Raw genomic sequence first — 288358 nt, 5'->3', positions numbered from 1 at the left:
AGTCGCTATACCATCGCTACACGATACCCCTAACCAGTCCATATACGATGTGCCTGACCAGTCCCTATACCATGCCCCTGACCAATCCCTATACGATGCCCCAAACCTGTTGCTATACTATTCCCCTGACTAGTTTTTATACGATGCCCTGACCAGTCCCTCTACAATGCCCCTGACCAGTGCCCATACCATACCCCTGACCAGCCCCTATATCAGCGCCCTGTCTTGTCCCTATATGATCCCCCTGACCAGTTGCTATATGATGCCCCTCACCAGTCCCTATACGGTGTTCTGACCAGTCCCTCTACCATGCCCCTGACCGGTCGCTATATGATGCCCCTGAGCAGTCACTATACAATTCCCCTGACCAGTCGCTATACGATGCCCCTCACCATTCCCTATACGATGCCCCTGACCAATCGCTATAGGATGCACCTCACCAGTCCCTACACGATGCCCCTGACCAGTCGCTATTCTTTGCCCCTGACCATTCCCTGTACGATGCCCCCGACCAGTCGCTATATGATGCCCCTAACATGTCCCTATACAATGCCCTTGACCAGTCCCTATACAATTCCCCTGACCAGTCGCTATACCATGCCCCTGACCAGTCCCTATACAATATCCCTGCCCAGTCCCTGTACCATGCCCCTGACCAGTCCCTGTACCATGGCTCTGACCAGTCTCTATACGATGCCCCTGACCAGTCCCAATCCCATGCCTCTAACCAGTCCCTATCCCGTGCCCTTGACCAGTCCTTATACAATGCCCCTGCCCAGTCGCTATACCGTGTCCCTGATCAGTCCCTATACAATGTCCCTGCCCAGTCCCTGCATCATGCCCCTGATCAGTCCCTGTACCATGCCTCTGACCAGTCTCTGTACGATGCCCCTGACCAGTCGCTATACGAAGCGACTCACCAGTCCCTATCCCATGCCCTAAGCAGTCCCTATACCATGCCCATGACCAGTCGTTATTCGATGCTCCTTAACAGTCCTTATACCATGCCCCTGACCAGTCCCTGTAAGATGCCCGACCAGTCCCTATACCATGCCCCTGACCAGTTGTTATAAGGTGCCCTTAACCATTCACTGTACAATGCCCCTGACCAGTCCCTATGCCATGCCCCTGACCAGCGCCCATACCATACCCCTGACCATTCCCTATATCATGGACTGACCAGTTCCTATACAATCCCCCTGACCAGTTACTATATGATGCCCCTGAGCAGTCACTATACGATTCCCCTCACCAGTCCCAGTAAGATGCCCCTGACCAGTACCTATATAGTGTTCTGACCAGTCCCTCTACCATGCCCCTGACCAGTCGCAATATGATGCCCCTGAGCAGTCCCTATACGATTCCCCTGACCAGTCGCTATATGATGCCCCTCACCATTCCCTATACGATGCCCCTGACCAGTCGCTATAGGATGCACCTCACCAGTCCCTACACGATGCCCCTGACCAGTCGCTATTCTTTGCCCCTGACCAGTCCCTATACGATGCCTTTGACCAGTGCCTATATGATGCCCCTGACCAGTCGCTATACGATGCCCCTGACCAGTCCCTATACCATGACCCTAACCAGTCGCTATACCATGCCCCTGACCAATCCCTATAGCATGCCCCTGACAATTCACTGTACGATGCCCCTCACCATTCCCTATATGATGCCCCTGACCAGGCGCTATACGATGCTTCTTACCAGTCCCTATATGATGCCCCTGACCAGTTCTTTTCTGATGCCCCGACCAGTCCCTATGCCATGCCCCTAACCAGTCGCTATGCAATGTCCCTAGCTATTTCTTATACGATGCTCCTGACCAGTCCCTATACTGTGCCTCTGACCAGTCGCTATACCATGCACCTGACCAGTCCCTATACGATGTCCCTGATTAGTCCCTATACGATGCCCCTTTCCAGTCCCCTTACGATGCCCTTGACCAGTCATTATACAATTCCCCTGACCAGTCCCTATACGATGCCCTTGAGCAGTCGCTAGCTGATACCCCTGACCAGTCCCTATACCATGCCCATGACCAGTTCTTTTGCCATGCCACTAACCAGTCCTTATACGATGCCCCTGACCAGTCCCTGTCCGATGCCCCTGACCGGTCCCTATACGATGACCATAAGCAGCCCCTATACCATGCCGCTGACTCGTCCCGATACCATGCCTCTGACCAGTCACTATACGATGTCTCTGACAATTCGCTGTATGATGCCTCTGACCAGTCGCAATAGTATGCCCCTGACCAGTCGCTATACGATGTCCCTGACAATTCGCTGTATGATGCCCCTGACCAGTCCCTATACGATGTCCCTGACGATTCTCTGTACGATGCCCCTGACCAATCCCTCTCCGATGCCCTTGGCCATCGCTATGCAACGCCCCTCACCATTCCATATACAATGCCCCTCACCAGTCTCTATGCGATGCCACTGACCGGTCGCTATACGATACCTCTAACCAGTCCATATACGATGCCCCTGACCTGTCCCTTTCCAATGCCCCTGACCAGTCCCTATATCATGCCCCTGACCAATCCCTATACGATGCCCCAAACCCGTCGCTATACGATTCCCCTGACTAGTTTTTATATGATGCCCCTGACCAGTCCCTCTATGATGCCCCTGAGCAGTCCTCAAACCATGCCCCTGACCAGTCACCATACCATACTCCCGACCAGTCCCTATATTATGGCCTTGAACTGTCCCTATATGATGCCCAGACCAGTCACTATACAATGCCCCTGACATGTGCCTATATGCTGCCCCTGACATGTCCCTATATGATGCCCCTGACATGTCCCTATACTATGCCTCTGACCAGTCGCTATACCATGCCTCTCTCCGGTCCCTATACAATTTGCCAGACCAGTCCCTATGCGATGCCCCTGACCAGTCCCTTTACGATGCCCCCGACCAGTCGCAATATGATGCCCCTCACCAGTCCATATACGATGCCCTTGACCAGTCCCTGTACGATACCCCTGACCAGTCCCTATACCGTGCCCCTGACCAGTCCCTATACCGTGCCCGTGACCAGTCGCTGTACTATGCCTCTGACCAGTCCCTCCACGATGCCCCTAACCAGTCACTATATGATGCCCCTGACCAGTCCCTGTACGAAGCCCTGACAAGTCCGTATACCACCCCGCTGACTAGTCCATACACCTTGCCCCTGACCAGTTCCTATACAATTTCCAGACCAGTCACTATACAATGCCCCTGGCCAGTCCCTCTACGATGCCCCTGACCAGTCTCCATACCATGCCCCTGGCCAGTGCCCATACCATACCCCTGACCATTCCCTATATCATCGCCCTGACCTGTCCCTGTATGATATCCCTGACCAATCGCTATATGATGCCCCTCACCAGGCCCTATACGATGTTCTGACCAATCCATATACAATGAGCCTGACCAGTCGCTATATGATGCGCCTTACCTGTCGCTATATGATGCCTCTGTACAGTCCCTATACGATGCCCTGGACAATTTGCTGTACGATGTCCCTGACCAGTCCGTATATGATGCCCCTGGTCAGTCGCTATTGTGACAAAAATACACATAGATTAAAATGTAGCTGGCCTGGACTGGCACCAGTGGAATCAGCAGTTGGTCTGCCACCTGTCTTCAGGAGAGAGAGAGATAAGGAAAACAATGGAGATGTTAATGAAGGAAGGAGAGCTGTCAAGATCAGCTCCCCCTTTGAACCCTGAACTGTTTGAAGTGGGAAGTACCGGGCCATAGATGCACAGGGTGGAAAGGCACGATTGGCGGGAACCTGGTGTGTGTCCACCCTTGCCTGGGTGCCAGGTTCACCGCAGAGAAACGATCGTATCTGGAAACGGAGGGGTCACGGTCGGTGACCTCAGATGACATCACAAAGGACTCGCCCGAAAGCTGACTGCGAAAGTCTGTGTGGAAGCCTTGAATATTCATTCATTTTGCTCTCTCTCTCCTTCCCCCCACTGTCCATCACCACGGCAGCGATTACTGCGAACTGAACTGAACTAAATTGAACTGAATTTTGCGTCACTTTGAAACTGGTCATTTACTCCTAGACAACGATAGAGCTTGATTGATCCCGTTATCTTAATTCTGTGTACATGTATGTTTATCATTGCTGAACTGTTGCATTCATTATCCTTTTGATTAGAGTACTGTGTTGCTTGTTTCTTTAATAAAACTTCCTTAGTTCTAGTAATCCAGACTCCAACTGAGTGATCCATTTCTGCTGGTTTGGCAACCCAGTCACGGGGTACGTAACATAAGTGGGGTTCTCGTCCAGGATTTTGAACGCTAAATTTGGGACGGAGTCAATTGATTGGGTCAAAATTCCCGAAAGAAAGAAAAGACAAACAGCAGAAATGGAGGCTGAGGAAATTATAAAGGCACCGACCTTGGAGGAATTAGAGGATGCCAGGAAATCGGAATTGGTAGCTGTGGCCAAACGGTTGAATCTTGCTAAGGGGAAGTCGACAATGAGGAGAGAGGAGATACACAGAGCTATCGTAGAGCACTATTTATCTAAAGGTGTGTTTCCCCAAGGCGAGCTGGAGGTGGTGTCCATTGAAAAACCTGCTGGAGACGCGGTACAGGTGCAGCTTGAAAAACTGAGACTGGAGCACGAGTTCCGGGTACGGCAGTTAGAACACGAAGAGAAGCAGTTAGAAAGGCGGGAGAAAGAGAGAGAATTAGAAAGGCGGGAGAGAGAGAGAGAAACAGTTGGAGAGAGAAGAGAAAGAGAGGCAATGGGAGCGAGAAGAGAGAGAGAGGCAGAGGGAAAGGGAATTCGAGTTGGAGAAGTTAAAGATAAGGGCAGAGCAGGGGCCCGTGCCGAACCAAGGTGGAGGGTTCCGGGCAACCCAGGAGGTTAGGCTGGTTCCCTCATTTGACGATACCGACGTGGATCGGTACTTTCTCCATTTCGAAAAAGTTGCTACGAGTCAGGACTGGCTGAGGGATAAGTGGGCTGTTTCACTTCAGAGTGTACTGAAAGGGAAAGCCCAACAAGCTTACTCAGCTTTGTCCGCGGAAGATGCCCGGAGGTATGAGGTGGTGAAAGAGGCCATCCTCAGGATTTATGAGTTGGTCCCGGAGGCATACCGGCAGAGGTTCCGGAATGCGAGGAAGCAGTGGGACCGCACGTATTTAGAGTTTGCCCGTGAGATGCAGACATATTGTGAGCGTTGGTACGCCTCGAAGGGGGTAGAGGGGGATTATGACAGACTGCTACAGCTGATCCTGATTGAGCAGTTTAAAGGTTGTGTCCCTGAGGGTATGAGACCCTACCTCGATGAGAAAGAGGCAGCCACGTTAGCCGCAACTGCTAAGTTAGCGGATGAGTATGCGTTGACGCATAAAATGAAGTTTGCCCCGAGTAAAGGCTACCAGAAGGGTAGTCAGGACGGCGGGGAGAGTCCGCCGGAAAAGTCAGAAAGTAAGCCGGGGTCTAGTGAGAAGGATAAGGTAGACCGGGAGCAGTCTGGTAGGAAGTCTCCTGGGGTTGTCTGTTATAATTGCGGGAAGGTCGGACACTTTGCGTCCAGGTGCTTCGCCCCAAAGAAGGAGACGGGAAAAGGAAAAACGGCGATTTTGACTGGCTGTATCGAGCTGGTAAACGAACCGTTAGGGGAGGACAGGTCTGCCAAAGTTCAGGAAGGGCGCGAGAGGTTTATCTCGGCCGGATTGGTGTCAGTGAAGGAGGGGTTAAAACCAGTTCCAGTGCGGATCTGGAGAGACACGGGAGCGTGTCAGTCACTGATACTGAAGAGTGTATTAGAGTTTAGCTCAGAGACCCAGACTGGGGAGGTCAAGGTCAAAGGTACTGGAGAAGGGACAGAGGCAGTCCCTTTGCACCAGATACACTAACAAAGCAACCTGGTCTCTGGACTAGTCACGATCGGGGTGAGGCCCGAATTACCGATGAAAGGCGTGGAAGTCTCGCTCGGTAATGACCTCGCCGGGGGAATCGTGTTCCCAGTCGTGAGATTGACAGGTCAGCCTGCCAGCATTGAGGCCCCGCCCATGGACTCACAGGTTCATCACGGGACTGCGGTAGTAAATTTAGCTGAGACGTTTCTGCCAGCCTTGTACGAGAAGGGGGTAGAAAGTGAAAAGAAGGAGTGTAGTGAAACAAGAGGTAGTGAGGGAGCTGAGACAGACTTAGCATTAGCCAGGAAAGAATTTGTGCAGGCGCAGGAACGAGACGAGGGGCTGATGGTTTTGGTGGAGGAGGAAGTGCTAAGGAAGAAAGGGAGACCAAGTACCGTGCCCGCAGATGAGGAATGGAGGGTGGTGCAAAAGAGTTACGGGGATGAGGTTTTTAACCTGGCCCACAAAGTACCCCCCGGTGGACATTTTGCGGTGCTGGAGGAAACAGTTGGTGGAATCATGAAAGAGGTTTACCGGCTGCACAGGAGGGAGGATGTTATTGATCATGGCAGACGCGAAGAGACGGTCACAGGCTTTTGATATGCTAACAAACCTAGTCGGTGTTAGCGCGGAAATCAATGAAGCTAGGGTCCCCCGATAAGAAAAAAAAACATTTTGAAAAGATGAGTATGGTATCGACCAGATGGGAGAAGGCTATTGTTTTGGTCAGCTCTGCTGATAAGGTCTCTCCCTTAATCCCCGAACAAAGTGACTCTTTAGGAGAAGTAATTAAACGACTCGCACACGTGTGTTTGATTGTCTCGAGGCGATGCAAAGAACTGGGACGTTGGGTGGTGTTTGCCTCACTAGGTCAGCCTAGCGGGCACACCCATATAGAATGAGTAATTCGGTGACAAAAGGGCTGAGGAACACAGAGGTGTGTATTGGCGATGTAATACGGCTGTCTGAAGCCAGTTTGATAGTGAACCTTATAAAAAATGAGTTCGGCCACACGAAGGTCACTTACCTGGGAATTGTGGTGACCCAGGGGCAGCTGGCAGCGATGCAAGCTACGGTGCGGGCTATCTCTGACATCCCAACCCCGACAGACAAGAGGGCCCTCAGAAGGCTCTTGGAGATGGTGGGGTACTGTAGGAAGTTTTGCAATAACTCTGCGGTTACTACCCCTCCCCCTCCTACTAAGCCCTTTCAAGAGAAAACTAAGTCGGAATGGGACGACCCTTGTTATTGTGGTCCGGGACGAAACCCAATGAGAGGTTACATTGATCGAAATTCATCAGTGTTTTTGGCTACTATGAAGTTTGCTAAATTGGAGCCTGGCATATAAAAAGGAACAGGAAATGTGATTGCTGACTGTCTGTCAAGGTGTTGACAACTTCAAACTCGCTGTATTAGCCAAATAGCTGATAAAGATGTATATTTGTGTGTATCAAATAATGTATTCATGTTTGTAATTTTTACCCCCGGTAAAAATCCTTAAAGGGGGGAAGTGTGACGAGAATACACATAGATTAAGATGTGGCTGGCCTGGGCTGGCACCAGTGGGATCAGCAGTTGGTCTGTCACTTGTCTTCAGGAGAGAGAGAGATAAGGAAAACAATGGAGCAGCATATGGAGATGTTAATGAAGGAAGGAGAGCTGTCAAGAGCGGCTCCCCCTTTGAACCCTGAACTGTTTGAAGTGATGGACAGGCCGTACCCCAGCAGGGGGATAAAAAGGGACAGGTTCGCTAAGGCAAGACACACACGACACCTGAGGTAACAAGACCCTGGAAGCGGTGCGCCTCCCACAAGTCGGTGGGAAGTACCGGGCCATAGACGCACAGGGTGGAAAGGCACGATCGGCGGGAACCTGGTGTGTGTCCACCCTTGCCTGGGTGCCAGGTTCACCGCAGGGAAACGATCGCATCTTAATTCTGTGCACAGGTGTGTTTATCATTGCTGAACTGTTGCATTTTGATTAGAGTACTGTGTTGCTTGTTTCTTTAATAAAACTTTCTTAGTTCTAGTAATCCAGACTCCAACTGAGTGATCTATTTCTGCTGGTTTGGCAACCCAGTTACGGGGTACGTAACACTATACAATGCCCCTCAACATTCCCTTTACGATGCCCCGGACCAGTCGCTATACGATGCCTCTGACCAGTCCCTCTACAATGCCCCTGAGCTGCCCCTATACCATGCTGCTGACCAGTCCTATACCATTCCCCTGTCCAGTCGCTATATGATGCCCCTGACCATTCCCTATACCATGTCCCTGACAATTCGCTGTACGATGCCACTGACCAGTCCCTATACAATGCCCCCGACTACTCGCTATGCGATGCCCCTCACCAGTCCCTATACAATTCCTCTGACCAGTCCCTATATGATGCCCCTCACCAGTCCCTATACGATGCTCCTAAGCAGTCGCTATATTTTGCCCCTAACCAGTCGCTATATGATGTGCCTCACCAGTCCCTATACGATGTCCCTGACCAGTCGCTATACGTTGCCCCTCACCAGTCGCAGCACGATGCTCCTGAGCAGCAACTATAAGGTGCCCCTGACCAGTCCCTATACGATGCCCCTGACTAGTCCCTATACCATGCCCCTGACCTGTCCCTATACCATGCCCCTGACCAGTCCCTATACCATGCCCATGACCAGCCCCGATACCATACCCCTGACCAGTCCCTATACGTTGGCCCTGAGCTGTCCCTGTACGATGCCCCTAACCAGTCGCTATATGATGCCCCTGACCAGTCCCTATATGAATCCCTGACCAGTCCGTATACTACGCCCCAATTAGTCCCTACAATACACCCCTGACCAGTCCCTATACCATGCCCTGACCAGTCCCTAGACAATGACCCTGACCAGTCCCTCTACAATGCCCCTTACAAGTCCCTATATGATGCCCCTGACCAGTCCCCATACCATGCCCCTGACCAGCCCCCATACCATACCCCTGACCAGTCCCCATACCATACCCCTGACCAGTCCCTATATCATGGCCCTGAACTGTCCCTATACGATGCCCCTAACCAGTTGCTATATGATGCCCCTGACCAGCCCCCATACCATACCCCTGACCAGTCCCTATATCATGGCCCTGACCTGTCCCTATACTATGCCTCTGACCAGTCCCTATACGATGGCCCTGACCAGTCGCTTTATGATGCACCACACCAGTTCCTATACGATGCCTCTGACCAGTCGCTATACGATGCCCCTCACCAATCACTACATGATGCCTTGGAACAGTCCCTATATGATGACCCTGACCAGTCCCCATACGATGACCCTGACCAGTCCCCATACCATGCTCCTGACAAGCCACCGTACCATACCCCTTACCAGTCCCTATACATTGCCCCTAACCAGTCACTGTATGATGCCCCTGACCAGTCCTTATACGACGCCCCTAATCATTCCCTATATGACGCCCCTGACCAGTTCCTCTACGATGCCCCTCACCAGTCCCAATACGATGCCTTTGACCCGTCCCTATAGCACGCCCCTGACCAGTCACTATATGATGGGCCTCACCAGTCCCTATATGATGTCCCAGACCAGTCCCTATACCATGACCCTGACCAGTCACTATACCATGCCCCTCACCATTCCCTATACAATGCCCCTGACCAGTCACTATATGATGGGCCTCACCAGTCCCTATATGATGTCCCAGACCAGTCCCTATACCATGACTCTGACCAGTCACTATACCATGCCCCTCACCATTCCCTATACAATGCCCCTGACCAGTCACTATATGATGGGCCTCACCAGTCCCTATATGATGTCCCAGACCAGTCCCTATACGATTCTCCTTACCAGTCCCTATATGATGCCCCTGACCTGTCGCTACACGATGTCCCTGACCAGTCCCTATGCGATCCCCCTGACAACTCACTATACGATGCCCCTGACTAGTCCCTATGCCATGCCCCTAACATGTCGCTATACAATGTCCCTAACTATTTCTCATACGATGCCCCTGACCAGTCCCTATACTATGCCCCTGATTAGAACCTATATGATGCCCCTTACCAGTCCCTTTACGATGCTCTTGACCAGTCTCAATACAATGCCCCTGACCAGTCCCTGTACCATTCCTCTGACCAGTCCCTATACCATTTCCCTGACCAGTCGTTATACAGTTCCCCTGACCAGTCCCTATATGATGCCCCTGACCATTCGCTATCTGATGCCCCTGACCAGTCCCTTTGCCATGCCCCTGACCAGTCGCTATATGATGCCCCTGACCAGTCCCTATATGATGCCCCTGACCAGTCCCTATACTATACCCCTGATTAGAACCTATATGATGCCCCTGACCAGTCCCTATACCATTCCTCTGACCAGTCCCTATACCATGCCACTGACCAGTCGTTATGTGATTCCCCAACCAGTCCCTATATGATGCCCCTGACCATTCACTATCTGATGCCCCTGACCAGTCCCTATACCATGCCCCTGACCAGTTCCTTTGCCATACCCCTAACCAGTCGCTATACGATGCCCCTGACCAGTCGCTATATGATGCCCCTGACCAGTCCCTATACGACGCCCCGATCGGTCACTATACATTGCCCCTGAGCAGTCACTGTACGATGCCCCGACCAGTCACAATAGGATGCCCCTGACCAGTTCCTCTATGATCTTCTGACCAGTCGCTATATGATGCGCCTCACCAGTCTCTATATGATGACCCTGACCAGTCGATATATGATGCTCCTGACCAGTCCTTATAAGATGCCCCGATCAGTCCCTATACCATGCCACTGACCAGTCCTTATAGCATGCCTCTGACCAGTTGCTATACAATGTGGCTCACCAGTCGCTATACGATGCACCTCACCAGTCCCTATATGATGCCTCTGACCAGTCCCTGTACGATGCCCTCGACCAGTTGCTGTACGATGCCCCCGACCAGTTGCTGTACAATGCCCCTGACCAGTCGCTATATTATGCCCCTGACCAGTCCCTATATGATGCCCCTGACCAGTCCCTATACAACGCCCCTGATCAGTCACTATACATTGCCCCTGAACAGTCGCTGTACGATGCCCCTGACCAGTCACAATAGGATGCCCCTGACAAATCCCTATACGATGCCCCGACCAGACGCTGTACGATGCCCCTGACCAGTCCCTCTATGATCTTCTGACCAGTCACTATATGATGTGCCTCACTAGTCTCTATACGATATCCCTGATCAGTCTCTATACCATGCCACTGACCAGTCCTTATAGCATGCCTCTGACCAGTTGCTGTACGATGGCCCCAACCAGTTGCTGTACGATGCCCCCGACCAGTTGCTATACGATGCCCCTGACCAGTCCCTATATGATGCCCCTGACCAGTCCCTATACGATGCCCCTCACTAGTCCCTATATGCTGCCCCTCACCAGTCCCTATATGATGCCCCTGACCAGTCCCTATACAATACCCCTGACCAGTCGCTATACGATGCCTCTGACCAGTCCCTATATGATGCCCCTCACCAGTCTCTATACGATGCCCCTGACCAGTCGCTATACAATGCCCCTGACCAATCCCCGGAGAGGAGGGAGCAAGGGGGTAGGGAGGAGGAGAGAGGGGAGGGACGGTGGGGACAGGGAGAGGAAGGAGGGGAGAGGCGGGAGGGTAGGGGAGAGGAGGGAAGGGGAAGGTGAGGGGGATGGTGGGGGAGAGAGGTTGGAAGGCAGAGAGAGAGGGAGGGGGAGAGAAGGGGAGTGTGGGAGGGGAGAAGGGAGGGAGAAAGGAGGGAGTGGGGAAAAGGGAGGGAGGAGAGAGGTTTTCAGGGAGTGAAGAGAGAGGGTGAGGGGAGGGGGAGGGAGGAGGGAAATGGTGTGGAGGGGAGAGGAGGGAGGGAGGGTGAGGGCGAGAGGAGAAAGGGGAGAGGGTGGGGAGGGAGAGAGAGGTGGGAGGGTAAGGGAGAGGGGAGAGGGAGAGAAGAGAGAGATGAGAAAGGAGGAGGGGGAGGGGTAGGGAGAGGAGAGAGGGGGAGAGGAGGAGGGAGGGAGGGTGAGAGAGCAGGAGAGGGAGTGAAGGGAGAGTGGGAGGGATGGGGAGGGTGGGGACAGGAGGAAGGAAGGGGGAGGGGAGAGAGGAGGGAGGGAGGCGGAGTGAAGAAAGAGGGGAGGGAGGAGGAGAGGTGCGGGAGGGGGAGGGTGGGAGGGAGGGGGAGAGGGACCGAGGGAGAGGCAGAGAGAGGGAGGGAGGGGGAAGAAGGAGAGGAGGGGGAGAGGGTAAGGGAGGTGGAGGGAGAGGGGGAAGGTGGACAGAGGAGAGATGAGGGGAGTGGGGATGAGGAAAGCAGGGGGAATGGAGGTGAAGGGATGGTGGGAGGAAGGGCTGGTGAAGGGAGGTCGAAGGGAGTGGGGAGAGGTGGGAGAGGGGTGGGGGGTGGAGTAGGGGTAGGGGAAGGGAGTGTGGGGTTGGGAGGGAAAGGGGAGGGTGGGGGATGGAAGGGGAGGGCAGGGCAGGGAGGGGTGGGTGAGGGGAGGGGGATGGGGGAGTAGGGATGGATGGGGATGAGGTAGAGGGTGGAGAGGAAAGGGGGAGGGAGGGTATGGAAGAGGACTGGGAGGGGAGGGGAAGGTGGGGGAGGAGGGATAAGGGGTGTGAGGATGAGGAAAGGAAGGGGAAAGTGGAGGTAGGAGAGGTGGTACGGTAGGGATGTTTTGGTGCATTTCTTTAGCTACAGCATCTATGTGGCCAGACCAGGACAAATTATTAGTGATATTTATTCCTAGGAACTTGATTATCCAAATCACCTCCACCTCAACACCACTGAGATATACTTGGCATTGCTCCTCACCACTTCCCAAATTCAATGACTAGTTTATTTTCTTCTACTGACACCAAGGGAAAGATCTCGACTCCATGCCACTAGGTTCTCCGCCTCCTTACTGCTGTTTGAGAACCGGCCCACTGTGTTTGTGTCACCCTGCAGCACCTTTACTTTCTTAGAGGCTTGTGAAGATTCGGCGTGACATCTGAAACTTTGACAAACTTCTTTACATTAGTGGTGGAGAGTAGGTATCACAGCCTGGGCTGGAAACACCAATGCCCTTGAAAAGAAAATCCTACAAAACTATGTATGGTGCAGTCCATCACAGATAAAGCCCACACCATAATTGAGCACATCTACTCGGAGCACTGTTGTAGGACTCCCGACACCCACTCCATGCTCCCTTCTCACTGCTACTATCAGGAAGAGGGTACAGGACTCACACCACCAGTTTCATGAACAGTTACTACCCCTTAACCATCAGGCTTTGAACCAAAGGAGGTAACTTCACACAACTTCACTTGCCCCATCACTGAATTGTTCCCACAATCTATGGACTCACTTTCTAGGTCTCTTCACCTCATGTTCTCAAAACTTACTGCTTATTTATGTATGTATGCACTTAAGTATTTTTCTTTTGTGTTTGCGCCATTTGTTGTCCTTTGCACATTAGTTGTTTGTCCAGGTGGGTGCCAACTTTCATTGATGCTACTGTGTTACTAGGATTTACTGTGTATGCTCGCAAGAAAACAAATCTCAGGGTTGTATATGGTGCCACTGTATGTACTTTGATAATAAATTTACTTTGAACTTTGAACTGTTTCAACTGGTTTAATGGTCGGTGGGCCATGGATTTCTGGGAGGTTGGAGTTTACGCTTGCCATTTCTAGTCTCTCCAAGTATTTCATTCATGAGTTGTGCAAGTACGTCTTGGTCCCTTTCAACATTCACACTATCCAATCTCTCACCATTTATCAAAAATGACTTTTTTGTAATTTTCACCAAAATGGATAGCCTAACATTCTTCAATGTCCACTCCTTTGAAGCCTCTTTATATCCTCCTTTGGGAACATGACCCACCTAGTTTTGTATCATAAAGAAAGCTAGAAAAATGACATTTGTCCTCTCTGCCAAACTGTTCATTAGATTGTGAATATCTGGTGTTTATGTACTTTCCCAGCAACAACACTTGCCCACCAGTCACACTTTCATCCAGCAGACGTTCCCACACAAATCCCTGCAGAACTCCACTAATTACAGACTTCCAGCTCGAATAAGTCCCTTCTACAACTATCCTCTGTCTTCTATGAGCAAACCAGTTCTGAATCCAAACAGCAATTCGCGGCAGATCCCATGCATCTTAATCTTCTGGATTAGCCACCCATGAGGGACTTTGTCAAACGCCTTATTAAAATCAATTTAAACAATTGCCCTGCCATCATCAACCTGTTTCATAACCTTGTCAAAAAACTTAAACAAGTAGCTAAGACACAACCTGCCACGCATAAAGCCTTGCCGGCTTTCCTTAACAAACAAGAGAAAATCTGTAGATGCTGGAAAGCCAGGCAACACACACAAAATGCTGGAGGAACTCGTCAGGCCAGGCAGCATCTAGGAAAAGAGTACATTCAAAGGGTCTTGGCCAGAAGCGTCAACTATATTCTTTTCCTAGATGCTGCCCAGGGCCAGCGTGCTGAGTTCCACCAGCGTTTTGTGTGTGTTGGTTGGCTTTCCTTAATAAGGCCATGGGTTTCCAAATGCTCATATATTCAATTCTTACGAATTTTCTCCAGCGATTTCCCTACAACTGACATGAGACCCACTGGTTTATAGTTCCCAGGATTTTCCCTTCTTCCCTTCTTAAATAAAAGTAGGACATTAGCCACTCGACAATACTCCAAGATCTTGCCTGTGCCAAGAGAGGACATGAAGATACTGGTCAAGGCCCCAGCAATCTTGCTTCTCACCTCCTTTAATAGCCTGGGGTAAATCCCATCAACTCTGGGGATTTATTCACCTGAATACTCATTAGGAGGCCTAACACTTCTTCCTCCTTCACCTCTAAATGCCCTAACATATTTATACACTCAGAGTGATCTCCTGGTCCTCCATATCCTTTTCCTTGGTAAATACTGAAGCAAAGTACTCATTAAGTACCTCACTCACATTCTCTGCATCCAAGCATATGTTCCCTCCTTTACCTTTGAGTTGTCCCACCCTCTCCCTAGTTATCCTCTGCCTTTGATATATGTATAAAATGCCTTGGGATTCACCTTAATCCGACTTGCCAAGGACTTTACATGACCCTCCTGGTATTCCTAATTCCCCTCTTTCATTCCCCTCTGGCATCTTTATACTCCTAATACTTCAAAACATCCACCATTGTCCCTGTACCTAAAAAGACCAAGGTAACATGTCTGAACGACTGCTGTCCTGTTGCACTCACCTCAATAATAAGCAAGTGCTTATTAATGAGGCAGCCTACAGAGAAGGCTGAGTCATCACCCTGGCACAGTGGTATCGAGAAAATAACCTCTCCCTCAATGTTGCAAAAACAAAGGAGCTGGTTGTGGACCACATGGAATTGGAGAGGGATATGAATAGATGAATTAGGAAAGTGTTTAATGTGAATAAGTGGAAATACGAAGCTATCAGGCAGGAACTTGGAAGCAGAAATTGGGAACAGATGTTCTCAGGGAAACGTACAGCAGAAAAGAGGCAAATGTTCAGGGGATATTTGTGTGGGGTTCTGCACAGGTATGTTTCAATGAGATAGGGAAAGGATGGTAGGGTACAGGAACTATGGTATACAAAGGCTGTTGTAAATCTAGTCAAGAAGAAAAGAAAAGCTTACGAAAGGTTCAAAAAACTAGGTAATGATAGCAATCCAGAAAATTATAAAGTTGGCAGGAAGGAGCTTAAGAATGAAATTGGGAGAGCAAGAAGGGGCCATGAGAAGGCCTTGGTGAGCAAGATTAAGGAAAACTCCAAGGCATTCTACAAGTATGTGAAGAGCAAGAGGATAAGACGTCAGAGAATAGGATCAATCAAGTGTGACAGTGGAAAAGTGTGTATGGAACTGGAGGAGATAGCAGAGATACTTAATGAGTACTTTCAGTATTCACTATGGAAAAGGATCTTGGTGATTGTCGGGATAACTTACAGCTGATTGAAATGCTTGAGCATATAGACATTAAGAAAGAGGATTTGCTGGAGCTAAGTCTCCGGGACCGGATGAGATGTACCCCAGCCTACTGTGGGAGGAGAGGGAGGCGATTGCTGAGCCTCTGACGATGATCTTTCCATCATCAATGGGGGTGGAAGAGGTTCCGGAGGATTGGAGGGTTGCAATGTTGTTCCCTTATTCAAGAAAGGGAGTAGAGATAGCCCAGGAAATTACAGACCAGTGAGTCTTACTTCAATGATTGGTAAGTTGATGAAAAAGATCCTGCGAGGCAGGATTTATGAACATTTGGAGAGGCATAATATGATTAGAAATAGGCAGCATGGCTTTGTGAAAGGCAGGTCGTGCCTTATGAGCCTGTTTGAATTTTTTGAGGATGTGACTAAACACGTTGATGAAGGTAGAGCAGTAGATGTAGTGTATATGGATTTCAGCAAGGCATTTGACAAGGTACCCCATGCAAGGCTTATTGAGAAAGTAAGGATGTATGGGATCCAAGGGGATCTTGCTTTGTGGATCCAGAACTGCCTTGTCCACAGAAGGCAAAGAGTGGTTGTAGATGGGTCATATTCTGCATGGAGGTCGGTGACCAGTGGTGTGCCTCAGGGATCTGTTCTGGGACCCCTTCTCTTCGTGATTTTTATAAATGACCTGGATGAGGAAATGGAGGGACGGATTAGTGAATTTGTTGATGAAATGAAGGTTGGGGGTGTTGCGAATAGTGTGGAGGGCTGTCAGAGGTAACAGCGGGACATCAATAGGATGCAAAACTGGGCTGAGGAGTGGCAGATGAGTTCAATCCAGATAAATGTGAAGTGGTTCATTTTGGTAGGTCATATGATGGCAGAATATAGTATTAATGGTAAGACTTTTGGCAGTGTGGAGGATCAGAGGGATCTTGGAGTCCAAGTCTATAGCACACTCAAAGCTGCTATGCAGGTTGATTGTGTAGTTAAGAAGGCACGTGGTGTAATGGCCTTCATCAACCATGGGATTGAGTTCAAGAGCTGAGAGGTAATGTTACAGCTAAATGGGACCCTGGTCAGACCCCAATTGGAGTACTGTGCTCAGTTCTGGTCACCTCACTACAGGATGTGGAAACCACAGAAAGGATGCAGAGTATGTTGCCTGGATTGGGGAGCATGCCTTATGAGAATAGGTTGAGTGAACTCGGCCTTTTCTCCTTGGAGTGACGGAGATTGAGAGGTGACCCGATAGAGGTGTACAAGATGATGAGAGGCATTGATCGTGTGGATAGTCAGAGGCTTTTTCCCAGAGCTGAAATGGCTAACATGAGAGGGCACAGTTTTAAGGTGCCTGGAAGTAGGTACAGAGGAGATGTCAGGGGTAAGTTTTTTAACTCAGAGAGTGGTGAGTGTGTGGAATGGGCTGCCGGCAGATATGATAGGGTCTTTTAAGAGACTCCTGGATGGATACATGGAGCTTAGAAAAATAGAGGGCTTTGGGCAACACTAGGTGATTTCTAAAGTAAGTACATGTTCGGCACAGCATTGTGGGCTGAAGGACCTGTATTGTGCTGTAGGTTTCCTATGTTTCTACAGAAGGAATGGAGACAGGCTAACCCCTATAGACTTCAAAGGATCTGGGGTTGAGAGGGTGAACAGCTTTAAGTTCTTCGGCACACACATCATCCAGGATCTCATGTGGTCTGTACACACTGGCTGTGTGGTGAAAAAGGCACAACAGTGCCTCAGTTGAACAGTTGAAGTTTGGTATGGGCCCCCAACTCCTAAGAACTTTCTATGGGGGCACAATTGAAAGCATCCTGACTGGCTGCAGCACTGCCTGGTATGGGAACTGTACTTCCCTCAATCGCAGGACTCTGCAGAGTGCTGTAGATGTGAATTTCCCACTGTTCAGGACATTTACAAAGACAGGTGTGAATACAGGGTCCGAAGAATCACTGGGGACCCGAGTCACCCCAACCACAAACTGTTCCAGCTGCTACCATCTGGGAAACGGTACCACAGCATAAAGGCCAGGACCAACAGGCTCCAGGACAGCTTCTTCCACTAGGCCATCAGACTGATTAATTCATGCTGATACAATTGTATTTCTATGTTACATTGACTGTTCTGCTGTATGTACTATTTATTATAAATTACTATAAATTGCACATTTAGACAGAGACGTAACGTAAAGATATTTACTAATGTATATGAAGGATGTCGGTAATAAAGTCAATTCAATTCATGTGGTTCAATTGCTCCTAATTTATGAGGCTTTATATAGTTTTTTCTTTTCCTTCTTGACTAAATTCATCGCCTCTCTGGACATCCAAGGCTCTCTTATCTTTCCATCCCTGTCCTTCCTTCTAATAGGAACAGACCTTTCCTGTACTCTGTGCATGCCTGATGTGGACTTGCCAGAGAAAAGACATTCCCAACTAATGCTTCTTAGCTCCTGCCTAATGAATCTCGGGGTTGTATACTGCGTACATACTTGATAATAAATGTACTTTGAAACAGTTTCTTGTGATTTATCAGCTTAAGTGGTAGACAACATTTGTCTAATATTTAATTCCATTGGTTCTCCATTCTTGTTCGATCTTATACTTTATTATATCTTGAAAAATAATTGTTTAATTTCCCTGCTGTTTTCTTATTACCCTAATAATTTCTTCTCTCTTTCTGAACGCAGGCCACATTTCCCCCTGTAGACTTTTCCTTTACATGTACCTATAAAAATCCTTTATAGTCCATTTTAATGCTTTTCACCATTCCACTTTTATATTTTACCTTTCCTTTAGTTTCTTGGTCCTTCCCTTCACTTTGATTTTTTGCCTTTTGTGGTTTCAAGGATTTTTTTCTTCATTTAAGGAACGTGAGTTCCACAGAATTAGTCAGCATTTAATTTCCCATCACGAATTGTCCTCGGGAAGGTAGTGATGAGCTGCCTTCTTGAACTGCTGCAGATCTTCTGGTGTGGGTAGGCAGTTCCAGGTCTTTGGCCCAGTGATGGTGAAGGTCAGGATGGTACGCTGTTCAGGGGTGGTGTTTCTCTGCTACCCTTGTCCCTCTATCTGGTAAAGCTTGTGGATTTGGAAGGTGGTATCTAAAGGGTCTGTGAGTTGCTGCAGTGTACCCTGTCAATCGTACGAACTTCTACGGTGTGTTGTTGGAGGAGTGTGTGAGTGGTTTCGGATAGGTTGCTTACCAAGTGGGTTGCTAAGTTCTGTGTGTTGACCTTTTTGAATGTTGAAGTACATTCATCCAGGTAATTGGAGAACTATTCACATTGCTGACTAGAGCCTTGTAGACGGGGGACAGCTGAGTTACTTGCCACAGGGTTCCAGCCTCTGACCTGCTCTTTAACCACATTGTGTCTACTCCAGTTCAGTTTCTAGGCAGTGATGACCCCTAGAATACTGATAGTAGAGGAATTCTGTGATGATAATGCCACTGAATGTCAGGGGGTGGTAGCAGGTGTTGAGCTTCTTGAATATTAGAGTTTAACTCATCCAGGCAAGTGAAGAAATCTAACTTGACAATGTTTTTGATGAAGTAACGACAAATAGGAACATGGAGCACAAAACAACCTAAGGGAGGTGCAGAGTGTGATGGTGAGATGGAGTGGGTTGAGGAGGAGAAAGGGATAATGGGGAAGAGGTGGTGGATGGAGGAGGATCAGCAGAGGCAGTTTACCAGAAGTTGGTGAATTCAATGTTCATACCGTCGAATTGAATGTGAGGTGCTAATTCACTAGTTTCGTCCAAGATGACCACAACCTTGTCATTAGGTTTGGAAGCTCGCACGCCTCAATGACCCGGAGAGTTATGCTGGCTGGAGTCGGGGCCTTCTGTTTTGGCTCTTGGTAGAGTCACCTATGCCAAATAGGTCAAAGGGTAGAGACCAGACTAAGAATGGTCCACTGCTGCTCCAGGTTCAGGAATTCAGCTTGGGGCTAGTAACCTCGATCTGAGCTGTTTCTGTTATACTTGACACCACTGAAAATGACATTGCATCCTTAACTCTACTTGCTAATTTTTCAAAACCTTGATTATCAAGCTGCTAGCTTGAATATTCTTAGTGAACATCTGTGATACTTAACTATCCAGTGTTCCAAACTGAACAGAGAATGGTTTGCTCAGATCATTGCAAACCTTCAGAGCACCATTGCAACTTATATTGGCACAAGATGACAAGTAAGCATCCAGTCCTACGCTGATCTAACATGTAAACACTGCACAGAGCAAAACGTAAACTGCTGGAGGAGCTCAGAGGATCAGGCAGCATCTGCAGAGGGAAATGAACAATCCAAGTTTCGGGTTGAAACCCTCCATCCATACGAGTCTGCCACTTCAAGTAAAGGAGCTTGACCCAAAACATTGACTGCCAGTCCAAATGAAGAGTCTGGATCCAAAATGTTGTCTGTCCATTTCCCTCCTCAAATGGTACCTGACCTACTGAGTTTCCCCAGTATCTTGTTTGTGCACCAGGTTCCAGCACCTGCAGTCCCTTGTGTCTAAACTGAACAGATCTCCTCAGGAGGCTGCACACATAATATTTAGATTTTACCACAATTATATTTAAAAGACAATACATTTTCCAAAAATACTTTATTTTGACAGCATTACATCTAAAAATACAAATATACATTTTTTTCCAAAAGTTCACAATCATTTATTTTTCATCTATAATCCACACATTAAAGGTATTTAGAGCAACTCTATACAGTAGATAAGGAGACCAGTGTTGATAGCTTAACTCAGACATATTTCTTCTAAATGACATTCCAGACCCAAAAAATATTTATCCCTCTCAAACAAACTGATCTGTACAGGCAAACAGCTCACAGGACAGACAGCATCTCTGCCACACTGGCTATAGTCTAACAATGCAACCTTCATGGCTAAAGCATTTTCTTCAAACTATGTAATCTTAAAGATTAATTAAAAGCCCATCACAAGAGTTAATCCTGCTAATCTTGTTTTCATACCAAATACTGTCTACAAACCAAACAGATGACAAAGAGTTTGTGAATAATTTTCTTACTTATTAAAGTGCTTTTAGACTTGTCTAAGAGTTTTCTAGTTTTCCATAAGGGTCTTCTTCCCTTATACAAAACTTTAAAGTCTAAGTGAGAAACCTATTATAGGATAATGAGAAAAATAATATATATTGTCATTGTTGTACTGCTATGTGAACACCTAGCCTGAAACTAATAAGAATGGATTTATAAGGTGGTCATTTTCTGAATGGTTGGCTACTGACACTAATGAGCACATTTTGAAAAGGAAAAATTAAAAAGGGATTTCACTGGTAACAGAGAGCACGATTGAAAGCCATTGATGTGAAGTACATATCAACAATAAATAAGGAATTCAGTTAATAAAAAAATCTCTCCTTAAGAGTAGTGAGAATGTGAGACCATCATTATTGGCTGTGGATCTGCTGGATGTATTAATGGGGAAGCTCGCTAAGCATATTAGGAAGTTGGAAGAAAAGGAACTGGCTTGAGAACAGCATAGAGTGGCTATTCTAAATAATTCTATGACTCTAAGAGAAGCATAGTTAAGAGTAATGTCACATTCTGAAACTAAGAAAAATAGAATTCAAGCTTACAGTTACTATATATAAATTTCTGAAATTTAATTGTGGTTTAGAAATATATTAGATTGAGAACATCAATCATCTCTAACAGGAGCTGAATTTCATTCCAAATAGAAGGGTAAAAATTGTTTAAAAATAAAATGGCATTCAAACATGACATTGCCAACTTATCCAAACACTGGACCCTCTCAAGACATTTTGTTATCTAAACAGATGCCCACTCCAACTGAGTCAGACAACAGTTGGTTACAAATCATCAACAGAATTAGGATTTAATTTTTTAAATTTGTCCTGAAAGTACACCTTCAGGTTTACAGACATATCTGTTCAAGTGGGCATTTCAGACTTAGACAGAGATATCAGATGTGAAAGTACTGAGTGGCTAAAAAGAATAAATGAATATGCAATCAGTGGCCAGATAAATGTTTTGAGATTGAAATTACTCTGTGAAAAAGATGGGTAGATGTTGACTGTGTATCAGTATCTCACTGTTCTTCAGTTAACCGGGGATATTCACTGGAAAAGTGAAACCAATGTTCTGCTGACTTTATCAACAGTAAGCATTAAAACATGGACTCATTTAAAGAAATTTAACAATAATGATTAATAAAATCCAAAATAAAAATTACATTATCACTAGTGTTTATGAAATCATTAAAAATCAGGGATGAGGAAGCCATTTCACCTACCCGAGATATTTTCCAAGACCAGTAGAAACTCAAATTATTTCTAATTTATTTCTCTTACATATGCGGCTGTAGAGTGTCCAATAGTTTTATAATCACCGTTCAATAATACGTTCTTCTTGATACTTGTTCTGATTACTTCCATTATTGGCTTCTAATACTACTACTCTTTGGCATATTTTCATACATCAGTACTGTGCATTAAGTAAATAATTCCCTGAACTGAATCCCACAATAACCACCTTTCTAGGCATACAGCATTAGCTTTTGCTATTTTTTTTCCCACGTTATTGAGTACCTTCCTTTGTGTGACCAAAATAGTTTCTCTTCTCAGCAGCATTCTTTGTGGTATGCTGCTCCGAACCATACACAATAGTAAGGGTGGGGATGGAGTCATCAGTATCTATGTTCAATGTGAAGTCAATGTCAACAAGCTCTGGAATTGAGTTTTAGGCCAAAGCAATTTTCCAACCAAATCATACAAATAATCTGCAGGATTAAATTCGTACAATGTAGTTCTGATGTGATATTACTTAAGTAACCAGTTAAACAGGAATTGCAGGCAACAGCATCACTTCTTCATTTCTGGTTTGGAGAAACTTTTTCCTAGAATGGATACCCTATGCAATGCTCAGAGACTCTGCCATGTCTGATTAGTATGGGTTCTTATATTTTTTTGCCTTCTGGAAGACTATTAAAAGAAAGACTACTCCCCCTAACAGTCTTGATAATCTGACATGATGCAGGAAAGGTGTGTTTCATTATAAAGTGCCATTTGTGAAATAATCAGCTAGAATCTGAAGCAACTGAGATTTACCCAGTACAGCTTTCACAATCCATATGGTTAATGGGTGGAGTATTACCAGCCAAATGGGGAGTAAAGAGTTTCTAAATGATGTAGAGTTTTTGCTGGTTAAATTATAGCCACAGTCCTGCAAGCAAATGATAACCCCACAGCCTCAATTTTATTTTACCCTTCCATGACCCACAGACTTAAGCAGGGTGCCCTCCGTACGATAAAAGTTGGTGAACCATATTTAGCAAACAGGAGTTAAATATGTAGCTTTTTCAGGAGTATAATTTCTAGATTCTTCTGGAAATGACAAGTTTCCACATGAAAGGCACTCGATTGATCAAAAACAACTAGAAGTGGAAGGCCATGTCCAATTGACTGACAGATTTATCATTCACTTGCAAAAAGCTAGATAAGCAAAGAATATCTATACACATATTTCTGCAAGTTAACTCCACTGCTACATTATATTACTGTTTATTCACTGTGAGACAGAGTTCATATTTGTGTTCAACAGGAAAAATTGGTTTATTTTATTTTGGTTTTAAGGTCTTCCTTCAATACTAAATAGGGTTAAGAATTATCAAAACTATTCAAATGTTTATATATAAGTATATATCTACATATAATATCACAAAACAAGTAGTATAAGGTGTATACACTGACAGCAGTGGTTTAAAATATCACATTCTTGAAACGTGGACTCTTTGGTTTACAAATTACAATGTCAATGAAATACCTCCAGGAGTCTGTAAACCCTGCCACATAATTCTTTCACTGGATAATCCTTTATGAAAATATCAAATGATTCTACGAACCACAATATTGCACAATAAATTGACATTCCTGTTTTCTTAAAACATATTTTGTCAAAGTATAAAGGTTTTTCTCTCACTATCACAATCATAACATTTCAGAAATCAGTGCACCCCCACTAATGATCAAATCCCTGTTCATACTAATATTTGCAAGCATATTTGCTTTCCTGAAGCAGCTTTAATATTAGGTAACATCAAATCCACAGCAACTGTTGCATCCATGTGCAATCTGCTTATCTGCAAATGAGCTGCATATCTGATGCCTTCCTGGGACCAGAGAGAGCAATGGTTGCTTTGGTTAATGTTACCTTCAATGTACAGAGACCCACAATATTATTTCTCCTTTGGCAGAACAGAGCTTTGTGCACCCAGCTTCAATGCTCTGGTATCAGTAAGGTGTAGGGGATTAAACAATTCCCTGAACCCAATGCTTATTGCTGTCACTTTAATGAATTGATTATTTAAAAATATGAATTTCTACAATAGCTCTTTGTTCTCTAATTCCAACAAAAATCCCTATATATTTTCACACATCATTCCCATTCACACTCAGTTGACCCCGGAATGGATCTCATGAATTGGGAACTACTGTGGTCCAACTGTGTATCCTAGCTTAGTCAGTTATAGAAACCTTCAATGTCCAAATAAACTTTGTTTACATGGAAATTCCATGATGAAAATCTCAATGATTTTAATTAAACCAGCTGTAGGAATGAAATAACTCAAAGTACCCCCATAATACCCTCTCAGCCGGGTAACAAATTTATGGAAATTATATAAAATTGCAAAACTTTGAACAAAAAGCACAGATGTCCAAGCCAATAAGCAGGTTCTAGTTTCATTTCTTTTTCCTTTCTTGGGTACATCGTGGGCAGAACCTGTAAGCAAACATGAAATGATGCTGTAAAAGCAGAGTCCGTACTATGTCTGGTACTGAATTTGTCAGTATCTTCTGCCAAGTTGAAATACTGTCACCCACCTTCACAAAGTCCGCCTTGAGCAGAGGATGACAAAAAGTATACTACATCTAGGAAGGTAAACAGTACCTCTTTTTTTGTGAAAGGGAGTTAGTATAAGTAAGTCTTGACACAATTGTACAACACTTAAATGGGACCATACCTGGGTTACTGAAAACCATTTTGGTTTCTGCATCAAAAAGGATACACTTGCATTAGAGGCAATGTAATTATAGCTTACTAGATTCTGATTTCCAGTGTTGACCAGAAAGAAATACAGTCAGTGAATAGGAATGGAGGTGGCCATTTGTGAGACTGTCCTTGCAACTGTCATTTAGTGAACTGTTTGTTAAACTGATTCTTGCTCTGGGATAACTTCATCAGAGCAATTGAACATGAACCCAAGGAGTTTCTGCTAATGATCTGCTAAACCTGAGGCCATTCTCAGATAAGAACCTGTTTACTATGTAAAATGGCAGGTTTGCAGAAGTAAGCTCGTCATCTGAGCCCAGTGTCTGGGTGCCTGGTTTGACTGCTTTGAACCAGTCACAGCTGAAAAGAACAGAAGAAGTCACCTAAAGCACAAAGTTGAAGATGAAAGCCATAAACCAGTATTAATATAACCCTGGGCTACATCCAATCAGAATCTGACACAGGTCAGTCAGATGACCTTGAGCCAACAAAACTGAAATATCATAAAAACCTGATGAGGAAAAGTATAATAATAGAGGATTTTAGGAGCTCAGGCAGCGACAACTTTCTGAAGACCAACCACCACAGATGTGGAGGACCCCACATTGGACATGTGGAGATCACATCAAGACCACAAGGAACACCTGGCCAACACAGACTCCTTTTCTCTTCTTTGACTGTTCATGAAGGGTCAGGGAAAGGTGGGTGTGCACACAGCTACTTAGTTGTGAAAATTCACGTTTGTCAGTTAGTACAAATCCTCTCTGTGCTGAACATTATTATTGAGAGGTAATCCTTGATACAGCAGGATGAGCAAGTTGATCTGTGAGGAAAGTAGAACCCTATGTTTTCATCTTCTGAGAACTAATCAAATTAAAAAATTCAAGATTATGAAAGGGCTTAACATGGTGGACAATGCAAGTTTTTCCTCTTCACCAGACAACCTAGGCTCAAGATAGGGGTCAGATATTTAGGACTGAGGTCAAGAGATTTATTCACTCAACACATTGTGAATCTTTAAAGTTCTCTTCCCAAGAGGACTGTGGATGCACAGTCACTGAGCATATTCAAAACTGATCATCTGAGTTTGATATAGGGATTCAGACAAAACTTTGTGAATGACAGAACAGGCTCAAAACGCTATCTGACCTACTTCAACTTCTGATGTTTATAATGCCACTTCCAATAGCAGCTATGAACCAAGATAGTCTTGACAAGAGTATCAAGTTTAACTGTTGCCAAAAAATCACTGCGATTTTCAGTTGGAGAGCTTTCAGTTTGTGAACAGATTGTAAAATACTTATGCTGACTATTCTTACTTACCATTTCCCCTTTGGTTTTGTCGCGAGGTCCACACAGGCAAAGTGAAACCACTCAATTGGGCACTGATTAAAATAAAACAACATCCATGACTCAATCATCTGACTATCTGTCTCATTCCTACACATTCTAGAAAAAATATCTCCTCCATCTAAAAAAGCACAGCAAAATCCCATTGCTAACTGTTACAGGTTGCAGTTTGCTTAGATATTAAGTAATAGTCTCACAGCATCTAATCTTGACTTAAAAACCATCAGTACGCACATATAGCTGTAAAATGAAGACAGCCAGATGAAGGAGACTCTGCAAATATCCTTACAGCATATAGCTACATCTAGTGTTGAGAACAACATATGGAGAAGGATCCTAAACTGGATCCCCTGCTCACATACTTGGTTCAAGACAGATACATGACATACAACAGAATGGGACAATCGTTAGAAAATCCTTACAAATGTGCAAGAGAAAAATGGCTGGGACACAGACTGGTAAGGATGCAATCATTCTTTCCACCCAATCAGTCTCCAACTGATAGAGAAATTTTAAAAACAAGGATTTTTTTAAACATAACATCAAAGGATCTCCTTACAGGCAAATATGGAATTATTACAACGTCATACATATCTCTCTTGCTGAAGTTGAACACAGGCAAACTCCTAAAAAAGGTATGGGTTCAAGAATTTCAATAGACTGCAACTAACTCTCCAGGCATAGGGAACAGTATCATTAATAAATATTCTTTTAAAATGTATTGGCAATATCAAATACAATTAAAAATCACAATTCAGCCAATCCAAATCGGACACTTACATCTGGGTTATCGCAGCCAATCATTTCTCCGTAAGAAACTTGATGACACAAACAATAGGTGGGTTCATTGGGGTCAACTGGCATGTCCAAAACATCAGATGGGTGCATCTTCAGAATGGAGTCAGAGTATTCTGCCCTGGAAAAGAAAGAATAAAAATCATCCAACTAGGCTTTGCAGAATAAATAAAAATGGATTTGAATCATCTTTTCTTTATAACATGCCTGAATATAAAATTTAGATCATAAATACTCTTTACTTGTCACTAGTGTAATACAGTGGTCCCCAACCACTGGGCCGTAAAGCACGTGCTACCGAGCCGCGAGGAAACGATATGAGTCAGCTGAACCTTTCCTCATTCCCTGTCACGCACTGTTGAACTTGAACATAGGATTGCCAACTGTCCCATATTTGGTGGGACATCCCATATATTGGGCTAAATTGGTTTGTCCCGTATTTCCCCTGCTAAGGTAGAGCGTTCCTATGAAACCTTTCGTGCCGAAATGGCGTGAAGCAAAGAAGCAATTACCATTAATTTATATGGGAAAAATTTTTGAGCGTTCCCAGATCCAAAAAATAACCTAACAAATCATACCAAATAACACATAAAACCGAAAATAAATAACAGTAACATATAGTAAAAGCAGGAATGATATGATAAATACACAGCCTATATAAAGTAGAAATAATGTATGTACAGTGTAGTCGGGAAGATGAAGGCAAAACCGATTTGTGGGGGGAAGAAATTGGCACGTACGCGCATGCGCACACAGGTGCCCGCGCAAGGCTTCATGGTCATGGTAGTCTTTCATGGGGTAAAGTGTCCCGGGATTTGACTGCTACTTTTGTCCCTTATTTGGGAGCGAGAAATTTGGCAACCCTAACTGTAAAAGACACGTTGAAGTGAGTTTAACCCTACTTGAACACCGCCCCCCACCACCCCCCCCCCCCCGGTCGGCCAGTCCACAAGAATATTGTCAATATGAAACCAGTCCGCGGTGCAAAAAAGGTTGGGGACCCCTGGTGTAATTCATCAATGTGAAGGCTACTTTAACAGCCAAAATCTAGCCAAATGATTTATGGAGGAATACAGAATGGGAATCAGCCCTTTGGATATCAAACACTTACTTTGCACTAAAACTAGTGGGACAATCTTAAAGGCCAACTGACCTACTGACCACACATTTTTGGAACATGGGAGGAAAGCAAAGCAACTGCAGCAAGAACATGCAAGCTCCACATAGCACCTGCAGTCAGGATTGAATCTGGGTCTCTGAAGCTGCCAGGCACTGTGCTACCCACAATGATTAAGTGGCATGGAGCCTAGAATAGAAAGACTGCAGATGATGTGAACTGGATAATGCTAACCTCATAGATGCTGCTATAGCAATGCCTAAAGGAAATGTAGTAACATTGAGATTGACAGACTGCTGTTTGTGCACTTAACCCCAGAAGTGGGATCTTTCAGTCACAGAGTTAATGCAGTCAGCAAAGATGAAGCAGAAATACATAGAAAATCATACCTCATTTCAGTGGAAAATGACATTATGTCTAGCTACTGGAAACACAGAAGACCATGCAGTGGAGCACCGCCACCTGGTTTCTCAGAGCAAATGATTATCTCTATTTAGGATTTGATTGTAAACCAACAAAACTGGCTTTCATTTATGAATCAGAATCAGGATTAATATCACCAGCATATGTCATGAAATTTGTTAACTTAGTGGCAGCAGTACAATGCAATACATGATAAATAAATATAGAAATAAATAAAAGAATTATAGTAAGTATATATGATGTTTCTGGGCCTGTATTCTAAGTTCAGAAGGATGAGGGAAGATCACAATGAAATCAAAAATATTAGTGCAAGAACAGAAATAATTTTTAAAAAGTGAGTTAATGTCCATTTAGAAATCAGATGGCAGAGGGGAAGAAGCTGTTCCTGAATCACTGAGCGTACACCTTCAGGCTTCTGTACCTCCTTCCTGATGTTAACAATGAGAAGAGGGCATGACCTGGGTGATGGGGGTCCTTAATAATGGACACCACCTTTCTGAAGCATCGCTCCTTGAAGATGTCTTGGATACTACGGAGGCCAGTACCCAAGATAGAGCTGAATAATTTTACAGCTTTCTGTAGCTTCTATCAATCCTGTGCAGTAGCCCTCCTCCCTCCCACACCAAATGATGATGCAGCCTGTCAGAATGCTCTCCGCAGTACTTCCGTAAAAGTTTGAGTGTTTTAGGTGACAAACCCAATCTCTTCATCTCCTGATGAAATATAGCCACTCTCTTGCCTTCTTTATAGCTGCATCAATCTGTTGAGACCAGGTTAGATCCTCAGAAATACTGAGGATCTAAGCCAGGAACTTCAAATTGCTCACTCTCTCCACTTCTGATTCCTCTACGAGGATTGATCTATGTTCCCTCTTCTTAACCTTTTTGAAGTCTACAATCAGCTCTTTGGTCTTGCTGAAGTAAAGACCAATTTCAGTGCAATATTTATGTACCTTATAATTCTCTTCAAAACATCAATGTGAAGTGGTGGAAATGTTGCTGTTCAAGTAAATATAAATCACTTTACCTGTCAGTACTGACCAAAATGCACTATCATAAAGTACAGCATTCCTGAGCCGCCCTCAGGCACAAGAAACATTTGCTTTACTTTATCTAGTATTATGGAAAGGGGAAACCAACAACTTGAAACCTGGTTTACTGAGATGCTAATCAAAACTATGACCTCAGCTAAGGAGCGTCAAGCCCACAGCCTCTGCTACTGTCAATTAATGAAGTCAATCCAACATTATAAATCGTGTTATGTTGATACTGAGGGCAGATGGAATACAGCATAGGGGAGTGTGGGATTTTGCACTTTGGTATGAAAAATAAAGGTGTAGACTATTCTCTAATTTAAATAGAGAGGAAATTTAGAAATAGAGTTGTAATGGGTCTTGGGAGCCCTAGTACATGTGTCCCTAAAGGTTAACTTGCAGGTTGAGTCAATACTAAAGAAGGCAAATACAGCATTAGCAATCATTTCAGGAAGTCTAGAATGTACTACTGAGGATTTATAAAGTATTGGTCAGCCTGCATTTGGAATACCACTGGAAAACTTTGGGACTTGAATTGAAGGAAGAATGTGCTGGTGTTGGAAGTACTCAAGAGTGAAGGGGAATATATGAAAAGTGTTGGATGTTTCTGGGCCTGTATTCTAAGTTCAGAAGGATGAGGGAAGATCACAATGAAACCTACCTAATTCTGACAGGCCTGGTGGAAAGGAGGATTCCATTGGTAGGACGGTATAGGATCTGAGGCCACAGATTAGAATAAAGGGGTGTCCTTTCAAAACTGAGATGAGGAGGAATGTCTTTAGCTATGAGGAGGTAAATCTGTGGAATTCATTGCCAGAGAGGGGTGTAGAGGCCTAGATATTGCCTTCAAAAGGGAAATTCTTCAACCAGTGGAGTTGAAAACCATCAGCCATGCTTGAATGGTGGTGCAGACCTGACGGGTTGAATGGCCTAATTCTGCTCCTGCACTCTGTGATCTTTTCACAATTACAGGCATTCCAAAATCCTGCAATTAAGCATCTGCAGTCACTTCAGTTGGCCACAAGATGTTGACAGGCTGAGCTCAACAAATGATGTAGGTTGATGGCTCTTTATAAGCTGTTTAAAGACCACGACCTTAGATCTGATAAAACGCTATGTTTCGCTAAGCCACAGTGAGTCCTACCCTTCTATGTACATCAAAGACGTGGATAGTCTATATAGTAGGAACTTAAAAGCACTGCAGAAAAAAATGTATATGATAGCTCAGTATATGATAGATCTCCCAAGTCTACTCAGGACTGATGAACCAACATTGGTTCCACTCCGTGGCCAACGTTCCTAAATTCCCATCTATGTTCATGTTCAACCACACTATCTGCATGCAAGTTGCTCAAGGTCTAACGTGACAAACAATTTTCTGAAGCCAGAGGAAATGCTTCAAGGCTATCCTCAAAGCCTCCTTGGTATCCTCAACAACTCATGGTAATTCCTTACCCAAGACCACTAAAGTGGTGGAGAAGAATCCAGGAAGTCCTTGAGCACATCCAGCCTCATGTGTAAGCATGCACAAACAGTAGAGTGTGAATCCATTCAACCCTATCATATATCCAGGCATCAATATGCTCCATATGTGATAAACTCACAGAACTCATCAGTCATCCTTAGGATTTTCCTAATAATCAGACTGTAGTCATTCTGGTATTGCCACAGCAACTTGTTAATGACAGCACTAATTGGCTTAAACTGATAGCATACTGTGAATATACACAACTCCGTAAATTGCTTCATCTGGTACATAAGTAAAATGACTGGAATAGTATTTTGAACCCTGAAGCTTTAGATATTAGTACACACTCCTTTTTGTTGTTTTATACAAGGCCACATAGATACACTAATTCTGAAACACAGAAAGAACAATCTCCTCAAATATATAAACACATGTTCAAAATCTGAGGAAATGATCTGAAGAGAGATAAATGTACCAAAAACACATGAATGAACTCATCAGGAATGCAGACATCAGTTGATGATCTTTATTCATACATGCTAGTCTACAATATAATAAAACAGTAGTGAGACAAGATTATTTAAGATCCCGGTATCTCCCATAATCCAGGAATATTCTGAAATTATAGAATATATAGGGGAGGATTATGGGGATGAAACATGCAGATGAACAATACTATTGCTTGTAACATGTATGCAACTTACCCCACTTTCTGCTTCTTCTTCTTTGGAACATCATCATCAGCTCCACGTCTGCCACGGCCTCTAGAGCCCCTCTTGTCTTTTTGCCCTCTGCCTTCTAAATGGAGGAAGATTTGCGGACAAATGGACTAAATATATAGCTCCATTTGACTCAGTTTTAGCACTATAAGCTAATATGAAATTCACCATAAAATACATATTTGAATCTCCCCATTAGTCCTTTTTTTAAGAAAATATTCCTTTTCCATTTTACATGTGGAGAGTTTACTCCCAAACACAGTGGAAGGAGAGTGAAGTATTACTTAACTTTGCATTTGTTTGCTTTAAATGCAGCTCTGAACAATCAGTATGTGGTGCGTCAACCCTGAATTTGTTAGCAAACTTAAAATTTTCACTTTGTTTCACCGTAGATTTATTTTCAGAATTACAGAATGACTAAATGTAGGCGCATTTCCAAGAGGCCAAAGTTCAAAATAAATTTATCATCAAAGTACGTACAATATACTACCCTGACATTCATTTTCTTGCAGACATTGACAGTAGAACAAAGAAATACAAAAGAATAACAAACTGCACACAAAGACAAACAACAAATGAGCAAAATGAATAAACAAATAACTAAATAATACTGAGAACATGAGTTGTCGAGTCCTTGAAGGTGATCGAGTTCAGAGCAGAGGTGAGTGAAGTTATCCACACCGAATCAGGAGCCTGATGATCGAAGGGTAATAACTGTTCCTGATTCTGGTCGTGTAGGATCTAAGGCTGCAGTACCTCCTTTCCAATAGCAGCAGCAGCAAAAAGAGAGCATAGCCTAGATGATGGGACCCTTGATGATGGATGCTGCTTTGTTGTGGCAGCACTCCTTGGAGATGCCCTCAGTGGTGGGGTGGGGATAGGCTGTGGTGTGTCCACTAATTTTTGTAGGCTTTTCCATTCTTGGACATTGCCGTTTTGATACCAGGCTGCAATGCAACCAGTCAGGATACTCTCCACTGTACATCTATAGATATTTGTCAAAGTTTTAGATGTTATGCTGAATCTGTGCAAATTTCTAAGAAAGTAGAGGCAATGTTGTGCCTTCACTGAAATGGCACTTACATGCTGGTCCAAGGACAGATCCTCTGATTTAGTAACACCAATGAATTTAAAGTTACTGGCCGTCTCCACCCCCAATCCCCTAATGAGGACCAAACCTCCCTTTTCCTTCCTCCTGTAGTCAATAATCAGCTCTTTGCTTTGCTGACACTGATGAGAAATGGTTGTTGCGGCACAGTTCAACCAGGTTTTCAATCTCCCTCCTATCTGCTGATTCGTCATCACCTCTGATTTGGCCAACAACCTTAAATATGGCATTGGTGCTGTACATCCACAAGTTTAAAGTGAGTAGAGCAAGGGGCTAAGCACATAGCCTTGTGGTGCACCTGTGTTGATGGTGATTATGGAGATGTTGCTACCATTCCATACTGACTGGGGTATGGAAGTGAGGACATTGAGGATCCAGTCGTACAAGGAGGTATTAAGGCCTATTGATTTGTTTTGAGGGGATGGTGGTGTTGAATGCCAAGCTGCAGTCAATGAAAAACATCTTAATGTATGCACCTTCACTGTCCAGAAGTTCCAGAGCTGAGTGAAGAGCCAATGAACTGGTATCTGCTATTGACTTATTACATCAGTAAGCAAGTTGAAGCAGATCCAAATCACTCCTCAAGCAGGAGTTAATATGCTTCACGACCAACCTCTCAAAGTACTTCATCACCATGGATGTAAGTACTACTGAATGATAGTCATTGAGGGAGGTTAATATGTTCTTATTGGGCACTGGTATGACTGAAGCCTGCTTGATGCTGAAATGAGAAGTTAAAGATGTCAGTGAACACTCCAGCCAGTTGATTAGCACAGATCTTCAGTAAAGTACAACATCAGGGGCAGATGCTTTCTCTGGGTTCAGAGAGGATGCTCTCACGTTGGCCTCAGAAACTGAAATCACAAGTTTGTCGGGGGCTGTGGGAGTTCTTTTTGTCAAAACGAGCATAAAAGGCATAGAGCATATCTGGGAGTGAAACCTTGTTGCTGAGTTTTAGTTTCTAGGAAGTGATGGCATTCAAGCCCTGCCACAGCTGTCGAGCTTCCTTCTGTGATTCAAGTTTGATTGGGAATTGCCACTTCACGAGAGGTGGCTTTCCGGAGGTCACACCTGGACCTCTTGTACTTTCCTGGGTCGCCAGTCCTGAACACCACTGACCAGATTCTGGTTGGGAAAGAATCTGAATGATTTTGTGGGGACACATTCGTCCACAAGTGTGTATAGGTCCATGACATACATTTGGTTCCTCTGATGAGTTATGAACACAGCCCAGTATACTGACTCGAAGCAATCTGACAGCCACTCCTCTGCCTCCCATGATCACCTCTTTGTTGAACTTAGCTCTAGCGCCTTACTCTTTAGCCTCTGCCTGTATGCAGGAAAGAGGACAGCAGCCAGATGATTAGATTTCCCAAAACACTCTCAAGGGATAGACATTCCTAATGGCAATGGAGCAGTGGAAGAGTGTGTTGGGTCCTTTGGTACTGCAGGTGATGTGATGGTAATTAGACAGTGACTTCTTCAAGCAAACCTGATGTCTTTGGCAAGATTGTGAAAGGCATTAAGATAGGCTGTTTCATGTTTGTGAATCATAGCAAATAATGACACAAACAAAAAGCACAACCTGAGGACTCAATTTTGGTTTGGTGTATTGTTGTTCACTTCAGTTGTCTGCATGACTGTGTTTTCTATCTTTCCCTTGCGCATCAGGTGTTTCTCTTTTATCTTTATTTTCATTTTTTTTCTTTAACTGAGTTCTTTCGTGTTTTTTTTGCTTTGTAGCTACCTGTGAGCAAACACATCTCATGGTTGTATAATTTACACATTCTTTGATAATAAATGTAATTTGAATCTTCAAAGTTTCTGGTAGGTTTTGATATCTGGTTGCTTCCCAAAAAATGTATGGCATTTGAAGACAGAGTAAGTTTGAAAATCAAGTTTAAATACTCTCCAAAGAGTTGTGGTCAACCGAAAATTTCAACATAATATTTTATAATTACTCCAGATAGGTCTGAAATGGCCTTCGATGATACTCTTCATCAAATACAACTTGGCATTCAATACTATCATCCTCTCAGAACTAATCAATAAGCCTCAAGACCTTGCCTCTATACCTCTTTGTGCAAATGGATCCTGTATTTCCTCACTTACAGACCCCAGTCAGTTCAGATTGGCAAAAACATCTTCTCCACAATCTCCATCAGCACAGCAGCAGCACAAGACTGTGTGCTTAGCCCCCTGCTCTACTCGCTTTACAATTATGACTGTGAGCTTTCACATAGTTCCAATACAATACCCAAGTTTGCTGATGATAGCGCTGTCATTGGCTGAATCAATGGTAAATCAATAGTGATGAATCAGCATATAGGAGCGAGGTTGAAAATCTGGCTGGGTGATGCCACAACAACCTCTCACTCAATATCAGCAAGACCAAGTAGATCATTATTGACAATAGGAGGAGGAAACTGGCGGTAATTGAGCTAGCCCTGATTGGGGAATCAGAGGTGGAGGTGGTCAGCAACTTTAAATTCTTTGGGGATATTATTTCAGAGGATCTGTCCTGAGCCCAGCATGCAAGTGCCATCACAAAGAAAGCACGGCAGTGCCTCTACTCCATTAAAAGTTTGCAAAGATTCAGCGTGGCATATAGAACTTCAAAAAACTTCTGTAGGTGGTGAGTTTATTGTTTGGTTGCATCACTGCCTAGTATGGAACCACCAAGGCCCTTGAGTGGAAAATCCAACAAAAAGAAGTGGATACAGCTCAGATCATCATAGGTAAAGCTCTCCTCACCATTCAGCACATTTACACGAAACACTGTTGCAGGAAAGCAGCATCCATCATCAAAGACCATCACCATCCAAGCCATGCTCGCTTCTCACTTGTACCAACAGGAAGAAGGTATAGGAGCCTCAGGACACACACCACCTGGTTCAGAAAAAGTTACTATCCCTAAAACATAAGGCTCTTGAACCAGAGGGGATAACTTCACTGATCCCATCACTGAACTGTTCCCACAATCTATGGGCTCATTTTCAAGGACTCTTCATCTCATGTTCTCCATACTTATTGCTTATTTATTTATTTTCTTTTGTATTTGCACAGTTTGCTGTCCTTTGCACATCAGTTGTTTGTCCGTCCCGTTGGGTGTGGTCTTTCACTGATTCTATTGTGTTTTTGGATTTACTGTGTATGACTGCAAGAAAATGAATCTCAGGGTTGTATACAAAGACATACTTTCATAATAAATTTACTTAGAACTTCGAAAGAATACCCACATAAAACATTGATCTCAGTAGGCCTGTGGTAACATAGAATTAACATTTTAGGGCAATAGCTTATTATCAGAATCAGGGAAAGTTTATGGAGATAAATTGTATTATACAAGTTATAATACACCCACACCACCCACACAATCACTTACAAGTAAAATTTTGGATTAATTTCATTCAACGCTAATTGTGGAAACTGGGGTTTGAGGTTAGAGTTTTGATTAACACTTCTGTGAGCCAATCTTCTAATTGTTGGCTTCTTCTTTCCATACAAGAGTATACAGCAAACCCTACGATTTCATAAGTTGTAACACACACAAAATGCTGGAGGAACTCAGCAAGTCAGGCAGCATCTATGGAAAGGAATAAACAGTCGCTATTTCAGATCCAGACCCTTCCCCCTTCCTTTCCAGTCTTGATATGTTGCTGGTCCTTCACTTTTGTTGGATCTAAATCCCTGAACACCCTGCTCAACAGCTTGGTGGGATACCTCCAGAAGAAATGCAACATTTCAAATTGGCTGCTCACCAGCATCTGCCTCAGAGTAATTGGGTAATGAATACTGGCCTTGCCAACAATGCCCAATTCCTGAAAATGATTGTCTAAAAAAAGAGACAGTTAGGAGGAAGTAGAAAGAATAAAAGAGGTGTGTTAAAGGGAGTGTGGTTAAATGAGAAACACAATGATGATTCAACAGAAAAAGGAAGTAATGGGACAAGACATAAAATATAGACATAAAGGTGATGTAAACAACAGTAGAATCATTACTGCCTAAGTGGAAATAGAGTTTATGAGAAAGGTTGGTAGAACAGGAATATTAAGTTATGGAACCGAGGCACATGTGGAGATATGATACTAATCAATCACCATAAAACAGATGAGGGATTGTATTTCTGTACTATGGTCTCAATTTCAAAATAATTTTATGCAGATCAACTAGTAGCATTACTTACTCTTACTACCTCCAGAGTTCTCATAGTCACTTGATTCCAACTTTTCCTTCAGGTCAGCTTCAAACCTGGCCAGTTCAGCATCCAGCCGCCTGATGTGTTTATCAACCTGCAATAACACATAAATTAATTCCAACATCTGCAAATCAACTAAAATATTCTGGTATTTAAATACGTATCACTGTCACAATGCGCAGACAAGAACTGTAGTCAAAAGAATCTGGGTGGAGTTGGGAAGTATCACACGGGTTGGACACTTAGTTCTTGGCCATCAACGTGTCCCAAATATTATTGCACTGAAGATTATTGTGCATTTAAAATTAAATATCTTGGACTCATAGGAAAGTGCTTCATTTTAAAGTACTGATGCTCCCTTAATAGAATTAAGTGGCATAGTTTTGAAACAATGTCCTATTTTTAATTTAAAAATATCATACCACCTTTGCTTCTGAACTGTTCGGACTTCTGAAAAGGTGATATATTTTTTAAAGTGTGCTAATAGAAAAGTGTAGAGAAAGAGAATAATTGCTACTTTATTTTGCAGCAGAAATATTGTTGCTTAAATAATGTACCATATCTCCATCTTTCTCTGTGACCCAGTCTACCTGGGATATTACCGCCTTACTATATCCAAGCAGTTTTCTAGTATCAATTTGAACTTTGTGTTCTGCTGAGTATCTGACTACCCATCCTCTCCTTCTAGCTCCCATATTAACTGATGATTCTCTTCTCACAGAATGACCTTTTCTGCTCAGAGATTATCCTTTTCTTAGACCAACATAATCCTTCTACAAAATAGCCTTTGACCTATTCATCGTTGTTGACGGTCATTTCCATATCTAATCTTCCTTTTCTGTTCAGTCTTTAAAATTCATTCCCATCTTTTTTTAAATTAATTATCTGAATCCCTCTAATCAAGTTTAAGCCCTTTCTGCACGACCGAAGTAAGTCTTATTAAAATTACAAATGAGCCTATATATAATCCTGACATAGGCTACTAAATCCTCCTCAACCTTTGTTTTAGGTAGCCAGAACATACTCCTTCACAGCATGCCCGGCATCCAGCTGAGTGGGACTGAGGTAATCCGATTCCATTCTTATTCAACCTGTCAAAGCCAGAGAATCACCTACACATGCCTTTCATTTCCAACACCTCCTGTGCCTCTCATGCCTAACAAGCCCGAGTTATCCTGCACCTCAGCATCAGTTTACAAATGCATTCATATAGACATTCAGCTCTAAATCACTACCATCTACTGAATATAAAACTTCAGACTGTTTGTCTAGCATCCACTACTTGAATAGCCAAACTTTTCTAGCAACAAAAGGGGAAAAAAAAACAATTACCTTCATCACACATCTTCCTTTTCCAAGTCACCCCTCATTTCTCTATTTGCTAACCTGGTGTCAAATTTTGCCATGTGTTGACATTGCCTTACCCAAATCCACAATTGCACTGTTGCATCAACCTGACTGCTGGTGCAGTGTTCAGCCAGGCCTTTTCCTCTAGGTTACCCAATCCAATACATTCTTTTGTTTGTACTAGAAGTCAAGCAAAATGCTACTGTTTCCACTCTGCCCCATGTCCTAATCCAGTCCGCCCATTACTTCCATGCTTACTGAACGGAATTAGTTGTCAGTTAAGCAAAATGTTGCTTCTAAATTCTCATCTTTCATGCTTTCAAATTCTTCTTTTAAAATGTCCCTCTCCATCTCCGTAATGTTCTGCTGCCCTACAACTCAAGAAATGACTGCGCTTCCAAGTCTGGCCTCTTGATCACTCCCAATCTGACTGTTGTGCTTTTATGTGCCAATGCAATAGGCTTTTGAAATTCCCCCCTAAATCTCTCCACATCTTTTAAAAGTTCTCTTTAAAAATCTGTAACGCAGATCTGCCTTACTATATTCCTGTGCATGTCAAATTATGTCCGGCAACAATCCTGTAAAGTGCGCAGTATTTATAATTGGTTTAATTCAGTAGAATTACTCTCATGAAATCTACATTTTGTATTGGTTTCATGTTAAAGTCTGCTAAGACTTGGGAAAATGCCACATATAGGCTTCTTATACCAAGGAAGCATTCCTTAGGATTTTGGAGTGGTACGTACTCCATGTTTAAAGCCATTGGCCATCATGCGCACTTCTTTCAAAGTTCTTGTACATGACAGCTATTTACAGTAAAACTCCTATAATCCAGCACCCTCAGAACTTTGGTGGTGCTGGATCAGCAGATTTTCCAGACCACTGTATGTTATGCCAACACACTTTTATTTAACTTTTTTTTTACATGTTACACAATAGCATAATATTTGTAAGTACAGTAATACAGTAAATACATGTACTTTATCTAATGTGCTACATATTGTAAAATTTTACTGATAATACAGTAATAAATTCCAATACATGTACAGTACCACCATTTACTCACCAATATTGTAGAGGTGACTTGAGAAGTTATCCATGGCAGCATATTAGTGTGAAACTTATTTAACAGCATTTAAATAGTGTATACTGTACTTATCCATTGATCAGAACTTAAAACTATTTTCACTTCAAGCTACAGTACTGTAATTGTACACAAAATGCACATGTTCAGTTCTGCTTAATGTACAATACTGTACTTATAAAATAGATCAAAAACTGAGAATTTCCTTATAACTAAAAAATGCTGTAGCTACACTACTAATCATCAACACAGGCAATCAATCGGTCAATAGGAATATTCAGTCTTAGGCTCAATATCAGAAACGATAATTAGATCTGGTGTTGAAGAAGTTGAAGGAGTAGGGCTACTGGGATCTGCCTTCCTGGTTGCCTTTTTGAAATTGTCTCTGAGGTCTACCTGTTTATTCGATGCTGCTTTTTTCTCATAAAAATTATTCAGTATAATATGTAAGTTCATTACTTCTGCAGCACTGTACTGGTTATTATACTCCGCAAATTCCACAAACTTTGTTATAAATTCTGTAGCCTGTTGCCAGGTATATCTACTTCCTCCTTCTTGTACCTTGTTATTTTCTTCTTCTTCCATTACCTTGACCTTATTAAGATTAAAGTCCATGTCAATCATTTGTGCATCAGTTACAATTTCAACTACTTCTGGATCCCCATCTTCATCAAACCATTCCTCCATTTCTTCTTCTGTGAGTTTGCTGACAGGATTTTCAGTAGGAGCATCTTCCATTATTTTCAAAATGTCTCTTAGACCAGTTTGTCTAGCACTAATTCCTTCAAACTCTTCTTCATCAATAGAATAGGCCCCAAATTTTACACTTGGCCATATTTTCCTCCATGATCTTTGCAAGGTTATACTTGAGACATCCTTCCATGCTAAAGCAGCAGCATAAGTAGCATCTTTAAGATTAAATGAAGCTTGAAAATCTTGTATTATGCAATTAGAATTCAGTAATTTTTGAATAAAAGATCCCTTGTAAGCAGTTTTGAATCTCTGAATCACCCCCTGATCCATTGGTTGGATTAGTGCTGTGACACTGGCAGGCAGGTACTCAGCAGAAATATTCCCACAAACAAGTTCTGAAGCAGGATGATGTGCCTTACAATTATCTAATAGAAGAATAGCTGTGCTATCTTCAGGCAAACCCAGCCTTTTAAAATTTTCTTTGACCTCTGGAACAAAATGATGAAAAAACCATTCTTTGAAGAGCTCCGTAGTCATCCGAGCATTTTCTTGAGCATCATAGATAACAGGTAAATAAGTGATACCATTGAAAGCCCTAGATTTCTTGTATTTACCAATAACAAAAAGTTTCAGTTTATGTCTACCAGAAGCATTACCACAAATAAGGACTGTGATCCTGTCTTTATTTAATTTAAAGCCCTGAGCACATTTTTCACCTCCACCAGCTAACATACTGTTTGGCAAACAACGCCATAATAGCCCTGTCTCATCTGCATTGTAAACTTGATCAGGTGTCAATTTATGCTTTTGAATTAAAGCTTTAAAAAATTCACCAAATTCCTCTGCAACTGCGTGATTAGCTGATTTGTACTCTCCTGAAGCAGAAAGCTTACGGATACCATGACGATCTTTAAAATTGCGTAGCCACCCTTCGGAAAATGCACATTGTTCAGTTAGCTTCATTTCATGATGAAAGTCCTTTGCTTTTTCAATGAGCATAGGCCCAGTTATTGCCTTCCCTTCAGAACGCTTAGCAAGAAACCAATTATACAGAGCAGAATCTAACTGAGACAACTTTGGCTTTTTCAAGGTATGCCGTGCATCAATTCCTTTAATGGTATCTGATTCAGCTACAAATAACTGCAATTTGTCCTTGCGTTTCTTGATGTCATATATTGTAGAGGATCCGATGTTGTATTCCTTCATGATAACATGACGATTCTCACCTTCCTCAAGCCGTCTTATGATCTCCAATTTCTGATGTATTGTCAGAGTTATATGTTTCCTTTTTACAATTTTACCATCTCTACCATCATTACTCACATTAGAATCCATAATGAATAGAGGATGGTTGATAAAATAAAGATATGATGCAAACTAAACAACACCCTAATTTACTTTGCACCTCACAGCACAGAAAATGGCGAAATGGATCAAAATAGACTCATTCTGTTACTAGTGCTAATACGTGAGCCAGTTGAACAATCAAGACTTCCAAATAATTAGATGTCAAATTATCAGGGTTTTACTGTACTTTTTCACTCCAAATCAAAAACGAATGCACCTCAGATTCCCCAGCAGTCCAACAGACCACCCACCATTTCATATGTTTCCATTGCTAGCTGTACTTTGTCATCACTATATTCTCTGCATTTATTGTAGGCTAGCTGAATCTTCTTTAGATGATCCACTCGTTGATCTGAAGACAGGCTCTTGACGTTTGAAATATATTCAGTTGCCAATTTGTCGATCTCTACCTTCTTATCTGCAAACAGCAAGCAACGTAATTAGACAGATCCAAGAAAGTAAACATTGGCGTCCACTAAACTAGCTTTACCCACTTCTCTGTACCCCTGTATCTTCTTCCCCTCTAATAAACTCAGTGATCTCAATCTCCATTTTCGACCTTCAGAATATAAGTTGTAATAACATTTCTCATAATCATTACTTTCCCTCTTCACAAAATGTTGATGCCCTGATGGACACAATTCCACACTACATGTAGACACTGATTAGTACGGTGCCCAAAGAATAATTCCCAAATATGCCAATGATGGCCCTGGGGAGGCATCACAAATGAGCTCAAACTCTAACAACACCTAAACTTCTAACTGACACTGCAGGATAACACTCATGAGCGTAAACCATGAATTATCCCATAGCCTTCCAGACATACTGGTGCTAAGTCTACTGTTATGTCTTTCTTCTATGCTGGTTCAAAATGTAATAGAATTTTATAACCAAACAAATGCTGAAGAACTACTCAACCTTAAAGTACCAGAACAAGGAATAAGGTGCAAGAAACTATGAAATATTTTTCCTTTTTTTAAGAAAAGCTATATATAGAAAGAGCAAAGGCCAGATAATCATTTTAACTGATAATTAGACAATGACTGAAATTCTTTTTTCCAACATTATACCTGTCATTTGCAATGTAACAATTTTTGTTTGTTATAAACAGGTTGAAATGAACATTCTCTCCATGTATTTGGGGGGAAAAATCTATAATACTTTAGTTTTGCTCTAAATCTGTATAAATGTCTAAACGTTCCAATACTGTCCTTTCCTCCCTTTTTCCCTTGTGCTTCATCCACAGAGACATCATCAATGTAATTTCATACGTAAAAGGGATTAAATATCAAGATCATTGCACACTACTATCCACAATTAACTCTCATAAGACAGACACTGACACATCTGAAACTTAAAAGGGGCATAAATAAAAAAAAGATGGTTGAAGAGTTAAGATCTAGGGATGATCTTAATGGAAGAGATATTCAAGGAGGAATTGTGGAATATTGGACCTGTACAGTGTTAAATTCAGCACAGAAAGACATGGAAATATGTTTCAGGAAAGCGTGGCGTGTTGGAGAAGGTGTGGCTCCAGGGAGGCAAATCATTTTCATATTTTTTGGGATTGCCCTAAATTAAGTTTATATTGGGAAAGTATTCACAGAACATTAGTTAAGGTATTTAAGACTCAGATACCTCTGAACTTTGAGACACTCTACTTGGGGCATGTATTGTTTTTGGAACAGAAGATAGATATAAAGCTGTTGCAGGCCCCTTTAGCGGCAAATAAGAAATCAATCACCAGAAAGTGGTTAAATCCAAAATCACCTACATTCGAAGATTGGCATGAAATCATTTTGGAAATATTTAAAATGGAAAAGACCTACTCTCTGAGAATTCAAAAGGAAAATTTTTATCAAATTTGGAATAAATGGATTGAATTTATAACCCCAGAGCAAGCAGACTTTAGATGACTCTCCTAATGGTTTATACTGTTTGTCTCACCAACATAGTAATAGTGTTAACGTAAGCACCTTTGGCTCCAGTGCTTACTGTTCTTTTTTTTTTTGGAAAATGTGGAATTAATAAAAGTAAAGATCTGGGGAAATCTTGGACCAGAAAGAAATGGACCAGAAGAGATACATGGAAATTAGTATTCAACCACTATTATTAATATTTTTATAACTATTATCATTATTTAGTTTAATAGAGTGGAATTACAATTGCACATAAACATCTATTTGAGTGCCTAATTATCTCAATGTGCACTTGTGAATGTACAAATTAATATAGATTTACTCACATAAAAAATGGAAAAGGTTACATTGTAAAAAAAAGTTTGTATTATTTGTGAATACATCCAAATAAAAATAAAATTTTTAAAAAAGGTAATATGTTCCAAGAATTAATCAAACAGCAAAACTCAATCTTTGATTTGTTACAAATTTATCTCTAAGTTCCCTTCGTAGAACAGAATTTTGGATTTCAACCCAAATTTACCACTGGCAATACCCACAAACCCTAGAAACACCAAACTAATAATTTAGTCCTAAATTTCCCCATAATCCTGCAAAATAAAACTATATAACATCACAAGGAACCTAGCACCAAATTTGGGAACACTGTGCAGTACTGCCTCCTGTTAAGCTAAATGGTCACCATTTGCACGATACTGGATTTGAAATGGGGGGAAGAAATTAATAACAAGAGGATCAAAAATTCTCAAACAATTGTTAAAAAACAGCACATAATATAGTATGCCTAATAGCCTGACTTACTACCATATTAAAAACATAACATCAGTCTTTTGGCAACTACAGACAACAATCCTTTACATATGCAAAATTCTCATCAACAATTTTGTCTCAAATCTGTTACATAAAAAACTGAGTAATGCAAGCCAAACTCGAAGAATCAGATGATAAAATTTACAAAAAACTAGTTAGTACATTAAAATAACAAAGGAAGCATCTGCAATAGGACAATGCATAGAAAATAAATGTTGGTTTGTCAGTAGTGCTACTACAAATACAATCCATAGTTTGCTTACTAAGTATGAAAGCCTTGATATTACTGATACAATACAATTTACTTTTATAAATAGCAGATGGAGTTTAACCTGGCTAAATGTGAAGCATTGCGCCTTGGTAGGTCAAATGCAAAAAGACAGTACATTGTTAAGGGCAAGATCCTTAACAGTACTAATGAGCAGAGGGATCTTAGGGTCCAAGTTCATAGCCCCCTGAAAGTGACTACACAGGTTGATAGGGTGGATAGGAAGGCATATGGCTGCTTGCCTTTAGTAGTTGAATTCAAGTCTGGAAGTCATGTTGCAGCTTTATAAAACTCTAGTTAGACTGCATCTGGAGTATTGCACACAGTTCTGGTTGCCCATTATAGGATGTCAAGGCTCTGGAGAGGGTGCAAAAGAAGCTTACCAAGACGTTGCCTAGGTAAGTGGGCACCAGCCATAACGAGTGGTTGGACTAACTTTGGTTACTTTCTTTGGAGAGATGGGGGCTGATAGGAGAGCTGACAGAGGTTTATAAGATTATGAGAGGTATAGGTAGAGTAGACAGACAATATATTTTGAAATGTTTAATACCAGAGGACATGCATTTAAGGTGGTGGGGGGGGGGGGGAATTTCAAAGTTTTTTTTACACAGAGAGGCGGGTGCTTGGAATGTACTGCCTGGGGTGGTGGTGATGGAGGCAGAAACATTAGACACTTAAGAGACACAATTGTGAGGAGAATGAAAGGATTTGGACATTGTGTGGCAGAAGAGATTAGATTAGTGAGCCATTTGTTTACTTATTTAATTGGTTTGACAGAACATTGCGGCACAGGGCCCATTCCTACACAGTCTGGTAGGCTACCGTTGCAAAGAAGCATCTGCACCCAAAATAACTATTGTTTGTGAACATTCACAGTGTGTGCTTTTGGTGAAACCTTCATCAATCATCTATCTGTTCTGGTATCACAACAGCCTTAGGAAAATGAAAGTAACCAAGACATCAAAGAAAGAATAAATGACGAGCACTAATGTTTTGTTAGATCGTTTGTAAAAATTTTGGGGGCAGAAAGATATGTACAGATAGAAACTTGACAAACTAATAATGATAAACAGCTAAAAGGTAACAATTCATTGTTACACTTTTAAGCACAGTGCAACACAAAAAAAATTAAACAAACAGGTATGTAGCTAGATCTGTTAGTCTTTAAGATAATTAAATGCTATGGTTTAATTTTAGATTGTTTCCAATACTGTGAAAGGCTGTAACAATTAAATTCAAGAAAAGCATTTTGACTTTTTGTTAAAACATTTTACTTATTTACAAAAAGTATTTTTAGAAACCATTTTTTAATCAGTTGGAAATAAAGTTACATCAAAGGGAAGCAAGTAGCAAACATGGGATTGGATTTAGTGGCACATCAGAGCAGATTCAATGAAACCCTGCCAAGACGACAAATGACCACTTCCATGTTCTAACAGGCTGAAACAGTATGAGTTGAAAATTACATCAGGAAGTTCTTTCCTGACTCTGAAATGCCAGTATCCTTGAGGAAATTACATTGTTAGTAGAACAAACACTGTTTGGAGGGCCAAATTTTGAAACTTCTAAGTAGTTTTTCAGCTTCATGGCAAAATCTGCAGGTTTAAGAATCCAATTCACTGGTGCATTGCACAGTAAAACATAACAAAGGCCCAAACCTAGTTTTCCCACAGATTTCTTAGATTACACTGCATGCACCTTCAGTTCTTTGATCCAGGTCCCGCATCAAATGGAAGATCCGCTGAAGCTCACAAGGAAGGTTCTCAATACCTGCCAAAGCACAGAAGTATGTTTCTATTTTAACTGCATGAACATTTTCAAAGTAATCATCAGCATATTACAATAGCTTTTCCATTACATGCATTTGTCATTCTGCTGAATGCTACTTGTATAATAAATTTCCATATATTTTTGCATATCAATTTGACATTAATTAAAATAACTCAAGGTTGAAACACTTTGCCAAGTACACACACACACAAATATATAATCATTTTACATTTAACATCATTCAGACTGTGTAGTACAATTGAAATGGAATCCTGCAACAAATATCACTTTGCTGCACTTGCACCCTGCAGATTTCACACAAATTACTCTCAGACCTCCTAATACAAAGCTCATTATTTCACTTCTAATGTACAATTTTTTGCTCATTGCTCAGAATAACCACTCACAATCCCTCCCAGTCTGCACTTACCTGGGCCATGTGTGGCACGTTACTGAAACACCCTTCATACCAGATGCCATCACCTCCTAATTACCCTAATAGTCTGTGACAGAAGGCAAAGCAAGGACACAGAGCTTTATCTCTTCTGAACACCAAAGAGCTGTTTTTCTTTACAATTTTTACACTTTTGATATTGTAATTAAATGCCCTGTAAATAATGTGAAAGAAAAACAACAAAACTTGCCCTTCAAATGAATGGGGTCACTGACCCACAACGAATATTACTAAGCATCTGTCACTCAGTTGGCCCACTTAAGTCATAGGTTTATAACCACAACTTAAAAGCACCAATTTAGTCAACAAATTGTCTACACAACCCTCCTACACCACACTAGCTCCATTTCTCCTGTATTTTGAAAGGTCGGTTTTTCTCCTCACTGGCTGTCCACTCATTTTCTCCTTTGCTCATTTGGCATTCTTCAGCCAAAAGGCAGAATGTCCTTTTTTATTCAATTTGTCCACACTACTGTAAAATCTCCCTACATAAATGTATTCCACATATACTTAACAGCACAAATCAATCTGATATTATTGCTGATATGATTTTTCATCTCATACTGTTTCTGCACTTTAAGGTATTTTTATTAACCCTTAATGAACTAGTGCAGATCCCTGCTTGTAATGTTCCCCACAGACTCATTTTCTACTGGAGTCATCAGTATGATTCCAACGCTCATAGAAATGCAAATAGTTGTCTAGGAAGTTAGTTTGGCTTGTGGGGACAGCAGAGAGTTTTAGCCTTTGCCCTATATTTAACTAGACAATATATTAAAAAAACACAAGATTTCACCAAGGGCAATTGATTGTCGTATCCACTTTTTATTCCTGTAGGTAATTAATAGATACTTCCATTATAACTGCCTGGTGCAAAGCACTGTTGACTTTTGATCATTACACCACAATAAAAGCAACACTTTGTTAAAAGTAAGCCAAGTCACTTCATAAAAACTTGACGAGCAACATGATGGGTGTGAGTGGGATGAGTTAAAGACGGCATTGTATGAGCCAAATCAGAATGGACAACAAGGATTGACAAAAATGTTGCAGATGCTGGAAATCCAAGCAAAAAAAAAACTGGAAATGCTCTAAATACTCAGCATCTATGGAGAGAAACAGCTGACATCAGTCAATCGCCATTCATCTGAAGTTTTTATTGCAACAGTTTTGAAAAGCATCTGGAGACAAGTCAAACATGGAGGAGGGGTTCAGCAGTTGATCATCTCAAATACAGTGAGAGAAATAATGCTACAAATATGGGCGCACAACTCAATAACTTTCCTATAACTTTGCCCTTTAACTACTTCACCATATTGCTAAACTTTTCCCACTATCCCCACTACATGTGCTGTTGCAGATCAGTGCCCATACCTCCTCTACTCACTGCCGTGCTTTCAGATACTGTATATTAGCCAATATGCATCGTTACAGACCCTCCTCTCGGATCACTGTTCATTAGGCCTGCGCTGCTTGTTTCTCAGTCCAGTTGTTTCACCTGCACTGCCGACCACTTCTTCTCTACCCAAAATGAACTACCCAAAGATGATGCCTGCTATACCGCTGGTGAATGTATCTACAACTATGTTTACAGTGTCAAAATAACATTTAGCACTGAAATTAAAGATTTCTTCACATAAATGGTGGGGAATCTTTGGGAATTGTCTCTGATGCTTTGGAAATCATTGCAGCTTAAGGACCAGTAACACCCTAGCTTGATTTCTGCAGATCAATACCCATCAATTGTCTGTCTTCACAGCTACTGATCTATTTTTATTCATTTACAGGACAAAGATATTGTTGGCCAAGCTAACATTTATTGCAATCCTCATTTACTCTTCGGAGTTTATTACTTTGAATCACTGAAGGTACTCTCACAGCAATGTCAACTAGGAAGTCACAAGAATTTGACAAAGAATTGTGATGTATTTATAAATCAGCACTGAGTGTAACTTGGAGGAGAATTTTCAAATTGCAGTGCTCGCAAATACTTGCTTCCACTATACTTCCAAAGAGTACAAATTGTGGTTTTGAAAGGGGAAGAAATCTGCTTTCTGTAAATTTATATACTGTACCCAAGATGAGTCACTGAAGGACAGAATGTTTAGGTGAATTAGATGCCAATCCAGCCCATCGCATATCCTGGATCGTTTCTCCAATATTTTGGAGCTGCATCCAACCGGACAAGTGGAGAACGCTCCATTATCCTCTGAACTTCTGCCTTGTAGATGCTGGATAAGTTTTGGATGTAGAAGTTGAATCATAAATGGCAGGAGGAGAGAGAGCAGCGGGCCGCGCGTGCACAGCCCTCTGGTGAAAAATGATATCGTATCCATTAAATAGGGGCTGTGGACAATTCTGATTTGATGGAGACAGACGTGAAAGCACAGAGGAACATCTGGAGAAATTTCTGAAACGCCCGTTCACTGCTGTCATTACTGTGCGATCCTGAATCTTTCGGAGGGAAGGCCTCAAAATCCCCGGCTTTGCCCACTGTTGGCGACCGAGATTGAGGTTGAATCGCTCGGATAGAGATGGTGCTCGGTACTCGGTGTCGGAGAGCTGATTGGAGGCTCGAAGTTTTTGGACAACTCAGAGTCGGACCGTGGTCGGGCATGGCAAGGAGAGTTTTTCTTCCTTCTCCCGTCTGCGTGAGATGTGGGACATTTGAGAGACTTTGAACTTTTTACTGTGCCCATGGACTGTTCTTCATCAAGTTATGGTATTGTTGCACTATATGTTATAATTATGTGGTTTTGTTAGTTTTTTCAGTCTTGGCCTGTCCTGTGTTTTGTGATATCACACTGGAGGAAATATTGTATCATTTCTTAATGCATGCATTACTTCTTTTCTTTTTAAATCTTTTTATTAATTTTTCAAAATTATAAACTCAATTAACAAAGTTGGTACAAAGAGATTGGAAAAATGTTCATCAGCATATATAAAATGAATTTTAAGTAACAGAGAAATAAAAGACTTCCAAACTCATAATGAGATTAAACGTTAACAAAGAAATAAAAAGAAAAAATATATATAAACAAAAAAAACCCCAAAAGAAAAAGAGTAAAACAAACCCAAAAAAAAAAAGGCAAAACAGGGCTAGACCAACAACTTGTATCAGACATGATCCATAATGTCGCTAACTCCGCTCCTCTCATCATATAATATTAGAAAAAAGATTCGGAAAGGTCAGATTACATCATATGAAAACGTTGCGTAAAAGGTTTCCGGGTATCTTCAAATTTAACCGAAGAGTCAAAAATATCACTTACAATTTTTTCTAAATTTAAACTTAATATGGTTTGAGAAAACCATTGGAATGTAGTTGGAGGATTAATTTCCCTCCAGTTCAACAAAATAGATCTTCTCACCATTAGAGTAACAAAAGCTATCATTTGACAGGCTGAAGAAGACAAAGATCTATGTTCTACCACTGGCAATCCAAAGATTGCTGTAACAGGATGGGGTTTAAATCAAAGCATAGAACTGTTTAAATAATATATAAAATGTCTTTCCAATATTTTTCCAAAAGAGGACAGGACCAAAACATATGAGTTAAAGAAGCCACTTCAGAGTGACACCTATCACAAGTAGGGTTTATATGGGAATAAAAACGAGCTAGTTTATCTTTGGACATATGAGCTCTGTGTACTAATTTAAATTGTATTAAAGTATGTTTAGCACATATAGAAGAAGTACTAACTAATTGAAAAATTTTATCCCATTTCTCTGTAGGTAGGGAAAATTGAAGTTCCCTTTCCCCTTCATTTTTAATTTTATCAGATATATCTGGCTGTAATTTCATAATTATATCATAAATTATTGCTATTAATCCCTTCTGCAAAGGATTAAAACCTAAAATTTTATCGAGAATGCCAGAAGGATTTGAAATCGGAAAGGTAGGCAACGCAGTATTTAAAAAATTTCTTATTTGTAGGTATCTAAAAAAATGGGATCTAGGCAAATCAAATTTCTGAGATAACTGCTCAAAAGACATAAAGCAGTTATCCAGAAATAGATCACGAAAACGTATTATGCCTTTCGTTTTCCATATCAAAAAGGCTTGGTCCATTACTGAGGGTTGGAAAAAAAAATTAGATATACTAGGACTTGATAACATAAATTCATTCAGGCCAAAAAATTTACGAAATTGAAACCATATTCGCAATGTATGTTTAACTATAGGGTTGAAAATTTGTTTATTCAATTTAGATAGTACAAAAGGCAATGAAGTTCCTAAAATGGAGGCTAAAGAAAACCCTTGTACAAAATGGCCTTCAAGGTTTACCCAATGTGGGCTTGGAGTTATATTCCAATCTTGTGTCCAAAATATTAAGTACCGGATATTAATTGCCCAGTAGTAAAATCTTAGGACAGGCAATGCCAAACCACCCTCTTTCTTAGATTTCTGTAAGTATTTTTTACGTAATCTGGGATTTCTATTTTGCCATATATAAGAAGAAATTTTAGAGTCGATAGTATCAAAAAAAGATTTAGGAATAAGAATCGGTATCGCTTGAAATAAATATAAAAATTTGGGTAAAATAATCATTTTAAAAGCATTAATATGGCCAATCAATGATAGAGACAAAGGGGACCATTTAGTAATCAGTTGTTTAACCTGATTAATTAATGGTAAACAGTTAAAATTGAATAGATCCTTATGTCTCTCAGTAATTTTAACTCCCAAATAAGTAAAATAATCAGTAATCAGTCTAAATGGAGAATTTCTATAAATAGGAACCTACATATTTAATGGAAAGAGTTCACTCTTACTTAGGCAACACACATCAAAATTGCTGGTGAACGCAGCAGGCCAGGCAGCATCTCTAGGAAGAGGTACAGTCAACGTTTCAGGCTGAGACCCTTCGTCAGGACTTCGTCACTCTTACTTAGGTTCAGTTTATAACCAGAAAAGCTACTGAACTGAGCAAACAAAGTTAGTACTGCCGGAATAGATTTTCCTGGGTTAGAAATATATAATAGTAGATCATCTGCATACACTGATAATTTATGAGTTTCATTTCCACGGGTGATGCCAAATATATTTGGGGAGTCACGAATGGCAATAGCTAGCGGTTCCAAGACAATATCAAATAGTAATGGACTAAGAGGGCAACCCTGCCCAGTACCACGGAATAAATGAAAAAAAAGGAATCTTTGGTTGTTAGTAAATACCAAGGCCAAAGGGGTAAAATATATCAGTTTAATCCAGGAAATGAATATCGGACTAAAATTAAATTTCTCAAGGGTATTGAATAAATATATCCATTCAATTCTATCAAAAGCTTTCTCAGCATCCAATGAAATAACACATTCTGGAATTTTGGGTGAAGGCATATAAACGATATTCATAAATCTAATATTAAAAAAAGTGTAACAGTTTTTAATAAATCCAGTTTGATCAGCAGAAATAATTTGGGGTAATACATTCTCCAATCTCGTTGCCAATATTTTAGAAAAAATCTTAAAAATCGACATTCAGCAGAGATATAGGCCTATAAGATACACATTCAGTAGGATCCTTATCTTTTTTAAGAATTAGGGAAATAGAAGCTCGATAGAAAGATTGTGGTAATTTACCTATTGAAACTGCATCCCTAAAAACTCCACATAGCCAAGGAGTTAGTGTAGTCGAAAAAAATTTTAAAAATTCTACTGTAAATCCATCTGGACCAGGTTCTTTACCTGAATTCATTGAAAAAATAGCATTCTTTATTTCCTCTACTGTAATAGGTACATCGAGTTTTGAACGTTCATTAGATGATAATTTTGGAATATTCAATTTCTTAAAAAATTCATGCATTATAGTGGAGTCATCAGGAAATTCTGATTGATAAAAGGAGGGCATGCATTACTAAATGACAATAAAAGAGGACTGCGTGTCTTCTTCATAATCTAAAAACAAAAGAGAGGGCATACAAGGAAGCCAAAGATAGTGGAAAGATAGAGGATTAGGAAGCTTCTAAAAACCTTACAGAAGGAAACTAAGAAGGATATTAGGAAGGAAAAGAATTATGAAAGGAAGCTGGTGACTAATATCAAAGAAGATACTAAAAGCTCTTTTAAGCATAGAAAGAGTAAAAGAGAGTTGAGGACAGATATAGGACCAATAGAAAATGACACTGGAGATATTGTAATGAGAGACACAGAGATGGCAGAGGAACTGAATACGTATTTTGCATCAATCTTCACAGTGGAAGACATCTGCAGTATACCGGACATTCAAGAGTATCAGGGAAGTGAAGTATGTGCAGTGAAAATTACGACTGAGAAGGTGCTCAGGAAGCTTAATGGTCTGAGGGTGGATAAATCTCCTGGACCTGATGGAATGCACGCTCAGGTTCTTAAGGAAGTAGCTGGAGAGATTACAGAGGCATTAATAATGACCTTTCAAGAATCGATAGATTCTGGCATTGTACCGGATGACTGGAAAATTGCAAATGTTACTCTGCTATTTAAGGAGGGTGGGAGACAGCTGAAAGGAAACTATAGACCTGTTAGCCTGACATCAGCAGTTGGGAAGTTGTTGGAATCAATTGTTAGGAATGAGATTACGGAGTACCTGGAGACACATGACAAGATAAGCCAAAGCCAGAATGGTTTCCTGTAAGGAAAATCCTGCCTGACTAACCTACTGCAATTTTTTGAGGAAATTACAAGCAGGGTAGATGCAATAGATGTAGAGTATGTGGATTTTCAGAAGGCCTTTAACAAGGTGCCACACGAGGCTGCTTAGCAAGATAAGATCCCATGGAATTACAGAGCAGTTACTAGCATGGGTGGAGCATTGGCTGATCAGCAGAAAACAGAGAGTGGGAATAAAGGGATCCTATTCTGGCTGGCTGCCGGTTACCAGTGGAGTTCCACAGGGGTCGGTGTTGGGACTGCTGCTTTTTATATTGTATGTTAATACTGACAAGTGTGAAGTATTGCACGTTGGAAGGACAAACCAACGTAGAACATACAGGGTTAATGGTAAGGCACTGAGGAGTGCAGTGGAACAGAGGGATCTGGGAATACAGATACAAAATTCCCTAAAAGTGGCGTCACAGGTCGTAAAGAGAGCTTTTGGTACATTGGCCTTTATTAATCAAAGTACTGAGTATAAGAGCTGGAATGTTATGATGAGGTTGTATAAGGCATTGGTGAGGCCGAATCTGGAGTATTGTGTTCAGTTTTGGTCACCAAATTACAGGAAGGATATAAATAAGGTTGAAAGAGTGCAGAGAAGGTTTACAAGGATGTTGCCGGGACTTCAGAAACTCACTCACAGAGAAAGGTTGAATAGGTTAGGACTTCATTCCCTGGAGCGTAGAAGAATGAGGGGAGATTTGATAGAGGTATATAAAATTATGATGGGTATAGATAGAGTGAATGCAAGCAGGCTTTTTCCACTGAGGCAAGGGGAGAAAAAAACCAGAGGACATGGGTTTAGGGTGAGGGGGGAGAAGTTTAAAGGGAACATTAGGGGGGGCTTCTTCACACAGACAGTGGTGGGAGTATGGAATGAGCTGCCAGACGAGGTGGTAAATGCGGGTTCTTTTTTAACATTTAAGAATAAATTGGACAGATACATGGATGGGAGGTGTATGGAGGGATATGGTCCGTGTGCAGGTCAGTGGGACTAGGCAGAAAATGATTCGGTACAGCCAAGAAGGGCCAAAAGGCCTGTTTTTGTGCTATAGTTTCTATGTCAATGATTTGGACTATGGGATTAATGGATTTGTAGCTAAGTCTGCCAAAGATAGGTAGAGGAAAAGGTAGTGCTGAGGAAACAGAAAGCCTGCAGGGAGACTTGGATAGTTTAGGGGAATGGACAAAGAAGTAGCAAATGAAAAACTATGTTGGAAAGTGTACAGCCGTGCACTTTGGTGTTAGAAATAAACGGGCAGACTATCATTTAGATGGTGAGAGAATTCAAAATACAGAGATGCATAGGGACTTGGGAGTCCTTGTGCAGGATACCCTGAAGGTTAGCCTCCAGGCAGAGTTGGTGGTGAAGAAGGGAAATGCAATGTTGGCATCTATTTCTAGAGGTACAGAATATTAGAACAGGAATGTTATGTTGAGGGACTCGTGAGACCACACTTGGGAGTATTATGTGCAGTTTTGGGCTCCTTATTTTAGAAAGGATATTCTGACATTGGAGAAGGTTCAGAGAAGAACCCTCATTGGGTGACATTTAAGACAGAGATCGATAGGTTCTTGATTAGCCAGGGCATCAAAGGGTGTGGGGAGAAGGCAGAGGAATACGGATGACTTATAGAATTGGATCAGCCCATGATTGAATGGTGCAGTAAACGCGATGGGCCGAATGGACTGCTTTTGCTCCTATATCTTATGGTCTTATTTCCAGCTTCCAACCTACTCTTGCAATCACGCTATTTAATCTACATACCTGGTGATGCCATTAATGGCAAATGCGGTATATCAAAGGGTTTAGTTTAAGAATGTCCTGCTAGAGTTTCATTAGATGTTGTGAAATATGAACGTCATCACTAGTTATCATTCCGTGAATGATGTACAGGTCCCGTTGCATAAAGGTAAGAGCTCGGGCTCTGTCCCTCAGCCTGTTGCAAACTCGCTTGTTTATACTTCTAGCCTCCAGGGTGCGGGAAGAGAGGCCTCCACGCATGCGCGGTTTATGCAGCGGATGGCCGGAAACATTTGAACCACTCACAAACTAAAGTAAACTTTCTGCTTTGGCACGAAAAAGCGATTGTTTTTCGTTTACAGAAAGAACAGAGGCGCCTGATTCCACGTGACTGCGATCAGCAGCCGTCAGTCACATTCGGGCCTCCAACTACTCCCTCCCCCTCCCACTCGGGCTTTGAGTAACGTCGACTGCAAGCGAAAGCACGCAGGCTCGCCAGGGCCCATTACCCGAAGATAAAGCGAACCGTTCGCTTTAACAGATGCAGAGGCTGTCTGTGGTCCGGTGCCGAGTCAGCAGCTTGGGGTACTCACTGTCCAGGTAATGCTCCAGGTACATTGCTGTCGCCATCTTGTCATCGTTTCAACCCGCCCGCATGCACAGCACTGCGCCTGCGTCCCGCCTACCAACCGGCGAGCCGTTGCCACGGCAACCGCGCCAAATTCCAGGCGGAGCAGGCGGTCAGGAGAGGACGGGCCTGCATCCAGCGCACAGGCCCGGCACTGATGGGCCGGATCGAAGGGGCAGTGCTTAATCATTTTCACCTAGGTCATGCCCTCTCCCGATTGTCTAATCAGTTCATTTTCAGCTGTGTTCCTTCTTTGAGTTTTTACGGCAGTTGGCATCCACATTGTTGCATTACTGCCATCTTCAGGATTTATTGTCCTTCATTGTCCATTCACTTTAAAGCCGTCTTTCCAGTCCCGTCGCCCTTAAATAACTAAACAACCATTTCCTCCCCTGATCACTCTCCCCACATTCCAATGAACCTTTAACGCTGTTCTCTACCAGTCCCATTTTGCGTAATTGTTGTAACATTTGTTGCCTTTCCTGTGCAAATTTCCTCAATGAAATAAGGATATGCTCTACTGTTTCAGTCTCCTGACATAGATCACAAAAACCTGTTGGATGCTTATTTATAATGGCCAGAGTGCCATTAAGGTTGCTGTGCCCAATTCTCAGTCTACTTATAATTACTTGCTCCTTCCGCTTTACTCCCCTACTTCTTCCCATATCTACTCTGTTCTGAATTGAATGTAAATGTCTTCCTTTTATTGCTCTATCCCAATGCTGCTGCCACTGTTGATTTATCCTTCTCCACACTATGCTCTTCCCCTCTGATTTTGATAGTTTAATATTGACCTTATAGTGGTGCGCTACACACAGCGCTAGAATAACCACACGGAGTCGGTGAGTTGGAGTTGCGATAAAGAGATTTATTCAAACCTCGCGGCTGGCTTTAAAGCCTTCCAGTTCCCGCCCTCCCTGGGCAGGACTGCTGTGGGGAATGCATATTCCCAGACCCTTTCCGCACGCGGGATTTTCCCCCTGCTGGTGAAGACGGCCTGGCGCCCTTTTTGGGGTCGGCCCTCTGCCTGCGCGCGCTGTTGTGAGCCGGTTCGTGGGTGCCAGAAAGTGGGTTGCCACATAACCCGCCCCCCACCCCCGCCAGAACCGGCGATACCTCCCCCAGTGTCCACAGTCTGGATCGGCCTCTGTTTGGGAGGTCTGCCCCTGCGCCACAGTGCCTGAGCCTGGACCGGCTGCGCCAAGTCCACATGGGCCGGTTTGAGTCGGTCCACCGTGAAAACCTCCTCTCTCCCCCCAATGTCCAGCACGAACGTGGACCCGTTGTTCCTGATCACCTTAAACGCCCCTCGTAGGGCCGCTGTAGCGGTGCCCGGTGTCTGCCCCGTCGTACAAAAAGAAACCTACAGTTCTGTAGGTCTTTGGGTACGCAGATCGGGCTCTGTCCGTGCTGTGAAGTGGGGATGGGGGCCAGGTTACCGAGCCTCTCACGTAGTCTGTCCAGGACTGCTGCGGGTTCTTCCTCTTGCCCCCTTGGGGCTGGTATGAACTCTCCTGGGACGACCAGGGGTGCGCCGTACACCAACTCGGCCGACGAGGTGTGCAAATCCTCTTTGGGCGCCATGCGGATTCCGAGCAGGACCCAGGGAAGTTCGTCCACCCAGTTAGGCCCCTCCAGGCGGGCCATGAGAGTCGACTTCAGGTGACGGTGGAAACGCTCCACTAGTCTGTTCGACTGTGGGTGGTAGGCAGTTGTGTGGTGTAGCTGTGTTCCTAAAAGGTTGGCCATAGCCGACCACAGGCTGGAGGTGAACTGGGCGCCCCTGTCGGAGGTAATGTGGGCCTGTACCCCGAAGCGGGCTACCCAGGTTGCGATCAGTGCTCGGGCGCAGGATTTGGAGGTGATGTCGGTGAGCGGGACTGTCTCTGGCCATCTGGTGAACCGGTCTACGATAGTTAGGAGGTACCGCGCTCCTTGTGACACTGGCAGGGGCCCCACGATATCCACATGAATGTGGTCGAACCTCCGGCAGAGCCTTGGTGTGCTGCTGCACCTTGGCTGTTTGGCACTGCATGCACGTTTTGGCCCATTCACTGAACTGTTTACGCAGCCCATGCCACACGAATCTGTTGGAGACCAGCCGGATAGTTGTCCTGATGGACAGGTGCGCTAAGTTGTGAATGGATTCGAAAACCAGCCGGCGCCAGGCTGCTGGGACGACGGGGCGGGGTTGGCCGGTAGCTACGTCACATAGTAGGGTCCTCTCACCTGGGCCTACGGGGAGGTCTTGGAGCTGCAAACCGGAGACTGCAGTCCTGTAACTGGGGATCTCAGCGTCTGCCTGCTGTGCCTCTGCCAGCGCTGCATAGTCCACCCCCTGGGACAGGGCCTGTATGGTAGGTCTGGATAGTGCGTCCGCCACGACGTTGTCCTTTCCAGAGACATGCTGGATGTCCATCATGTACTCGGAGATGTAGGACAGATGTCACTGCTGGCGGGACGACCAGGGGTCGGACACCTTCATGAACGCAAAGGTAAGCGGTTTGTGGTCTGTGAACACGGTGAAGGGCCTACCTTCTAAGAAGTACCTGAAATGCCGGATTGCCAGGTATAGTGCCAATAGCTCCCGGTCGAGAGCACTGTATTTGAGTTCAGGTGGTCGTAGGTGTTTGCTGAAGAACGCCAGGGGTTGCCAGCGACCCTCAATGAGTTGTTCCAGCACTCCACCGACTGCTGTGTTGGATGCATCCACCGTGAGGGCAGTAGGAACATCCATTCTGGGGTGCACTAGCATCGCGGCGTTTGCCAAGGCTTCTTTGGTTTTAATGAAAGCGGCTGTGGCCTCTTCGTCCCAGGTAATGTCTTTGCCATTACCCGACATTAGAGTGAACAGGGGGCGCATGGTTCGGGCTGCTGAGGTGAGGAAACGGTGGTAGAAATTCACCATACCCACGAATTCCTGCAGGCCTTTGATTGTGTTGGGTCGGGGGAAGTTGCGGACCGCGTCTACCTTGGCGGGCAGTGGGGTTACCCCGTCTTTAGTAATCCTGTGGCCCAGGAAGTCGATGGTGTCGAGTCCGAAATGGCATTTGGCTGGGTTGATTGTAAGACCGAATTCGCTCAGGTGGGAGTAGAGCTGGCGGAGGTGGGACAGATGCTCCTGACGACTACTGCTGGCTATGAGGATGTCGTCCACATAGATGAATGCAAAGTCCAGGTCGCGTCCTACCGCGTCCATTAGCCGCTGGAAAGTCTGTGCGGCATTCTTTAGACCAAACGGCATTCGGAGGAATTCAAAAAGTCCGAACGGGGTGATAGGTGCTGTTTTGGGGATGTCATCCGGATGTACCGGGATTTGATGGTATCCCCGGACGAGGACTACCTTGGAAAAGATCCTTGCGCCGTGTAGGTTTGCTGCGAAGTCTTGAATGTGCGGCACAGGGTAGCAGTCTGACATTGTAGCCTCCTTCAGCCTGCGGTAGTCACCGCACGGTCTCCAACCCCCCATTGTCTTGGGCACCATGTGCAGGGGGGGAGACCCATGGGCTGTCAGACCGTCATATGATCTCCAATTCCTCCATCTTCCTGAACTCCTCCTTTGCCAGTCGGAGCTTGTCTGGGGGAAGCCTTCGAGCACGGGCGTGGAGGGGTGGTCCCTGGGACGGGATGTGGTGCTGTACTCCGTGCCTGGGCATGGCTGCCGTGAACTGCGGTGTCAGTACTGATGGGAAATCCGCCAGGACCCTGGTGAATTCGTCGTCGGACAGCATGATGGAGTCCAGGTGTGGGGCTGGCAACTTAGCTTCACCCAGGGAGAATGTTTGAAACGTCTTGGCGTGGACTAGTCGCTTCCCTTGCAGGTCGACCAGCAGGCTGTGGGCTCGCAGAAAATCCGCCCCCAGGAGTGGTTGGGCCACGGCGGCCAGTGCGAAGTCCCACGTGAACCGGCTGGAGCTGAACTGTAGCCGCACCGTGCGGGTACCGTAGGTTCATATTGTGCTGCCATTTGCGGCCCTCAGGGTGGGTCCCGGTTCTCTGTTGCGGGTGTCGTAACTAGTTGGAGGTAAAACACTGATCTCCGCTCTGGTGTCGACCAAAAATCGGCGTCCCGACTGCTTGTCCCAGACGTACAGGAGGCTGTCCTGATGGCCAGCCGCCATAGCGATCGGTGGCGGCCGGACCTTGGCGTTTCCCGGGAATTTGCAGGGTGGTCTACAGCGGCGGGCCTCTGTGCCCCACCGCTGGTGGTAGAAGCAGCATTGTTCGTTGGGCTCTGCTGCCGGGCCTGGTCTGGTCTGCCATTGGGCACACGGCTTACTGATCTGTGCGACGGATGCCCCTCTCTCCTTCTTGGCATTTCACAACACATCTGCTCGGGCCGCCACCTCCCGGGGGTCGCTGAAATCTGCGTCGGACAGCAGCTGGCGTATATCCTCGGGCAGTTGCTCTAGGAACACCTGCTCAAACATGAGGCAGGGTTTGTGTCCTTCAGCCAGGGCCAGCATCTCGTTCATTAATGCCGACGGCGGCCTGTCTCCCAAACCATCCAGGTGCATTAAGCAGTGTGCTCGTTCGCGCCGTGAGAGTCCGAAAGTCCTTATGAGCAGGGCTTTGAATGCTGTGTATTTGCCGTTCTCCAGGGGCGACTGTATAAACTCCTCAACTTGTGCAGCAGTCTCCTGGTCGAGAGAGCTCAGCACGTAGTAGTAGCGAGTGGACTCCGAGGTTATCTGCCGAATGTGGAATTGTGCTTCTGCCTGTTCCAACCACAGACAGGGTCTCAGCAGCCAAAAGCTTGGCAGTTGTAACGAAACTACATGAACAGATGCAGCATCGGTCATCTCTGGCCCAAATATCGTTTGGGCCGTCGGGGTCACCAAATGTAGCGGTGCGCTACACACAGCGCCAGAATAACCACACGGAGTCGGTGAGTTGGAGTTGCGATAAAGAGATTTATTCGAACTTCGTGGCCTGCTTTAAAGCCTTCCCGTTCCCGCTCTCCCTGGGCGGGACTGCTGTGGGGAATGCATATTCCCAGACCCTTTCTGCGTGCGGGATTTTCCTCCTGCTGGTGAAGATGGCCTGGCGCCCTTTTTGGGGCCAGCCCTCTGCCTGCGCGCGCTGTTGTGAGCCGGTTCGTGTGTGCCAGAAAGTGGGTCGCCACAACCTCTACAGATCCTTTTTGACTGCTGCTTTTGCCAGCCTATCCGCTGTCTCATTTCCCATAATACCCGAATGTGCTGGAACCCACATGAATGTGATATTTTTGCCTTGTCTAGCCAGTCTTGAATTTGCAAACAGGATTTCATAAAGCAGATCCTGGTGACCTCTAGCTATACCCACCTTAATGCTTGCAAGGGCTGGCACAGAGTCGCTACATATAACAATATTATTACAATCAACCTGCTCACTCCATTCTAGTGCTAACAATATGGCAAACATTTCAACTGTATATACACTCAAGCAATCAAGCTAATTTCCGCTCGATAACTTGGTACAACAATTGCAGACCCTGTTGCACCTGTTTCTGGATACTTTGATCCATCAGTAAAAATCTGTACGCCTTTATATTTACATTCGCTATAACTATGATATTCACTGAGTATATCAGCCGTCTTATTACTGTGCTTAATCTTAAGCAATTCCAAATCTACAGAGGGATTTTCTAATAAACAGAAAGGTCTGACAGGCCACACTACACTTGGACGAAACTCTCTATCATATACACCCATATCTTTTGCTGTTTGCTCTCCTGTCCAGCCAAAACTTTCTTTTTGTGACCTCTCCTTCTCCCAGCATGTCTGCAACACCCTTTTTGTAGGATGGCTATCACCATGCCCCCTTGAATTAATCCAGTAATTGGCCTCCAGCTGTTTACGCCACAGCCCCAATGGCATTTCATTTGCTTCAACTTGGAGTGCACACACTGGGGAAGTTCTAACCGCTCCCAAGCCCACCCTTAGAGCCCGAGCTTGCACGATATCCAGCTCTGCCAGCACAGATTTTGCTGCTGACCCATATACAATACTTCCATAGTCTAATCTTGATCTTGTTAATGCTACATAAATATACTTCAGTGATGCAAAATCAGCACCCCATTCCAATCCAGCAAGACACCTCATGACATTTATCACATTTTCACATTTACTAACTACATATCTAACATGTTCTCTCCATGTTAATCTCAAGTCAAAGTGCACTCCCAAAAACCGAAAACTTTCAACTCTCTCCAGGTTACTCCCGTACAGATTCAAATTAAGTCCCCTGAACTTTTTCCTTGTAAAGAACATGGTTTTTGTCTTCTCCACTGAAAATTTAACACCCCACTTTGTCCCCCACTCTTCATCTTGCATTTTCGTAACAATATGTTCAATATTTCTCCCTCTTTTCCACAAAGCCCCGTCATCTGCAAACAATGACCTCCCCACTTCCGTTGGAATATTTACGAATATATCATTTATCAAAATGGAGAATAAAGTTGAACTCACTACACTCCCCTGAGGCGTCCCGTTTTCTACAACATACTGGCTTGATAGCTCTGATCCTATCTTCACCTGAATGGTTCTCCCGTTTAAAAAGTCCTTAACCCAATTGAACATTGCCCCCCCATTCCCATTAAATGTAGCTTAATTAGGAGCCCCTCTTTCCATAACATATCATAAGCTTTCTCAACATCAAATAAACTGCAACCACTGTCTCTTTATTTACTTGAGCTTTTCTTATTTCATCCTCTAGACACAACACTGGATCCATAGTATTCCTTCCCTTCCTGAACCCGCTTTGATACATAGCCACCATACCTCTACTTTCCAAGAAGTACACTAACCTCTCATTTATCATACCTTCCATAAGTTTACATACATGTGACGTCAAGGCAATTGGCCTGTAGTTTTCTGGCCTGCTGGCATCTTTCCCAGGTTTCCTTATTGGAATAATTATTGCCTCTTTCCAGCTCCCTGGTATTCTCCCTTCATCCCAGACTTTGTTATACAGAAGTAGTAGTTTCTCCAGACTTATTAGTAATATCTTATTAGCATTATTAGTAATATCAACCCACACATACTGTCTCTTGACTTGACTGTACCCTGAGTTCATCGTTTACTTCTTCCCATTTTAATCCTATCATATCCAAATGGTGCGCTGCAGCTTTCACAATAATCTGAATCCTTTCGGTTTTAGATTTGATCTCATACATTGCACTTACCACTCCTGCTATAAAGGCCGACATCCCACCCTGCAAAAACTGATTTCAGGGAGGTAGCGGGAGACTTCCGGGAGAGGTGGGATGTCTGCAATAGAGTTGCTCCTTAGCAGCTAGCCCGTAGTTTAAATAATGTTAGCTACGCTAATGAACGAATGACACCTGTTAAACTCACCTCAACATGTCTTTTACAGTCTTAACCCACCATGGGCAATAGAAAAGTCACTGTTGCAAACAGTGCAGTGAGCAACACTGTCATTATTTTTGACCCCTATTAGGCAGGGGTACACTTTAGTGTAGTCTGGGGTGATGTACGTTTTATATTTTCTTTTTTTTGGAACACTCTGCCATGGCGCGCTCTCGCTCTATCTCTCGCTCTATCTCTCGCTCTCTCGCTTGCTTTCTCTCGCGTGCTCTCTCTCTCGCTCTCTCACTTGCTTGCTCTCTCGTGCTCTCGCTTGCTTGTTCTCGCGCTCTCGCTTGCTTTCTCTCTCCCGCTCTCTCACTTGCTCGCTCTCAAAAAAATTGATTTCCGTGATATTGTATATAATTTGCGGGCATCAGGGAGCCACTATTCATATGCGGGAGACTCCTGGAACTTCTGGGAGAGGTGAGATGTCTGTAAAGGTCACCAATTTCTTCTTCTCTATTCATGCATTCTTCTTATCTTGCCTTTCTTTAGCTGCCGCCTGCTCTTTACTACACCCTCCCTCATTCATTTTCTTCTATCCTGCCAACTTGACTGCCTCAGCATATGAGACTTTTCCTTCACTCTTATCTGCTGCACCTCCACCTCTTTTTTCAACTCTTCACATCCCCAGTACACTACACTATGGTTACCTCCACAATTACAGCACTTTGGTCTCACTCCCTCTCCACATTTTCTGTATTCATGTTCCCCACCACACCTTGCACATCTTCTCTTTCCTTTGCACACTTTGGCCACATGCCCAAACTCCTGGCAATTGAAATACGTCATAGGTTTTGGTATATATTCTCTTACATTGTATCTTAGAAATTCAAAATGTAACTCCTTTGGAGGCACCTTATCCTCAAATTCTACCAGAACGGTTTCAGTCTCCCTTTTCTCTGCTCCCCTTGTCATTCTTTTCACACTCTTCACTGAACTATTCCTCACTCTCAAGTTCTCCACCAGCTCCTTCATATTAACACTGAGGGGAACCCTGGAGATCACCCCCTTGCAACCATTGACCCTTTGTGCTCCAACTCTTACAACCCTGGACACTTTGACTTTCCCAGCATTAGTCAGCTTCATTGCCTTCTCCATCTGCTCTTCCGTTTTACATCCTATCAGCAGGTTTCCATCTCCTAAAATTCTCTCATGGTTCACTTCCACTACTTGTCCTCTAATGATTTTTGTGAGCTTAAGCAGATTGATTTTCTTTACTCCCACTTCCTCCTCAAATCTTATCATTACATTTAGCAATTTTGCCCTCGGGCCCTTCTCCTCAACTTCTCTTCCCTCACTTTCCAATCCACCTACACTAGACCCACCTCCTTTCTTTCTCTTCCGACCCATCATCTTCCTGTTCTCAGTCCCTCTCCCTACCTCTTCCCACTTACACTCTGTGCTATTGCTGTCACCATCAGTCTCCCTCCCTGCCATCCTATCAGAGTTTGCAAGGGACCGTGTACAAATATCGTTCCGGACCTATACAGGCCGTCGGTCAATATTCCCACAGAATGTCCCCCACAACACCCCACAGCCAGCAGCTAACTCGTAACTCTGGCCCAGCAGCTGGAGCTTCAGCAGTTCAGCCAGCACCCAGCCTTCAGCTGTGTTTTGACGAGAACAGTGTTCTTATTGGAACAGCTATTTTAAAATAAAATGGCTAAGTTAATAATTAGGAATGCCTTGGGACCCACAAATATTCTCTTCCTTTCCTCTCTCCACCTTGGTGGAGAAGACAGAGCTGAGTCTGGAATTTGCAGCTCTTTGTTCCCATAGAATTCAAGAAAGGAGGCTGGACTGCTTTGAGTGTAAAAAGTTTGCTACCTCAGAATCAGGTTTAATATCACTAGCATATGTTGTGAAATTTGATGTTTTGAGGCAGCAGTACATTGCAATACATAAATGAAAAACTATACATTACAATAAGAAATATATAGTAAGAATGTAAATTAAATATCAAAAAAGAGCAAAAAAAAAGTGAGGTATTGTCCATTTGGAAACCTGATGACTGAGGGAAAGAAGTTGATCCTAAAACATTAAGTGTGTGTCTTCAAGCTCCTGTACCTCCTTGATGGTAGCAGTAAGAAAAGGGCATGTATTGGTGGTGGGGATCCTTAATGAAAGATGCTGCTTTTCTGAGGCATTTCCCTTTGAGGATGTCCTCGGTGCTGGGGAGGCTAATGCCCAAGGTGGAGTTAACTGAGTCTGCAGCTTTTTCCAATCCTGTGCAGTGGCGCCTCCATATCAAACAGTGACACAACCAGTTAGAATGCTCTTCGCAGTACATCTGTAGATATTTGCGAGTCTAGTGACATACCAAGTCTCCTCAAATTCTCCGTGAAATACAGCTGCTGTTCTGCCTTCTTTGTAATTGCATCGATATGTTGGGGCAGGCTAGATCCTCGAGATGTTGACAGCCAGGAACTTGCACTTTCTCATCCTTTCCACTGCAGATACCTCAATGAGGACTAGTGTGTGTTCCCTTGACTTCCCCTTCCTAAAGTCCACAATCAATTTTGTGGTCTTACTAACACTGAGTGCAAAGTTGATATGACACCACTCAAGGTTGATAAGCAAACTGCGGTAGGTCCAGGTCCTTGCTTGGGCAGGAGTTGATTCTGGCCATAATCAACTCTCAAAGCATTTCTTCAGAGTAGGTGTGAGTGCCACTGGGTGATAGTCATTGAGGCAGCGCACCCTGCTCTTCCTGGGCACTGGTATGGCTGTCGCAGGTAGTGCCCTCCAATTGCAGCAGTCAGAGATTGAACACTCCTGCCACAGGATTTCAGTGTCCCATCAGGGCCTGATGTCTCTAATAGTACTGAAAGATTTAGCACAGGTGATGCTGAAAATGTGCACTATAAACAAAATGCTGAAAAACAATTTGGACAGCAACAACTTGCATATGTAAAGCACGTATTAATTGTGGTGAAAAGTTTTTTTTACGTTGTTTGTGAATTAAAGTCAGAACAAAACTTGGTATTGAACCAAAAAAGGATATTTTTATAGATAGATAGATACCCTATTGATCCAAAATGAAATTACAGTGTCACAGTACCATTACAAGTTCATAGATATACAATATTAGAAGAGAAGTAAGAAGAATAAATAAAAACAAATTACCTTAACAGTCTAACAGGTCATCATTTCCCCGGCTATAGGTTGACTTATTATAGAGCCTTATGGCCGAGGGTAAGAATGATCTCATATAGCGCTCTTTAGAGCGGCGCAGTTGTTCTCTGTCTATGACTGAAGGTACTCCTCTGTTCAGCCAAGGTGGCATGCAGAGGATGAGAAACATTGTCCAGAATGGCCAGGATTTTCAGTAAGGTGCTTTGTTCTACCACTGCCTCCAGTATGTCCAGTTTGACTCCTATAACAGAGCCAGCCTTTCTAATTAGTTTATTGAGCCTGTTGTTGCCATTGCCCCAGCAAACCACTAGATAGAAGATTGTACTGGTGACAACAGACTGGTAGAGCATGTGAAGGAGAGGTCTGCATACTCCAAAGGACCACATTCCCCTCAGGAAGTAGAGGCTACTCTGTTCCTTCTTGTACACAGCCTCTGTGTTGGCGCTCCACTCAAGTCTGTCGTCCAGTTGCACCCCAAGTTCTTGATCCTCACCACATCCACTTCCTTACCATCAATGATAACAGGGAGCAATGCAGGCTTAGTGTTCCTAAAGTCTAACACCATCTCCATTGTCTTACTGATGTTGAGCTGCAGCTGATTCAGCTTGTACCATTCGACAAAGTCCTCCATTAGGGCCCTGTACTCATCCTCCTGTCCTCCCTTCAAACACTCAACTATTGCAGAGTTATCAGAGAATTTCTAACCAAGAGATGGAATTTGCATGTTGCAAAGGGGGAATGATAGATACAAGGAGAGAGTTTCAGATCTGAGGTTCAGGGTAGTTCAAGGAATAACAGTGAGCATCTACAAGAGGTCAGAAGAAGACTGCAGAGATTTCACATTACAGAAACCTAGAGAGATCAGGAACAGCAGGACAGCTGCAGGGTGCGAGCCGATGTTCAACTCCATTTCACCAAATAAAGCTTCCTTTGGACATGGCTTCTACTGGGAACCCACTCACATGGACTTGTACAGCCACCATCACCCCACCCGATGTAGAGCGGTTCTTTCTGCTTGGATTAACTGTGCAAAAACTATTTCGGACCTGGAGAGTCTCCACAAGGAAATAAGATGATTATACATGATGTTCCTACAGAATGGCTACAATGTGAAGAAAATCAATCAGGCCCTTAAAAGGGCCAATGAAGAAACCAGGAAACCTAACAACGAGGAGGAACCCATCGCTACTGTCTGTCTTTTCTATATTTCCATGGTTTCTGGAAGGATCATCTGGATCCTGAAGAAATATCGGATTAATACCATCCACAATCCCATAAGGAAGCTAAAATCACAGCTTATCTGGGTCAAAGATGACCTGGGTGTCAGAATGGCTGGTGCTTACACAATTCTCTGTGATTGCAGAGCAGTGTATATTGGCCAGATGGGACGCACGGTGGAAACCTACATCAAGGAGCACAGGAGATGTATCCATTTGGGTTACCCCAAGAAATCAGTAGTAGCAGTACACTGCATTGGCAATGTCCATAGCATTGACTTTTATGGCACAAAACTATTGAGCACACCAATGGGTTTGGGAACACCTGGTGAAGGAAGCCATTGAAATAAAACTAGAGGAAATGAACTTTAACAAAGACGAAGGTCTAGCTCTAAGTAAGAACTGGAATTCAATTGTAAACAAGATGGGACGGCGGAAACCTGATTGGAAGAGGACTAAACAATCAGAAAAGATGGATGACGACGGTATAAATACTACCGCACTAAACTTGCCCAGGCATTATCCCTGATGAAGGTGGCAGAGTTTGTCAACGAAACATCAGTTAAAATCAATACCTATACCCGGCTGAAAGTCCAAGAAGAATTTTTTGTCATATACGTCGGGAAAGCACTAGGTCCTTTTTCAAAGCTTCTATTGTTCGCTGTTCAAATCGACGAGGGAGGTTGAAACATTGAGGCGAATGTGGAAGGTGAGCACCTGCTACCTAGCTTTTGATCGCTGGTGGAATTGCTCTGCTACTGAGAGGGGAGATTGCCTTTTAATCATTGGTGGGATCGCTCTGCTACAGAGAGAGAAAGGCTTGCTGCTGGGCCCAGAGAATGTTACCCATGTCCTCTGCATTTTGGATATGGACTTGGACTTTAGACTTTTTTGCAGTCTTATAGTTTTTTATATTCTGTGTTTTTTGCCCAATCTTTCTCATTTTTTGTGTGTGTGGGAGGGGTACGGCGGTTGACGTGCCTGTCCTCTTTTTGTTCATTTTTATGTGGGGAGGAGGGATTTGGGGGTTGGTGATCATGCTGCCGTTCTTTTCTTTCTTGGTTTCGTGGCTATCTAGAGAAGAAGAATTTCAGAGTTGTAATATCCCGACTGTCTCAATCTGTGTTTATACTTTATATGCATTCCACCTACAGTATGTACTGCATTTCATATGCTTTTATTTCTTTTATCTCATGTTTGCCTAGCTTGGGAAAGCATGGTAAACATGGTTAGTGGTTAGCGTAATGCTATTACAGCGCCAGCGACTCAGGTTCAGTTCCGTTGCTGTCTGTAAGGAGTTTGTATGTTCTCCCTGTGATAGTGTGGGTTTCCTCCAGGTGCTCCAGATTGCTCTCACATTCCAGAGATGTCCAGGTTAACAGACTAATTGGTCTCATGGGTATAACTGAGTGGCGTGGACTCACTGGGCCAGAAGGGCCCTTTACCGTGCTGTACCTCTAAAAACAAAAATAAAATTTTTCGTAAATACATCCCTACTATTTGCCTTATTTACTCCTGTAGAGAAAACCACATTCTAATTGCCTTAAAACCACAAACACGAGGAAATCTGCAGATGCTGGAATTTCAAGCAACACACATGAACACAGCAGGCCAGGCAGCATCTCTAGGAAGAGGTACAGTCGACGTTTCAGGCCGAGACCCTTTGTCAGGGCTAACTGAAAGAAGAGATAGTAAGAGATTTGAAAGTGGGAGGGGAAGGGGGAGATCCAAAATGATAGGAGAAGACAGGAGGAGGAGGGATGGAGCCAAGAGCTGGACAGGTGATTGGCAAAGGGGATATGAGAGGATCATGAGACAGGAGGCCCAGGGAGAAAGACGGGGGAGGGGGGAAGTCTAGAGGATGGGCAAAAAAGGATGGGGTATGAGGGGGAGGTGGGGCATTAACGGAAGTTGGAGAAGTCAATGTTCATGCCATCAGGTTGGAGGCTACCCAGACGGAATATAAGGTGTTGTTCCTCCAACCTGAGTGTGGCTTCATCTTTACAGTAGAGGAGGCCGTGGATAGACATATCAGAATGGGAATGGGACGTGGAATTAAAATGTGTGGCCACTGGGAGATCTTGCTTTCTCTGGCGGACAGAGCGTAGGTGTTCAGCGAAACAATCTCCCAGTCACTTTTGGTAGATGGATCTTGTCAACCATGGCTGGCAGCTCATCTAGAAGAAGGAAAATTGATCTCAAACCTCTGCTGCCTTGCAGCTATACCCACTCTTGGGGAAGGCTTCTGGAGCAAATCTTGAGGGAAAAATCCGGAGCTGGAGTCCCAACAGAGTCCTACATTGTGTTCAATGCTGACTGGCAACTCCTGCCACGCTGCTGGTACCAAACTGTATCTGACCCTACTGTTCCTTTGGGTTCATCAGATGCGTGGAGAGGGGGAGTTTGCTACGTGGGCAATGGTTTGCTCTCTATATCGTACAGCCCAGGCTTGCATATCTAGACAGCTAGAGCACAATATCCATGGTCAACTCTAGCTGACAGAGTCCTCAGATCGGAATTATTCTGGATAAGTAGGTTTTCCCTTCTTTCTTATTGGATTATTGGTAACTGTATTCATTCTCCCATCTTCTCTCTGATTAATCCATTAACCCGTTTGAAGGAGTCACACATTTGTTCTCTATTTGCATTGCATTCTATCTTGTGCGTTTGTTATGGTAACTAGACATGAGTGAGGGCTTAATAAAAGTGAAGGGAATAAATTAACATCTTCGTGCTTTGTTCTGCGCAGTTTGTAGCTCAGGACTGGCAGATGTTGTATCTTTTGCTGATTGTTCAATAACACTGAATTATACTTGAGTGCGCTTGAGTTTCATCGCTTCAAGATTGTATGTTTGCTCATCACTAATAAAAGATTGAATACATATCCTCAACTTTTGGAGCCATCATTCGCTCCTTGAAGATGTCTCGGATGCTATGGAGGCTTGTACCCAAGATGGAGCTGACTAATTTTACAACTTTCTGTAGCTTTTGGTCCTGAGGAGTACCACCACCACCACCCCCGTCCCATACAAGACAGTGATGCAGCCTGAGGGAATGCTCTATAGAAGTTTTCAAGTGACAAACCAAATCTCTTCAGGCTCCTAATGAAATATAGCTGCTGTCTTTCCTTCTTTATAGCTGCATCGATATGTTGGGACAAGGTTTGATCCTCAGAGATCTTGACACCCAGGAACCTGAAATTGCTCACTTCCCTCTTCTTACCCTTCCTGAAGTCCAAAATCAGCTCTTTCATCTCATTGACACTGAGTGCAAGGTTGGTGCTGCGACACCACTCCACTAGCTGGTATATCTCGCTCCTGTACGCCCTCTCATCTCTATTTCAGATTCTGTGCACTTCGGAAAGGCTGATCACCTGGCTGTACGTCTACTCCCTGAGTATAGGCAGAGACTGAAGGCTGCAGCACCAGCAATGAGGACCAAGAAGGCATGGACAAGGGAAGCACAGGAGCACCTACAGGACTGCCTTGAATTGGTGGACTGGACTGTATTCAGGCAGTCATCTTCAAGTCTGGATGAGTATACCGCAGTTGTTACCAACTTCTTTAAAACCTGTATGGATGAGTGTGGGCCCACAAAAACTTGTGCATACCCTATATTACAATATTGTTTCTTTTCCTTTTGTACGATCATGATGTACTTATTTATGGGATGATCAGAAAGTGTAGCCTGCAGACGAAAGCTTATTACTGTATCTTGGTACATGTGATAATAATAAACTAATTACTAATAAGATCGCACCTCACCTAAAGAAAAAAGCTATGGACAGTACAATCTTCCTTGTTCAGTATACCTTTCAGGTTTGGTCTCATTCTAATGATCCTGTTTTGAACTTTGTCTGGTACCTTTGTTCATACATAATAGACACCAGATGTGTTCACAATAATTCAGAGTAGTTACCATTCTCGTTGCCACAACATGGGGGGGCGGGGTTAAACAAAAGATTTGAGGACAATAACAGGGTTGGTTAAATTGAATAATAGGGTAGGATTGGCTAGGCTAGTGTAGCTTTACTTCGAGTGGAAAAACAGATGAATTAGTTGATGTATAGGAAATTATCATATTTCTATTCCTTTATAATGGCTGCCTTGATACAATGGTCTGGCTTCTGTTTACCATTGACCCTGATGGGCACAATGGGAATTGTACATTCCTGTACCTTGATAACAAGGTAAAAGCTGGTGACCATCTAGGAACAAGAAACTTCAAAAATGATGCAGACAAACAAAAGAAATATACACAAGAAAGTCTGAAGTTGCTGAAAATCCATAGCAACACACGCAAAATGGTGGAGGAGCTCAGCACATCAGGCAACATCTTTGGAAATAAATGAACAATCAACGTCTCAGGCCGAGACTCTTCTTCAGGACTGGAAAGGAAGGGGGAAGACGCCGGAGTAAAAAGGTGGGGCGAGGGAAAGGAGGATAGCTAGATGGTGATAGGTGAAGCCAGGCGGGTAAGGAAAGTAAAGGGCTGGAGAGATAGGAGAGGGGAGTGGACCATGAGAAAGAGGAGGAGGAGGGGACCCACGGGAAAGTGATAGGCGGGTGAGAGGTGGTAAGAGGCCAGAGCAGAGAATAGAAGAGGGGAAGGGGATGGTATTTTTTTAACAAAAGAAGAAATTGATATTTATGCCATCAGGTTGGAGGCTACCCAGACGGAAGATAAGGTGTTGTTCCTTCACCCTGAGGGCAGCCTCATCAAGGACCAACATGTTGGAACTAGAATGGGAATTGGAACTAAAATGTTTGGTCACCAGGATGCTGCATGACCTGCTGAGTTCCTCCAGCATTTTGTGTGTGTTTACTCTGCATTTCCGGCATCTGCAGAATTTCTTGTGATTAAAATTTACTCCTGAATGGCTGCAAGGCAAACAAGTGATTCAATCGAAGGGGAAGCCCCTAATCATTCTACCTTTTGCCATTTATTTCAGATTTAAGCTCCATAAGATCTTGGGGTTCCTGATATAAAGATTTTTATTACTCATGTAAATCACTTGCAGATGCCTCTTTGAAGAAGGAGGACATCTCTGATGTCCTGGAAAGGAAAGCCACACCTGGGAACAGGTGCAGTAGAGTGAAGAAAAGAAATACATCCCTTGGTTCACATAAGGCCACAGGTGCCTCCAGCTCCTTGAAGGCCTCTTAAAAAAAAAATAAGACCGTGGAAATCTTAAAAAATGTGAAGAAACCAGCGGCCAAGCACCTCTGGATCCAATGACTCCTAATTACCAAGCCCTGCAGGAATGCAAGAATGGCAATGGGAATAGCTGAAGTGATATAGTCTGTAGTCATGGACCACTTCATGGTTACCTTACATTTGGAATGAAACTAAGAGTGATGCGGCAAGTGGGATCATAACCTTTCAAGAACACACTCTGGTGTCTCTGCATAAGGAGGTATCTGGGAAAACTGCTTCAATCATAGACGCTCACCTAATGTAACATAATGCACTCAAAGTATCGTTGAAATATAATTCATATCCTTTGCACTCTAGAATCTGTCAACCCTGCCTGAAATCCCAAATAATGACAGACTTGAGTATATTGTTGCTTGCATCAGTGACATTGACATTATAAGCTGCCATCAGAATTAGCTTCATTGCCTGTGTCGCCACCCTATGAGTCCATATCCCAGTCAGTGTCGCCACCCTATGTCCGTATCCCAGTCAGTGTCGCCACCCTATGTCCGTATCCCAGTCAGTGTCGCCACCCTATGTCCGTATCCCAGTCAGTGTCGCCACCCTATGAGTCCGTATCCCAGTCAGTGTCGCCACCCTATGACCGTATCCCAGTCAGTGTCGCCACCCTATGTCCGTATCCCAGTCAGTGTCGCCACCCTATGTCCGTATCCCAGTCAGTGTCGCCACCCTATGACCGTATCCCAGTCAGTGTCGCCACCCTATGTCCGTATCCCAGTCAGTGTCGCCACCCTATGTCCGTATCCCAGTCAGTGTCGCCACCCTATGTCCGTATCCCAGTCAGTGTCGCCACCCTATGAGTCCGTATCCCAGTCAGTGTCGCCACCCTATGACCGTATCCCAGTCAGTGTCGCCACCCTATGTCCGTATCCCAGTCAGTGTCGCCACTCTATAAGTCCATATCCCAGTCAGTGTCGCCACCCTATGTCCGTATCCCAGTCAGTGTCGCCACCCTATGTCCGTATCCCAGTCAGTGTCGCCACCCTATGACCGTATCCCAGTCAGTGTCGCCACCCTATGTCCGTATCCCAGTCAGTGTCGCCACCCTATGTCCGTATCCCAGTCAGTGTCGCCACCCTATGACCGTATCCCAGTCAGTGTCGCCACCCTATGTCCGTATCCCAGTCAGTGTCGCCACCCTATGAGTCCATATCCCAGTCAGTGTCGCCACCCTATGTCCGTATCCCAGTCAGTGTCGCCACCCTATGTCCGTATCCCAGTCAGTGTCGCCACCCTATGAGTCCGTATCCCAGTCAGTGTCGCCACCCTATGTCCGTATCCCAGTCAGTGTCGCCACCCTATGTCCGTATCCCAGTCAGTGTCGCCACCCTATGAGTCCGTATCCCAGTCAGTGTCGCCACCCTATGAGTCCGTATCCCAGTCAGTGTCGCCACCCTATGTCCGTATCCCAGTCAGTGTCGCCACCCTATGAGTCCGTATCCCAGTCAGTGTCGCCACCCTATGACCGTATCCCAGTCAGTGTCACCACCCTATGTCCGTATCCCAGTCAGTGTCGCCACTCTATAAGTCCATATCCCAGTCAGTGTCGCCACCCTATGTCCGTCTCCCAGTCAGTGTCGCCACCCTATGTCCGTATCCCAGTCAGTGTCGCCACCCTATGACCGTATCCCAGTCAGTGTCGCCACCCTATGTCCGTATCCCAGTCAGTGTCGCCACCCTATGTCCGTATCCCAGTCAGTGTCGCCACCCTATGACCGTATCCCAGTCAGTGTCGCCACCCTATGTCCGTATCCCAGTCAGTGTCGCCACCCTATGAGTCCATATCCCAGTCAGTGTCGCCACCCTATGTCCGTATCCCAGTCAGTGTCGCCACCCTATGTCCGTATCCCAGTCAGTGTCGCCACCCTATGAGTCCGTATCCCAGTCAGTGTCGCCACCCTATGTCCGTATCCCAGTCAGTGTCGCCACCCTATGAGTCCGTATCCCAGTCAGTGTCGCCACCCTATGAGTCCGTATCCCAGTCAGTGTCGCCACCCTATGTCCGTATCCCAGTCAGTGTCGCCACCCTATGTCCGTATCCCAGTCAGTGTCGCCACCCTATGAGTCCGTATCCCAGTCAGTGTCGCCACCCTATGTCCGTATCCCAGTCAGTGTCGCCACCCTATGAGTCCGTATCCCAGTCAGTGTCGCCACCCTATGAGTCCGTATCCCAGTCAGTGTCGCCACCCTATGTCCGTATCCCAGTCAGTGTCGCCACCCTATGTCCGTATCCCAGTCAGTGTCGCCACCCTATGAGTCCATATCCCAGTCAGTGTCGCCACCCTATGTCCGTATCCCAGTCAGTGTCGCCACCCTATGTCCGTATCCCAGTCAGTGTCGCCACCCTATGAGTCCGTATCCCAGTCAGTGTCGCCACCCTATGTCCGTATCCCAGTCAGTGTCGCCACCCTATGTCCGTATCCCAGTCAGTGTCGCCACCCTATGACCGTATCCCAGTCAGTGTCGCCACCCTATGACCGTATCCCAGTCAGTGTCGCCACCCTATAAGTCCATATCCCAGTCAGTGTCGCCACCCGATGTCCGTATCCCAGTCAGTGTCGCCACCCTATGTCCGTATCCCAGTCAGTGTCGCCACCCTATGACCGTATCCCAGTCAGTGTCGCCACCCTATGTCCGTATCCCAGTCAGTGTCGCCACCCTATGATCGTATCCCAGTCAGTGTCGCCACCCTATGAGTCCGTATCCCAGTCAGTGTCGCCACCCTATGTCCGTATCCCAGTCAGTGTCGCCACCCTATGAGTCCGTATCCCAGTCAGTGTCGCCACCCTATGACCGTATCCCAGTCAGTGTCGCCACCCTATGTCCGTATCCCAGTCAGTGTCGCCACCCTATGTCCGTATCCCAGTCAGTGTCGCCACCCTATATGTCCGTAACCCAGTCAGTGTCGCCACCCTATGTCCGTATCCCAGTCAGTGTCGCCACCCTATGTCCGTATCCCAGTCAGTGTCGCCACCCTATGAGTCCGTATCCCAGTCAGTGTCGCCACCCTATGTCCGTATCCCAGTCAGTGTCGCCACCCTATGACCGTATCCCAGTCAGTGTCGCCACCCTATGACCGTATCCCAGTCAGTGTCGCCACCCTATAAGTCCATATCCCAGTCAGTGTCGCCACCCGATGTCCGTATCCCAGTCAGTGTCGCCACCCTATGTCCGTATCCCAGTCAGTGTCGCCACCCTATGACCGTATCCCAGTCAGTGTCGCCACCCTATGTCCGTATCCCAGTCAGTGTCGCCACCCTATGTCCGTATCCCAGTCAGTGTCGCCACCCTATGATCGTATCCCAGTCAGTGTCGCCACCCTATGAGTCCGTATCCCAGTCAGTGTCGCCACCCTATGTCCGTATCCCAGTCAGTGTCGCCACCCTATGTCCGTATCCCAGTCAGTGTCGCCACCCTATGACCGTATCCCAGTCAGTGTCGCCACCCTATGTCCGTATCCCAGTCAGTGTCGCCACCCTATGTCCGTATCCCAGTCAGTGTCGCCACCCTATGAGTCCATATCCCAGTCAGTGTCGCCACCCTATGTCCGTATCCCAGTCAGTGTCGCCACCCTATGTCCGTATCCCAGTCAGTGTCGCCACCCTATGACCGTATCCCAGTCAGTGTCGCCACCCTATGTCCGTATCCCAGTCAGTGTCGCCACCCTATGACCGTATCCCAGTCAGTGTCGCCACCCTATGTCCGTATCCCAGTCAGTGTCGCCACCCTATGAGTCCATATCCCAGTCAGTGTCGCCACCCTATGTCCGTATCCCAGTCAGTGTCGCCACCCTATGACCGTATCCCAGTCAGTGTCGCCACCCTATGTCCGTATCCCAGTCAGTGTCGCCACCCTATGTCCGTATCCCAGTCAGTGTCGCCACCCTATGAGTCCGTATCCCAGTCAGTGTCGCCACCCTATGACCGTATCCCAGTCAGTGTCGCCGCCCTGTGTCCGTATCCCAGTCAGTGTCGCCACCCTATAAGTCCATATCCCAGTCAGTGTCGCCACCCTATGTCCGTATCCCAGTCAGTGTCGCCACCCTATGACCGTATCCCAGTCAGTGTCGCCACCCTATAAGTCCATATCCCAGTCAGTGTCGCCACCCTATGTCCGTATCCCAGTCAGTGTCGCCACCCTATGTCCGTATCCCAGTCAGTGTCGCCACCCTATGAGTCCGTATCCCAGTCAGTGTCGCCACCCTATGTCCGTATCCCAGTCAGTGTCGCCACCCTATGTCCGTATCCCAGTCAGTGTCGCCACCCTATGAGTCCGTATCCCAGTCAGTGTCGCCACCCTATGTCCGTATCCCAGTCAGTGTCGCCACCCTATGTCCGTATCCCAGTCAGTGTCGCCACCCTATGAGTCCGTATCCCAGTCAGTGTCGCCACCCTATGAGTCCGTATCCCAGTCAGTGTCGCCACCCTATGAGTCCGTATCCCAGTCAGTGTCGCCACCCTATGTCCGTATCCCAGTCAGTGTCGCCACCCTATGTCCGTATCCCAGTCAGTGTCGCCACCCTATGAGTCCATATCCCAGTCAGTGTCGCCACCCTATGTCCGTATCCCAGTCAGTGTCGCCACCCTATGTCCATATCCCAGTCAGTGTCGCCACCCTATGAGTCCATATCCCAGTCAGTGTCGCCACCCTATGTCCGTATCCCAGTCAGTGTCGCCACCCTATGAGTCCATATCCCAGTCAGTGTCGCCACCCTATGTCCGTATCCCAGTCAGTGTCGCCACCCTATGTCCGTATCCCAGTCAGTGTCGCCACCCTATGAGTCCGTATCCCAGTCAGTGTCGCCACCCTATGAGTCCGTATCCCAGTCAGTGTCGCCACCCTATGTCCGTATCCCAGTCAGTGTCGCCACCCTATGTCCGTATCCCAGTCAGTGTCGCCACCCTATGAGTCCGTATCCCAGTCAGTGTCGCCACCCTATGTCCGTATCCCAGTCAGTGTCGCCACCCTATAAGTCCATATCCCAGTCAGTGTCGCCACCCTATGTCCGTATCCCAGTCAGTGTCACCACCCTATGTCCGTATCCCAGTCAGTGTCGCCACCCTATGACCGTATCCCAGTCAGTGTCGCCACCCTATGTCCGTATCCCAGTCAGTGTCGCCACCCTATGTCCGTATCCCAGTCAGTGTCGCCACCCTATGAGTCCATATCCCAGTCAGTGTCGCCACCCTATGTCCGTATCCCAGTCAGTGTCGCCACCCTATGTCCGTATCCCAGTCAGTGTCGCCACCCTATGAGTCCGTATCCCAGTCAGTGTCGCCACCCTATGAGTCCATATCCCAGTCAGTGTCGCCACCCTCTGTCCGTATCCCAGTCAGTGTCGCCACCCTATGACCGTATCCCAGTCAGTGTCGCCACCCTATGTCCGTATCCCAGTCAGTGTCGCCACCCTATGTCCGTATCCCAGTCAGTGTCGCCACCCTATGACCGTATCCCAGTCAGTGTCACCACCCTATGTCCGTATCCCAGTCAGTGTCGCCACCCTATGAGTCCATATCCCAGTCAGTGTCGCCACCCTATGTCCGTATCCCAGTCAGTGTCGCCACCCTATAAGTCCATATCCCAGTCAGTGTCGCCACCCTATGTCCGTATCCCAGTCAGTGTCGCCACCCTATGTCCGTATCCCAGTCAGTGTCGCCACCCTATGACCGTATCCCAGTCAGTGTCGCCACCCTATGACCGTATCCCAGTCAGTGTCGCCACCCTATAAGTCCATATCCCAGTCAGTGTCGCCACCCTATGTCCGTATCCCAGTCAGTGTCGCCACCCTATGAGTCCGTATCCCAGTCAGTGTCGCCACCCTATGAGTCCGTATCCCAGTCAGTGTCGCCACCCTATGACCGTATCCCAGTCAGTGTCGCCACCCTATGAGTCCATATCCCAGTCAGTGTCGCCACCCTATGTCCGTATCCCAGTCAGTGTCGCCACCCTATGAGTCCATATCCCAGTCAGTGTCGCCACCCTATGTCCGTATCCCAGTCAGTGTCGCCATCCTATGTCCGTATCCCAGTCAGTGTCGCCACCCTATGCGTCCGTATCCCAGTCAGTGTCGCCACCCGATGTCCGTATCCCAGTCAGTGTCGCCACCCTATGTCCGTATCCCAGTCAGTGTCGCCACCCTATGAGTCCGTATCCCAGTCAGTGTCGCCACCCTATGTCCGTATCCCAGTCAGTGTCGCCATCCTATGTCCGTATCCCAGTCAGTGTCGCCACCCTATGAGTCCGTATCCCAGTCAGTGTCGCCACCCGATGTCCGTATCCCAGTCAGTGTCGCCACCCTATGTCCGTATCCCAGTCAGTGTCGCCACCCTATGAGTCCATATCCCAGTCAGTGTCGCCACCCTATGTCCGTATCCCAGTCAGTGTCGCCACCCTATAAGTCCATATCCCAGTCAGTGTCGCCACCCTATGACCGTATCCCAGTCAGTGTCGCCACCCTATGTCCGTATCCCAGTCAGTGTCGCCACCCTATGAGTCCATATCCGAGTCAGTGTCGCCACCCTATGTCCGTATCCCAGTCAGTGTCGCCACCCTATGACCGTATCCCAGTCAGTGTCGCCACCCTATGTCCGTATCCCAGTCAGTGTCGCCACCCTATGTCCGTATCCCAGTCAGTGTCGCCACCCTATGAGTCCGTATCCCAGTCAGTGTCGCCACCCTATGAGTCCGTATCCCAGTCAGTGTCGCCACCCTATGTCCGTATCCCAGTCAGTGTCGCCACCCTATATGTCCGTAACCCAGTCAGTGTCGCCACCCTATGTCCGTATCCCAGTCAGTGTCTCCACCCTATGAGTCCGTATCCCAGTCAGTGTCGCCACCCTATGTCCGTATCCCAGTCAGTGTCGCCACCCTATGTCCGTATCCCAGTCAGTGTCGCCACCCTATGACCGTATCCCAGTCAGTGTCGCCACCCTATGACCGTATCCCAGTCAGTGTCGCCACCCTATAAGTCCATATCCCAGTCAGTGTCGCCACCCGATGTCCGTATCCCAGTCAGTGTCGCCACCCTATGTCCGTATCCCAGTCAGTGTCGCCACCCTATGACCGTATCCCAGTCAGTGTCGCCACCCTATGTCCGTATCCCAGTCAGTGTCGCCACCCTATGATCGTATCCCAGTCAGTGTCGCCACCCTATGAGTCCGTATCCCAGTCAGTGTCGCCACCCTATGTCCGTATCCCAGTCAGTGTCGCCACCCTATGACCGTATCCCAGTCAGTGTCGCCACCCTATGTCCGTATCCCAGTCAGTGTCGCCACCCTATGTCCGTATCCCAGTCAGTGTCGCCACCCTATGAGTCCGTATCCCAGTCAGTGTCGCCACCCTATGAGTCCGTATCCCAGTCAGTGTCGCCACCCTATGTCCGTATCCCAGTCAGTGTCGCCACCCTATGACCGTATCCCAGTCAGTGTCGCCACCCTATAAGTCCATATCCCAGTCAGTGTCGCCACCCTATGTCCGTATCCCAGTCAGTGTCGCCACCCTATGAGTCCGTAACCCAGTCAGGGTCGCCACCCTATGTGCGTATCCCAGTCAGTGTCGCCACCCTATGTCCGTATCCCAGTCAGTGTCGCCACCCTATGAGTCCGTATCCCAGTCAGTGTCGCCACCCTATGAGTCCGTATCCCAGTCAGTGTCGCCACCCTATGTCCGTATCCCAGTCAGTGTCGCCACCCTATGAGTCCGTATCCCAGTCAGTGTCGCCACCCTATGTCCGTATCCCAGTCAGTGTCGCCACCCTATGTCCGTATCCCAGTCAGTGTCGCCACCCTATGAGTCCATATCCCAGTCAGTGTCGCCACCCTATGTCCGTATCCCAGTCAGTGTCGCCACCCTATGTCCATATCCCAGTCAGTGTCGCCACCCTATGAGTCCATATCCCAGTCAGTGTCGCCACCCTATGTCCGTATCCCAGTCAGTGTCGCCACCCTATGAGTCCATATCCCAGTCAGTGTCGCCACCCTATGTCCGTATCCCAGTCAGTGTCGCCACCCTATGTCCGTATCCCAGTCAGTGTCGCCACCCTATGAGTCCGTATCCCAGTCAGTGTCGCCACCCTATGAGTCCGTATCCCAGTCAGTGTCGCCACCCTATGTCCGTATCCCAGTCAGTGTCGCCACCCTATGAGTCCGTATCCCAGTCAGTGTCGCCACCCTATGTCCGTATCCCAGTCAGTGTCGCCACCCTATAAGTCCATATCCCAGTCAGTGTCACCACCCTATGTCCGTATCCCAGTCAGTGTCACCACCCTATGTCCGTATCCCAGTCAGTGTCGCCACCCTATGACCGTATCCCAGTCAGTGTCGCCACCCTATGTCCGTATCCCAGTCAGTGTCGCCACCCTATGAGTCCATATCCCAGTCAGTGTCGCCACCCTATGTCCGTATCCCAGTCAGTGTCGCCACCCTATGTCCGTATCCCAGTCAGTGTCGCCACCCTATGAGTCCGTATCCCAGTCAGTGTCGCCACCCTATGAGTCCATATCCCAGTCAGTGTCGCCACCCTCTGTCCGTATCCCAGTCAGTGTCGCCACCCTATGACCGTATCCCAGTCAGTGTCGCCACCCTATGTCCGTATCCCAGTCAGTGTCGCCACCCTATGTCCGTATCCCAATCAGTGTCGCCACCCTATGACCGTATCCCAGTCAGTGTCACCACCCTATGTCCGTATCCCAGTCAGTGTCGCCACCCTATGAGTCCATATCCCAGTCAGTGTCGCCACCCTATGTCCGTATCCCAGTCAGTGTCGCCACCCTATAAGTCCATATCCCAGTCAGTGTCGCCACCCTATGTCCGTATCCCAGTCAGTGTCGCCACCCTATGTCCGTATCCCAGTCAGTGTCGCCACCCTATGACCGTATCCCAGTCAGTGTCGCCACCCTATGACCGTATCCCAGTCAGTGTCGCCACCCTATAAGTCCATATCCCAGTCAGTGTCGCCACCCTATGTCCGTATCCCAGTCAGTGTCGCCACCCTATGAGTCCGTATCCCAGTCAGTGTCGCCACCCTATGAGTCCGTATCCCAGTCAGTGTCGCCACCCTATGTCCGTATCCCAATCAGTGTCGCCACCCTATGACCGTATCCCAGTCAGTGTCACCACCCTATGTCCGTATCCCAGTCAGTGTCGCCACCCTATGAGTCCATATCCCAGTCAGTGTCGCCACCCTATGTCCGTATCCCAGTCAGTGTCGCCACCCTATAAGTCCATATCCCAGTCAGTGTCGCCACCCTATGTCCGTATCCCAGTCAGTGTCGCCACCCTATGTCCGTATCCCAGTCAGTGTCGCCACCCTATGACCGTATCCCAGTCAGTGTCGCCACCCTATGACCGTATCCCAGTCAGTGTCGCCACCCTATAAGTCCATATCCCAGTCAGTGTCGCCACCCTATGTCCGTATCCCAGTCAGTGTCGCCACCCTATGAGTCCGTATCCCAGTCAGTGTCGCCACCCTATGAGTCCGTATCCCAGTCAGTGTCGCCACCCTATGACCGTATCCCAGTCAGTGTCGCCACCCTGTGAGTCCATATCCCAGTCAGTGTCGCCACCCTATGTCCGTATCCCAGTCAGTGTCGCCACCCTATGAGTCCATATCCCAGTCAGTGTCGCCACCCTATGTCCGTATCCCAGTCAGTGTCGCCACCCTATGTCCGTATCCCAGTCAGTGTCGCCATCCTATGTCCGTATCCCAGTCAGTGTCGCCACCCTATGAGTCCGTATCCCAGTCAGTGTCGCCACCCGATGTCCGTATCCCAGTCAGTGTCGCCACCCTATGTCCGTATCCCAGTCAGTGTCGCCACCCTATGAGTCCATATCCCAGTCAGTGTCGCCACCCTATGTCCGTATCCCAGTCAGTGTCGCCACCCTATGAGTCCATATCCCAGTCAGTGTCGCCACCCTATGTCCGTATCCCAGTCAGTGTCGCCATCCTATGTCCGTATCCCAGTCAGTGTCGCCACCCTATGAGTCCGTATCCCAGTCAGTGTCGCCACCCGATGTCCGTATCCCAGTCAGTGTCGCCACCCTATGTCCGTATCCCAGTCAGTGTCGCCACCCTATGAGTCCATATCCCAGTCAGTGTCGCCACCCTATGTCCGTATCCCAGTCAGTGTCGCCACCCTATAAGTCCATATCCCAGTCAGTGTCGCCACCCTATGTCCGTATCCTAGTCAGTGTCGCCACCCTATGACCGTATCCCAGTCAGTGTCGCCACCCTATGTCCGTATCCCAGTCAGTGTCGCCACCCTATGTCCGTATCCCAGTCAGTGTCGCCACCCTATGACCGTATCCCAGTCAGTGTCGCCACCCTATGTCCGTATCCCAGTCAGTGTCGCCACCCTATGAGTCCATATCCCAGTCAGTGTCGCCATCCTATGTCCGTATCCCAGTCAGTGTCGCCACCCTATAAGTCCATATCCCAGTCAGTGTCGCCACCCTATGTCCGTATCCCAGTCAGTGTCGCCACCCTATGTCCGTATCCCAGTCAGTGTCGCCACCCTATGACCGTATCCCAGTCAGTGTCGCCACCCTATAAGTCCATATCCCAGTCAGTGTCGCCACCCTATGTCCGTATCCCAGTCAGTGTCGCCACCCTATGTCCGTATCCCAGTCAGTGTCGCCACCCGATGTCCGTATCCCAGTCAGTGTCGCCACTCTATAAGTCCATATCCCAGTCAGTGTCGCCACCCTATAAGTCCATATCCCAGTCAGCACTGAAATCTCCGGGGAGGAATTTTTTTTTCTTTTTTTTGGATTTTGAGTCTGGGCTTCATCAAAGTCTGAGATTATTTTTCAGTTTTTGCCATCAAGTGTGAAGATGTACGCATTGCTAATTGTTGCCAAGACTGCTGCCTGGACAGCTTGCAATCGTTGAAGGCACAATGAATTCCAAATTGTATTATGACATTTTAGGGGAGAATGTCAGGGTAGCAGCCAGTCACCTGAAGCTTAATAGAATTTGGATGATGCAACAAGACAATGATCCGAAACACAAGTAAATCAACAACAGGATGGTTTAAAAAGAAGAAAATTTGTGTTTTGGAATGGCCAAGACAGCTTCCAGACCTGAACCAAATTGAGATTTTCTGGCATGACCTGAAGAGGGCTATTCATGCAAGGTATCCCAGAAATATTGAATTAACTGAAACAGTTTTGTGTGCAGGAATGGTCTGGGAGGGATATACCTAGAAAGTACAGGCCAATCACCTTAGTGTCAGTGAAGACAAGGGATACTTACCTAGGACAAAAATTACAGGCTATTAAAAAGCACACAGCCTAGATTTGTTAAAGGCACATTGTGCTTGATTAATATCATTGAATGTTGTTGAGTTAATGGAGAGGGACGATGTTCTGCATATGGATTTACATAAGGTATCACCACAACAGAGGTATTAGCAAATTATAACCCAAAGGGCCGAGGTGCACTGGATATTAAATTGGTTAAAAGAGAAAAATAAAGCTAGTCATGAACAATTATTTTTCAGTTGGGAGGAAGTATACAATTTTGTTTCCAAAGTACATCATTGTTATTTGGAATGCACTTACTCTAAGGATAGTGAGAGTGCATTCATTGGGAATATTTGAACAAGAATTAGGCCAGTAAATAAAGAATCATAGGACATAAGTATGGATTAGTATTAACTGCCTATTTCTCCAAAAAGAACCAGACAGGCCTCTTGGGCCAAACCTTCTCATTCCAAGAAGCATCGTTCCTTGTCTTGTGCTGTCATCCTTTGGGGAGATTCATCATTAATAATTTTCACATTTAAGTAGACCCTTTTTCTCCATCCTTCTTCCTCTGCCTCAGTATTTAAACATAGCTATGCCTTAAACTTTTTGTAGGGGAGTTTGAGACTCTGGGCCTGAACTCGCTAGTTTAGAAGAGTGACAGAGGATCCCATTGAAAGCTTCCAAATGTTCAAAGGCCTAGATAGAGTGGACGTGGAAAGGATGTTTCTAATAGTGAGAGTCTAGGACCAGAGGGCACTGCCTCAGAATAGAACAGAGATGAGGAGGAATTTGTTTAGCCAGAGGGTAGCGAATCTATGGAATTCATTGCCATTGGTGGCTGTGGGTATATTTAAAGTGGAGGTTGATAGGTTCTTGATTAGTAAGGGTGTCAAAGATTACAGAGAGTACGTGGGAGAATGGGGTTGAGAGGGAAAACAAATCAGCATGATCAAATGACAGAGCAGACTTATTGGACTGAATGACCCGAATGCTGCTCCTATCTCTTACGGTCTCGGAGATGTGTTTGGAATTATGAAATTGAATGTTAACTCTGTCTTTTGCTTCACAGATGAGAATCTCATGGTAATCTGTGTTCTTTTTCTGAGTGTGAAACTTGCACATTGACATGCTATTTTATACTGTTTATGAGCTTGTCTCCTGCACTTTCAGGTTAGCAGACTGACTGGATGATGCTTACAGAAGCTAAGCGTTCAACCGTGTCCGGCTTTGGGATGATAGGTGTGTGGCTCACAGGGATTACAGATAGTTCATATGAACTTTGAGTGGCAGGATGTAACTTCTGAGACTTTCTTCACAACCTACCTTTTCAGAATCAGATTTATTATCACTGTCTCTGGCACGAGTCTGCAGCTTATTAAGCTGCTTTCTGTTGTGAGTAAACATCGAAATTCTGAACTAGGGGAATGACTTTTCAGAAAGCATCATGTGGCTGTGTCCAGCCTTTCTCCCCCAGTGACATTATTATAGTCATAGAAAACGTGCGTGTACGTGAATATTTTAATCTTCAAGTACAGGTTACACACGCAATAACTTGGTCATACTCAAGGGATAGTGCAGCCAAGTAGCAGATTGTGCTACTGCTGACAGCTCCAGCTACCCAGGTTCAAGCCTGAACTCTGGCACTGCCTGCACGCTTCCCTTCTGATGCTCAGTTTCCACTCACATCCCTGGTGGAATTGACTTGCTGATTGGCAAATAACCTCTTCCTCAATGTCAACAAGACAAAGGAGATGTTTATCAACTTCAGGAGAACTCACATCACTCACACCCCTCCTTACATCGGCAAGCAGTGGAAACTACGAGCAGTTACAAACTCCTGGGAATACCCACCTCGCACACTTGTGGTCCCAGAACACATCCTATACAGTCAGGAAAGCTCACCAATGCCTCTACTTTCTGAGGAGGCTGATGAGAGCTGGACTTTGCACATCTATACTCATGTCATTCTACAGATGCTCAGTAGAGAACATCCTGACAAGCTGCATCACTGCATGGTACGGAAATTAAACTGCGATGGACAAGAAGGTGCTACACTGGGAAGTCAAAACTGGCCAATGCATCACTGGCTCCACCCTATCCACCATCAAGGACATATATACAGAAAGGTACTGTAAAGGGCCAGTGACATCAGGACGGATCCCACCCACTCTGCTCATGAACGGTTTGTCCCACTCCCATCAGGAAGGAGGTTATGTAGCATCCACGCCAGGATCACCAGACTCAAAAACAGTTGCTTTCCCCAACCAGTAAGACTGATGAACACCTCCACCCACTAATCCACCACTCCACACACCCAAACAGCAATACTTTATCATTTCCTGTCAGTCACCTTATGTACAGACACTCCTGTGCCTAGCATCACTTTATGGCCATACAATCATCAATCTATGTACAGTATATAAGCTATCTTTTGAATTTATATTTATTGCGTTCTTTATCATATTGTGTTTTTTTTGTGCTGCATCAGATCCAGGGTAACAATTATTTCATCTCTTTTACACATTAAACAATCTTGAGTTTTGAAATTGGACACTAAATTGCTCCTGGTGCTCTGTGATACTGGATGCAGACTGGCAACTTGTGGAACTCCCTGTTGCCAGCCATTTTAATTCTCCTAATCCCCACACCAGCATGTCTGTCCACAGCTTCCTGTACTGCCAAGCTGAGGCTAGAGCAGAGGAAGAGCACCTCACATTCCACCTTAGTAGTCTTCAACTTGGTTGCATGAACACTGCTTTCTCTAACTTCGAGTAACCACTCTCCTCAGTCCCCTTTTATTTCTCTAATCTCACCGGCCCCATCACCCCATCTTTTTTCTCCTCACTGTCTTCCAATCGCCCACATGTTCCTCCAACCAGTCTCCCACTCCACCTACTTCCTTTTATTCTATGCTACACTATCCTATTAGATTCAATCTTCTTCCACCCTTTGTCACTTCTGCCTATCACCTCCCTGCTTCTTACATCATTTCCACTGTCACACCTCCCTCACCTGGATCCACCTGTCAGCTGCCTGCTCTTGCTCTGTACTGACTGTCTCCCCTCATTCTTTCCAGTCCTGATGAAAGGTCTTGATCTGAAACATTGACTGTCCATTTCCCTTCACAGGTGCTGCCTGACTTGTTGAATTGCTCCAGCTTTTTCTGTGTTACTCTAGATTCCATCACTTGCAGTCTTTGTGTCTCCGTATAAATTTATTGGTAGGTAAGGACTTGTTCATTTCAGTCCTGATGACAGTTGCTCCCCTTTTTTCTGCAGATTTGTGCATTGCATTTCTGCAGGTGTAGTCCATTTTGGATTTCAAGTGTCACAGACCCCGTGACGGGAATAAAGAACCAGCAGAGATGGAAAACACTTTGGAGTCACGTATTGCTATAAACTACTAATACTTATTAGTAACTACACAATACAGTAATATAAATGAAGATAAATCAAACAGGTTAGCAATGATTATATATATAAGTAAGTGTGAAATATATATGTATGAAAAACCAAGCTTCTTTAAGTCTAGGGGTAAAAAGATACAGTCTTATGATGTTGAGTAAAGTTCAGTTCAGTTCAGTTCGTGGTATTTAGTTGAGTAGTGATAGAGAGAGAGAGAGAGAGAGAGAGAGAGATAGAGATAGTTAGTTAGTTAGTTGAGTCCTCAGGTGAGCTGATGCCGTCGATCTTCTCATCGTCCTCCGAAATCCTTTACAAGTCACCGACTGTGACTTTAACCAGGGGGACCGGTCTTCTGTGGTGGAGCTATCACCCAGGCAAGGGTGGACACATAGACAACTCCCCACCAGTCAACCCCTTCTCCTCCGATGGAATAGCAATTTGGATTGATCTGCCTGATCGATCCTCCAAAACCCACTTTCTCTGCGGGCACATCAATGCTCATTCAGTGTCCAAACATGTGTCTGAGGTCTGTATCATCTGACCTCCTATTTATCTCACCATACTGGGTACCGCCTGTCATTCAAAGAGTCCCTCCCTCCTTTGTCTGTAAAGGAGTGCACAAGCAGGCAACAAGTCCTTGAAGAAATATCAACAATCTGCTTTTGGTCACCATAGCAGCCTTCGAGCTGCTCGGTGCTGTCTCCAACTCCAAACTCAGTAGAAATCCAAAGTAACTTCTAATGCCTTAAAGTGACAGTCCAACCGTTAATCTTCATCTCTCTCTCTCTTTTCAAAAGCAACATAGCGGTGGTAAATAACTCTGTCTCTCTCTCCTTCCCAAACAAACCATCAATGATAAATGTCTCTTTCTGTCTCTCTTCAAACAGTTAATAGGGGTGCTCCAGGATCCCCTCACACAAGAGATGAAATAGAATTTGTTCAGGTGACTGCCACTTTGCAGAAGCAAGATACTGGACAAAAGTGTTCCATACGCAGGAACGCCAACATTTGTCTTTAAAGACGTAAACACGAGGAATTCTGCAAACGCAGGAGATTCAAGCAACACACATCAAAGTTGCTGGTGAACGCAGCAGGCCAGGCAGCATCTCTAGGAAGAGGTACAGTCGACGTTTCGGGCCGAGACCCTTAGTCCTGACGAAGGGTCTCGGCCTGAAACGTCGACTGTACCTCTTCCTAGAGATGCTGCCTGACCTGCTGCTTTCACCAGCAACTTTGATGTGTGTTGCTTGCCTTTAAGGAAGCAAGTCTTGTTGCCAGGGGCGTATCTATGGAAAATAACACCTATGGCAAGCACTGAAATTGTGCCCCTGTCCAAACATCTGACACTCATCTTTTAGATAACTTTACCATAATATCAGCTCAAAAATACAAGTCAAGCTCGTTAATTTTTTAATTAACAAATTATGACACTACATGAAAATTATAACTGCACCTTCCTGGCTTTCACTGATGCAAATTGGTCTATGATGTGATCAAAGTCATTTTTTTCAGTTTCTTCTCTTTCTACACTCAGCAGAGCAAGATCACAGAGTCTGCCTTGACCCATGGAGACTCTCAAATACGAAAGTATTAGTTTTAACTTGCTGAATGATCTCTCACAGCTGGCGATGGAAACTACAGTGGTTAGCATTATCTGAATAGCAATGCGAAGATTGGGGAAGACGCTCTCATCTCCATACTGAACAATAAATTCAAGAAGCTCTTAAGATCTTGATATTTTCATGTTGACTGCCTTGATAGACATTCTGCAATCCAATATTTCTTCATATAGCTGCTGTCCATCAACATCAGAGCTGTACAATTCGCCCAAATGTTCACATTTCTTCTTTAAGTCGTTACTGTCGGCACCGTAACACAGTCCCTCGACATCAAGAAGGAACCCAAACTTGGCGTCAGTGTCGTGCAAATGAGTGAACCTTTCACCCATTTCTTTGTGAAGACAGTGGACTGTTCCCTTCATGACTGTTCCATTTCCTCCTTGTTGGTAGGAAAGGCTTCTCACTGTTCTGGAAATACTTTGAACCCAGCTTTATTATTTCTGTTCTCAACACGTCAGGCAGAATTGCTTTTCCAGTGTCCTTGTCGAACTTCAGAAGTCCAGTGTCATGCTGTTCAATCACTTCTGGTATGAGAGTTCGAGGCTCTTTGACACCATCCAGTTCACTAGGTTCAGTGTCGTCAGGTTCAATCTCGTCAGGTAAAATCTCGTCAATAAACTCAACACCACCACCACCATCGTCTTCCCCTCCTGTCATGTCCACGTTCTCTGTGGCAGCCCCACTCTTAATCTCGTCATACTCGGATTTATCTGACTTGACTTCCTCCTCAGTTTTGATGCATTGGTATTTGATCCACCTTCAGATTCTAACAAACTTGTAGCAGGTGCAGGCAACTCCATGGAACGTGTCGAACTACTTGTTCCGGGCTTTTCAAAGAAGGGCATGAAGAACCTCGACTTCTTGGCTTCCTCCGCCTCCAACTTTCGTTTCTTCCATTTTTCAGCTCCACTTTCCTTCTTCTTCGACAAGAAACGTTTCATGGTCTTCTTACACAATGCTCTGAAATAAGGCCATCCTAGAGCTTCTCACCCATGATAATCAAAGACAGATCGTACATCTGAAGAAACTTCTTTTTTCACTATCCGAGGATGGCTTGTCTGACTTTAATAGAAACTGCTCAGTGGCGCCCCCCCCCTTCAAGTGGCACCCAGGGCACTTGCCACACCTGCCATACCTTAGATACGCCACTGTTTGTTGCTTCTACGATTGTAGAAGATGGGTCTTGAAGGGAAAGCAGAAGACTTTAAATGAGTTGGCTAATTGTTATCTAATTGATTAATCAACTAATTAATAGCAGCAAATGTTTAAAAAAGGGTTAAGCAGAGTGGCCATTGTGACAGTAAGCCAATGTGAGAATTGGGAACTAAGGCTTTGGTAAGGAGCAGGTAGGAACAGGTAACATTTTGTTTTCCTGTGCCTCCTTAGCACTTAACCATGTCTAGCCAGGATGCTAGTTAGGATAGTGGAATGCTCCTGCTGCAAGACGTGGAAAATCAAGGAACCTCGTGGTCTCCCTGATGAGTACATCTGTGGGAAATCCACCCAGGTACAGCTCATGGTAAACCAAGTCAGGGAAATGGAACTGGATTTGATGTACGTATTCAAGATCATCAAAATGCTGAGAACATCATAGATGAGACATTTGCTGGGGTGGTCACACCCAAAGTGCAATCTTCAGATAAATAGATGACCACCAGGAACAGTAAGGCAAGTCAGCTGACAGATTAGGGCTCCCCTGTGGCTATTCCCTTCATTGATACTGTAAGTATACCTGTTTTGATTCTACTAGGGGTATGATCCTTTAGAGACTGGTAGCTGTGGTCAGGTCTCTGGCACTGTTATTTGCTCTGAAGGAAAGGATGCAGTTAGACAGGGCATAGTGATAGTTAGGGAGATACCGTGGCATCAGAAGAGACACCAGGATGGTGTGCTGTCTTCTGGATACCAGGCTCAAGGATGTCTCTGAATAGTTGCACAACATTCTCAAGGGGAGGTGAACAGCCAGAGATTGTTGTACACATTGGTACAAATGATATAAGGATGAGGTCATGCAGAATGAATGTATGGAGATGGGTATGATGTTAAGAAGCAAGGCCTTGAGAGTTGTGATATCTACATTTTGTCAGTGTTACATACTAGCAAAGTCAGAAGTAGAAGCTGCCCTCTTCTCAAGTCCATCACCTTACTGGGGTTTACACCACTGAGTGCAGCTTGTCAGAATCCTCTGTCCTGGGGCAGTCTTTCAAGTTGCCCTGCTTGGTCTGGCGGGCGGAGCGTAGATGCTCCATGAAGCGGTCTCCCAGTCTACATCAGGTCTCACCGACATACAGGAGCCCGCACCAGGAGCACCGAACACCATAAATGACCCCAACAGACTCACAGGTGAAGTGTCGCCTCACCTGGAAGGACTGTGTAGGGTCCTGGGTGGTAGTGAGGGAGGAGATATAGAGGCAGGTGTAGCACTTGTTCTGCTTGCAAGGATAAGTGCCAGGAGGGAGATCAGTGGGGAGGGACAAATAGGCAAAGGTGTCACCTAGGGAGCGATCTCTGTGGAAAGCAGAAAGTGGGGGGGGAGCGAGAGGGAAAGATGTGCTAGGTGGTGGGGTCCAGTTGGATGTGGCAGAAGTTTTGGAGAATGATGTGCTGGATGCGGAGGCTGGTGAGGTGGTAGGTGAGGGTAAGAATTATCCTATCCTTGGTAGGGTGGCAGGAGGATGAGGTAACAGCAGACGTGCGTGAAATGGAGAGATGTGGTTGAGGGTAGCGTTGATGGTGGAGAAAGGGAAACCCCTTTCTTTGAAAAAGGAGAACATCTTCATTCTAGAATGAAAGGCCTCATGCTGACAGTAGACATGGAGGAGACAGGGGAATTGAGGGAAGGGCATGGTGCTTTTACAAGTAGCAGAGTGGGACAGGGTATAGTCCCGGTAGCTGTGAGAGTCCGTTGGTTTATAATAGGCATCGGTGGATAAGCTGTCTCCGGATACAGAGACAGAAAGATCGAGAAAGGAAAGGGAAGTGTTGGAAATGGACCAGGTAAGTTTAAGGGCATGGTGGAAGTTGGAGGCAAAGTGGATGAAGTTGACGAGTTCAGTATGGGTGTAGGAAGCAGCACCAATGCAGTTGTCAATGTAGCATAGGAAAAGTGCAGGATGGTCACCAGTGTAGGGTTGCAACATAGACTGTTCCACGTAGCCGACAAACAGGCAGGCATAGCTGGGACCCATGTGAGTGCCCATGGCTACCCCTTTTGTTTGGCGGAGAAATTACTTAGAGGGAGGAAAGTGGTGGTGGAGGGGAACTGATTGGGTCTGGTGTCCAGAAAAAAACTGGAGAGCTATGAGGCCTTCCTGGTGGGGGATGGAGGTGTGTAGGGACTGGACATCCATAGTGAAAATGAGATGATGGGGACCAGGGAACTTGAAATCCTTGAGAAGATCAAGAGCGTTTGAGTTGACACGGATGTAGGTAGGAAGGGACTAAACCAGGGATGATAAAACAGAGTCAAGGTATGCAGATATGAGTTCAGTGGGGCAGGACCAAGCAGAAACAATGGGTCTACCTGGACAAGCAGGTTTGTGGATCTTGGGTAGGAGATTGAAACGGGACGTATGGGATGCCAGAACTATGAGGTTGATGACAGTGGATGAGAGATCCCCAGAGTCAATAAGGTTGGTGATTTTGTGGGAGACAATGGCCTAGTGTTCCTTAGTGGGGTTCTGTTCAAGGGGTAAGTAAGGGGAGGTAGCTGAGAGTTGATGCTGGGCCTCAGAAAGGTAGAGGTCAGTCCGTCAGACTACTATAGCACCCCCTTAATTGTGGGTTTGATAGTGAGGTTAGGATTAGTGTGGAGGGAGTGGAGAGTATTATGTTCAGAAGGTTGGGATCGGGGAGAAGAGTATAAGTTACAATGAAAATAGGTAGTGCAAAGAGGAAGAGCAATGGTGGTAGTCATGATTTCATGGACTGTTCATAAATCTGATAGCAGAGGGGAAGAAGCTGTTAGAAAGATAGAAAACCTACAAAGTTGTGCTGAACATATCACTACCTTAGAAATTACTAGGCTTACCTAGAGCCCTCTATTTTTCTAAGCTCCATGTACCTATTCAAAAGTCTCTTAAAAGACCCTATCGTATCCGCCTCCACCACCATTGCAGGCAGCCCATTCCATGCACTCACCACTCTCTGCATAAAAAACTTACCCCTGACATCTCCTCTGTACCTACTCCCCACCTGGCACTCAGCTCTCACCTATGGCTCCCCGTAGCTGTTTGCATGCGACAGCGGCCACACCCCGGGCAATGGCTTTGACAAGCTGGCTAAACCAGGTGAGGGTAGCCGACGGGTCTCAAACCCTCGGTGAGATAGGGAGTTGTCTATCCCAGCATGTGAAGACAGACTCCGGCGGATTGAGCGGACGAGACCCATGGAAGGACCAACGGTCGAGAAGGCGGTCTCTGCAAGCGTCGTGGAATGTGTAGAACAGGACAAGACACAGAAGACGTCCTGGTCATCCACTGCGCCTAGTCCCATCTCCAGCTGTCTGGACTCTGTCTTGCCACTGGATCCAGATGGGAATTGGGAAGAGAGAGTGAGGCTGACGCTGCGCAACTCTCCCTCACTTAAATCCAAATCACGCGCTAGTCTCGACACCATCAATAATGGTGTCGAGGTCCTCATTGATGTACGATGGACGAACAACAACAACCTACTCCCCGGCACCTTAAACCTGTCTCTGTCATGGTCCAGTCAGTGAGGTCCGTATTCTGGTTTGGGGTCCGGTCCATGGACTCAGGACTCCGGGTCTTCCTGCTGTCCCTTGTTTTGGTTGAGTTAATCATAGGCACCTGATTCCCATCTTGGGGCTTGGAATATAAGTAGCCTTGGGGTTGAGTGTAAACTGCTGGTTTGTCTTGTCAAGATTCCCTGGGAGCAACCTGCTAGTGGAAGGCTGGAGCAGCCATCTTTAGGCCACGTTAGAGAACCATCACTTCATGGAGCCTTGCTGTCGGTAGTCAGAGCTGTCTTTGCAGTATGGATTCTGCCGTTTCCCGGGCCAGTTGAGTGGCCATCAGCCACTCTGAGCTAGGTAGGGATCCGGCTGTTTCCATAGCCAGCCGAGGTCGCTGAAAATAACTGCAACTCGGAACTACGCCGAAGCAGAGATGGAACTGTCTGTCTGTCCTCGCCTCCATGGGGTAAGTCAGGCCATTCTGCCATTGCCCTGCGAGGGGATCTGTCTTGTCTTGTCCTCGCCTCCATGGGGTAAGTCAGGCCATTCTGCCATTGCCCTGCAAGGGGATCTGTCTTGTCTTGTCCTCGCCTCCGTGGGGTAAGTCAGGCCATTCTGCCATTGCCTTGCGGGGGGATCTGTCTTGTCCTCGCCTCCGTGGGGTAAGTCAAGCTGTTCTGTCATTGCCCTGCAGGGGGTCTTGTCTTGTCTTTGCCTCTGTTGGGTAAGTCTGGCCGTTCTGCCGTTACCCGATGGATGGACCTGTCCCACCTTGGTGTGGAGATAAAGTTGAGTCCCGGCTTGTCTAAGTCCCAGCTCTATGTCTATGTACTGTCCTGTCTCATGTTGGCATCGTGTTAAAGATGAGTTTCGGCTTTTCAAAGGATAAGTCCTGGTTCTATGTTGATGTACAGTTCCCAGTCTGTCTCTGAGCTCCAGCCTCCAAGTTATCAGCCTCTGCATTCCAAGACTCAAGACGCCAGCCTGCAGCCTGCAGCCTCGAGAGCCAAGACCCCAGCCTGTCTCCAAGTTCAAGAGCCAAGACCCTATCCTCAAGCCTCAAGAGCCAAAACCCCAGCCATGTCCTGTCCGGTAGCCATGTCATGTCCTTGCCTAGTTCTGGGGTTCGAGCCTAAGGCAAGACCCAGGTCCTGGGTCCTTGTACAGTCTCTGGCTCGGAGTCCAAGCCCGGGCTCCTAGTTCACAGTTCCTTGTCTGTGTTCCCTGTGTCTAGTCCATGTCCTAGCCCTAGTCTGCATTCTTGTCCCTGCTCCTTGTCTGTATCCTGTCACGTCCCTACTCTAGTCAAGTCCTGTTCCTTGTACTTCAGTGTCTGTGTCTTGTATTTGGGTCCGCTATCAACGCCCCCTGTTATGACAGAGTCCTCTTGTGGCAACCATTTCAGCCCTGGGAAAAAGCCTCTGACTATCCACACGATCAATGCCTCTCATCTGTTCCTAAAGCATTTAGGATTGATGGCAGGAATGAGAAGAGGGGATATCCTGGATAGGGAGGGTCCTTGATGGAGGGGAAAGTTGTGCCTGTGATGGAGCTGGCTGGGAATGCAGCCACTTCTAATGCTGGGCATCGGATCCTCTGGAACAAGACGGAAGGCTCTCCATGGTACATCTGTAGAAATTTGCTGGAGTCTTTGGTGACATACCGAATCTACTGCAACTCCTAAAGAAGCATTGATCCTGGTGTGCTTTCTTCATGACTGCTTCAATGTGTTGGGCCCAACATAGCTCCTATAAGATGTTGACATGCAGGAACTTGAAGCTGCTCACCCTTTCCACCTCAGTTGTGTTCTCCCAATTTCCTCTTCCTGAGGTCCACAATCAAATCCTTGGTCTTGCTGATGTTGAGTACAAGATTGTTTTTGCAACACCACTCGGCCAGCCTTTCTTGCTCCTGTGTGCCTTTTCATTGCCATCTGGGGATCTGCAAACTACAGTGGTGTCATTGGTGAATTTACCAGTCATCTTCGGACACACCGCATCCAGCCTCAGAGTGACTAATGGTGTCGAGGTCTTCATCGACGACGATGCACAAGCCACCACAGATGGTGTTTGAGCTGTGCCTAGCCACACAGTCATGAGCGTAGGGAAAGTGGAGCAATGGGCCAAGCATGCATTCTTGAGGTATGGATGTGTTGATTATCAACAAAGAGGAGATGTTATTATCAATCCACAGTAACTGATCTCCCAATGAGCAAGTTAAGGATCCAGTTGCAGAGGGGGGTACAGAGGGGGGTACAGAGGGAGGTACAGAAGGAGGTACAGAGGTCCAGGTTTTGAAGCTTGTTGATTAATACTGTGGATGGTGATGTAATCAATAAACAGCAGCCTGACGTAGGTATTGGTGTTGTCCAGATGATCCAAGGCCAAGTGGGGAGCTAGTGAGACTGCATCTGCTGTGGACCTATTGTGGTGATAGGCAAACTGCACATGGTCCAGGTCCTTGGTCAGGCAGAAGTTGATTCGAGCCATGACCAATCTCTCAAAGCACTTAATCACAGTAGATGTCAGAGGAGTTAGACAGTATACAGCAGAGGATGATTGGATCAGCCTGTTTGAAGGGAAATAAATGAATAGTAAGTAGGAGGCTTTTAAGAGTGCGATATTCAGAGTCCAGGAACAGTATGGGCGAGGATAAACCTGTCAAATTTAGGGAGCCTTGATGGATGAGGAGATACTGATATCAGATCAAGAAAAAGAAAAAATACTCTGGGTTTAAGAGGTCGGGGATGAATCTCTTGGTGGCTATAAAATCTAAGAATACACAAGTGGGAAATCAGAAGGACAACAAGAGGGTGTGACATCGATCTGGCAAATAAGGTTAAGGAAAACCCCTGAAGGTTCTATAACTATGCTGATGTGGTAAACCATATATCTGTTGTAACTGTGTTAACTGTCTGGACACGCCCCTCTGCTGACTGCCCCTGTGGCTGCTCCCACAGACCCCTGAATGAAGGTGATTTCGCCTTGCCCCTCCCCCTCAGTCCAGGGGCAGACGCTCACCATGGAGGTCGTATTGTACAGTGAATAAAAGCCTTTCAGTATTTACACTACTTCAGTCTTTTGGAATTATTGAAGGTGCTTCAATTTTATTCGCTGTAAATTTTAAAGCATGGTACATTCTCTGAGACCCGACAGGTTAGACCTTGACCGGCAAATGCCAGAAGCTGGAAACACTTTCGAACTCTGGCTGGCCTGCTTCGAAACATATCTAGAGGAGATTAAAGCGACCGACCCCGTAACGAAGCGCAGAGTTCTACTCTCCAGGGTCAGTCCACGGGTCTATTCGCTGATCAGAGACCAGCCAAGCTACGACGGCGCAATGAATGCCCTCAAAGGACAATACCTGCGGCCGATAAATACCGTCTATTCATGACATCGTTTAGCGACTCGAAACCAGCGGCCTGGGGAATCAAGTGCTGAGTTTGTCCGGACGCTACAGATGCTCGTGCGAGCCTGCAATTGCCAAGAACTGACAGCAGTACAGCATGCAGAGCTCCTAGTGAGAGACGCCTTCGTCACAGGGACCAGGTCAGTGTATGTGCGCCAGCGGCTGTTGGAAAAAAACGATCTTTCCTTAAGTTCGGCAATCGAGCTGGCTGACATGTTGGAGGCTGCTCTGCGTAACTCCAAGGCTCTCCAGACATGTGATCCCCCGATGGCCTAGTGGGCGCCGCAGACCCCTCAACCCGCCGGCGAATCGACCACGGCTGCTGCCAGTTGCGAGTCTGTGAAGTGCTACTTCTGCGGACTGGAGAAGCACTCCCGGAAATGTCTGGCCCGAGAAGCTACCTGCTCCAGCTGCGGAAAGAAGGGCCACTTCGCCAAGGTCTGTAAGTCCAAACCGCGAGCGGGTTCGAGCAGCGCCGTGTGCGAGACATGGGGGTCGCCATCCTGCCTGCCACCATCTTCCCTGCACGCCGCCACAACATGCGAGACATGGGGGTCGCCATCTTCCCTGCATGCCGCCACCACGTGTGAGACATGGGGGCAGGCATCTTGGTCGGTGCCCCCTCCCACCGCCTACGACCAACGGGTGCTCACGGGCCACCCCACCGCGCCGGACCAAGACAGCGACCCACCCTGGCTTCCGTGACCCTCGACCAAAGCGCTCCCCACCAGCTCGCAAGGTCAATGATGGACATCCTGGTGGAGGGGCGCAGGACAAGCTGCCTGTTTGACACAGGCAGCACGGAGAGTTTTATCCACCCGGACACGGTGCAGCATTGTGGACTCATGATACGGCCAGTAAGTCGGAGGGTCACCATGGCCTCCGGGTCGCATACAACAGACATCTGGGGGGGCTGTGTAGCGACGCTAGTGGTGCAGGGCACAGAATATCGAGACTTTACGTTACTGGTCTTGCCTCAACTGTGTGCCCCTGTGCTGTTGGGGCTCGACTTCCAGAGCCACCTGAAGAGCGTGACAATGGAGTATGATGGGCCCCTCCCATCAATTACTGTCATAAATCCCCTGTTTTGTAGAGATATGTCACGTACCCCGCTACTGACCACACACACACACCGACCCGCGCATCCCACCCAACACCATGCCAACTACCACACTACCGACACCACTTGCGGCCTCTCCACCCTCAAGATCCCTCCCCCACCACTGTTCGCCAACCTGACCCCCGACTGTAAACCTGTGGCAACTAAAAGCAGGAGGGACAGCGCGGGGGACAGAGCCTTCATTAAGTCGGAGGTGCAGCGGCTGCTCAGGGAGGGGGTCAGTGAGGCAAGCACAAGCCCTTGGAGGGCGCAGGTGGTGGTTGTTCGGAACGGGGAGAAGAATAGGATGGTCGTGGACTATAGCCAGACCATCAATAGGTTCACACAGCTCGACGCGTACCCTCTACCCCGCATCGCAGATATGGTCAATCAGATAGCACAGTACAAGGTGTACTCGACCACAGACCTAAAATCCGCTTACCATCAGCTCCCCATCCGCCGGGAGGACCGCCCTTACACCGCCTTCGAGGCGGATGGCAGGCTTTATCACTTCCTGCGCGTCCCCTTTGGTGTCACGAATGGTGTATCTGTCTTCCAGAGGGCAATGGACCAGATGATGGACCAGTGCCAACTGAAGGCCACGTTCTCATATGTGGATAACATCACCATCTGCAGTCAGGACTGGCAGGATCATGACAACAACCTCCAAAAATTTTTCCAAGTGGCCAAAGCTTTCAATCTCACCTATAATAAGGACAAGTGTGTGTTCGGAACCACCAAACTTGCTATCCTTGGGTGTGTCGAGGAGAATGGAGTCATTGGCCCTGACCCCGACCGTATGTGCCCCCTGTTGGGACTCCCTCTTCCCAACACCCTCAGAGCCCTCAAAAGGTGCCTGGGCTTCTTTTCATATTACGCCCAATGGGTCTCTAACTATGCAGACAAGGCCCGTCCCTTGGTCAAGTCTAACACAATCTCCTCTCAGCCGAGGCCCGTGCGGCCTTCAGCCGCATAAAAGGGGACATTGCCAAAGCAGCAATGCATGCAGTGGACAAGGCCATCCCCTTCCAAGTAGAGAGTGACGCCTCCGACTTTGAACTGGCTGCTACCCTCAACCAGGCAGGAAGACCAGTGGCGTTCTTCTCCCGTACCCTTCAAGGCCCTGAAATTCGGCACTCCACGGTGGAGAAAGAGGCCCAGGCCATAGTGGAAGCTGTTAGGCACTGGAGGCACTATCTCGCCGGCAAAAAGTTCACCCTGCTGACTGACCAGCGCTCAGTCGCATTCATGTTTAATAACCAACAGCGGGGAAAAATCAAAATTGATAAAATTCTGAGGTGGAGAATCAAACTCTCCACCTTCAACTATGACATCATGTACAGGCCTGGGAAGCTCAACGAGCCCTCCAATGCCCTATCCCGGGGAACATGTGCCAGCGCGCAGATCGACCGGCTATACGCTCTACATGTAGATCTTTGCCACCCGGGGGTCACCCAGCTTTTCCACTTCGTGGAAGTCTGGAACCTGCCTTACTCCCTTGAGGAGATCAGGATGATGACCAGGGACTGCCAAGTCTGCGCAGAGTGCAAACCGCACTTCTACCGACCCGAAAAGGCACCACTTATCAAGGCCACTGAGCGTTGACTTTAAAGGCCCCCTTCCCTCCACCGACCGCAATGTGTACTTTCTTAACATTATCGACGAGTACTCGCGGTTCCCCTTCGCCATCCCCTGCCCCGACACCACTACCACGTCAGTTATAAAAGCCCTGCGCAAGCTCTTCACTCTGTTCAGATACCTATGCTATATCCACAGTGACAGAGGGTCCTCGTTTATGAGTGACGAGCTGTGCCAATATCTACTGGCTAGGGGAATTGCAACCAGTAGGACCACGAGCTATAATCCCCGGGGGAATGAACAGGTAGAGAAGGAGAATGCCACGGTGTGGAAAGCCACACTCTTAGCCCTCAGGTCAAAGGGACTGCCGGTCTCCCGCTGGCAGGAGGTCCTTCCCGAGGCACTCCACTCCATCCGCTCCCTGTTATGCACGGCCACCAATGCCACCCCCCATGAGCGGCTCTTTTCTTTTCCCAGAAAATCGACCACTGGAACCACCCTACCAACTTGGCTGATGTTCCCAGGGCCAGTGCTGCTTCGGAAACATGCGAGGAGCAATAAATACTCCCCGATGGTCGAGAGGGTTCACTTACTTCATGTGAACCCCCAGTATGCCTACGTGGTTTTACCTGATGGGCGGGAGGACACGGTCTCCATCCGCAACCTGGCACCCACAGGAGCACTGGGCCTCTACCGTGAACACTCCACGGTGACTATTAACCCCGTACCCACCAATGTATGTACCTACAAGACACCGCACACTCTAAGCCCTACACAGACGCCACACAACACTACCACACCAGGCACGACGCACACGCACGAGGGATTACCAACGCCTAACATGCTGACACCTCAAGTCAGGCCGGAGCCAGCACAACCGCCATCGCCGGTGCTACGTAGATCACAGCGACGGACTCGACCGCCTGATAGACTTGACCTGTAAATATACTTGTTTTAAATATTGTCAGTCACTTCACCCCGCGGGACTCTTTTTAAAAAAGGGAGGGGTGAATGTGGTAAACCATACATATGTTGTAACTGGGTTAACTGTCTGGACACACCCCTCTGCTGACTGCCCCTGTGGCTGCTCCCACAGACCCCTGAATAAAGGTGATTTTGCCTTGCCCCTCCCCCTCAGTCCAGGGGCAGACGCTCACCATGGAGGTCATATTGTACAGTGAATAAAAGCCTTTTGGTATTTACCCTACTTCAGTCTTTTGGAATTATTGAAGGTGCTTCAGCTGAGAAGAAAAGGGTCCCCTTAGACATCAGCAGGGCTTAAGTCTCAAGCAGCAGGAGATGGGTAGGATTTTTAACAAATCTTTCTCCTTGTGTTTATTTGGTGTTTGCATGCTTAACCACAGTTGCTCAAGAGATGAGGGAAACAAGTTTGGGAGAACATTTATAGTACCTTGTGGTAATTGCAGCATTAAGGTGGATAACTCCCCAAAGCCTGACCGAGTGTATTCTAGGACTTTTGTGGGAAGTTCAAGAAGGAATTGCTGAGGCCCTTGTGGAGATATTTGCTTCATCATTAGCCATCGGTAAAGCTGAAGACTGGAATGTAGCTAAGATTGTTCCATTGTTTAAGAACGGACAAGCCTGACATCAGTGGCAGGGAAGTTACTAGAGGAATCCCACCTCTCCCAGAATTTCTGGGAGTCTCCCGCATATCGATAGTGGCTCCCTGATACCCGGAAATTATATACAATATCCAGGAAATAGATTTTTTGGAGAGGGAGAGCGAGCATCCTGATTGGTCTCTCTTTGTGCTAAGAGTGGTCCCCAACCACCGGGCCGCGAGGGAACGATATGATTTGGCGATATGAAATGATATGAGTCAGCTGCACCTTTCCTCATTCCCTGTCACGCACTGTTGAATCTTAACGCATGCAAGGTCATCAGTGACCCAAGACGTGCAAAGGAATGGGTCCGTGACCCATTTGTGAATGTCCCTGGTGAATCATCCATGTCAGTGCGGGAAAAAGATCAACTCCTCGAGCTTGCAAATGACGGCGGGCTGAAAAGTATGTTTGACATAACATCTCTGCCGGCATTCTGGATCAAAGACAAGGCTGAATATCCTGAGATAGCCACGAAAGCACTGAAAGCATTGCTTCCATTTCCAACGTATCTCTGCGAAACGGAGTTTTCTGCAATGAATGCAACGAAAACTAAATCGTGGAATAGACTGGACATAAGGAACTCCCTTCGAGTATCGATGTCTCCCATCACCCCTCGATGGGACCGTGTTGTTACAGGAAAACAAGCCCAAGGCTCCCACTGATTCAGCAATATTAGTGTGTTGCAATGATTTTATATGTTCATACGAGGAAAATATGCGCTGTGTGTTTAATATCCAAATGTTACTTAAAATGTTATGATGCTATTGACTTATAAGTGACTTATAATCCAGTTGTCCTCAACCTCCGGGCCGCGAAGAATACAGCGGTGGCCAGAATGCACCCAACACAACTTTAAGAAAAAAGCCGAAATAAACAAACTAATTAATTAGGAGACGACGCAATCGGCAATTGTCTCTGATCTGGGCGGCACCTAATTAATTTCGGCTTTTTTCCGGGATATTATATACAATTTCCGGGCGTCAGGGAGCCACTATTGATATGCGGGAGACTTCCGGGAGAGGTGGGATGTCTGCGGAAGGAAAGCGTGCCTGGGAGCGGCCCGACTGGATTCGAACTCCGGAGTCCGGCGCTGATGTCACTGCGCCACCAGCCGGCTAAGATGGTGTCGAGACTAGTGCTTGAATTTGGATTTAAGTCAGGAAGAGTTGCGCAGCGTCAGCCTCCCTCTCTCTTCCCAATTCCCATCTAGATCCAGTGGCGACACAGAGTCGAGACGGCTGGAGGTGGGACTCGGCGCAGTGGATGACCAGGACGTCTTCTGTGTCTTGTCGTGCTCTACACGTTCCACGACGCTTGCGGAGACAGCCTTCTTGACCGTTGGACCTTCCATTGGTCTCATCCGCTCAATCCGCCGGAGTCTGTCTTCGCATGCTGGGATAGACAGCTCCCTATCTCGCCGAGGGTTTGAGACCCATCGGCTACCCTCAGCTGGTTTAGCCGGCTTGTCGAAGCTGTTGCCCGGGGTGTAGCCGCTGTCGCTTGCAAACAGCTACGGGGAGCCACATGTGAGAGCTGAGTGCCAGGTGGGGACCAAAGGTTGTCAAACCGCCCTGAAAAGGACGCGACATGTTCCCCAACCAGAGGTGCTACCCCGGGTATGCTGCAGAGGTCAGTGTTGGAGTTGTTATTCGTTATTATGTATATAATTTGGATGCAAATGCACAAGGCTTGATCAGTAAGCTTGCACTTGACATGAAATTGTAACGTGCTGTTATTGGTGAAGAAGGCTATTGCAGATTACAAGAGGATCTAAATCTGTTTGACAAGTGGGTTGAGGAGTGGCAAATGGATTTTAATACAGACAAGTGTGAAATCCAGTCTATTGTAGGACTTCAATGGAACAACGGGACCCAGGAGCACGAGTGCAGTCTGTTAAAAGTGGCATCACAGCTACGCGGGGTGGTGAGAAAGGTGACCTTGTTGGGACATTATGTTGCAGTTGTTGAAGTAGTAGATGAGTGTGCAGTTGAGTACTGTGTACAGCTTTGGTCACCCTATTACTGTATATAAAAACAACGGGGTTAAATTGGAAAGAGTGCAGAGCAGCTTTACCGGTACTAGACATATTACAGGGAGAGGTTGGCCAAGCTAGATTCCTTGGAACATGGGAAAATGCAGGGTAACGTAGAGGTTTTTAAAAATTGGGGGGCATAGATAAGGTAGATAGTGAACCTTTTCCCCAGGGTAGGGAGAACAAAACTCAGGGGTATAGATTTTGGGTAAGAGGGTACATATTTAAAGGAGAGTTTAAAGAGAAGTTTCCCAATCAGAAGGTAGCGAGTATTTAGAACAAGCTGGCAGATGTCATTTAAGAGGCCCCTGGATGGGTATATTAATGCGGTATGCTGTCAATGATTTTTTAAAGTAAAAGCTCTGCCATTTCTGTGATCTTTCAAATCAGCAATACCAGTGACGTCACCCCCGGCGAGCCAATTGTGTTAAGGCAGAAGTCAGGCGGCAGTGTGAGCCAATCGCTATCTTCGGTCCTCGGCAGCGCCCGCGCCGATTCGAGGCTATCTGGATATGCGCGTGCGCAGACTCTCTCCGGCCTTCCGCAGGCGGCAGCCGATTGGTTCGCTCAAGCAGCCGCTCGATTTCATTGGCCGGTCCGGCTGAGAGCGCGAATGGCGGCCAAACGAGGATCCCTGATCGTGCTGGAGGGGGTGGATCGGGTGGGGAAGAGCACCCAGTGCAAGCGGCTGTACGAAGCCTTGCGGCAGCGTGGACGAGCTGTGAAACTGATTTGCTTCCCGAGTAAGTAATCCAGCCTCGTTCGCCGTCTGCACCCCCACATCCCGCTAACCGCTCGTCACCGGGCTTCCCGGCCGCTCCTGGCAGACACCAGGACGTTCAAAGCGAGGCAAGTTCACCTGTAAAGCACTGTTCCAACGCAGGGCAGTTCACAGTGTTTTACATAAAACCAGGCATACAATCAAGCATAGCATTTCAGACAACATGAAACTAAAATCGCGCATAGAAATAAAGAAATGACAGTTACAGAGCAGGAGATGAAAGGTAGTGGTTAAGGCGGCTTATGGCATTGAGTTCAAAGTCGGGAGGTTATGTTGCAACAGTGTTAAACACTAGTTTGGCCACATCTGGAGGATTGTGTACAGTTCTGGTTGCCCCACTATAGGAAGGATGTTGAGGCTTTAGAGAGGGTGCAGAAGAGATTTGATTTAACTTTATTGTCATTGTGCCAAGTACAGATACAAAGCCAATGAAATGCAGTTAGCATCTAACCAGAAATGCAAAGAGTAGTGTTATTTACAAAATAACTGCGAATAAAAAAGTGCTACAGCACACAAATATAAAAATACTGAGACAGTACAATACAGATGCAATACTGCTTAGCGCTGTGATGAGAGGTTCAACAGGGTCACAGCCTCAGGGAAGAAGCTCTTCCTGTACCTGCTGGTGCGGGAGCACAGGCTCCTGTAACGCCTACCAGATGGGAGCAGAGTAAAAAGTCCATGGTTAGGGTGAGATGCATCCTTGATAATGCTTTTCACCCTGCCCAGGCAGTGTTTATGGTAGATGTTCTCAATGGTGGGCAACTGGGTGCCGATAATCCACCGGACAGTTTTCACCACATGCTGGAGTACTTTCCGGTCCGATACAGGACAACTGCCACACCACACTGAGATGCAGTTGGGGAGTATGCTCTCAATGGTACAGCGGTAAAAGTCCGTCCGTATCCCAAGACAGAGGTGAGCTTTCTTCATGCTCCGCAGGAAATAAAGGCACTGTTGCGCCTTTTTGATTAGGATGGAGGACTTCAGGGACCAGGTGAGATCCTCGGAAATGTGGACACCAAGGAACTTGAAGCTTGATACATGCTCCACTACAGCTCTGTTGATGTAGATGGGGACGTGAATGTGGCTCCTAGCATGCCTGAAGTCCACAATGATCTCTGTGGTCTTCTGGGTGTTAAGGGCCAGGTTGTTGTCGGTACACCATGCAGCCAGGTGCTGGACCTCGTCCCTGTAGGCCGTCTCGTCATCCCCTCTGATCAGATCAACCACCGTGGTGTCGTCTGCAAACTTGATTATGGAGTTAGAACCATGTGCAGGAATGCAGTCATAGGTGAAAAGGGAGTACAGAAGAGGGCTCAGCACACAGCCTTGAGGTACGCTGGTGTTCAGGGTGAGAGTGGAGGAGGAGGGGTTGTCTAACTTAACTGATTTGGGGTCTGTTAGTTAGAAAGTCCAAGGTTCATTTGCAGAGGGATGAGCTGATACCAAGCTGGCGAAGTTTGGTGATCAGCTTGGAGGGGATCACAGTATTGAATGCCGAACTAGAGGCAATGAACAGCATAACTGACGTAAGAATTGGGGCTGTCCAGGTGGGTCAGGGCAGAGTGAAGTGCCATGGAGATGGTGTCCTCTGTAGACCTGTTGGTGCGATAGGCAAATTGATGAGGATGCAAGGTAGTGGGCAGACAGGATTTCAAATGTGATAGAACCAGTCTCTCAAAGCACTTTGCAATGATGGGGGTGAGCGCAACTGGACGGAAGTCACTCAGGCCCGTGGCAGTGGAATGCTTCGGCACTGGCACGATGGTGGCGATCTTGAAGCTTGTGGGGACTACTGCCTGGGCCAGGGACAGATTGAAAATGTCTGTAAAGACCCTGGCCAGCTGCCCTGCACAGACTCTGAGTACACGCCCAGGTATTCCATCTGGACCAGCTGCCTTCCGTACATTCACCCTGCTCAGGGTGGCGCAAACTTTGGAGGTGGAAAGTGGGAGTGGCAGTTCACCAGGTGGGAGATCTGCTTTGAGGGTGACCTCCTTGTTCTCTCGGTCAAAGCGAGCGTAGAAGTAATTGAGCTCATCAGGGGAGTTCTGATGGAGGTTTATTAGATTATGAGAGGCATAGATAGAGTAGACCGGGAGTATCCTTTCCTCAAGATAGTAATGTCTAGTACCCGAGGGCATGCAATTGACACAAAGGGATACATTCAAGGGGATGTGAGGGGTAAGTTTTTCACTCAGAGTGGTGGATATCTGGATCGCGCTGCCCGGTATGGCAGGGGTCCCCAACCGTTTGCACCGCGGACCGGTTTAATATTGACAATATTCTTGCGGACCGGCTGATCGGGGGTGGGGGGGTGTGGGGGGGGGGTTGGAGTGTTCAAGTAGGGTTAAACTCACCTCAACGTGTCTTTTACAGTTAGTGTTGCCAACTTTCTCACTCCCAAATAAGGGACAAAAGTAGCAGTCAAATACGGGACACTTTACCCCGAGAAAGACTACCATGACCATGAAGCCTTGCGCGGGCACCTGTGTGCGCATGCGCGTACGTGCCAGTTTTTTCCCACAAGTCGGTTTTGCCTTCATCTTCCCGACTATACTATACATACATTATTTCTACTTTATATAGGCTGTGTATTTATCATATCATTCCTGTTTTTACTATATGTTAGTGTGATTTATTTTGGGTTTTATGTGTTATTTGGTATGATTTGTTAGGTTATTTTTTGGATCTGGGAATGCTCAAAATTTTTTCCCATATAAATTAATGGTAATTGCTTCTTCGCTTCACACCATTTCAGCATGAAAGGTTTCATAGGAATGCTGTATCTTAGCGGGGGAAATACGGGACAAGGGCGGTCATGTATGCGACAAACCAATTTAGCCCAATATACGGGATGTCCCGGCAAATACGGGACAGTTGGCAACCCTACCGCATTGCCTGACCTTATCATTCCCTACGGTACCAGTAGCCTGGCTGCTGCTGTGCCCCAGTGGGACACTTCCACCCCCCACCCCCAACAGTCTCCAAAGAGGTTTACTTGTTGCCCATAGGGGAGCCCTGCACTGGCTATTTAATCCCCTTATTTCTGAGGTTCACCCATCTACTCTCTGAAGCCTGTACTGTGGGTGTGACCATCTCTTCAAATGTTCCTTCTGTAATGCTTTCAGCCTCCCAGATCATTCTTGAAAGTATATTTTAAAATTATGCACAATTTACAAAAAAATTCTTATTGGCTAATCATGAGCCATCATAAAAGGGAAGCAGGCTGTAGCGGAGAAGCATTGTGAGAGTTGGCCAGTTTCTAAATGATACATTTTGAAATGGTTATGGAAAGGGACAGAACTGGTCCACAGATTCAAGTTTTAAATAAGGGCAAGGGGAATTTTGACAAACAGGTTGCGTACCCCTTGTCTGAAATGCTTGTAGCCGGATGTTTTTCGAATTTTTGATTTTTTTCAGATTCTGGAATATGTAATGAGATAGCCTGGGATCACTATCTGACCTGTGGTATGTAATGAGATAGCCTGGGATCACTATCTGACCTGTGGTATGTAATGAGATAGCCTGGGATCACTATCTGACCTGTGGTCATATTCTGGAATATGTAATGAGATAGCCTGGGAACACTGTCATTTCAGCTCTGAATTTCTGTGCTGCCAGTCTCTGTCTTCCATTAGTTCGTCATAGTTGTGTAGTTAACAGTAAAAACTTACTACCTACTGTGAATACAATGAAAATATAGTGTGTGCAAAAACAGTTTCAGGAGAATACCTGAATCAGCTGTTGACCACCAACAAACAACAGCAGGCTTTCTCTCTCCACCTACAATGGCCAGTTTTGATTAAAAGGTTACAGTACACTGCTTGTATTTTACTTTTTTTAAGGTTGTTTTTATACCTTACAGAAAATCTGCCAACTGGTACATTGCAGTCTTCAAGAATTTGTGCTGAGGAATGCACAGGAGCTTGCAAAGACTGTGAGGAAGGACGTGATCCTTCTGCTTCTGGACATGGAGGGGTGGAGTGAGCTGGGGAAATCCCTCAGACCTTAAAAGGCTGTATCACCCTAACTGGTCACATAAGTGGCAGTAGTGCACTGGTTTTAAAAAAACAAAAGTTAAATCTACTGACTGAAGTGACCTTGAATATAAAGGTTTACACAATTTCTTATTTTGTATAGTTATTTTAAAAATGATGAATGAAGTTTTTTGCTCTCTTGACCTGGAACATCTGGCAGTGAAGTATGATCCATCCCATCTGCCGAGGGAGTTCTCCACCGCCATTCTGGCTGAAGTGTACATTTCACCTCCTGCAAAAGTCAAGCTGGTGCTGGAGCAATTGAGCACATGATCAACAGGCACAAGACAGCACCCTGATCATTGTGGGGGACTTCAACCAGGCCAGTTTGGAGACATCTTTAACAAAGTACTACCAACATTGCTCCTGTAGAACCAGAGGAGCCAACACACTTGATCACCGCTATACCTTCATCAAGAACACTTTCTGTGCCATCCCTCACCTGCACTTCAGTATGTCTATTCATCTGGCTGAATTTTTACTTCTGGTGTATAGACAGAGGTTGACAACCACTGCACCAATGGTGAGGACTGCCAAGGTATGGTTAAGGTAGCTTGGGGAGTGCTTACAGGGCTGCTTAGGTTCAGTGGATTGGACCACATTCAGGGATTCATCTTCAGGACTGAATGGATATGCCACAGTTGTCATAGACCTCATCAGGACCTATGTGGATGAGTGTGCCTTCAAGAATATACCCAAACCAGAAGCCAAGGATGAACTAGGAGATTTGTAGTCCGCTGAGGACTACGTCTATGTTGTTCAAGGCTTGCGATCCAGAACTCAAGAAGTCCAGTTATGACCTATGGAAGGCCATTGTGAGAGTGAAAAGGCAATTCCATGTGAAGTTGGAGACACAACAGCTGTGACAGAGTTTTCATGCCATTACTCTACACGCATGACTATGTGGCTTGGCACAGCACAAATGTGTCTATAAATTCACTGATGACACAGCAGATAGTGATGAGAAGGCATACAGGAGTGAAATAGATTGCTGGATGGGTGGTGTTATAACAACCATGCTCCTAATGTCAGTAAGACCAAGGAATTGATTGTGCACTTTAGGAAGGGGAAGTTGAGGGAACACGCACCCCTCCTCTTGAGGGGTCAGAAGTGGAGGGTGGGCAGTTTCAAGTTCCTGGGTGTTAACTTCTCGGAAGATCTATGGTACCTAGCCCCAACATAGTGATGTAATTTTGAAGAGGCCATGCCGACGGCTGTATTTCATTAGGAGTTTGAGGAGATTTGGTATGTCACCAAAGACTAACAAATTTCTACAGATGTATTGTGGAGTGCATTTCAGACTGGCTACACCAATGCACAAGATTGGATAAAGCTGCAGAAGTTTGCAAACTTGGCCATTTCCATCATGGGCACTAACTTCCCCACCATTGAGAACATCTTCAAGGGGAGGTGTCTCAAAAAGGGTCCCCACCACCCAGGACATGCCCTTTTCTTGTCATCAGAGAGAAGGTACTGGAGCCTGAAAACACACACTGAATGTTTTAGGAACAGCTTTTCCTCTCTGCCATCAGATTTCTAAATGGACAATGAACCTATGAGCACCACCTTGGTAGTTATTCTCTCTGTTTGCACGATTATATAAGGTGATGAGGGGCATTGATCGTGTGGATAATCAGAGGCTTTTTCCCAGGGCTGAAATGGCTAGCATGACAGGGCACAGTTTTAAGGTGCTTGGAAGTAGGTACAGAGGAGATGTCAGGGGTAAGTTCTTTACACGGAGAGTGGTGAGAGCGTGGAATGGGCTGCCGGTGATGGTAGTGGAGGCGGATACGATAGGGTCTTTTAAGAGACTCCTGGATGGATACATGGAGCTTAGAAAAATAGAGGGCTTTGGGCAACCCTAGGTAATTTCTAAGGTAAGGACATGTTCGGCACAGCTTTGTGGGGCGAAGGACCTGTATTGTGCTGTAGGTTTTTCAGTCTATTATCTATTTTACACACAGGTATATTTCTTATAATTTACAGAATTTTTTTTGTATTGCACTCTACTGCTGCCACAAAACAACAAGTTTTACAAACATATGTCAGTGATAATGAACCTGATTTATTACTTTCTACAGGGTGAAACCCCATAACATAAATAGCTGTGATCCTTCACTCCCTGACGAGACTGCCATCAGAACATCCTTCGAGAGGGTGAACCCTCACAAGGTGTCAGGTCCCAAATGATGTACCTGGTAGGGTATTGAAAACCTTTGCTGACCGACTGGCTTGAGTGCTCAAGGACATCTACAAGTTCTCATTGCTGCGGTCAGAGGTTCCCACTTGCTTTGAAAGGACATCAGTCATACTGGTGCCCTAGAAGAGCAGGATGAGCTGCCTCAACGACTACTGTGATGAAGTGCTTTGAGAAGTAGGTCATGGTTAAAATTAACTGAGGAGGGACCTGGATCTGCTGCAATTTGCCTACTGCCACAACAGATCTACAGCAGGTGCAATCTCATTGGCTCTCTACTTGGCTTTGGGTCACCTGGACTAAAATACATATGTCAGGCTGCTGTTAGCAATCACAGCTCAGTACTCAATACTATCATCCCCTCAGTCCTAATCAACGAACTTTAAAACCTGGGCCTCTGTACCTTCCCCTGCCACTGGATCCTTGAATTTTTCATTGGGAGGCCCCAGGACTACTTCATCGGGAGACCACAGACAGAGCAGCTTGGTAGTAACATCTCCTCAGTGACAGTCTACACAGGTGCACTTCAGGCATGCGTGCTTATTCCATTGCTTTACTCTCTCTATGATTATAACTGTGTGGCTTGGCACAGCTCAGACACCATCTATAAATTCACTAATGACACCACTGTTAGTGGAATTTTGAGTATTGTTGAACAACAGCCTTGCACTTAGTGTCAGCAAGATGAAGGAATTGATTGTGAACTTAAGGAAAGGGAAGTTGGGGGAACATACAGCAGTGTTCCTTGAGGGATCAGAGGTGGGGGAGGGTGAGCAGTTTCAAGTTCTGTGCATCAACATCTCAAGGTTTAAGAGACTTTTGGATAGGTACATGGAGCTTAGAAAAGTAAAGGCCTATGGGTAACCCTAGTAATTTCTAAGGTAAGGACATGTTCGGCACAACTTTGTGGACTGAAGTGTCTATTGTGCTGTAGGTTTTCTGTGTTTCTATCTTGGACCCAACATATTGATGCAGTCATGAAGGAGACATACTAGTGGCTGTACTAAGTTAGGAGCGTGAGGAAATTTGGTATGTCACCGAAGCTTAGCAAGTTTCTACTGATGTATTGTGGAGAGCATTCTGTCTAGTTGAATCAGTACCTGATATCAATGCACAAGATTGAAAGAGGCTACGGACAATTGTACATTTAGCCAGCATGGAACCAGAACAGTTCATATACCCAAAGTCTACATATTGATGTGGGGAAAGATGGCTTCTGTGAATGTGAGGCAGGGATGGTGGGGTGGGGTGGGGAAGACTGTCCTTCAGCTCAGAGGAGATAAGCCAATTCTCTGTAAATGCCAGTGCTGAAAGGTCACGAATCCTTGGCAAGATGTGGTTGACTCAGCTCCCAGCACATTGGATTATATAATCATCCAAGTTTTTAAAAACAATCCATATCCCTTGTGTCCTGATGGGTATTGTTGGCTTTTGGACTGAGCACTGCCTAATCTGTTCAGATCTGACGAATCTCATAGAATTTTTTGAGGATGTAACTAGTAGAGTGGATAGGGGAGAACCAGTGGATGTGGTATATTTGGATTTTCAGAAGGCTTTTGACGAGGTCCCACACAGGAGATTAGTGTGCAAACTTAAAGCACACGGTATTGGGGGTAAGGTATTGGTGTGGGTGGAGAGTTGGTTAGCAGACAGGAAGCAAAGAGTGGGAATAAACGGGACCTTTTCAGAATGGCAGGCGGTGACTAGTGGGGTACCGCAAGGCTCAGTGCTGGGACCCCAGTTGTTTACAATATATATTAATGACTTGGATGAGGGAATTAAATGCAGCATCTCCAAGTTTGCGGATGACACGAAGCTGGGTGGCAGTGTTAGCTGTGAGGAGGATGCTAAGAGGATGCAGGGTGACTTGGATAGGTTGGGTGAGTGGGCAAATTCATGGCAGATGCAATTTAATGTGGATAAATGTGAAGTTATCCACTTTGGTGGCAAAAATAGGAAAACAGATTATTATCTGAATGGTGGCCGATTAGGCAAAGGGGAGGTGCAACGTGACCTGGGTGTCATTATACACCAGTCATTGAAAGTGGGCATGCAGGTACAGCAGGCGGTGAAAAAGGCGAATGGTATGCTGGCATTTATAGCGAGAGGATTTGAGTACAGGAGCAGGGAGGTACTACTGCAGTTGTACAAGGCCTTGGTGAGACCGCACCTGGAGTATTGTGTGCAGTTTTGGTCCCCTAATCTGAGGAAAGACATCCTTGCCATAGAGTGAGTACAGAGAAGGTTCACCAGATTGATTCCTGGGATGGCAGGACTTTCATATGAAGAAAGAATGGATGAACTGGGCTTGTACTCGTTGGAATTTAGAAGATTGAGGGGGGATCTGATTGAAACGTATAAGATCCTAAAGGGATTGGACAGGCTAGATGCAGGAAGATTGTTCCCGATGTTGGGGAAGTCCAGAACGAGGAGTCACAGTTTGAGGATAGAGGGGAAGCCTTTTAGGACTGAGATTAGGAAAAACTTCTTCACACAGAGAGTGGTGAATCTGTGGAATTCTCTGCCACAGGAAACAGTTGAGGCCAGTTCATTGGCTATATTTAAGAGGGAGTTAGATATGGCCCTTGTGGCTACGGGGGTCAGGGGGTATGGAGGGAAGGCTGGGGCGGTGTTCTGAGTTGGATGATCAGCCATGATCATAATAAATGGCGGTGCAGGCTCGAAGGGCCGAATGGCCTACTCCTGCACCTATTTTCTATGTTAAAAAAAAAACAACTGCAGCAGCAGAGTGCTTCAGCAAGAAACAAATTGACATGTTCGGTCTCGAGGACCTTAAGGAGAGTTTTTCCCAGTCATTGCCTCACAGGCAACCTGATTTCCTAACATCCAGTGCCTGGGAGGGTCCACTATCCTTGGACTGTCCTGAAGGCCACTGCGGTTGGCGTAAGACCATAAGATACAGGAGCAGAAGTAGGCCATTTGGCCCATCGAGTCTGCTCTGCCAATCAATCATGGGCTGATCCTATTCTTGCAGTCATCCCCATTCCACTGCTCTCACCTCATACCCTTTGATGCCCTGGCTAATCAAGAACTTATCTATCTTTGCCTTAAATACACACAGTGACTTAGCCTCCACAGCCACTCGTGGCAACAAATTCCACAGTTTTACCACCCTCTGGCTAAAGTAGTTTCTCCACCCTCTGGCTAAAGTAGTTTCTGCACAACTCAGTTCTAAAAGGACGTACTTCAATCCTGAAGTTGTGCCCTCTTGTCCTAGAATCCCCTACCATGGGAAATAACTTTGCCATATCTAATCTGTTCAGGCCTTTTAACATTCTGAATGTTTCTGTGAGATCCTCCCTCATTCTTCTGAACTCCAGGGAATACAGCCCAAGAGCTGCCAGACATTCCTCATATGGTAACCCTCTCATTCCTGGAATCATTCTCATGAATCTTCTCTGAATCCTCTCCAATGTCAGTATATCCTTTCTAAAACAAGGAGCCCAAAACTGCGCACAATACTCCAAGTGTGCCGTATAGAGCCTCAACATCACATCCCTGCTCTTATATTCCGTACCTCTAGAAATGAACGCCAACATTGCATTTGCCTTCTGCACAACCAACTCAGCCTGGAGGTTAACCTTTAGGGTGTCTTGCACAAGGTCTCCCAAGTCCCTTTGCACCTCTGCATTTTGAATTCTCTCCCCATCTAAATAATAGTCTGCCCATTTATTTCTTCCACCAAAGTGCATGACCATACACTTTCCAACATTGTATTTCATTTGCTGCTTCTTTGCCCATTCCCCTAAACTATCTAAGTCTCTCTGCAGGCTCTCTGTTTCCTTAGTACTACCCGTTCCTCCACCTATCTTTGTATCATGGGCAAATTTAGCCACAGATCCATTAATACCGTAGTCCAAATCATTGACATGTACCACTGTGAGGAGTCTCTAGCGCTCTCCCAGTAAACACCAGTATTGTTTTAATGAGAATGGCTAAGAGATCCTGGAGCTGATAAATCACAAATATAGTTAGAGCTTTGTTGTCATTGCTGAGGACAACGAGATTGCAGTGCTACTCCATTCAGTGCAAACCACAATACTGGCAATTCAATTACTAACAACACAATGATTAAATTTCTGAAAATGTCATCCAAGTTATTTAGAATGACATCCAAGTTACAACTGGATGTAAAACAAAATAGTGTTCTTCGAATTAAAACTTCTACCCCAAGTCACATTCTTGATTCTCGACTACTTCTCTTGATTATTCTGCGATTGTCACTTTAGTGCTCTTATGTTGAGGGACTTCAGATTGCAACAATCTTTGCGCGATTCTGTTGTGTGCTTGTATTATCACCAAGCCTGTTGCCTAATTTGTGGTTCATGCAAACAAGGAATTTCATTGCAGCCTTATTTGACAAACTAATCTATACCGATCTAATTAATTACTGTTTAAAATACTCAGCAGTTCAAGCTTTTAGACAAAAACCTCACTATCCCCTTAAGCATGGCATAAGAGTATGACAGCGGGAGATCTATAATTTTTTTCTCATTTGATTTCAGACAGAAATACTGAAATTGGGCGCCTGATCAGCTTATACCTGGAGAAGAAGTACAACCTGAATGATCATGCTGTGCACTTGCTCTTTGCAGCTAACAGATGGGAACAAGTGTAAGGTGTTTTATTTAATAATGTAAAAGTAGAAAGAGGAGAGAGGTTTTCTTTTTGGTGGAGTGGGTGCCATGGGCAAAAGTACATCTTAAAATCAGCTACTGATATTTCCTATTCTTGATTTCCTTTTCAATTTGGCCTTGATTTGTATTAGGGTTGGATTAGATCCAGTTTTGTACAGATTAGTCAATGCATCTTTTACCTTAAATGATACTCGGTGTCAATTTAATGTTTATGTCTGGATCAAATGTCAAATAATGAAATCTGGAATATAGAGTCAATAACGTCTACAATGCTGACCACGCAGTAGTGGTGTAAGTCATTGGGCAACCTTTGCTAAATAATTCTTGCTTTACCAGCTTGTCAATTCTTGAACCTATGCGACTCCCTTGTCCATTCGTCCCTCGCATCCCTTCCCACCGATCTCCCTCCTGGCACTTATAATTGTAAGCAGAACAAGTGCTACACATGCCCTTATACTTCCTCCCTCACTACTATTCAGGGCCCCAGACAGTCCTTCCAGGTGAGGCGACACTTCACCTGTGAGTCAGCTGGGGTGATATACTGCGTCTGGTGCTCCCAATGTGGCCTTCTATATATTGGTGAGACCTGATGCAGACGGGGAGATCGTTTCGCTGAACCACCAGAGAAAGCAGGATCTCCCAGTGGCCACATTTTAATTCCACATCCCATTCCCATTCTGACATGTCTATCCACGGCCTCCTCTACTGTAAAGATGAAGCCACACTCAGGTTGGAGGAAAAACACCTTATATTCCGTCTGGCATGATGGCCTCCAACCTGATGGCATGAACATTGACTTCTCAAACTTCCGCTAATGCCCCACCTCCCCCTCGTACCCCATTCGTTATTTATTTATATACACACATTCTTTTTCTCTCTCTCCTTTTTCTCCCTCTGTCCCTCTCACTATACACCTTGCCCATCCTCTGGGCTTCACCCTCCCCCTTTCTTTCTCCCTAGGCCTCCTGTCCCATGGTCCTCTCCTATCCCTTTTGCCAATCACCTGTCCAGCTCTTGGCTCCATCCCTCCCCCTCCTGTCTTCTCCTATCATTTTGGATCTCCCCCTCCCCCTCCCACTTTCAAATCTCTTACTAGCTCTTCCTTCAGTTAGTCCTGACGAAGAGTCTCGGCCTGAAATGTTGACATCTCTTCCTAGAGATGCTGCCTGGGCAACTTTCATGTGTGTAGTTTGGTAGCATCAGTTTTGCAGGAGTTACCAGTCAACATTGTAGGACTGCCTTGGGGACTCCAGCTGCGGATTTTTCCCTTGGGGTTTACTCCCGAAGCCTTCCCCATGAGTAGGTATAGCTGCAAGGCAGCGGAGGTTTGAGATCAGAGTTTTCCTTCTTTTAGATAAGTGCCAACCATGGCTGACAAGCCCCATCTACCCGAAGTAACTGGTTTTAAGGCACCAGTAACCTGCCTTTGCCCCTTCTCCTGTCAGTAGAAACGGTTCTGCCGGGCCTAGTAGCTAAGCCACACGTGAAGGCCAGGAGCTGGACTTGGTTGATGGAGGCTATTTGAGGCGCATGCCATTGAGAACATTTAATAGGTAGAGAGAGCTTGTCCCCATTACCACCCTGGTTATAACAAACATAAGGACTGCAGATATTACATCTGGATCATGTACAAGTTCTCTTTAGAATCGTGTATCACCCTGGGCAGTGAATTTGCCACTCGTCAGTGGCATCAGTTCTGGAGCTACCAAACTTTATGGTGCTGTGGGAATAGCTTTTCTGCACAGTCTACCACAGTTCATCAAGATGGCTTGCCAACATCTCGCACCATTAAATAGTGATTTTTCTGGGGCAGTTACTTTAATGTGTGGTTGGGCAAAACTTTTGGATTTGTTACTGAATTGCAAATGTTTGTGGGATTTGCCTTGTGTCATAGAAATGTGCTTACAGTTATGGCATTTTTTCCCCTTATATGTTCCAGGTCACAGATTAGAAACAACTTAGAGAAAGGGGTGTCTGTCATTGTTGATAGATATGCTTTCTCTGGAGTTGCATTCACAAGTGCAAAATCAGTAAGTATAATAAAACTGGGCTAAATAGAATTTTGCCCAGTAATGAAAGAGAATAGTGAATTCATAAAATATGTAAATTTTAAGTGAAATGATGTCTGACTTTCCATGATGCCTTCAATGCCAATATGACTCAATCATTTATATTTAAAATTGAGGTGCTTAATTGTCTTTGAATTGGAAATGGAAACTATCTGTGATAGATGCGTCTGTCACCTTTGGACGCATGGCTGAGAATTAACAATTGCTTATATAGAAGAGTACAACTCATAACATGCTGATCTTGATGCCAATTTATACTAAGTGTCCTCCTTTTGTGTATCATCCATACTGCTCCATTCCCTTCATGTTTATGTGTCTTGCTAAAAACCTCTCAAAACGCCCCCAAACTGCCCACTTGACACTATTACCACTGGTAAGCTTTTCCCGCCACCTGCAATAATAAAGAAAATTTGTCCCTCACTTTGCCTGTAAATTCCATGACCCTGATCTCCTGCCCCCACCCCCAACCTTAAAAGCATGTCCTCTCTGGTTGACATGTCTACACTGGAGAAAATATTTGGAGACTCTACCCTGTTTACACCTCTCATAATTTTCAAATCCTCCACCAGTTCTCCCCTCAGCCTCCAACGCTGTAAGTAAAACAACCCAAGTTTATCAAAAACCTTTATAACTCATACCTTCTAATCCAAGCATCATCCTGCAAAATTACTCCTGCACCCTCTCCACATCCTTCCTATGATGGGGTGACCAGAAATGCAATCAATGCTCCAAGTGCAGTCTGACTGAAGTTTTATTTAGCTGCAGGATGAGCTTCTCACTCTTATATTCAACACCCCTACCAATGAAGGCAAGCCTGACATTATTGTGTATTTAATATTTCAGTAGTATCTGGGAGCTTCCTAATCCTCCAAAACCTCCGTACCCCCCTCCCCTAAACCCTAAAGGCTCAGACACTACTAGGGATACCTCGGGCCTGCTTGCCAACTCCTCTCTCACTCAGGCCACCATTACAACTCGGAGCCCCTTGTTCTGTGTCCGGGGCCCCGCTTCTTTTCCTTCCTGGTCCTGCTGTAACTCAGACTGCCCACAGCTAGCCCTCCCCACTACACCTGACTCAGTGGGAGAAGGGCCAAAGGTCTCTTCCTCAATCATGGGGAAGTTAGCGAAAGGCAGCATGTACTACATGTCCAGCACATCATCCTTCGAAACCGTATTCTTCCTCATTCCCTTGCTCGGAAGCTGCTGATTGAGTTTCTTCAAACTGAAGCATTTAGCCAGAGCTACCCCTTCAGCCTCCTGCAGTCGAGACGTCAGCTTCTTCAGGGACTCCTTCAACTCTCGCCACAGCCTCAGCAGTTCTGACTCGCAGTTCTTGGCTATCTCAATCTGGGACGCAGTTACCCTACCAGCTTCTTCCACCCTGACCTGAAAAGCAGCAGTTAAAGGATGTTCAGCCTCCAGTTTTTTCTTCCTGATGACTTCTTCCAGGTCAACTTCCAGATTTTCCACTTCATTTAAACTGTCGATAGCCGTCTTCAGGTTCCTTTCAAGTGTCCGCCTCCCTTTTCCGAGATCTGTCCTCCATTTCTTCACCTCTTTGGGAGTGTAGTCAAACTCCTCTCCCTGGGCTCTCAGTTTTCTGTTGGCCTGAGTCAGAACACTTCCTTGATCTTCCCCAACTTGTAAATCTTCAATCTTTTCTGGATTAATTCATCAGTACATGACCGCAGTGTCGGCTTGGAATTCCATTGCTCCTTCTCCACTTTGTCGAGCGTGAATTCCAAGTCTGCAATGGTCGTCCCACAAGTGCGGCACTCAGTCTCCGGCCGGCATTTCTGAGCATTCAGTTCAGCGGTGCAAATCCCCTCTCTCCCCTGTGTCCCATTCTGATTGACAACCTGAGTTTCCATCCCCAGGTCCACCACTGTCTGTTCTAACACCAGGAAGTTCAACTGGTATGTTGGGTTATTTTTCTCACATTGCACCAAACTCCTCTGGCCAAAAGCTCCTCCACATTTGACACTTCGCTTCTGTCGCCCGGGCTCAGCCACTCGCCTCACCTCATTGTCCCCCCCAGGCGAATCCAAACTCTAGGCAGTCATCCACATACGCCAAAACTCCACACACCTTCACTTCCCCCATGGTCTTCCTCATGCCCCGCGGGAAGGATGCAGGGGCTCCGGATATGCCCTTGGGCATCTTTTCAGATCGGAAGAATGCTAGGGAACTAATAACGGCCGTCTTCAGCTCAACAGCCGCACTCCTCGGGATCTGGCAACATCCACTCCTCAGATCCAGCACATTAAACCACGTCGCATAATCCACACACACGCTGCCTCCATCTTCCATGGCGCCAGGGTCCAGTTGCCGTGATCTCTCTCACTGAGGTGTCTTCAGCAGTCAACTCCCCTCCCTCGTAGTTCGGAGCGTCTACTAAGAGGGTCTCACCCTCAGCTACTTTCCCCAGGCCGTACCACAGCTGGGTCTCGTTTAAATTCGGTACCGGCTCAAGGCTGCTACACACGTCCTCAGAAGCAACTCCACACGCTGGGTGCCCAGTCAATGCCCCCATGAACTCCAGGGTCATTAACCAATCATCGTCTTCTGGATAACTACTGGCACTGGTACCCAAAGTCTCCGCTGCCCTTGCAGTTGTCAAGGGTAAATGCTTCAGACACCGGTTGTAAAACGAACTGTACAACAACTTGACCTGCGCCCCAGGGTCTAGGATGGCTTTAGCATTGCTTCCATCTATCCGTAACGACACCCTGGGGCGTGGTCCCTCTAAGCCTTCAGGAATAGGGTCTTTTCCTTTCGGAAGTTCATTGGTACATTGCTGGGAATGCGCTCCCCCAGAGACCCCAAGCCATTCCCCCGCTGGGCCTCCACTAAGTTTCCCGACACCTCTCTGATCAGCTGAACAACTGAAGGAGGGGCTGATCCCCTGAAATGATCCCCCTGGCACTGCAAGCAATTTAGCCGCCCTCCTAGCCAGAGAAGACACACTGAAAACTTTCCCCCCTCTTTTGGATAACTGACAGCTGTCACTACGGAGTAATTGAACCTGACAGTTCTAACACTGTCACCAGCCCGCCTACTCAAACTTTCAACCAATCCCTGTCGCTCTCCCTCAACCGAGCACTACCACTCATCTAACAACTGAGTGATCTACTCCGCCCACGTCTCACACGCCTCCGCCCCTCTTGGGGTGGACACTATCCCAAACGCCAGGCAGAGCCTGCCAGAGCTAGAACATTTATTCGCAGACACTACCTCCAAATCAGACCACTCTTTCCTCTCTCTCCCAACAGCATGGACAGCCCTGAGTGCCACCTCTAACTCGTCAATGCTAGTCTGAACTCGAACAAAGACCTCACCCACCATGCATGCAGCAATAACCAGCAACTAACCCACAGAGACACACATTACTGATTTTAACAGGGCAACCATACAGCATACCAGTAGATCCAATCCTGGACGAGCCCCCAAATGTAGCTTCCCCCCCGGCCAGCCTCAGGGTCGCTCGGCTCGCTGTCGTCAGGGAAACAGCCCTCTGTCCCGCCAAACTGAGTAATAGTTTGTGTGGATGCTGTGTGATGTACCCCACCCCACCCAAATAACAGACAATACACCAGATACGCTTAAATGATTTACAGTTTATAGATATTACTGAAACTATATAATTAATAGAGAATATAATATAAAAGGAAAATAAAAGGCACCACACTTATCAAAGTTCAATCTCTTCGTGCACAAACAGTTGGAGCTCAGGACCCTTCTTCACCCTGTGACCCCTCAAGCCACCTCGACTGGCCGCCTGGGACCAACGACGGTGGTCGACCAGACACTCCACACGAGTCCGTCTCCGTCTCCTCTCCTCACCGAACACCCTGTTCGGGGTCTGACCCCATTAGCGGACTCACAGCACCTGGTCCATCCTCTGTCTCTCTCTCTCTCCCGCCTTCTCCCCAAAACCCCGCGCATACAATATCTTACAGACACACCAAAAGCATAACAACTATCCCAATTGGTTCATAACACCTTCTTATCAGTAACGTGATCCAAACAAACTGCTAGCGGGAGGACTTTCTCAGCAGTTAACATAACAAAGAAGCCATTTTACTTAGACTGCGCAGTGACAAAAAAAGAAACCCCTTACACTAGTAATATTGTAAATTTATTGTTTGATTAAGCATTCTTGTTCATTTAAATAATTTGTTTTGAATTATATGTAAAGTAGGTGAATTGCATATGTCATGACTCTACAATGTAGTAAGTGCGTAGCTTGCTTAAAAGTAAAATATAGCTATGACAAATCTTTTGGCTGTCTTGTTAAGTAATGCAGAAACATTTAGAACCACTGTTGACTGCAGAATGCTTTAGGTTTCATAAATTGAGTCAAAAGGAAGGGGAGTCCATTTTGGTGTACGTGGCTGAATCAAAGAGGTTTTCTGAGCATTGTCAGTTCAGTAGTGAGCTTAATGATACACTGAGAGATTGTTTAGTTTGTGGAATCTTACAAGAAAGGATTCAAAAATGACTCCTAATTGAAGCACAACTTACATTTAAAAGAGCATTTAAATTGTATCAATGGGAACAGCAGACAGACACAATTGAGTCGGAGTTAGGAATGAAAGTGAGCATAAACAAAATTGTAACATTTAAACAGAAACCTGCCTGGCCCAACAACTTGTGTTACCGTGTGGCAGGGGCTCACATACATTGGACCAGTGCAGGTTTAAAGGTGAAACTTGCAGAAAATGCAATAATGTAGGTCACATACAAAGAAGATGTTGGGCAGACAAAAATAAATGGACTATACAGTGAAGAGAAAAAGATAAAAAGGCAAGTTGCAGTTTCAAAAAGAGCACTAATGCATGCTGCTGATGAAAAATCTGATAAAGATGAGAGTGACACAGAGCTGGGTAGCCTTTAAAATGTAAAAGCTAACAGTAGACCAGCAACATGGCTTATAGCAGAAGTGAACAGCAAATTAATTAGAATGGAGTTGGACACTGGCTCTGTAAAAACACGAGAGCATCATTGTGGGGGCATGAGTGGCTTAGAGAACTACAATTTGATGGAAATTGTTCACCATTTGCATGGCATATCCCCTGTCATCGAGTCAACTGAAAGTGAATTAAGGTACTGAATGATGCCATAACTGTCTCCATGCCAAACACTATGAACCATTACCCAACAGAGCATAAACAGGTGTTGGTGCCAACCTCTGGTTGGAAAACATATTGGACCAAGGAAGGACCAAGCTGCTCCCAGGAAATATGAAAGTGACGAAAGCAGTGGTCCAACGACAACAGTTTTTGTTGGCAACGTATCTGAAAAAGCTTCTGATTTGTTAATCAGGCAGTTACTTGCAAAATGTGGTGTTTTAAGCTGGAAGAAAATTCAAGGAGCTTCAGGAAAGTTGCAAGTATTTGGCTTTTGTGAGTACAGATTTCCCCCGCCATCTGAAGGTAGAGCGTTCCTATGAAACGGTTTGTAAGCAGGAATGTCGTAAAGCAAAGAAGCAATTACCATTTATTTATATGGGAAAATTTTGTGAGCGTTCGCAGACGCAAAAATAACCTACCAAATCATGCCAAATAACACATAAAACCTAAAATAACAGTAACATATAGTAAAAGCAGGAATGATATGATAAATACACAGCCTATATAAAGTAGAAATACTTCTCTACAACGATTGCCTGCACAGATCTCGGTAGCGAAAATCTCACGCAAGCGCTTTTGGCAGAAAATCTCATGCAAGCGCTGTTGGCATAAACGCGCTCTCCAGTAACCTTTAAACTATGAAGCTGCCAAATCTACCAAATAACACGTAAAAATACACAGCCTATATAAAGTAGAAATAATGTGTTTACAGTATAGTATCACTTACCGGAATCGGGAAAACAGCGCCGAGCACAGTGATGATGGTGTGTTAGACTGAGTCGTCGCAGGTTGGAGTGGTGCAGTGGCCCCCACCCTCCGGGCCGCTGACCCGATACATTGCCGCGAAGAACGCAGCGGTAGCCAGGAGGCACACAGCACATCTTTAAGGAAAAAAGCCAAAATAAATATGCTAATTAATTAGGTGCTGCCTGGCACGTAAATTTCGGCCCAAGATCAGAGGCGATTGCTGATTGCATCGCCTCTGATCTGGCCGACAATTACGTGCTAGGCGGCACCTAATTAATTAGCATGTTTATTTCGGCTTTTTTCGTAAAGATGTGCTGTGTGCCTCCTGGCTACCGCTGCATTCTCCGTGAATTGGTACAGTATCTGTCCGGGGCCCGGGGGTTGGGGTGGTGGGACATGGGTGTCATGTCATCGTCGATCAGGGCAGGTAGCTCATCTTCTCCTATGACTGTCCACCTCAGTGTCGAAGGTCGAGGTTCATCGTCTGATGTGGCAGGTTTGCTCGACTGCTGAGCCTCGCGCATTTTTCTATCACACAGTTCTTTGTAAGCACTCAAACCATCCTGCAAATATCCCCTAAACCTACGTACCCTTTCAAAATTAAAGTTGTACTTTATCATTGGAGCGAAAATCTCACGCAGTTGCTTCACTTTCGCTACTGCATTCGGTTTTGATTGTTATCCTTTCCTCTTCCAATTGCATCAGCTCTTCTATCAGTTCTTGGTCATGGGATGCCAAAGCCTATTCAACATCATCTTCGTCAGCTTCCACAAGCCAAACTCACTTTGTCCTTGCTTTGTTCACCACGATCGAAATGCTTAATTATGTCTAGTTTTACGCTAAGTGTAACACCCTTACGAGCTCTTTCAGGCTTTTCTGACACCTTAGAACTCATCTTGCTAATGGCTGCTCGATGCAACGTGTTTAAGCAATGCCATTCCGAATCCGGGGGAGAACAGCTGCTTGGGGCACGAGCTGCCTTTTATTGCGCGCTGATTTTTTAATCACGCGCTGCCTTTCATCGTAACAGTGAAAACACCTTCTGAAAGCGAAAACAGGGTACTAATGTAGGTCTTTCATAACAGTGAGGTTTCGTAAAGCGAACGTTGGAAAGGCGGGGGGCACCTGTATAAAGAACCAGAATCGTGTGCATTAAGGTTATTGCATGAACTTCAAGTGGGAGACAAAAGCTACTTGTAAAAGTGTATTGAAAGACCAAAGCCCAGCTGGATGAATGCAAGGCCAAACAAGAAAGGAGTCAATGGAGATATGAAAACAGGACTTATCAGATGATGTGGATGAAGAAACCAAGAGGAGAGATCAGATTGTAAAGGAAGCAGTAGAATACTCCTGTTTCCTCCCCACAGTCCAGAGACGTACCAGTTAATAAGTTAATTTGTCATTGTAAATTGTCCTGTGGTAAGGCTAATGTTAAGTAAGTGGGTTGGTAGGCAGGTGGCTCCTCGGGCCAGAAGGGCCTGTTCCATGCGGTATCTAAATAACTAAGTAAGAATCCATTCATTTGCACCTCGGTTGGTGTTACACAGCATGGAAATGGGCCCTTTGAGCTACGTGGCCATGCTAACAGTTGTCTGCATGAGCTAATCCCCTTTTTCCTGGGATTTATCCATATCGTTTTAAACCTTTCCTATCAATGAATCTGTTCAGATGTATTTTAAACATTGTAATTGTACCCATTTCATTCCCCATACAGGTGTCCCCCGCTTTTCGAACGTTCACTTTATGAAACCTCACTGTTAGGAAAGACCTACATTAGTTCCCTGTTTTCGCTAACAGAAGGTGTTTTCACTGTTACAAAAAAAAGGCAGTACGCGGAAAAAGCAGCCACTCCTCCCCTGGATTCGGAATGGCATTCTAGCCAGCATTGCTTAATCACGTGCCTGTGAGCATCCGTTTGCAAGATGAGTTCTAAGGTATCGGAAAAGCCTAAAAGAGCTCGTAAGGGTGTTACACTTAGCATAAAACTAGACATAATTAAGCATTTCGATCGTGGTGAACGAAGTAAAGACAAAGTGAGTTTGGCTTGTAGAAGTTGACGAAGATGATGTTGAAAAGGTTTTGGCATCCCATGACCAAGAACTGATAGATGAAGAGCTGATGCAATTGGAAGAGGAAAGGATAACAATTGAAACCGAATGCAGTAGCAAACGGACCGAAAGTGAAATCGTCCAGTAACTGAACGTGATGCAACTAGGTGAGATTTTCGCTGCAATGATAAAGTACGACTTTAATTTTGAAAGGGTACGTCGATTTAGGGCATATTTGCAAGATGGTTTGAGTGCTTACAAAGTACTGTATGATAGAAATATGCGAGGCTAGCAGTCAAGCCTTCAGCAGACGATGAACCTCGACCTTCGACATCGAGGCAGGCAGACATTAGAAGAAGATGACCTGCCTGCCCTGATCGACAATGAGATGACACCCCAGCGTCCCACCAGCCCAACCCCCGGGCCGCGGACCGATACCAATTTGCGGAGAATGCAGCGGTAGCCAGGACGTACCCAGCACATCTTTAAGAAGAAAGCCGAAATAAACAAGCTAATTAATTAGGTGCCGCCCGGCGTGTAAATGTCGGCCCAGATCACAGGCAATTGCTGATTGTGTCGCCTCTGATCTGGGCTGACATTTATGTGCTGGGCGGCACCTAAATAATTAGCTTGTTTATTTCGGCTTTCTTCTTAAAGATGTGCTGGGTGCGTCCCGGCTACCGCTGCATTCTTCGCGGATTGGTATCGGCGGCCCGGAGGGTGGGGGCCACTGCACCGTCCCAACCTCCGACGACTCAGCCTAACACACCATCATCAGTGTGCTCGGTGCTGTCTTCCCGATTCCCTTAAGTGATACTACACTGTACATACGTTATTTCTACTTTATATAGGCTGTGTATTTTTACGTGTTATTTGGTATGATTTGGCAGCTTCATAGCTTAAAGGTTACTGGAAAGCGCTTGTGCCATGTTTTTGCCGAGAGCGCTTGCGTGAGATTTTTGCTACGGAGAACAGTGCGGCAATGATTGTGGAAAAGTATTTCTACTTTATATAGGCTGTGTATTTATCATATCATTCCTGCTTTTAGTATATGTTACTGTTATTTTAGGTTTTATGTGTTATTTGGCATGATTTGGTAGGTTATTTTTGGGTCTGCGAACGCTCACAAATTTTTCCCATATAAATAAATGGTAATTGCTTCTTCGCTTTATGACCTTCCGGCTTACAAACCGTTTCATAGGAACGCTCTACCTTCGGATGGCGGGGGAAACCTGTACCTGCGACAATATGTATGGAAAAAGTTGTTCCTTGCTGCTCTTTAAATCATCCCTCTCATTTTAAACCAATGGCCTCTAATTTTAGATTCCCCTATCCTGGGAAAGTTACTGACCATTCACCTTAAATATTTCCCTTATAATTTCACTTACCTCTCTATGCATCATGGGGGAGAATTAAAGCATGTGAATCTTTTCTCTACCCTTTCCAGCTTAGTGCATTCTTTTTATACCCATGTGGCCAGAATTGTAGCCTCATCCATGTCTTTTACAGCTCTAACCTGATGTCCCATCTCTTGTACTCAATGTCCTTACTGATGAATGGTCTTTATAATCCTGGGGACAGATTGTGGCCCATTTTTGCCTTTTACAAAGGTCACTCACTATCTTGTTAGAGATCAGTATGTTCCTGTTCGATAAGATAGTCTGTCTGCACCCCTATCTCAGCCAGCCTTCTGAGAAACAGGTCTCTGCTTTTGTTACCTTACCAAGCTGTCCTGCGAGGTACTCTTTCCACCCTTGTTTAAACTTTAGCTCATACAAACCTATTACTCTATTCTATCATACAACAGTGACAAGGCTGAAGTCACTGATCAACCTTGGCTTCCAATCTCTAACGTCCAGCCCTCCAATCCTCTCAGAACTCTGAACTCCAATTCTAGTCTTGCGTAATATACCTTGTCTTATTGTTCTTAAAATTGGGTTTTGATGTTACACCTGTATGGGCAAGCTTCACCTCTCCTTTGTTCTGAAATGTTTTCCCAAATAGGGTTTCACCTTGGAGTGGTGCAAGCAAGCAGATATTGGTATTCCAAAACCAGACGTGGTCCTGTTCCTTGATCTTGAACCCTTGGCTGCCATGAAACGTGCAGGCTTTGGTATTGAACGCTATGAAAACCTTGCCTTTCAGGAGATGGTGCATCAGCGGTTTAAAGAACTGATGAAAGATGAGAGTCTAAACTGGAAGGTATGGATATTGTAAATCAAAAATGCATAAAACTTTAGAAGGGAAGATTGAGAGCACTATATGTGACTGGAGGGGTTGTAACTACAGAGTTTCATTGAGGACTTGACAGCAAAAACACTGCAGGGGGTCAGAAATAAAAATCTGAAATGCTGGTAATTCTCAGCAGGTCTACGCGGAGAGAGAGACACACACATCATTCTAGTCACGTCTAATCTGGGCTTTTCTGGACTTCTTTTGTTTTATTTGCTCTGGTTTTAATGAGATCACGTATGTAGAGGAATGTGGTTCACAGCTATGGAAGGACAGAAGATGGTTTTCAGCGGGAGAGTTGCTTATGTTCAACAAAGGCATTGGGAATTCCATCCCAGCTTGTCTGTCTGACAAGTGATTTGTAGAAAATGTTAGGCCCTAACTCATCCATTCTAACTTGCCTGCATTTGGCCCATATCCCTCTGAAACTTTCCTATCTGTGTACTTGTCTCAATGCCTTTCCAATGTTATTTACACCTTTACCAACTCTCAACCTTTCTGGCAGCCTATTTCATATACTCGCTCTGTTTCCCCTTCACCTTAAACCTATGCTCTCTGGTTTTAAACTTCCCTACCATAGCATAAGGATTATGACTTTAATAAGGATAATCCTATTTATGACTTTAAATACATTTGTAAACATCTATATGGTCACTCCTCAACCTCCTTTACTCCAGAGAAAACTGTATCAGCCTGTCCATTCTCTCCTTGTAATTTGAGCCCTCCAGTCCTCACACGGATAGACGAGGCTGAAAGGTATGACTCTTTGAGTATGACTGTATAAGTCATTTACTTGTCTAACTTGTGAGACAACTCCCCCAGTACTGGCACCAATTTCCATAGATGTTAGTGAGGAGGACTTTGTGTGATTGAGAGGGCTATGTGAGCCTTTATTGTGCTTTAGGCCAGAGCCTGGTGAACTGTTGGGTTTTATTCCTACTGACTTTTCACTGATTTTGGTACAATTGAGTAGCCTATGATAGTAATTGAGGCAGAAAAGTATCAGACAACTCTGCAACTAAAACAAAGTTCTGGAAATAATCAGTGGGTTTGCTGCATCTGTAGGAAGAGCAGCTGTAAACACATTTACATCAATACTAACTACAGTATTAGTGGAGGTGGCTAATGGCAGCATTGAGAAGAGTGCATGGCCTGGATGGTGGGATGGTTAGTTAGTTATGGTGGAGGCGGATACAATGGGGTCGTTTAAGAGATTCCTGGATAGGTACATGGAACTTAGAAAAATAGAGGGCTGTGGGTAACCCTAGGTAATTTTTAAAGTTAGTACATGTTTGGCACAACATTGTGGGCCAATGGGCCTGTTTTGTGCTGTAAGGTTTCTACGCTTCCGTGTTACATTTGTAGTACGCAGCCACATTAATCAGACAAAGGGCACTTTGATGCGGGATGACTGGTCTTCCTGTGGAATACTAGGAATGCAGATGGGTTTCTGTGATACTCTGCTACTATTACTGATGGCAGCTTTTTAATTCCAGATTTATTTAGCTAACTGAATTCAAATTCCCTTGCTGCCATTGTGAGTGGAACGAGTCAATAGATCAGTAATCCTGTAACTTTGTTATCCAGAATATTTAGTTCATCAACTTTTGCCAAAATTAGTACATTCAAAAGTTGTCATTCATTGTACGTGGCATTCTGTCATATTACAAGATTCATATCAGTTTGTCATCAGTTATTCTTCTGCATTGGGTTCATTGTCCAAACAGTTTGAGAGGTTTTTACATGTGTTCCTTGCCCTTAGAGTCTTTGTGTTGGCTGCAGTTTGTCATCTTGCCTCTGATTCTGTTACTGATCACTTCAAGCCTGCCTTCTCTGATTATTGCAACAAGAAGCAGTCTCTCTTTATTTCATTTAACTATTTGAGACACTTTTTAATATTTAAAAACAGGTGTTGGATGCTTCTCAAAGTATTGACGCCTTGCATCAGGAGATAATATCCAAAGTGGAGAAAACCATAGAAAAGGCCATGGACGAGCCAATCGGAGAACTCTGGAAGTAAGATCTCTTCTGCAGCGACAATAAGACATTTGGTTCATGGAATTTGTTGGTATTTTCACCATCAAAGTATTGCATCTCCCAGTGCATCTTGTTACTGTGTTACTGTGGAAGGATTTAATCCACAATGTGGTCATTTTGTTTATCAGTAATTAGTTCATTGAATGTGAGTCCAGTATCTTTCTCTGTGATGACAAGTCTTTTATTTTGGTTTTTCCTCCATTCTCTCCTACCTTTGAACTTGCATTGCATACCACCTCAGTTTCACTTTCCTGATGATGAAAGTGGATTTAGATTGTTAACCAAATCTCCTATCCCAGGGATGTGGACTTTTTTTGTATTCCAGATAGTAAATGCAATAGGAGACACGAGACTGCAGCTACTGGAGATCTGGAGCAACACAAAGGAACTGGAGTGGAGGAACTCATCCATGGAAGGAAACGGACAGTTGACATTTTAGACTGGAGCCCTTCATCAACAATGGAAAGGAGGAGGGGAGATGGAAGGTATAGAGGTGGAGTTTGGAGGGCCGAGGAAAAAAAAACAGCACGGTTCAGGGGATGGGAGAGGATTGGAGGGGTTAGGGAAAGTGGGGTGGGAAAAAGAGGAGGGTTTAGAGAAATAAAGGGGATGCTGGGTAGGGGAGGTGTGAGAGACCAGGGTGGATGGGGAGTAGTGAGTGGAAGAAGAGGAACAGTAGAACTTAGTTGCAGCGTGAGATGTCTTAGCCTGGAGGTTGCTGAGGTACAGGCAGTACAGTTTCAAACCTAGATTTGGAGTCCTAGGCTCAAATATTTGTATGCCCCTCTCACTTCACACTTAAAAATTGCTGGTGAACACAGCAGGCCAGGCAGCATCTAGAGGAAGAGGTACAGTCGACATTTCAGGCTGGGACCCTTTGTCAGGACTAACTGAAAGAAGAGATAGTAAGAGATTTTAAAGTGGGAGGGGGAGATCTGAAATGATAGAAGACAGGAGGGGGAGGGATGGAACTAAGAGCTGGAAAGTTGATTGGCAAAAGGGATATGAGAGGATCATGGGACGGATGGGAGGCTTAGGGAGAAAGAAAGGGGGAGAAGCCCAGAGGATGGGCAAGGGGTATAGTGAGAAGGACAGAGGGAGAAAAAGGAGAGAGAGAGAGAAAGAATGTGTGTATATAAATAAATAACGGATGGGGTATGAGGGGGAGGTGGGGCATTAGTGGAAGTTAGAGAAGTCAATGTTCATGCCATCAGGTTGGAGGCTACCCAGATGGAATATAAGGTGGTGTTCCTCTAACCTGAGTGTGGCTTCATCTTTACAGTAGAGGAGGCCGTGGATAGACATAACAGAATGGGAATGGGTTGTGGAATTAAAATGTGTGGCCACTGGAGATCCTGCTTTCTCTGGCGGACAGAGCGTAGGTGTTCAGCAAAATGATCTCCCAGTCTGTGCTGGGTCTCGCCAATATATAGAAGGCCACATCGGGAGCACCGGACACAGTATATCACCCCAGCTGACTCACAGGTGAAGTGTCGCCTCACCTGGAAGGACTGTCTGGGGCCCTGAATGGTAGTGAGGGAGGAAGTGTAAAGGCATGTGTAGCACTTGTTCGGCTTACAAGGATTAGTGCCGGGAGGGAGATCAGTGGGGGGAGGGATGGGGGGTACGAATGGACAAGGGAGTCGCGTAGGGAGGGATCCCTGCGGAAAGCGGGGGGGAGGGAAAGATGTGCTTAGTGGTTCCTCCCTCACCACCATTCAGGGCCCCAGACAGTCCTTCCAGGTGAGGTGACACTTCACCTGTGAGTCGGCTGGGGTGATATACTGCGTCTGGTGCTCCCGATGTGGCCTTTTATATATTGGCGAGACCCAGCGCAGGCTGGGAGACTGTTTCGCTGAACACCTACGCTCTGTCCACCAGAGAAAGCAGGATCTCCCAGTGGCCGCACATTTTGATTCCACATTCCATTCCCATTCTGACATGTCTATCCACGGCCTCCTCTGCTGTAAAGACGAAGTCGCACTCAGGTTGGAGGAACAACACCTTATATTCCGTCTGGGTAGCCTCCAACCTGATGACATGAACATTGACTTCTCTAACTTACATTAATGCCCCACCTCCCCCTCGTACCCCATCTGTTATTTATTTATCTTTTATTATTATTATTTTTTTCTCTCTCCTTTTTCTCCCTCTGTCCCTCTCACTATACCCCTTGCCCATCCTCTGGGCTCCCCTCCCCCTTTCTTTCTCCCTAGGCCTCCCGTCCGTCCCATGATCCTCTCATATCCCTTTTGCCAATCAACTGTCCAGCTCTTAGTTCCATCCCTCCCCCTCCTGTCTTCTATCATTTCAGATCTCCCCCTCCCACTTTCAAATCTCTTACTATCTCTTCTTTCAGTTAGTCCTGACGAAGGGTCCCGGCCCAAAATGTCAACTGTACCTCTTCCTATAGATGCTGCCTGGCCTGCTGCGTTCTCCAGCAATTTTTATGTGTGTTGCTTGAAATTCCAGCATCTGCAGATTTCCTCATGTTTCCCTCTTGCTTCATTTTCGTTTTGTCTGACCCTCTTGACAGTATTATGAATGCCTGCTGGGGTTAAGCCAGTTTGGCCACCTATTAATACCAAATAATGTTGTTTTTTTAAATCCATAACTGTATCTGCTTTGATATGCCAATGATTCTGAATTATAGTGTGGAAGTAGAAATTGACAACTATTTCCAGGATCCTGCTAGAACACATCAAACAATTGAATACTGTTCGCTGTATTTCCTTGCTCTGTTACTTCTCAAAAGATCAACTAGGGAAGACTGTAAAGAGACTAACACATGAATCAGAATCAGTTTTGTTATCACCGGCATGTGACATGAAATTTGTTAACAGCAGCAGTTCAATGCAATACAAAATATAGAAAAAAAATATTATTATTGAAGGGTATATTCAGCAAAAGTCAAATATGCAACATGAACTTTCCTAATTTGATTCACCGAATTACAAAATCTTCTGTTTCCAGGCATGGGATTAGAAAATCAGTTTACCAATGCGAAAAACAGTTTCTTGTCCTTTATCTGTGGACATATAGCAACCCAGATCTCAGGGAAGCAGTAGACCGAAATTCAGTGACACATTTATAATCTTGCCTATTTGTGACCTTTCAGTCAGCAACATTTCCTGTGGAGTATCATCTGTTCACAGTTACAGTACTCTGGTTCAGCCCTGACTTCTGCATGTGTGTCTGGAATTTGCATGTTATCCCTGTGCTTGTGTGGGTTTCCTCTGAGTGCTCTGGTTTCCTCCCAACATACCAAACACATTCCAAAAATTGCCCCTAGTAGTTTGTATAGGCAAGTGGTAGAATCTGGGTCAAGTTGATGGGAATAGGGAGAATAAAATGGGATTAGTGTAGGATGAGTGTAAATTGGTGCATATTCACTCAATGGACTGGAGGGCCTGTTTGTCATGTTTCTCTGAATAGTTACTGATATCTTCATGTTCCTTGTGTAAATTTCCACGTTTAAACATTGAATTTTTGTAATAAAATTATCTTAATAAATATTAATAATCAACCAGTGTCATGTTACCTAAAGGATATAAACACCTATTTGTGTGTGTGAAATAGCTAGAGAAAAGATTCCTGTCCATTTCACTTTGTATTCCAGCTGTGACCAACTGGTGCCCCACTTTTACCACGAACAGAACGTTTGTTGCTTACATATAGAAGGGTTGAACTTTGGTATTTTGCTTTCACTGTTCAGCTGTTTGATCATGCTATTGACTCTCTTGAGAATTTGATTCAGAATCTTTTATGAGTACTGTAGCCACAGTTAGCCAAAGCAGACTTGGGAACACATAAGTATAGTTTATCCTATCCGAACCATCTTGTTAACGCCACAAACAGACTGACCTCACCTTCTTTTGTAGTTCCTTGAAATACAGCTGATTAGTTAATTGCTGGTCCTCTCTTCAGTGTTCAGATAATTGAATTTCTGCACTGCAGTGTAGAAGTCTGCTGAATGTTGGATACCATTTAGTCCTTTGGCAATTCTGAGGGACTGAGTGCAGTCTCCCTTCTGCACTTCCGTTTACCATCACAAAGTAGTGTCTCTTATTAAAGAATTCAGATCGTTCATAATGTAAATATAAAGCTAAAAATTATAATAATATGACGTTTTAAATAAATCAAATCAATTTAAATGTTTTGAAAGCCCGAGGTATTGAGAATCTGCTGTTCTCAAATGTTTATCGAAGATGGGCAAAGAATTTTGCATCAATCCTATGAGTTCCACTTCAGTGCAGTGCAGACACTTTGGGACCCACAGAGGTTAATGCACTACCTGGGGGGGGGGGGGGGGAGAGTCACAGGCAGAAATAAACACAATCAGATTGACATCAGCTTGAGGTGCACTGAACTCAATACTTTCCAAAGTTTATGAAGTACTATCCCCTTACCTTATGCGATCTTTTCTTTGTACTTTTTGAAAGCATTGTCACCTGTTGTTCTGTACCTTGCGTTTGCAGGATAGTTGGAGCATGCAGTGTTAATGCAAGTACTGCCACTCATGGCCTTCACCTCCATTGGTGCTCTCCAGGTCACGAGAAGGGAATTGATAGTCTGGAGGACTGAAGAAGCTTGTCTAAATTATAACAGGATCATGATTAACTGAGGAATGGCAAATTGAGTTTAATTTGGAGAAATGTGAGTAGCTGCACAAATGAGGACAGGACCTGCACAGTAAGTGGTGATGGCCTGGGGTGTGTTGTACAATTGGGCAACCAAGGGGTGCAAGTACCTAGTTCCCTGTGTTACGTACCCCGTAACTGGGTTGCCAAACCAGCAGAAATGGATCACTCAGTTAGAGTCTGGATTACTAGAACGAAGAAAGTTTTATTAAACAAGCAACACAGTACTCTAATCAAAAGGATAATAAATGCAACAGTTCAGCAATGATAAACACACATGTACACAGAATTAAGATAACAGGGTCAATCAAGCTCTATCGTTGTCTAGGGGTAAATGACCAGTTTCAAAGTGACGCAAAGTTCAGTTCAATTCAGTTCAGTTCGCAGTAATCGCTGCCGTGGGAGATGGACAGTGGGGGGAAGGAGAGAGAGAGCAAAACGAATGAATATTCAAACAGCTTCCACACAGACCTTGGATATTCTTCGCAGTCAGCTTTTGGGTGAGCCCTTTGTGATGTCATCTGAGGTCACCGACCGTGACCCCTCCGTTTCCAGATACGATCGTTTCTCTGTGGTGAACCTGGCACCCAGGCAAGGGTGGACACGCACCAGGTTCCCGCCGATCGTGCCTTTCCACCCTGTGCGTCTATGGCTTGTCCCGCGACCAACTGTCCAAAACATCCCACCGACTTGTGGGAGACGCACCGCTTCCACGGTCTCGTTACCTCGGGGTGTCGTGTGTGTCTTGCCTTAGCGAACCTGTCCCTTTTTATCCCCCTGCTGGGGTATCGCCTGTCCATCACTTCAAACGGTTCAGGGTACAAAGGGGGAGCCGATCTTGACAGCTCTCTCCTTCCGTTACTCTCTCCCGTCCCTTCATTAACATCTCCAAATGCTGCTCCATTGTTTTTCTTATCTCTCTCTCTCTCCTGAAGACAGGTGGCAGACCAACTGCTGATCCCACTGGTGCCAGCCCAGGCCAGCTAACATCTTAATTTATGTGTATTCTCGTCACACTTCCCACCTTTAAGGATTTTTACTGGGGTAAAAATTACAAACATGAATACATTATTTGATACACACAAGTATACATCTTTATCAGCTATTTGGCTAATACAGCGAATTTGAAGTTGTCAACACCTGACAGACAGTCAGCCATCACATTTTCTGTTCCTTTTATATGTGTTATTAATAATCCCTTAGACCAGGCTCCAACTTAGCAAACTTCATAGTGGCCAAAAACACTGATGAATTGCGATCAATGTAACCTCTCATTGGGTTTCGTCCCGGGCCACAATAACAAGGGTCGTCCCATTCCGACTTAGTTTTCTCTCACAAGGGCTTAGTAGGAGGGGGAGGGATAGTAACCACAGAGTTATTGCAAACTTCCTACAGTACCCCACCATCTCCAAGAACCTTCTGAGGGCCCTCTTGTCTGTTGGGGTTGGGATGTCAGAGATAGCCCGCACTGTAACTTGCATCGCTGCCAGCTGCCCCTGTGTCACCACAATTCCCAGGTAAGTGACCTTCGTGTGGCTGAACTCATTTTTTATAAGGTTCACTATCAAGCTGGCTTCAGACAGCCGTATTACATCGCCAATACACACCTCTGTGTTCGTCAGCCCTTTCGTCACTAAATTACTCATTCTATAGGGCTGTTGCTTGCTAGGCTACCCTAGCGTAACAAACACCACCCAACGTCCCAGTTCTTTGCATCGCCTTGGGACAATCAAACACACGTGTGCGAGTCGTTTAATTACTTCTCCTAAAGAGTTGCTTTGTTCGGGGATTAAGGGAGAGACCTTATCAGCAGCGCTGGCCAAAACAATAGCCTTCTCCCATCTGGTCGATACCATACTCATCTTTTCAAGATGGTTTTTTTCTCTTATCAGGGAGACCCTAGCTTCATTGATTTCCGCGCTAACACCGACTAGGTTTGTTCGCATATCAAAAGCCTGTGACCGTCTCTTCGCGTCTGCCATGATCAATAACATCCTTCCTCCTGGGCGGCCGGTAAACCTCTTTCATGATTCCACCAACTGTTTCCTCCAGCCCTGCAAAATGTCCACCAGGGGGGTACTTTGTGGGCCAGGTTAAAAATCTCATCCCCGTAACTCTTCTGCACCACCCTCCATTCCTCATCTGCGGGCACGGTACTTGGTCTCCCTTTCTTCCTTAGCACTTCCTCCTCCACCAAAACCATCAGCCCCTCGTCTCGTTCCTGCGCCTGCACAAATTCTTTCCTGGCTAATGCTAAGTCTGTCTCAGCTCCCTCCCTACCTCTTGTTTCACTACACTCCTTCTTTTCACTTTCTACCCCCTTCTCGTACAAGGCTGGCAGAAACGTCTCAGCTAAATTTACCACCACAGTCCCGTGATGAACCTGTGAGTCCATGGGCGGGGCCTCAATGCTGGCAGGCTGACCTGTCAATCTCACTGCTGGGAACACGATTCCCCCGGCGAGGTCATTACCAAGCAAGACCTCCACGCCTTTCATCGGTAATTCGGACCTCACCCCGATCGTGACTAGTCCAGAGACCAGGTTGCTTTGTAGGTGTATCTGGTGCAAAGGGACTGCCTCTGTCCCTTCCCCAATACCTTTGACCTTGACCTCCCCAGTCTGGGTCTCTGAGCTAAACTCTAATACACTCTTCAGTATCAGTGACTGACACGCTCCTGTGACTCTCCAGATCCGCACTGGAACTGGTTTTAACCCCTCCTTCACTGACACCAATCCGGCCGAGATAAACCTCTCGCGCCCTTCCTGAACTTTGGCAGACCTGTCCTTTCCTAGCGGTTCGTTTACCAGCTCGATACAGCCAGTCAAAATCGCCGTTTTCCCTTTTCCCGTCTCCTCTGGGGCAAAGCACCTGGATGCAAAGTGTCCGACTTTCCCGTAATTATAACAGACGACCCCAGGAGACTTCCTACCAGACTGCTCCGGGTCTACCTTATCCTTCTCACTAGTCCCCGGCTTACTTACCTGACTTTTCTGGTGGACTCTCCCCGCCGTTCTGACGACCCTTCTGGTAGCCTTTACTTGGGCAAACTTCATTTTATGCGTCAATGCATACTCATCCACTAACTTAGCAGTTGCGGTTAACGTGGCTGCCTCTTTCTCATCTAGATAGGGTCTCATACCCTCAGGGACACAACCTTTAAACTGCTCAATCAGTATCAGCTGTAGCAGTCTGTCATAATCCCCCTCTACCCCCTTCGAGGCGTACCAACGCTCACAATATGTTTGCATCTCACGGGCAAACTCTAAATACGTGCGGTCCCACTGCTTCCTCGCATTCCGGAACCTCCGCCGGTATGCCTCCGGGACCAACTCATAAATCCTGAGGATGGCCTCTTTCACCACCTCATACCTCTGGGCATCTTCCGTGGACAAAGCTGAGTAAGCTTGTTGGGCTTTCCCTTTCAGTGCACTCTGAAGCAAAACAGCCGACTTATCCCTCAGCCAGTCCTGACTCGTAGCAACTTTTTCGAAATGGAGAAAGTACCGATCCACGTCGGTATCGTCAAATGGGGGAACCAGCCTAACCTCCTGGGTGGCCCGGAACCCTCCACCTTGGTTCGGCACGGGCCCCTGCTCTGCCCTTATCCTTAACTTCTCCAGCTCGAATTCCCTTTCCCTCTGTTTCTCCTCTCGCTCCAACTGTCTCTCTCTCTCTCCTGCCTTTCTAACTCTTTCTCTTTCTCCTGCCTTTCTAACTCTCTCTCTTTCTCCCGCCTTTCTAACTGCTCCTCTTCGTGTTCTAACTGCCGTACCCGGAACTCGTGCTCGAATCTCAGTTTTTCAAGCTGCACCTGTACCGCGTCTCCAGCAGGTTTTTCAATAGACACCACCTCCAGCTCCCCTTGGGGAAACACACCTTTAGATACATAGTGCTCTATGATAGCTCTGTGTATCTCCTCTCTCCTCATTGTCGACTTCCCCTTAGCAAGATTCAACCGTTTGGCCACAGCTACCAATTCCGTTTTCCTGGCATCCTCTAATTCCTCCAAGGTCGGCGCCTTTATAAATTCCTCAGCCTCCATTTCTGCTGTTTGTCTTTTCTTTCTTTCGGGAATTTTGACCCAATCAATTGACTCCGTCCCAAATTTAGCGTTCAAAATCGCGGACGAGAACCCCACTTATGTTACGTACCCCATAACTGGGTTGCCAAACCAGCAGAAATGGATCACTCAGTTGGAGTCTGGATTACTAGAACTAAGAAAGTTTTATTAAAGAAACAAGCAACACAGTACTCTAATCAAAAGGATAATAAATGCAACAGTTCAGCAAAGATAAACACACATGTACACAGAATTAAGATAACAGGATCAATCAAGCTCTATCAATTCCAAAGAAGAAGCATACAAATTAGCCAGAGAAAGTGGCTCACCTGAGGACTGGGAGAAATTCAGAGTTCAGCAGAGGAGGACAAGGGCTTAATTAGGAAGGGGAAAAAAGATTATGAGAGAAAACTGGCAGGGAACATAAAAACGGACTGTAAAAGCTTTTATAGATATGTAAAAAGGAAAAGACTGGTAAAGACAAATGTGGGTCCCCTGCAGACAGAAACAGGTGAATTGATTATGGGGAGCAAGGACATGGCAGACCAATTGAATAATTACTTTGGTTCTGTCTTCACTAAGGAGGACATAAATAATCTTCCAGAAATAGTAGGGGACAGAGGGTCCAGTGAGATGGAGGAACTGAGCGAAATACATGTTAGTAGGGAAGTGGTGTTAGGTAAATTGAAGGGATTGAAGGCAGATAAATCCCCAGGGCCAGATGGTCTGCATCCTAGAGTGCTTAAGGAAGTAGCCCAAGAAATAGTGGATGCATTAGTGATAATTTTTCAAAACTCGTTAGATTCTGGACTAGTTCCTGAGGATTGGAGGGTGGCTAATGTAACTCCACTTTTTAAAAAAGGAGGGAGAGAGAAACCGGGGAATTATAGACCGGTTAGCCTAATGTCGGTGGTGGGGAAACTGCTGGAGTCAGTTATCAAGGATGTGATAACAGCACATTTGGAAAGCGGTGAAATGATCGGACAGCATGGATTTGTGAAAGGAAAATCATGTCTGACGAATCTCATAGAATTTTTTGAGGATGTAACTAGTAGAGTGGATAGGGGAGAACCAGTGGATGTGGTATATTTGGATTTTCAAAAGGCTTTTGACAAGGTCCCACACAGGAGATTAGTGTGCAAACTTAAAGCACACGGTATTGAGGGTAAGGTATTGGTGTGGGTGGAGAATTGGTTAGCAGACAGGAAGCAAAGAGTGGGAATAAACGGGACCTTTTCAGAATGGCAGGCGGTGACTAGTGGGGTACCGCAAGGCTCAGTGCTGGGACCCCAGTTGTTTACAATATATATTAATGACTTGGATGAGGGAATTAAATGCAGCATCTCCAAGTTTGCGGATGACACGAAGCTGGGTGGCAGTGTTAGCTGTGAGGAGGATGCTAAGAGGATGCAGGGTGACTTGGATAGGTTGGGTGAGTGGGCAAATTCATGGCAGATGCAATTTAATGTGGATAAATGTGAAGTTATCCACTTTGGTGGCAAAAATAGGAGAACATTATTATCTGAATGGTGGCCGATTAGGAAAAGGGGAGGTGCAACGAGACCTGGGTGTCATTATACACCAGTCATTGAAAGTGGGCATGCAGGTACAGCACGTGGTGAAAAAGGCAAATGGTATGCTGGCATTTATAGCGAGAGGATTCGAGTACAGGAGCAGGGAGGTACTACTGCAGTTGTACAAGGCCTTGGTGAGACCACACCTGGAGTATTGTGTGCAGTTTTGGTCCCCTAATCTGAGGAAAGACATCCTCGCCATAGAGGGAGTACAAAGAAGGTTCACCAGATTGATTCCTGGGATGGCAGGACTTTCATATGAAGAAAGACTGGATGAACTGGGCTTGTACTCGTTGGAATTTAGAAGATTGAGGGGGGATCTGATTGAAACGTATAAGATCCTAAAGGGTTTGGACAGGCTAGATGCAGGAAGATTGTTCCCGATGTTGGGGAAGTCCAGAACGAGGGGCCACAGTTTGAGGATAGAGGGGAAGCCTTTTAGGATCGAGATTAGGAAAAACTTCTTCACACAGAGAGTGGTGAATCTGTGGAATTCTCTGCCAAAGGAAACAGTTGAGGCCAGTTCATTGGCTATATTTAAGAGGAAGTTAGATATGGCCCTTGTGGCTACGGGGGTCGGGGGTATGGAGGGAAGGCTGGGGCGGGGTTCTGAGTTGGATGATCAGCCATGATCATAATAAATGGTGGTGCAGGCTCGAAGGGCCGAATGGCCTACTCCTGCACCTATTTTCTATGTTTCTATCGTTGTCTAGGGGTAAATGACCAGTTTCAAAGTGACGCAAAGTTCAGTTCAATTTAACTTAGTTCAGTTCAGTTCGCAGTAATCGCTGCCGTGGGAGATGGACAGTGGGGGGAAGGAGAGAGAGAGCAAAATGAATGAATATTCAAACGGCTTCCACACAGACCTTTGCAGTCAGCTTTCGGGTGAGCCCTTTGTGATGTCATCTGAGGTCACCGACCGTGACCCCTCCGTTTCCAGATACGATCGTTTCTCTGTGGTGAACCTGGCACCCAGGCAAGGGTGGACACACTCCAGGTTCCCGCTGATCGTGCCTTTCCACCCTGTGCGTCTATGGCCTGGTCCCGCAACCGGCCTTCCAAAACTTCCCAGCGACTTGTGGGAGACGCACCGCTTCCAGGGTCTCGTTACCTCGGGGTGTCGTGTGTGTCTTGCCTTAGCGAACCTGTCCCTTTTTATCCCCCTGCTGGGGTATCGCCCGTCCATCACTTCAAACGGTTCAGGGTTCAAAGGGGGAGCCGATCTTGACAGCTCTCTCCTTCCGTTAAACTCTCCTGTCCCTTCATTAACATCTCCAAATGCTGCTCCATTGTTTTCCTTATCTCTCTCTCTCCTGAAGACAGGTGGCAGACCAACTGCTGATCCCACTGGTGCCAGCCCAGGCCAGCTAACATCTTAATTTATGTGTATTCTCGTCACACCTGAAAGTGGTGACGGGTAGACAGGGCAGAGAGGAAGGCATTTGGTATGCTCCCCTTCAGTCAAAATACTGAGTACAGTAGTTGGGACATCCTGTATAAGACATTTGCATGCACTGCTCCAAATTTTATTTAAACTAGAGACAACGTTAAAATCTTTTAGCATGACTAGAGGCTTGAGTTATAAAGACTTTATTTGCCTAGTGCTCAGGAGGCTGAAGGGTGAATCTTACAAAATAAATTCATTATCAAAGTACGTATATTGCACCATACACTACCGTGGGATTCATTTTCTTGCGGGTGATCATTCACAGCAGATACAAAGAAACAATACAATCAATGAAAAACTACACACAAAGACTGACAAACAACCAGTGTGCAAAAGGAGACAAACTGCAAATACCAAAAAATAAGTAAAAAAACATAATATTGAGTCCTTGAAAGTGAGTGCATAGGTTGTGGAATCAGTTCAGGGCATTCACAGTAGCACAGAGGAATATAATAGAATCACACAAAGACTGATAAACAAGACAACAAATTGTACAAACAAAAAATACTGAGAACATGAGTCACAGAATCCTTCAAAGTGAGTCCATCGGTTGTGGAATCTGTTCGGGTGAGTGAAGTTATCCATGCTGGTTCAGGAGCTTGGTGGTTAACTGTTCCACCTTCTCTAGAGTAGGGCGTTCAAAATTAGAGGGGCATGTATCATTACAACCTTTAAAAGGCATTGAATAGTTGTATGGATAGGGAAAAAAATAAATATGTATGAATTGGGCTGAAGGGCCTGTTTCCTTACTGTGTTGTACTATTATTGAAACTTTAAAATAAAACTCCTTCGTAGACTTTCTATTTATTACAGTGGTTTCTGCTTAGCAGTACAAACCAATTCAGTACTTCCATTTACTGCTTTTGAAAACCCCTTTATTGATCTAGTTTTATTAATGCGATAATTTCCCTAGTTAATTGTGGCAGTCTCTGTCACTAATGGAAGCCAGCCTGACCCATATCTAGAATGTTAGTAGCTATTCTGCTTTGAATACTTTATTATTACAGGTAACTATTCAACTACTGTTAAAAACATTAACTATGTGACTGATTGCTCATTTACTGTGACCTGCCCATTTGTCCTTGGACATATGGGTGCATACAGTAGAGAGATCTTACCAATGGTAGGGAGTAATGAAACAAAGGGGAATGGCTATATTCAAAAATTTGAACTGTAAGCCACAGCTATAACCCAATGAACATAAGGTCATGGGGGCAGAGTTAGGGAGGAGAGAAAAGACTAGCCCATGAACTAAAGGTTTAATGTTTGGAGTTGTTCCCACACAGCAAAGGTGAGTTGGGAGGAAACCCAGTAGGTTGCAAGTTAGATGCAGATTGAGCAAGGGATTGGTCTGAGTGTACCTGGGACCAGTTAGGAAGGGTGTGAGTGAGAAAATCTTCCTTCAAACAAAACTTTCTACTCCTAAACTTCAAGGTATCAGATATCCACAGTATAACTGTCAAGCCATGCAGGCTCAGTCAGGATATGATGGAAAAATGATAACATACTAGGGTTGATGTTCAAGGGTCATTGATACCGTCTTCACCGTAAGGACCTCAGAAAAGATGAGATTAGGAGCATCTCAAACTCCACAAAACAGTAACTTCACCTTCCTGACTATAGCTCTTGCTATAAAGGATTAAAAGGTGATGCCAACATTGTAAAACATTTTAATATATCAGGTGCAAAACAATAATGGGCTTTTTAGTCTGGCACTTGTAAGTATATGCTTACTGTTTTGTGGAGTTGGGCAGTCCACCAGTTCCCACATCACTGGCAATCCTATAATACTTGAAAGGTTATAACATTCAGTTTCTTGAGAAAGCAGGGCTTCTACAGTTACTGCTTTTGTTTTGAGCGAGTTAAAATATTGTGAATGGTAATAGCCAGTCAGTTACATTAAAGGCAACAGAGCTGCTTGTGTAAAGTTTGTACCTGCACTGATCCTGTGGGTTTCCCCAGGGTGCTCCTGCTTGTTCCCACGCCCCATTGGTAGGTTAACTGACTACTGTAAACTGCCTGCAGTATGTAACCGAGAGGTAGAAACTGGGGATGTAGATGGGAAATTGGGAAGGATAAGCCATAACTCCGAAAAAAAGTTAATTAAACTACTATGTGAGGTTGCAGTCTCTTCACATCAACCAAAAGAAATCTTTTCAGCCATTATTACATTATAAACAATTTATTTAGGTATTACAGTTCAGCAGTCCACTTAATCAGCCTCTTTAAATAGGTGCTATTTGAACAAGGTTAAGAGTGAACATCAGTGTGCTGGTAAATCTGGCCCTTTCACCTTCAATGTACCATCCTTTTCACTGAAGACCAAGGTCACACCTCTTCACCATCTCCTGTATTAAAACATGTTGCCATCCTCCTAAACAAAACCATGGGACTTGTACAGTTTTCAACAAAGGCCAATAGCTCAGGACTGCCTGTAGAATTTACCTCAAGTTGTTAACATCCCACCACTTGGTCAATGGCGTGTACCTTCATTACATTTCAATACACACATTGCTTAATTGCTTGTGTACATTGAATTACTAAAAAACAGTATTTATGAAGATGTTAGTAACTTCATACAATTAAGAGTTCAACTTGTATTAATTATATGGAGTGGTTAATTGATATTTCTCGGGTTTAGTGCAAACCTACTTCTATAAACTGTTATGTTTTACTGTGCCTACTATTCAAACAATCTCAGCTTTAAAGAAATTGTGTTGTTGGTATAGATGGGGAGAGGTGTCAAACTGAACCACTGTCATCTAAGGGTAGTGCAGGAATTAGCTGTCTGAGATATAAAGTATATTCAATACATATATACCTCAAGCTGCTGATTAAAAGTATTCAGTTTGTACAGTGTCTTTATGATTTCATGTTCCAAATCACCAGTCAGCCACTGAAGCTTGGGCTGTCTTTTAATACTGATAAATACAGGAGTTAATCTGCATACAAGTAAAGTTCCAACAATGGAGTTTGATCATGATCAGATTACCCATTTTAGTGTTGGTTACAGGACAACATGGGGGGGACAGTGCTTCTGCTCTTGTTAAATTATCCAGTGAGATAATTTAGATCCAATGTGGAATGGCAGATAGGGCCTCCACAAAATCTCATTACAGAGATGGTACCCTTAATATTGTATATGCTCTATCGGAATGTGAGCCTGGCCTTTTTGTGCTCATGCTTTGGAATGAGACTTGTATCTACAACTTTCTCTCAGGCAACTATGTTACTCAGAGGTGTAACTGGTACCTTACTTAAGTAATTCCTTTGTAAGGATTCATGAGTCATGTGGTCCCCATATTCAGATCTCAAACTGATTCTAGGATCAGTGAGGTCATCACTAAGTTGTTCCCTGTGTCTCCAAAACCTGTCCAAAATCTGAAAACTGAGCACAATGATGTTATTGTACAGCACAACTTTTCTTTCTCATTAAACATAACATAGTCTATATACTTCAAACCTTTTGATTGGGGCTGAGGGTAACAAAGATAGTTGGTCCAACTTTTCTAAGAGAAAACAAAATCTCTCCAATATAAAGAATGTAATCAAATACACTCCTTTAACAAGAAACACTTGCATACCTGTACCACAATTCTCAGTGTAACCTAAGCAAACTGCTGATCTGATTCAGCTTGGAGAGAGATGGTTTAAAATAGGTTCCTGATGTGACAGAGAATCCAAGCTGTCTGCAATCTCACTACTTTTTATTTTATATTGCTGCCTTAAATCCAACTGGAAGCCATTCTGTTGCTGCAGGACTGCTGAAGAACAAGCTGCTGGATAGAACAGCAGGAGCTTTCAATTTATGTCGTCCAAATACGCTGCTAAAGTACAACAAAAAACCTGTTGCTGAAGTGGATGGTAAATATGATGTGCTGATAAAGCAGAGAGGCAGGTTTGCATTTAATCATCAAGTAGTCTGCAGGGAGATCTGAGCTAGCTCACAGATGAGGAATATTTGTTCTCAGCAGCGACCAGTACAATACGCACCATCCGAGAACCCCAGTGCACTGATGATGATGTGAATTCATGAAACCTGCGCCAATTTACTGCTTCTTCAGAATACTGGCAGCATGAGAATCACCAACACTTTGCTTTCAAAGCTGAATTCCTATTATAATGAGAGGATCTCAAAATCTTCATCTTCAGAATCAAAGAACCGTTCCAGCCTTTCAGAATCTGTAAAGTCTGGGGAGGAAGTGACAGACAGTGGTTAGTTTAAACATTCAATTCACAAACTAACCAAGATTCAAGGTTGCATATTTTCATGAGTGCAAAGGAAAAAGTAATGATTGTACTCTGGATTCAATGCAGAGTAACCATAAAGAACACAGAACAACATAATCAATAAATATGAATATAAAAGTACAATGTACAAGTTAACTTATGTACATAGACTGATGGTATGCACAGAACACAATGGTAGATGATGTGTATGTAACGGTGGTGGGGCTGGTTGATCAGCCTGATGGAAAGTTCTGTTTCTGAATTTAGTAGCCCCGGTGTGGATGCAGTGTAGCCTCTTCCCTGATGGGAGTGGGACAGACAATCCATTACCAGGGTGGGTACTGTTTTCTGGTACATATGTCTGTGATGGTGGGTAGACTGGTGCCTGTGATGCATCGGACAGCTTTAACTCCCCATTCTAGAGACCTCCTGTCTACCACAGTGATACAGCATGTTAGGATCTGTAGGCATCGATGTGCATAGACCAGCTCTCTTCAGTCTTCCCAGAAAATAGAGGCATTGGTGAGCTTTCTCGACTGTGGAGGATGTTCTAGGGCCATGAGAGGTTGTACAAGATGTGCCCTCCCAGAGTTGAAATTTCTATTAGATACAACTAATATAAATAACAAAAGTAATAATTCAATGAGAATAGTTTGTTACCAGGCGTAAGGCAGTGGACATCAGGGAAGCGAGTGTTCTGGTGATCCATCAGCTCAAACATTGGTAGGGCATCTTTTTCTTGTGAAATCTGCAGAGATAAAAGAGCTGTGAAACCGTCAATTTACCAAGCAGAGTTCTACCGGTGTCAAATATACAATCTGGGAATGAGTGGTACAAAGTACTAGTTAAGTGAGGAGGATTGAACTGTCAGCACTGCAGATGTAGAACATGTAGTGAAAATTAAGGACAGTTTTTAAGATTTTCAATAAAAGACGGGTTGTGGAAATTGATCCCTAAAATAATGCAAAAAAAAAACTTTCAAGAGGCTTTGAATACAAAATCAATGAAGAATTAAATCTTTCAGCCAGAGAGAAACCAAACGTTGCAGCACTGTATTTGGTGGTTGACTGACCAATGAATCAAAGTCAGAACTAGGTTTAATATCACAGGCGTATGTTCTAAAACTTGTTTCACAGCAGTAGCTCAGTGCAATATATTAAAAACACAATAAATTACAGTAAGTATATCTAAAAATTTAAGTGCTACAAAAAGAAAGCAGAAAAAAATAGGCAGTGTTCATAGGTTGGTTCACTTTCCATTCAGGAACCTGATGGTAGAACAGAAAAAGCTATTCCTAAGAAATGATGAGTGTGTGTCTTCAGGCTCCGATATCTCCTCCCTGATGGTAGCAATGAGAAGAGGGCAGGTCCTAAGTGACGGGTGCACTTTATGACATATGCCATCTTTCTGAGGCATCACCTCTTGAGGGTGTCCTTGATGCCAGGGAATCTTGTGCCCATGATTGAGCTGGCTGAATCTGCAACCTTCTTCAGCTTTTCTGATCCGTGCAGTGGGCCCTCCATACCAGACAGTGACGCAACTAGTTAGAATGCTCTCCATGGTCCATCTATAGAAATTTGCGAGAGTTTTTGGTGACACACCAAATCTGCTCAAACCCCTAATGAGTAACCACTGTCATGCCTTGTTTGTAACTGCATTAATACGTTGAGCCCAGGATATATTTTCAGAGATGTTGATACCAAAGAACTTGAGACGGCTCACCCTTTCCACTGCTGATTCGTCGCTGAGTACAGGAGTGTATTTCCTCAACCTCCCCTCCCTGAGATCCACAATCAATTCCTTGGTCTTACTTACATTGAGTGTTATTGTAATACCACTCAACTGGCTGATCTACCTCACTCCTGTATGCCTCTTCAACACCATCTGAAAGCCTGCCAACAATAGTAGTGTCATTGGCAAATTTATAGGTGGCTTTCGAGTCATACAGCACTGAAAGCACTTGGCACATCTAGTCCATGTCAAAGCCATTTAAACTGCCTACTCTCATCGACCTGTGCTGGGACCATAGCCCCTACCATGTACCTATCCAAACTTCCTTTAAATGTTGAAATTGAGCTTGCATGCACCACTTGTGCTGGCAGCTTGTTCCACACTCTCATGATCCTCCGAGTGAGTAAGTTTCCCCTCATGTTCCCCTTAAACTTTTTATCTTTCACCTTTCATTAACCAATGTCTTCTAGTTGTAGTCCCACCCCAATCTCAGTGCAAAAAGTCTGCTTGCATTTACCCTTTCTATACCCCTCATAATTTTGTATACCTCTATCAAATCTCCTCTCAATGTTCAACATTCTAAGGAATACAGACCTAACCTATTCAATCTTTCCTTATAACTCAGGTCCTCCGGACCCATCAACATACTTGTAAATTTTCTCTGTACTCTTTCAACCTTCTTTACATTTTCCTGTAGGTAAATGACCAAAACTACACACACAACTCCAAGTTAGGCCTCACCAACATCTTATACAAGCTTGAGCTGTGCCTAACCATACAGTCATGGGTGTAGAGAGAGTAGAGCAGTGGGCTAAGCATGCATCGTTGATGTGTGCGCTGTTAAAGGAGAAGATGTTATTTCTGAACCCCACAACTGCAGTTTCCCAATGAGGAAGTCAAGGATCCTGTTGCAGAGGGACATATAGAGGCCCAGGTTTTGGAGCTTATAGATTAGTACAGAGGGTATGATGGTGTTGAATACTGAGTTGTAATTAATAAACAGCAGCCTGACATAGGTATTGCTGTTGTCCAGATAGTCTGAGGCTGAATGGGACTACATCTGTTGTAGAACTAACGTGGCAGTAGCAAGTTGCAGCAGGTCCAGGTTCTTGCTTAGGCAGGAGTTGACTCTGGCCATGAGCAACCTCTTGAAGTATTTCATCACAGTAGATGTGAGTGCAACAGGGTGATGGTTGTTGAGGCAGCTCTCCCTGCTCTTTTCGGGCACTGGTATGATTCTCCTTTTTAAGCAGGTGGGAGACTCCAACTACAGCAGTGACAGATTGAAGATAAATTTGAATACAGGTTGTCACAGGTTTTCAGTGCCATACCAGGTATACCATAGATCACAGGATTGCCAGATACTGCCAGGACTTGCACTGGTGTAGTTTTATTCTCCCTTTCAAAGTGAGCATAAAAGGCATTGAGCTCATCTGGGAGTGAGGCCTCACTGCCATTCATGTTAGGTTTTGCTTTATAGGAAGTAAACTCCGCAAACTCTGCCAGAGCTGATGTAGATCTGGTTCTGTCTCTAACTTCTGCCTTCCAAAAGATGTACCTGGACTACATGTATAGTTCTGTATCATTGGTACTGAATGCCACAGATCTAGCCCTCAGGAAACTGCAAATCTCCTGGTTCATCCGTGGCTTTTCATTTGGGTATGTCCGATACATCCTCGAAGCCATACATTCATCCACACTGGTCTTGATGAAATTGGTGACAACTGTGGCGTATTCATTCAGATTTGAAGATGAATCCTTGAATATCGTCCAGTCCACCAATACAAAGTAGCTCTGTACACACTTCTCCACCTCCCTTCTGTGTCCTCACCATTGGTGTGGCAGTTCTCAGTCTCTGCCTGTACGCTGGGAGTAGAAGTACAGCCAGGTGATTGGACTTGCCAAAGTGCAGGCATGGAATTGCACAGTAAGCATTCTTTACGGTGATGCAACAGTAGTCAAGTTCGTTGGCTCTTCTGGTTCCACATGTAATAGGTTGGTGATGGTTGGTCAAACACTGTTTGAAGCTGGCCTGATAGAAATCCCCTGGAATGATCAGGAAGGCATCAGGGTGTGCTAATCATGGTGTTCAGCTTCAGCAGTTTGATGGCTGCTGTTCATGGTGCTCAGCTTCTCCGGTGCCTGTCTGACATTGGCCTGAGGTGCAATGTACACCGCTACCCAGATAACGGTGGGAAACTCCCTTAGCTGCTAAAATGGATGACACTCGACTGCAAGATGTTTCAGGTCGGGTACGCAGGACTGAGACAAACTCGCCACGTCCGTGCACCACGATCATGATGCACACTCTGGCCTGTCCTTCAGTGGATGGTGAAGCCCCTGGGCTGCAGCACTGCATCTGACAATGTGTGTCCTCTGGATTTACTGCACTGGCACAGTAATACAACAACACGCAAGGAAATGCATTTGTCCCCTTCAGAATCTTAAATGTACTTCATAGCAGCAGCTTAAACCCAACGTTACAATAATATCTTGCTTTTAATTAAACACTACGACCAAAATCTTTCAGAAATAAACAACTGTTAAATGAGAATAGAATTCGATTTGGAATAATCAATGTTAGTGTACAAAATGCACAACAAACGACTCAACCAACACCATTGGAATCTACCATTACAGACAGGATATATTATGCTCCTATTTCAATTTCTTTTCCAACTGTGATCACTGACTTTACCTAAGCAAGTTCAGTCTATTCTTCTGACCGAGACTCTACTGATAATTCCAAATGAGATAACTGGTATTCTAATTGAGAAAAATGTTATTAATAAATTGTAAAAAAAAACTGCTGGAGGAATTCAATGGGTCAGGCAGCATCTGTGAAGGCAAAGGGACTACTGACATTTACAGTTGAGACCCTGCATCAGGGGGGAGAGAAGAGGGCCAGTAAAGAGGTAAGAGGGAGGGTTTAGGTAGGAGGTGACACTCAATAGTTAAGAGACAGAAAAGACAGGAAAAATGATGGGGCAGATGGAGCCAGATGTGAGGAGGAAAGGGTGGGGGTAAACACAGAGCATGTCTTTACCTATTGATTTCAGCATCTGCAGTTTCTTGTGTCTCCACTAGAGACCACAGGTTGTTTTACATCAGAAAGCAAGTGCAAAGGGAACTCTGGCTGCTCTTAATGCTCATTACTTCCCCAAGCTCAATGGCATGTGTCTTTTTTTAAAGCGTAAATAGGAAGGTAGCCAGACAGACAGAATCTGGCTGCAAAGATCCAATTCACATCAGAAGAATCAGTCATACCATTTTCATTCTTTGACACCAATCGTTAAAATCCTCTTCGGTGCTGCAGAAAAACCCCTAAAGGAGAACAAACAAAGTAATTAACATCCAGCACTGAAGAAATTATAAACCATGCATGGATTGACAAGCATTCACTCTTTGGCTTCTACACCTGACGGAGTGTTGGGGTCTTAGGTGAGGGGGTCAGGGACTGTTACTGTCGCTGTGTTTTTGCAGCGGGAGCGTGGGGGGATTTTGGGGTCTGCAAAGTTTGTCTTTTTCTTTTTCGTGCCAGTGGTGGGGGGGGGGGGCGGAGTTGATGTCTGATCTTTCATCAACACCCATAGTCTTTCTGTATTTCATGGCTATCTGGGGAAGACGAATATCAGAGTTGTATTGTAATGCATACTTTGACAATTCAGTGAACCTTTGAAGTCTGCAAGTCATCATCTGTTCCCTTGCTCCCATTCTAAACGAGGAATTCATGAAAAGTGATATGGGTGTAATGGGAGTATATGTGTGATTATGGGGTTGGTTGGGCAGGAGGGTGTGCTTGGGGTTGACTGTGTAGGAGGGATTGTGCATATTTTAGCAGGGAGGTGGATTTTCATAGTAGTCATAGAGTCCATTCTCATGTAGGGATGCGAGACGTGGACACTCACCAAGACAATGCGAAAGTCTCTAGATGGTTGCTATACACGAATGCTCCGTGTGGCTCTTGATGTGAGTTGGCAACAGCACATGACGAACGTTGAGGTCTGTAACAACCTACTGATGCTCTCCACTAAAATCAAGGTGAGAAGACTGCAACTAGCGGGGCACTGTCTACGCCACCCTGAGCTACCTGCCATCCTAGTCAGCATATGGGAACCTGAGCACGGGAGGATGAACCCTGGGCGCCCTCCCAAGACTATGGTCAACACGGTCCTAGAAGACAGTGGCGCGGCTAATGTAGATGAACTGAACACACTGATGAGGGAGAGGGAGAAGTGGAGAGTCCGTCATCGTGCCGGACACTGGCCCCCTTGGCCTGAGTCGACGTAGTAGTAGTAGTAGTGGAGCCACATTCTAAGGAACTAGTTATTAACTACTAGGTGACCAGTTGGAATTAATAGAGTCCTGCTACAGACATGCAGCACTTGTAGAATTATCCCCACTAACCTAATGATCCAAGCTCCTTCCACAACAATGGGCAAGTTGACCACTGTTCACAATTTAATATTTTCACAATTTAATATTTCTATCATTTTGTAATCAAATTTGTTGGGACAGTATTTCTTCTTATATATGTGGATCTTTCACATACAGAAAGCAGAAATTATATTGGGAAATAAACAAATAACAGAGAAATTAAACACTCTGGGCCCATTTTCACAGAAGACCTCCAGAAGTAACGAACAGAAGGCTGAGAGTGAATAAGGAGTTGAAATAAATTAACATTGGTTAGGAAACAGTTGGAGAAATTACCACGATCCAGTGATCTGCCTGCAGACACCTTGAACAAGGCAGCAATGGATTTAGCATTTGCACTGTTAACTAGCTTCCTCTGGACTCTGAATAGTTTTCTAGCACTGAAAGGTATGAAGTATAGCCTCACTCTGTGAGTAAGGAAAGAGAAAAGCTGGGAAACATTGTTGTGGCACCACTCTGCCAGATTTTCAATCTTCCTCCTATATACCAATTTGTCACCACCTTTGATTTGGCTAACAACAGTGGTGTCATCAGCAAGGTGTATGTATGGTTTTGTCTGATATTAGTGGCAGGGGAAGTGCAAAATTCTATTCTTAAGGAAATAACGACAGGGTGCTTAGAAATTAATCTCATCAGGCAGAGCCAACGTGGAAATATGGGAGGGAAATCATGTTTGGTGCACATTACAGTGTTTTAAACTTATAACCAGCAAAACAGATAAAAGAACCATTGGATGTGGTGTTTTCATACTTTCAAAAGATCTTTAATGCGTTGACACCCAAGAGGTTATGAGATAAAGATGCTATGATTAGTGGGGTGCTGCAAGCACTGTTGCTGGGGTCCCGGATCGTCACAGTCTACATTAATGATCCAGAGGACCAAGTGTCATGCAACTACATCCTAGATTTACTCACCTGCAGACGCCATTTAGCATGACTGGCAACAACATCTCTGCACTCAACGTAAGCACAAGGCTGTGTACTTAGCCCCCTGATTTAATTACAATATACCTAAGATTCTGTGGCTAAGTACAGTTCCAATGCTGTATCTAAGCTTGCTGATGACACCACTGTTGTTAGCCAAGTCAAAGGTGGTGACAAATTGAAATATGGAGGAAGATTGAAAATCTGGCTGAATGGTGCCACAACAATGTTCTCTCAGTGTCAGTAAAACCAAAGAGAAGTCCATAAGCCAGTCCTCCTCAGGGGATCAGAGGTGGAGAGGGACAGCAGCTTTAAATTCCATGGCATTGGATCTGCCCCGTGACAGCACACAAGCAACACAAAAAATGTTGGGGAAACTCAGCAAGTCAAGCAGCATCTATGGAAAAGAGTAACCAGTCGACGTTTCAGGCCAAGACCTTCATCAGAACTGAACAGGAACAGTTATTACCTTACAACCATCAAGCTCCTGAAATGCCATGGATAACTTCTCACCACAACTCTGAAGATATTCTACAACCCAGAGGCTCACTTTCAAGGACTCTTTACAACTCATGTTCATAGATCTATTTTGTTAATTTGCACAATTTGTCGTCTTCTGCATATCAGCTGTTTGTCAGTATTTATAGTTTTTCATAACTTCTATCATATTTCTTTATTTTCCTGTAAATGCCTGTAAGAAAATTAATCCTATGGTACTTTGATAATAAAGTTTATTTGACTTTGACATCCAGGCTTGCTGAAGGTGGCAGTGAGGAGGATTATCTTTGTTTGCTCTGCGCATCTGGTAGTGTTTTACCATGAGAAAGTTTGGAAAAGGGGTCTGTTTTTTGAAGCTTAATGCTCAGTATGATCTGTACTGGAGGCCACCTGAGTGTATTTAGGGCATCAAGGCTGGAAATGTATCTTACTCAGGGATTTTGCAAAGCAGAGCTGGAGATGCAACTCCAATACAAGTTGCCCATGTCACAGGAGGGTAGGGAACACTAATAGCTCATAGACCAGCAGCTTTGAAGCAAGTTTGGGGTCCCGATCTTCAGACATTTCCCCTCAGAAACCTAGAGACTGTGCTGGCAAAATTATATTACACCATCAAAGGTGGCTGCCTAGATTTAGGAAATGATCCATCTTTTGCAGTGTTGTATATCAGGGACATATTTGAAGACAAGCTTTGATGTACAGACAATAGAGGCAAAGCCCATTCTATCATATACCGCAATGAATAAGTCCTGAATGACTTGGAACTCAGCATCCAAATGTGTTCATCCCCAGTGTTGTCTGCTTACTGCAATCAGCAACTGGGATGGGAAGTCTGGAGTATTACATCTTTAAGGTACAGAATAGGAAGCTTAATACAAATAAATTCAACTTTTTACTTGTGCATCAATACCAGGCATATCCTTAAGTGTCCCAAACTCTCTTACATTAGGCACACTTGAACCAATTATTACCCCAGCAGTTTGAACAAGAAGCAGGACTAAGTCCCAAAGGCAATGTATTCTGTCTTTTGCCACCTATTCCCCAAGGCCAGAGTGCATTTCATTGCTATTTCCTGTTACCATCAGAATAAATAGCTCAGCATGGTTTATATTCAATAGGGATAAGTGATGCTAAGTGCTTTTTAACATATGGGCTTAACAGGAGATGGAAGTTAGAAGGGGAAACAAGAACTCACACCTTTTCTCGAAAATGATCACAGCAATCAATAGCCTGTAACTTCCCTTTTGGAGTTGAGCTTTTAAACTGGCTGTACAACCACCTGTGGTTCAGGCCTGAGAGTGAGGAATAAGCCAAGGTTTGGCCAATTTAAGGCCAGGTCAAAAAGATTAGTATGTTAGGGCCAGAAGCAAGGGACTGTCCAGAGTTCAGCTTGCTGCCCATTGCTCCACGAAGTTTACTCTTCTCTGCACTGAACTGAGGCTGTGGCTGTAGTGATGACTGGCTTCTTGGCTGTGGATTCACATTCATGCATGTTATTTGTTTACTTTTATTGTTTGCATGATTTGTTTTTTTAATGCACATTGGATGTTTAACGGTTTTCTCTCTTATTTGGTTTCTTTGTTTTGTGGCTACCTGTAAGGAGATGAATCTCAGGGTTGTGTATAGAATACATACTTTGGTAATAAATGTACTTTGAACTTTGAAAAAGGAATCACCTCCAAACAAAGCAAGCTACTTCAGGAAAATGACACTGGCGTAGAGAAGATCAGCCATGATCAGATAGTGAGAAGGCTTGATGTTCCTGCTTGATTAATCATTTTCTTTAAAGACTTTAGACTGGCAGTGCTCAGCCAGTCCTGAATTACTGAACTTACCACTGCAATGGAAGGGTCCAGGTCACCGATGTTCATTCTACAGGGAGGGTGCTGACAGTGAAAGCTCTCGTCTGGTATAGAGAAGTCTTCAAATGACTCCACCGCAGGCTGGGTTGTGTGTGGGTCAAGATAGATCAGTTCATCTTCTGAGAACCAAATAGCATAAAAATTCTTATGTTTATAATTATGGCTACATAAGGATCCATTCAATAAAATCACTAACAGGTTACAAGTCTGGACATGTGTATGGTTTGCTGTATCTAGTTGAAATTAGCCTAGTCACAGAATTGCAACAAGTCATTATTTGTGGAAGGGACAATGAGATGATTAGTGTGAGAGAGTAACTTGTTCATTAAAACATTGTGGGCTTTAATGTTACAGTGCCACAAGATTAAGGATCCCAGGGATATATTCACAGACATTATATTCAGTGTCAGCAAGACCTAGCTAATTTTAAGTTTCAGGAGAAGAAAACCAAAGGTCCATGAGCCAGTCCTCATCGAAGGATCAGAGGTGGAGAGGGTCAGCAACTTTAAATTCCTAGATGTTTTTATTTTGGGGGACCTGCCCAGCACATAAGTGCAATTGCAAAAAAAGCACGGCAGCACCTCTACTTCCTTAGAAGTTTGTGATGATTCAGCATGACATCTAAAATTTTGACAAACTTCTACAGATGTGTAGGAGAGTATATTGACTGGCTGCACCAGTTTGGTATGGAAACACCCCATGCCCTTGAATGTAAAATCCTACAAAAAGTAGTGGATTCAGCCCGGACCATCACGGATAAAGCACATCTACATAAAAGCAACATCCATCAACAGGGACCCAGATCACCCAGGACATCCTCCCTTCCTGTTACTGCCACCGGGAAGAAAGTACCACCAGGTTCGGGAACAGTTATTACCCCTCAATCATCAGGCTCTCGAACCAAAGGGATACTTTCACTCAACTTCACTTGCTCCATCAGTGGAATATTCCCACAACCAATGGACTCATTTTCAAAAACTCTTCTCATGTTCTCAATATTTATTGCTTATTTACTTATTATCATTATTATTTCTTTGAACTTTCAAGTATTTTGGAAATTCTGGCTTCTGGTTCATTGGGACACATCAGGACCAGTACATTTGGTCCAATTAAGCAGCTGCCTTAATTAACCAAAGTTTCATGAAAATAGTTTAAAAATAAAACGGACAAACCGAGTAAGAAATTATGTATTTAACTGAAATACAGAACAAATTAGAACACTACCAATACAACCGCAGTACTGTAAAACTGCTTATTAGTTCCTAATACTTATTGATGGAAGAATCCATCTGCTTCATGCTCTTTTGACTGTAAATGAATAAAATCAGCACAGACACCTAGTGCAGATAATGGACTGTCTTCATACACTGCTGTCGATGATTGCATCTTCGTTTTCTACGACTCCATTAGTGCAGGTCAATAGGAGTTGGCAGTTTCAATTGTTCAGCATGGTCTAGATGGGCCAAAGGGCCTGCTTGCTTCTGTGCTGTATTTTTCTATAACTCTTCATTGTAATATTCAAGATGTTTGCTTCAAAGTAGAAACTTCAAAGAATTTGATACCTTCAAATTATTTGTGGTTTCTATCTTGTTGAAATAGTGAAATAGTTTCATTTTCACTTCCAGCCATTTCTGGCAGCTCCAAGCATGAATGCTTGAAACCACTGCAAGCAAAACCGTTCTGAATTGTCTCGCTGCTTATTTTCTGCCAACTATCAGTGACAAAAATCGGTGCTTTTTGAACTCAAACGCACGCAACTGATGCTATTTAAAAACTGTTCACTCGAACCAGTGTTGTGTCTAGCGGTAGTTGAAACCATTCAGCAACAATCTCCTGTCCCAATTTTTATTTTCGATTCTAGCATCTGCAGTTTTACTTGTTGCCCATTATCTACTGTTCCTTAACCCACAAGTTCATTTTCTGACATGCCTATCACTTACCTTCATACATACCGTAAACTATTCATTATTAATATTTTTAATCTACTAAAAAATAGCACAGCCATTTAGAGATAACAGGAATAAAGATACATTTCATTAATTACTGACCTACATAGCCGATGAAATAATGGGCACTGTTTGGCTTTCCACCAATGACTCCTAGAGACTGTGGCAACATAAAGCATTTCTGAAAGAGAAGAGAATGAAACAGATGCAGTACCAAGGAGGGAGCGTGGGCTGAAGAGTAGAAGGCAATGATCCATGCAAAGGAGTATTATAGCAGAAAGCTCTCTAAGAAGGAAAGGGGGTAGAGAAGTTTAGGGAATTCCCAAAGTGAGGCCTGGGCGATTAAAGATAAGGATTGATTAAAACATCAGGGAGGTGAAAGTGGCCAGAGATGAAGAAGAGCAAATACCTTGGAAGGTTATAGAGCTGGAGAAAATTTCAGATTTGGGTACGTTATTTGAAAAAAAAAGTAAGAGTTTGAAAATGAGGCTTTGAAAAACCAGCACGTTGCGGATAAGCACAGGGCCATGGGTAAATGGATTTGTGAACAGTGAGAATTAGAAGATGTTAGCAGGGAATAGGAATGTCTCCTGTTTATAGGAAATGGAAGATGGTTATCTGCCAGAACTACATCAGAATAGTCATGTCCTGAAACAAAGCCATTCACGGGTATGTACTGACACAAAAGAAGAACTGAGGTGAGGGAGAGATGATCTGCAGTGGAATTAGAAGGTCTTGACCCACAGAAAGGATGTGGAGTTTGCGGCTTGGCACCGGGATGTAAAGGTCTGATTGAAGGTCAAGCAATGACCATGGAGACAGATGGAATCAGTGGCTAGGGAACTGAATTCCCCATGTGGTGTGAAGCCAGTGGCTTCAGTATTCTCAGTATTTCTGCTTATCCCAGGCTGGCCATCAGACAAAGCAGTGAATTGACTGGTGACATGGAACTGGGTGTCATCTAGAAGAGTTGTATCTACGATGATGTTAGTGGATGAGAAAGAGAACACTAAAGCCAGATCCTTCTGTTGGGAAAGGTGAGGTGGAAGTTATTTGCTCAGGAGGTAGTGGTGAAAGATAACACTGGAGAGTAGGGAAAGATGACATTGCAACAGATTTCCTGGCTGTGTGTGGATAGGTAATAATAAACCAGCTGAGATTGTTCTCACCTGGCAGGACAGAGGAAGAGCGGCTTTGGGAGATTATGGTGAGGTCAGCTCTGTTAAGAGACTGCAGGCACACTAAATACAATGCTTTTCCAAAATCAACACAAGAGCTTTGTGGGGCAGTTGCAATCATTTGCTTTTTTCCATACACTTTTGAGGCAGGAATACCAGGAAGCAAACCAAACTGTACCTTTAGTGTTTTGATGTATGCTTCGTTGATTTCACTGAGCCCCAGCCTCAGGGGTATTAGCAATACTAACGGTTTCCATGACAATGCATCTTCTGAGGAGTCTGCACCCGACGGATACCCATTGAACCGTCTTGGCCCATCGGCTTGAGGAAATGCTGCTGCCGCCCCTCCATATGCACTCTCAGACTGGCATAGCATCTCTATTACAAAGCAAAGTGTGAAACAGTGGCTTTCAAAAAGGGAGAAGCTATTACAAAGAAATAAATGTAATACTTAACCAGCTTTATTTAACCGTTTTCTTAAAATCAGGTTAGAAACTGTGGATTAAACATGAGTAATTCATCTTTGACTTTCCACCAACCACAAGGCATGTTCGGTGTCTGACAGAAAATGCTTCGCTTGCCACAATGAACGTCTTTCAATAACACTCCCAAGCCCTCCCCCCACCCCAACTGTTATCATCTGGCAGATCCACCTCCCTGACCTGGTTACACGCTCCACCTTCCTTTCCTGTCAGATTCGACCCTTTGTTACCTCCTATCCACCTATCATCCCGCTCACCTTGATCTACCAGCTCTTACTCCATCCCATTTCCCTTACCTCTTAATACTGCCCATCTCCCCCCACTCTTTCAGTTCTGATAAAGGGTCTTCATACGAAACGCTTACAGTCCGTTTCCCTCCACAGATACTGCCTGACCCGCTGAGTTACTCCAGATTCGAGCATCTGTAGACTCAATATCATCCTAGATAAAGTACTCTGCTTGACTGGCATCCCATTCAGCCCCTACCCCTACCTGCCCCATCAATGCACTGTGCCTGCAGTAACTTGTCAAGGGTTCTTTAGCTGCACCTTCAAAACCCACGGTTTTGTTACAAGGCAGCTCACCCCAAATCACTTTGCAGACTTGGGCAAGTACAGCTTTCTTCTTTTACTGTTCCTGGATAAAATACTTGGGAACCTCCAAGTTCACAAGAGTTGAAGTGGTTCAAAGTGACAAACCTCCAATTTTACAAGGGCATTGAATACCAGCCCTGCCAGCCGTGCCCACAGCCAGCGCGCAACTTAAAAAACAAAATCAACCCCTCCTTATGGTCATAATACCTTAGCATTTAGATTTATAACAATTTAGGCTATATTCCCAGCACTAGCAAGAATGAATTACACCAAGATACATATTTGCATAAAGAGTTTCTTTAATTCATATAGATAAAAGAAATGAAGAGAAAGTGGGCAATAGGAAATAATGTTTAGTAACAAATACCCACATGGAGATACAAGATTTTTCACTTTTTTGTTGATTGCAAGATAGAAATTAGGTTTGGACTCTCTCCCTTCAACCTGAGCAGGGAAACACTGAAAGATCACTGACCAAAGTTTCATAATGTTTCACCTACAATAGAATGTGAAGTACACTAACTTATCCAGGGAGTCTGCAGACATGTATGGATGTAACAGGATTCAGTCACAAATAGTTGGATGAATTATTTGGCAACAATTAGGGCTTACATACTATAAAACAAAGTCAGACAGCATCGCCAACAACAGCACATCCTTCCCAATGAACAATGCATTCGATATACATTTTGAACAGGGGGGAATGGGTATGTGATCACCTGGATCAACAGTAATGTTGCAGATTTAAGATCAGTTTCCCAGAGGACATACCCATGGAAAGCATATGGCCCGGATGGTGACCCCAGCTGTGCCTTTGGCTCCTATGTGGAACAGCTATCAGGGGTATTTGCAGACATTTTAACCTGTCCCTGTTTCAGGCTGTTGTTACCTCTTGCCTTAAGACTTTAAAACAAGATAATCTACTTTAAAAAATACTGCCCAGTGGCTCTGACATCTAACATCATGAAGTGCTTTGAGAGACTGGTCATGGACCAACTCCAGCCTTCCAAACAACCTTAATCCACTAGAATTTGCCAACTGCCGAAATAGGTCCACGACTATAGCTCTGACAGTCTATTGACTACAGCTCTGACTTCAATACTATACCACCATAAATCCAGGCAAATCTTCCACCAAAGTCTGGATCCTGGCAGTCAATGCCTCCCTCTGCAACTGGACAACAACTTTTCCCTCAATGTCAACAAAAGGGCTGGTCACTGACTCCAGGAAGGGGGGCAGTACACGTGCTTCTGTCTATATCAACTTTGCTAAGGTTAAGAGCTTCCTGAACTATGACTTATCGTTATTTGAGGTACGGCCACTACGTAGATGGAGTTAGAGCAGAATCTGACCACACAGTCATGACTGTGCAGGGAGCAGAGTGGGAGGCTGAGGATGCAACCTTGTGGAGCACCAGTGCTCAGGATAATTGTAACAGAGTACTGCTGCCCATCCTTACTGATTGTGGCCTGTTAGTCAGGAAGTCAAGGATCCAGTTGCAGAGGGAGGCACTGATTCCTAGGATTCAATGGGACCACCTCCAAAGAAATTTGGCATGTCCCTATCGATCCTTACCAATTTTTATTGCTGCACCCCAGAAAGCATTGCACCTGGATACATAATAGCTTGGTATGACAACTGCTCTGCACATACCCGGAAACAATTGCAGACAGTTGTAGGCACAGTACATCACATCATGGAAACCAGCCTCCTCTTCATGGACTCTGTTGTGTATTTAATATTTCAGTAATATTGTAAATATTTTGTTTAAATAAGCATTCTTTGTCGTTTACATAGCTCATTATAAGTTATATGTACAAAGTATGCGAATGGCATATGACATTATGCCACCATGTCTTTTGTACACATTCTCCCAGGCTCCTGTGTTTTTCTTCCTATTAGTTTCTGGAGTTACAAAACACAACAGTAGCGATGAGTACACTTTAAAATGAACCCAAGGCATCTACCTACCTGTTGAAGCAAAGCGAGGCATTCAAGTTTTTAAAAAAAATTGCAGCCCGTCCTGTATTTTTCTCCAGAAGGAGATAAAGAGACATTTGAATTTTTTTTTAAAGTGCAGCACTGTTTTTTTCTTTGGAATGGGGAAGAAAAAGTCAAGTTTTAAAAAAGGCAGGAAGTGGACAAAATTCACATATTCATAGTGAATGAATACCAAGCGATAATAATAATAAATAAATAATAAAAATGGCTGGCTATATCAGAAAGATAGGTGCATTCAAATGCACAAATGGTAACTGGATAAAATATACTGAACAAATTGGGCAGTATTCTGAAGCAAATGAAATAGCCAATGAGAAATGAGTGACAGTTTTGCAGAGTGCAATTGGTGGAAGAGCATACAGTTTGCATAGGGTTTAACTGCCTTGACCAAACAAGCTGAAATGAGCATTGGTGATATCGTGAAAATAATGCAGGAATATTTAGAACCATAACAATTGTTGACTGCAGAACACTTCAGGGTTCATAAACAGAATCAAAAGGAGTGGGGGGGGGAGCGGGTCCATTACATCTAATGTGGCTGAATTGAAGAGATTGTCAGTTCAGTGATGGGCTTAATGATGCACTGAGAGGTCGTTTAGCTTGTGGAATCTTACAAGAAAGCATTCCAAAATGGCTCCTAACTGAAGCACAAATCACATTTCAAAGAGTGGTTGAGTTAGCCGTATCAATGGAAACAGCAGAGATGCAGTTGAGTAGCAGTCAGGAATGAAAGTGAGTGTAAACAAAATTGTAATGTCTAAGCAGAAACCTGCCTGAAAAAAACAAATTGCGTTACCGTTATGACAGGGGCTCACATACACCATACCACTGCATGTTTAAAGACAAAACTTGCAGAAAATATAGGACACATTCAAAGAGCATGTCCGGCAGACAAAAATAAATGTACTTTACAGGGCAGACCATAAGACAAAGGAGCAGAAGTCAGCCATTCGGCCCATCGAGTCTGCTCCGCCATTTTATCATGAGCTGAAGAGAAAAAGATAAAAAGTCAAGTCACAGTTTCACAATAGCGCTAATCTACACGCTGTTGATGAAAAATCTGGTAATGATCAGATTGACACAGGATTGGGTAGTCTTAAGATTTACAATGTCAATTCAATGTTGCTCAGCTATTTCAGTCATTCCACAAAATGAATTTGAATGGCATTTCAAAGATACTGAGGTGAAGTCTACAGATATCTAACTAAGAATTTATACTGGACAAAAAATAACTTCTGTGAGAATGACATTCGCAACAGTGAAATACAACAACATTAGGCTTGTATGTGACAAAATCAGGAGGGCCAGCATTGTGGGGCCATGATGGGCTCAGTCAACTACAATTTAATTGGAGATCCATCTACCATATTTGCATGCCACATCCCCTACCAAAGATTCAACTGAAAGCAAATTTAGAAAGGTACTAGATGATGCTACATAAGTGTTCAAAGATGGCATTGGAAAACTGAAAATGCCACACCCAAGTTTTACAAAGCCCATCTGGTTCCATATACCATCTGCGATAAAGTAGTCAGTGCGCTCAATAGCATGGAATCTGAAGCAATTCTTTCCAAGGCTGACTGGAGCCCATAGACAACGCCAGTGGTCCTAGTAGCCAAGAAGGATGGGTCTGTCATGTTCTATGGTGACTTTACCTAGTAGCCAAGAAGGATGGGTCTGTCATGTTCTATGGTGATTTTAAGGTCACCTTCAACTCAGTACTGAAAGTAGGTTAACACCCTCTGTGCAGGACAGAAGATATCTCTGCAAACCTTTCTGGAGGAAATCACTTCAGTAAAGGCCTACCTACAGAAGGAGATGGAAGAAAAGTCCGTAAGACCACAAGACATGGGAGCAGAATTAGGCCATTCAGTACATTGAGTCTGCTCCACCTTTTCATCATGGCTGATCCTGGATCCCATTCAAGCCCATACACCTGCTTTCGTGCCATAAACTTTGATGCCCTGACCAATCAGGTAACTATCAACTTCCGCTTTAACTATACTCACAGACTTGGTCTCCACCTCAGTCTGAAAGAGCAATCCACAGATTCACTACTCTGGCTAAAATAAAATCCTCGTTATCTATGTTCTGAAAGGCCGCCCCTCAATTTTCAGGCTGTGTCCTCTAGTTCTGGATACCTCCACCATAGGAAACTTCCTCTCCACATCCATCCTATTTAGTACTTTCAGCATTTGGTACGTTTCAATGAGAACACCCCCCCCCCCCCCCACCATTCATCTAAATTCCAGTGAGAACAGGCCCAAACACTCCTCACGTTAACCCCTTCATTCCCAGAATCATCATTGTGAAACTCCTCTGGACACTCTCCAATGCCAACAAATTCTTTCTGAGATATGGGGCCCAAGACTGTTGACAATTCTCCAAGTGCGGCCTGACTAGTGTCTTTGAAGCCTCAGAATTATCTCCAAAGTGTTTCTCAACATAAACACTCACAAAGGGCTTTAACACTATAATAAAATTATTTTTGGAGTAGCACCTGCACCTGCAATCTGGCAGTAAACTATAGACCAGGTGCTGCAAGGCAGTCCAGGTACTCCGTGTTACCTGAATGACATCATTGTTACCAGTGAGGATGACAAGGAACATCTCCAAAATTTCAAAGCAGTGTTAAAAAGATTTGAAGATTATGGGCTCAGAGCACAATGCAACAAATGAGAATTCTTTAATCCAAACATCACTTACACAGGTCACACCATCAATGCACAAAGATCACAGAAGTGTGCTGAGAAACTTCAAGCAGTGGTTGATACTTCAAGGCCAAAGGACGTATCTCTGTTAAGGTCCATTTTAGAATATGTCACCTAATAAAACAGCTTCCTGCCAAACCTGACTACTCTGCTCCATCCCTTGAACTCATTACTACAAATCAGGAAGAAATGGCAATCCACAAAGCAGTGTGAGGTGACTTTCCAAAAGGTAAAGAAAAAGGTGACGTCAGACACTGTACTCACACATTATGATCCACATCGTCCAGTGAAACTTGCCTGTGACACCTTGCCTTATGGTATAGGTGCAGTCGTGTCACTTGTTACGACTGATGAAAGTGAACACCTTTGTATCATGTTCCCTTGCCATTGCAGAGAAAAATTATGCACAGATTGACAGAGTGGCCTTGAAACTGGTTTGGGGTGTAAAATGTTTCAGCCAGTACTTGTATGGGAGTGAGTTTACCCTCATTACTGATTACCAACCACTGGTGTCCATTTTCAGCCCACAGAAGGGTGTTCCACTAACAGCAGCAGCACAAATGCAGAGATTGTCTGTGTTTCTTGGAGAACACAATTAGAAGATCCAATTCCAGAGGACAACTAACCATGGAAATGCTGATGGATTGTTGGAAAAAGAAATACCTGAAAAATTTACGAAAGAAGACACTTCTCTTGACATATTCTCCCTAATGAAAATTGAAAATCTCCGTTTGGCAGAGGTGATCCAGAGGAAACTAGAAAAGACCCTGCACTGTTTCAGGTCAACATGGCAACCCAAAATGGCTCAAATGTACAGCAGAAATTTCAGTTCCCCCATTTCTTCCAACGACAAGATGAACTTGCCCTTGACGGAGGTTGTCTTATGCCGGGATCGAGAGTTGCATCATCCAAGCTCAGAGCTAAAGTGCTGGAGGAGCTACATGCCAGTCATCTAGGTGTGGTCAAAATGAAAGTGTTGGCTTTGTCTGGTGGCCTGGGACAGATCAGCAGATTGAGTAGTTTTGTGGTTTTCATAATTCATTACAGGTTATAAGTACAAAAAATGTGAATTACACCACCATGTCCTATGTACGTGGCTCACTACAGTAAAAACTAAGCATACGTGTTCTCCTGGGCTCCAGTGTTTTTCTTGCAATTAATTTCTGGAAAAACAAAACAAAAAAGGCTCTTTCTATACCCTCTACCTCAGTAAATGGCCAGCGTAATCAAAAGGCCTCGAACACTCTGGCCATCCTCTCTTCTTCCCTCTCCTTTTGGGCAAAAAATACAGAAGCCTGAAAACACGTACCACCAGGCTCAGGTACAGCTTCTATCATGCTGTTATCAGTCTTGTGAACAGACCTCTCATACTGTTGACTTGTACAGACTCTTGACCTCACAATCTACCTTGCACTTCATTGTTTACCTGCACATCACTTTTTCTGTAGCCTTTACACTTTATTTTGTATTGTTATTATTTTATTTTCTTCTACCTCAATGCACTGTAATGATTTGATCTGTAATAACAGTATGCAAGACAAGCTTTTCCTCAAATATTGTCAAGGGATTATTTATGCTCCCCTAATCACAGGAACAGCAGGCAATGCCCAAGTTTAAAACCTCATTCAAAAGATTCTGATACTACATCTGAATTGGGGTTGCACTTGCAACCACCCTGCCTCTGCTCCCCACAACCCCCCCAACAACCCACACGCACCCCAATCAGAAACAGCAGAAAATAACAGTGCAAACTCAGGATGATGGCAGAAATACAGAATATTGCAGATTCATTCTGTGGTAATACTCACTGATGCTGTCGATTATTACTGTGTTATCCATCGCCACGTGAACTGCCAATGAGCTCCAGTTGTCAAAAAATGTCAGCTTCCTAACAAAATTAATATTCTTATTTAGTGTGGTTCATGAAGAACAAATAAGCACACACACAACAAAGAGAGCACCATGCAGATCACCACAAATGGTCAATTCCAACTCTAGTATAGCTGGCTGAACAAAACCATTCATCCAATCAGAAACGGTGGTCCTCAACTTCCAGTTAGTTGTCACTTCATTCCCCTTCCCACTCTTGCCTGTCCTTAGCCTCCTACATCATTTCAATGAAGCTCAATGCAAGGACAGCAACCTTAACTGGGACATTACGGACCTCAGGCCTCAACAATGAATCCAGTGGTTTCAGACAACCCTCTGTTCCCTTCTTGAACCTCAAGTTTTCCAGCTGATTTTTCTTCTTCTAGAATTTCAGATTTCATTCATCTCTTATTTATATATTGATACTCCAGATACGCCCTGAGTTACTAGGATTTGATGGCCTCTGTAGGCCAGAACCAATCTCACCTGATCTCCACCTTTTCATGGACTCCTTTTCATTCTCTCCACTTCTCTCTCTCTCCACAACATTCAACATATAGTGGTGCTAAAAAACTTGTGAACCCTTTTGAATTTTCTCTATTTCTGTATAAATATGACCTAAAATGTGATCAGATTTTCACTTAAGTCCTAAACCTAGATAAAGAGAACCCAATTAAATAAATAATACAAAAAACATTATACATTATATTTGTTCATTTATTTATTGTAAAAAATGATTCAACATTGAATGTATTTGTTGGAAAAAGTATGTGAGCCTCTAGGAAATTAAGAGTCAGGTGTTTCAATCAATGGGATGACAATCAGATGTGAGTGTGGGGGGCCCTGCCCTATTTAGAGAGCATAACTTGGGTCTTCATCACTCAAGTTTTTGGAAATGTACCATGCCTCGATCAAAGGAGATTTCTGAGGAGCTCAGAAAAAAAAGTTGATGCACTCACCAGGCTGGAAAAAGATACAAAACCATTTCTAAAGCGTTTGGGCTCCACCAATTCACAGTCAGGCAGATGGTGTACAAATGGAGGAAATTCAGTATTCAAACACTGAACAACAAAGGACTGCAAGGAAAAAGCCACTACTCTCCAAAAAGAACACTGCTGCCCATCTAAAGTTTGCTAAGGACTACATGGATAAGCCAGAAAGCTGTTAGAAAAATGTTCTGTGGAGGATGAGTCCAAAATAGAACTTTTTGGCTTAAATGGTGTAAAAGCAAACACTGCATTCCAGCATAAGAACTTATCCCATCTGTGAAACATGAGTGGTGGCATTGTCATGGTTTGGTTCTGCAATGCTTCCTCAGGACCAGGACAGCTTGCCATCATTGATGGAACTATGAATTCTGAACTGTACCAGCAAATTCTACAGGAAAATGTCAGGGTATCTGTCCATGAACTGAAGCTTGAGAAAGTGGGTTAACATAGAAATCTACAGCACATTACAGGCCCTTTGGCCCACAACGTTGTGCAGACCATGTAACCTACTCTAAGAACTGCCTAGAGTTTCCCTACCACATAGCCCTCTATTTTTCTAAGCTCCATGTATCTATCTAAGAGTCTCTTAAAAGACCCCATCGTATCCAAAAGACCCTTTGTCATGCAGCAAGATGACAACCCTAAACACACAAGTCAGTCTACTAAAGAATGGTTGAAGGAGAAGAAATTTCACGTTTTAGAATGGCCGAGTCAAAGTCCTGACCCTAATCCTATAGAAATGTTGTGGAAGGACCTGAAGCCTGCAGTTCTTACAAGGAAGCCCATCAACATCCCTGAGTTGAAGCTGCTTTGCAAGGAGGAATGGCCTAAAGTTCGTCCAAGCTGATATGCAGGACTGATCAACAGTTACCAGAAACGTTTGGTTGAAGTTATTGCTGTACAAGGGAGTCACACCAATTACTAAACAAAGATTCACATACTTTTTCCAGAAAATACATGTAATATTGGATAATTTTTCTCAATAATTAAATTAACCAGAATATTTTTTGTGTTATTTATTTAATTAATTGGGTTCTCTTTATCTAGTTTTTAGGACTTGCATGTAGATTTGATCACATTTTAGGTCATATTTATGCAGAAATAGAGACAATTCTTAAGGGTTCATAAACCTTCTAGCACCACTGTATTACATTTGTAATTGTTCCCAATCTGATGGAAGTTCATTACCTAAAGCGTTAATTCTGAATTTCCTCTGCTGTTGGTGCCTGACCCAGGTAATAGCTCTGTTTCACCTAACACCATTGTATGTACCTTTGCAACTATAAACTCCACTTCTAAAGAGTCATTTATTATTATAGCATGGAAATAGAGTCAATCTTTATACTATCTGAGCATTATGAATGTTGAATACGGATCCAGTGAAATATTACTAACGTATTCGCGGTTAAAATTCCCAAACCACATTAGAACATTCTTATCTCCAAAACAAAAGCATTTTTAAAATGATGCACACTAGCAAGAGGAATACTATCTTTGCATATTATTCAATAATTGTAGAACATCACTTATTCTCGCAATGTTAGCCAGATTTCCAAATGCTGCTGCTGAATACTTACTTCAATACTTGTGCTGCTGTATTTGGTCCATACCACTGACCAATCGACTTCCCCTCTCCGACTCCCATTTGAGCTAATCCAGGACAAAAGAGACAATCACAATGTTTTCTTTCCCTAGATGCAAATTCCCAATCAATGCATCCACTCAGATAACCAACCCCTTACACTGAATATTGTTGGTGGATGGCCCAAAATTAATATAAGCATTAATTATGTATTCAGCTGCAGCTTATGAATAAAATATATGGAAATACCAAAATTTAATACCTAAAATTATAAAATAATTATTTTGAATGTATTGTTAATTATGAAAATACTAAATAGTAACACAATTTAAATACTTAAAGTGCAGCTACCATGTTCAGATTAAAACCTAACGCATATCTGTGGACAAAGTCCTGACTCCAGCTTCTATGCTGTCATGTGCTCAAAGCTCATTACTGGGTGATCTAAATGCCTTGGGAAGAAGTTTCCACTTCTACGATAGTGAGTCATGAGGTATGAACCAGTGGAGTTTTTACTTTCTATTTTAAAGTACAAAAACATGTCGACAGTTTCGCTAATCACTGCCAGTTTTTGTTTGTTGTACCTTTGATTTACTTTTACAGTCTTGGAGAGTATTGGAGAGTGAAGACCTTATTAAAGTACGGGAACCCGAAGGATTGAGTAAAGTTGGTGTCGTTCGGTGGTTTTATAAAGGATCGACCTTATTGAATCTTCGTTCAGGAATAGTGGCCTGCATCTGAGGTAACCCCTGCAAGATCAGGAAGGTTTGTGCAGTGTTCACCCTCCAGGGAAAAGGTCAGTTCCTTTAAGCCGGTTTATTTCCTTCATCGTGAATTCTTTGGACATGGCAGCACTCAGCTGGGATCAGCAGTAACGTCACGTCTTCGAAGAAATATGTTTTCAGGGAAGTCACTCCTTACTGACTATATAAATCACTTGGACTTTCGAATTTACCGCTTTAAGACTGTGTTCGAATATACCACTTTAAGAACTGCTCCAGAGTTGCTGTATAGCAGTTGACTTCCAGTTAAGTTAGTCATTTGAGTACTTTTTCACTATTGTTGAGCAGAGTTTCATAAATGTTTATTTTTGTTTATAAAACCTGACTCAATTCTATATTCATTGTTGCTGATGATGTAACAATATATTCCCCCCCCCCACCCACCCACAATTCTGATCTTTATTTGTACAAGGGATATACACTGTTGGAAAGACTAACATTAATTATCTATCCCAAATTATCTGCAAGAAGGCCCTGGAGTCCTCACAGTCAAGAAATGATCCCGATCCCACTCAGCGAATGCAGAGAATTACAGAGAATTCCCCCCTCGGATAACTCAGCAGTTATCTGCTTCTAATGAGGTTATTGCAGCATTGGTAACTGTTGTCTCTCTTTAAGTAGCAGGCATTGGTCTCAGTGATAATGGAGGTGGTAGTACTGTGGGGTGCAACATTCAACAGTGGTTCCTCCACATTACTGGATGCAGAAAGACTGGGCCGTAAGAGACCTCAAAACATTGGATGAATATTCTGAAGGCAGTACAATGAAAATTCCCTTGGGTGCTGCCTAATCTGTGGCAATTCGGATACGATCCTCATCCGTCACTTTTTCAATACTTAAAGAGGCCAATCACTTATGTCTGTTAAAAAGAAAAGTCCAGTCACTATTTGCTTTACCATCTATTTCAAAGTTTCTGGCTGCAACATATTGGGAATGTTATTTTAGTCAGAATCATGTGTTTATACACACAGGAATCACAAATCTCACTGGATCAAAAACAATGGATGCTAACTTAATGTTCCACAAATTATTATGGATGGGAGCAATTACTCTGTTGGGAGTATTCTACAGGTCCTGCAATTGCAACAGGGACATTGAGGAGCAGATACGCAAGCTGATTTTGGAAAGGTGCAAAAAAAATAACAGGGTTGTTGTCATGGGTGATTCCAATTTCACTGATGTTAAGTGATGTTAGTGCTAGAAGTCTAGGTGGAGCAGAATTTGTTAGGTGGCTTCAGGATTCCTGACACAATATGGGGAAAGGCTAACAAGAAGAGAGGCCATATTGGATCTAGGACTGGGCAATAAACCCAGTCAAGCGACAGAGCTCTCAATGAGTGAGCATTTCAGAGACAGTGACCACAACCCCCTGACCTTTAGCATAGCTTCAGACAAAAATAAGAACAGAACGTAAGTATTTAACTGGGGGAGGGTGAATTATGATACTATTAGGCAAATTGGCAACCTTTTTGCCTCTGTAGGCCGGATCGTGTATTACTGAGCAGATGGCGGGCCAGATAAATGCTGTAAGAAACTTAAAATATGGGAATTATCCATTTAAATACATCTAGTTATGTTTTGCCTCAAATTAATGAATAACACATGCTAGAAAATCAGCTTAACCAAGGATGCCAATTAGTAATCGAAAAACTCAGTTTAGTTTTTCTGTCCCACCATTGCTGGTGCCCCATCAGTTGTGATGCCGATTAGCTTCGATACATTAAGTTTCATTTCCGACATAATTTTCAGCAAGGCTTCAAAAATGTCTGCTCCAGTAACTATGTCCTTCATACGAGTTAATTGAATAAACTCTTCAAAAACTTGAAAAGTTGAGGTCACTCCTCGCACAAACACTGCAAGTCTGTACTATCATCAAGCGCAATTGAAAAAAAATGCAATTCGTAGCAGGCATCCCTTAAGCAACTTTTAACATCTGCTGACATTTCTTCAACTCGCCGTGTGATCGTTCTTACTAACAGGCTGATAGGTGCAAATAAAGATTTCTTTTCAGGATAAACAATATCCACCACTGCCAGTAAACATTCTTTGACAAACTCTCCATTTGTAAAAGGTATCATCTGTTCTGCAATATGTTTTGAGACTTCGTAGCTGGCACAGGTATTTCCTTCATTTTCACTGCTTTTTCGGTACTCAGCGTCTACCTTCCTGCGTTTTGCATTCATTGCCATTGGAATTTTTTTCTTTGACTTTATTTCAAAACATGAGTTATTCTACAAGTATCGTAGCACATGTAAATATCTGGATATTTAGCGTGGATTTCTTGTTAAAACACAGTGACACTTTCTGTTTACAAATTTGAACGATCCCATCTGAAAACCTGCGCGTGCACGGACAGTATCTAATACATATTAATGGGGTAGTCTGCCTTCCTGTCATTCGTATATACCAGTGTTAAGCCTGGAACAAAACGGAACCTGGAGCCGGTGTAACAAGACGCCATCAGTGTGGTCGCGTGAAACACTCAGAATAAGGAAAAATCGCTCGTGGGCTGGATAAGCATAGTATCTTAATATTTGCTAGCGGGCCGGTCAAAATACTTTCGCCTACTCCTGTTATATAGGGTCTGCTTGCATGGGGTTCTGGATAGGTTTGTCCCATTGAAGCAGGAAAAGGAATAGTAGGGTAAAGAAACCACAGTTGACAAGAGGTGGCACATTCAATTTATGAGGAAGAACAAAGCATACTTAAAAGTTTTGGAAGCAAAGATCAGATAGGGCTCCAGAGATTTATAAGGAAGAAGCTGAAGAATGGAACAAGTAGGATAAAGAGAAACCCCAAGGCATTCTACATGCATGTGAAGAACAGAAGGGTGACAAGAGTGAGGATAAGACCAATCAAGGATGAAGGAGGAAAACATGGGACTGGAGTAGGAGAGGCAGGGGAAGTCCTTAATGAATATTTTGCTTCAGTATTCATCAGTGAGAAGCACCTTGATGGATGTGATGTTAGCATTGCAATGTGCTGGAATATGTTGAGGTTAAGAGAGAGGATGTACTGGAGCTTTAGAAAAACATTAGGATAGATAAGTCCCCGGGCTCAAAGAGGATATACCCCAGGTTACTATGGGAAGCAAGGAAAACACACTGCCGCGCTGTTGATGATGATTTTCGCATTCTCCCTGGCAAAGGAGTAGTACCACAAGATTGGAGCATGAGAAATGTTATCTTCTTGTTCAAGAAAAGTAAATCCTGTAATTATAGAGCAATGAGTCTTACATCAGTGATGGGCAAATTATTTGAGAGGATTCTTAAGAGGCAGGATTTATGAGAAGCATAGTCTGATTAGTGATAGTCAGCATGGCTTTGTGAGGGAGGTCATGCCTCACGAACCTGATTGACTTTTTAAGGAAGCCATAAAGCAAATTGATGAAGGTAGAGCACATGGTAGTAGATGGAGCATATTCTGCCTACTAGTGGTGTTCTGCAGGGATCTGTTCCGGGGTTTCTGCTCTTTGTGAAATTTAGATGAAGAACTTGAAGGGTGGATTAGTAAATTTGCAGATGACATGAAGGTTATGTTGTTGTGGATAGTGTATAAGGTTGTCATAGGTTACAAGAGGGCACTGACAGGATGCAGAGCTGGGTTTTGAAGTGGCACATGGAAATCACTCTGGAAAAGTGTGAAGTGATACACTTTGGAAGGATAGACTTGAAGGCAGAGTACAAAGTACAGAGTACAAAGTTATTCCTGCTCCTTTAAGAGACTGATGGTTGAGGGGTAATAACTCGTCCTGAACCTGGTGGTGTGAGTCCTGAGGCTCCTATACCTTCTGCCTGATGGCAGCAGCGAGAAGAGAGCATGATTTGGGTGATTGGGGAGGGGTGGTCCCAAATGATGGATGCTGCTTTCTTGCAACAATTTTCTGTCCATCCAAATAGTTTGATAACAAGTTCACAACTGAGAGATTAAGCAGGTTCAAGATAAGCGTAGAAAGGTAGCCGTGGGTATTGCTTGCACACAAATGGTAGTGTATTTTACTACATGGTAATGTTAATATTAGGCTAAAAATATTCTAAACTTAATATACCATACAGGTGAAATCCATGTTACGACTGTTCAGATAACAAAATTCACTGATACAGAATTCCTAAATCACTACCAAAAAATCTGAGATTTAGATTATAATTTACTCTCAAGGAATCTGTGCCTCAATTTGATCATCACTTAACTAGAGGAGCAATAGCTATGATTACAGGCAAGAGAGTTAGAAAAGGGAGATGGAGAATGTTTATCTCAAAGTTGTGAAACCACATGAATTCATTTCAAAGCAGTGTTGAGGGAGCAAATCTCAACAGTTTAGTCAGATAAAAATTACAAAATCTATAAGGATTATGGGTGAGTAACTGACGATGTAAACCATCTAACTCCCATGTATTTCTTCTTACTCACTGTAGTGGTAAACAGCTCACCTATTTGATGAATGGAGTAGTAGCTATCCTTTTTGTCAAGAAATGCATTCAGTATGCTGTAATATTCATCCCTTTGCTGTTTACCATTTTCCCACCTCCAGTCTGCAAAGAGAAGAAAAATAAGGAAACAAACACGGGTTTTTAAAAATTCTACTGAAAAAAGCAGGAAGCAGATTTTTAATGTACAGGATCACTGTGATATTCCCTGCAACCCTTCAGTACCACAGGGAGACAGATGGAGATGAGACCCACTTACTATACCTTTACGAATGGAGATAGTAATTGCTGAATTCTGTCCAAAGTCCTGATTTCTAACTCTATTCACTGACAGACACAAAAACAATCCATTTTTCCACCATTAAGTTTCTACCTTGCTGCTACTACTACTACCATGTTGACTCAGGCCTAGGGGGCCGGCGTCGGGCAAACCTTGTCCATCTACCCAAATGATTCTGAAGCAAGGTGTGAACCAGTTCGTGAAACTCACCTCGACCCAAATGTCTGCAGATGAGAGCCTGAGCCAAGATCATCTGTCCACATCGCAACATGCAGCCCCAGCCATTATCGGAGGTGGGCCCTGTGCCTCCTGTTCACATCACAAGAATTAATATTGACAGCATGCAATAAATACCATATATTTATTATAGTAATTAACCTCTTCTGGAAAACTGGAAGGAAGAAATCCAGTCACAGGACAAAACAAAATCAAAATAACATTTTACTCAGAGATGGTGAGAAATTTTACAGAGCTATGTTCAAAATATCTTAACACTAATGCTGTAATATGTCAAACACCCAGCCAAGGCTGTTAACAGAAAACAAACAGAAGATGCTGGAAACATCCAGCAGATTAAACTGCATCTGTGAAGAGAGAAACTGTAACACACATTAAATGCAGGAGGAACTCAGCAGGTCAGGCAGCATCAATGGTGAGGAATAAAGACTCAATGTTTTAGGCTGAGAGCCTTCAGCAGGACTGGAAAGGAAGAGGGAAGAAGACAGAAAAAGAAGATGGGGGGAAGGTAGAAGGTGATAGGTAAAGCCAGATGAGGGTAAGGTAGGTGGGTGGGGGTGGGGGAGCTGGGACGTGACAGGTGGGCAAGGGAAAGGGATGAAGGAAGAATCTGATAGAAGAGGAGTGTGGACCATGGGAGAAAATGAATGAGGAGGGGCACCTGCCACCTTCCAGCCTGTGCTCTTTCCCCTCACTCCAGCTTTTTATTGTGGCTTCTTTCCCCTTACTTTCCAATCTTGATTAAGTGTCTCATTCTGAAACATCAACTCTTTATTCCTCTCTAGAGATGCTGCCTTACTTGCTGAGTTCTGCTAACATTTGTGTGTGTTACTCTGGACTTCCAGCATCTGCAGAATCTCTTCTGTTTAGAAAACGAGGAACAGAGTTAACATTTCAGATGGAAGACCTTTCATCAGAACATCAACCTGAAACATTCACCATTTCTCTCTCCACAAATGCTGTCTGCCTTGCTGAGTGTTTCCAGCATTTTTGGTTTTTATTTCCGTCAAGAAGGGCTGAAAGGTGGCCTAATAAAAATGTTTAAAATGATGAAGAATTTGGTAGGAAAATATAAAAAGGTTTCCATTTTTGCATAGAATCTGAAGCTAGGGATCATGACTGCAAGGAAGTCATGAATAAATCCGGTTAAGGATTCAGGAGTAACTTATTTAGATAAAGAAATCTGAGAGTGTTAAACATACTGCCAAATAAAGCAGTTAAACAGAAGTACTAAGTGGAGGAGGAAGAAATATTCTGAGAAAATAAGATGACAATGAGTGGGAGAAATTATAGACAGACAAAATGTCTTTAACTGGAATGTATGAGTGAGTGGATTACATAGGATTAACAGAATAACAGCCATTCAGCTCCTCAAAGCTGACCTGCCATTCATCATGTTGGAACTGTTGCTTAAATCCATCTTCCCAGCACAGATCCACAACTTTTAATATCATCACTGAAGTAAGTTTACAAATAACAAAGTGTTGTAAATGCCAGAAATTCTGGAAATACTCAGCAGGTCAGGCAACATCTGTGGAGTAGGAAGCAGAATTAATATTTCAGGTCATTTACCAATTTCCCAATTTACCAAACCAGACTGAGTTTGACAAAAAAATATTTTGAATGTTTAAAATTAGTCCCAGGTTATGTTTTTTGGAAAGTGTTCCAAATTCCCATACATACTGGACTTCTCCAAAGATGTACCTGCAAAACATAGCTCCAGGATAAATGTCTCCTTGCTCTCAAATGTTCCCACACTAATTTAATCAATGTACTTGCAACAGCTGCCATATACATTATATACTGTGCCACTAAAGTCAATGTCATCAAACTTAGATTCATACTTCGCTATTCCCTCATTCACTGCAGGATTTCAATGGTTTATTAACACATGTTATCCAAACATACCCTGTGGCCACTTTATTTGGTATCTCCTCTACCTAATGAAGCAGCCACCGAGTGTAAGTTTTTGGTCTCCTGCTGCTGTAGCCCATCCATTTCAAGGTTTGGCACGTTGTATGTTCAGAGATGCTCTTCTGCACACCACTGTTATAGCCATTCTCCTCTAATCTCTCTCCTTAACAAGGTGTTTTTGCGCACAGAACTGTTGCTCATTAGATTTTTTTTTTGTTGTTTTTCTTACCAGTCTCTGTAAACTCTAGAGACTGTTAGAGTATCTCAGCAGTTTCTGACATATTCAAATCACCCCATCAGGAACCAACAATCATGGTCAAAATCAGTTAGATCACATTCCTTCCCCATTCTGATATTTGGTCTGAACAACAACTGACCTCTTGATCATGCCTGCAAGCTTTTATGCATTGAGTTGCTGTCACAAGATTTGCATTAATGAACTGGTACACCTAATAAAAGTAGCCGCTGAGTGTATATAGCCAAGTTACTGGCATACCGTTTAAGTAGCATCATTTGGACATTTAGCAAGTTAGTAGAGCTGCTGCCTCACAGCTTTAGCAACCAGAATTCCATGCTACCTCCCTTGCTGTCTGTATGGAGTTTGCATGTTTTGCCTGTGACTACATAGGTTTCCCATAGATTCTCTGGTTAGTATGTTAATTGGTTAATGTAAATTGACTCTAGGAGTGTTAGTTACTGTTTGAATATGGGGGTAGTTGTTGGGAGAGAATAAGCTGGGATTAGTCTAACATTAGCGTAAACGTGTTAGAAAACTGACAAAGACTCAGTGGGCAGAAGGGCCTTTATGATTTGGTAATTAGTATTTGAACTGTCTCCAAAATATTAATTTAAAGCAGTGCAAGATGGGTTAACAAACTAATGAATTTTAGCTGGGAAAGACCAATAAGTACTTACCAATAGGAGAAAAATTCTTCCTGTAGGTAAACCAGAGCCGTGAAGTGACATCTGCAAAGATCTCATCTTTATCTAAAAAATAAAGAAAAAGACTTGGATTAAAAGACCCACTGGATTTCGTAATGCAGACAGTATCTCTGCTCTAATCCTTCCACCAAATACTTCAGATCCATGCCCCCTAGATTCTGACCTGACTTATTAGGGAAGTAAGTCCTTTCTATTCTTTCGAAGTCCGAACCAGAATTTTGAAGACCTCGATTAAAGCATCATTCAATCTCCTTAGTTCAAAAAGAGAATTTCAGTTAATGCAATCTCTCCTCATAGCTATAATTTTCCAGTCCTGATAGCATCCGTTTAAATCTCCTCTGCACTTTCTCCAAAGCAAGCCACATGTTTGTTATAACGTACAGACCAGAAATATATGCAGAACTGAAGCTCGGGCCTAATTCATATTATATACAGTTCTAGTACAACTTACTTCTTCTTATTTTCAATGGCTCAGATACAAAGTATAGCATCCGACATGTCTTTTTAACCACCTTCCTGACCTACCCTGCCAACTTTAAGGAACTGTGTGTGTGTGTGTGTGTGTGTGTGTGTGTGTGTGTGTGTGTGTGTGAGAGAGACACCCATTTAATTTTCTACCTTGCCTTGTTATAACAACTGAAATGCATTATCTCACACATAGCTGGATTAAATTCATCTGCTACATCTTTGCCCAAATGACAAGAACATCTATATCGCTTGCAACCTGAAGCTTTACTTTCCTCATTATCCAGTACAGGCCAATTTTTGGATCCTATACTATAGGTGCACTGATTAATAGATCAGTGCTCAGAGCACTGGGCAAGAACTCCAGCTCTTCATTGAAACCATGTAATAGAAATTAGCCTAAGAGGGAATATGTAACTTCATGTACTATTTGTCCATTTTATTTAAGGCTGTTGGTACATTGCCAGAATAAACAGAGATATTGATTAATTAAAAAAATATATAAAGGTAATATGGGATTAGAGTTTATTAATTTATTCAGAGCATGTGGGATTACTTAATCTTTACACTTGAAATGAGGTTAGTGAGTCACTATGTTATTGTGGTTCTTTTGTTGCTTCAGATCCGATGCAGCACAACTATTTTATTCTGCTTTACACTAGCTCTGAATGACATTAAACAATCTTGAACCTTGAATGCAATGATCCCAAGGAGGGATTTCTCCAATTTTGACCCAGCAACGATCAAGGAATAGCAATATATTTTTAATTTGCTTTATACTTGTAAGTCAGACAGGATCCTGCAGAAGGAAATAACTCATGTGCCATCTGCCCTTGTCCCTCAAGGTGATAGAGTTCATTGGACTGCGCACCTGCCATCGAAGTCTGGGTGAAATGTTGCTGTGTATTTGGTATTTTCTGCAGCTATCATTGCTGGTGCGAGCCAACGTTTTAATGTATCGGATGAATGTTTGCCTTTGACTGTTACTTCAGTTCTTGCTGTTCTACCACATCCCCTTGGATGGAATAAAGGTTCTGCGCTGAGTCAGGAGATGTCGCTTTGTTTAATATGGTGTATGGTTTTTTCTTGTCACCTTAACAGTACCTAGACTGTTAAGCTTCAAGTTAATGGTGACCCATTGGAAGCTGATGTTGGGTATAAATATCAGGAGAAGACGCTTTGCTAACCATTGCCCAGCAGCTGAAGATACTGAACAACTGAAGATACTCAAACAAAAGAAAACACATGACTTCTTCCCGTGAAATTCCTGAGAACTGGGATTTGATCTACAATTCTGGTATTTTGAAATTTTCAGAGCTCTGAAGATTTGGAGAAAATGCCTTGTCACTGCTAACTGAAAGATCAATTCCTTTCAAAACAATGCATGGGAATCTGTTGTTGGGCCCAATGCTAGGCACCAGGCATCATACCTTTCAATTGATGCACAAGCATAACTGCTGGCAATGTGCATGCTTTACTTAGAGCTTACAGCCCTATTTAGGGTCAATTGAGTGGAAAATCCTGAGGAAGTTTCAATGCTAAGAAAGATCCAAGACAATGAAAATTTGTCCAACTAATTTTGCTAGGGTTCCTAAAACGCCAGAGTTGATCAAATATTGCTTTGATTGCAAGGGGAGTTATTTCAATTGCACCTATGGAATTTAGCCCTTTTGTTTGTGTTAGTTCCAAAGACTTAACTGTGGTCTGGAGCTCCTGCTTCCAGCAAAAGTCAATGTGAATACCTGTTTACTAGTAAGCATGGCTAGATAGCACTTTCAGTGATCCAATGGCATTAGAAAAGTAGGAAAAAACTGGACACCCTTATTTTTATTGACATGACATTACCGAACAATTTTCCTTGCTGGGTGAATATCTGTGTTGTAACTTTTTTGTAACCTTGGCCACCAAAACAGCTAGAACACATTTTCAGGTCTTTGGCATTTCAGTCACCATGCACTGAAATCTTTCCAAGTCAATGTTTCCACATCTGATACATTAAAATATGTCTTATTTTCTGTTTGCAGATAATATCTTTGTTATAGGATATAACAAGGATAACTAGCAATTTTCTTCAATATGAAAATATAGTATAAGCAATAAGAGGAGATAGCAAGAGGAAGCTGAGATAGACAATTTATTTGGTACTTCTTTTGGCCATAAGTGCTAAACAAGTGATCCATCATGGCTTCCTCAAGATCTTTATCTTGGACTGCAAAGCTTTGATCTTATTAGATGGCTCCAAGATTAATTATTAATATTGTATGCTGTGTTTTGTAGTTGATAGTCATGTATTATACCTTTATTGGACTGCTCTTCATTTTTAGGCACATTTGGCACTGCTCCTAGCATGCTTTTCTGCATTTTACTTTGATGATTGATCTCCCTTTCTCTTCTTTGTACTGGCCATCTCCCCTCTCAGTCATGATGCACGGTTTCAACTGAACACATTCACAATTCCTTTCCCTCCCACAGATGTTACGCAACCACAGAGTTCCTCTAGCAGATTGTTTGCAGCTGAAGATTCCAGGAGCTGCAGTCTCGTGTCACCTTGAGGACTGGGTGACCTAGTGAGGAAAGTGTACTCTCTGGATTTCAGGCAAATCTGAGGATTCTGATAAAGGATTTTCAGGAACTTGGCAGAGTAGATTAAGGAAAGGTGTTTCTCCTGATGGGGCATTTAGAACCAAGAAAATAGGCTCAGGACAGACACATCAGTTAGGTTCAAGACAGACTAAGGTGAGGAATTTGTTGTGTCATACGATGATGAATCTTTTGGAATTCTCAGTGCTGAATAAGTATAGTTAAGCTGAGTCTGATCACTTGCAGTCTAAAAAAGTAAGGTTGTGAGGATCAGTAAGGTAAACGTTGAGAACAATGACCAGATTAACTGGATAGTGAGGGCTCCATGGGTATAGAACTGCTTCCATCTCTTATATGCCCTCTCAAGCTCTGTAATGTGCAACATGTAGAGGGTGATGGATGAGTATTTAATAAAAACTTGCAAGACAGAACCGAATAAAAAGTTTGACGGGAAAAAGAATGATACAGCTTATGGGTAGAAAGCAATCAGAGCAATACATAATCACTCTAAATGTAAGACTGCACAGATGCTGGATGGTTTTCTTCCCAGGAGGCCTCCAAACAGTAGCCAGTAGGTGAGGTACAAATTACAACAGATAATAGAAAAGGAATGTTAAAAGGGCAATGTTACAATGGTCATAGCAGATTTCAATATCGAAGTATACTATGAAAATCAGGTTCATGCTGAATCCCAAGAGAGTGGATTTGCAGAATGATTATCAGATGGCTTTTCAGAACAGCTTGTGGTCAAGACCATTAGGGAGAAGGCAATTCTGGATTGGATGTTGTACAATGAACCACATTTGATTAGGAAGCTTAAGTTAAAGGAACCCCTAGGAGGCAGTGATCATAATATGATGGAATTCACTCTGCAGTTTGAGAGGGAGAAGCTAAAATCAGATGTATCAGTATTAAGCTGGAGTAAAGGGAACTACAGAGACATGAGCGAGGAGCTGGCCGAAATTGATTGGGAGGGCAATTCCCTGGACCTGATCGTCTCATTTTCACCATGGATGTCCATTCCCTATATACTTCTATCCCCCATCAAGAGGTCCTTAAAGCTCTCCACTTCTTTCTTGACAACAGACTTAACCAGTTCCTCCTCTATCACTACCCTCTTCTGTCTCATGGTACTAGTCCTCACACTCAATAATTTCCCTTTTGGTTCCTCCCACTTTCTCCAAACTCAAAGTGTAGCAATGGGCACCCGCATGAGCCCTAGCTATCTCTGCTTTTTTTGGCAATGTGGAACAGTCCATGTCCAAGCCTTCAACGGCAATGCTCTCTAACTTTTACTCCACTACATTAATGACCGCACTGGGGCTACTTCATGCACCCATGCTAAGCTCGTCAATCTCATCAACTTTGGCTCCAACTTCTACCTGTCTGTAAATTTACCTAGCCCATTTCTGACACCTCTCTCCCTTTTCTCAATCTATCTGTCTCCATCTCTGGGGACAAACTGTCTACAGATATCTTTTATAAACCTACTGACTCTCACACCTATCTTGACTATATTTCTTCCCACCCTGTCATCCGTAAAAATGCTATTCCCTTTTCTTAGTTCCTTTGTTTCTGCCACATCTTTCTCAGGTTGAGGCTTTCCTTTCCAGAACATCGGAGACATCCTCCTTCTTCAAAGAATGGGGTTTCCCTTCCTTCATCATTAATGCCGCATCTCCTTCATTTCCTGGACAAGCGCCCTCACCTCATCTTCCTGCTTCCTTAACAGGGATAGAGTTCCTCTAATCCTTACCTACCACCTGATGAGCCTCTGCATCCAACATATCATTCTCTCTATCTTCAACAGCATCCAAACATCAAACACACCTTCAACAACCCCCCAACTCTCCACTTTCCACGAAGATTGCTCTCTCCCCAGTTCCCTTGTCCATTTACCCTTCCCCGTTAATCTCCCTCCTGGCACTTGTCTCTGCAAGCAGAAGTACTACACCCCTACCCATTTGCCTTCTCTCTCACCCCCACTCAGGGCCCCAAGCAGTCCTTCCAGATGAGGCAACACTTCATGCTGGGGCCGTCTACTGTATCCAGTGCTCCCTTTGTTGCCTCCTGTACATCAGTGAGACCTGACATACATTGGGGAATTGCTTTGTCAAGCACCTTCGCTCCATCCACAACAAGGATTTCCTGATGGTCAACTATTTTAATTCCAGTCCCCCATTCCCATACGTCGGTCCACGGCCTCCTCTATTGCCATGATGAGGCCAATCTCACTTTGGAAGAGCAACACCTTGTATTCTGTCCAATTAGCCTTCAGGTTAATTCCAGTAATATTTCCCTCTCCCTCTTCTTCCATTCTTCACTCTAGCCCCCCTCTTACCTCTTCTCTTCTCCTTACCTGCCTATCACCCTCCCCTAGTGCCTCTCCATCTTCCCTTTTTCCCATGGTCTACTCTCCTCTACTATCAGATTCCTTCTTCTCCAGCCCTTTACCTTTTCTACCTATCACCTCCCAGCTTCTTACTTCATCGCCCTCCCCCACCCAAAGAGAGTCAAAGAGAGGTAACAGTGGATATCCGATTGCTGGAAAATTATGCTGGAGAGGTAGAAAAGGGAAACGAAGAAAATGCAAGTGAACAAAGTAAGTATTTTGCTGTGGAAGACACCAGCAGCATGCCAGAAATTCTAGAGCATCAGGGGGCTGAACTGGGTGCGGCTGCTATTACTATGGAGAAGGTCCTTGGCAGCTGAAAAGTCTGAAGATAGATAAGTCACCGGGACCAGATGACTACAGTCCAGGGTTCTGAAAGAGGTAGCTGGAGCATTAGTAATGATCTTTCAATAATCACTAGATTCTGGAACTGTTCTGGAGGACTGGAAAAGAACAAATGTAATTCCACACTTTTAAAAAGGGAGGGAGGCGAAAGAATAGAAATTATAGGCAGGTTAACCGGATTAGTATTTGTGTGTTTGGCAAGGTGTTAAGAGTCCAACTGGAGACACGGGACAAAAAAGGCCAAAGGTTTCCTTAAGGGGAAATCTTGCCTGACAAATCTGTTGGAATTCTTTGAGGAAATAACTGGTGGGATAGACAAAGGACAGTCAGTGGATATTGTTTACTTGGATTTTCAGAAGGCTTTTAACAAATTGCTGCACGAGACTGCTAAACAAGAGCACATTGTATTACAGGAAAGATACTGGCATGAATAGAAGATTGGCTGACTGACAGGTGGTAAAGAAAGGGAATAAATGGGACACCTTCTGGTTTGCTGCCAGAACCCCTGTTCCACAGAGTTCAGTGTTGGGTCCACTACTTTTTACATTATATGTTAATGACCTGAATGACAAAATTGATGATAATAATAATAATAATAGTGAATTCTGGTTAACTGGGACAGCTACTTATTTTGGACAACTCTTAAAGGACAAAAACTAATTGAGAAAATAGCCAGGATTCCCTTTGTTTATTTGGGATACTGTGCCACTTAATTGGGACAGGAGACTGTTACTGAGCAGTTTCTAAACAGCGTCAATCGCGTGCTTGGAGCAAACAATTTTGAAATAGCATCGGTTGTGTGTGTTTGTGTTTAAAGCAGTGTTTTCTGTCACTAATATTTGGTGAGAAATGAGTAGTAAGACAAATTCAGAACTGTTTTGCTCACTGCAGCTTCAAACATTCATACTTGGAAATGTCAGAAATGGCCAGGAGTGAAGATGAAACAATTTCACTACCTCAACAAATTAGGAATTATGATGGATTTGAAGGTATCAACAATCATTTTGAATGTTACTTTTAGACCCCAACAGACACTGAGCTCTCAGCTGTGGCTCCAAGTAGCTGTTTGCATGGGACAGTGGGCACTCTCTGGTACACCACTTTGAAGGTGGGCTAAACCAAGTGAGGGTAGCTAGCAGGTCTCATACCCTGGTAAGAGGGGCACATCTGTCTTAGCATGCGGTCAGCTCAGATCCAATGGCCAGGAAGGCAATTCAGCAACAGTATGTGGAGAACGAAGGGTATGACGAGGGACAAAATAGATCACGATTATCTATTGCAACCAGGGAAGATCCCAGTTGTGATATCTACCACTGGATATGTACTTCCAAGGTCGAGAGACTGAAACTGCCCCAGTGCAACCTTTTCACTTTAAAGAACTTCCACAAGTTTCCTGTCTTCATCGGATACAACGTACAACCAGCAATAGTATCGGTAGTGTTCTAATTTGTTCTGTATTTCATTCAAATACAGAATTTGCTATTGGGCCAAAAACCATTTAACTGGAATCCCCTGTAATAACTTATTTATAGAGCATTTTTCATACTAACAATGTAGTTCAAAGTGCTTTAAAATGGGAAACATAAAAATAAAAGACAAAATGATGTTAGTTAAAAGCAAGGCTAAATAAATAGATTTTGAGTTGGCATTTAAAAGCGTCAACTGAGGCTGCATCCCTTACAGTTTTAGGTACTGAGTCCACATTTTAGGAGTGTAGTTCAAAAAAGCTGACTGGCAATTATCTTTCGAGGGGGATTGTTTAAATTTAAGGACCAGCAGAAGAAGACCTGAGAGTTTGAGCAATCCTGTCCCTGACTACTGAGAGCTTTAAAAACAAGTAAGAGAACTTTATAATCAATTCCAAAGATACAGGAAGCCAATGCAAAGTAGTTCAGATGGGAGTGCTATGCTCCCTCATCCTGGTTTTAGTTTTAATGACGTTCTGACTGAGTTGAAGATTGCCAATAGATTGTTTTGGAAGTTCAGTAAAAAGTGCATTGCAATAATCTATTCAATATAAAGGTGTGAATTAGTTTTTCAGCATTATAAGGAGACTGAAACTGATGTATCTTTGCAATTATTTCCTTTTTTTTGTAATTTATTTTTTATTGAATTTCATCATCAAACATTTCCATAAGATGTATTTCAGAAACTGTACGTATATTTCATATTTGTCACAAATCTCCACATAATATTTATCTGAGGTATACACTTATAGAAAGGAGAGGAAAGAAAGAACAATCGAAAGAAGAAAACTATGTACAGAGTAGGGAGTGATTTTTTTTTCAACATATTCATTGATTTGTGAGAATAAAATCAGGCCTATGAGGTGTTATGCAGTTAAACCATTTTTCCCAGTATGAATCAAATTGTTCCAACTTATGATTAACAGATGCTGTTACCTTCTCCATTTTGTAAATGTCCATTGTAATTTCCATCCATGTGTTTAAAGTTGGGCTCTCCTGTGATAACCATTTCCTGGTAAGGGTCTTTTTACAGCCACCAGTAGTACATCCATTAAATATTTATCTCTTTTCAACCATTCTTGAGGTATATACCCAAAATATATAGTCTTACTCTCTAAGGGTATTTCATATTTAAAGATGTCTTATAGGGAATTATGTATCCCACTCCAATAGTCTTTGATGACGGGGCATTCCCAGAAAATAATGGTTTGCATTTTGATTTCCACAATTTCTCCAGCAAACTGGGGCGGGGGAGGGGCTACTATCATAATGGGATTTCTGAGAGGGTGTAATAAAATATCTTATCAAGTTTTTCCAGCCAAACTCCCTCCATTTCTGTGAACTGGTACACTTCCATTGATACCTCCACATTATTTGCAATTATTTCTTAAATGTAGAAATACTGCTTTTGTCACCTTCTTTATGTGGGACTTAGCAAAGGGATCCAAGTTCTCAAGTTTATCAGGAAGTTTATCTCTTTTGGCTTTGGGACTAACTGAAGTATTTCAGTTTTATCTTCATTTAGCTTTGGGAAATTATTGCTCGTCCATTTGTTTATTGCAGCCATACCAGAAGTCAGAGAAGATAGGGGTATTATCATCATCAGGCTCAACTGAGATTTGCAATTGTGTGTCATTTGTTTAACTGAGGAGATCAAGTTTATGCTCTGTAACGATGTCTCCTAAGGGGAGTGTAGGGGACCAAGACAGCTTCCCTGAGCAAAAGCATCTTAGAAAATTGGTCCCCCAGACAGACAAATTTTTTTCTAGATATATTAAGTGCACTACTGGAGAGGACAATTAAGTTTATTTATATATTTATTGAGATGTGATATGGAATGGGCCCTTCCGGCCCTTCAAGCCGTGCCGCCCAGCAAACCCGATTTAATGCTAACCTAATCACGGGACAATTTACAATGACCAATTAACTTAACAACTGGAAACAACAGGAATACTGCAGATGCTGGAAATTCAAGCAACACACATCAAAGTTGCTGGTGAACGCAGCAGGCCAGGCAGCATCTCTAGGAAGAGGTACAGTCAACGTTTCAGGCCGAGACCCTTCGTCAGGACTAACTGAAGGAAGAGTTAGTAAGAGATTTGAAAGTGGGAGGGGGAGGGGGAGATCCAATATGATAGGAGAAGACAGGAGGGGGAGGGATGGAGCCAAGAGCTGGACAGGTGATTGGCAAAGGGGATATTAGAGGATCATGGGACAGGAGGTGATATACTGCGTCCGGTGCTCCCGATGTGGCCTTCTATATATTGGCGAGACCCGACGCAGACTGGGAGACCGCTTTGCTGAACACCTATGCCCTGTCCGCCAGAGAAAGCAGGATCTCCCAGTGGCCACACATTTTAATTCCACGTCCCATTTCCATTCTGACATGTCTATCCACGGCCTCCTCTACTGTAAAGATGAAGCCACACTCAGGTTGGAGGACAACACCTTATATTCCGTCTGGGTAGCCTCCAACCTGATGGCATGAACATCGATTTCTCTAACTTCTGCTAATGCCCAACCTCCCCCTCGTACCCCATCCGTTATTTATTTTTATACACACATTCTTTCTCTCACTCTTTTTCTCCCTCTGTCCCTCTGATTATACCCCTTGCCCATCCTCTGGGTCCCCCCCCCTTGTCTTTCTTCCTGGACCTCCTGTCCCATGATCCTCTCATATCCCCTTTACCAATCACCTGTCCAGCTCTTGGCTCCATCCCTTCCCCTCCTGTCTTCTCCTATCATTTTGGATCTCCCCCTCCCCCTCCAACTTTCAAATCCCTTACTAACTCTTCCTTCAGTTAGTCCTGACGAAGGGTCTCGGCCTGAAACGTCGACTACACCTCTTCCTAGAGATGCTGCCTGGCCTGCTGCGTTCACCAGCAACTTTGATGTGTGTAACTTAACAACTGGTATGTCTTTGGACTGTGGAAGGAAACTAAAGCATCTGGGGGAAACCCACGTGATCACAAGGAGAACGCACGAACTCCTTATAGAAAGCAGCAGGAATTAAACCCATGTCACTGGTACTATAAAATGTTGTACAGCTACACCATTTTTAAGGTGATCTAGGAGACGTTGTGGTCAATTGTATTGAAGGTAGCACTTAGATCTAGGAGACCTAGAACTGAGTTGGCATTAGTGCTGGACCTAAGGTCACTAACAGTTTTGGTACAGGCTGTGCTCATGCTGCGGCTTGCTCTAAATCCTGGATGAAACTTTTCTAGAATATTGTTCTCATTTAGAAAGTTGTTCAGTTGGTTGAAAATGACTATCTCAAGAATCTTGCCCCGGAAGAAAAGATTTGATATAGGTCTGTGGTTAGCTAGTACCTCACTATCAAGGTTTGGCTTTTAGGTGGGGGTTTGACAGCCAGTTTTGAAGAATTGTTGAAAAACTCCAGATTCAAAGGATGTGTTAATAATTTTTCTAGCAGAATTGAAAACACTATTAAGGGCTGGCTGGTGGTGCAATGACATCAGCGCCGGACTCTGGAACGGAGGTTCCCAGGTTCGAACCCAGTCGGATCCGCTCCTGATTATGCTTTCCATCCATGCCGGGTTCAGTGTCGAGATTGCAACTCGACCTCGTAAAATAATGGGAAAAATACTGCAAACACGAGGAAATTTGCAGATGCTGGAAATTCAAGCAACACACATCAAAGTTGCTGGTGAACGCAGCAGGCCAGGCAGCATCTCTAGGAAGAGGTACAGTCAACGTTTTGGTCCGGGACCCTTCATCCTGACCAAAACCCGAAACGTCGCCTGTACCTCTTCCTAGAGACGCTGCCTGGCCTGCTGCGTTCACCAGCAACTTTGATGTGTGTTGCTGGAAAAATACTGCGAAATGTCTGTGTGAGAAGTGGTGTGCCATACACCGTGTCTCTCTCTCTCTCTCGCTCCGCGCCTTGCAAAGGCATGAAAAAGACATCGTCCCGCCAACATCGCACATGCATGGATGCACGTACGCACCAAAAAAAACACTATTAAAAGAGTCCTTAAAAAGTATGGTAGGAATAGGGCAAGACACCAAGTAGGTGGTTTACTCTTTGTTACAATCTTATAGAGTTCTAAACTGGAAATACTTGTAAATTTTGACATGATTGCTGGCTTTTTACAAGGCTTGTTATAGAGGTTACCAGTATTTGTAGCTAATGAAAGTAATTTTGGTGTTAGAATATATTGCAAATTCCTCACATTTTGTGGCTGATGCTTGACTGAGGATATTGCAGGTTGGGGCGGGTCCAACAGTCGGTTTATAGTTGAGAATGATATTCTTGGATCACTGCTATTCTCTTATCTTGGAAAAAGGGGGTCATATTGCAGAGCATATAGCAGCATTAAAGGAGGCTAGTTTTGCCTTGAAAATATTACAGTAGATTTCTAGCCCAGTTTTCTGCCACTTTCTCTCAGCTACGTTCTTCTAGATGACTTCTTTGGGCCACTGTGTTTAATATATTCGTCAAATTATTGTTGAGAATCAACCATTTCATGAGGCTGCTAAACAAAATCAGGGCCCATGGTATTACATGAAGCATACTAGTATGGAAAGAAGATTGCTGACTAGCAGGACGCAAAGAGTGGGAATAAAGGGGGCCTTTTCTGGTTGACTGCCAGAACCCCTTTTCCGCAGAGTTCGCTGTTGGGTCCACTACTTCTTGCCTTGCATGTTAATGATCTGAGTGACAGAATAGATGGCTTTGTATCCAAGCTTGCGGATGATACAAAGATCGGTGAAGGAGAAGGTGTGTTGAAGAAGCAGTGAGTCTGCAGAAGGATTTGGACAGATTGAGAAAATGGCAGATGAAATATAGTATAGGGAGGTATATAATCATGCACTTTGACAGAAGGAATAAAGGCATACATTATTTACTAAAGGGGAGTGAATTCAGAAATCAGAGTTGCAAAGAGATTTGAGAGTCCGAGTGCAGGATTCTCTCAAGGTTAACTTGCACGTTGAACTGGTAGTGAGGAAGGCAAATGCAATGTTAGCATTCATTTCCAGAGGACTACAATATAAATGCAAGAATGTAACTGGTCAGACTGCATTTGCTTATTGTAAAGTATTCTGGGCCCTGTATGTAAGAAAGGATGTGCTGGAATTGGAGAAGGCCCAGAGCAGGCTTATGAGAATCATCCCAGGAATGAAAGGGTTAACGTATGAAGAGCGTTTGATAGTCCTAGGCCTGTGCTGACTGGAGTTTAGAAGAATGATGGAGGAATCTCATTGAAAACTATCAAATACTGAAAGGCCTAAAGTGAGTAGACATGGAGAATTTCTAAACAATGAAAATGTAGAATAATTGAGCAGGAACATCTGCAGATTAGCTGTTCTCAAAACTCAGTTGGCCGATCTGAGCTACTTAAATACTTGGAATAATGGAATAAAAATACTTGCTATAAAAATACAATGTAGTTAGGTACTGAGCAATACTTACCCGTCTAAATGCTTCCAAAAGGAAATGGAGTTTTATCAATACACACAAAATGATGGAGGAACTGTTTATGTTGGCTGTACTCTTTTCCATAGATGCTGTCTGGCCTGCCGAGTTCCTCCAGCATTTTGTGTGTGTTGCTTCAGATTTCCAGCATCTGCAGAATTGCGTGTTTGTAATGGAATTTATCATTTGGCTAGTATGGTTAGAATGCCATATTCCTCGCCCAGCATCTTCTTTAACTTCCAACAACAATCTCTAACGCTGTAGAGTTAGGCAGCAGTTGCCCTCCCAGCCCAATACTAAAAATGTACCAGCTGCTGGTAACTCTTCACCCAAGTTATAGTTGCAATCCATTTACCGAGTCTTTTTCCTACCTGTGAGTGCACTATACTTGGTTCCTAAAATCCAAACAGGCTCTTTTGTTTCCGGGAAGTCTTCAAAATCGCCAAACCTCAAGGTATCGTATGTTAGAGTAGCTGTAAAGAAATAAGACTGGTTACAGTATCAATTTAAAAAGGTCTGCAGAGAATGCTACATTTCCAGAATTTTCAATTTCCCTTGTTGTCAACCTTTCTTTCCTGAATGCACTATATTACAATACCAACTAATGACAATGCTTTGCCCATCTCTTATTATGTTGTTAGCTTGGTGGGGTATTAAAGCCAAAGCTGATGGACTTGCCAGGATGAAAAATGGATAAAGACGATCAGATTAAGACAGTATACAGGAGGAGGTAAACGACATCAGTGAGGAGGACAGCAGGATAAACTAATGCAAGTAGATCACAGGATACTATCATAGCGCTGTAGAAAAGTGAGGAATGAACAGGGGTTAAGAAACCAAATGCGAAGTGAAACACAAAAGCAGTTGGCTACAATCAGGGCTCTGCTGGAAGAAGCCATCATAAAGAAGAGGAGTTTGGGGGGAGAGGGAAACAGGACGCATGGAAATGCTTAACATACATTACAAGTGAAGGAGTGATGGGTGTAAGATAAGCTGGAAACATCAGGTAAGTAGTTTGAGTGTTGCTACCTTCATATTGTTTTTCTTCTTGTCAGGTATCATATGCACCATCACTCATGATCTGTCATTATAAGTGATGGATTGTTCGTGAAAGAACCACGGTAGACAAAAGAAATCAAAGATTTAGTCAAGAGGAAAGAGGCACACTAAGGTTAAGGAAGCAATATTCAGGCAGAACTCTTGAGTTATGAAGTAGCCAGGAAAGAGTTTAAGAGGGATCTAGGTGGGCTAGAAGGGGACACGAGAAGGCCTTAGCAAGTAGGATTAAGAAAAACCCCAAGGTGTACTATATATACGTGAAGAACAGAAGGATGACTAGAGTGAGGATAAAGCTGCTCAGGTATAGAGGAAACGTGTGCCTAGAGGCAAAGGAGGTAGAGGAGGTCCTTAATGAATACTTTGCTTCAGTGCTGATGAAGGAGAGGGACTTTGATAGATGTGAGGTCACCGTAGAACAGGCAAAAGTGCTGGAACATGTCAAGGTTAAGACAGAGGCAGTGTTGGAGCTTTTGAAAATCATTAGGATAAATAAGTCTCCAGGTGCTGGACAGGATATACACTGGGTTACCACAGGATATGAGCAAAGAGATTTCTGGGAAGTTGACAAAGATCTTTGCATCCTCCCTGCCCAATGGACTAGTATCAGAAAATTCGAGGATGGCAAATTTTGTTCATCTATCCAGGGAAGGTAATAGGGATAATCCTGGAATTATAGACCAAGAGAGACCAATGAGTCTTACATCAGTGGTAGGCACACTCATAAAGAGCATTTCTAGAGACAAGTATTTTGAGAAGCAAAGTCTTATTAAGAATAGTCAGCATGGCTTTATGAGTAGCAGGTCGTGCCTCATGAACCTGAGTTTTTTGAGAAGGTGACAGAGCAAAGTGATGAAGGTAGAGTGGTGCATGTGGTGTATACGGATCTTAGTAAGGCACTTGACAAGGTTTCCCATCTAGAAAGTCAAGAGGCATGGGATCCATGGAAACTTGACTGCATGGACTCAGAATTGGCTTGCCCACAGAAGGTGGAAGGTGGAAGCAGATGGAGTGTATTCTACTGGGAGGTCTGTGAGTATTGGTGTTCCATAAGGATCTGCTCTAGAATCCCTGCTCTTTGTGATCTTTACAGTGACTTGGATCAGGGGGTGGAGGGGTGGGTGAGTAACTTTGTAGATGCCACAAAGGTTAGTGGTGTTCTGGATAGTGTGGAAAGTTGTCATAGTTTACAATGGGATATAGAGAGGATGCAGAGCTGGGCTGTGAAATGGCAAATGCAGTTCAATCCCAAATGTGAAGTGATACACTTTGGAAAATCAAACTTATAGGTGGAGAAACAGGTTAATGGAAGGATTCTTAGCAGTGTGGAGGAACAGAAGGATGTTGAGGTCCAAATCAATCAATATCTCAAAGCTGCTGTGCAAGTTGATAGGGTAGTTAAGAAGGCTTATGGTGTTTTGACTTTCATTATTAGGAGGAATTAGTTCAAAGGACATCTTGCTGCTCTATAAAATTCTGGTTAGACCACCCTTGGAGTCTTGTGATCTTGTAATAGGAAGGATCTAGAAGCTTTAGAGAGGGTGCAGAGAATTACCAGGATGCTACCTGAATTAGAAAATATGCTGTATGAGGAAAGGTTGAATGAGTTAGGGCTTTTCTCTTTGGGGCAAAGGAGGATGTGAGGCATCTTGATAGAGGTGTACAACATTATAAAAAGGCATAGATAGAGTGGACAACCAAAACCTTTTTCCTAGAGTAGCAATGGCCAGAACCAGAGGATGTCTGTATAAAGTAAGTGGAGGAGAATTTGGGGGAGATGTCAAAGAAAGCTTTTTCCCCTACAGTACATGTCTGAAATGTACTGACAGGAGTGGTGACAGAGGCTTATACAATAGGGGTATTTAAGAGACTCTTAGATACACATGCAGATGTAAGAAAAATGGAGGGTTATGGGCTGTGTAGGAGGGACAGGTGAGATTGATTGTAGAGTAGGTTTACATAGGGTGGTACAACATCATGGGCTGAAGGACCTGACCGTGCTGTACTGTTCTATATAATCCAAATGTTGGTATTTAATTCTGCCACCCATACTCAAAACATAACAGAAATATATAATTAGAAAACAACTTAAGAATAAAATAGACTACAGACAGAAAACCAGAGAATGGATCAACTATAAAGAGATAGCTGAGAAGTAAAACACCATTGACGTATGCCATGAAATCTCATGTCATACATTATACATCAAGTGTTTGCAATCTCCCAATTATCATAAAAGTGGTTTTGGGCAGGGTGGTTATATTACTGGATTATCCACCACAGCAAATTGTGAAAAAATTGCCATTAACAAAATGTGCGAGGACTCGAAGGATGCTTTAATGGCATTCAAAGGGAACCTACGTGCATATCCAGGCCTTTCAAAAGGCAGCTTCAAGCTAATTTTAACTGACATCGAAGCAATTAGTGTTGGACAGTGAAACTACTTTTCCAGGGTAATACTCTTGTATATGTAGTTGGTGAAGCAATGTTCTAACTTGTAAAGAAATTGCAGGTCATAATTTGGCTGATAAGGGATAGATTGAATTAAGAGTTATCCGTTACTGTGTCACTAAACATCAGTGTATTTTATAGGCCCATGGCAATATTCAGAATGACATACTTTCTGAAGTTTCTATATTTCCATACAACATAAGGGAGGCCATTCTGCCCAGAGGAATCTATGCTGGTTCACAGAGCATTGCCCACTAATTTACCTAATGTCCACACTACCCCCCCCCCACGCCCAAACAACATAAAAGGAAACAACACAGAGCTGCAAACAGGGAAGGGGAGAAAAGCAATTTGCTGTAGCAGCAGGCTCAGAGGGAAAGTTGAAAAGCAGCCTCCCACTAAAATTAAAATACATGCACTGCAGCTTCTTTTAGGAGCTATGTATAAACAATCACATTTTCAGATAAGTTGAAGCCTTCAAACAAAAATGTTAAAATTTTGCTTAATCTATGCTCAATAAAGGACTTTGAATTTAAATTTAAAACCCTTCTTTATTTGTTATTTATTTATTTATGGAGATACAGAGTGGTGTAGACCCTTCTGCTCCTTCGAGCCTCACCTCACAGCAATCCCCCAATTTAATACTAGCCCAATTACCAGCCTGTTACTTTGTTATTTCCTCAAAAAGTTCCAACAGATTTGTCAGCAAGATTGCTCCTTTAAGTAACCATGTTGACTTTACATTATTTTATCATGTGCTTTCAGGTAACCTTATTTTTAATAATGGACAGTAACATCTTACCAACCACTGAAATCAGGCTATCCAACCTGCCTTTTGCACCCCTCCCTTCTTAAAGAGTGGTGTGACATTTGCAATTCTGCAGTCCCCTGGAACCAGTCCTGACTCAAAAGATTGAATACTACTAACGTCTCCCCAGTCTCTTCAGCTACAGGTCGACATTCACTAATCCGACTACCTGTAATCCGGTTCCTTTGATAATCCAGCACTGATTATGCTTAATGTGATCCTTCTGTAATTCGGCATTTTCACTGATCCGGCACTCCTCAGGTCCCAATGGTGCCTGATTAGTGAAGGTCAACCTGTACCTCTTTCAGAACCCCTGGGGTGTAGTCCATGCGTCTTCAGCTACTTAGGCATTAAAAGTTTAAAATTCTCTCCATAAACCTCTCTGCCTAATCCCACACTCTTCAAAGCCCTCTTTAAAATCTGTTTTTGGTCACTTGTACCAATTTCTCATGTACCTCAGAATCAAATTTAATCTGATAATGTTCTGGGAAATGGCCTCGTGCATTTTATTAATAAGTTGCTAATTATTCTTAGAAAATTGAATAGTGCAGCACATGAATAGACCCTTCTATGATGCCAGATTAAATTTATCCCATCTGTCTGCATATGGTCTACATCATATTCTGCCTGTTCAAGTGTCTGCCAAAATGCTTCATAAAACATTTCTCCCATACTTGCTTCCACCACCTGTCCTGGCAGTACTTTCTAGGCACATAACACACTCTGAAAAAAAAATTTGCCTTGTAAATCTCCTTTAAACATCCCCCTTCACAGTTTAAACCTATGTCCTCCAGTCTTTGACATTTCCACCCTGGGAAAAGGATACTGACTATTGACAGTGTTCTAAATCGTTCTGTATTTAATTTAAATACAGAATTTGTTACTCAGTTAAATGGCAGTTTGTCTTTTTTTATACCTTTGTAACTATTTCAATGGAACTTCAGCTAATTAGCGCAGCCGCTTAATTGGGCCAAATGCCCTCATCCCGATGTGTCCTAATTAACCAAAATCCACTGTACTTGTATCAGGTCGCTCCCTCAGCCCCTAAAACTCCAGAAAAACAAGTCTTCCAAGTTTATCCAACCGATTATAGCTAAAACTCTAATCCATGAAACATCCTGGTAAACTTTTCTGTATCCTCTCCAAAGTGTCACTGAGGATCCTCACCATCTAGGACATGCCCTCTTCTCGTTACTATAGTCATGGAGCAGATATAGGACCTTGAAGGCCTACACTCAATGATCCAGAAACCATTTCTTCCTTTCCACCATCAGATTTCTAAATGGTCCATGAACACTATTGCATGGTGTGGGGGCGGGGGGAGGGGTAATGTGGCAACCGGAACTACTCATAATACTCCAAATGTTGTCTGATTAAAACTTTAAGCAGCTGCAATGTGACTTGCCAACTTTTACACTCGAAGATAAACATGTTACATGCCTTCTTTACTTGTGTAGCTGTTTTTAGTGAGCTGTGAACTTACTTCCCAATATCTCTCCATTCACTAATGAAGCCAAAGGTTCTTCCTTTTGCATTTGATCTCCCAAACTTCAACACATCATACCTGACTTCATTAAACACAATCTGTAATTTTTTCCCTACCACATTTCCAAAGAATCATATCTTGCTGTATCCTTTTGATACCTGTCTTCATTATCTACAATTTTGCTAATGTTTTCTCATCTGCAAACATACTATTCAGAAAACTTAAATTTTTGTCCAAATTATTTACATATATCACAAACAACTGAGGTCCCAGCACTGATCTCTGTGGAACACCACTGGTCATGAGCCTCCAGTCACAATAAAACCTGTCTAATACTACTGTCTTCAATGGTCAAACCAATTTTGAGTCCAATCTACCAACTCATCATGGATTCCATTTATGTTGATTGGCATATTATAAGGAATCTTATTGAATGCTTTACTAAAGTCGATGTTCACAATATATATTGCCCTACTTTCATTAATTAACTTTGTCACTGCCTCAAAAAAACAGAGAACTTGACTTTTCCCACACAAAGCCATGCTGACTATTGCTAATAAGTCATGCTTTTCCAAACACATGTAAATTCTATCCCTAAGAATCTTCCCCAATTATTTCCTTACCTCTGATGCAAGGTTCATTGGCCTATAATTTGCTGGATTATCTCTACTGTTGTTATTAAGCAAAAGGAACAACACTGGCTATTATCAAGTCCTCTGGGACCTTGCTTATGGCGAAACAGCTTCCAGAAATCTCTGTCAAGCCACAGCAATTACTTCTTTTGCCTGTCTCAATAAGCAGGGGTAGATCCCATCAGGCCTTGGAAACTTAGTCATCTTAATGCTCTTCAAAAGGCCTACAACCCCTCCTCCTTGATATGAACATACCCTAGAAGAGCAACAGACCATTCCTCATTTCACTGTCCTCCAGGTGCCTCTTGTTGGTGAAAGCTGATACGAAGTACTCATTTAGTACCTCATGCATTTCCTCTGGCCCCAGACATAAATTCCCTCTGCCCTTTCCCTTGCTATCCATCTATTCTTAAATATATGCATAAAATGAGTTGTGCTTTTGTTAACCCTACTTGCAAAGGAAATTTTATGGTCTCTGCATTCCCTGCTTAAGTTCTTTCTTCTCTCTTTATATTCCTCTAGGGTCTTGTCTGATTCCTAAACCTAATAAACACTCTTTCTCTTTTTCATAAATTTACATCTCGTGACATACAACATATCCGAGTCCTACTATACTTGTCTTTCTTTCTCTGACCAACTGGCCTTTAAACAGCCAGATGTGGATTTACCCAATAATAACCACTCCCAATCTACTCTCCACAATTCCTGCTTTATATTAACTATCTGCTGGGGGCACTCAACAGGTCAAATATCTCCTTTGGGAGGAAAGGAAGTGTTGAAATAAGCTGAGCAATGGACCTTGATGGGCAACTTTTAGATTTATACATCTGAAACTGTGAACCTTGAAACCCTTGTTATAAATATAACACGTTACTGTGTCAGATTTTAATAGGATTTGTTCATAAACAAAAATTAAGAAGAGGCAAATGAATAATTTTTGAGCAAAGTTATTGATTTGAATAGCTTCACATTACAGGTGTCCCCTGCTTTTCGAACGTTCGCTTTACGAAACCTCACCGTTACGAAAGACCTACATTAGTACCCTGTTTTCGCTAACAGAAGGCGTTTTCACTGTTACGAAAAAAGCAGCGCAATAGAAGACAGCGCACACCCCCCGGGATTCAGAATTGCATTCTCGCCGGCATTGCTTAAACACGTGCCTGTGAGCAGCCGTTAGCAAGATGAGTTCTAAGGTATCGGAAAAGCCTGAAAGAGCTCATAAGGATGTTCCACTTAGCATAAAACTAGACATAATTAAGCGTTTTGATCGTGGTGAACGAAGTAAGGACTAAGTGAGTTTGGCTTGTGGAAGCTGACAAAGATGATGTTGAAGAGGTTTTGGCATCCCATGACCAAGAACTGATAGATGAAGAGCTGATACAATTGGAAGAGGAAAGGATAACAATTGAAACCGAATGAGTAATGATAAAGTATGACTTTAATTTTGAAAGGGTACGTCGGTTTAGGGGATATTTGCAAGATGGTTTGAGTGTTTACAAAGAACTGTGTGATAGAAAAATGCGCGAGGCTCAGCAGTCAAGCAAGCCTTCCACATCAGCCACAGCAGACTACGAACCTCGACCTTCGACATCGAGGCGGGCAGTCATAGGAGAAGATGAGCTGCCTGCTGTCATGGAAACAGACGACGAAATGACACCCCAATGTCCCACCACCCCAACACCCAGGCCGCGGACAGGTACCGATTCGCGGAGAATGAAGCGGTAGTTGGGAGACACACACGCACCTTTAAGAAAAAAGCCGAAATAAACATGCTAACTAATTAGGTGCCGCCGACATGTAATTGTCGGCCCAGATCAGAGGCGATGCAATCGGCAATCAGCATTGATCTGGGCCAACAATTACGTGCCGGGCAGCACCGAATTAATTACGCAAACACGAGGAATTCTGCAGATGCTGGAAATTCAAGCAACACACACCAGCAACTTTGATGTGTGTTACCTAATTAATTGGCTTGTTTATTTTGGCTTTTTTCTTAAAGATGTGCTGTGTGCCTCCCGGCTACCGCTGTACCCCCGCATGCTTCGCGGATCGGTATCGGTCGGCGGCCTGGAGGGTGGGGGCAACTGCACCACCCAAACTCCGACGACTCAGTCTAACACACCATCATCAGTGTGCTCGACGCTTTCCCAATTTCAGTAAGTGATACTACACTGTACATACATTATTTCTACTTTATATCGGCTGTGTACTTTTACATGTTATTTGGTATGATTTGGCAGCTTCATAGCTTAAGGGTTACTGGAGAGCGCTTGTGTTGTGTTTTTGCTAACGGCGCTTGCGTGAGATTTTCACTACGGAGAACAGTTCAGGCAATGATTGTGGATAAGTATTTCTACTTTATATAGGCTGTGTATTTATCATATCATTCCTGCTTTTACTATATGTTACTGTTATTTTAGGTTTTATGTGTTATTTGGCATGATTTGGTAGGTTATTTTTGGGTCTGCAAACGCTCACAAAATTTTCCTATATAAATAAATGGTAATTGCTTCTTCGCTTTACGACATTCCGGCTTACGAACCATTTCATAGGAACGCTCTACCTTCCAATGGCGGGGGAAACCTGTATCCTTTTTCAAAAATTAACATGCAGTTGAATTAATCTACAAATATGAATTAGATCCAAATATAAAAGTCAAAAATCTGTAGATGCTAGAAATCTGAAATGAAGACAGAAAATGTTTGGCCTGCCTGTTCTGTTGAGCGTTTACAGCATTTTCTGTTTTTACTGAATCAGTTCAAATGTCCACTACTTGATTGATGTATACAAGTGAACTGCAAGAAATTTGAACTGAGGTGGAATAAACTTTGTAACAATGTCAGTAAAAGCACTTGCTTCATTAACAGGAAATGCACACTAAATTGATATTTATGAATATATTAAAAAACCCTAGGTAACTACCTTCTCTGTTCAGCTACTTTTTGCCCCTTTGCTATATTTCTAGTGAAATATGGACATCTCCCAGGGAGGTTCACAAGAATTTATAGATTAGCTTTTCATTTTACAACCCTCCAACTTGCAAAGCCCCCTCCCGCTCCACCTTAATACCCGTCCTCTGGTTCTATGAGCCTAGCGGTCCACATTAGGGAAGTACAGTGTTGATCACTACATGGCCTACATGTACTGCACTAGTAAGGCTGCTTTACAAAGTGTCTTTGAATCTCCAGAGCACAATTAAACTGCAGAATATTCCACCAGAGTGCCCCTTGACTCTTTAAATAACTGAGTAGAGTCACAAAAAAAGTTAAAATTTACACTTCCATTGCTTGTAAAACCTTTCTGACATTATAAAATCCATGACAGAGCATTGTACAGGATCACAAGAGGTTGCAGAGGGTTGTAACTCAGCCAGCTCTATCATGGGAATAACTATCAAGAGGCGGAGATTCATGAAGGTGGAATTCATCACTGCGGATCCTCACCATCCAGGACCTACTCTCTTCTCATTATTACCATCAGGGAAGAAGCACTGGAGCCTGACAACACACGTTCAATTCAGAAACAGCTTCCCCCCCCCCCCACCCCCGCTGTCAGATTTCTGAATGGTCCATAAAATACCTCATTATTTCTTTGTTTTTGCATTATTTATTTATAATTTTGTAATTTATAGTAAATTTCTTTGACTGTACCGCTACCACTAAACAATAAATTTCACGTCATATAACAGAGATAATAAACCTGATTCTGACACCTGAAGGCATTTTTCACACCTCTTTGACTCACTACTTGAATTACTGTCCTCGAACAGAGACCTCTGTCTGTACTGTCGGTCTTTTTAATGAGACATTGTCCAGGAAAAATGCCTTTACAGATACAGTAATCACCACTCACAATAATAAAGTCCTAATTTAGTAGACAAATATTGTAATTTTGTATCTGTGGTAAATATTTTGATTGCAACATTTGACATTCTATTTTATTCTTCCCTTCTAATTAACAAAAGTTAAATAACCACATTTCTTTAACAAAATTATACCACATAACATGAAATGCATGAGGCTGACTACAAAACTTTTTAAGACAAAACTATCACAGCCTATTAAAAGTAAACAGAGGGAATGCATCTAGGTTGGTGCACCTCGTTTTGCATCTGCGAAGACGTGAAATCTAACGTGATCAGAATGTCCAGCATCCTTGTGGGAATAAAATTTTGAAATATTTAACTGAAGACTGTTAATATACGTCAGTTCACTATGTTTAAATCCAAATACATATAACTTATAAGCAAGATATTGATGGAGAACCACATATTAATGGATAGGTTCCCCTTCATGAACTCTTGTCTGCATGTCTCGTTGCCTAACTAAATCATAACCAAAGACCCCACCCACTCCAGACATTCTCTCTTCTCTCCCCTCCCATTTGGCAGAAGATATAAAAGTCTGAAAGCACATACCACCAGGCCTCAAGGTCATAAATTCATCCTACCAATTTTACATCAAGTCTTCCAGATTACAAAACTAACAGAGAATGCTGGAAATAGACAGTAAGACAGAGAGAGAATGAAAGGTCAAAAATGTTCTGAATTGCAGAGAAGGTGACCAGGAGACACAAATGAGATAGCGGGTTTCATCAATCACAGATGTTCTGCATTTAAATTTTTTTTAAAAAGGAGATAAATAAAATTACCAGAACTTTGATGAACAAAGCCCCACAGATACTGGAAATCATATGCAACCACAGAAAGCTGGAAATACTCATAAAATCCAGCAGCATAAAAACAGAGCTCCTGTGCAGGTTGATTGGAGAAAACTAGGCGGAAAGCCTGGATATCTGAAATTGGTGAATTCCAAACCCTGACAGTTGTAATGCAAGCCAAAAATTTAAAAAAGGACGAACATGGAACATAGAAAACCTACATGCCCTTCGGGCCACAATGCTGTGCCAAACATGTACTTTCTTTCGAAATTACCTCGGGTTACCCATAGCCCTCTATTTTTCTAAACTCCATGTACTTGTCCAGGAGTCTCTTAAAATACCCTATTGTATCCACCTCCACCATCATCACTGACAGCCCATTCTACGCTCTCACCACTCTCTGTGTGTAAAAAAACTTACCCCTGACATCTCCTCTGCACCTACTTCCAAGCACCTTAAAACTGTGTCCTCTCATGTTAGCCATTTCAGTCCTGGGAAAAGGCCTCTGATTGTCCACACAATCAATGCCTCTCATCATCTTATACACCTCTATCAGGTCACCTCTCATCCTACGTCGCTCCAAGGAGAAAAGGCCGAGTTCACTCAATCTTTTCCCATAAGGCATGCTACCCAATCCAGGCAACATCCTTGTAAATCTCCTCTGCACCCTTTCTATGGTGAGATGATCAGAACTGAGCACAGTACTCCAAGTGGAGTCTGACCAGGGTCCTATATAGCTGCAACATTATCTCTCAGCTCTTCAACTCAATCCCACGGCTGATGAAGACCAATACACCGTATGCCTTCTTAACCACACAGTCAACCTGCACAGCAGCTTTGAGTGTCCTATGGACTCGGACCCCAAGATCCCTCTGATCCTCCACACTGCCAAGAGTCTTACCATTAATACTCTATTCTATAGCATACAGTATATCATTATTTGACCTACCAAAGTGAACCTCACACTTATCTGGGTTGAACTCCATCTGACACTTCTCAGCCCAGTTTTGCATCCTGTCAGTGTCCCGCTGTAACCTCTGACAGCCCTCCACACTATCCACAACACCCCCAACCTTTGTGTCATCAGCAAATTTACTGACCCATCCCTCTACTTCCAGGTCATTTATAAAAATCACAAAGAGTAGGGGTCCCAGAACAGATCCCTGAGGCACACTACTGGTCACCAACCTCCATGCAGAATATGACCCAACTACAACCACTCTTTGCCTTCTGTGGGCAAGCCAGTTCTGAATCCACAAAGCAATGTCCCCTTGGATCCCATGCCTCCTAACTTTCTCAATAAGTCTTGCAAAGGGGGTACCTTATCAAATGCCTTGCTGAAATCCATATACACTCCATCTACTGCTCTACCTTCATCAATGTGTTTAGTCACATTCTCAAAAAATTCAATCAGGCCCGTAAGGCATAACCTGCCTTTGACAAAGCCATGCTGACTATTCCTAATCATATTACGCCTCTCCAAATGTTCATAAATCTTGCCTCCCAGAATCTTCTCCATCAACCTACCAACCACTGAATTAAGACTCACTGGTCTCTAATTTCCTGTGCTATCTCACGTCTGCAACCCTCCAATCCTCCGGAACCTCTCCCAGCCCTATTGATGATGCAAAAATCATTGCCAGAGGCTCAGCAATCTCTTCCCTCACTTCCCACAGTAGCCTGTGGTACATCTCGTCTGGTCCCGGTGACTTATCCAACTTGATGCTTTCCAAAAGTTCCAGCACATCCTCTTTCTTAACGTCTATATGCTCAAGCTTTTCAGTTCACTGTAAGTCATCCCTACAATCGCTAAGGTCCTTTTCCATAGTGAATACTGAAGCAAAGTATTCATTAAGTACCTCTGTTACCTCCTCCAGTTCCATACACACTTTTCCACTGTCACACTTGATTGGTACTATTCTCTCACATCTTATCCTCTTGCTCTTCACATACTTGTAGGATGCCTTGGGGCTTTCCTTAATCCTGCTCGGCAAGGCCTTCTCATGGCCCCTTCTGGCTCTCCGAATTTCCTTCTTAAACTCCTTCCTGTTAGCCTTATAATTTTCTAGATCTCTATCATTACCTAGTTTTTTGAACCTTTCGTAAGCTTTTCTTTTCTTCTTGACTAGATTTTCAACTGCCTTTGTACACCACGGTTCCTGTACCCTACCATCCTTTCCCTGTCTCATTGGAATGTATCTGTGCAGAACGCCACGCAAATATCCCCTGAACATTTGCCACATTTCTGCTGTGCATTTCCCTGAGAATATCTGTTCCCAATTTATGCTTCCAAGTTCCTGCCTAATAGCTTCATATTTCCCCTTACTCCAATTAAAACATTTTCCTAACTTGTCTGTTGGTAAAGGAGATAGAATTATGATCACTATATCCAAAATGCTCTCCCACTGACACCTGACCAGGTTCATTTCCCAATACCAGATCAAGAACAGCCTCTCCTCTTGTAGGCTTATCTACATATTGTGTCAGGAAACCTTCCTGAACACACCTAACAAACTCCACCCCATCTAAACCCCTCGCTCTAGGGAGATGCAAATCAATATTGGGAAATTAAAATCCCCTATCACGACAACCCTGTTATTACTGCACCATTCCAGAATCTGTCTCCCTATCTGCTCCTCGATGTCCCTGTTACTATCGGGTGGTCTATAAAAAAATACCCAGTAGAGTTATTGACCCCCTCCTGTTTCTAACTTCCACCCACAGAGCCTCCATAGACAACCCCTCCATGACTTCCTCCTTTTCTGCAGCTGTGACACAATCTCTGATCAACAGTGCCACGCCACCTCTTTTGCCTCCTTCCCTGTCCTTTCTGAAAAACCTAAAGCCTGGCATTCTAAGTAGCCACTCCTGCCCCTGAGCCATCCAAGTCTGTAATGACCACAACATCATAGCTCCAAGTACTGATCCACGCTCTAAGCTCATCTGCTTTGTTCATGATGCTTCTTGCATTAAAACAGGCACATCTCAAACCATCAGCCTAAGCGCATCCCTTCTCTATCACCTGCCTATCCTTCCTCTCGCACTGTCCCCAAGCTTTGAGCCATCCACCCCTTCCTCCGTCTCTTCAATTCAGTTCCCACCCCCAAACTCTCCCCAATAGCCTTAGCAAACCTCCTTGCGAGGCTATTGGTCCCCCTCCGATTCATGTGCAACCCATCCTTTTTGTACAGGTTCACGCCTGCCCCAAAACAGGTCCCGATGATCCAGAAATAGGAATCCCTGCCCTGGCTGCAATCCCTCAGCCACACATTTATCCTCCACCTCACTCTATTCCTCTACTCACTGTCACGTGGCACAGGCAGTAATCCAGAGATTACTACCTTTGAGATCCTGCTTCTCAACTTCTTTCCTAATTCCCTGCAGTCTGTTTTCAGGACCTCTTCCCTTTTCCTACCTATGTCGTTGGTACCAATATGTACCACGACCTCTGGCTGTTCTCCTCCCCACTTCAGGATATCGTGGACGCCATCAGAAACATCCCGGACCCTGGCACCTGGGAGGCAAACTACCATCTGTGTTCCTTTCCTGCGTCCACAGAATCACCTATGTGACCCCCTAACTATAGAGTCCCCTATCACAGCTGCCACCCTCTTCCTTTCCCTACCCTTCTGAGCCACAGGGCCGGACTCTGTGCCAGAGGCATGGCCACTGTTGCTTCCCCGAGGTCGGCAGTCTCCCCCAACAGTAGGAGTACTTATTGTTAAGAAGGACAGCCATTAGAGTACTCTCTAATATCTGACTTTTGCCCTTCCCTCTCTTGACTGTTACCTACTTATCTGTCTCCTGAGCCCCCAGTGTGGCTACCTGCCTATAACTCCTTTCTATCACCTCCTCACTCTCCTTGACCAGACGAAGGTCATCGAGCTACAGCTCCAGTTCCCTAACCCAGTCCCTAAGAAATTACAGCTTGACACACCTGGTGCAGATGTGGCCGTCCAGAAGGCTGGGAGTCTCCCGGACTTCCCACATCTGACACCCAGTACCGAACAACAGCCTCACACACATACTTCCTATTCCTATTCCTCCCAAGTAACTTAGCTCACCTTGACCCATTATTTGGGCGCCCATACCAAACTTTCTCAACCGTCTGAGGTGAAAGAGGTGCTGTTGTGCCTTTTTCACCATACAGCTGGTGTGTACAGACCACGTGAGGTCCTCGGTGATGTGGATGCCCAGGAACTTGAAGCTGTTTACCCTCTCAACCCCAGACCCATTGATGTCAATAGAGGTTAACCTGTCTCCATTCTCCTATAATCCACTACCAGCTCCTTTGTTTTTGTGACGTTGAGGGAGAGGTTGTTTACTTGACACCTCTGTGTCAGAGATGACTTCTTCCCTGTAGGCCACCTCGTTATTGTTTGAGATAAAGCCAATCAATGTAGTGTGTTACGAAATGTTTCACTCAAATGGCAGAAAATAAGGAACAATCTCAATTAGCATTTCCTGTTAATAAACAATCTTGATGACAATCACTGTTCCTAAACCTCACCTTAAAAAGGCTGCAGAGAGTCTGAAATGGTTTAATGTGTTTGAACTCTCTACAACTTGGAAATGGGTGCAGGTGAATATCCAGTCTTGGTAAGTTTTTTGAGACGCAAAACAACTTCCAAAATTCACAGTTTACACTCTTTTCAGCTGACAGCAAGTAATGTTTCTCTGAAGGTTACAAGGTGGAAAAGAAATATTTGCGATTTGGTCCAATATGTTTCCTACGAACTGTGGCTCACCACATATTATGGGAGAATCACACAGTGCAAGGACGTCAAACTCAACCAAAATTCAGTTGCAAGACTGACAGGAAAAATTATAATTGAAATATGGACAGCCTTGATGGTTTGTGTGTGGCACAGGTACACACCCTAGATGGGAAAGATTGGCCAACCTAAGCCAAGCACCCTGGAAAATAAGTTAAAAAGACAGAAGTTGTAAAACTCATGTCAGGTTAAGAACAGAAATGAAGATCAGTCCATATACTGTATTAAAATATCAGGACAGGTTTTAAAAAAGTGCAGGGAATGAGAGGAGACAGTTTAACTTTAAAGGGAAAAAGATCGTTCATAAACTTGGAAATAACAAAGTAACACAAGGAGGGACGGAGCTAATTAGGAACCAAAAAGAACATCTATATCTGGAGGCAGAGGGCACAAATATTGCACACGTCATTACCACGAAGGCTACTGCCAAATTCCAAGTAGACTGTTGACATACTCAATAGGTTAAAAATTGTTACACTCAAGAAACAGGAGGAGCAGGTCATAAGACCATGGTTGAGCTTTTATCTGAACACCATTTCCCTGCCATATCCACATCATCAATACTTTTAATATCCGTAAATCTACCGATCTCCATTTGAACACAGTTCATGACGGTCTCCACAGCCCTCCAGGGTAAACAGTTCCAAATATTTACCTCTCTTTAAGTAAAGAAACTTCTTTTCACTTCATTCCTAAAAGGCCTCACCAAGGGAAACATCCTCTCCACATTTACCTTGTCTGGGACTGGGTGAGGTTCCGGATGCTCTGTTTGCGTGTGTTTTTCTCGCTCTCTCTTTCCCTGAGCAATAGGTTTTGGTCTTTTTTAAACTGGGTTATTCCAGTTTCTTGCTTATAAGCAGATGAATTTCAAGGTGTATAATTTATACATTCTTTGATAACAAATGTGCTTTGAATCTTTGAACCTTTGTCAAGCCCCCTCCCCCCCCAACGGCGAATACTCTGTATACTGCATCTCCGCTCTCATTTTCCCAGGCAATTCAATCCCTTCATATAATAGACCATCCAACAGCCAGTCTAGAAAATCTGTGCCATACCTTCTCTAAAGCAAGACTATCCTGACTTTTGAAAAGAAACTGAAATTGTACACAATATTCCAGGTCCAATGACCAAGTCTCAACCGGGATGCAAGGGAGCAATGCACCACTAATCACCAGCCAGCCAGCCAGCATGCTCCTTGAACGATATCTGATGGCTGATTAAGGATGGCAGCTGGCTTTTAATAGAAGTCTTAAAATGGACAGGGATAAAAGATCTTAGAAGGTATGTGTTTTATGCAGTTACCTGCACCTCATAAAGGTTACAAATTTCTGCCAACAAACTGCAAATGTTTCTTTTCCACAATTCTGTCCACCCTGCCCATGTTTATGCTGAATCTAGGTAAGGCCTTACTCTAATATGTTACATGTCTTATGCTCAGATATACACAGCAACTTCATGGTGCAGGGTAGAGAAACAGTTGAAATTTGATTTGGAGAACTACAAAATGATACATTCAGGTTATAAGAATACATTGAGATAACATAGTTTCCCTGACTGAAGGGAATGAAGCAAGAGCTTGGCTGCATGTGTACACATTTCTGAGATGACAGGACAGATTGGGAAACATTTAAAAAGGCAAAGGGGTTCCTGGGCTTTATATATAGTGGCATAGAGTACAAAATGAAGGAGGTTTGTTGAAATTACAGTGGAGTCCATTAACTGGGCCATTGGTTAATCAAGGAAGCTGCTAATTTTGGATCAACTCTTAAAGAACAAAAACTAATTGAGAAAATAACTGGGATTCCCCTTGTTTATTTGGGACACTATGCCACTTAATTGGGACACGAGCCTACCAGTTTTTAACTAACATCAGTTGTGGGTACCTGTTAGGCATGAAACTGTGCTTAGAGCAAACTGTTTTTAAAATAGCGTCAGTTGTGTGTTTGTCACTGATCATTGGCAAGAAATAAGCAGAAAGGCAATTTGAAATTGTTTTGCTCACAGTGGTTTCAAGCATTAGGGTTTGAAGATGCAAGGAATGGCTGGGAGTGAAATTAAAATGATTTCACTACTTCAGCAAGTTAGGAATTACAAAGAATTTGAAGTTATTGACAATCATCTTGGATGTTACAATGAAAATGAATTGGAGGATGACCTCAACAAAAGTACTGTATGAAGGCAATCCATTATCTGCTTGTGGAGTTGCCACTGATTTTGATCTTTTACAGCCAATCAAAAGAACACAGCAGCATACAATTCGTCCATCGATAACTATTAGGAACTGATAGTTTTATAGTACTGTAGTTTATTGGTAGTGTTCTAATTTGTTTGGTATTTCATTTAAATACTCAGTTAAAAATAGTTTGTGTTTTTATACCTTTTTAGCTGTTTCCATGAAACCTCAGCTAATTGAGGTAATAGGTTAACTGGGCCAAGATGTACTCGTCCCAATGTGTCCCAATTAACTGGAATCTACTGTACATAAAACAGATTCAGAAGCAGCTCATTATTTTATATGATAATGGACACCTTGTCAAAAGAAAAATGTAAGTGTTCTCCAGGAGATCTATCCATCTGGCACCTGAACAGTTCAGTTACTGCCGGAGAAGGTTAAGAGTGGCAGCTGAATCCTCGTCATTGCGCACTTTAATGTGCTTGACCACACCATCCTTCCATGCTTCCTTGCTATTTCTCTTTGATACTTTGATTTGTTTTGTTCTATTCATATCTTTCCAGTCATAGTCAGAAAATCTCATGCTGACCTTTGATCTGTTGAACCTGAAACTACACTGTAAAATGCAAAAATCTGAAATTTACAGATTAGTTAGCTGAAGCTGTCAGTTCTTCTACAAGTGTACTCCATGCAGCTGTAGAAAGTACTGTCGAGGTTCTTCAGCACTATGTGAAAGAATTGCCATCCCAAAATTGAGGTCTATATGATTTCAGTGGGAATTTTTGGACAAAGGCTTATCATATAAAGAGTAAAATGGGCATAGAATATATATTTTTTGTTAGACAATTTAACTTTTAATTATTCCGTTAAGTTTTTTTATGACTTTGATTAGCAGAGACATTTAAACGATATTAAAATCAATGGAGCACAATCAGAAAAGCACCACACTTTACCTTAGTCATGTTTGGCTGGGGTGTTTGAACTCCATGGTCAGAGGACCATGCACCACTGAACTTCGAGGTGCAGGAGTGCCAATGTGGGGCAGCAGGTTAGCAAAGTGTGGATATACATCTTGCTTTTCTTTCACTATGTATGTTTTCCTTTCTCTTTTTCTTTGATTTCTCCCTCTTCCCCTAACTTTCTCTTTGTTTCCTTTCTTTAGTTCTCTCTTTATCTGCCTATCTCCCTCCCCCTTTTCTACCTTACTCCTCCATCAACAAAGAAGGTTCACTAGATTGATTCCTGGGATGGCAGGACTTTCATACGATGAAAGACTGGATCAACTAGGCTTATACTCTCTGGAATTTAGAAGATTGAGGGGGAATCTTATTGAAATGTATAAAATCCTAAAGGGATTGGACAGGCTAGATGCAGGAAGATTGATCCCGATGTTGGGGAAGTCCAGAACGAGGGGTTACAGTTTGAGGATAAAGGGGAAGCCTTTTAAGACCGAGATTAGGAAAAACTTCTTCACACAGAGAGTGGTGAATCTGTGGAATTCTCTGCCACAGGAAACAGTTGAGGCCAGTTCATTGGCTATATTTAAGAGGGAGTTAGATACGGCCCTTGTGGCTACGGGGATCAGGGGGTATGGAGGGAAGGCTGGGGCGGGGTTCTGAGTTGGATGATCAGCCATGATCATACTGAATGGCGGTGCAGGCTCGAAGGGCCGAATGGCCTGCTCCTGCACCTATTTTCTATGTTTCTATGAAGTAGCTAATTAGTTCATTTCGGCTGGGATCATCAAATTTAGGAAATATGGATTCAATAGGAGGAAATGCAAACCCTCTCAAATTGCTTGACAACTCATACTTAGATCAGAAACATGATTTTTAATGCTTTATTTTTGAACAGTGGTACATGATGCAGTAAAGTTGAGAATGAGAGACACCAATTATGTGGATAGTCTGGAAAATCTGAAGTAGTACACCTTAAGAGAAGAAAAAGATGAGAGGTGATTTGATAAAAAATGATTATCAAGGACAGAGTGGTTGAAACCCAGAGGACAAAGACAAGGTGACTGGCAAAGGTATCAAGAAATAACGTCCTCAGACATTTACTGAAGTGTATAAACTTCTTGCCACGATTGCCCAGCCAGACACAAAGATGATGTTTCCCAGATGCTGTATACAACCAAGGGTCAGCCATTCAAGAATGTGATCACTCTTATGTGCACTAAGTCGCTTTCTATTGTGCAGATAATTGACCCAATGAGGAAATGTGCACGCTTTGCATCCAACAGTGTAATATAGGGAGTGGTTGAGTATTAAGTGAGTTGCTCCATTTGAACAATATAAAGTACTCATTTTATACATTAATTTAAAGCAGAAGGATTGTTGGAGTTCTTCATTCAAGGCCAGATTTTATTGCCTATTCCTGATTGTGTTTGAACTGAGTGGCTTGCTAGACTGTTTTGGAAGACATTTTAGAGCTGACCACAGTTATCTGCTAGTTTTGCAGCTAGTGTTACTAGGCCTAGCCACTTAGTTTTAATTCCAGATTATTAATCCACAGTTGCTGCAGTGGAATTTGAATTCGAGTCCCTGGATTGCTACTCTAACCCCTGAATTATTAGGCTGACAATTTAATCTGCACTACAGCACACCCCAACAGTGATAACATTGCGCAGAATGACAATGACAGCCTCATTTCAGTGGTAACGAAAAGGTCACAAAGGAGCTGAACATGAAATCTAGATACTCCAATCAGGATACAAAATGGGTGAAGTAAAACTTCAGATTTAGTTATTCAGATGTTAAACCAGGTGGTAAAGCTTCAGTCAACGATATGTACTCTAGGAGCATCTTGACAGAGCAGAAGAGGTATCAGCATGGAATCCCTAAATTTAAGGTACAGGCCGCTGAAGATTGCCAAGAATTAAATAAAAGGAACAGTGGTGCATGAAGTCAGAGGAATGTGGAGCTTTCACAGGGTGAGAGTTAAATCTAGGAGGTGGCGGGAAGAAGATTGAGAAGTTTGAAGCTAAAGATTTTCCAGATCAGATACCAACATAGATCACTGAATACCTGGTTGTAGTATACAAGCACTAGAATTTTAAACGAAAATTAAGTTAAAGGGGTTGAGGGCAGGCAGGATTGCAATATGGACACCAGCTGATGAACAATGGGAAAAATAATCTACCAAGGTAATCCCTCAGGTCAAGGAAGACCTACTTCTGCAACCATCCTTTGTTTTCCAAAATGACTTAAGTCCTATGGGTGGAGGTAGTAGGATGAAGAAAGTTGTGCGTTCTGGATATTTAATGTATGACTCATTCTTGTGCATACTTCGATGAAGGAATTGATGAAGCCTGAAAGAGCTGGCCAGTTCTAGAACAAACAGAGGAAGTGAGTTACCTGAAATTGTTGAATGCGAGAGTCAGAAAGACATAGTGTTCCCAGATGGAAGGGAAGATGCTGTTCCTCGGGCTTACAGTGAATAACAGTGCACGAATCCACAGAAAGAATGGTCAGAATGGGAGTGGAGTGATTAATTGAGAGCCCAGGCTCACCCCTGCATATTGATGCAGTGTGCCAGAAAGTCATCTCATCTGTTCAGTATTTTCTACAATTATGACGTATATTCGATAGCATTTACCGTATATGTTCTGATGTCTATTTTTTCTCTCTTACCCAACTGCCCTCATTAACCTATTATCATGCCATGTCCTATTAGAGATACTTCCTTCGTCCTGTCCATTTCCCCATCTTCTTTGCACCCCAAACCTAACTTGTGATTTTTCACTTTCCCAGTTTTGATCAACGGTCTGCAACCTGATACATTAACTTTTCTCTTTCCTTGACTTGTCAAGTATATCCAGCACTTTTATTAGAATACCCAAGTGGGGACTAGCAAATATTTTGTCAATAAACTAGGTTAAGGCAAACGACAAAAGAGACAGCTTATGTTTTTTGTAATGCACAGAATCCAGAGCCAAGACTCTCATTTCAGAGTCAAAACTGACAATAAGTTGTTTGACTTGTAAGCAACTGCGGCAGTTGGTAGAATTTCCAAGAAGTGAGATAGGTTCCCAATATTGAATTGCAGAAGACAGTGGCTCAAGCAGCTGTTTGACAACTCAAAGGAGAGTGAAGGTATTAAAAGGCACCTGGACTTTAGTTGCATAAATGCAAAGCAGACAAGGTGGAAGCATGGGACAGTAAGAATATGGCCAAAGCAATGCTTGCAGTACAACTGTGTCAGAAAGAAACTTACATCATTCATTTGTTACTTTCTATCCAGGGCCATTGATTGACTGAAGAACAGGTAGATAAGAAAAAGAGACAAGCAAATATTGTGGGGGACTTGGAGCAAGAGGCCATTTGAGGAGAAATGATAGAATCAGCCAGTGTATCAAATTCTGTCCAAAGATAATCAAGGAGATGGAGCAGGATGAATCCAACCCAAAAGGCTGCAAATGGGTGAAAGTGGCTGGAGGATTAACAACACACTCATAAACTATAACATCTTAATTTGGTTAAATCTGTTTCATTGCTGCACCAGAGGCAGGAAATGGATTGAAGATATTCAAATGTGAAGTTATTCAAAAGAAGCTAATATAACTTTCAAGGACAAATGGATAGGAAGATTAGAAATGTGCTCAGAGTTTGCAAGGGGGTTATAAAATTCTAATTTCATAAGAATGCCTCATTAACAACTGAATTCTGGTGAAAGGTCATCTACCTGAATATTGCCAGTATTGGCACTATTTTTGTTTCTGGATTACACTTCAAATGTAATCACTGTCTGAAGGACTGATACAAAAAGAATCTAGTCACCAATTTCACTTTTACAGCATTGTGCAAAGGACACCCCAGAGGATCTGCACTGAAAGGGAAATGCAACGATCCAGTTGACTCAACATCCTGAAGGTAACAACTGATGGCTAATTGCCTGCCAGTGTGACATGGATCAAAAAGAAAATAAGACATCTTTCGACACCCAAAAACAGCACATTTTATTTATTTACTAACTGTCAGACATCTAGGAAGAAATTCCATATTATAAAAGTGAATACTTTCGGCAAAATGTGTTTTATAGGCAGTTTTATTTCTGTATCCTGCTATTGTCTTCTTGAAATATTGTTTTCACAGTAGATTCTTAACATCCATCAAGTGCTAGTAAGAAGTCTAAGGTGACCAGAACTCTATTCTTTCACTTCGAAGTATTAACACATAACCGACCATGCATGATCACACTGAGACTGAGATCCATAATACTATACAGAGAATCATTATGTGCAAACTCATTTCCTGCCACACGGCAGTTTGCGTAGCAACACGCCATACAGTGCCAAGGTAAATAATGTGCAATTTAAAATGAGACTAATGCTTTGCATTAAACAATAGGGAACGCCACAAACCACTTCAATGGAACCGGAGAATGAAACTACTATAGGAACGACTTCTACAATGACACGACAGCAAACTTACAAAAAAACCATTTTATAAAATTATGAAATCGTCGATCCTGGACTGGCAAAGGCCAGACTGGAAAGTGGAGCAAGAGAACACCATGTGATGACCGTGGGACAGAGAAAAGCCGGGGATGGTGTATAGCTTCACACAATGGGATGTACAATAAGTGGAACAAGGCAAGCCAGAACGAAGGGACACAGCAGACAGGCCAGGTCACGTTTCGGAGAGACGCCCCGGATCTCATAAAGCAGTGAGTCACGTTGCACCAAGCGTCCTGAAGCGCCTGCTAGACGTTGTCAATGTGCGGGCCAAAGACCGAGTGCGACGTCGCTGCCAACAGGAGCGGGGCAGCAGACAGCCCACCCCGGCCTTGGTTCCAGGCCCAGTACGCGGACGAAGGGTGGGTGTTGGAGAGGGAAACACTGCACTGGCTGTCACGCAACAATAGAACAACATCGGCAGCTGCGCCTCTCATAAATACCCCAAGAAACTCAAACCCGCCGGACCCCAGGCCTACCTGCATCCATTGTGCACACTCCTCGCCCTGACAGACTGGGCACCACCCAGCAACGCTGATTGACAGTACCTGTCAGCCAATCCAGGCACTTGCGGTGCCAGTACCGCCCCTCAAGAGGGGGCGGTGACCAGGAGATGCGGTCCTACGCAGAATGGGTCCCGGGGGAGGGGGGAGTGCCGGAAGTTCCGTCGGCGCCATCTTGTCGTATCGATCGCCGCCGGGCGGGGTTTTGGCGTGACTTGGTGCTAGTCAATCAATTAGGAGTTTGAAGAATTTACATCGGCTAATATTTCTTTCATTTTGTGAGGGAAAATGTTGTTTATCACCCAGTTCTTATGCGATAGCCATGACTGTTTAACGATTTTGTCATCTTGTTGTACAGAGATTGACACTGCTGTTGCTTCTTGATGGAAATGCATCGAGTAAATTTCCTTCTATTAATGGGTCTGCAGAATGGTGATATCTTGTTCAGCATGTTTCTGTACCAATAGGCAGGGCAAAGTAGCTAAAGCTATCTCTTTTCACAGGTGGGTGTATCATCCAAGATGCGGGTTGACCATGCGAAATCGATTACTCCTTGTAAAGCTTTATTTTATAAATCCATTTGATGGAAATTTTTATATGTTGAAGTTTATCTATACGTTATTGAACAAATCAAGCTTCTGAGAAATGGTCACGATGAGTTGACATTTTAATATAAATTTGTACAACAAAGTGTGTAATTGATTGAGCTAAAGTTTAGGAATCTCGAGATTCTATCTAGAGGAGTTCCTAGATAGATCATGGAAGTCATGACTTTTGGAAATGCAAAACAAAAAATATTGGAAATGCTGAGCAGGTCAGGTGCTGTTAATGTTTTAGTTTTATGAATCTTCAACAGAAATGTTAATTTTGTTTTTTGTTCTCTATAGATAATGCCTGATCTACTGAGTATTTCCAACATTTTATGCTTTTATTTCTGACAAATATAACTTACTGCAATTACCATAGAAGTTGGTGGGTTCCTTGAGTACTTCTGTTGTTTGCTTTATTTTCTGCAGCGAGAATCTGAGCTGTGACAAAATGCTAATCTTTAACAAAGTAAGAAGTGTAACCAGATGTGGGAAGAGGAGGATCTGAACGTGGGGGAATAATGTGCAGAAGGGACACCTCACTTCCTCAAAATCACTCTCCCATTCCCTACGCTCTGCTGTGACATGCAACTGTCCTCAGCTCATTTCCATGGTCTTGCCATTTTGAACCCCCAAGCCTCTCTTTCCTGTAGTTAACGAAGCCAAGCCTTGGTCCTCACTTGTTTTTAACACCCTTCCATCATTGTATCCTGAAATTGTGCAGTTTGTACAGGAATTGTAGATCCTCTACATGGAGGGTTACATTAAACCCCTTCTCGAGCAACACTATTATTACATTTGTGTCTTTACATAACACTTGTGTCTTCTATATTGAGTGTTCTTGTAGCCTCCTGCTCCATCGGGCATTAGTCTCCCGCAGTACAATGACATATTCAAAAGGCAATGCCTCAAAAAGGCAGCAGCCATCATTAAGGACCCCCATTACCTAGAACATGCCTAGGTGGACAGGCCTCAAATCTGCCTCTCCTCTGCTCTGTTCAGTTCCAAGTTCCATGAGATTTAGAACTCACAGCACATTTATCTTGAAATAAGAATGGCACTGTTACTTTCCAAATCACTCCCTTTATCAATGTAGTGTTGTGTGACATTGAATAGAACTGGCTATTCAAGGCACTTCTGAAAGACCCGTAGAATCCTTTTAGACCAATGATAAGTTATCATTGAAGGATCCTCTTGTAGGTTTGTTAAGGTCTCTGCACTATTTTGAAGAAAGAGCTTACAGATATGCTTCTATAACTTACAGATGACCCCAAGTGTATTGGTCTAGCTGAAGGTGTGGCCTCACTTTTCAACTCCTAAAATCTCATTAGCAAATTCTTTTCTACCCTTCTTCCAAAGTGAGGAACTTATAAAAGAGTGAAAAGAAGTACTGGGAATTTTTCAGCAGTGTATTTTCATGGAAATAAAATTTCTGAAATGTAATAGTGATTTCTTTGTGATTATGACACTGGGTTTAAATATTAAATTGTCAGTGTGACCAAACTTAATGCTTGTTTTCAGATTTGGAGGTCAGGGTGGTTGGCACTTTGGATCTATCCTAAGAGTTAGAATCAGGTTTAAAATCACCGGCATACGCTGTGAAATTTGTTAAGTTAACGGCATCAGTACAATGAAATATATGCTAAATATGGAAAAAAACTGAATTACAGTAATATATATAATATGTCTATTAAATAGTTGTTTAAGAAAAAGTAGTGAGGTAGTGTTCATGGGTTCAATGTCCATTTAGAAATCGGATGGCAGAGGGGAAGAAGCTGTTCCTGAATCTTTGCATGTGTGCCTTCAGGCTCCTGATGGTAACAGTGAGAAGAAGTGGGTTGCTGGGTGGTGCAGTTTGTTGGGCCGGGAGGACCTGTTCCGTACAGTATCTCTGAGTAATTCAATAGTGTCATAAAAAGAGGCCTCTTGGCCCAGCACCTTCACTAACCACGAACCACCCAGTCACACAATCCTACATTCCCGTGTAAGCTCTCTCCATATCCTTATCCACTCAGTCCCAGGTTCTACCACTCACCTGAACTATAAGGGCAATTTATTGTAGTTAATTTTCCTACCAATCGCATATTTGGATTGTGAGAGGAAGTCCATGCAGTCACAGAGAGAATATGCAAACTCCACGCAGACAGCGTCTGAGATCAGGATTGAATCTGGATCGTCAGTGTTTTGAGCAAATGGCTTACCAACTGTGCATTGTGATGAGACAAGATGTGGCAAAATGCAACCATCATAATCTTTGATTATCAGTAATTAATACCACAGTTAGCCATTTGCACGATGCATTTAGGGTACTGTTGCTGATCAACCTAGTGAAAGCACGGTACAGGTCCACCAGCTCATGATATCCCGTTGACCTCTTAGTCTACTCCAAGCTCATTCTAATGCTTCTGTCCCACATAGCCCTTCATTTCTTTTTATCTGTGTGGCTATCTAGGAGTCTAAAGGTCAAAGTAAAATTTATTATCAGAGTACAACATACATGTCTCCACATACAACCCTGAGAACCTTTTTCCTGTGGGCATACTCAGCAAATTGAGAGAATAGTAACTAAACAGGATCGATGAAACAGCAAGAACATAGAAGACAACAAACTACAAATACAGATATAAATAAATAGCAATAAATAACGAAAGCAGGAAATAACATTTCTCTTAAATGTCTCTAACGTATCTCCTCTACCACCAACCCTCGCAATGTGTTCCACACACCTGCTACTCTACCTTGATATCCTGCCTATTACACTTTCCTCCAATCACCTTAAAATCATGCCCTAGAGTATTAACCATCTCTGCGATCCACTATCAATGCCTCTTATCAACATATACACCACCAGCAACTCTCATCCTCTGCATCCCTAAAACCGCCACAGCCTTTCTATAATAACATGACCAGAACTGAACATGATACTACCAAGAAAGGTTTAACTGGAGTTTTTAAAAGCTGCATAGTTCTTGAACTCAATCCCCCGACTAATGTTTTCTTAACCACGCTATCAACTTGTGTGCAACTTTGAGGGTTTTTAGGATGTGAACCCCAAGATCCCTCTGTTCCTCCACAGTGTTAAGAACCCTGCCATTAACCCTGTGTTCTGCCTTCAAGATCAACTTTCCAAAATGTAACACTTCACGCTTTTTGGGATGGAACTCCGTCTGCCACTTCTCAGCCCAGCTCTGCATCCTATCAATGTTCCATTGTAACCTACGACTATCTTCTACTCTATCCAGAACATCACCAATCTTCGTGAAAACTTACTAATCCACCCCTTCACTTCCTCATCCAAGTCATTTATAAAATCACAAAGATCAGGGCTTCCAGAACAGATCCCTGCGGATACCACCGGTCATTGACCTCCAGCCTCCAGGCAGAAGGTGCTGTAACTACTACCCTCTGCCTTTGTGGGCAAGACAATTCTGAATCCACACAACCAAGTTTCCCTAGATCCCATGCCTCCTAACTTTCTGAGTGAGTCTGTTATAAGGAACCTTGTCGAGTGACTGGCTTAAATCCACCTGCACTGCTCTACCTTCATCAGTTGTGCTTGCAGTCTCTAAAATCTCCTTCTGGCTCTTGAGGCATGAATTGCTCCTCAGAGAGCCGTGCTGATTATCCTCAATAAGATGATGCTTCTCCAAGTGCTCGGAAATCCTGTTCCTAAGAATTCTCTCTATTATTGTGCGCACCACCGACATAAGATTCATTGGTCTATAAATCCCAGGATTATCCCCATTTTTTATTGTAAAAATGAATAACATTTGCCACCCTCCAACTTCTACTACTCCTACAGGATACTATTCCTGTGGCCAGCGAAGACACAAAAATCATCACCAAAGGTACAGTGTTCTCTTTGCTTGCTTCCAGTAGTAACTTGGGATATAACCCATCCAGCCCCAGGGACTTATCTATCCTCATGTTTTTCGAAAGTTCCAGCACTTTCTTCCAGCATATTTTACAACATCTGCAATGGTCAAGGGCACAATAGTGGGATTAGGTTTTTCTCATCTACCTGCTTAATGTTCCGATACTCTGGACAGGTAACTTGAATTTGTGATTATGCCTGTGGATCACTTTGACCTGCAATCTGAGTTCTTGGGATTAATGACTTGCCCAAGCTTGAAAGAATGTACACTCTGGCAGATTGTACCTTATTTATTTCAGCACCAAGTCACGATGATGAAAAGTACCTTTGTGTTTAGATTTCTGGTCCAGCAACACAAAGTAGCCCTTGGCCTGTATCGAATGGTATATCAGGGAGGCCAAGATGAGCCAAAAGAGCTGATTCAGTTTTGACACTGTAATTACCATGTATTTGAGTTCAGACTAGAATGCAAAGAACTTCCCAAGGCTTTGTATCATAGTATAGAAGCACCCTCTCAGCCTGAAGTGACCATCAAGCACACATTTACACTTAGTCCATTTTGTTCTATCTATATTCTCACCAACTCCCCCAGATTCTACCACTCACACTGGGGGTACTTTATAAACATGAAGCCCTTTGGGATGCGGGAAGAAATTGGAGTGGTGATGGGTTGGTGTTGGAAACGTCCAAATTTCACGCAAGCGGCTCTAGAGGTACGATCGAACCCAGATCACTGGAGCTTCAAGGTAACAGCTGGGATTCCAGAAGACTTTTTAGCATTGTATCATTTATCAACTCTGTTTTGTTACTTGAGATTTTTGCTACCACCACATCATTTGATTGAAGATTTAGATACACTGTGTGCCTCCAGTTGGAGGTGCACGTTTACTGCTGAAAGGAACGAAATAAAACTATTATACAGATGTGTATTGTGCTGTCATAACACAAGAGGTTCTGTATAGACACTGGAAATCCAGTCCAGCTGAAAACTCTCGGCCCGAAATGTTAACTATTTATTACCCTCCACGCCTCAGCCTGACCTGCTGAGTTCCTCCAGCATTTTGTGCGTGTTGCTAGTTCTCTCGCACCTATTACATTCAGCTGTTCGCTGCAAATGAGATTCATTGACGCTCTCCCGCTCCGTTACAAAGTGGTGGAGCTCTTGCAGCCCTGCGCTGCCAACCGCCGTAAAACAAGATACAGAGACAGCCCTGCGCTGCATCGTGAGGGTGGTGAATTCGTGTTCCTGAAGGTGGGGAAGGGCAGGGAGCAGCGCGGAGGATCGAGACCGGGACTGGGACGGGCAGATCGATGCCGACAGGTGTTGCCACGGCTCGGCGGACATGGCTGACAACGTGGCAGAAGCAGGTAAACAGACAAATAGGCCGGTGACTTGGTTCCCCCGCTTTCGGATTTATTCTGCTACTTTTCTCATAGGTTTCCCGCGGTCTCAGTGTTCAAGGGCCGGATGTCGCCCACCTTTTTCTCGGGGCCTGTGGGCAAATCGCCCCTGAGCCGCGGGGCAGGGGGTGCTGAGTGAGGAGTGGGTTAAACGGCGGATGGGGCCGAGTGCAGGGAGACTGGGTAGAATTAGGTTATGGTTGCGGATAGAGAATGTGATCACAGAGGGGAGGAGGAGTTGTGGATGTCAGGGGTTGCGTGGGCTGTCTGTCTGTCTGTATCTTGTTTTACGGCGGTTGGCATCCAGCTGAATGGTGCATTACCGCCACCCTCTGCTCCAGAATGTGCACTAGACATACATTCTAAATCCACACACACACACACACCTACACTTCACCCTCCCATCTTTGACCATCCTAGTATCCTATTCCTGTTTATTCGTCATATTCTATAAAAAACCCCTGTACCCCTTAAAAATGCTAAAAATACCTGGACTTGTGCTCTCTCACCCATGCCCAGCAACCCTTTTAAAATGGGGAGTAAAAACAGATTGTGCGGAATGAGGGAATGAACCCAATCCTTTTTTATAGGCAAGACTAGCTTTAAATTCATCCATTTTACTTAAGTAGCCTGGATGTTTGCCAGGAGTATGCTGGCAAGGAGGGACTTGGAAACAGCACTACTTGTTTCATCTGCAGACCAGCTCTACTACCATGCTTCCTGGTTGAGTGGCTGAGATTCAGCTGGGAGTATAACATTGTTGGAGGTGTTACGTACCCTGTAACTGGGTTGCCAAACCAGCAGAAATGGATCACTCAGTTGGAGTCTGGATTACTAGAACTAAGAAAGTTTTATTAAAGAAGCAAGCAACACAGTACTCTAATCAAAAGGATAATAAATGCAACAGTTCAGCAATGATAAACACACATGTACACAGAATTAAGATAACAGGGTCAATCAAGCTCTGTCGTTGTCTAGGGGTAAATGACCAGTTTCAAAGTGACGCAAAGTTCAGTTCAATTTAGTTCAGTTCAGTTCGCAGTAATCGCTGCTGTGGGAGATGGACAGTGTGGGGGGAAGGAGAGAGAGAGCAAAACGAATGAATATTCAAACGGCTTCCACACAGACCTTTGCAGTCAGCTTTCGGGCGAGCCCTTTGTGATGTCATCTGAGGTCACCGACCGTGACCCCTCCGTTTCCAGATACGATCGTTTCTCTGTGGTGAACCTGGCACCCAGGCAAGGGTGGACACACACCAGGTTCCCGCCGATCATGCCTTTCCACCCTGTGCGTCTATGGCTTGTCCCACGACCAGCCGTACAAAACTTCCCAGCGACTTGTGGGAGACGCACCGCTTCCAGGGTCTCGTTACCTCGGAGTGTCATGTGTGTCTTGCCTTAGCGAACCTGTCCCTTTTTATCCCCCTGCTGGGGTATCGCCTGTCCATCACTTCAAACAGTTCAGGGTTCAAAGGGGGAGCCGATCTTGACAGCTCTCCTTCCGTTAAACTCTCCCGTCCCTTCATTAACATCTCCAAATGCTGCTCCATTGCTTTCCTTATCTCTTTTTCTCCTGAAGACAGGTGGCAGACCAACTGCTGATCCCACTGGTGCCAGCACAGGCCAGCTAACATCTTAATCTATGTGTATTCTTGTCACAGAGGTGACATCAATTACATGTATTTTACATTTATGGGCATGAGAATGGCATTATTAGATGGTCAGGTCCAGGTGCATTACAGATTCATTAGGTATAGGAGGTACCCAATAAAGTGGTCACTGAATGTATTTCTGCAGTTCCTGTCTTTAGTATTGAAAACATAATTGTATTTTCATTTTGCACCTTGCGTAAGTGTGAATGAAAATTGTCTTAGCTGCTATAATAGTTCAGTATACGTACAATTATAAAATCTAAGGATCTATAAAGCCATTGAAAGTTGCATGTTTTATTTCACCCTCCTCCTCTTTGTCTGAGTAAATACATTGATTTCATGTTCCGACCATTTGAGTCTGAAAAATAATTAAAATTAGTGAGTTCCTTAATTATGGGTACCAACTTAAACTAGGTTTGCTGACGCTGTGTTTTTGTGCTTGTTTTTTTTATCGTGTTATTAGATGGAAAGTGAAAAATTTTACTAGTTTCCCTTTCTTCATAACCTTATTAGGATGGTCTTATTAAGGAATTTAATGTAAAGGGACCCTTAGGCAGTGATTATAATATGATTAAATTCATACTGTAATTTGAGAGGGAGAAGCATAAGTCACATGTATCAGTATCGCAACGGAATAAAGGGAATTACAGAGGCATGAGAGAGGAGCTTGTCCAGGTGGATTGGAGGAGGATACTGGTGGGGATGATGGTAGAACAGAGGTGGCTGAAGTTTCTGGGAATAGTTCACAACGCACAGGATGGACGTGTCCCACAGAAGCTGTTCTCAGATGGCAGGGGTAGGCAACTGTGGCTGACAAGGGAAGTTAGGACTGCCAAGGAAAGGGCATATGAAGTAGCAAAAGTGAGTGGGAAGTTGGATGATTGGGAAGCTTTTAAAATCCAACAAAAGGCAACTAAAAAACTATAAGAAAAGATGAAATATGAGGGCAAACTAGCCAATAATATAAAGCAGGATACTAAATTTTTTTTTCAGTTATATAAAGAGTAAAAGGGAGATGAGAGTCGATGGTGGACCACTGGAAAATGATGCTGGTGAGGTAGTAATGGGGGACAAAGAAATGGCAGATGACCTTGATGGGTCTTTACCATAGAAGACACAAGCATTGTGCCAGAGGTCCTTGACTGTCAGGGAGCAGGAGTGAGTGTCATTGCTATTACAAAGGAAAAATTACTAGGCATACTCAAAGGTCTTAAGCTGTATAAGTCACCTGGGCTGGATGGACTACATGCCAGAGCCCTGAGAGAGGTTGCTGAAGAGATAATGGATGCATTGGTTGTGATCTTTCAAGAATCGCTTAATTCTGGCATGGTCCAGGAGGACTGGAAGATTGCAAATGTCACTCTACTCTTTATAGTCATAGTCATACTTTATTGATCCCGGGGGAAATTGGTTTTCGTTACAGTTGCACCATACATAATTAAATAGTAATAAAACCATAAATAGTAATATGTAAATTATGCCAGGAAGTAAGTCCAGGACCAGCCTATTGGCTCAGGGTGTCTGACCCTCCAAGGGAGGAGTTGTAAAGTTTGATGGCCACAGGCAGGAGTGACTTCCTGTGACGCTCTGTGTTGGATCTTGGTGGAATGAGTCTCTGGCTGAATGTACTCCTGTGCCCAACCAGTACATTATGTAGTGGATGGGAGACATTGTCCAAGATGGCATGCAACTTGGACAGCATCCTCTTTTCAGACACCACCGTCAGAGAGTCCAGTTCCATCCCCACAACATCACTGGCCTAACGAATGAGTTTGTTGATTCTGTTGGTGTCTGCTACCCTCAGCCTGCTGCCCCAGCACACAACAGCAAACATGATTGCACTGGCCACCACAGAGTTGTAGAACATCCTCAGCATCGTCCGGCAGATGTTAAAGGACCTCAGTCTCCTCAGGAAATAGAGACGGCTCTGACCCTTCTTGTAGACAGCCTCAGTGTTCTTTGACCAGTCCAGTTTATTGTCAATTCGTATCCCCAGGTATGTGTAATCCTCCACCATGTCCACACTGACCCCCTGGATGGAAACAGGGGTCACCTGTACCTTAGCTCTCTTCAGGTCTACCAACAGCTCCTTAGTCTTTTTCACATTAAGCTGCAGATAATTCTGCTCACACCATGTGACAAAGTTTCCTACCGTAGCCCTGTACTTGGTCTCATCTCCCTTGCTGATGCATCCAACTATGGCAGAGTCATCTGAAGACTTCTGAAGATGACAAGACTCTGTGCAGTAGTTGAAGTCCGAGGTGTAAATGGTGAAGAGAAAGGGAGACAAGACAGTCCCCTGTGGAGCCCCTTTAAGAAGGGAGGAAGGCAAAAGAAAGGAAATTATAGGCCAGTTAGCTTAACCTCAGTGGTTGGGAAAGTGTTGAAATCTATTATTAAGGATGAGGTTTCAGGGTACTTGGAGACTAATGATAAAATAAGTCAAAGTCAGCATGGTTTCTGTAAAGGGAAATCTTGCCTGACAAATCTGTTGAGTTCTTCAAGTAAGTAACAAGCAGGGTGGACAAAGGAGAGGCAGTGGATGTCATTTACTAGGATTTTCAGAAGGCATTTGATAAGATGCCACATATGAGGGGCTGCTTAACAAGATAAAATCCAATGGCTTTACAGGAAAGATACTGGCATGGATGGAGGAATGGCTGACAGGCAGGAGGCAGTGATTGAGAATGAATGGGGCCTTTTCTGGTAGGCTGCTGGTGATCAGTGGTGTTCCTCAGGGGTCAGTATTGGGACCACTGCTTTTCACATTGTTTGTCAATAATTTGGATAGTGGAATTGATGGCTTTATGGCAAAATTTGCAGATGATACAAAGATGAGTGGAGGGGTAGACAGTGCTGAGGAAGCAATGCAATTGCAGCAGGACAGACAAATTGGAAGAATGGGCAAAAAGTGGCAGGTGGAATATAGTGTTGGCAAATATACGATAATGCATTTTGGTTAAAGGAACAATAGTGTGGACTATTATTTAAATGGGGAGAAGATTCAAACATCAGAGGTGCAGAGGGACTTAGAAGTCTTCGTTCAAGACTTCCAGAAGGTTAATTTACAGATTGAGTCTGTGTTAAAGAAGGCATATGCAATGTTGGCATTTATTTAAAGGTGAATAGAATGTAAAAGCAAGGAAATAATGCTGAGGCTGTATAAGACACTAGTCAGGCTGCACTTGGAGTACTGTAAACAGTTTTGGGTCCCGTATCTCAGAAAGGATGTGGTTGTCATAGGAGAGAGTTAGGGGAGGTTCATAAGGATGATTCAGGGAATAAAGGGGTTAATATATGAGGAGCATTTGGCAGCTTTGGGCCTGTACTCACTGGAATTTAGAAGAATGCATGGGGATCTCATTGAAACCTCGTCATGGCTATCCCTCGAGGTCGAGGATGATGGTCTTCGTTCTGAAGAAGTGGCCCACAGAGTGAAGACACCTGTGCGTGTATTTGTTTAACGTGTACTTGATGTTGCACTCCAAGAAGCACACGATACTTCACAAATCAACAAACTGATTCCAATGGCATGGAAACCACGACGATTGGAGCTGATGGATTTGTTGCAGCCTTCATCCGCCTTCACAGCCGTTGAGTTCGAAGTAATTTCATCCGCCTGTTCCACCGTTGAGATCTTAGTTGGATTGTTCTTTGTCAGGAACCTCACCCTCGACCTTACCGCCATGGGTGACCCAACCAGGAGCATGGCTCCAGACAGCATCGCTCTCGGGATCACAGGACCACACAAGCTTCTCCACCATGACAAGGTGACAATCCACGGAGAAGCTTGAAACCTACCAAATGTTGAAAAGAACTAGATAGCATGGATGTGGAGAGGATGTTTCCTATGGTGGGGGTATCCAGAACTAGAAGGCACAACCTCAAAGTTGAAGGGTGACCTTTTAGAACAGAGGTAAGGAGGAATTTTTTAGCCAGGGAGTACTGAATATCTGCCACAGACTGCAGTGGAGGCCAAGTCCGTACGTATATTTAAGGCAGAAGTTGATAGTTTCCTGATCAAAGGATATGGCAAGCAAGCAGGTGTATGGAGTTGAGTGGGATCTGGGATCAGCCATGATGGAATAGCAGAGCAGACTTGATGGGCTGAATGGCCTAATTCTGCTCCTATGTCTTATAGTTTTATTCGTGGTGAGCTCCTGAGCTTGGGTGAGATCGTGATACACTGGCTCATTGCAAATAAAACATTAGGTCTTAGCACTTTATCTAGAGTCCATCTATCTGACCTGATTATAGATGATAGCATCAGTTCTGGAATCGAAAAATTAAAGCCCTTTGGTTTAGGTTCAGTTTAGTCATGGTCAGGACACGTTTTACTTGTACATCTAGCATGATCTCTAACTTATTAATTATCTTTGACAAAAGTGAATGGTGAATTACATCACAATTAAGATTTGAGCAACACTGAGGAGCCCTTGTGTTGTCAGAGATGCTGTGTTTTAGAGAAGATGAAGCCTCAACACTAATCTCTTGGGCATAAAAGATCATGCATTACTGTTTCCAACAACAAAGCATTTCTTCCTGGAAAACTGGCCAGAAGTTATCCTGCATACCAGAATGGGTTACCAAATAATTATCCCATTGTCTTTGTGTAAAGTTCAGTTGGTGTGTTTACTCGGCTACACAGTGACATTACTTCAAAAAGACCCTTAATGTCTGTAAGGCCCTTTGAAATATTTCTCAAGGGATATGACATAAATGCAAATCTTTTTCTTTGTGTATGCCTCTCTGCTCACTCCTGTTCACCTCTCTCCCCTATTAACTGATTTGTCTTTGCTCTGCTCACCTCTGCTGGTTATTTCCTCGCCCATGTTTAATTCAGCCACTTTTTTAAACTTGCTGCCAATCAGGCAGTAAGTAGAAGGGTAAATGTTGGAATCACAACAAAGGTCCTTCAAGATGCAGACCCTGGCTAGGAATGTTAATGCCACAAGGTCAAGAGTGCATTTGCACTTTGGTGGGCTACCTGTATCTGCAGACAACCACTTCTCTCTGTTGTTAACCTTGAGAGCCTAATCTGATTAACGGTGCAGCTGTGAAAGTACACTGTAGGGGGCAATAGTAAGATGCCAAAGTGGCAGTTCCTGTGTAGACAAAAATTTGGATTACTTTGTTGTGTAATGTGTCATATGACATGCATTGTATGACGTTTCAGATTTTTAAAGAAATTTCTGAAAGCATTAACTTGACTAAACAACACACATAAAAGTTGCTGGTGAACGCAGCAGGCCAGGCAGTGTCTCTAGGAAGGGGTACAGTCGACCCTCTCATTTTCAAATCTCTTACTTGCTCTTCCTTCAGTTAGTCCTGACGAAGGGTCGCAGCTGTACCTCTTCCTAGAGACACTGCCTGGCCTGCTGTGTTCACCAGCAACTTTGATGTGTGTTGCTTGAAATTCCAGCATCTGTAGATTTCCTCGTGTTTGTGTTTTTAAACTTGACTAAACATTGCTATTGCAGAGATAATTTCTCAGTCTCCTGTTATTGCTGTTGGTTATACATTTCAGACTGCTCCCATGAGAAAATGAACTGTTTGTGATTAGATCAAAATCTACTGGTGCAACGTATGCCATAAATACTTTTAATTTCAAAAATATACTTTATCAATCTGTACAGTCTGGACATGTCTGTCCTTTGCTTCAATTGTTATGTCACTCAGATTGCCTCCTTAGTGCAGCTGTGAGGCATTTGGGAGACTGTTACATAACCCAGCCCTTGGTGCCCAGTATCAGCATGACCCTGAGCGGTGGTCCTTCCCCACTGAGCCAATGTAGTGGGTGCACCGAATGTCATTATTCCTGCACTCTGAAATGTGGCATTCAGCAGCATTTGTTTGCAGGCCTCTCTTTGCACTGGAAGACTCAACAGGTTTGGGGCAGACCAAAGTACATCTTTCACTGAGTTGATGACCTTTCAGCAACAGTTGATGTTTGTCTTGATGTGCACTGCTGTAAACAGCCCACAGATCAGAGTCCTCCAATACCTCCCACTGTGCAGCTGGCCAGGACAAACTTCAGTAACAATCCTTTGAATCCCTCTTGGCAAATGCACAGAACAAGAGAAGGTGGACCAGCATCTGATCAACACCACAGCCATTCAGGAGCAGCATGCAATGGGAATAAGGCTCTGGCTGTGCAGGAAGGATCTGTCTGACCAAGAATTGCCCTCTCAATGCTGGCATAGATTAAATCAGGTGTTCCCAACCTTTTTGATGCCATGGAGCTTTACTATTAACCAAGGGGTCTGTGGACCCCGGGTTTGGAATCACTAGATTAAATGATTAAACAATACACCCTATCCTCATTATATGCGTCTTCAGACAATGCAGATTCACAGTTATGCGAGGAACCTATTTCTACCGACGTCTCATTATATACATCCAAAACTCACAGTTATGCGAGGAGCACCGCTTTCCCGCCAATACAAGTCAGGTGCACGCGCCTCACAGTCTCACTCCCGCCAGTCTCACATTGGTTTTGGCAAGGTATGGATGCGCGATCTTAAACTTCTGTTGGTTTTACCTACGGTGCAGTGATTTTGCACTTGAAATATTTAACTATGCCTCCTAAGCGTCTGATGTCATGTCCTGGGTCGTCAGCCGAGCGGCAGAAAACTGCTTTAACACTTGAAAAAAAGTTGGAAATTATAAACAGCGCGGCATCAACTGAAGGTAACAGCTCTGGGACACTACTGCAGGGAACAGAATCTTGCCTTTAAAGTTCTTTTGTTGCTTGACAGTGCACCAGCCCATCCTAAACGTTTGGACTGCATTCATCCTAATATAGTGCGTTTCCTGCTGCTTAACACAACATCGCTGATTCAACCACTCGACCAAGGTGTAATCCACATTCAAGGCGTGCGTATTTTTTTATGGTGAACTATCTCTCAGATGCTGCAAGCAACAGACCATTTTGAAAATCCCGGGAGTTTACCAACGGTGAGGGAATGGTGGAAGTCGGAACACTTGGCACAAATGGCGATGGGCATGGACCCAAGTTTAGAACGGAGTCAGTATTTCAGTCGTTCCCTTCTTCCCTACAAGCAAATTTAAAACAAAATGCTGCCAAGCAAACAACCCTCACCACTTTATTCAAATCGGTAACACCTTCTGCTGCCGGCAGTTCTAAGTGTTCTGTGAGTCTTCCTTCACCCCTTGCTGTGCTTGATATGATCCTGACGACCACAACCATCCACCTTATCTATGTAAAGCTGCCCGACACCACAACAACCACTCATCTCCCGGAGTGAACACACCTGCCACTGTTGGTGAGTACTGTACACCCTCGGATGATAACTTTCTATCATTTATTACATTGAATATTACCTTAAATTGATGAAATATAATACAAATGTTGTCTTGTGGTACTGCTTTTGTGTTGTATTGGTATGAAAATGTGAATAAATTACAGATAAAACATATTTAGGAAGCCCTCTAGAACGCATCCCTATTTTCTCCATTAAGTAATTGTTCACATTATGCAATTTCACATTATGTGTCAACTTTGAGGAACGTATCCCCCGCATATAACGAGGATAGGGTGTATACTTTTCCTTGCTCAGTGGTGCAAGCAAAAATTGAGGGGCCTGTGGGATACTGTGTCTCAGAAAGGATGAACCCTGAACTCTGCTCCTGGACATTAAAAAATCCTTGGTTACTACTTCCAACAATAAAACATTGATTCCCAGTAAATTAGCCAGAATTTATCCTGCAGTACCAGACCAGGTTACCTGGTGATTATCCCATTGTCTTTATGTAAAATGTAGTTGGATTGTTTATTCTAAAAATCTAAATTGAATGATAATTTATAAAAATTGCCAATTTCTATGACTATGGCATCTTGTTCAATTTGGGCATTTGGCAATAGTCTGAATTGACTTCATTACATGTGTTTTCTGCAAGTATGTAGTTTTGTCTTAACATACTTTGTCAAAACACTGCAGATGCTAGAATTCTGAAACAGAAAAAAATGCTTGAAATGCTTTGGTCAGGTAGCACTTGTTGAGAGAGATCTGGAATTGACAGTTTCCTGGGAATTGAAAGGTCAGATTTTTTTTATTTGAGAAACCTGGTGGGGTGAGCCTGGCAGTAGAGAACAAATACAAATGTGTAATGGAAAGACCTGTTGTAACTTCAAAAGAATGCATGTATCAGTAAATTATAGAACGCTGCCACCAAAAAGACAATTTCCCCTATTGGTTCTGAGCTCTTTTTCAATAAAACTGAGATTTTACCAGGTACAACCCAGGGTCCTGTTAGTCTGGAAGCTTGCGACTTCATTTGCATCACCCTGAGATCCCAGGTCAATGCAAAGGAATCTATGCCCATTGAATAATGAACCAGTACTTGTGCTGCTTGATTGGTTTCTAGGACAACTCTCCCAGTGCTGTCTTACCAAAGGAATGAATGACTTTTCCAGTCTTCTCTCTGTATCCTTGGGCAAGCAGATGCTGTTTTCTTGTACTTGGTTTTGCATTACAGTGCATTGGCTCATAATTACAGTAAAAAGTAATCTTGTTGTTTTACGTGTGAGTTGAGGGAAATGCATGCCTAGAGAGCTTGGGGATTGTTTCTGCAAGGGAATGTGTTTGTCACCATTGGTAGGAATGTTGCCTTAATGACAACTGTGGGGATAATATATCAAGTAAGCTCTGGAAATCAATAGCAGTGGCATTTCCCTAAAGTGTAGGCCATGATGTTACAAACGAATGAAGATACCAAAACTGTTTTAAGGTGTGTAGAGGAGCAAACTACAGCAGCACTAGGTATACCTAAATGTGACAAATCGATATGTGAAGCTACAAAGCAGGATTGCATGTATGCTATTCAATGGAAGCAGCATGCTTTAACAAACTATGTGATTTGAATCAAGTGTAATTATTATTCAGCCATACATGGATACAACAATGGAACAAAACAGCATTCCTCTGGAGCTGGTGCAAAACATACACAGCACATTCAAAATAGCAAGCAAAAAGAAATTATACAAAAAAAAACGTGTATTGTCAGAGATCCTGAGAGACATGTTACACAAATTGATGGTACATTTCCTGGTGATCCAGCCTGTTATTCCACTGATCAAACACTAGAGGGCAGCACCAATGGGAGAGGCCAGCCCCCAACCGAGCATGGATGCCACGCTACACTTTGGTGTCTCTTCACCTGGACTGCTGCAGCAGGCAAGCCCGTGGCTTGAGGTCTAGAGCTCACTACAGCCAAGGCTATGCAACACCCATGCCACCTGTGTCACCACCAAACAAGGGAAGCGGCCTGCAGTGTCTTACGTTATCAATGTCCAACAGGGTCTTGCAATCACAAGAGAAACATCCAAGGCAATTACCCACAGATCAGGTCAAAGCTCTGCATTTCTGCCCCATTCAGATGTGAATGGTGGGCAATTAAAATCAGTAATGGGGGGAGGAGAGAAGGAGGGTCTGATTTTTTTTTTTGATGGAGGTCAATGTATGTGGAAAATACCTGGAAGACTCTGCACCAATGCAGAAATTACAAATTGGTGTGACAGTGGGGATCCTGTCTAGACATCCCCACCATTTATAGAAGATAATTTTCACATTTGTGTGATATAAGACATAGGAGCAGAATTAGGCCACCCGGCCCATTGAGTCTACTCTGCCATTTCATCATGGCTGTTCCATTTCCCTCTCCTGCCTTCTCCCCGTAATTTTCATGCCCTGACTAACCAAGAACCTATCAACCTCCACTTTAAGTACATCCTGTATGAGCCATGCATCAGTTTTCTATCTGCATTGTATTCTGTGTTGTGTGTTTATTATGTATGTTATGGTAACTAGTCTTGTGAGTAGGGGGAAGTCGTAAAAGCAAAGGGAATAAGTTACATATTTGTTTTTTATTCTGGGCAGTTTAGTTTGGAGTTGAGGACCGAAAAGGGTCATATCTTTTGGTGACCGCTTAATTTGCACTTCATTGTGCTTAATTGAATTATTTCAAGATTATTTGTTTTGCTGGTTGCTAATAAAGTATCAAATACATTTCTTCGACTTTGTGGAACATCATTACTAGATTGATCGGAGGTTGTGTTATACAAGGATAACAGCCCATGGGAACCACCAGCAGCGGCATTGGTTTGTTAGAATAGTTGCTACATTCTGTCAACAAAAGATTTCGACAGTTATTTGAAGCGAACATCAGCGAAGATGTGTCGTTAGATGCTTGTGGCAAGTAATTACCGTTTGTTGCTTCGTGCGGTGTGTTTGGGCTTGAAACATTGTTTGGAATGGTCATCACGGACCGTAAGCTCTATCTTTGGTGTTTGCCTAAGAGTTCGGAGCTTGGTTCTGTTGAAATCCTGAAATACTTCGAGTGCTGACATTTGAAGTGAATGCCGTTGTTTTCTCTGGTTCGTGCACTTAAAAAAAACATGAGTCAAGCTGGAAACAGTGACCTTGAAGTAAATACTAAAAGAGAAATTAAACTTACCGGGAAAACTTTGGCGACTAGAATTGACAGCATTTGAAAGGACTATAATAGTTTTAAGCTTAAATATTTAATACCATTAATTAGAAGTCTTTTACAGCTAGTGTAATCTCATTTGGATGATTTGAAAAATCTTTGTGAAGATGGTGCTAAGCAACATTACTTGCTGTTGTCTTTAATGCCAATCTCAGAGCAAGATAAACAAACTGAAAGCTTTGCAAATATTGATACGCTTATTAGTACAATCACAGCAGAGGCTGAACAATGGTTGAAACAAATATGGGATATTGAAGGGCAAATTGCTAGAGGAAATGAAAAATAAAGCCACAGGGCATGCTGTGGCTAGGTATAAAAGTGATTTTCAGGATGACATGCAGCCTAAAGGCAGAGCATCTAATGTGCATGCAGCAAGTTCTATTGCTAGCAGAGTGTCCTGTGCATTTGATACCTCCCCTAAATTCATTAAAAGAGAGGCTCATTTAGCTGCATTATTCGCACAACAACAATTATTGAAAGACAAACGTGCGTTGGAAGAGCAAGACGAGCAGATGGAAGAACAGCTATGGAGAAGGATGGAGCAGCTTAAGTTGCAGGAAGAACTGGCCATAGTTAAAGTGCTAAGGGCTATGTGTGTTAAATATGCTCCAGCAGGACAGTCCTATGGTGCGAGTTCCTGTGTTGACATGGCACAGAGAAAATCCAACATACTCAATGTCAGTGTGGATTCATTTGTTCTTCAAATGTCTATGAACTACGAGTTTGGACCCAGGGGGTAGTTCAGGGTGTTCACTCTCAGCCTGCACTAGGGAGGCTTACTGAACCCATGTCATATGTAATAGCAAAAGGTGCTTCTGAGGACATTAATTTACAGTATGGAAACACGTGTTTCAGACGATTAAAGTCTAAATAATATGCAGGAGGCCATTAGGACACAAAATAAAATAGCAAGCTTAGTGGTGTAGCAACTCATTGCATCTCTGTCTAAAAGTGGGATTTAAAATCTTCAGTTGTGATCCATTGTAGTATCATTCACTTATGAGGGCTTTCAAGAACAGTATTGAAAGCAAGACTGGTGATTATGGTGACTGTCTCTATTTCCTTGAACACTTCACTGAAGGTCACTTAGAAAGACTGTCAAAAGATGCCAGCAGTCCAATCTGGAGGAAGGATATCTAAAGGCCATCTTTTGGTTATGAGCACAAATTTGCATCAGCCTACATGGGAAAAGTTTTTTTTTGGCTGCATATCAAATCAGAAGAATGAAAGCTCTTCAAGACAACATTCTTTTTCTTAGAAGCCATTGTTCTGCATTAGAGATGTTTGGTATATTTGACAGCTGGACAGGCCTATTAATATATTGATTGTTGCAAGGAAGTTACCTTGTATGCTTGGGGATAAATGGAGATGTTTTGCCTTTAAGCTACTAGATAATCACAACCTTGAGGCTACTTTCACCAACCTTGCTGGGTTTATTAAAAACAAGGGAGGATTTCTACACACCCAATGCATGGTAAAATATGGAATATTTCAGCACCTGCAGTAAGCAAGGGGGTGAACTAAACTAAGTCACAAATTTGTTCTGAGGCTAAAGAAAGCAACTTTACCACTACTGACCACAGCGGATCCTTGTGTTCTTGGACACAGCAGTTGCCATATCAAGCAGTGATGCATCTGGTTGCTCTTTATGGTGCATCTGAGATAATTAGTGGGGGTAATTGAGGATATTCTGAACTTCTAGCCTTCTGAGGAAGTAGGGGCAAGACATATTTGTGTACTCTAGATATAGCAACATCTCAGAATAAAATCACTCGGTGTCCACTTTATTAGGTACCTCCTGGTCATGGTCTTCTGTTTGTGTATCCCATCCTCTTCAAGGTTCAACATATTGTGCATTCAGAGATGCTGTTCTGCACACTACTATTGTAATATGTGGTTATTTGAGTTACTGTTGCCGTCCTGTCAGCGTGAACCAGTCTGGCCATTCTCCTCTGACTTCTCTCATCATCAAGGTATTTTCACCTACAGAACTGCCACTCACTGGTGTTTCTCACGCCATTCTCTGTAAACTCTAGAGACTGTTGTTCGTGAAAATCCCAGGAGATCAGCAGTTTCTAAGATACTCAAACCACCCTGTCTTTCACCAAAGTCACTTAGATCACATTTCTTCCCCGTTTTGATGTTTGGTCTGAACAACAAACGAACTTCTTGACCACATCTGCATGCTCTCATGCAATAACATGGTGCCACAGGATTGGCTGATTAGATATTCTCATTAACGAGCAGGTGTGAATAATAAAGTGGCCACTGTGTGTGTGTCGTGAAGTTTGTTGCTTTGTGGCAGCAGTACTGTGCCAGGCATAAAAAAAATTACTACAAAAATACAAAATAGGTGGTACAAATCAGCAACAGTGAGGTGGAAGTAGTGCTCATAGGTTCATGAACCGTTCAGAAATCTAATGGCAGATGAGCCCCTACAACTGGGGTTCTCGATCTGGAGACCACGGACCGCTTGGTTAATGGTAGAGCTCCACGGCATAAAAATGGTTGGGAGACTCAGTTGACTTGCTGTATAACTACTGCAACTTGAATTAATCTTCCCAGAAGAGCTAGAACACTGGCATCCACCCAGCCGTAGGGAAGAATCTCCTCTACCTGAACAAAAGGGCAGCTATCCAGCAGTCATGTGAGTGTAAGGAAAAAAAACAGATTATACGGTGGTAAAGAAGTCAGTAAGCTCAACCTAACTTGAGTTCTGTAGTTGATTGTGGATTTTAAAGTATAGTTTTGCTATTATGAAGTGTTAGTTATATGACATCTTTGACATCCTCTCCCAGTAAAATAGCTTTAGTTCTTCACGTTTAACTTGGTGTTTCTATTCCCTTTTGGAGAGATTGACATAGAGCATTTGAAAGCCTAGGTGAAAAATGCAACATCCAATCATCAAGGCCAATGGGTTCCATGGTTACAGATTATATACTTGTATATGGGGAAGTATAGAAGCAGGATATTCCTTAAGGGCACATGAATGTAAAGTACCCTTGGCATCAAGAACATCTAAGAGGGGCCAAAAATGCAATTGTGACAAGAGCAGGAAATTGATGTTCGAAATATACCGAGAATGGCCAGTTGTTACTGACCAATTTGAAGTTTGAGATATGGGTGGGCAAGAGAATATGCAGACTGAAAATAAATCATGGGATCCAACCAGGAGCTATACTTGATGGGATTAAGTTTGAGAGAATTGATATGCAACTATGATGATTTGTCAAGTTTTTGCCTTGGAGACATGGAGTTGTATGTTATGGAAACAGACACTTCAGCCCAATTTGTTCACCAAGATGGTCCCATTTGTCTGCATTTGACCCATCTCCCCGTAAACCAGGGGTTCCCAACCTTTCTCATGTCATAGACCCTTACCATTAACCAAGAGGTCCATGGACCCAGGTTGGGAGCCCCTGTTCTAAACCTTCATCTTTCTAATGTTGATATTGTCCCTGATCCAAACACTTCCTTGGCAGCTTGTTCCACATATGTATAACCCTCTGCATGAAGATGTAACTTGGGCCCCTTTTTAACCCTTCCCCTCTCACCTTATATCTATGTCCACTAGTTTTTGATTTCCTTTTCCTGAGAAATTGACTGTGTACATTCACTTCCTCTATGAAACTCAATAATATTTATACAGCTCCATAAAGTTACTCCACTCCTGCTCTCCAATGAATAAAGTCCTAGTCTACCCTGTCCTCTGTTCCCTTCAACTATATGCCTCCCCTTTCTGATCATGGAATTACTATTAGAGTTGGGGGGTGGGGGTATTTTCTACCCCTCAACCAACATCACTATAAATGGTCGTGGTACACTTTGCTCAGCACAAACTTGCTGCCCTAGTTCCAAAAGGCAATGGAGGACAAGTGACTGAAAACTGATTGTCCCGCCACTGCCTTGTGGAAGGAGTGATTTAAAAACTGATTGATTGACAGTGATATCAATGGACATGGGGATAAGGTAGGAAATGGTGGTGTGATAGAAAATTATCCGTGTTAATGTTGAATAGTAAACCAGAATTAAGAGGTCAAATGGCCTACTCCTCCTGCTCCTATTAACATTTTTTTTCTATTTTGTTCTTCAGTAATTCATAAAAGGAAAGTCTTCTTACTTTGTTCATTGTTTTGTTTTCCTCCTGTAGTTCATTTGAACCCAGCCATTGAGCCTCTCTCTTGGATGTTGGGTACCTGGATTTCTGACCCTCCTGGAGAAGGTTGCTATCCAACTATCAAACCTTTCAAGTACATGGAGGAAGTCCAAATCACGCATGTTGGTCAACCCATGCTGAATATTTCGTAAGTCAGAATGTCTTTTACAGAGTCATAATGTCAGCTCTGCCCAGTTGCTATTCACTGCAGGAGATTTTGTTATTAAACTTTCATTTCCAGGATTCGAGGGGAGTGCTGATGATACTTTGCACAGAAGATCGGGTGCTACAGTAGCGTAGCGGTTACCGCGATGCTATTATAGCTCAGGGCGTCAGAGTTAGGAGTTTCAGTGTCCTCTGTAAGCAGGTTTGTATGTTCCTTCCATGTGTGCGTGGGTTTCCTCCGGGTACTCTGGTTTCCTCCCATAGGCCAAAGATTTATCAGTTGGTAGGTTAATTGGTTACTCTAAATTGGCAAGTGATTAAAGTTCAAAGTAAGCTTATGTACATTTATGTACAACCCTGATCTTAATTTTCTTGCAGGCATTCTCAATAAATCCATTAGTAGAATAATAACTATAATAGAATCAATGAAAGGCCGCACGAACTGTTCATTTAACAAGTGTGCAAAAGACAACAAACGGTGCGAATGCAAACAAGAAGTAAATAATAAATAAATAAACAATAAATATCAAACATGAGATGAAGAGTCCTTGAAAGTGAGTTCACAGGTTGTGGGAACAGTTCAGTGATGGGATGAGTGAAGTTATCCCCTCTCTGCTTCAAGAACCTGATGGCTGAGGAGTAATAACTATTCCTGAACCTGGTGGTGTGAGTCCTGAGGTTCCTGATGGGAGCACCAAGAGAACATGGCGGGGGTCTTGATGGTGGATGTGACGGTGCTCTGTGTAGGTGTGCTTAATGGTGAGGAGGGCTTTACCCATGGTTGACTGGACCATATCCACAACTTGTAGAATTTTCTGTTTGAGAGCATTGGTGTTTCCGTACCAGGCTGTGACGTAACCAGTCACTACACAAGTTTATCAAACGTTAGGCTATGGGTTAAATCAGTAGGTTACCGGTGGTGTGTCTGGAAGGCCTGTTCCACACTGTATCTCTAAATTTAAAAAATAAAACTGAGAAAGGTTTCAAATACTCATAGATTAGAATATAACATCAGAAAGCTTGTACTCCCATTGATCAAATTTGTGGCTGATCTAGCTCAGTACCATTTTCCTGCTGTATTCCTTGAATCTCTCCATTTTCAGCAATCATGATCTGCTGAGCAAGATGGCCAGACTTCATACTCTGTTAATAACACTACTCCAGTTCCTTTTACTTTCTGCTTGTCCTTTCTAAATGTTAAGTACCTTTTGAACATTCAACTCTCCACTCTGGCCTGTAGTTTCTGCAATAACAGTTGGATCCTGTCCAACTACCTCCGTCTGTGCAGGTAATTCATCAGAATTTCGTCCCTTTAAACATTTTCAGAACTTTTGATTTTGCCTGTTGCTTTTCTGACTTTCATGAAGTTTCCCTCCTTCCTGAATTCCTCCCAACCCCCTTCCTAGCTGAAATGCTGTCCAATAGCAATTCTTCCTGCAAGGAAACTAATTATGATCCTACTGAGGTGTAATCTGCCCCATTTATGCAGGTTCTACCTGTCTCAGACACCGTCTCCAATCCTCATGGTCTAAATCCTCTCTCCTGAATGATTCATTTTCTATATCTTCCTTTTTCTATACTGCTCAGCAGGAGGTACCAGAGCATGACCATCTTGTTTTTAAAACTAGCTCCTGAACAAAGAAAGATCTCATCCGTTTGCCATCTCTTAGTGCCAATACAAACAACTTAGAGTTGTTCCCATGCTCTCTTCAGAATGCTCTGCAGCTGACCAGTGATGTCCTTCCACTCTGCAGTCACTTACATAGCCGTAGAAATGGTTGTCTTTGCCCTGACCTATTGAAACCTCAATCAGTCTTGCTGCTTCTTGCTGCTGTGCAACTGAGCAAGATTGTTCAGAGCCTGAGGATGGTGAGCAAGTACGGAGTAAAGAGGGCTTAATCCAAAGGATTCTGTTACTTATGGAGTACTTATTACAGAATGCAAGATGTTTGTTGCAGTTGCTACGTTCTTTAGTTTTACACAGGCAGATGAACTTGCCTCTGTTTATTTGAGATGCTGTGCTGTTTTAAGCACTAATTCTCATGGGAAGCTTAGCCACACATATTTAATATGTGGAATTTGCAACTACTTTGATTAGCGGAATGAACGAAAGGTGTGTTAATAGGATTTTATTAAGTAGTGTGGATGGGGGTTCTTCTGGAGGCTGTGAAATTAATTTGGTGCAATATCAAGGGATTACAGCATTAATGCCATTACTTGTGTATATGTGAAGGATTGGGGTTTTTAAATGGAGTAGCAATGATACCGGTAAAACTGAAATAATCCAGCACCCTTTGGACTTTGGTAATGCCGAACTGGCAATCTGCCACACAATTGGATCTTACTACTTTTAACACCTAAACACACTTTTATTTCACTTGATTTTTTTTTTACAAGTTACGCAATATTATAATAAACTGTCCGGTGAACCCAGTGAGTTTAAGGGAAGCAGGAAATAAAGTATGCTTCTGACACTGGTGATAACCTTGTTCCAGTGTTCCACGATAGTGAACCCAAATGACGCACACTTGTTGGGTTGTATATGGGGATATATAAGTACCTTGATAATAAAATTTACTTTGAACTTTATAACTAAAATCTTTTCAAATATAGATGGGGGATGTCGTTTTCACAATTTGTATGAATGAGTTAGATGAATATTCCTGATTAGCCAGGTGAGGAAGTGAGTCTGAAGTCTCTCCAAAGGGATATGTAAAGATTAAATGAATGAGCAAGCTGAAGACAAAGGAGTGTGATTTAGGAAAATGTGACTGTGGGGTGCACAGATAATAAACAACTTTTGAACAGTAAACATTAATGTACAAATAGATACTGGTTTATGATTCAGCAAAAGTAAACATGCAAATACAGCAAGCAATTAGTGTGTTGAACGTTATTGCATGTAGCTTGGAGCAACACAGTTATAACAGTATGACAAGATAGTAGGGGCATTTAGAGCATTGTATGTACCTGGATAGAGGGAGATGCTTGGCCTTGAGGTCTAGGAGTGTAAATTGACTGGATTGATTCCACAGGGACAGTCCTGTCCCATGTAGAGAGAGAATAAACTCGTGAGTTCAGAAGAATGCGAGGTGGGGTGGTAAGCTTATTGAGATGTACACCATTTCAAAGAAATGCCAAAGGGCTTCCTTTAGTGGGGAAAATTAGAACCATGTTCTCAGGATAAGGAGTAAGGTGAGGAAATTTGGAAATCTTTGGAAGTCTCTTTCTCAGAGGTTATGAATCTTTAGATATTCACTGTATTCAAGACACAGTTTTTGGATGAGGGAATCAGAGGATATGGGGATCAGGTGGAAAAGTGTCAAGATACAACATCAGCCAGAGCCTTGCAGAATGACAGGACAGACACTGGGATTGTTTTGTCTATTCCTATTTCTTATTTCGTACATTCTTAAAGTTGTGTAAAACTTTGCATCTTGTATCTCCTGAGCTGAGCATGATAAAAGAAGAGCACAGAAAGAAAACAAATTAATCACAAAGGTATGACATCCTTAAGAAAAGTGATAAGCAAAAAAACCCTACTCATTTTGAGATGGGAATCAGGTGTGTTTTTTGTCTCTAGTAAGATAACTGGTTCAACTGTATGAGAGTGGACATAATTCTTTTTAAACCTGAATAGCCCTGCTTGGGGAATGTCTGAGAAATTCAATTTTAGCTTGGGAAGCTGCACTTGCTAGAAACAAGTTTTGATCTTTTCAACTTTTTCAAACTAATTTTCCTCATTTATTTCACAGATTTAATGGTTTCAATCCTGAAACCAGGAAGCCAATGCACAGGGAGTGTGGCTTTATCAGAATCAAGCCTGGCACCAACAAAGTGGCATTTATCAGCGCACAAAACACAGGTAGAGTACTACCTGTACTGAATGCTCTAATTATGGCCTACACTTTGAAATGAAACTCTTCCTTCAAAGAATAATTGAGCTGCTGTGTATTTACATTTTAATTATATAATTACTGTTGAATGAGCCAGGTTCCTGGTATGTGTGTGCAAATTCATTGAAGCATACAAACTAATCTGCAAAACGCATTACATTTCAGCATAAATTTCTTTTCAGAAGGATACTTTGGTAAATTCATAGGTGCCTTTGGTGCAGAGACAGAATTCAGTATCTCATTGCAATGGATTTGGAACAGTAAGAGCAAGTAAAAGGCAGGCTCCAGCCAATCATGAGCCATTAAAGACAGTACATTGATATCAATCTGTAAGTGCCTTTTTTTCCCTCCCCACCACCCCCAAAGAGACAGCTGAGGACTGTGCCTGATAGGGTAAAACTTGGGTGACCATGAGGATAATTGTAAATTAAGTTATTGGATCAGTGAGTGAATGGCAACTATTAGGGAGTGAAAATAGAGGAAAGATTGTAGGAGTTGCGAAATGCAGAGGAGGAAGACATGCCTAGCAAGTCAGGCTGGGGATGGTCTCCACTTGCAGAGATACAGAAAGAAAAGAACCACAAGCTAAAGTAGCATCACAGGTGAACAATTGATGCAGAGAAATCAAGTTTCATGAAGTTGTAGAATCAAATACCTAGTCCAGAAGGCAACAATATGCTTGGTCATTCTTTTCAGCTTATTCTCATGATCATCCTGGTTTTCTGTGTCAAAGACATGTGACCTTTCCTGCAATTTAACAAGCTTCTTTTCTGTGCTTCCAAGTTGAACCTGAGTCAGTAACTCTTTTTCTCTGCTTAGGCATGACCTAATGAGTATTTCCAGCATTTTCCTTCAAGAGGTGAATTAGTCTTCAGAATTATTGGGATGCAGATGCATCCTTGGTTCCATATGTGCATATAATGCAGTGGTTGTATGTTGCAATTTGTTTCTGAAATCAGTTTCGTTGACAAACTAGCATTGTCCAATTAAACAAGGTGGTTAAGCACCACCTGTTGAAAGGGCAACTGACGTTCTGTGTCAAGTTCAAAGTCCTTACGGCAAATTGAATCTTGGATTTAAACATTAACTCTGTATCTCTTTCAACGGATGCTGCTTGACCTGCTAAGTTTTGTTTTAATTTCAGATTTCCAACTTCAGTTTTCTGATAATAACTTAATGAAACATTTTGATGATTTTCTACCCATTTTTTTCTCTTTCTCATGAGTGTTAGCTGCTATTTTTTTGTTTATCGAGCTAACGTTTGTCATGTGTTCACTGAAATAGATCAATTGTTTATAAATGCCCCTAGTTTCTGCCCATTTCTGTTTTTTCACCTCTATACTTCCTCATCTGCTGGCACTAAAACTCAGATTTGGACTCATCACAGAGTTGTCACAGGTGGACAAGTTGAGATTAAAGAATTGTCAAAAATGTTACTTTCAAGGCTGTCAAACTCTTAATGGAATGCTCAGTGAAGAACATATACATCAGGATGCTCTTCATTGAATACATCTCTGCATTGAGCACTATCATCCCCACAAAACTCATCACTAATATTCAAGACCCGGGCTACGATACTCATGGTGTAACTGGATCCTCAATTTCCACACTTGAGGACCCAAGTACTTGAGGATTGCCAACAACGTTTCCTCCACACCCACCGTTAGTACAGATGCACCTCAAGACTGTGGGCTTAGCCCCCGCTTTACTCACTTCATACCTATGATTGTGTGGCTAAGGACAGCTCCAATGGCATATTTAAGTTTGCTGACATCATCGCTGTTGTTGGCTGAATCAAAAGTGGTGGCAAATTGGCATATAGGAGGGGGATTGAAAATCTGGTGGAGTGGCACCACAACAACAACCACTCACTCAATGTCGCCAAAGTCAAAGAGCTGATTATTGACTACAGTGGGAAGAAGCTGGAGGGCCATGAATCAGTTCTCATTAAGGATTGGAGGTGGAAAGAGGGTCTGTCATTTTGAATTCCTTGGCATTATCATATCAGAGGATCTGTCCTCGGACCAGCAATTGTGCCATCACAAAGACAGTGCCTCTACTTTCTTAGAAGTTGCATAGATTCAGCATGTCACCAAAAACTTTTTTTTAAAAAAAAAGCTTCCATAGATGCACAGTGGAGAGTCTTCTAACTAGTTGCATCACATGCTGGTGTGGGAACACACCTATGTTCAGGAACGGAAAAGACTACAGAAGATGCTGGGTGCAGCCCAGTTCATCACAGCCAAAGCCCTCCCCATCACTGAGCACACTTACATGGAGCACTGCCACAAGAATGCAGCATCCATCATCAAAGACCTCCACCAACCAAATCAGGCTGTCTTCTCGCTACTACCACTGGGCAGGAGTTCCCACTCCACCAGGTTCAGGGACAATAACCTTCAGGCTCCTGAACTGGCATGGATAACTTTGCTTGGCTCAACACTTGAGCTGATTTACAACCAATAGGTTCACCTTCAAGGATTCATTACAACTCATATTTTCAGCTTTTTTAAATTTATTTGCATAATTTGTCATCTTTCACACATTACTTGTTTGTAGGTCTTTGTTATTGTATAGTTTTTTTTGTAAATTCTGTTACATTTATTTTCCTGTAAATGTTTGCAAGAAAATGAATCTCAAGGTATTATATGGTAACATGTACATACTTTGATAATAAATTTGCTTTGGACTTGAAAACTTTGAAGCTCCTATCACTTGAGAATGCTTCCCTATTGTCTAGAATGTTCACATTAAATCACTAATGGATTAAGGATTTATAAAAGCAAAATGAGTGCAAAGAAAAAACTTGAATTAATGCAGAGTACTAATGCAGGGTTTTGACCTAAAATGTGAACTTTCCACTTGTCTTCATGGACTCTGCCTGGCCTGCAGAGTTCTTCAGCAATTTGTGTTTTTTTTGCTCTAGATTGCACCATCTGCAGCTTATTGTGTGTGTGTGTTTTTTTTGTTGCTTCCAAATTACAGCATCTGCAGTTTATTGTGTGTCTAATCTACTTTTACCATCGTTGCTTCTGTTTTTCATTGTTTTTAGGAGCAGTACTACTGAATGACCAAGTTGTATTCACATATCAAATAAAGTAACCAACAAGTTGATCTGCTTTTATTGGTGCTGATGCTGTGTTACATACCCCGTAACTGGGTTGCCAAACCAGCAGAAATGGATCACTCAGTTGGAGTCTGGACTACTAGAACTAAGGAAGTTTTATTAAAGAAACAAGCAACACAGTACTCTAATCAGAAGGATAATAAATGCAACAGTTCAGCAATGATAAACACACATGTACACAGAATTAAGATAACAGGATCAATCAAGCTCTATCGTCGTCTAGGGGTAAATGACCAGTTTCAAAGTGACGCAAAGTTCAGTTCAATTGAATTCAGTTCAGTTCGCAGTAATCGCTGCTGTGGGAGATGGACAGTGGGGGGAAGGAGAGAGAGAGCAAAATGAATGAATATTCAAATGGTTTCCACACAGACCTTCGATATTCTTCGCAGTCAGCTTTCGGGTGAGCCCTTTGTGATGTCATCTGAGGTCACCGACCGTGACCCCTCCGTTTCCAGATACGATCGTTTCTCTGCGGTGAACCTGGCACCCAGGCAAGGGCGGACACACACCAGGTTCCCGCCGATCGTGCCTTTCCACCCTGTGCGTCTATGGCTTGGTCCCGCGACCAGCCGTCCAAAACTTCCCACCGACTTGTGGGAGACGCACCGCTTCCAGGGTCTCGTTACCTCGGGGTGTCGTGTGTGTCTTGCCTTAGCAAACCTGTCCCTTTTTATCCCCCTGCTGGGGTATTGCCTGTCCATCACTTCAAACAGTTCAGGGTTCAAAGGGGGAGGCGATCTTGACGGCTCTCCTTCCGTTAAACTCTCCCGTCCCTTCATTAACATCTCCAAATGCTGCTCCATTGCTTTCCTTATCTCTCTTCTCCTGAAGACAGGTGGCAGACCAACTGCTGATCCCACTGGTGCCAGCACAGGACAGCTAACATCTTAATCTATGTGTATTCTCGTCACACCTCCCACCTTTAAGGATTTTTACTGGGGGTAAAAATTACAAACATGAATACATTATTTGATACACACAAATACACATCTTTATCAGCTATTTGGCTAATACAGCGAATTTGAAGTTGTCAACACCTGACAGACAGTTAGCCATCACATTTTCTGTTCCTTTTATATGTGTTATTGATAATCCCTTAGACCAGGCTCCAACTTAGCAAACTTCATAGTGGCCAAAAACACTGATGAATTGCGATCAATGTAACCTCTCATTGGGTTTCGTCCTGGACCACAATAACAAGGGTCGTCCCATTCCGACTTAGTTTTCTCTCACAAGGGCTTAGTAGGAGGGGGAGGGGTAGTAACCGCAGAGTTATTGCAAAACTTCCTACAGTACCCCACCATCTCCGAGAGCCTTTTGAGGGCCCTCTTGTCTGTCGGGGTTGGGATGTCAGAGATAGCCCGCACTTTATCTGCCACTGTGTCACCACAATTCCCAGGTAAGTGACCTTCGTGTGGCTGAACTCATTTTTTTCAAGGTTCACCATCAAGCTGGCTTCAGACAGCTGTATTACATTGCCAATACACACCTCTGTGTTCGTCAGCCCTTTCGTCACTAAATTACTCATTCTATAGGGCTATTGCTCACTAGGCTGGCCTAGCGTAACAAACACCACCCAGGGTCCCAGTTCTTTGCATCGCCTCGGGATAATCAAACACACGTGTGTGAGTCGTTTAATTACTTCTCCTAAAGAGTCGCTTTGTTTGGGGATTAAGGGAGAGACCTTATCAGCAGAGCTGGCCAAAACAATAGCCTTCTCCCACCTGGTCGGTACCATACTCATCTTTTCAAAATGGTTTTTTTCTCTTATCAGGAGGACCCTAGCTTCATTGATTTCTGCGCTAACACCGACTAGGTTTGTTAGCATATCAAAAGCCTGTGACTGTCTCAGTTCGCGTCTGCCATGATCAATAACATCCTCCCTCCTGGGCAGCCGGTAAACTTCTTTCATGATTCCACCATCTGTTTCCTCCAGCACCGCAAAATGTCCACCGGGGGGGTACCTTGTGGGCCAGGTTAAAAATCTCATCCCCATAACTCTTTTGCACCACCCCCCCATTCCTCATCTGCGGGTACGGTACTTGGTCTCCCTTTCTTCCTTAGCACTTCCTCCTCCACACAATAGCCTACTGGTTCCCTTGTTAATTCTGCATCAGAGAGAGCTGTCTCTGCCAAAACCATCAGACCCTCGTCTCGCTCCTGTGCCTGCACAAATTCTTTCCTGGCTAATGCTAAGTCTGTCTCAGCTCCCTCCCTACCTCTTGTTTCACTACACTCCTTCTTTTCACTTTCTACCCCCTTCTCGTACAAGGCTGGCAGAAACGTCTCAGCTAAATTTACCACCGCAGCCCCGTGATGAACCTGTGAGTCCATGGGCGGGGCCTCAATGCTGGCAGGCTAACCTGTCAATCTCACTGCTGGGAACACGATTCCCCCGGCGAGGTCATTATCGAGCAAGACTTCCACGCCTTTCATCGGTAATTCGGACCTCACCCCGATCATGACTAGTCCAGAGACCAGGTTGCTTTGTAGGTGTATCTGGTGCAAAGGGACTGCCTCTGTCCCTTCTCCAGTACCTTTGACCTTGACCTCCCCAGTCTGGGTCTCTGAGCTAAACTCTAATACACTCTTCAGTATTAGTGACTGACACGCTCCCGTGTCTCTCCAGATCCGCACTGGAACTGGTTTTAACCCCTCCTTCACTGACACCAATCCGGCCGAGATAAACCTCTCACGCCCTTCCTGAACTTTGGCAGACCTGTCCTCCCCTAACGGTTCGTTTACCAGCTCGATACAGCCAGTCAAAATCGCCGTTTTCCCTTTTCCCGTCTCCTTCTTTGGGGCAAAGCACCTGGACGCAAAGTGTCCGACTTTCCCGCAATTATAACAGAGGACCCCAGGAGACTTCCTACCAGACTGCTCCCTTATCCCCGGCTTACTTTCTGACTTTTCCGGCGGACTCTCCCCGCCGTCCTGACTACCCTTCTGGTAGCCTTTACTCGGGGCAAACTTCATTTTATGCGTCAACGCATACTCATCCGCTAACTTAGCAGTTGCGGCTAACGTGGCTGCATCTTTCTCATCTAGGTAGGGTCTCATACCCTCAGGGACACAACCTTTAAACTTCTCAACCAGGATCAGCTGTAGCAGTCTGTCATAATGCCCCTCTACCCCCTTCGAGGTGCACCAACGCTCACAATATGTCTGCATCTCACGGGCAAACTCTAAATACGTGCAGTCCCACTGCTTCCTCGCATTCCGGAACCTCTGCCGGTATGCCTCCGGGACCCACTCATAAATCCTGAGGATGGCCTCTTTCACCACCTCATACCTCTGGACATCTTAATCTACGTGTATTCTCGTCACAGCTGGCAACTGAAATGACGAGGGCTTGCCCTGAGTTGCAAAGATAGTTATCAGAACCAGAAGATGGCACCACTACAACTGTGGCATTTCTTTTGGACTGCAATGAAGTGTCAGTTCCCGACCATTGGATCTGATCTGGAGCTTGGAAAGCTTTGTAAGTTTAAGTCCTGTGCTATCTCATACTAACGTTCCTTTTTAAAATAAAATACAGATTTTTTTTATGAGTAGGATTTTAGCAGTGAAGTACAGATTATTCTCCTCCCTTGTTTTCTGGCTGTTGCATTAGAATGCTATGAGTAACGTGACCAAATTACCATTCTGCTTTTCCAACGCCAGCTGCATCTCTTTAACCAAGTAATAACATTGCTGTTCTTGTGTCTTCAAAGTTTCTGGCAACACCCTCAAAAAAAAAAATAAAATAAATTTCCACTGTTTTTAAAAAAAAAAAGCAGCACAACTTGTTAACCCGTCTCTAATCCATTGCAGTGAATCACCAAAAGTTAGAGAATCAGCTTTCAACAGGCACAGTACAGGCATAATTTTGGATTTAAATGTTGATATCTCTGGAATTATATCAAATTGCGAATTAATTTCTGTTAATGTCTTTGCACTCTGTGATATTCTTGCTGAATAGAATAGAAATTGAATGTAGTCAATCAGCATTGCATAGGTTCCTCTGTATATCTCTTTTTATAACTTGCTTTTGCTGACATGGTTATCAGAGAGTCCTTTGTAGATAGATATTATCCAAACAGGAAAAGCATTTTTGTTATACAGATTTGGCATCTATCTATTTTTCCCCTTTATCTCTAAGCCTAAATACCTCTGGATGTTTGCCTCAGAATTGTTTGCTTTTTTAAAAAAATATGAAAATGCAGCCAACCAGCCTGAAGTGAAGATGTCTTTTGAAGAAATAGTGAATATACCAAGTACCTCATGCTAAAGCAAGAGAACCTTCTCATTGCTCGCTGTTATAAATTCCTTTTGAGCTTTCTATATTTGTAAGTTCCTAGTCCCCTAAAAAGCAAATGGCATTTGATGTTTCATTAGCTGTCATAACCTTTCACAACACTTTTTATATAATTTGCGGGACCTTGAACACCTAAGCATCAAATGGCACCCGTTCTATTTTCTAGGGACTTCTCATCCATGATCCTCACTGGAGTTTACATACCACCAGTGGCCGACTGTAATCAAGAGCTTGAGATACTGCATGATGCCGTCACCAAACAAGAAATAGTCCATCACAATGCCTTTTAGATTGTATTCAACCAGGTTTGTTTGAATAAAACCCCGCCCAGGTACCATCAGCAGATAACCTGTAGCACCAGAGGTGCCAACACACTAGACCACTGTTATACTAAGATAAGGAATGCCTACCATTCCATGTCCAGGTCACATTTTGGTAAATCTGATCACTTGCCTGTCCTCCTATCTGCATACAGGCAGAGGCTAAAGAGCAAGGCTCCAGAGATGAGGACAACAAAGAGGTGGTCGTGGAAGGCAGAGGAGCCTCCTCCTCCAGAGAAGTGGGATTGCTTTGAGTTGCTGGATCTGAGTGAATACTCCATGGTTGTTATGGACTTCATAAAAACAGTTGTAGATGAGTGGTTTCCTCACAAGATCATTCAGTCTTTCCCAACCAGAAACCCCTGGATGAACCATGAGATCCACAATCTGCTGAGGACTAGATCAGAGGCATTCAAGTGTGGTGACCAAGAAAGTTACAAGAGGTCTAGGAACAACCTCTGGAAAGCCATCTCGCGGCTGGAGTGGCAATTTTGGACTAATCCTGAGTCAGTGAAGGATGCTCGACAGTTGTGGCAGGGCTTGAGTACTATCGCCTCTTTATAAAGTAAAATCAAGCAACATGGGCAACACAGGGCTTCGTTTCCAGATGACCTCACTGCCTTCTATATTCACTTTGACCATCAAAACATGGAGGAACCATCACAAACTCCCACAGGCCCTGATGATCTTGTGATTTAAGTCTTTGAGCATCCTTCAGAAGAGTGTACTTGTGAGAAGCATTCAGGGTGCCTGGCCGTGCACTCACAACCTGACCTGTGCTGATCATTTGGCTGGAGCGTTCACTGAGATCTTTAACCCCTCACTTCGGCAGTCTGAGGTACCCACATGCTTCAAGCAAGCTTCAATTAGACTGGTGCCTAAGAAGAATATGGTAATCTGCCTCAATGACCAGGATCCAGTGGCACTTACATGCTCTGTGAAGACATGTTTTGAGAGGTTGGTGATGAAGCAGGTAAACTCCTCTGAGAAGCAACTTGGATCCACTCTAACTTGCCTACCTGAGCAACAGGTCCATGACAGATGCCGTTGCCTTGGCTTGTCACTCAACCCTAAATCATCTGGACAGCAAATGTGCATACATCAGGATGCTCTTACTGATTACAGCTCAACATTCAATACTATCGTCCTTCAAAACTAATCAATAACCTTCAGGACCTTGGCCTCCTTGGCCAGTTGGATCCTCAATTTCCTCACTTGCAGACCCCAGTCAGTTCAGGTTAGCAACAACATCTCCGCCACAATCACCATCAGCACAGGTGCACCACAAGGCTGTGTGCTTAGCCCCCTGTTTTACTCACTTTGCACTTTCGACTGTGTGACTAAGCAGAGCTGCAAAGCCATATTCAGGTTTGCTGACAGCACAATTGTTGGCTGAATCAAAAGTGGTGGTGAATCCGTAAATGGGAGGGAGATTAAAAATCTGAGTGGTGCCACAACAACAACCTCTCACTCAGTGTCAGCAAGACCAAGGAGTTGATTTTTTTTTTACTTCAGGAGAAGGAAACCGGAGGCCCATGAGCCAGTCCTCACTGGAGGATCAGAGGTGGAGAGGGTCAGCAGCTTTAAATTCCTAGATGTTACCATTTCAGAGGACCTGTCCTGGCCCTAGCACGTAAATGCAATTACAAAGAAAATACAGCAGGGCTTCTACTTCTTAGGAATTTGCAAAGATTTGGAATGACATCTATAACTTTGACAAACTTCTATAGATGTGTGGCAGAGAATATATTGATTGGCTGCATCACAGCCTGGTATGGAAATACCAATACCCTCGAATGAAAAATCCTACAAAATGTAGTGAAATCGGCCCAGGAGATCATGGGTAAAGCCCTCCCCACCATTGAGCACATCTACGTGGAGTGTTATCACAGGAAAGCTGCATCCATTATTAGGGACCCCCTCCATCCTGGTCATTCTCTCTTCTCACTGCTGCCATCGGGAAGAAGGTACAGGAACCTCAGGACTCTCACCACCAGGTTCAGGAACAATTGTTACCCCTCAACCATCAGGCTCCTGAACCAAAGGGAATAACTTCACTTGCCCCATCCCTGGACTGTTCCCACAACCTACGGACTCATTTTCAAGGGCTCTTCATTTCATGTTCTCAATATTTATTGCATATTTGTTTGTTACAATTATTTCTTTCTTTCTTGTATTTGCAAAGTTTGTTGTCTTTTACACACTAATTGAACGCCCACACTAATTGGTCTTTCACTGATTCTGTTTTGGTCATTATTCTGTTATAGATTTATTGGGTATGCCCACCAGAAAATGAATCTCATGGTTGTATATCGTGATGTATGTACTTTGATAATAAATTTACTTTGAACTTTATTGTAATCTGTCCTATCCTTATAAATGTTTGGGGTTATGGCCATAATGTTTCTACTGTTGATTTCAGCACGTTTGCGTTTTTGTGAATTCTAGCACAGACATAAAGCAAATAAAATTTCTATGACAGATTTTTACTTGCATGGGTTTGGAGCAGTGTCTGTTCCCCTGAATTCTCTGTTCACCACTGAGTCTCTGAGCTGGACAATGGAGATGATTGATGTGCATTTAGTTGGAACAGCCTTTTTGAGACTATTTGGGATTATTAATAGTGCAATATTTTAGTTTCCAGTGTGCTAATAAGGCTGTATTGTTTGGAATATTTTCCACTCCTTATTTTGGAACTGTCTGTACCCAGCTAAATGTTACGAATTTCATTTTGGCATCCATACTTGCACTACAGCCCAAATGTGAACCAAATCTTTCCCCTGTAGTCCTCTATAAAGTTCCTTCCTCTTGCCTTAAAGCTATGGCCTTTTGTATTTAATATCCCTACTGTAATATTGATGTGATTCGGACATTGCTGTAGATTGAACAGCCACGTTTATTATCCAGACTTCCATTTTTACTTCTCCACGTCCTGACATCATACGCACTCTAACGCTACGAATACTCACACAATACATTATATCCCCCTTCTCAAGATTTTTTTTTTCTTTTTACAACACTGTGAATTACCAAAACAATGCCTCTAGGTATGTCCTTCTTACAGTGCAACAACCATGACATAAACTAAAAAAACTTACCTTGTACTATATTCTGCATTGTATCTTACAATACTAACAGCAGTGTATTTTCTTTTACTAACATAGACTAATAAACCTTTTATTTCATACCTTGGAACTTATGACATGTGTGACTTTGCCTCAAACTGTGTGAGACTGTATGTATGTCTAGTCTCTGTATCTAGCTGGAAGTTTGACTTGTCTCCCAGACCGTGTGTGATACAACTGTGACTGTGCTTGTCCTTCATCAGTGTCAGTCTCTCGAGTGACCTCTGTGTCTTTGTGGTCTGCATCACTCTTGGTGTCGTTTGTTTCCATGTCTGTATATGTGGAAATGTCCTGTGCATCTGTACGTGGAAACTCCCTCTCTCCTGTCTTCAGCAGATGCTTCCTGCTCCTCCTGTAGACTCTTCCATCTGGCGTGCGAACTATGAAGGATCTTGGTTGCTGATGTCTGTTCACAACCACAGCTGGTTGCCAAATGTCTCCTCTCTGTATTCTGACATTTTCACCTGTGTGCAGATCTGGCAACTGTCTTGTATGTCTGTCATAGTAGCCCTTTTGCTTTATTTGCTTGTACTTTTGTTTGTCATGTACTTGAGCATTACCTTCAGGAGTCAGTAGAGTTGTGGATGTTGGCAGTTTGGACTTCAGACGACGTCCCATCAACATCTGCGCAGGAGAGAACCCCACACCCTCAATCGGTGTGTTGCGGTATTCAAGCAGAGCAATGTAAGGGTCACCGTTGCTGCTATGTGCCTTCTTGAGCATGTTCTTGACATTTTGTACAGTTCTCTCTGCTTGTCCATTAGACTGAGCGTGCCCTGGACTGGAAGTAACATGTTGAAATTCCCAGCTTTCTGAGAACCCTCTGAACTCACCACTGGCATATTGTGGACCATTGTCACTAACGACAATATCTGGAATACCATGTCTTGCGAATGTCGACTTCATTGCGGTAATGACACCTCGACTGGACGTGTCACTTAACTTGGTGATCTCCATATATTTTGAATAGTCCACACAAAGCAGATATTCTGCACCATTGTAGTGAAAGAGATCTTTGCCAATCTTCTCCCATGGTCTTCCTGGTAGTGGGTGGGGAAGCAGAGGCTCTCTTGGATTGCTGTTTTTGTTTTCATTACAGACAGCACACTGAGACACAATGTCCTCTATCTGAGTTGACATGATTATATAGTTGTGACTCGGACACTGCTGTAGATTGAACAACCATGTTTATTCACTAGACTTCCAGTGTTTACTTCTCCACGTCCTGATGTCATACGCACTCTGACGCTACGAATACTCACATAATACATTACACCTACCATGCGTAAAAGATAATGATCTTTTCGCTGCCCCTCATCATTTCATTTTCTCCATGCGGTTGCTCCAGTGAAAATAAAGTCCAGTCTCTCTCCGTAAATCCAGACAACATCCACTAGAATCTGTTTCCAACAAAATCACACCTTACCTGGAATGTGGTGACCAGACCTGCATACAGTGACCCAGTTGTGGCCTGACCATTGATTTGTATAGTTGCAATGTTACCTTTCAGCTCTTGATGCCACTTTTGGAATAATAGACTTGAACCTCAATGTTCATCAACATTTCCTAGTACCCTATTATTTACCGTACTTCTACTCCAATTTGACTTCCCAAAATGGATCACGTCACACTTGTTGGGATTAAGTTCCATTTGTCCAACTTTCCATGATCTTTATCCTGCTGTAGCCTAAGACAGCCTTCCTTACTATCTGTAACACCCCTGATTTTTGTGTCATTTACAAACTTCGAATCGTACCTCCTACATTCACATGTAAGTTATTAATATATATCACAATTAATGGAAGACCCAGCTCTGACTCCTGTGGTACACTACTTGTCACAGATTTCCAAGCTTCCTATCAACAAGCCACTTCTGGATCCAGTTCGCCAGATTACCTTAAATTCCACCTGTCGACCTTCTGGACTAGCTCATTATGCAGGACCTTGTCAAATGCCCTACTAAATTCTATGTAGGCAAGCTCTACCACTCTGCCTTCATCAGTCATTTTAGTCACTTCCTTAAAATCTCAGTGAGATTTGTGAGACAGAATTTTGTCTGCACAAAGCCATGCGGGCTATTCCTTGACCATCCCTTGGAATTTCCTGCATTAATTTCCTTATGATTGATATAAGACTCACTGGCCTGTGATTGTTTGCCTTAACCCATTTCCCTTCTTAAATAAAGGAATACTGTTAACTTCTATAACCTGTATTCTGGTACCTCACCCGTGCTTAATGATGAATCAAAAAATACTGTCAGGGCCCCCGCAGTCTTCTGCCTTGCACCCTGAGATAGATTTCATCTGGCCCTGGCAATTTAGTCACCCTTATATGTTCTAAGATTTCTAATATCTTCAGCTTCTTAATGCTGATATGGAACTGACTATCAAAGTTACCCAAAACCTTCCTTATCCTTAGTGAATAGAGATGAGACATGCTTTTTAAGGGCCTTGCCCACAGCTCCTGACTCCACATCTAGGGGACTACTCTTTCCCGCTCACTCTTAGGTTCTTCTTCATCTTAACTGCCAAGGATATCTCATGGCCCCCTTGTGCCCTTCTCTAAGTGCTCCCCTTTGCTCTCTATGTTTCTTAAGAGTCTTTCTCAATTTCTGTTGCCTATATCTGTCATAGGCCTTCTTTTTAAAAAAAAGTCTACCCTTTATTATCAAAGTTTCCCAAGCTATGCTATCTCTGGCCTTTTCACTCCTACTGGAACACGCCCTGTGGTCTTATAATTCTCTTTTGAAAGATTCTCACTTGACACTTTACCTACAAGCATCTTCTCCTGATCTGCTTTCTGCAGGTTGTCTTTTATGCTGCTATAATCAGCTTTCTTCCGATTTAGGACCTTAACTTGAGGACCCTTTCCATAACTACTTTGAAACTTACATAAATATAGTCACTGTTCCTGAAGAGATCCCCCTCTGACACTTATCCCACCTGCTCAATTCCTTTCCCTAAGGTAAAGTCAACTACTGTCTCTTTTCTCTGTTTGGACAATCCACCTATTGTCTCAGAAAGCACTCTTGGGCACACTTTGCAAATACCATTCCATCTAAACCTTTGCAAGATGGCAAATCCCAGTCAATACTGGGAAAGTTAAAATCCGTTTTTGTTACAACCCTATTGCTCGTGTGCCTTTGTCTGATTTGCTTCTGTACAATATCTCTCCTCTAATTCCCACTGACTGTAGGATGCAAAATGATCACCCTCTCTTAATGCTAAATTCTATTCACATGGTCTTGTTTAGTGATTATACTCTGCAGTAATGTAGTTCATATCTATTAAAAGGATGAGGAAAAACCAAAAGCAGTGGATTGTATAAGTTTCCTCTTGCATCACTGCTATTATTCTTAACTCTAATCCTTTTCAGTTTTCACAGTTGTTACCTGCCCTGGCCCAGTTTATTCTCTTTCCCCTGGTGTGGTATGAGTGGAATTGTTTGCTGTGAAGGCTCCATGATATATGGACTGCAAAGATTCCTGTTTGCCCCTATTCAAGCATTGAATATACTTAAATTACCGCAGGTCAACCCCATCAGTGAGTTACTAGTTGGCAGAGAAACTGAAGGTGCTGGACTTGGTGCAGGTCATGCTGCTGCCTGCATCAGAGAAGTGTTGGATCGGAGAAGGTGCACAAAGGTGGTGTGCGGTCTAACTGCAAGTGATCATCTTACTCACACCTCTTGTGATGGCAAGACCCTGTTGGACATTGTTAATGTGGATACTGCATTCACTGATTTATTGACGGACGGCGGGGGAGCTGCATGGCCATGTTTGTAGCGAGGACCAAGCCTCGAGCCACTCTGTCACCAAGGAGAGAGGTGTTGGAGTCAGTACACCCCTCCGGAGTGCTGAGAGCAGTGTGGCACGGTGTCCAAGCTGGAGTCAATGCTCTCTCTCTGTAACCCCTCCCCCCCCCCCCACCTCATGCTCACTCGACAGCTGTATTGTGTTCGACTGCTGCAACACTCATGCACTCTGGGTCTTGGACTACTTTTTCGTGTGACTGTATTTTGTCTGCTTGCTTTCTTATGTGCTATATGGACCTTGCACTGTGTATGACTGTTGGTACTGTTGCTCCTTGGCATCAGAGTGAAGCTGTTTTGTTTGGCTGTGCACAAAGAAAGCAAAATGGTGAAGTAGTAATCATGGACTATTCAGAAATCTAATGCTGGAGAGGAAGAAGCTGTTCCTCAAACGTTGAGTGTGTTTTTTCAGGCTCCTGTACCTCCTCCCTGGTGGTAGCAATGAGAAGGGGACATGTTCTGAATGATGAGGGTCCCCAACAATGGATGTCACCTTCTTGATGCAGCGGCTTGTGAAGATTTCCTTCATGGTGGGGAGGCTAGTGGCTGTGATAGAGCAGACTGACTTTACAACCCTCTGACCCTATCCATTGGCGTCTCCATACAAGGTAGTGATGTAACTGGGCAGAATGCTCTCCACTGTACAATTTGCTACCAAATTTCCTCAAACTCAATGAAATATAGCCTCTGGCATGTCTTTGGAATTGCATCAATGTGTTGGACCCAGGACAGATCTTTAGGGATGTTAACACTCAACATAAGGGGTGTAGAATCTATTTATTTGTGGCCTCTAGATGTGATTGTTCCATTCCAGACTGACCTCTGTTTCTCTCTGTAAACTAGAAGTCCAAACTGCCTGTATCATGATTAGCGCCTCCTGATGAACACTGAGCTAGCTGGCTCCTAGTTTGTGTGTCTCAATTTTTTACATTCATTGTCCTATATCAGCCCATTATATAATCACCTCAGTAATATAAACCCTTCCTTTAACTCTAGCCACCTGAGATTTTTAATGACTCCAATACTGATGTCTGTACTGTGAGCTGACAAGGCCCTAAACTCTCCCAGAACAACCTTGCTCTATCTGTTTTTTCTCCCCTTCAAGATCTTGCTTAAAACCAACCAATGTGACTTCGTATTAATTTGTTTTCTGCTGTTCTTTCTATGAGATATTTTAGAACACTTTTACTGCATTAAAGATGCTCTATATAAATGGAGTTGATGTTAATGCATACCATTGGTTTGTATTAGGAACATTTCAGAAAGCTTTTCTGTGGAGATGGTTTATAAACTAATATTTATTTTTTTCTGATGTAAGGTATTGTGGAGATTGAAGAAGGAGAGATGAAGGATCATGAGTTGACATTGTCTTCGCATTCTGTGGCTCGAATGTCCTTTGCAAAGGAGCCACATGTCCAGCAAGTAAGCATGGGGCTCAAAGGTCTGGGGTTTTCGCTTTGGTTACAACAAGAGTTCCTATTTATTGTTATTATATTGTATTAAGTGGTAGTGACTGTAACATAGTGGTGTGACTATATGGTTAATAGGCTGTCCTCTCTATAGTTTCCTATTGGAAACCTTCTCCAACTCCAGCATTGAAGGAATGCTCTGTTGTAAAGGTGAAATTACCATGAGAAGTAATCCCAGCTAGCTGCCTTTAGAGTAAATAGAAATATCTCAGAGGTTTTAAAATCTTTCATTTGAGGTTAACTTCCGTAAAGGAGAGGGGAGTAGATCTTCTCAAGGTCAATATTCTCATTATGAAAAAAGAGCAATCCACTGTACTCTCAGGACCATCATTAAGTGACTTGTGAATCCATACGTTGGTTATATTTATCCTGCAACTAATATTATTTGAAGCAAAGTCATGTATTCACATACTTTGTTGCCCATTTGTGGATTCAGCTCCTTGTGAAGTGGCTGTGATTGAACCCTAGTGGCTGGAAAATGTCTTGAGTATGAGGAAGCAGTTGACACCTTGCGTGGCATTACCTAGTTAATGTGCACAAATCTGTCTGTTCAACAACTGCTAAACTATGATCTAGCTGATTTTTTCCCCTATGGCTTTGAGCACCTCATGAAGTTATCTCCTTGTTTGTCCTTCCACTAATTCTTTTTGACCTCTTACTTTGTTTGTATCCCCTGGTAATAGTTTTAACTCAATTTCTTTGATCTTTTTGTCTTCACTATTTTCCCATTGTGAACATTTTTTTGTGATATCTGCTTCTTGCTCTGTCTGCTCTCTGGTATTGTATTTGACCCCAAGAACTCTGACTGCGTATCTCACTGTTCACAAAGTTTGCCCATTTTATCCTATGGCATCAGCTGACTACTGCCTCAGCCTCCTATCTCTACTGTTGAAACATTGCTCTAAGTTCTTGTTGTCCATGACTTGGCTTTTCCAATATAATCAAGCTGAACTTTAAATACCATTTAAGTTATTTTACAGGAATATAACTGAAAGAGTTGGGTCTTGTTGACAAAGTGAGTTTAGAAAGACACAAGATAAGAAAGTAATCTGACAGATTCTTTAAAAACACAAACACGAGGAAATCTGCAGATGCTGGAAATTCAAGCGACACACACAAAAAATGCTGGTGAACGCAGCAGGCTAGGCAGCATCTAGAGGAAGAGGTACAGTCGACGTTTTGAGCCGAGACCCTCCGTCAGGATCTTCCTATAGATGCTGCCTGGCCTGCTGCACTCACCAGCACTTTTTGTGTGTGTTGACAGATTCTTTGTCAGTAAGGTCATGTTGGAGATTTTGGGGGGGGGGGGGGGGGTCAAAGGTGAGAAATCTAAGAAAATGTTCATGGATTTAAATCAAAAGCTGATAGTTTTGCAGTCACTGTTGTTTTGATAAAAGCTGCAGTCTAGCTACTCCTGGAAGTGAATGGTAAAACCAGACATATGCCAGTAAGTTGATCTGTCTGAGGCCTCCATCAGTCAGAGTTGACTATGGATATTATGTTCTAGCTGTCTAGATACACAAGCCTGAGCAGTACGATGTGGAGAGCAAACCACTGCCCACGTAGGAAGCTCCCACTGTCCATGCATCTGCTGAACCCAAAAGAACGGCAGAGACCGATACAGTTTGATACCAGCGGCATCGCAGGAGCTGCCAGTCAGCATTGAACTCAACGTAGGACTGCCTTAGGGACTCCAGCTCCGGATTTTTCCCTCAGCGTTTACTCCCGAAACCTCCCCCCATGAGCAGGTGGAGCAGCAAGGCAGCGAAGGTCTGAGATCAGAGTTTTCCTTTTCCTAGATGAGCTGCCAAGCCCCATCTGCCCAAAGCGACTGGTTTTAAGGTGCCAGTAACCCACCCTTTCCCTTTCTCCTGTCAGTAGGAACGGTTCTGCCTGGCTGAGTAGCTAATCCACAGGAAGGCCAGGAGCTGGACTTGGTTGTCAGAGGCTATTTGAGGAGCACGCCATTGGGAGCATTAAATAGGTAGTGGGAGCTTGTCCCCATTACCACCCCTGGCTATGATAACCTTAAATTGGTCTATATTCATAGGTTAAGACAGCAAACATGATTTGGTACAATTGGGATCAGCCAGGATGGGATGGAATAAGGCTTTTTATGGGAACAAGTGATTAAGTGTAAACTCAAGTTCTTGAAAATGCTGATCCTTGGGATTGTGCACATTTGTCCTGGCACTGGTATAGGATGGATATACATACATCAGTATTTAATTTCAGATTGTTTAAAATGAAAGGCAACTGAAATCCACTCATTTTTCTCATTCCAGTGTCAACTAGGTTGGAAGGAATGATGACAAGTGTAAAATGTGAAGAATAGTCAAGCTTGGGCTGAATGTGTCCTTGCCCAAATGCTCTTTGTACTAGGGCATGTATTGGTTGTTGGAGCCTTACGTCAAACTATCCCTGCCAAACTCAAGGCCGGATTTCTTCCTCCATTGATAACTCTTCAAAACTCAGCATATTCCAGAATTCAGATATTTCTCCTGGCATTGAAATTTGGTACTGATTGTAGTTCTTCAGTAGGGGAGCCATATTCACCACTGTTTCCCCCAGATCTGCAAAAAGTTTGACCTAGCCACACTCACAAAACTATACCCCAGAGACAATGTGCTAGATTCTCCTCCTCATCCTTCTGTACATTTCGTCCAACTTGAGAGTGTGGGACCAGAGGGAGTACAATGAGAAGCTTTGACTGCAGATTACAATGCTAGCTGCTATCTTTCCCCACCTGATAAATGAGTGCTCCTCCAAATATGAATGACACTTTGAAGAATTAGTTTGAAAATGACAAGGCCATAAGGTGTACGCTGGTGTGGAATTTCAATATCCGTCACCAAGAATGGCTGACCAGTGTCAGTACTAATTGAGCTGGCTAAATGCTGAAGGATACAGCTACAGACTGGAGCTGTGACAGATAGTGAGTGACTCAACATGAGGGATGAGCTCTTCCTCATCAGTCTACCCCTGGAAGCTGTATCTGTTCATGACAGAAATGACTGCTGCAATGTGTTTATGGAGACAAAGTCTTATTGTCAGATTAAATGCACTTCCCTCATGTTGTGTAACATTACTATAATTCTAATTAGGATAAACTCAGATCAGGTCCAGCAGTTCAGAAACTGGGTATCGATGAGCAGCTGTGGACAATTAACGGTTGCAAAAATAGTATTTCCACCATCAACAACAGGAATTCTGCAGATGCTGGAAATTTAAGCAACACACATCAAAGTTGCTGGTGAACGCAGCAGGCCAGGCAGCATCTGTAGGAAGCGGTGCAGTCGACGTTTCAGGCCGAGACCCTTCGTCAGGACTAACTGAAGGAAGAGTGAGTAAGGGATTTGAAAGTTGGAGGGGGAGGGGGAGATCCAAAATGATAGGAGAAGACAGGAGGGGGAGGGATGGAGCCAAGAGCTGGACAGGTGATTGGCAAAAGGGATATGAGAGGATCATGGGACAGGAGGTCCGGGAAGAAAGACAAGGGGGGGGGACACCCAGAGGATGGGCAAGAGGTATATTCAGAGGGACAGAGGGAGAAAAAGGAGAGTGAGAGAAAGAATGTGTGCATAAAAATAAGTAACAGATGGGGTACGAGGGGGAGGTGGGGCCTAGCGGAAGTTAGAGAAGTCGATGTTCATGCCATCAGGTTGGAGGCTACCCAGACGGAATATAAGGTGTTGTTCCTCCAACCTGAGTGTGGCTTCATCTTTACAGTAGAGGAGGCTGTGGTTAGACATATCAGAATGGGAATGGGATGTGGAATTAAAATGTGTGGCCACTAGGAGATCCTGCTTTCTCTGGCCGACAGAGCGTAGATGTTCAGCAAAGCGGTCTCCCAGTCTGCATCGGGTCTCGCCAATATATAAAAGGCCACATCGGGAGCACCAGACACAGTATATCACCCCAGTCGACTCACAGGTGAAGTGTTGCCTCACCTGGAAGGACTGTTTGGGGCCCTGAATGGTGGTAAGGGAGGAAGTGTAAGGGCATGTGTAGCACTTGTTCCGCTTACACGGATAAGTGGCAGGAGGGAGATCAGTGGGGAGGGATGGGGGGGACGAATGGACAAGGGAGTTGTGTAGGGAGCGATCCCTGCGGAATGCAGAGAGTTTGCCTCCAACTTTCACCCTGCCCTCAAGTTTACCTGGTCCATTTCTGACACCTCCTTCCCCTTTCTAGATCTTTCTGTCTCTGTCTCTGGAGACAGCTTATTCACTGATGTCTACTATAAGCCTACTGACTCTCACAGCTATCTGGACTATTCCTCTTCTCACCCTGTCTCTTGCAAAAACGCCATCCCCTTCTCGCAATTCCTCCGTCTCCGCCGCATCTGCTCTCAGGATGAGGCTTTTCATTCTAGGACGAGGGAGATGTCTTCATTTTTTAAAGAAAGGGGCTTCCCTTCCTCCACTATCAACTCTGCTCTTAAACGCATCTCCCCATTTCACGTACATCTGCTCTCACTCCATCCTCCCGCCACCCCACTAGGAATAGGGTTCCCCTGGTCCTCACCTACCACCCCACCAGCCTCCGGGTCCAACATATTATTCTCCGTAACTTCCGCCACCTCCAACGGGATCCCACCACTAAGCACATCTTTCCCTCCCCCCCCCCCCCTCTGCATTCCGCAGGGATCGCTCCCTACACAACTCCCTTGTCCATTCGTCCCCCCCATCCCTCCCCACTGATCTCCCTCCTGGCACTTATCCGTGTAAGCGGAACAAGTGCTCCACATGCCCTTACACTTCCTCCCTTACCACCATTCAGGGCCCCAAACAGTCCTTCCAGGTGAGGCAACTCTTCACCTGTGAGTCGACTGGGGTGATATACTGCGCCCGGTGCTCCCGATGTGGCCTTTTATATATTGGCGAGACCCGACGCAGACTGGGAGACCGCTTTGCTGAACATCTACGCTCCGTCCGCCAGAGACAGCAGGATCTCCCAGTGGCCACACATTTTAATTCCACATCCCATCCCCATTCTGACATGTCTATCCACAGCCTCCTCTACTGTAAAGATGAAGCCACACTCAGGTTGGAGGAACAACACCTTATATTCTGTCTGGGTAGCCTCCAACCTGATGGCATGAACATCGACTTCTCTAACTTCCGCTAGGCCCCACCTCCCCCTCGTACCCCATCTGTTACTTATTTTTATGCACACATTCTTTCTCTCACTCTCCTTTTTCTCCCTCTGTCCCTCTGAATATACCTCTTGCCCACCCTCTGGGTCCCCTCTCCCGTCTTTCTTCCCGGACCTCCTGTCCCATGATCCTCTCGTATCCCTTTTGCCAATCACCTGTCCAGCTCTTGGCTCCATCCCTCCCCCTCCTGTCTTCTCCTATCATTTTGGATCTCTCCCTCCCCCTCCAACTTTCAAATCCCTTACTCACTCTTCCTTCAGTTAGTCCTGACGAAGGGTCTCGGCCTGAAACGTCGACTGCACCTCTTCCTACAGATGCTGCCTGTCCTGCTGTGTTCACCAGCAACTTTGATGTGTGTTATTTCCACCATCTGTAAGTTCATTGTTGGCTGGATCCCTCACCTTGTTGCAGTCAAGTCAGGATCGGTCATGGCTCAATGAGTACATAACCTTACCTAAGTATGAGCTATCAACTTGTTGAATCTACAACATAGGATTTCACTTTGCCTGTCAAAATGTATTGAAACCTGAGAAGGGCATGTCTATCTAATGGTTGACGATGCCATACCTTGTCATAGCAAGGCCATGAAATGCGGAAAAAGTTAGCTAAACCTTTTCAGATACTGCTCTGATTAACTGCTTTGTGCTTCCTTGCTTATCCATCTACTGAGAAAGTCTCCTCACCATTGTAGTCTCTCATATCTTTGGTGTGCAGAAAGTCAGCCACTTCCACGGCAGGATGCTGATAAAACCAATTCTCGTTCCTCCTTCGGTATGATTGAACAGATTGTGAATGAACATTGCGTTCAGAAATATAACTTTGAACTTCCAGACCAAAAGGCAAAAGAACAAAATGTAGGTCAAGTGGCATCTATTCCACTGAAGCTCAGTTACAAGCTCAAGGAACAACAATACAGTCATTTCAGATAACCATCCTTTCCACCTTGTATCTGAGCTGGCCAGTTCTCATGTAGTATTGTAACTTAAACTCAATGTCATGCTCCACAAATGCTTCTCGAGCTGCTTGCTATTCCAGCATTCCCTTATTTCAAACTTCCACTACTGCAATATTTACAGTAATACCTTTTTCAGAAGTATTTAAAAACACTCAAAAAATGTGTTCTGATTTGCCTCCTAAATAAGTCCATCGGCCTTCCAGGAATGGGCCTGGAACAGTGTGGTAACATATCGTTATGGCCGTCTTACCCAATACCCAAATGTGGAGGTTTAGCTTTTTTGGCTTTACAGAGATGAGGACAACGAGCAGTGAGTCTTGACAATGAGTGAATTACACAGCCATCACCAAATGGCTGCACATTCCATCCTCCTTTTGGCAGAATGAAGGCCAAAGCCTGTCCATTCACTTCTGTCAGAGATTCTGTCTCCCTGTGTCCAATTTCGTCTTCATTTACCGAGTCTGGTGTTTAAATAACTTGTGTATTTTGAATGACCCTTGGAAAGCTCCCAGCATAGTGCCATAACATATGTCTATTTCTAACTGCAATCTAGCCTCTGCAAACATCACCAGGCCACCAATATACAGCAGGGGTCCCCAACCTTTTTTGCAGTGCGGACCGGTCGACCAGGGGGGCGGGGTGGGGTGTGGAGGCGGGATGGTTGCCAACGGCCAAGAGCAGCAGTCAAATACGTTGCGTTTACCCAGAAACAGACTACAATGACCATGAAGCCTTGCGTGGGCAGCAGTGCGCACTCGTGTCGATTATTTTTCTATAAATCGTTTTTGGCAATTCTGTTCGGACGGGGGTGTTAATCACGACCAGAATATCGGTGATAAGTGGCTAGTACACTCAATTTCGTTTCTAAAAGGCTTTATCTCACGAATTTACTATTAAACACACAGCGCATTTTCCTCGCATGAATATAACGATAAGTCAATTATCAGGGGAATTTGAAGTAAGTGTTGAATAAACTTCCAGTAGAAGTGTCAGAAGCAGGTTCGATATTATCATTTAACGAAAAATTGGATAGGTACATGGACAGGAAAGGAATGGAGGGTTATGGGCTGAGTGCAGGTCGGTGGGACTAGGTGAGAGTAGCATTCGGCACGGACTAGAAGGGCAGAGATGGCCTGTTTCCGTGCTGTAATTGTTATATGGTTATATAAGTCAATAGCATCATAACATTTTAAGTAACGTTTGAATATTAAACTCAGCGCATATTTTCCCCGTATGAACTTATTAAATCATTGCAACGCACCAATATCGCTGAATCAGTGGGAGCCCTGGGCTTGTTTCCCTGCAACAAGACGGTCCCATCGAGGGGTGATGGGAGACAGCGATACTCAAAGGGGGTTCCTTATGTCCAGTCTATTCCGCAATTTAGTTTTTGTTACATTCATCGCAGAGATATGTTGGAAATGGAAGCAACGTTTTCAGTGCTTCCGTGGCTATCTCAGGATATTGAGCCTTGACTTTGATCAGGAATGCTGGCAGAGATGTTATGTCAAACAGACTTTTCAGCCCGCCGTCATTTGCAAGCTCGAGGAGTTGATCTCCTTCCCCCGCTGAAATGGATGACGCGTGGGTAATGGCTCAACAGTGGCCGTGACAGGGAATGAAGAAAGGTTCAGCTGATTCATATCGCCAAATTATATCGTTTCCTCACGGCCCGGTAGCGCATGCTCTGCGGCCCGATGGTTGGGGACCGCTGATATACAGTACATTCTCCTTTGCCCTCTTAGACCAATAATTTCTTCACAATTACTGAACCACCAAAGCCAAGTCGTTCATGTTGAATGTTCATACCACCCTGCTCAACACTATAACTTGAACTTGCAGTCTAGAGGTTTTACTTTGATGAACTTCAGGGTCCAGATGAAGGGTCTCAACTCAAACCATCAATGTCCTTTTCTCTCCACAGATGCTAACTGACCCACTAAGTTCCTCCTGCACTTTTATCTGTTGGTTGGTCCAAATTCCCACATCTGTAGCCTCTTGTGTCTCTGGAGATCTTACTTTTTGGTGAAGTAATTGACAGCCTAAAAAGGATAATATAAATGCAAACAGTTCAGTAAAACTTCAGCATGTTATACATTTGCCCTGCCTCAGCAGAACTGTTTAACAAACCATCCCTATACTTGCCAAATCAGTGCAGGAACAATTGAAAAACCTGGCACATTCAGGACTTTATCTGCTTTTCTGGACTGTCAGGTGTTATTTCTGTTTAATCTCCAGTACCCTTTTAAGTCACTTTTATTTAAGATGTTATCCAGTGGCATGAATTTTCCAGTGAAGAAGATAAGTTTTAATGGAGCTTGGAAAACGGGGCCCCATTGTGTTCGGAGAAGTAGAGAATCAGGACCCTGGTGTATCACAGAGTGCATGGGAACTGAAGCATGGTGTGTCCAAGAGACTGGGAATCGGTGTTCAGTGAGCCCAGATGCTGAATCACTGGGATTTATGAAAAATATAAGAGTGTATTTTTTGGCGTTTAGTACAGTAACATTTGCTTGCTGTGTCATTCACTTGAGTCTGAGCAAATACTTACGCACACACAGCTGGGCCTATGATGTAGAACAACAGCAACACAGTCATTGGAGTAAAACTGTATAAATAAAGTGAATTTAATCTCGGTTAAAAGCAAGTGGAAAATGTTAAAGTTTCCTTTGTATCACTGAAGTTGTGTGGGTGGCTTTTTCTTTGCAGAGCATCCTTCCTATCTGACATTGATCAGTTATCTCTCAGTCTGGCTTTGCTGAGCTGGGCAGGTTCTGGTCACAGTGACAGTTAGAGGCTCAGAGTTGCAAGTTGTTGAAATGAACATTGTCACAGTCAAATAGTTCTGCAGCAGAGTTAAGATTTTTCTGGTGCTTCAGCTGCTGAAGCAGTATAGAACTTGTGTTTTGAGTTCTACTTTTAATGCAATGAATCATCGATAATCAACTGATCTTCAGAAAGATTTAAGTATTTGCTTTCATTTGCTAACTTGGTCTAAGTGCTGTCACAAGTGACAGTAGGTGTCTGTTTCCCTGTCTCCACCATGTCTGTTTTTGAGATGAGCTTTTCTATGACGTCTTCCTTTTTCAGAGAACAGAGCTTTTGTTCCCCCCCCCCCCCGTTGATGGAGCCATCACTAGAATCTCTATTTCCCAGATCTGTTTTTACCCCACCTTCCCGCAGACAGAAAAGGGATAAAGCTCCCCTGCCCTTGTTCATCTGGTGTATCATTATTTAAAGTTTTCCACACCAGCCACCTCTTTATTCCTCATCCCTTTCTGCTTTCTGCAAGAACCACTCTCTGTAAGCTCCTTGTCTGTTCATCCCTCCCCCTCCCCGAGCATTTTCCCTCGCGCCTGTTCCTAAACTCGTCCCTCGCCACCATCCAGGGCCCAAAACAGCCCTTCCAAATGGAGGCAGTCACTCAGACGCATCTCCTAATAACATCTCCCCCCTACCTTTCAACCCAGTGTCAACTCAAAATGATAGTTGTCCATTTCCCTCCACTGGCGCTGCCTGACCCACTGAATTTCTCGAGCAAATGGTTACTAGTGACTCTTACTGTTTGATTGACATACAGCTTGGAACAGGCCTGTTCAGGCCTTCAAACCACACTGCCCAGCAATCCCCTAGTCCAATCACGGGACAATTCACAATGACCAATTAACCTGCCTACCAGCACATCTTTGGACTGTGGGAGGAAACTGGAGCACCCGGAGGAAACCCACACCATCATGGAGAGAACATACAGACTCTTTATAGCCATAGTCATACTTTATTGATCCCAGAGAAATTGTTTTTTGTTACAGTTGCACCATACATAATTAAATAGTAATAAATCCATAAATAAATAGTAATATGTAAATTATGCCAGGAAATAAGTCCACAACCAGCCTATTGGCTCAGGGTGTCTGACCCTCCAGGGGAAGAGTTGTAAAGTTTGATGGCCACAGGCAGGAATGACTTCCTATGATGCTCTGTGTTGCATCTCGGTGGAAGTGCAGGCGCTGGTGGGGATTGAACCCTGGTTGCTGGTAGTGTAAAGCGATGAGCTAACCACGATGCTACCGTGTACTACTCCTCCTCAGATTGTTTGTTTGCCTTTCCAATTTTGTGCTAAAGGAGTTGAATGCTCTGTGTGCCTTGGATTCTATTTTTTTTTAAAATTTAGAGATACAGCACGGTGAAAACCCCTCCGGACCAACGAGCCCAACTATTACACCATGTGACCAATTAGCCTACTAACTGGTACGTCTTTGGAATGTGGGAGGAAACCATGTGGTCACAGAGAGAATGTACAAACTCCTTATAGACAGCAGCAGGAAATGAACCCGGGTCACTGCACTGCAATAGCATCATGCTAACCACTACACTGCCATAGTACTCCTATGCCCAGATCTTTGTTCCTGGGGAAAAATGTTGGTTAATGATCAGCAGGTGCAATTGATGGCTTTGTGGCCAAGTTTGCAGAAGATACGAAGGTAGTTGGACGAGCAGGTAGTGCTGAGGAGGAAGCAGGCGGTCTGCAGAAGGACAGGTTAGCAGAATGGGCAAAGAAGTGGCAGCTGTGTATGGTCATGCACTTTGGTAGAAGGAATAAAGGTGTAAACTATTTGCTAAACAGGAGAAAATTTAGAAATCAAACATTAGATTAGATTATGAGGACACGTAGTCCTCTTTTATTGTCATTTAGTAATGCATGCATTAAGATATTCCTCCGGTGAGATATCACAAGACACAGGACAGACCAAGACTGAAAAAACTAACAAAACCATATAATTGTAAAATATAGTTACAACAGTGCAACGATACCATAACTTGATGAAGAGCAGGCCATGGCACAGTAAAAAAGTTCAAAGCCTCTCGAAAGTCCCACATCTCACGCAGACGGGAGAAGGAAGAAAACTCTCCCTGCCATGCCCGACCACAGTCCGACTCTGAGTAATCCAAAAACTTCGAGCCTCCGATCAGCTCTCCGACACTGAGTACCGAGCACCATCTCTATCCGAACGATTCGACCTCAGTCTCGGTCGCCAGCAGCAGGCAAAGCCGGGGATTTTGAGGCCTTCCCTCCGGAAGATTCTCGATCGCATAGTAGCAGCGGTAGTGAACCAGCGTTTCAGAAATTTCTCCAGATGTTCCTCTGTGCTTTCACGTCTGTCTCCATCAAATCAGAATTGTCCACAGCCCCTATTTAACAGATACGATATCATCTTTACTGGAGAGCTGCGCACGCGCGTGCGTTGCGCTGCTATCTTCTTCTCCCGCCTGCAAAGGAACTTGGGAATCCTCGTGCAGGATTCCCTGAAGGTTAACTTGCAGCTTGAGTCAGTGGTGAGGAAGGCAAATGCAATGTTAGCATTCATTTTGAGGTGACTAGAGTATAAAAGTAAGGATGTAATGCTGAGGTTTTATAAACATTGGTCAGACCACACTCGGGAGTACTGTGAGCAATTTTGGGCCCCTTATCTAATAAAAGATGTACTGGCATTGGAGAGGGTCCAGAGGAGGTTCATAAGAATGCTCTCGTATGAAAGGGTTAATGTATGAGGAGTGTTTGGCTCTGGCCCTGTTCTTGCTGGGGTTTAGAAGAATGAAGGGTATCTCATTGAAATCTATCGAATACAGGTTTCCCCCGCCATCCGAAGGTAGAACGTTCCTATGAAATGGTTCGTAAGCTGAAATGTCGTAAAGCAAAGCAGCAATTATCATTTATTTATATGGGAAAATTTTGTGAGCGTTCGCAGACCCAAAAATAACCTACCAAATCATGCCAAACAGCACATAAAACCTAAAATAACAGTAACACATAGTAAAAGCAGGAATGATATGATAAATACACAGCCTATATAAAGTAGAAATACTTTTCCACAATCATTACTGAACTGGTCTCCGTAGCGAAAATCTCACGCAAGCGCTGTTGGCAAGAACATGGCATAAGCGCTCTCCAGTAACCTTTAAGCTATGAAGCTGCCAAATCATACCAAATAACACGTAAAAACACACAGCCAATATAAAGTAGAAATAATGTATGTATAGTGTAGTATCACTTAATGGAACTGGAACAGCACCGAGCACACTGATGATGGTGTGTTAGGCTGAGTCGGAATTTGGGTGGTGCAGTGGCCCCCACCCTCCAGGCCGCCGAGCGATACATTGCCGCGAAGCACGCAGGGGTCCAGCGGTAGCTGGGAGGCACACAGCACATCTTTAAGAAAAAAGCCAAAATAAACAAGCCAATTAATTAGGTGCCGCCTGACACGTAATTGTTGGCCCAGATCAGTGCCGATTTCCGATTGCATCATCTCTGATCTGGGCCAACAATTACATGTCGGTGGTACCTAATTAATTAGCATGTTTATTTAGGCTTTTTTCTTAAAGATGTGCTGTGTGCGTCCCGGCTACCGTTGCATTTTCCGTGAATCGGTATCTGTCAGTGGCCTGGGGGTTGGGGTGGTGGGACACTGGTGTGTCATCTCGTCGTCTCTTTCCATTAGGGCAGGCAGCTCATCTTCTTCTAGCTCTGCCTGCCTCGATGTCGAAGGTCAAGGTTCGTCGTCTGCTGTGGCTGATGTGGAAGGCTTGCTTGACTGCTGAGCCTCGCGCATTTTTCTATCACACAGTTCTTTGTAAGGACTCAAACCATCCTGCAAATATCCCCTAAACCGACATACCCTTTCAAAATTAAAGTCGTACTTTATCATTACTCATTCGGTTTCGATTGTTATCCTTTTTTCTTCCAATTGCATCAGCTCTTCATCTGTCAATTCTTGCTGATGGGATGCCAAAACCTCTTTAACATCATGTTCGTCAGCTTCCACAAGCCAAACTCACGTTGTCCTTACTTCGTTCACCACGATCAAAATGCTTAATTATGCCTAGTTTTACCGTAAGTGTAACACCCTTACAAGCTCTTTCAGGCTTTTCTGATACCTTAGAACTCATCTTGCAAACGGCTGCTCACAGGCTCGTGTTTAAGCAATGCCGTTCCGAATCCGAGGGAGAGCAGCTGCTCGGGGCGCGCTCTGCCTTTTATCGCGCGCTGATTTTTTATCGCGTGCTGAATTTTTTTTCGTAACAGTGAAAACACCTTCTGAAAGCAAAAATAGGGTACTAATGTAGGTTTTTCGTAACAGTGAGGTTTCGTAAAGCGAACATTGGAAAAGTGGGGACACCTGTATTGAAAAGCTTGGATAGAGTGCATAAGGATAGGATGTTTCCTTTAGTGGGGGAGTCTGGGACCAGAGGGCACCACCTCAGAAGAGAAGGATATCCCTTTAGATCAGAGATGGGGAGTAGTTTTTTTTAGCCAGGGAGTGGTGAAGCTGCAGAATTCATTGCCACAGACAGCTCTTAAGACCGGATCATTTGGTATTTTAAATCTGAGGTTGATAGGTTTTGTGAGTAGTAAAGACATTAAAGGTTATGGGTAGAAGGCAGGAGAATGAGGTTGAGAGAGATAATAAATCAACCAAGATTGAATGGTGGAGCAGACTTGATGGGCCAAACAGCCTAATTCTGCTCCCATGTCTTATGCTCTTGCCTCACAGTAGCAGCTGGATTTTGTTTTCTGTCAGCTAGTCCGCCCGTCTAAAGACTTTTCTGTAATGAGTACAAGGTAGTGTGCTGCAGTGCAAGGCGGGAAATGCAACATTCCAGAAAGACTCAAGTTGACTACATGTCTTTCCTACTTTTCAATGGTTTAGCTTTTAGAAACAATCAGTCGCCAATGTAAGCTCCTGGGGCACATCTACAAAGTAGTGAAATAATTGATGGCATTCTGTAGCTTCTTGACAAAAGAAAAAAAATACAATCAAAGTTAACGGGGAGGATGTGGAGGGCATAATGAAGAGCTGGGGATTCTAAAATCATCACTTTAGTTCTGAGCCGGGGAATGTACACAACACTCGTTTGCAGCGCTTGCCCGTACTCGCAAACGAGTCACCAAAGCTCATTCACGTTCAGCACACACACTCTCATGAAGAATGTACTTCACCTGGTAATAACTCCTGAAATAGATCATAAGATGCAGGAGGGGCCAGTTGGCCCATTGAGTCTGTTCCACCATTCGATCATTGTTGGTTTATTTTCTCTCTTAACCCCACTCTGCTGCCTTCGTTCATCTAGTGATCTGAAGGTCACTAGTTCCAGCCTCAGCCGAGGCAGCGTGTTGTGTCCTTGAGCAAGGCACTTAACCACACATTGCTCTGTGATGACACCTGTGCCAAGCTGTATGGGTCCTAATGCCCTTCCCTTGAACAACATTGGTGGCATGGAGAGGGGAGACTTGCAGCATAGGCAACTGTGGTAATGAGTTCCAGATTCACCACCCTCCCGCTAAAGAAATTCCTCCTCATCTCTGTTCTAAAGAGACCTCCAACTAAATAGTGACTGAAAGGGTTAACAGAGCAATGAGGCAAGGAATAGTTAAGAGAGTGCAAGGGTGAAAGGTCACATATGAAGTTTGTCCTTTAGGCCAGGCAAACCACAGGATACAGGAGAGTAAAAGGACTTCTAAAACTGTTAACACAGCAACAAGGAGTTCTTGACCAGATGGACAATTTCAGCCTCTCAAGAGGCATTAAATATGAATGACTAATGATAAGTTATCTGGCCTTATGGGGTTTGAAGATGTATATTCTATATTAAAGCCTCCTCTGATTTAAAACATCAACTACTTGCAACTCAGTGGAAAAGCCTGCGTGCTGTTTATCCATAGGCATGTGAATAGATTGCTTGCATCTTAACACCGGTGCATTGTGTATTGACTCTTTTAATTTAATGTGCTGGCTGGTGACATAGTGACATCAGCGCCGGACTTCGGAGCGAAGGCTCCTGAGTTCGAATCCAGCCGGCTCCCTTGCATGCTTTCCATCCGTGCTGGGTTAAGCATCGAGCTAGCAACTCGGCCTCGTAAAACTAAGAAAGCCTGCTTAAAAAAACACTGTCATGACAGCGTCCCAATGACTCCACCCGGAGTTAAGGGCTTTCTTCTTCTTCTTCTTCTGTTATTTAATACCGTCTGCTTTGTTCAACACCCCCAGCGTAGATTTCATTAAAGCAGAATTCTGAGTTGAGCCTCCCCAGTTAAGCTTTTGGTGGAACTGAGTTGACCTTTGTTCACACCAAAGGAACTTCTGTGTTTATTTTTGTCCCACAAAGGATTTAACATAGAAAATACTTTTGAGATGTAGCTGCAATTGTCAAGGTAAAGACAATATAAAATGAAGATAAAATACAAGAGGAGTTAATGGCAATTGATTCATCTTCTAGGAATGTCAGTTAAGATGGGGAGAGCCCCTAGCTCATTGCATTCATTCAGTGGGATCTTTAATGCTCTGAATTATGTGAGCAGACATGTGGACTATTGCTTTAAAATTATACATAAAAAATTAACCTTACTGAATACGAGGCACTGGATGTCAGCCAGGATCACATTTGAGTTTTGGAGTGTGACATCAATCCTTCTGATGTGAGAATGAGACAAGCCAGATTATTTCCCGCTGGCATCTTTCCCAATTCTGATGAAGCATCCTAAACCTAAAACATTAACTCTGTACCTCCTACCTGATGGTAACAGTGAGAAAAGGGCATGCCCTGGGTCCTAAAGCTAAAACACTAACTCTGTTTCCCTTTCCACAGATCTTCCTGACTTGTTGAGTTTGTTTTTCTTTACAGGTTTCCAGGTGCTGCAGTTTTTGTGATTTTTATTTATCAAAAATGGATTCTTGATCACTGTATTTTAGATAGAAATGCTTGTTCCATATCTTTATTTTCATGCAGTATCCCTGCTGTCAATAACCTTTCCTTGATTTGTATTTTTACTTTCAGATTTCACGGACATTCAGACTCACAAAGAAAGGGAAATTGGAGCAAACTGTTTTCATGGCAACTGAAAAACAACCTCTATTGCAGCATCTGCATGTAACCTATACACGCAGTTCCTAACAAGGTGTATGTAGAGTAAGATGAGGTACAAATGCTTTCCAATTACAGTGTAGCCTCATTATGGACATTTAGAATTGATTGTTTGACCACAGGAATGGAATTTACTATCTGTTGTGTTCATTTTACAAAACAGGGAATGTCTCCTGATTTTATGTGTCATCCTTATGAGGGGACAACCTTTGAAAGATTGTTGAACAATTGTAAGAACTTTCTATTGAGTTAATGGCAAGAAGTGACAATCAGAGAAACTTGTGTAATGCTTTTGTCTCGCCTTCTCAGACAAAGAAGGTTTTATGTACCGTTCACTGGTTAGAAATCAGGTGATCTATAGATAAATTGGTATCAAGCAATCCTGTGCTGCTCGGTTACATCTGTCACATTGAAGCTCTCTTTAATTGACATTCATTCTGGGCTTTGTCTTGGGTCTTGATTCAGGTCACACACAAGGCCTCAAAATGAGGAACTGGTATTGCACTCAATACGTAATTATACTTCACAACTAGATTCTACTGCTCCCAAGCATCTAATCTAGAAGGACTCCATTGCTGGCATACTATTAACTGCAATAACAGAAACTACTTCAGCCCCACCGGGTAAAAGGATGAAGTTGCTTCTCATCTCAGTGCTAAATGGTTATCTTCTTGTTTTGAGACTGTGGCCTCTAGCTTTAGATGCCCCAGTCAGAGGAAACAGCACCTTTCATCCACTATGTGAAGTCCAATATGATTTTTTTGCATGTTTTGATTAAATCATCTCTCTTTTCTAAACTCTGGAGAATACAGGGTCACTGCTGAATATTCCTTCATGGGGCAATTCTCCTGTTCCCTACACCCCAGTTTCAGCCATTCCTGGGGTCAATCTAGTGAGCCTTGTTTGGCCTCTTCTACCATTATTATATCAATCCTTTGGTTGGGAGATCAGAACTGTGCACAACAGTCCAAGTGCAGTTTCAACAGGGCCTTATAAGGAGGTGAACCTTTGAGGAAGTCAGCTCATTAATGTATCAATCATTACAAAGCTTGAAAATTACTAATGAGAGATAAGGCCACATTAGGCACCTTAGTTAGTTTCTTTGTAATCCATAGGATGTTTATTATGCTGTCAAGATAATGTTACCACTGTAATATATGTTCAGTAGCTGTGTGATCTAGTGATAATGTGCCTTTTCTTCAACTGACTCATTCCCTGGGGGAGATGCTGCCACGGTGATTATTGACAGTGAAGACTGGATTGCAAGTGAAAAATTCATGAATAGGTTAAATGTAAGTGGGAACGATTCTGAGTTAGAGAACCTTTACTGGAACTTGGAGCAGTCAGTAAATTTAATGATTCATCCTTTATTGTGTAAATAAATATCTACAATGTCTCTAGAATGATTCAAATAATGTTTTCACCCTTATCTGATAGGGTTCTCAGTTTAGCTGATGATAAAGCTTTTGGTGGATTTCCTAATGGAGCATTCAATGACTTATTTAACAGGAAGTCCCTGCTCATGGAGGGGCATTTGAACCGACTAACATGGGACAGCATGGCAGAACAATAGTACAGCACCAGAGACCTTGGTTCAATTCCACCACTGTCTGTAAGGTGTTTGTACATTCTCCCTGTGACTGCTGGGTTTCCTCCAACATTTCAAAAAGACATTTGGGTTAGTAGGTTAATTAATCACATGAGTGTAATTGGCTGGTATGAGCTCGTTGGGTTGGAAGGGTTTGTTACCGTGCTGTATCTCTAAATAAATTTTTAAAAATCCATAACAGTTCAGAAGTGCACCTGATACATTGATAAGATGATCCCTACAAGAATCATCCACTGGGACACTCCTCACCCAAAAACATGAAGAAATAGCAAACTTGCATTTGGGTAAGCTGATTTGGAAAACCGAGATCTCCATGCATGCAAGTTGCTAAAAACCAGTGTAAATGTACGAAAAGTAATGAAGCAAGCTTATGAAATGCTGGCTTTCTCTTCAAGAGTAAAATTCAAAAACTGAAAATGCTAGAAATATTCAGTGGGTCAGGCAGCACTTGTGGAGGGAGAAACAGGTTGACGATTTTTTTAAATCAAGTATGTTTTAAGTTGCAATGATGGGAGGAGTGGTGGGGGAGGAAAGGTAGGTTTGCAACTTAAACCATGTTTGACTTTCACTTTTAGCTGTTCTGATAAAATGTGACAAACCTGAAACATTAATTTTGTTACCCCTTCATGGATGCTGCCTGACCTGCTGTGTACTTTCTGTGTTTAGTTTCTATTCCAGCATTCTAACATCTGCATTTTTTTTTTGCTTTTGGAAAGATTGTTACCTTGATCACACCTTATCAATGTTTGGCAGATTCGAATAACTGATACCATGGTTAAAAGGTTTACATTTATTAAACTGGGCTGCATTAACCATGTTTCCTTTACTTTTACCTCGTGAGTTTAGAAAACTTTAAGGTAATCTTAAGGTATTTAAAATGATTGAGAGATTAGATGGGATAGGTAGAAAGAATAGTAGGGAAATTCTCAATGAATGGAAACATTTATCTACATGATGGTTTCAGTGCTCCAAAAGGCTATCAATCTAGAGTCAAGGCAGGGGATTTTGGGTAAGGGTAGTGAAAAGCTAGCAGCAAAGATGGGTTAGTGGGTATGTTATACAGTAAATCTTCAATAATCCAACACACTTTCGACTTTGGTGCTGGACTGGCAAAATACCTGGACTATTGCATTTAACTGGAATAGTCATTACCCCTCCACCATCAGGCTCTTGAACCAAAGGGGATAACTTCACTCAATTTCATTTGCCCCATCATTGAAATGTTCCTACAACCTATGGACTCACTTTTAATGACACTTCATCTCATGTTCTCAATATGTATCGTTTATTTATTTACAATTATTTCTTTCTTTCTTGGATTTGCACAGTTTGTTGTCTCATGCACACTGGATGAATGCCCAAGTTGCTGCAGTCTTTCACTGATTCTATTATGGTTATTATTCTATTATGGATTTATTGGGTATGCCCACAAGAAAATGGATCACAGGGTTGTATATGGTGACACGTACTTTGATAATAAATTTACCTTGAACTTAATACTCCAAAATACTTTAAATTTTCTACTTTTATGGATGCTTCAGTAGATCACATTAAATTTTGCAGCTAACTCTGAGCTAAAAGAGAAAGAAGGCCCTGGTGTTTTTAAGGGTGTTTGGGAACCAGGAACAGTTAGCCATGTGCCAAACCATCAATACTTCCAAATGATCATATAATATTACAGGATATTTATGTGTATAGATAAATCAGTATTGAATGGTGTTAGAAACTTGAGGGACACACATAGAATTAAACCTCTGATGTTAAATGTATCCACCTGGATTAGTGAAGAACATTTCAAACCATGATTCAAGAGCACTGGCTTTGTATTCCTATCATTCGTTTCACATAATATATGAACTACCTGTACCTTAATCATCTCTACCACGTTCCTTGGGATGGTCTTCCTATCTTGAGCGGAACTTTGTAATACAAAGAGATTTGGTGCTGCTGTTACATGAAGCACAAAGTTAGCATATAGGGATAACAACTGGAAATGGAATTTTGTTCCTTATTAAGTGGGGTATGGAGTTTAAATATCAAGAAACTCCATACCTCCTTTGTGCCCCAGTGCATTAAAGGGAGCAAAAGGAATTGGCACCTAACGAGCCAGATGTCAAGCCACTGAGTATTGGATTCTGTAGGTCATCTTAGACAGAATGATAGAGCAGAGGAAGGGGAAAACAGAAATAAATCCAAGACAGTGAGCAGTAAAGATGTCAGGAAAGACAGGCAGGTGATGGGTCAAATTTGCAGCTATTGGGATGAGTTGCAGTGCAATAAAGTTGCAGTGAAATCAAAGCAAAAAGTATCAAATACTGGTCTTAAGGTGTTATACTTAAATGCACGCAGCATAAGGAATAAGGTGGAAGATCTTGTCATACAGCTACAGATTGGCAGGTATGATATTGTGGCCATCACTGAGACCTGGCTAAAGGATGCATGTCTCTGGGAGTTGAACGTCCAAGGATACACGGTGTATCGGAAGGATAGGCAGGTAGGCAGAGGGGGGAGGCGTGGCGTTATTGGTAAGAAATAATATCAAATCATTAGAAAGAGGTGATATAGGATCGGAAGGTGCAGATTCTTTATGGGTTGAGCTAAGAAATAGCAGGGGTAAAAGGACCCTGATGGCAGTTATTTATAGGCCTCCAAACAGCTGCAGGGATGTGGACTACAAATTACAACAGGAAATAGAAAAGGCTTGTCAGAAGGGCAGTGTTATGATAATTGTGGGGGATTTTAACATGCAAGTAGATTGGAAAAATTAGGTCGGCACTGGATCTCAAGAGAGAGAATTTGTAGAATGTCTGCGAGATGGCTTTTTAGAACAGCTTGTTGTTGAGCCCACTAGGGGATCGGCTGTACTGGATTGGGGATTGGGTATTGTGTAATGAACCGGAGGTGATTAGAGAGATTGAGGTGAAGGAACCCTTCGGAGGCAGTGATCATAACATGACTGAGTTCACTGTGAAATTTGAAAAAGAGAAGCCAAAATCCGATGTGTCGGTATTTCAGTGGAATAAAGGAAATTACAGTGGCATGAGAGAGGAACTGGCCAAAGTTGACTGGAAAGGGGCACCGGCGGGAAAGATGGCAGAGCAGCAGTGGCTAGAATTTATGCGAGAAGTGAGGAAGGTGCAAGACAGATAAAAGGAAGAAATTTTCGAATGGAAAAAGAGAAGTCAAAGTTAAAGCAAAGGAGAGGGCATACAAGGAAGCAAAAATTCGTGGGAAGACAGAGGATTGGGAAGTTCTTAAAAGCTTACAAAAGGAAATTAAGAAGGTCATTAAGAGGGAAAAGATGAACTATGAAAGGAAGCTAGCAAGTAATGTCAAAGAGCTAAAAGCTTTTTCAAGTATATAAAGAGTAAAAGACAGGTGAGAGTAGATATAAGACTGATAGAAAATGATGCTGAAGAAATTGTAATGGGAGATAAGGAGATGGAGGAACTGAATGAGTATTTTGCATCAGCCTTCACTGAGGAAGACATCAGCAGTATACCGGACACTTAAGGGTGGCAGGGAAGAGAAGTGTGCGCAGTCACAATTACGACAGAGAAAGTACTCAGGAAGCTGAATAGGCTAAAGGTCGATAAATCTCCCGGACCAGATGGAATGCACCCGCGTGTTCTGAAGGAAGTAGCTGTGGAGATTGCGGAGGCATTAGTGATGATCTTTCAAAAGTCGATAGATTCTGGCATGGTTCTGGAGGACTGGAAGATTGCAAATGTCACTCTGTTATTTAAGAAGGCGACAAGGAAGCAAAAAGGAAATTATAGACCTGTTAGCTTGACATCGGTGGTTGGGAAGTTGTTGGAGTCGATTGTCAAGGATGAGGTTACAGAGTACCTGGAGGCATATGACAAGATAGGCAGAACTCAGCATGGATTCCTTAAAGGAAAATCCTGCCTGACAAACCTATTACAATTTTTTGAGGAAATTACAAGTAGGCTAGACAAGGGAGATGTAGTAGATGTTGTATATTTGGATTTTCAGAAGGCCTTTGACAAGGTGCCGCACGAGGCTGCTTAACAAGATAAGAGCCCATGGAATTACAGGAAAGTTACATACGTGGATAGAGCGTTGGCTGATTAGCAGGAAACAGAGAGTGGGAATAAAGGGATCCTATTCTGGGTGGCTGCCAGTTACTAGTGGTGTTCCACAGGGGTCCATGTTGGGGCCGCTTCTTTTTACGTTGTACATCAACGATTTAGATTATGGAATGGATGGCTTTGTGGCTAAGTTTGCTGATGATACAAAGATAGGTGGAGGGGCCGGTAGTGCTGAGGAAACGGAGAGTCTGCAGAGAGACTTGGATAGATTGGAAGAATGAGCAGAGAAGTGGCAAATGAAATATAATGTTGGAAAGTGTATGGTTATGCACTTTGGCAGAAGGAAAAAACGAGCAGACTATTATTTAAATAGGGAGAGGATTCAAAGTTCGGAGATGCAATGGGACTTGGGAGTCCTTGTGCAGGATACCCTCAAGGTTAACCTCCAGGTTGAGTCAGTAGTGAAGAAGGCGAATGCAATGTTGGCATTCATTTCTAGAGGAATAGAGTATAGGAGCAGGGATGTGATGTTGAGGCTCTATAAGGTGCTGGTGAGACCACACTTGGAGTACTGTGGGCAGTTTTGGTCTCCTTATTTAAGAAAGGATGTGCTGATATTGGAGAGGGTACAGAGAAGATTCACTGGAATGATTCCGGGAATGAGTGGGTTAACATATGAGGAACGTTTGTCTGCTCTTGGACTATATTCCTTGGAACTTAGAAGAATGAGGGAGGGCCTCATAGAAACATTAGGAAAGTTGAAAGGCATGGACAGAATGGATGTGGCAAAGTTGTTTCCCATGATGGGGGAGTCTAGTACGAGAGGGCATGACTTAAGGATTGAAGGGTGCCCATTCAGAACAGAGATGCGAAGAAATTTTTTTAGTCAGAGGGTGGTGAATCTGTGGAATTTGTTGCCACGGGCAGCAGTGGAGGCCAAGTCAATGGGTGTATTTAAGGCAGAGATTGATAGGTATCTGAGTAGCCAGGGCATCAAAGGTTATGGTGAGAAGGCAGGGGAGTGGGACTAAATGGGAGAATGGATCACCTTATGATAAAATGGCAGAGCAGACTCGATGGGCCGAATGGCTGACTTCTGCTGCTTTGTCTTATGGTCTTATCTTCAGAGAGCACCTGTTTAGAGACACAGAAGGGACTGAAGGTGCTGGAAATCTGAGAGCAACACAAAATGCTAAGAGAAATTTGGCAGGTCTGGTAGCCTCCATGGAAGGTTGATGTTTTGGACTGAGACTTGCGTTGGGTTAATATGTTAACTTCAGGAAGGGGAAGGAGCGTGAACTTTGGGGATCAGCAGTGGAAAGCGTCAGCAGCTTTAAATTCCTGCGTGTTAACATATTGAATTACCTGTCCTGGGCCCAGCATATAAATCTTTAATTATAAGGAAAGCGCACCAGCATCTTTAATTTCTTGCAACGCACATCAAAGTTGCTGGTGAACGCAGCAGGCCAGGCAGCAATTTTGATGAGTGTTGCCTGAATTTCCAGCATCTGCAGAATTCCTCCTGTTTGCGTCTTTAATTTCTTGGGAGGTTAAGGAGGTTCAGCTCATTTTCAAACACTATCAAACTTCTACAGATGTACTGCTGAAAGCATCTGATTAAGGCACCATGGTAGTATAGCAGTTAGCATGACGGTATTACAGTGCGGGGCATAGGATTTCAGTTCTCATGTTATGTGTAAGGAGTTGTACTTCCTCCCTGTGAGTGTGTTGGTTTCCTCTCACAGTCCAAAGATATACCAGTTAGGAAGTGAACTGGTCATTGCAGCTTGAAGGGCCATAAAGGCCTGAGCTGTGCTCTGTCTCTAAATAAATAATATATCAGGGTCTAACATGGCAATTTGAATACTCAAGAATGTAAGATGCTACAATGTAAGTAGTCGATTCTGCCAGTATGTCATGGGCACATTCCTCCCCACTAATCATGGTATCTGGACGAGGCAACAAGAAGACAACATCATCCAAGACTCCCACAATCTGAACCATGCCATCTTTTCACAACAGCCATTGGGCAGGAGATGCAGAAGCCTGAAGTCCCCTACCATCAGATTCAAGAACAGATCCTTCCCTTCAATCATTTGGTTCTTGAACCAACTGGCAAAATCCTAATCAGTTTAGCAAACTAGAGACAATTTTAAAAGAAAATGGATTTTTTTGTTCTAATTGTTTCCTTGTAAAATTGTTTGTTTTTTTTGTGAATGCTGCTGCATTTTTCCGTTGGCCCTATGCATTACCTGTATTTGTACAAATGACAAACTCTACATTGACTTTGGTATGTAAATTTGTTATTTGTTTCTGGTTCTACATATTTTGCTGATTAGATTTGCCTTTGAGGCAGTTAAACAGTTTTGCATCAGCTGTTAACTTTGTCCCTTCCTCAATTTCATCATGTGGACGATAATACGTGACAGCCTTGCATTGCCCAAACCTGGTGCCTCAGTCAGCAGTTAAATGCTTTCTATTCATTTAACCATGAATATGGGGCCTAGTACTTGAAATAGCTTCAACTTCACATCAACCTGAAACCTATTATGACATAAAAAAATTGATTTTCAGAACAAAACTTTACAGTTTTCTTACAGATTGTGAGACTAAGGTTGCAATTTGGATTTATTTATCACGCACACAGTGAAATGCATCCTTGTTGTTAACAACCACCACGCCTAAAGATGTGCCGGTGGCAGCCTGAAAGCATTGCCTTAGATTCTGGTACCAGCATAGCATTCCCACAATATTCAGCAAAACAACACAAGCAACAACAACAAAACAAAACAGCAGCATCAAATCAAACCTCATTCCTACTTTCCCACCAGACAGGCCCCCAGTTCCGACCTTCCCACCCAAACAGGCCCCCAATTCCGACCTTCCCACCCAAACAGGCCACCACCGGGCCTCCAGTCCTCTCAAACTTGCAAACATTGGGCTTCCAAACCTCCATTCCCTTGCCCAGACTGGCAGACTTCGGGCCTCCAATTACCCCAGGATTCTCCAATCATGAGAATTTGATCTTCAGCTCCAGACTGGCCAATCACGGGACTTTGACCTTCGGGCCGCAACTTTTGGACTCACCAATTACAAAACTTTGACCTTCGAGCCTCTGACTACCCCAGGACTCACTGATCATGGGACCTTTAACCTTCAGGTCTCAACTTCTGTGCTTGCATGAATCTCTAAGCACAGGTTTCACTGACCTGGGGAATCACCATCAGTTGTACCTCCTTCTGGAACGGAGCACTAACCAATGACGCGCTGTTCTCCATCGTCGGTGCTTTCTGATCTGGCATCTGGAATTTCTGGCCTTCGACCATGAAGTACTCTGTCCCCGGGCTCCAAACACTGGCTCCTTCCCCTGACCTCTAACTCCTCCTTATCCCTTCCCTAAACCCTAATCTGACTCCGTCCTCCCTGTGCAGTCCCCAGAAACATCCCTACTGGCCTAAAAAATGACTAACTCTCAGCATGCCCTAGATGTATTTAATGGGAAATATATTCTTCAGTCAGTATTTTAGATCTATGAGTGATTTGACATTAATTGTTCTTAGAGTGTTTGTACTAACGACAGCCTGGACTGTCTGTTTTTCCTGTGCAACAACTTGTAAATAAAATTGGCTACTAGTTTTAGCCTGAACAAAGCACTGATAATGTAATCCTGATTGTGTTTTCTTACATGCCACGTACAGTTACAGCTGTCCTTTCTTTGTTGTTGCCAGAATTGTGTTTCTTCAATTTCATTTTCGGGGTGTGGACATCACTGGCAAGCCGATTGTTGGGGAGTCAGCTTCTTGAACTGTTGCTGTCTTTCTGATGAACTTGGTCTCGGTGCTATTGGACAGGAGTTTTGGGATTTAGGCCAGCGACTTTGAAAGCATCAGGGTTGTGCACCACTTGCAGGAACCTGTAAGGGTTGGTGTTCCAATGTCCATGCAGCTCTTGGTCTTGATGATTGTGGTCACGTGTTTGGAAGGTACTGTCAAACTCTTGAGTAACTTCTGAGTGTTTTGTAGAGAGCACACACTGCAATTAACATGCACCAGTAGTGGAAAAGGTGCCAATCCAGCAGGCTGCTTGTCCATGATGGTGCTAAGCTTCTTCAGTCTGGTGGGAACTACAATCATCAGGCTAGCATTCTATCGTGGGCTCTTGACTTAGTAAGTTACTGAGGAGGATTCTGAGGGATAAGGTTTATCTGCTTCTGGACAGACGGGGTTGATTAGGGGTAGTCAGCATGGGAGAACCTCTCTTACAAACAACGGAGTTTATTGATTCAGTAAGGCATTTGAAGAGGTGTCATATTAGGCTGCTCGCGAAGGTTAGATCACATGGGATCCAGGGAGATCTGGCAAACTGGACAAACAAATGGCTTGATGGTAGAAAGCAGAGAATGTTGCTTCTCAGACTGCGGGCCCATGACTAGTGGTATGCCTTGAGTTGCTGCTGGCCCATTACCTGGTTAATGTACCGTATGTTTGCAGTTGACACTAAAATAGTGATGGAGTAGTCAATGGAGGTGGTTATCAGAAATTACAGAATGATCTTGATCAGCTGAGGAATAGCAAATGGAGTTTAATTCGAATTTGCAGTATGTGGAAAGTCAAATCTAGGAAGGACTTTCAGTAGGGTCTTAGAGAGCTTTGTAGAAACGGGGTGCCTGGGAGTACAAGTGTATGGTTCCCTGAAAGTGGAGTCGTAGGTAGACAGGGCGGGTGGTGAAGAAGCCTTTTGGCATAGTGGCCTTCATAGGTCAGGGCACTGTGTGTAAAAGTGAGGAAGTTGCCGTGTGGTTGTACAGGAAGCTGCTGAGACTGCACTTGGAATATTCTGTTCAGTTCTGGTCACTCTGCTATAGGAATGAAGAGAAGATTTACAATGATGTTGCCAACACTTGGAGAGACTGAATTGAAGTCCTCTGGTATTAAGTGTCAGATTCAGGGCCCAACCTGATCGATAGCCCGGGCCCCCAGCAGCGGAGCCTCCCCCGTCACTCGGCCCAACCCAGACCCACGGGACGTATCCACCAACCTCAGAGCTGTCAACAACACACTGCATCAATGAAAACCTGGAAAGATGCACTATTTACTGAGGAGACATGGGAAAAGAGCTGGTCATATTGAAGCTGAGGGGCTTTAGGGTCCCTCTGCCCACCATCCTACTAGCTAATGTGCAAGCCATAGAGAACAAGGTGGATGATCGTAAAGGGAGACTCGCCTACTGCAGGGAGATGCAGAACTGCTGTGTATTCTGTTTCATAGAACATAGAATAGTACAGCACAGTACAGGCCCTTCGGCCCATATTGTTGTGCCAACCCTCAAACCCTGCCTCCCATATAACCCCCCCCCCCCACCTTAGATTCCTCCATATACCTGTCTAGTAGTCTCTTAAATTTCACTAGTGTATCTGCCTCCACCACTGACTCAGGCAGTGCATTCCATGCACCAACCACTCTCTGAGTAAAAAACCTTCCGCTAATATCCCCCTTGAACTTCCCACCCCTTACCTTAAAGCTATGTCCCCTTGTATTGAGCAGTGGTGCCCTGGGGAAGAGGCACTGGCTATCCACTCTATCTATTCCTCTTAATATCATGTATACCTCTATCATGTCTCCTCTCATCCTCCTTCTCTCCAAAGAGTAAAGCCCTAGCTCCCTTAATTTCTGATCATAATCCATACTCTCGAAACCAGGGAGCATCCTGGTAAATCTCCTCTGTACCCTTTCCAATGCTTCCACATCCTTCCTCTAGTGAGGTGACCAGAACTGGATACAGTACTCCAAGTGTGGTCTAACTAGAGCTTTATAGAGCTGCATCATTACCTCGCGACTCTTAAACTCTGTCTCTCGACTTATGAAAGCTAACACCCCATAAGCTTTCTTAACTACCCTATTTACCTGTGAGGCAACTTTCAGGGAGCTGTGGAGATGTACCCCCAGATCCTTCTGTTCCTCCACATTACCAAGTATCCTGCCATTTACTTTGTACTCTGCCTTGGAGTTTGTCCTTCCAAAGTGTACCACCTCACACTTCTCCGGGTTGAACTCCATCTGCCACTTTTCAGCCCACTTCTGCAACCTATCAACGTCTCTCAGCAATCTTCGGCAATCCTCTGCACTATCTACAACACCACCAACGTTTGTGTTGTCTGCAAGCTTGCCAACCCACCCTTCTACCCCCACATCCAGGTCGTTAATAAAAATCACGAAAAGTAGAGGTCCCAGAACAGATCCTTGTGGGACACCACTAGTCACAACCCTCCAATCTGAATGTACTCCCTCCACCACGACCCTCTGCCTTCTGCAGGCAAGCCAATTCTGAATCCACCTGGCCAAACTTCCATGGACCCCATGCCTTCTGACTTTTGAATAAGCCTACCATATGGAACCTTGTCAAATGCCTTACTAAAATCCATATAGATCACATCCGCTGCACTACCCACATCTATATGCCTGGTCACCTCCTCAAAGAACTCTATCAGGCTTGTTAGACACGATCTGACCTTCACAAAACCATGCTGACTGTCCCCGATCAGACCATGGTTCTCTAAATCCTATCTCTAAGAATCTTTTCCAACAGCTTTCCCACCACAGACGTAAGGCTCACTGGTCTATAATTACCCGGATTATCCCTACTACCTTTTTTGAACAAGGGGACAAAATTTGCCTCCCTCCAATCCTCCAGTACCATTCCCGTAGACAACGAGGACATAAAGCTCCTAGCCAGAGGCTCAGCAATCTCTTCCCTTGCCTCATGGAGCAGCCTGGGGAATGTACCGTCAGGGCCCAGGGACTTATCCGTCCTAATGTATTTTAACAACTCCAACACCTCCTCTCTCTTGATATAAACATGCTCCAGAACATCAACCTCACTCATATTGTCCTCACTGTCATCAAGTTCCCTGTCATTGGTGAATACCAAAGAGAAGTATTCATTGACAATCTCGATCACTTTCACAGCCTCCAGGCATATCTTCCCACCTTTATCTCTAATTGGTCCTACCTTCACTCCTGTCATCCTTTTGTTCTTCACATAATTGAAGAATGCCTTGGGGTTTTCCTTTACCCTACTCGCCAAGGCCTTCTCATGCCCCCTTCTTGCTCTTCTCAGCCCCTTCTTAAGCTCCTTTCTTGCTACCCTATATTCCTCAATAGACCCATCTGATCCTTGCTTCCTAAACCTCATGTATGCTGCCTTCTTCCACCTGACTAGATTTTCGACCTCACTTGTCACCCATGGTTCCTTCACCCTACCATTCTTTATCTTCCTCACCGGGACAAATTTATCCCTAACATCCTGCAAGAGATCTCTGAACATCGACCACATGTCCATAGTACATTTCCCTGCAAAAACATCATCCCAATTCACACCCGCAAGTTCCAGCCTTATAGCCTCATAATTTGCCGTTCCCCAATTAAAAATTTCCCTGTCCTCTCTGTGATATCCTTTTCCGTGATAATGCTGAAGGCCAGGGAGCGGTGGTCACTGTCCCCCAGATGCTCACCCACTGAGAGATCTGTGACCTGACCTGTCACCGAGACCTGGCTCTCCCCTGCCACCCCCGAATGTGCCATCCGACTGGAGAGATTTTTGATCCATCGGATGGACCGCACAGCGTCTTCGGGCAAGACAGGATGTGGTGTCTGCCTACTGATCAACACTGGGTGGTGCTTGGACACAGTGGCACTGACAACCTCCTGCAGCCCAGATGTGAAACACCTGTCTGTGAAGTGTCATCCCTACTATCTGCCACGGGAATTCACCTCGGTCATACTGATATTCCCCCCCAGGCGGACGTGGAGTGTGCTCTGAACATACTGTATGCCAACATCAGTGAACTTGAGACCAGATATCCGGAGGCTTTGCTCATTACAGCCGGGGACTTTAACCAGGCCAACCTCAGAAAGGCGCTGCCAAAGTTATACCAACATGTCTCCTGCCTCACTAGAGGCCCGAATATACTTGACCACTGCTACACAGCAGTCAAGGATGCCTACCGTTCCGTCCCACGACCTCACTTCGGAAAATCATACCAGCAGGCCGTACTCCTCCTCCCGGCTTACAAACAGAAACTGAAGCGGAAAGTCACGGCGTCAAAAGAGGTGTCACGTTGGACGGAGGAAATGGATGAGGTCCTCCGTGACTGCTTTGAATCGGTGGACTTGGCAGCTAACCTGAGCTATCACGGACTTTATCTGGAAATGCACAGAGGACTGTGTGTCTCGCAAGATGATCCAGGTATTCCCTAACCGGAAACATTGGATGAATTATGAGGTCCAGTCCCTTTTGAAGGCTAGAGCTGCGGCTTTTAGGTCCGGGGATACACCAGTCGCTACAGGGAATCCAGGCGTGAACTCCGGAAAGCTATTATGATTATGAAGACACGCAGTCCTCTTTTATTGTCATATAGTAATGCATGCATTAAGAAATGATACAATATTTCCTCCGGTGTGATATCACAAAACACAGGGCAGACCAAGACTGAAAAAAACTAACAAAACCACATAATTGTAACATATAGTTACTACAGTGCAACAATACCATAACTTAATGAAGAAGTCCATGAGCACAGTAAAAGTTCAAAGTCTCTCAAATGTCCCACATCTCACGCAGATGGGAGAAGGAAGAAAAACTCTCCCTGCCATACCCGATATGGTCCGACTCTGAGTCGTCCAAAAACTTCGAGCTCTGATCAGCTCTCCGACACCGAGTACCGAGCGCCATCTCTATCGGATCGATTCGACCTCCATCTCGGTCGCCAACAGCAGGCAACGCCGCGGATTTTGAGGCCTTCCCTCCGAAAGATTCCGGATCACGCAGTAACAACAGCAGCGAACTAGCGTTTCAGAAATTTTTCCAGTTGTTCCTCTGTGCTTTCACGTCCGTCTCTATCAAATTGGAATTGTCCACGGTCCCTATTTAACGGATACGATATCATTTTTCACCAGAGGGCTGCGCACGCACGGCGCGCTGCTCTCTCTCCTCCCACCGAGGCAATATCGAGCCAAGTTGGAAGCTCAGGCTAACCAGAGGGATGCCGGTAGACTATGGCAGGGTCTAAATGAGATCACTGGGTGCAAAGAAAAGGCTGGGAATATCAATAACTGTAGCGCTTCTCTTCCTGACAAACTTAACGTATTCTACGCAAGATTCGAACAGAAGAGGAGTGTCCTGCTCCCTCCGGATGAACTGGACCTGGTGGCATCGAGATTCATCATCACCGAGGAGGATGTTAGAAGGGCCTTCCTGAAGATAAATCCAAGGAAGGTGACGGGCCCAGATGGTGTCCCGGGACGGGTTCTTCGGGCCTGTGCAAGCGAGCTAGCTGGAGTGTTTGCTGACATCTTCAACTGCTCCTTGCTTCAGTCTAAGATCCCCTCGTGTTTTAAGAAGGCAACGATAATCCCAGTGCCGAAGAAGAGCAAGGTGGCATGCCTGAATGACTATCGACCTGTGGCTCTGACATCAATTGCTATGAAGTGCTTCAAGAGATTGGTTATGGCACACATCAACCACAGCCTACCGGTAAATCTCAACACTTTGTACTTCACCTACCGGAGCAACAGGTCAACGGCAGATGCCATCTCTCTGGCCCTACATTCCTCCTTAGAACACCTGGAGAATAAAGATGCATACGTAAGGCTCCTTTTCATTGACTACAGCTCTGCCTTTAATACCATCATTCCAAATAAACTGATTCCTAAGCTCCGGAACCTGGACCTTAGCACTCAGATCTGCAGCTGGATCTTCAACTTCCTCACAGACAGGACCCAGGCTGTAAAAATAGGGGACAAGCTCTCCTCTACAATCACCCTGAGCCCCGGTGCCCCACAAGGCTGTGTACTCAGCCCCCTGCTGTACCCACTGTACACTCATAATTGTGTAGCCAAGTTTCCATCAAACTCAATATATAAGTTTGCTGATGACACCACAATTGTAGGCCGTACCTCAGGTAATGATGAGTTTGAGTACAGAGAGGAAATTAAGAACCTGGTGGCATGGTGCGAAGACAATAATCTATCCCTCAACGTCAGTAAGGCGAAGGAATTGGTTTTTGACTTCAGAAGGAGTAGCGGACCGCACGACCCCATTTACATCGGTGGTGCGCAGGTGGAACAGGTCAAAAGCTTTAAGTTCCTCGGGGTCAATATCACAAATGACCTGACTTGGTCTGACCAAGCAGAGTTCACTGCCAAGAAGGACCACCAGCGCCTTTACTTCCTGAGAAAGCTAAAGAAATTTGGCCTGTCCCCTAAAACCCTCATTAATTTTTATAGATGCACCGTAGAAAGCATTCTCCTAGGATGCATCACAACCTGGTATGGAAGTCGTCCTGTCCAAGACCAAAAGAAGCTGCAGAAGATCGTGAACATGGCGCTGCACATCACACAAACCAATCTTCTGTCCGTGGACTCACTTTACACCGCACGCTGTCGGAGCAGTGCTGCCAGGATAATCAAGGACACGACCCACCCAGCCAACACACTTTTCGTCCCTCTTCCCTCCGGGATAAGGCTCAGGAGCTTGAAGACTCGTACGGCCAGATTTGGGAACAGCTTCTTTGCAACTGTGATAAGACTGCTGAACGGATCCTGACCCAGATCTGGGCCGTACCCTCCAAATATCCGGACCTGCCTCTTGGTTTTTCTGCAGTACCTCACTTTTCCTTTTTTATTTTCTACTCATGATTTATAATTTAAATTTTATTATATTTACTATAGATTTGTACTCCAGGGAGCGCAAAGCGCAGAATCAAATATTGCTGTGATGATTGTACGCTCTAGTATCAATTGTTTGGCAACAATAAAGTATAAGGAGAGATTGTATAAAATGTTGAGAGGCATAGGTGGAGTCTTTTCGCCAAGATTGGGGAATCAAGAACT

General features: G+C 43.9%; 4 protein-coding genes across 6 annotated transcripts; 2 read left to right on the top strand and 2 right to left on the bottom strand.

The window, feature by feature from the left end:
• Window positions 1-20434: 20434 nt before the first annotated feature.
• On the bottom strand, window positions 20435-55867 carry ing5a (inhibitor of growth family, member 5a). 2 transcript variants are annotated; one of them, XM_072255813.1, is made up of 8 exons: window positions 55767-55867; window positions 46271-46342; window positions 41824-41990; window positions 37090-37195; window positions 31781-31874; window positions 27021-27156; window positions 26214-26275; window positions 20435-24620 (listed from the first exon to the last, which is right to left on the bottom strand). In XM_072255813.1, the coding sequence occupies exons 1-8, from the start codon at window positions 55801-55803 to the stop codon at window positions 24581-24583; spliced, it is 714 nt and encodes a 237-aa protein (XP_072111914.1). In that variant the 5' UTR covers window positions 55804-55867; the 3' UTR covers window positions 20435-24580. The 2 variants fall into 2 exon arrangements, with proteins under 2 accessions (XP_072111914.1, XP_072111915.1); XM_072255814.1 differs by having other exon boundaries at window positions 55683-55767.
• Window positions 55868-102476: 46609 nt separating this feature from the next.
• On the top strand, window positions 102477-129918 carry dtymk (deoxythymidylate kinase (thymidylate kinase)). The gene is made up of 7 exons (XM_072254671.1): window positions 102477-103020; window positions 103814-104166; window positions 114971-115079; window positions 117042-117132; window positions 127103-127300; window positions 129240-129346; window positions 129693-129918. The coding sequence occupies exons 1-7, from the start codon at window positions 103010-103012 to the stop codon at window positions 129694-129696; spliced, it is 873 nt and encodes a 290-aa protein (XP_072110772.1). The 5' UTR covers window positions 102477-103009; the 3' UTR covers window positions 129697-129918.
• Window positions 129919-141232: 11314 nt separating this feature from the next.
• atg4b (autophagy related 4B, cysteine peptidase) lies at window positions 141233-213426 on the bottom strand. The gene is made up of 13 exons (XM_072255810.1): window positions 213367-213426; window positions 189764-189865; window positions 176678-176749; window positions 173822-173920; window positions 173335-173436; window positions 168118-168190; window positions 165491-165570; window positions 158074-158273; window positions 156820-156898; window positions 154745-154890; window positions 150319-150375; window positions 145981-146068; window positions 141233-145281 (listed from the first exon to the last, which is right to left on the bottom strand). Exons 1-13 carry the CDS (start codon window positions 213374-213376, stop codon window positions 145208-145210), a joined length of 1182 nt encoding a protein of 393 aa, XP_072111911.1. The 5' UTR covers window positions 213377-213426; the 3' UTR covers window positions 141233-145207.
• Window positions 213427-218882: 5456 nt separating this feature from the next.
• On the top strand, window positions 218883-275777 carry thap4 (THAP domain containing 4). 2 transcript variants are annotated; one of them, XM_072255812.1, is made up of 5 exons: window positions 218883-219219; window positions 235563-235716; window positions 239489-239598; window positions 255627-255730; window positions 258063-258117. In XM_072255812.1, exons 1-5 carry the CDS (start codon window positions 219195-219197, stop codon window positions 258084-258086), a joined length of 417 nt encoding a protein of 138 aa, XP_072111913.1. In that variant the 5' UTR covers window positions 218883-219194; the 3' UTR covers window positions 258087-258117. The 2 variants fall into 2 exon arrangements, with proteins under 2 accessions (XP_072111913.1, XP_072111912.1); XM_072255811.1 differs by lacking the exon at window positions 258063-258117 and adding an exon at window positions 271722-275777 and having other exon boundaries at window positions 218891-219219.
• The last annotated feature ends 12581 nt before the right edge of the window (window positions 275778-288358 follow it).

Source organism: Mobula birostris, chromosome 4, assembly GCF_030028105.1.
Source record: "Mobula birostris isolate sMobBir1 chromosome 4, sMobBir1.hap1, whole genome shotgun sequence".
Lineage (NCBI taxonomy): Eukaryota > Metazoa > Chordata > Chondrichthyes > Myliobatiformes > Myliobatidae > Mobula > Mobula birostris.
The sequence above is the reverse complement of the archived record's forward strand: the minus strand, read 5'-3'. Positions and strand labels throughout refer to the sequence as shown.

What these genes read in the sequence shown, in the direction of transcription:
- ing5a (XM_072255813.1), bottom strand. Translation starts at nt 55,803, where the DNA reads ATGGCGACAGCAATGTACCTGGAGCATTACCTGGACA. An exon ending in CCTGGAGCATTACCTGGACA is followed by an intron (nt 46,343 to 55,766) that starts GTGAGTACCCCA and finishes GTGCTTTGGCAG; the next exon opens with GTATTGAGAACCTTCCTTGT. An exon ending in CAATGGAAACATATGAAATG is followed by an intron (nt 37,196 to 41,823) that starts GTGGGTGGTCTG and finishes GTGTTATTGCAG; the next exon opens with GTTGATAAACACATCAGGCG.
- dtymk (XM_072254671.1), top strand. An exon ending in GAAACTGATTTGCTTCCCGA is followed by an intron (nt 104,167 to 114,970) that starts GTAAGTAATCCA and finishes ATTTGATTTCAG; the next exon opens with ACAGAAATACTGAAATTGGG. An exon ending in GCTAACAGATGGGAACAAGT is followed by an intron (nt 115,080 to 117,041) that starts GTAAGGTGTTTT and finishes TATATGTTCCAG; the next exon opens with GTCACAGATTAGAAACAACT.
- atg4b (XM_072255810.1), bottom strand. An exon ending in CAAGTATAGTGCACTCACAG is followed by an intron (nt 176,750 to 189,763) that starts GTAGGAAAAAGA and finishes TTTATTTTTTAG; the next exon opens with ATAAAGATGAGATCTTTGCA. An exon ending in TGTCCACTGCCTTACGCCTG is followed by an intron (nt 145,282 to 145,980) that starts GTAACAAACTAT and finishes CTTCCTCCCCAG; the next exon opens with ACTTTACAGATTCTGAAAGG.
- thap4 (XM_072255811.1), top strand. Translation starts at nt 219,195, where the DNA reads ATGGCTGACAACGTGGCAGAAGCAG. An exon ending in TGACAACGTGGCAGAAGCAG is followed by an intron (nt 219,220 to 235,562) that starts GTAAACAGACAA and finishes TTCCTCCTGTAG; the next exon opens with TTCATTTGAACCCAGCCATT. An exon ending in CAACCCATGCTGAATATTTC is followed by an intron (nt 235,717 to 239,488) that starts GTAAGTCAGAAT and finishes TTTATTTCACAG; the next exon opens with ATTTAATGGTTTCAATCCTG.